We start from the raw sequence: 256,810 nt of genomic DNA, 5'->3' as shown, positions 1-256,810 counted from the left end.
AGCTCATATCAACAGTTGCTTGAAAAGACTACGATGCCAACACTGCATATTAATGGCTATTGAAACTTTTAATATAGTTAATAAATTAGCACCAGGGTGTTTACATGATCTATTAAATGAAAAATATTGTAAATAGTCTATACTGGATATACCACATGTAAAAACTACACAGTTTGGTATAAGAGCAGTTTTAAATTTGCAGCTGCTACTCTGTGGAACAGCCTACCTGACCATTTCAGGACTGAAAACCGCCGCTTTTTTTCTAAATTTAAGAGCCTTATACAGTCTTGGAATGGTTCAAAATGTTGTTGTTCTGCGTGTAGATAAGCTTTTTCATATTCTAGAAATTGCTCTAACATGTTAGTATGCCTTAAATGTTTGCATGTGTGCTATATTTTTATTTGTGCTTCATTTTAGTTGTGCTTAAATTTTAGTTGTGCTTCAGTTTTGGCTTGTTTAGATATGTATGTTAGTAGTGCTTTGCATGTATTTCAATAAGCCTGTGCTTTTATATATCTTGTCTGCATCTAAGTACAAATCATCATAACAGTTATATCAGAGACATATATATGTGTTTATATATGTCTCTAGTTATATATATGATATTACATAACCTGGGACTATTATACTAACATATAAATAGCTAGTATACTATCACAAAAGTCCAAGTATTCGTGAAGTATATTGACACTCATGCAAATATTCTTTCTGCTTGAGTTAAATATATGCAGAGACATATAAACACAATGTATTATATGGCTCTGATATACCTTACTATAGGCTGTACTTTTCTTTGGTCGGGTTGTTAAATGTTTGACATTTATTTCCCCTTTTCGATTTCAATTTTGTTTATTCGGATAGTTTTCTGAGTTCAAAATATTTATTTTTTACAATTTATAAAAAAAATATCATATCAATCTTTTTAAAAGATTATATAAAAGGGACAATGGTTTATAAAATGTTTTTCATCTTCACTAACTTTATCCGGCCAACGTGCATTTTTTTCATATCTATCCATCTCTATTGATTTGGGTGTGCACTTATATGAGCAACACCACGGATGTGAGGGCCCTCATGGGGTTTTTGATTATGCGATTTCTTGGCCGTTTTTTTAATGATTATTTGATTATTAAGCCAAATATTTCATGATTATTTGATTACCTAGGACTGTATTTTTAGTAATATTATTTGATTACTAAAGATAAGCAAATATTTAATGATTATGTGATTATATTGGGGAAAAAATGGTGATTATGTGATTACTAGGACCCCCCCCCCCCATGAGGGGCCTCGGATGTGCACGAGTCGACTGGCCATTACACAATGTCTCAAGTTTTTACAGATGATGACGGATACGTTGTTGCCACAATCGGCAATCCTCGGGTGACTCCGCTTCTCTCCTTAGATGAAGTACGGAATCAGCCGAGTTGTGACGATTAACAATCCTGCCTAAATGGATCACATGAGAATAATTTTCAACCCCGGTTTTAATGGGATTTTGTTTTGCTCAGTTTTTAGTCTTCTGTGCTATTTTTTGTGTACTGCTGTTTGTCTTTTGCACTTTTAGACTTTTTTTTAGTTTTTTTTTATTGTGGCGTTGTCAGTTTATTTTTGACTTTTTAAGTTTTCATGTTAGTTTTTACCTTTATATTCTCTCCTACATTTATCCGTTTAACAGTTGTTTTCAAACAGCAAACCAAATTCTTAGTCGAGCAACATTTATTGAGGAGTGCCAGTACCAAGAACAACGAAAGGGACAGTAGTAAGCAAACTATACTTTGCCAAGCAGAGTTCCAGTACGAAACCCACTACTTTGCAGAGAGAGTGAACATAGAAAACCAACGTTCTTCGTTGACAGAGGATTGTAAAACCTAAACCCAGTTCTTTTCTGAAAGATTTTCTTTACCAAGCCTATAACTTACATGGGCGGGTGTCAATAGAAAATTAACTTCTATACATAGAGAGTGACAATACAAAACACAATATTTTAAAATTAAACAGCAAAATGAGACAATACAAACCGCTTACTTAACCGAGATTGACGATACCAAGCACATAATGTTACCACGAGATTGAAAATACAATTCACTCTACTATTGCGGCAATTCCAAACATATAACAACTCGCATATAATGTTTTTGGGAAGATTTGTTTTCAACATCTAGTGATTATGGGATTTCGCATTTTACGTTTCTTTAAGTAACGAATATCTTTGTATTTCCTGTATTCTAGCACTCATCAACGTCAAAATAAGACATCAAGACCCATGATATATATATATAAAAAAAAAACAACGAACATTCACAAAGAACAAGATGATCGAGTGAGCATCTGTTACCGTTATTTTTCGTGTGTTCAGTTGTCTCCTTTTTTTCAAACTTGTGTAAATCTGGCAAGTGATTTAAAACCAAAACTAATTGGCCTGCAACAAAAAAAAAGTTTTTAAAAGCTTAATCTTATCGATGTATAATTTATTATTTTAACCAAGTCATACTGTCTATGTATTAAAATCATATGTAGATATGTGTGTGCGTTTTACATTATGGAACATGGTGATTGACTGTAAATTAACACATAAATTTATCAGCACGAGTATACTATAAAAGGCATCATTGTATTTTCCATCTTGTTGGAAAGGTCTCACTCGCTGTGTCTGCACGACCATCTTTTGATATAACTTTTCCCGTCTCGCCATTTAAAATAACCAATGCTGGTATACCTCTTACTCCAAATTGTGCCATGAGTTTATTCTGAAAAACAAAAACACACAATTACTATACTAAAGAAACTTTAGGACACTCTGTTATTGAACAAAAGTTCATTGACATTGAAAACTCTATACATGTGCCTGTAAATTTCACTTGTTTCATTTTTTTTCAGATAAGCATGAATATATTATGTTTATACTCCTCTTTTTTGGACATATTGAAAGATCTATCGTCCTAGATACATTTCTGTAATACCTCCAACAATTTTTATGACAACTTACATAAATCCAACGATTAGATATGTGTATACTCTTTACTTGCTTACTTGACTATCAAACTTTTGAGCTGCAGTGTTTCTGACTCACGTTAATCCAGAAAAAGAACTTCGGACGCACCAAATTCAAATCAAAGTACTGAAGTATACTGGACATCGGATTCTATTCTTGGCCACGGCAACTTCCAAGCAGTAGTCAAAACATTCCGTTTTGTTTTATTTCTCTTAAATCATACCATCGTTTGAATTTATATTTTTAGTAATGTTCAGCGTTTATTTTAGAAAGCGTTAAGCGACAAACACTTGTAAGAAGATCAATTTCATCGAAGAACCACATCAATATTTCGGAGACGTTTTTGAGCTTGAATAAACAAATTGAAACAGTCATAATTATAGGGAATCATACATATATGCTGAATTATATATTAAACCGATAGACCAAGTAACATAAGAACTTTCCTAAAGACTATAGCTTAATTTCTACTATGCAAGGGAAGCAATCTCAGCACAGTTTAGAAATTAAATTACCAAATCTGGTCAATTGGTTTAATGAGATCAAAGCTACTTGTTGATATTAGTTATAGTAATTCTGCAGGAAAATAAAGGACACATTGGCAAATGTCTCAACGTTGACAAAACTGGCAAAAATATGGGACTATGAGCAAAAACTAATTTGCAAAATAAATGACTTTTTACAGCTATGAGCGATCGTATATGCTTCATGATACTGTCACAGAGTGAGATTTACCTTCTTTCCTTCTTCGTTAAATGGCAGAGCTAACCATGGCATTTCACTGAAGTAGGAGTCAAAATCGTTTTCACTTCTATCTGAACTGACAAACACAATCTCAAATGATGGGTACTGCTGTTTATATTTTGCATATTTTCTGGCTAATTCTGGTGTGAAGCTTCGACAGGGTGGACACCAATGAGCAGAGAAATATAAACCTAAAAATAAATGAAATTTGCACGTAATAATGAGTATTTGTCGCAATTGAAAACACGTGCACGTTATATGTGCTTTTGATATATAAGTTAATTCATTATATTGCTAAAAAAGGCTACAATGACATGAAACAAATTAAAAACACTTCTCTGGCTTCTTGTATCAAATCTTCCCTCCCTGGCTTTCTTTTGCGTAAACTTTATCAATATCAAAATAATTTGGAGAGAATGGACAGGAAATTTAGATTCTTCCAATTAAAGAATATTCATTTGATGCAAAAACCAGATGCTCCGCAGGGCATAGCTTTATACGACCGCAGAGGTCGAACCCTGAACGGTTGGGGCTAGTATGGACACAACATTCAAACTGGATACAGCTCTGAAATTGTATTGTGATAAAATAGTTGACACAGCATAGGTTTCTGACACAGAATGAATGTGGTCTAATAAACTTAAAATGTTTTTTTTTGTGCTTTTGAGCAATTCAGTATGCTGTTGAATATTAATCCTTTGATATTTGAAGAAACTTCCTGTTTCATTGTATTGCAGTTTAGGAGAGATATTAAAATGAGTTTCAATTACCAACCTTACACTGCTTTAAAATTATGTTTTGTACTTAAGAAATTGTCCATTAACCTGGAAACTCTTTTCCCCCCTTTTTTGCACCCTATTCCTTAACGGTTTGAGCCATAATTTCCAAAGACAATTCTTACCATACCTTTGTGGTATTCCAATATCCAAAATCTTAATACATGGTTAAATTTACCATATCAAAGAATCCCAAGAATCCATTTTTTTATGAAATCAAATAAAGTACAATTTTGGACCCTTAAGACCTCAATGTGAATCAATTTGATAACCGGTCCTAAATATTAAAAATCTAAATGCATGGTTAGATTCAGCATATTGAAGAACCCCATCTATTGATTTTTTGTTGAAATCAAACAAAGTTTAATCTTGGACCCTGATTTGGACCAACTTGAAAACTAGGCTCATAATAAAAAAAAACTAAAAACATGTTTAGATTCGGCATATCAAAGAACACAAAGAATTCAATTTTTGTTAAAATCAAACTAAATTTAATTTTGGACCCTTTGGACCTTAATGTAGACAAATTTGAAAACGGGACCACAAATTACGAATCTAAATACACGGTTATATTCGGCATATCAAAGAACCCCTATTATTCAATTTTTGATGAAATCAAACAAAGTTTAATTTTGGCCCCTTTGGCCCCTTATTCGTTGGGATAAAAACTCCCGAGATCAACCCCAAGCATATATGGGCCCTTTTTGGCCCTTTATTCCTAAACTGTTGTGACCTCAACTCCCAAAGTCAATCCCACGCTTTGCTTTTGTGGTCATAGACCTTATGTTAAAATTTCATTGATTTCTATTTACTTATACTAAAGTTATTGTGCGAAAACCAAGAATAATGCTTATTTGGGCCCTTTTTGGCCCCTTATTCCTGTTTTGGATATAAGAGCACTCGCAGATATTGAAAGCTAGTTCAAACCCAACACAATTATAATAAATATTTCTTCTACCTCACTGAAGCATTAAATAGATAAACTACCCTCATTAAGAGTAGACTGGTCCGACAGATAACCAATTTATATGTCTGTAGGACTAGGCTACTTCGAAAGGAGGGTATTATATATCTTACCTAACAATGACTTCACGGTTCAGCTAGCAAGCAAGCGAATCAAAGAACTTACCTATAGCTACACACTCATTGAAATCGGCTGTAACTAGTATAAATCCAACGGATTAGGCACAAATACGTCATTTATAGTATAAAAAAGCATGATGTTTGTACCATACCAATAATTTTTACCAAGTCTTTGCGACACAGATTTCAATAAATGCATACACTGAATTAACTTTTAAAGTTGGTCTTGAAACATTTAAACAAATTATCATCTTAATCAGTTCATATTTTAAAAATCCTTTAAAACAAAACATATTGATTTAGACCTTGGCTACATTGCATCCGATTTCCAGTTTTTGAGATTTCATGATTGAAATGAGGGTTTTGACTAAAAATTGTAAAACAGTAATGCAATCGTGTGAGTTTCCTTATATACAATCAAGTGTTTTATCTTAAAAATAAGTCACTTTTCACAAAATTTCCGGTTTCCTATTTTCCCAGATTTAATGATAAAATCTTAGCTTATCCTCAAAATGCTAATTTTGGGTAATAGAATTTTTGTTAGCTTCCGTATACAATAATTTTTAAGATTTAAAAAAATAGATTTATATTGTTATGATAGATATGTAGCTCGATTATAATCAAGTTTCTCAATTGGAAGAATTTACGTACATCAAATATGATTGCATCCACTGATACATTCATATCCATTCTTGGAAACACACTCTTCATTAGTTATTTTGCAATTTTATTGACATTATGCCTTTTCTGTATATATTGAATGAACTACATGTGTAAGCCACCAACCACCGATTAATCATTTTTGTGGCCCCGCAACGAAGTTGTCGGTGCCATATAGTTGTACCCTTGTCGTACTCCGTAATTCCGTCATTCCGCAACAAATCATTATACGGAGTTTTTTTTTCTTTTCTAAACGCCTTCTGATATTGGGCTGATTTTTGGTATGTGAGTTAACTATGGTGAGTTACAGATCAAGTTTAAGTTTCGTTCCGCTGCACTAAGTTTTGCCGAAATTACGGGCTTTGGACTTTGAGAAATTGTTGAAAATCACAATTGTACAAACTTTTTTCCTAAAAGCCTCCAGATTTTGAGCTGATTTTTGATATGAGAGACTACCATCATGTTTGTATGTTTGTGTCCACATGTGCTTACATTGAATTGCAGATTTATCAACTTTTTGGGCCATTCGTGTCGCTTTGATTCATCTAGTTTGTAATATTTTCCTTCATTTTCATTTATGCATTTACATATACATAAAATTGATATGTTCCTGTTTTGTTAAAAACTTTATTTTACAAATATCACAAAAGACTGTTTAGGCCTGCTATACTCATTGTTCGCTTTTTAAAATTTATATTTAGGAAAATGATTATCTATTATTGTGTAACTCATTTTGCATTAACCATGTTAACCCCGCGCTCAATGAAGTAGTGAAGATAATCAAAATGCTTAGCTGACAGTTCTTCGTCCATAAATCTAAAATCTTGCTGAGATTATTTTAATGTCTATAACATGTATAAGTTCCAGTAAAATCTCAGCAAGAGTCTTGAAATTTGTCACAATGTAAACATTATTCATAAATATAGTGCAGTAGTTTTATGCATTTTGATATTTGCCCTATAAAGGCAGATGCATTTTGTATAACTAGCAGCAGCGCCCGCTATAGACCAAAATAGCGGAACGTGAACTTTAAGGTTAAACCTTAACTTTATAGTCCATTCTTTTTGATAAGCTTCTGCATTTATGAATAGTCTGCATTTTGGATTAAAATAACAAGTCGCACGTGACAAAGTCAATGGAGGAGCGAAAATGGCGTCCGTTTGAAAGCACAAATGTCATTTAAAAGCACATTAACCTAGCAAATCTTGCGGTCTTTTAAAAAAAGACATACTAGTATTATCAATTGTATATGCTTCCGTATGTATGTAAACCTATGTAATGAGACGTTCACATTTAAATGAACACATAAAGTTTAAATTAAGTTAACTTGATTAACTTACCAACAACTTTTCCACTACCGATAAATGATTCCGTGCTGACAAAGTTGGACCCATTATTGCCCTTTACAGTTCCTCCTAAATATTCAACGATTTTGTTAGACATTTTTAACGAAATAAGATGTGACAACCTAAGTGGCTTACTTTTAATGAATGACAAGCAAAATATTGATATACTCAGCGTTTAGAAATGCACATATTAAATTAAACCTAGAGTTATTCTAAGCATATGAGATTGCTTGAATTGCTACCAGTGTAGTTAAATAAAAAAAAAATCAATATATTGCTGCATGTTAACTGTCTTAGGTTCTGAACGACTTGCGCTTTGTCTTTCTGACAAAATAAATCGGAAAACAATCATAAGGCATTTAGTATAACAAATCATTTGAAAAAAAATCTATTAAAAACAGAAATATGCCATTCAAAGTACCAGAATCAATATGCAGTATACACGAATACATATGGTCTGTTTGGTTCTTCATAAGTACACATTGGAAAAGTTCTTACACATAAAGAAATATAAGAAGCATAGAAGCATGACAGGGAAGCACAACTATAGCGATGACTTAATCATTTTTCAAACGGGCCATAGTCAATGTTTTTTTTAATCTTTTGTAAAGTAAACAAAAGTGAAAAATAATCTTAAAGTCATATGACAAGCAAATTTGTCCCATACTGCAGGCACGCATCCAGAAATATTTACTATCTCGGTTGAAATTGGAACACAGTCCGGTCTTTTTTATTCGTTATTTTGTATGCCCCATTTATTGTCATTATGTTTTCTGATCTGTGCGTACTTCGGTCCGTTCGTTCGTCCGTCCGTCCGTCCGTCCGCCCGTTCGTTCGTCCGTTCGTTTTTCCGTCCGTCTGTTCCACTTTGTTAAAGATTAATCGAGGTAGTTCTTGATGAAGTTGAAGTCCAATCAGCTTGAAACTTATAGTACACATTTTCCCTTTGACTATGATTTTTCTAATTTTAATGCCAAATTAGAGTTTTGATCCCAATTTCACGGCCCATTGAACATACAAAATGATAGTACTATGGACACATTCTTGTTCTTTTTAACATGATTGTTAAAACCAATGACGGGAGGCGGATAACGCAATCCCACCAACTTCAATATGTTAAAACAATCTGAAATACTTTAATTCCCGCATATATTTGGTCTCTTGTGGACAGTTGTCCTTTTTGGCAATCATACTACATCTACTTTTTTTTATATTGAACGTTTTATTGTGCGAAAATGGAATGTGGGATATACGTCAATGTGACTGTAAAATAAATTCTAAAGGTTGCGAATTTAAATCCTGCTGCGCTTTTATCCATGTTGTGTATACAATTATCATTCGCCACCTACGCCAATTTTGTAAACCAATCATCAAAAGTTTGGTATTTTCACTGTAAGTATCGTCATAAATTTAGATTTATATTATCTACTGATGAGAACGCATCAGTTATGTAAAATGAAATATTTTAAAGTTTGTAAACTAGTAAGTGATGTCTAACTATCAAAACAGGCCGGGTTGAAGACCAGGGAAATAGATAAAATTGTGATGAATTTCCTTTAGCCGGATACCTCATTATTGTCGTGGTACTTCAACCATCTACATGTATACAACATACATATTTGAGATGTGTTTGTTTTAAATGAACTAAGCACTTTATGAATTATACTTTTTTCTCTTATTTATCTCAATTTAAACTCCCGATCGAAATAAACAGATACAATTGTTTTCAAAACGGATGGACAAATCCGACAAAGAAATGTAGGAATTGTAAACGTTTATAATGCTATCTTCCATATAAAAGAGGGGCGAAAGATACCAGAGGGACAGTCAAATTTATGTATTGAAAATAAACTGTCAACGTAATGGCTAAAAAAGAAAAAGGTAAACAGACAAATAATAGAACACAATACACAACATAGAAAACTAAAGACTAAGCGAATCCCACCAAAAACTGGGGTGATCTCCGGTGCACATAAATTCGAGCTTGATAATAGAGTTGGTCTTTTATAAGCATTATGTACTAGCTGTTTAACATGTGTTTAATAAAGAACGAAAAATAATTCCAGGACGTACGGACAAGATTAATAATTAATGCATCCTTCGTCTATACTGCGGCGGGGGCATAAAATACACAAATAACACACTATATGCATTTTTTATATAGCCTCTGATTTAACATATATTTTGGCACTAGGACGGTAAAAGTTATAGGATCACATATGTAGCATAAAACGCACATATGATATAAAGTATATTTTGACAGCATTTCAATTAAAAAAGGAAATGCCGCAAGTCAGCCATTCTAACTAAAATATAATCTCTTGATTGAATTGCAAGTCATTTAAAAATAATATTTTAGAAATAATTTGCCAGTTTTTGGTCAACTCATATGAAGTACTAGTATAGTTGTTTTCATTTACTATTACAACTTAGATGATTCTTCAATATCATTTGGTAATGGTGAAATTCTGGCTTCGTCCGAATATACTGGTAGTTCTGAGGGATTAAAATTTTCTAGAGGGGCTATTTGACTACTTATAACGCACTGATCCATTGTGTGTGCATCTCCTTTGACGGTTTCTGGAATTGGCGTTTGATTCCTTGACGAACTAAACTTATCTGCACTTCCGTTGCCATATATATCATAGGTTTGATGTTTTGATTTGAGTATTTCTTTGGAATCGTTGTCGATACCGCTGACTGAAAAAAATCTTTCGTTTTCAAATTCAATTGCGCCTGGAGGAAGAAATTTCGACTTTAAATTTTCTTCTGAAACAGCAGACTTTTCGTAGAGTACTTCCTTTGAAGGGCTTTGTCTTTTGTTCACCTCCTCTGCTTCCTTTAGTTTTTCCTGATAATCTTGGAAATAGGGTTTTGATTCCGTCTTTGTTACTGGTAAAGTATAGTTATCCTCAACTTCTATTTTTACCTTAGACTTGTTTCCTTTATGTTTTTCTTGCTTTTCACATCTTATTTTGTTTTTCTTTACCATCTTCTCACATAGTGGTTTTGTAATAATAACAACCATCATTATAGTAAATCCAACACCTGCTATCAAAAAGATTGGACCAAGAATTAACAAATCTTCGACATCATACACGTCTCCAACAATGATAAGAGCTATCCCTGTTCCAACAAGACACAAGCCAATCACTGTTAGACATATTACTGTGTATTTTTGAGAATTTGATTTTTTGCTATATCCTTTAAATTTTCTGACTGGTGTTACTGTGCTTCTATCCGAAAACATAATTACTTGCCACTTCACGCATATTCATCAAACTCGGTAAAACTTTTCTCATTAGAAGACAGTGTTTTGTTTGATTCGATCAGCATAAACAGCTGAATGAGAACCTTATTGAATTCTGCCAAGAGCCATTTTGGTTCAAGATTTAGACCTACGTTTCGAAATCCCGTGCAAGAATTTAATATGCTTTTTTCATTTAAATTTAAATACATAATAATCGAGAACAGAGTCTATTTCATGTTTTCTTTATTAAATTATTTTCATTTAATAAAAAATGAATATCTTATTTTATATTTAATATATAGTGAAGCAGGATATATTAGAAATTCTTTTTCATTGATTTTTGTACCCGTGTTAGACATTGCGAAACCGTTAATTACATAGCAACATAATATTTACAGTTAAACCCAAACACACGTTACGGGTGATGAATTCTACTTGTAAACAATTATGTATTTATACACGACGGTACTTTAAATATATAAAACGTTAAACTTATTGAAGAAATAAATTGGAATTTATTATAATACATGCGCTTAGATCCGCATCGATTTCTTGGATGATAGCAGAAAGGAGTTTTGCAAAAATATCAATTATAATTTCTGGGAAAACACTGGGTGTTTTCTTAAGTGGGTTTGTTACCTGGGTTTGTGTCATTTCAAGTTGTTCATACCCCCATAGAATCTTAACTGAATAATCTCCATGTTAACGAGATGTGCCAATATGCTACACAACTGCATACCAAATATCATTTACCTACCGCTAGTTGTTCATCATAAACTAGACCTATAAAATCACAAACTCATACTATATAGTATAGTGTTGACGCCGCCGCGGACGCCGGAAACAACATATCTATGTCTCTCTTTTTTACTCTTCCAAGGCGAGACAGAAAAGAATTATTCAAAAATGCAAAAGAAAATTCGTAAGATTTTCGAGGTACACTGTCTCGCTTACGATTGCTGCTGGCAGGGTGAAAGTATAAATATTGAAAAGTTAGACCAGTTATCAGTAAAATATAGAATTTATATAAAAGAAAATCTAGTATTCTATGTTTTATCCTGAAGATGATAAGCTCCTGTCCAAGATTCATAACAATTTATAAAAGTTTAAAATTTTATCAAGTAAAAATCTCTCTTAAATTATACCACAAGTAAAAAAACTAATTCTCTTATGGTTGGGGCCTGTTATCTATTTCTCGAATGAATAGATAATTCTCGTATCACACTGTCCGGAGTGTGATACGAAAAAGTGATACGAAAAATGCGTTAATTTGATTGGCCAACGAAACCTCCTGTAACGATATTGCGGCATTTTCATTGGCTATTCTTTAGGTCATTGTTGACAGTTAAAGGTCACAATGATGTACATTTCCTCCATTGCAACGGAGATAAGCGATTTCTTCAATAATATAGAAAATACGCACACTTTTCACCTTATTATATATTCTTATTCAAATATTATTACATTCTGAAGCGTACAAAATGTTTCAAAAAGTCTTATGTTGAAGATTGACGACGAACAGGACATATGACGTCTCAATGCAGTTATGTTCAAGCGACTGGGTCTACGTTTCGCGGATTTTTTTTATTAAGCACAAAAAGCATGTTTACCATAAGAGAAATAGGTTTCACAACTCGGGAGAATTAGATATCGTTTGATATCAACTCTCTTTATTTAATTTAAATAGTAATAACAAACTCGCCACAGGCTCGTTTATTATTATATTGAAATTAAATAACTCGAGTTGATATCAAGCGATATCTAATTCTCACTCGTTATGAAACCTATAAATCTCCAACTAAAACGTCATGGTGGTAAATGTTAACTGAAAAACTCGGTCTATCTATCAGTAAAATACGTAAAATGAGACAGAAAAATCAACTTCCTTACACTGTTTTAATTATTCATTGACCAGAAAACCTAGTTTCCCCCTTTTTTGCCCCTAATTCCAGAATTTTTTTAGCCATAACCCCCCAAACTCATTACTAACCATTCCTTAATGGTATGGTAACTTGTGGTATAATTTTAGAGAGATTCGTTCACCTAACACACAAGTTATTGTTTGAAAACTACTAAAATGCTTATTTAGGGCCCCCTTTTTTGGCCCCTAATTCCTAAACTCCCGAAATCACTCCCAACCTTCCTTTAGTGGTATTTAACCTTCTGGTAAAAAATTTTAGAAATCCATTCATTAAATCTAAAGTCCGGAAAACCTAGTTTTCCCCTTTTTATCCCTTATTTCGCACTTTTTAGCCCCCAATTCCAAAACTTTTTGAGCCATATAATCCCCCAAAGTAGTTTCTAACCATCCCTCCATGCATGGTATGGAAACTTGTGGTATAATTTCAGAGAGATTCGTACACTTAAATCAAGTTATTGTTTGAAAACTACAAAAAAACACGATACCCTCAAGAAAATTCAATTAAAGTTTGAAGTCATTTAGCCCAGAAATTTCTTGAGAAGAATCTTGAAATAGTTGACAACGACGACGGGCGACAAGTTATGTCTTAAGCTCACATTGGGACCTTCGGGCCCGGCGAGAAACTTATACGACAGACTTAACTGGCCTAAACTAAGATCGACATGTCTCGATTTCGTGATATAAATATCGCAAACTAGGCAAAAATGTCCGTTTTCATATAAAAGTAAGCCGAGACATCGTGTTTCCTCAAATCACAAAAAAGCGAAATATTTAAATTGCTATTCTTCATTGTTTTATGGCCATGTTTCAAGTTGTTCTAATTTATAAGAATTCATGAAAAACACAAAAATCGTCTGAAGATGTCGCAGAAGTTATCTTCATGTGTCATGAGAAAGTAAACAAATTAAAATAAGTGCTTAGGGTAGTTTTAATATTATATAATGCCCTGTTATACTGTATAATTATAATAATCAAGACAGGAACGTTCGGGCAGTAGTTGTCTCTCATCACTGTCTATTACATTTTGTTTCCATTTAGTTGAAATGCATGATTAGTTCTTTCATTTTGGTGTTCGATATGTGCATACCCGTAGCCAGGGGGGTTCGGACGACCCCCCTTGAAAACAAATAAGCACTGTTAAAGTCAATGTTTTGTTCGAATTGTGACCGTTAAAGTCGAGTTTGTGAGTCCAACGACCCCCCCCCCCCCCCCCCCCCCCCTTGGAAATTCCTGGCTACGGGCCTGATGTGGTTTGCTCTTTGTTATTCTTGAATACCGTAGAATGACCCAACGATGCTCACATCTATATCGTTTGGTCCTTGGTGGAAATTTGTGATATAATAGTCTCATTGGCAATCAAACCATATCTTTTTATTTTTATACTTCACTACTAAAATTGACAATTAATACAAGATGTGCAATGTAAATTTATTTCGTAAAGAATTTGTTATAAATATATATCTGGAAAAGATTTTAAATAATAGATCAGATCATTAATAAATACAATCATAACGAAAAAAATTATATAAATATCTAAAAATTAATAAAAAAAAAAAAAAGATACAACATATAATAGTCATGGAATGTTTTAACAAAATATAACTGTCACAATTAAGTGTTTGTAAACAGTAAAATATTTTAGAGGTAATTCATGTGAATAATTGTTTAATTTATGTTGTATCACATTTGTGTTCTTTGTTATGTACTATTTAATCTTTTACACTTTTCGTACTTTATTATTTTTTTCATTTTATTAATTAAAACAATAAAAAAGATCTTAATAATGAAAACTAGAAGATCAATTTAATTGACAATGAACATGAAATTCTACAAAATCAAGTTCTACTCCGTAGAACACACATTTACAGAAATTGGCGATCAAATTCTTTTGAATTTAGCACTTTAATTTAGTTTCCATCTGGTTTCCATGATTTCAATAGATAGCTATAAGTTATCATAATCACATAGGTTCGATATAGAAAGTATTTGATACAGTAACACACAACGTTATAAATACCCTGCAATACACAGTCATTGTTTTCAATGAAAGACATATATCTCACCTGAGAGAATATACAATTTTTGTAATAAAGGACGCATTATATCACAACTGGTACAGTACTCAAAACTCATACAATATTTCTTATGCGACATGTATTAAAAAATATTCAATTGTTGACATGTCTCGCCTTTATGTAATAGTATAATGTAAATGTTGAAACGAAAATGGTATTTACTTTTACATGTCAACTTTCCAAAAACATTAAGACCGGGAAATACAATATACTTGACATAAACACAAAATTAAACATTACAAAATATTACCGGTATCCATAAAATGCCATTTAAAGTTTGAAAGTCAATGGACCTATGCTTCAGCAGTTGACGCTACGGGTCAACTTGTTTCAGTCTAAATGAGGGATACTAATGCGATTACCACTGCAAACCAAATATTATATAAAATGGCACAATCACAAACGAATACATTGTTGACACGCCACTGACGCTGCACGTCGAATTCACGCTTTTATTTACTTCGTTCATGAGAGACAAACACAATATAAAAAAATATATATATTCAGAAACAATCATGATTAAGATTTCGTTTTTTTCTATCAAAATTATTTTCAAGCATATTACATTGTTTTCAAAATCAGCGCATACAAGATATAATAAAAAAAAAAAGAGAATGCAAAAGTACAAAGAATGCCTCATTTCAAATGTTTGGTAAACGAGGTCGGACGTTGTTACTCTTATTTTATAAATATGTCAACAATTTAACACTTACTATTTAAATATTTTCATTGCAATAATATGACATTACAAGTCAAGGAGACCTTCATTTGCAATATAAATTTTATAATACTGTTTAAGTATTTCAATGATCATAATCGTTGGTACTTTATATAACAATAGAACGCAGGAAAATGCATGCATTTACGAATCGGAAAATTCTTAGCTTTTTAATCAACACTGATATTTGTTTATAATCATGATTTTGTGGCGAACAAGCAACTGTTAGAAAAAAATCTGTGTCTGCTAGCCAATATATGATTGTCTTGAAATAATCGTTGTAACTGAAAAGGGACTGAGGATACAACACACGACTGTTACTGCAACCGCATTTAACATATTTGTCTCATACATCCCCTTATTTATTCTTTTACAAATTGTAATGTCCAAAAACCCCCGAGGCTATACTAAACTTTAAAGTCGTAGGAGAAAAAAACGACCTACCCAAGTTGTGTGTTTAAATTTCACGTACTGAATATAGGATGCAACACGAGCATGTAAAAAAAATAATGACCCTTGAAATCTTAACCACGAGATATGTGAGCATCTTATAGCATATGACCAGTTTCTACTTGAAAATAATATGTTTGCTTGTCTATTGTTTCCCAGAAAAGTTGTGGGTGCGCTTCTGCAAGCTCACAACCTCCATAAATTTCGACAAGACAAACAAATGAGCTAGAATTAGGATTTCTGCCATGCAACAAACAAAGCAAAGTAAACCCGTCATTTTAAAAAAAAATACAACATGAGTGCAAAATCATTTAAAATATACAACAATCAGGCTGCAACGATGTACAAATATATAAAAGAGTATTAAAAATATGTCAACATGCTAAATCAAAATAATATCAAATGATGCTAAATTAAAACTCAGTCACATAACTATTTTCTTCTTCGAAAGCTACCTTATGTTTCATTGTCTTAGATGCTGCTTCTGTTGAAATTTCATCGTCAGACGATTTTGCCTTTTCGACATCAACAGATACTAGAGAATCTCTGTTCTGATCAGGGGCTGTTACAAATGATGCTTGACTACTTGCTCCACTATGTTGTCTAGTTCTAGCCTGAAACATATCTGATCGTCTTGAGTCTGTTGTACCTGGTCTCATAACAAGCATAACACTGGATACAGTCTGACGATCAGCACTGCCTGCGTACGCATCGTGAATTAAAACACTACCTCCATGCTGACTGAATGCAGCGCTTTCTTGTCGATTTATGCCATTTTGTTTTAGGTCGGTTGCTGAATACCCAATTTTTCTATTGTTGTAAAGAGGTCTTACTATAAGAACAATTATGCAAGAGGATAAAATTGCACCAAAACCAAGAAAAATACCCCCCAAAATGATCAAATCGATGATATCTAATGTCCCTCCAAGAATAATCAGGGTTATACCTAATCCTAATAAAATTATTATGATGCAAATACCACAAAGCACATTTGATCGATTTTCGTCGTTGCACATCTTCTAATATATACTATACATCCCTCACCAAGGCCTGCAACTGTAAAAATAAAAATAAAGTGTTATCTTTAAAGCCGAAATAACCGTAGAAAATGACCCAAAAATGATTAATCTAATCTAATTCAATTGATTGATTGTTGGTTGCTTAACCTCCAGTGGCAAATATTTCATGCATGTTTAGGACGATAATCTTTCATGTACATATACATGTACCAATGTACAGTGCAATTTTTAATGTATAGAACTGGCACTGATTCGAAATAACTGTAAATGAGCACGGAAAATTCAATATCAAATATTGATTTTTGTCAAATCTTAAGGCATTATAATTGCAATTTTTAAGATAATAAAATATATCTTTAAAGAAGAGTAGAAACAATAGCAAAGGGAAATCAAAAATCATTTGTGAAAAAAAAGAACACAAAAAATATGTAATATAATGTAGTTTATGGAATTATGAGGCACTAACCAGAATATTATAAATTGAGCAGCATGAGCAGTTTTGAGCACTAAAAAAAATAAACAAGAAGGGAAATAACTTTTTCCAAAAGGGAAAACAGTTTCTGCTCTTTTTTTTGAACTCACTGTGTTGCTCATGGCTGGTAATTAGGACAAAGACTCAATTAGATTAGGATTGAAACGTACATGTATATTACTGGTTTTGGAAATATTTTTCTCTTTTATCTTACTGTAGATTTTCTGCATTAAACAAGCTACTTTTTAACAGAATCTATAGATATACATGAAGGTCACTCACAAATTCATTTTATATTGTTAATGGCTAAAAAATGATATGTTATTGCATCTCCACATTGTCTGTCAGACTTTCATGTTTCATGCCAAGAAATTGCCTCCGTTTAAATTCTGCAAATATCCCATATGGATGATTAATATTGACCATTTGGTATATGGCTGTGTTCTAAGCGACACGTACATAAAGGACCTGAATTAATTTGTTGAATGAAATCATATCTTTAACTACTGATGAGTGCCGTAGGAGGTCTACTGGATTTTTTTAGCTAGGATTTCTTGGATGTAACCTTTCTTTTAGCTCACCTTGCCCGCTTTTTACAGTTTATCTCTATCTATAATAATATTCAAGATACATTGTGTAATAACCAAAAACAGCAAAAATTCCTTAAAATTATCAATTCAGGGGCAGCAACCAAACAACAAATTGTCCGATTCACCTGAAAATTTCAGGGCAGATAGATCTCGAACTGTCAATCAATTTTACTCGGTCAGATTTGCTCTAAATGCTTTGGTTTTTGAGTTATAAGCTAAAACCGCAATTTACCCCTATGCTCTATTTTTAGCTGTGGTGGCCATCTTGGTTGGTTGGGGGGGGTCACGCCACACATTTTTAGCTACCTGTTGTTAGGTTGCTGCCCCTGAATTGGTAATTTTAATGAAATTTTGCTGTTTTGGGTTATTATCTTGAATATTATTATCGATAGAGATAAACTGTAAAAAACAATAAATGTCGGCAAAGAAAGATCTACAAATAAGTCAACATGACCAAAATTGTCAGTTGACCCCTTTTATTGCCCTTTATAGTCAATTTTTAACCATTTTTTCGTAAATCTAAGTAATCTTTTACAAAAATCTTCTCCTCTGAAACTACTGGGCCAAGTTAATTATAGATAGAGATAATTGTAAGCAGCAAGAATGTTCAGTAAATTAAGATGTACAAACACATCACCACCACCAAAACACAATTTTGTCATGAATCCATTTGCGTCCTTTGTTTAATATTCACATAGACCAAGGTGAGCGACACAGGCTCTTTAGAGCCTCTAGTTTTTATACATTTGTTTTAAATAATATAGACTCGTAAGGAAGTTAGGGTCTTCAACCACAATTCTTAAATCAAGGGTTTGCAAAGTATTACACAGGCAGGAAGACCTAGGTTCCAGTTTTCCCAGGATAGGCAATACTCCATAAAATGAGTTATATTCGGCAATACAAACTTTTAAATTAGGTTGTTAGTTTTCTTGCTTGAATTGTTTCACTTTGTCATTTTGGGGCCTTTTATATCTGATTATGCGGTATGGGCTTTGCTCATTTTTGAAGAACGTACAGTGACATATAATTTCATGTTAATTTTTGTGTCATTTTGGTCTCTTGTGGAGAGTTGTCTCATTGGCAATCATGCCACATCTTCCTTTTTTTATAATTTTAAGCTTGTTTCTACACCAACTGTCAGTTTTCTAGCTTAGCCAGCAACTTAGGCCTGTAAAATTGAGTATTTTTTTTTGTGTCATTAATAAAATTCATCTCTACAGGCCAACAGAATCTATCTAAAATGTTCCAAAACTGAGCTTCAGAGCTATAGATTTTAAAGTTAAGTGGAGACTATACATGTACTTTAGTGTCCTATTGCTAAATACATGTATATTAATTTCAAACAGATAACACTTAATATTGAGCGTCATTTTCAAAGGATAAACAAAGTAAATGTTTTTTTTGTTATAATTCTAGACAAAGTACAGTTATATTTTGCAAATTTTGTTATATCTTGTTTATTATTTCTTCCTTTTGTTGGAATCAATCACCAATTTTTTTAAATGCATTTGAGGGTAGTAAATAGGAAAAGTATAATTACTTACATAGATATAGGAAGATGTGGTGTGAGTGCCAATGAGACAACTCTCCATCCTAATAACAAAAGGTAAATCATTGTAAATGATAATAAATAAATCAGGCTACATGGTAAATTGCAGTCATTAACGGTTACCATGTATGTTCTTTCATTAAAAACAAAAATGAAGGTATATTTGTTTCTTTTATTTTCCTATTTGTGCATGTACAATATTGGTAAACCGGCAAAGGTTAAAAAATGGGTCCACAATTGGCACCAATTTTTCCAACTTGCCTTGTCATTAGAGCTGGATATAATTTATATGCAAATTAATCTTTCCGGTGTTACGATGGTTATTTCTTCAACTCACCTTAGTTTTGACATAGTTTTTCTAGAATTGTTACATGCATTTCGAAATTTTTTGTTTACAGGTGTTGAAACAACCGCTTTGTTTACCAAGGAAGTTGTTTAAAAGACGGAATCAGACAGGTGCTTCCGGGTAAGCTCCGAATTTCCGGCGTTGATTGTACATAAAAAACAGTGGCTAATTTGCCGGCTCTGATTAAAATATTTTTCTAAAAAAATGCTAAGTTGTCGGCACCAGCATTTAATATACTAAGAAGTGAATTTGCTATTTTGCCGGTTCTTTGGAAAGAATGAAATTTAATATTTACTTTTGAAAAGTACTACGATAATGTACACTGTCAACATAAAAAAATAAAATAATTACTGATATAGCAGACGTTTATAGTTAAATAGGAAAACAGCTGACAATATTTAAGAGACATATGATCTTTTTAAAACATTGATTAGTAAATAAATAAGTAGTAAGAATTTATTACAAGAAATAAACAAAATAACTTGAAATATTGACGGCATCCATTTTGTTGCAATGAAATTATATCATGGCTAAACATGCAGCTGCAATTAATTCTAAAATCAGCTAGTCTAATTCTACATGTATGCATAATTAAAGAATAAAATATATTTTTTTAACTGACTGTATATGTCAGTTATAAAAAAAAATCCTCGATGCATGGTAATCAGAGGCATATAATACATAAAAATACCCTTATTGTTTCTGGTTTAATCGTAGGTTAGTACCGAAAAAACACCGTTCATATCTGTTTTTGAATGTTCGGGCACCAAACTGATAAGCAATTTTCTAGATAAGATTTTACTGTAGTTTTATATACCTATAACGGTTTATGATTATTCCTGATTCTATTTTCAATTTCGATTAAGAAAGCCCAAGATGTGTTTTTGGTTTGCAAGTGATGTTTTTATACTTTGAAAAGTTGTCTGATAAGTTAATAACAAGGCATCGTCAGTTGTCTGTGTTGACAGATTCTGAACAACGCATAGAAATATAAACAAATTATATATTTTTCCTGACGCTGATGCTGTACCACAAGCTACAAGAAATAGTCAAGGTGTAATAACTGAAAAAAATATTTGTACAGGATATAAAAATGATCTTCTGTTGCCTTATTGTATTCCTGACCCCAGAATGGAAGAGCTGCTTAAAGCCGCTAGTTTTTCCTAGAGTATGTCGGTGTTTGATGCGACAATTACTTGAATTTTTTCAGGCTTGACAGAATATTTTTTAATAAAAGCTGTATTCGAAAGACAAGGTATTGCATTGCTGTTGCAGGGTATTTATAGAGTGACTAAATCGTCTTTATCTGTTGTTAACCAGACGACAGAGCTGTGGCTACTTGGTGGTAAATCTTCTAAAATGGGATTTAATGGTTTAGCGTACTTCTTTGTTACGAATGTTCGCATGCCACTGTTTTAGTATTTTGTTGTAGATAATTTAGAAGGTGGCAATATGTTACGCTGTCACTCTCAGAACACTGCATGGTTTCAGATCGGGTTTTGTTGCCTTGTTTCAATTGTATTTTCGGCCTCGTGCAACGTACGGTTGGTTTCGGTAAACTGGTTGCCTCAATTCTATATCTTTGAAGCACAAGAATCCCACACAACATCGAGGGTGATCTTGGTTGCTCCGGAAGAGTAAGTTCCGGTCCTACTTGACATAAAAAATCTTTTAAAAAAAACAACTAATCAAATCTACTAGGCTTATCAATTAGTGATCTTGTAAACTGTCCAAGTATTCAAGAGTATAACGTTTGAATTTCTGTAGAATGATAAAAATGCTTATGTTTTATAACATACATTACATACAAATCTTGGATTATCTTTTTTACGGTTATATAATTATTGTCTTGCTGGAAGTTTATACGTCAATTTCGCCCTCCTTTTTACTTTTTTCATGATATTTAGTTGGTAGCAAGATTGCCGGATTTTAAAACTGTTTATCGATTTTTGCCTGTTATACACACATCATATACCTAAGACGTAATATCTCGAAGTGTCCACAAGACATCAAAGCGCAGGCCTATACATCGCTAGTACGCCCACATCTCGAGTACGCCTCTGCAGTAACGGATCCGTATCGAAAACATCTCATCGACTCCCTATACTCGAAATGGTCCAAAGAAGAGCTGCCAGATTTGCGACAGTCGAGAACCAGGGACAGTTACCAACATCATGAAAACCCTAGAATGGCAAACGTTAGAATCTAGACGGAAATCCAGTAGACTACGCATGTTCTACAAAACAACACATGGAGAGGCGGCAGTCACCATACCATCATACTTGAGAAGACCATCTACTTCAACAAGACAATACCATCCAGAAAAATCCACATATGCAGCTACATACCATGCACCATCAGCGACTGGAACAGCCTGCCTCTTGAAGCCTTCCAAGCTACATCTCTGGAATGCTTCAAGGAGCAACTTCGGAGACTGCAGCTGTAAACAGAAACCACCTGTTTTTATCCAATTTTAATTGATCTTGTAAATACTGAGCACGCAGGTTGACGTTTGTACAGCAGTATCTGCGTTATGGATTTCCACTGCAGATCAATAGTATAGATGGAGATGTAGATATAGATCACTTCTGATTTACGGTTGTCTTCTAGTTATGAAAATGCCAGCCTCATTGTGACCATAGAACTGTGGTGTTGATTCCTAAAATACTGAAGTTGGTTATCGACTTTGTCTTACTAGTAGTTATGTTGTGTGTCAAGTAGTGTATTTTAAAAGGCCAGTTTTCGTCACATTTTCATGATTCACAAAGTTTCTTAACATTTAAACTATGGGGGCAGTTCATCCAACATGTAGTTAACTTAACCTTTTAAGTAAAGATAGATGATTCTTACTTAAGTGTTGTTTCAGCATGTTAAAACAAGCAAAGATTACTGTAAGATAAAGATATAATTCCCCCTTGTTTTCTTAGTTTCTTAGGGTTATATCACCATTTTAGCAACAATCGTTTCCTCGCCATAACTTAAATCAATTTGTCGCATATTTCTGTTCAGTTTACTCCTCTAATTGCGTGTTCTCAATTCCAATACTATAAAGTTCTGTGTTCTCAATTCCAATGATAAGTTCTGTGTTCTCAATTTCAATACTAAGTATTCCCTTTCTTTTATTTATTTCTTACTAATTTATATGTTTACGGATAACTTGGTCAATATCTTTAATTGTTTTTTACATAGGCTGTAATGGTAACTTTTTTCCCTGTAGCTCAGTCCATATCGTAATCTTGGATATGTATGATAGCTCGTTTCGAAGCTGTGACATTTTCACATATGTAGTTAAATTTTCAGGATACGAAGTGAGATTACTTTTTCCGTAAATTAGCATACTCCGAACATCCTTTCGTGATGCGGCTCCATGAGGTAAAATATACCCTTTTTAACACACTAAGTTCTTTGAAAATTTAATACTTTGAACACATTTATTAGCTCCATTGTTTCTATACATTTATTCTATGTTCCTCTAGTTTCCTAATCACCACAAATGAATAAGATCAGTCATTTGTAAAAAATAGAAACATGTCCGATATCACTACACAGAGATTTTTTCTTTACACGTGACTTTTGAAGTTCCTCATTTCGAGGCGCATTAGGGATGTTGTCCCAACTGATTGCCCTTGGAGAAAGTCTTCCTCCTGCAGATGTCAGTATAATTAAATGGTAATCTCCTAGTTATAGCAGTAAAATTGTTAAAAGAGCAACATTGCAAAAAAAAACATAATTAGGAAGGGACATGTAGCAAGTCTATATAATATAAGCTCTCGTAAAATAGATATTTCATGCCTAGAACATTGGACTGCTGGAGCAAGCGATAAACAATGCACATCAATCTGTAACGGATCTATTTCTGTGTTTGAGGTAGCTTGAGTGACCAAATTTTTTTTCGACAGTTTTTTCTTACAGTTCTAAATGAACTTCAAATTTCAATTAAAAACAAGGATCACAGACTTTGTTTCTACGTTGATACATATTGAAATTAACATAAATTATAGTTATTCTATATGGTTTACACGAGGGAAAGTTATGTTTTCCTTATTCCTGAAACCTTAAACACTAGAATGTTTGAAGTTCAATGAGTAGTAGAATTGAGTGTTGAACAATCATATTAACGGCGCGCTGTTGCTATCAGCGAACAGTAGCATGTCAATTTTTTAAAAGTGATGACCTCATTATAAACAATGAAATACCGCCAAAACATCACAATATTCTTAAAAGAAAAATCCAGAGGCGGATCCAAGTATATTCCTGTCTTTAGAGAAGCATATACCATTAAATGTGGTCTGGCTTCATCGGTCTGTACTCGTTGCCATAACACATTTGAATAGTTATCAAAGGTACAAAGATTATAATTTAGTACGCCGACGCTTGCATGTTTTAATGGTTGTATCATAGATGTAATTACATCTATGGGTATTACATCTATGGGTATTACATCTATGGCTGTACGTTGCTTTGTCGTTTGATTTTTGTTTCACTCCAGTGTTTCTGTTGTTTCGTTGTTTTCCTCTCATGATTGATGTGTTTTCCTTGGTCTGGTTTGTGGTCCAGATTATTTTTTTTCTAAAGCGATTTATGACTTTTGAACAGCGATGTACTACTGTTGCCTTTATGTATGAACAATAAAAGTAGTGACTTCCTCCATTTACAATCAATTATTTATATCCTCCCAACCTTAGTATGTTTCATGCTGGTTAATTAATACTGCTTATGTCCTTCTTGATTTCATGCTATCTATTGACGTTTTACTCATCCATTACGTGCTTTACTTTTTTAAATGGTGGTCCAAGGCCTTCCAAGCTGAAACTGTAATTCAAGAAACCATTTTATTTCTTTTGTATATATTTTTAAATCCGTATCTATGATGATTTTATTATTGAATTTAACAAGCAAGTTGCAATTCTGGATCATGCTGATAATTTATTTGGGCAAATATTTACCATTTTAATCTACTAGCGCACATTGAAGTTTATGAATATATCTCCTCACCATTGAAAACATTATGAACAGTATCGATTATTGCACCAGATGTGCATTTCGACAACAAATGTCTCGTGATGATTTAGGCCAACATATTTGAAAATCCATTACTTATTAAAAACAATAAACCAAAAAAGGACAAAAAGGATAACCAAAAGCCGAGCTTTGTAATAACTTATGGTCAACATTGTCTAGGAAAGTATAACTTGGTTTCTAAGTAGTTTTATAAACGTGGCCTTGTCATCTGATTACAACAGCTATTAAGAATATGAAGTTGTGAAGCGATGCTCAAAAATAGGTGTTGTCCTTGTCTACACAATCTTCTCAACTGTATTTTAAAGTCAGTATTAAAATCATAAGTACAAATAAGATACAACAATAAACTATTACAAACTTATCAAAAGGTTTTCCATATATATTTAATCGAATTATAAAAGTTTAACTCATCACTCAAACAGAACTACGGACGAGATGTACAATTTAAATTTTAATAACTACTAATTTCATAATTCACATCAATCTATAGTGGTAAAATATATAATTTAACATGTAAGATTATTCAATTTGCTATTCATAAGTTTTTCTTATATACTGTTGAAAAGAAAACAACTGTTTAATGATATGATGAGAGACGGTTCACCAATTTTGAATGTAGCTTCAAATAGAGCTTTTGTCAATCTCCGTTCATGTTCTTCCAGTTGTGAAGTTTTAGTGTATTCAGTTTTTAAAGTCGTTGAATTCCTCATCGTGTAAATAATGAAAGGGAAACTTAATAATGATTTTAATGAAAGTGACATACTTTGGTTACATCATCTCATACAGTTAGAAATTAAAAAAAAATTAAAGAAACAATAGAGAGGTTTCTGTATTTTTGTTTGTATATATTTAACTTGGTTGTACATATTTTGTATTATCCAATACCCTTTACATAACCCTTGGACTGTCATTTTATAATACTGCACAAAACGAAATAATATACATTCGAAGATATATGTATACGACAGGAATTTATTGTGGAATCTAAAAGATAAACGTTAATAACGAAAAAAGTTGAGAACTTTCGTTTTCATAAATGGAATAATTTTCATGATTAACACTTTTTCGAAACCAGTCGCACTGTGATAAATTCAAATAATAAAAGTTTTCGATGAGTAAGAATATGAAGGAAAAGGAGAAACCGAAGCAAGAAAAAAATGCAAAACAACCACCTAAGAAAAAACTTACTCTTGCTGAAGAGGAAGAGGAGAGAAAAAGACAAATCGATGAACAAATTGAAAAAGAAAGAGGTAGATTCTTGGAACAGATGGAAGATTTAGTGAAAGAGTTAGAAAAATTGAAATCTGAAAATGAAAAATTACGACGTCAACAAGATTCAAGATTTGGCGGTACTGTAGATACTGTAGACAAAATTAAAAAAGAATTAGAACGAGCGAAAGCAACAAACAAATTTCTATTGACGGACATAGAAACAAGGAAAAATCAGTGTCATCAGCTAGAAACACAAGTGTTTGAAATGAACATTAAATCTGAAGCATCAGGAAAAAAGACTGGAGAATTGTTGAAAGATAATCATAAACTTAAAGTCGAACGTGAATCGCTTTTACAAGAGAAGCAAAGGAATTTAAAACTGTTGGAAGAAAACCGGAAACTGAGACAATGGCTTTCGTCCAATAGGATCGACGTAAAGACAGGTAAGCCAATGATAGAAATGTTGAAAAAGCGAGCAGCTGAGAACAAAAACAGTAAACCAGTACCAGTTCGAAGTTTGAGAAGAGCTGAAGAAGCCAGGAAACAGAAATACCAGAGCAAAAGTCTTGAGGATCTAAGACAGCTTCGGGAGTTCTATAATTCAAAGACGCATCGATCTAATGATGGTAAAGAACCACCATCTTATCTAGGCAATTATATGGACATAATGCGTCAGAAAAAACAACAGAATAAAAAACCAAAATTGATTATGAACTTAAAGTAGAATGTCTGGTATAATGTGTGAATTGCTATGTCGTAGTTAGTTTTTTTTCGATAGAAAAATTCACTTATGTCGAAGTTTTTCGATTAAATTTAGATTTTATGATCTAAAGTGATACATGTTTACTTCATATGTAGATTTTTTTTTTCTTTTTATAGTTTAATTTTCATGTAGAAATGTTGAAATAACTACCCGCATAATCGCACTTGTATCAAAAAGTAAAATCACAAAAATACTGAACTCAGAGGAAAATCAATTTGGAAAGTCCATAATCACATGGCAAAATCAAAAAACAAAACGCATCAAAAACGAATGGACAAGAACTGTCATATTCCTGGCTTGGTACAGGCATTTTCAAATATTGCGATACTGGAATACAAACAATGAATTTCGTAAATTCTGTTTGAAAAATATTTGTATGCGTTCATGGATTGTCATGAACTCTTCGTTTAAAACATGCATATTGATTCTACAAATGAAAATAGCATATTAAAAGATGCTTTTCTTGATATACTTTAATTAGGAACGCCCAAACCTAAACATTTAAAGCCAGTAATGTGTAAATACGTAGAACCTTTATGAATAAAGGAAACTAAAGTATACCGCTGTTAAAAAGTAATTTAACATTGAGAGAAAACAAATCCGGGTTACAAACAGAAAACGAGGGAAATACATCAACTATAAGAGGAAAACAAATGAACAACAGTAACACTGAAATGCAACAAAAACAAACGCCTCAAACATAGAAAAAAATTGCATGAAAAGTTTCGCCATATTCATCTATAACTTTGCCTCATGGTTGATACCAAAGTTAATTAGAAATTTCGAAATATATCAATTGGGAATTTTAGGCAATTGAGCTGGTGGTAACCCTGGGGATCCGCAGGCCATCAGCAGCGGTGTAGATCCCGTGCGAATAACTACATTACACTATCATTGATTTATAAAAGAGTGTGGTATTGACAATTTCACTTGGGAACTCAAAATATTCACACACGACAATTACCATAGATGCAATCCTGAAAAGAATCTTATATCTATACTACGTTCCTAGGGAATTTCAACAAGATATAAAGTTGTGGAACTTCCTTGAATGTATATAAACTCATCATAGAAACCCGGATTGAAATTTTATATTTGCTCCAGACGGCGTTTTGTCTACAAAAGATTCACCAGTGACGCTCGAATCAAGGACCAAAATTACCTAAAGGTTTTGCCAAATACAGCTTAGGTAATCTATTACTGAGGGAAAAAAGCCTTAGTATTTCAAAAATTTAATTTTTTGTAAACAGTTACTAGTAGTTTATAATAATGACCAAATAAATGATATTTCATGTCAAAACAGAAGACTGACTACTAAGCTGATGATACCCTCGGGGAGTTTAAACTCCAGATCGACTCAGTGGTTATGAATAAACTCATCATAGATTCTAGGATTGAAATTTTGTATTTGCGGCAGACGCGCAATTCGTCTACAAAAGGCTCACCAGTGACGCTCGAATCTTATAAGCGCTCACAAACATGTTTCATCCAGCAATATTTCGTTTACTATTCCCAAGTCCTTGTTTATCAAGAGCCAGATTGAATTGCCTCTTGTTGCTGAAACGGTGTGGTGCACCTGAACACACAAAGAACGAATGCTTCGGATAGTGAAAACAACTCTGGGACTGAAATTCTGGTGACAGCTAACTCTTGAGACTCTTGAACTCGCGACGAATAATATTCAATAATTCAGGATAGAATACTTTTATTTTCGATGGTCAGTCTTCAGTGTAAAGTCCTGAGTCCAATCTAAATAATAATTCATAAAAATTATAAAAAGGATTTGTACAAAAAGTATATTTGACAAGAATAGACATAACAAATAACTCTCAATTTGGTTGATATTGTTCACTGTCAAAGATATTCTATTTTTAGAACTTGAAGAATAAAGTTAAATTACTAATCTGATTATGATATTCAAAAACATTTAATTACGAAAAAGGTAAATTGACACTTATTAGTTTACAGAGTAAAACGTGTCACACAATGACCAAATAGAGAATTAAATTATATATCAAAGCTTAACATGAACGAAAATATAAAATGTAATGAAATATGAAACAAAGAAATTAAAGGCTACAATATGAAAATTAAGAATTTTATTATACTAAAGTCCTAAAAAAGTACTGGCAGTCAGAAAAGTTCTTATATCTTGTTTTAAAAGGAACAAATCGTGTTCTGTAATAAAAAAAAAAAAAAAAGGATTAAAACTAAAAATATCTGAAACTAATAAGATTTCTTGATTGACAACATATATATAGTTGTTACGTTTTGAGGACATTTTTTCAACAAACGACGATATTCTCAAGCACAGGAATAAATTGTGACCCCCTTCTTGTCGATTTCTTCCTTTATTACTGCGATTCGGATTTCATACAAGAACTTCTTATGAAGAATGAAAGTATCTGGAATTATATTTTCTCTTCACGTCTGACAAAACAGATTATTTCCTCTCACTAAATAGTTCCTATTTGGAATGCACATTTCCCTTTGAACTTGAACATACATTATAAATATCGTCAAGTCTGTCTTAATCTTAACTCACATCTACAATTTGACAATGAGTGTCGGTTGATAACAAATCTTTACGACAAAAAAAGTGATGATGTTAGCTTCCCTAATGTAAACTTTCCATTTCTATGCATCAACATTCCAACAGCCCTTGTATGTGGAGGTTATATATCCCGATTGGTAAGATATTCGAGAGCTTGCATTTATTATCATGATTTTCTTAAAAGATGGTTGCTGCTTACAATGAAGCTGTGAAACTAACTTATCCAAGTGATTAAGAGGAAGTCATCCCTTCGAAAATGCTACTAACGCCATCTCGAGGTTGAAGATTATGTAATATCTGTTTCACATATGACAAGAAAAAAATATTTAATTGTTTTAACTACAATACCATCCTCATTTTCTCATTGAAATGAAACAATCAAATTGGATTTATCATCAAATTTGCGATTTAAAAAAACGCGAAGTGGAGCAGGATTTGCTTAATCTACGAAAGTTTCTGATGCCATCCCTCTTTTTTTGCGGTTCACAGTAAACGATGAAAAAATATACAAAATACAATATAAAAACTAGACTGGCAACATATAAAATCCGGGGTGACATCATGTGCTCCGGTGGTAGGACAGGACATCCCATGGCACCCGTCGTGTTTCACATAGCAATTGAAAAAATGGGACTGGAGTCACTGGATTGTGGCTCCGACAATTGGAAAATTTTCGTGGTTATATGTGACGTAGTTATTTCATAACTCCCGCTCAACTTATGATATCGATCCTAAAAATGTCAAACTGATGAATTCAACTTCTGCTTATAAAGTAAATTACCGAACTCCGTGGAAAATTCAAACCGGAAAGTCCGTAATCAAATGGCAAAATTAAAAGCTCAAACACATCAAACAAATGGATAACAACTGTCGTAATCTGACTTGGTACAGACATTTGTTATGTAGAAAATTATAAATAAAACCTGGTTTTATTGCTAGCTAAACCTCTCACTTGTATGACAGTCGCTTACAATTCCATTATATTGACAACGATGCGTGAACAAAACAAACTGACATTATAGATAAAAAAAAATAAAAAACAGGGTACAGCAGTCAACATTGTGTTGTAATCCTAATTCACTATAAAAACAAACAAATATGTAATATAGAAATACAAAAAGGCAAGACCTGTTGGTGACCTTCTGTTGTTGTTTTTTTTTATCTGGTCGGATTGTTGTCTCTTTGACACATTCCCCATTTCCATTCTCAATTTTATATAGACAAAGCATATTAGCAAAATGAAAGAAAAGGATATAAAAAAGTTTACCACAGAAGAATTATATAATGACGGGATGTATAAATAGTATTAAATACAGAGCCATGTCTAATGGATACCATGAAAGCAGCTAAATTATAATAGGAAACGCAAGGTTTGGGAAAATCAAATAATATCAACTAGGAACATGTCACCAAGAAGAGAAGCAAAGTTGGTCCCCGCAGAAATGCCGACTGTATGTTGAAAAAACACGTCATACATTTATAATATATGTTGTGAATAAAATATTCATTTCAATAATTTTGATAATTTCAATTTCAGATAATTTTTGTTTAAATCAGAGTGATTTGTCACAAATTAGTATTTATACCCTCCTAAAACAAGATATTTAGTATAAGTTTGTCATTCTGTATTATAAAATAACTTGCGGTAAATAACGAACAGTTGTTCTAGTTTGACATTAGAATAAAACCAATCTAATTAAAAACCTATCTCTCATCGCTCCCGTTTTCTGATCTGTCGCTCCCACGCGACACTATCAGAAAACGGGAGCGATGAGAGGTCGGTTTTTAATTAGATTGGAATAAAACAAATACAGATAACCAACCAAAAAGAGAAAGAAACCAAACAAAAAATCAACAAACAAACTAACTAAGTGTAACTAATATATAAAAGAACAAACTGTTAACAAGAAATTTGTATTATCAACTTAGAATTAAGTTTGAATTACTTCCCTTGAAACACTATTCTATTTCGTGTTTCTTTACTTTGCAACTAGTTTTCAATTTTTGTTATTATGTAATGTACATTATCATTGATCTTTCATTCATTATCCGCTTGTCATCTTGTTTCTTTTTAAACACACTACATGCACAAAACACTTGTGTCATATTGTATAAGGACACTTTGTCAATTAGATTTGCATTGTATGTATCGACTAAAATGACAAAAGAAGGCAATTTATTGTTTGATTCACTGTTTTGTGGTTTATGTTGCGACTTCCCTAAGTTAAAACACAAACACTGTCATAACTACTATTTTGGCAAGTTTTTCACATTTAGTTAAAAATATATTTCTAAATTCTAGACCGCGATGTATTATCTGAGTAGACTTTCTTTCCTTTGACCACTAGCAAAATGCATATAATTATGTTGTTGTATGTCGGGATGTTTCAGGTGTCGTTAACAAGAAAGAGGCACGAACCAATTGCATGTTCCCTAATCAATTTACACATAGAAGTCTTTTAAAAGACTTTAATTTTACTGAAATTAACAAAACAAAACCATAGGATGTGTACAATTGTCTATGCATAATTTATTTTACACATTACATATTTTCCACATGATACTTTGTTATACACAATGACACAATAGCTGTTCCGGTTGGAACAAATACTCGATACTCTTTTCCCCGGAAGGATCAAATACTGCAAATGATATTATAGAACATTTATTCTACTTCAAAGCTATTTTTCGTTACTTTTTCATTCGGTTTGTAACAACATTTTGAAGTGTTAAAACATAAATTTGGGAAAAAAATATCAAATATGCATCACTGACCGTAGAATTAATCATAAAATTTAGTCAATACCACAACAGTGGTCCCTGGATATCAAAGAGTAACGTTCAAATTTTGCAGCGTCTGATGGTCCTTTCCGGATTGACGTGAGACCATAATTCTCAAACTCAAAACTTGGTTTTGCGACTTGTTTTTATCTACATGAAAAGGAAATCTTGGTTTTAATAGTTCCTGTAATTGGTCATTATAGATTGGGGAAAAAAGTTCTTTTTTTATGTATCATATAGTAGAAGGAGATCTTAAGTGTAAATCTTCAAATAAAAGGAAAAAAAAACCATTACAGTGTTTCTTGTGTACAATTGGAAATTAGTATGGCGTTCATCATCACTGAACTAGTATATATTTGTTTAGGGGCCAGCCGAAGGACGCCTCCGGGTGCGGGAATTTCTCGCTACATTGAAGACCTGTTGGTGACCTTCTGCTGTTGTGTTTTTTTATTTGGTAGGGTTGTTGTCTCTTTGACACATTCCCCATTTCCATTCTCAATTTTATTATTTAAAAAAATATCATAACGAATAGTTAATCGCTATTCAGGAGAGATTAGTAAAGAGGCTAAGGGGTATACTGATTTCATCGCTATCGAATACATTTGTTGGGTGGAGTTAGGATGCACTAAATACGCCGAAAACTGTTTGTCCAAGTGCAGTCAAGCAATAATTTTGTCAAATTTTAATTGATTGCCAATCCACTAAAATTCTTAGCTTAACATATTAGAAGTGATTTTCTCCGTCGATAGAATCTTGTACTCATTTCACTTATTTATACATGTAGTTTGAGATCCATTTTATGGGCGAAACGTGCTAATCTTAATTCATTAACAGATAACTATATCAAAATGTATTAAATAATAGGACAAAACAGGTACACGTTTTATGTGGTGTATCATACAATAACAATTTAAAAGTCACAAAGAAAACATATTTTACAAGGATGAGAGACGTTTCGTAGTTATTTCATATACCTTTAAGTCATATTCACCTTGATCTTGGGTATATTTTACACTTGAATGAAAATATTTTTAAGCAAATTTAAACCCCACTTCACTACTTTTATCAAATACAATAGGAGTTGCAAAATGGATAATCACCAAATAGGAATTGTGATAAAGGACATACCGGCCTAGAGATTTATAAATACAATTGTTGACCCGACAGAAATATAAACACCATTCACATTGGATCGAACTCTAACTCTAGTGTATTGCAGTATCAAAGGGACACCGGTAGATCAATATTATGTTGTATTTGACAAATGTTTTGATGGATTACTGCATCAAATCGTCACAATAGTGAGGAATTAAGAAGGCAATGACACTAGAATGAACAATACTTGTCAAAAGTGTGGTAAACCAGTATATTTCGGTAAGTAAAAGTAGATTTTGATTAAATTTGGGTCATGTTTACTTAGGTGTGACTTTTATACGGGTGGTTAAAATCATGGATCGTGTCGGTGAAATAAAAATAATTATTTTGATATTTTTGGCATGCAATTAAATCCAGAGTAAAATACGAACTTCTGGTAGGGTGCGAAGTTTGAGTTCTACTTGTTCCGCGTTCATTTACAAGTCCAATTTAATAATTTATTTGGTTTAAATTTTATTCCATTTGCGGATTTAAACATTAGTTTGTATCAATGGAGTAGTATTTAACAATGTTTATATCAGAACTTAAAACAGGAATCTTCGCTATAAAACCTTGTCGTTTTATATCATGGGCTTTTATAAGAAAAGAACACGCAAGATATTTCTGAAAAACTATCATTTGTTTAACCCTTTTACTGTCCTTGGTCTGCTTATTCACTTTAATTTTGTTGTTCTTTCTTAAAAAGACACATTTAGAATGACATATACGGTTTTAAACATAATTGAAAGAAATATGGGTGTATACACTATAAACAAGATCCTTGAATGTTAAAATGAGCCGAGTAAATGATATGGAAACGATCATATGGTCTCGTAAAATTTCATTTGTTATTGAATAAATGATGATAGTATAATTTCGTGTACTTTTAAGGTCAACTATACATGTATCATAAATGTGAGAACGGATGCGAGTATGGGAAGTAAAAAAATATCATATACATTGGGATAGGTCTTAAACCTATTTCACATTTTCACATAAAAAAGGCAGGATATATTTTGTCAATTTTCTTCATTTCTAAATTTCCCTCTAAATCATCATTATTGTGTACAAGTTATTACACTTTTTTTGTAATCACAATGCTCGATTCTCAAAAGATGAATGTATTTTTACTGGTTTTGTTGGTATTTTTGTTGGTAATTTGTAAAATTGAGGTATATCAATCGTGTGAAAAGAATGTGCTATTGGATGTAAAATACTATCATTCAGTCATATAAGGTTAAACATATTTTCTCCATATTTACAAACAAATAAGTAGTTACAATATTTAATTACAGATGGTCACTAGAAATATTAGAATATATAGCTTTGCATTTGACTTGTCTGCCTCTCCTGCAATGTACGATTAACGATTTTCGTTTGGCAGAAACTGTCGTTCTAGATCTTTATATATATTTATCAGATCTCTCTTTCATCAAACAAATATTTAGCAAAGACATGCAGAATCATTTGTGGTCTATTTTCCTAAAACATATTCACTATTTAGCAATAAAATATAAATTAGCGTATTCTTGTCAGTTTAATGCCTTTCATGTCTCGACCTGTAGTGGTCTTAATTGATACACCAGACTGGACATGGCTTTGTTTTTTAAATATGTCATTTGTCTTCATGTTGTTTGTGTTGACATCTTACTTTGTCCATTTTCTGCAAGGATACATATACACATATACAAACTGTCATCTGTGAAATGAAAATGACTCCTTTACAAGTCACCTGTTTATTAAGTTCAAATACTTTTACCTGATGCAGTTTAGGTTGAAATTTCAGATTATAAAGTTGTTTGAGTTTGATATGACAGTTTGCCCTAAGCAAACAGATAATATCAAATCTACTAAATTGTATTTAAATTTGATTTATGTAACACCTTCTATCTTTTACACGGTGATTTTAATGAAAATGTAAATTAATTTACCCTCTGTGTGTTATCTCATATACAGTTAAATTACAGTTCTCATAAAAATTCCCTTTACGAAATTGAGACGGAAATCTCAGACTTATGAAATCCTCTGCTTGTTTTGCCGGGGGCCTTCATTATTTTCGTTATGAAACTCAAAATCTTCAATAGAGATAAAATTAAATATTGATAATAACAAATATAACAACGCTGTTCATATTTAAGTGCATATTCATTCCATTTGTACAATTTTTAATCTATATAAATACCGAATTGACATATTTTGAAATTTGAGGAGTTTCTGTTGCATAGAGATCTGTCATGAGAGAAAACATTTTGATTAGGTCGGTCGATTGATCGGCAAACATTGGAACAATCTTTATCTGTTTAATTACATATGTGAGCCAAGGCTCCGTGTTGAAGGCCGTACTTTAACCTATAATGGTTTAATTTTTGAATTGTTGTTTGGATGGAGAGTTGTCTCATTGGCACTCACACCACATCTTCCTATATCTAGTTTAGTTTGTTACCGTTATATTCTCTGGAACCGGTTGCTGAGGACATTGATGCGTCAATAATAGTCATGAATGACAAACCATGAATCAGTATGAGTGCTTATGAGTTTTCTTATGTATAATTATTTCAGTAAGACTCGTTTACTTTCTTTAAATTAAGTTTATAAACGACACGATGATTAGTTCATGTTTATCAGCCCGAAAAGACGACTCAAACTTGAACTGTTGTATAAGTGCTAGTCTTGTAAATACATGAAGTCTTATAGAACTTTACATTCATTTTTATTCAAACGGTTTCTTCAAAGTGATTTTATAGGCTATATATATAATGGTTTATAAACACAAGTTATTCTTTAGGACCCTTTATAGCTTGCTGTTCTGTGTGAACCAAGCTCGGTGTTGAAGACCGTACTTTGACCTATAATGGTTTACTTTTACAAATTGTGACTTGGATGGAGAGTTGTCTTATTGACACTCATACCACATCTCCTTTGATATTTTTACTTAGATAAACTATTTTTACAGCTGAAAGAAAAACCTCTTTAGGAAAGAACTGGCATCCGAACTGTTTACGATGTGAAGAATGTGGTAAAATACTGTCCGCTGGTCAACATGCTGAGGTAATGAACAAAAACTTTAAGTATAGTATATTAAATGTACATACGGCATTTGTTTAACCATGCCATAGAGTATGCGGGTTTTTTTTTCCTTGAAGAAGATTCTCGCTGTATTGAAGACCCACTGCTGGCCTTCTGCTGTTTTCTGCTCTTTGGTCGTGTTGTTGACTATTTGACCTTGTACCAAATCTTATCCATAAGAAGATTTGGTACCATTACCAATGAAACAACAGGTTTCACCAGAAACCAAATTACATATAATTTTGATTACTATAGGTTCCTGTGCGACATTCAACAATGAGCAAAACCTATACCGCATAGTGAACTATGAAAGTCACCATAATGACACAATGTAAAACAATAGATTCTTATATCTTTATACACTTTTACCTCCATATACATATATGATGTACGCTACGAATTATAAATTGAGTGTGCTTTTAATTTGTTTTCTCTGATTTGTGTCTGTACAGAAAATGCTATATATGTGGCATCACACGGGAATCATCTACATCAATTATTGAATTATACTTATTGATTTTAAGAAATAACAACATTACAAGTACCCACTGAGTCATCTGATTACTTGACAGTGCTATAGATAGAATATTGGAAAACACTGAATAAGTATTGCTTCAAACTTAGTGAAGAACATCACACTCATTTAAACAATCAATACCGCTATGCACATGATGCAATCTGTTTTAGAATAAGATTGCTCCGTACAGACGTCTTGTGATAACACAGAAGTGAACACACTAGTCGTTTCTTGGAGAATAACATGGGTGGATGCTACTCAAAGATTCCATTTATACTGGCTTTACGTTTCTTTCGTCAGGTGATTCCTGGTTAATAATTTTGTACTGTACTCGACACGTCTCATAGAGACACACACAAATACGAAGCTATGTATAATATTGTATAAAAAAAGACTTAATATATGTACATATATTATAGAAACATTGGTGTACCATTCAATCAAGGTTAAATACTATAAAAGTTGATTCCAAATTTTCAGTGAGTCCACCCTTTTCTCTAAAGGATCTATATATATATAACACATACATTTTTTCGAGAAATCCAATGGATACAAGTATTGTATTGCTTCAAGTTTATCATTTTCTTTATATCTATTATAATATTTGTTTTTTTTCTTTACTTCCAGCATGACAGAAAGCCGTACTGTCACAAGCCGTGCTATGCAGCATTATTTGGACCTCAGATGATGGGATATGGATACGCATCACCGGCAAACTTCAGAAAAAGTGATCAATTAGACAATATAACTGGGAGTATTTATAACGGACACGATGGAGGTTCACCAGTTATGGTTTATGAATTTGGAAATAGCAAAAACGATATAAGCATTACTCCAGTTGCTAAAAGAACTCATGTGAACAAAATAAACAGGCCAAAATCTCAGCCTCCAATGAAAATTAAAACTATTTCATCGAAAGAGTGAGTATTTTTGTTGACTAGATGTTCACATTATCTATTTTTGTTTTAAGTTTTGAAAAAACGTAGTGCATGGGACCAGAGACTTGCATACCAACTATTATTATGCATGTATATGTAAAAACTAAGTGGTATGATTGCCAATAGGACAACTTGGGCATCCATCAGAGGCCGTTGGGCGAGCCGGGATAGGTAAACAACTATAGGTCCGATACGACATTCAGCAGAATGACAAAGCAACCAACACACAATACTGAACTTGGGCCAGGCACATAAAACATGTGTGGTGAATAAACATGTTTGTACAGAGCTCTCAAATCTAAACTAGGATAAGGGTTTATCAACACATCCTTTATACAAATTGTATCATATAAATCATTTAGAAATGTTTGAAACTTCAGTTAAACAAGAAGTTCCCCCTTTCCCTCTCCCCCCCCCCCCCCCATGTACCCCATACAAATACAAAAACAAAGCGATAGATATACAAATGAAACCCTAACCGTTGAAGAAGATAAAGCAACACAATGGTAATGAAAATTGCTAGGATTAGTCCTATAATATGCCTTCGCATTATACAGGATATATATTCACTATTTAACATTTTCATGTTAATATTTTAATTTTTAATTTTTGGCACATTGATAATAAAAAAGAAAAATCATGAAAATAGCAAAATCAGAAATAGAAAATAATCAGTGCCCCCGAGTTCATAGATTATAGGACTAGAACAAGGATTTGTAAGACATCCCTGGTAGGAACAAGATTATTTCACTTTCTTTTTGATTGATAATTCATATTACTTTAAATATATTAAGTATATTTTTCTCAATGTCTTTTCTCTTTAAAAAACGATGCATACAAGTTTTCATTTTATCCACATACAATAGTACAATGGAACCTACTTCCTACATCAGCAATCCTTTGTACAACAGTCGACGGCTTCAAAGAGCAGATTTCTATATCTGCTCTTTCACAAATATTCTAAAAAATGCATAACATGTACATAGTTTTAACAAGAAATATACATAGGATAACAATCCACAAAAAAAATTAAATCACTGTTATATTTTTACTTTATTTATTTTTTCTAAGCACCATTGCAATGTAACGAAATATTACTGCAAATTTATTTCTTTTTAATTGTAAAAAAGCATGCACGCATGCAACGGCACGTAATAGTCAAAGTTGTGACTGAGTGCGGAAATATGAAGATAGATAGAAAGTGACCCTGACTGTCCCCCATTTTGCGTCCGTCAGTTTTGACGCGGACGTCGTTGAAGACACGTTATTTTTGTTCCGACATAATTTATGTGCAGTTAGAGTTATCTCCCGTTTCACACTTATTTGTGTATGCACCGGTAATGGCAAAACAGGAAACAACGAAGACGGATACTTGGTCACAATTCACGTCGTTTTGGCAGGGTTTTTATGACTCTTTGAGCAATTTATTTTATTTCCTTCTTTGGTTCATCTTTGTTCCTGATTCATCTCGCCAACAAAAGAAAATAATGAGCAAAAGACCGATGGAAAGGTGCGTTGTATTATAATTTTGGAAAGAGCCCAAACTTTGACTATAAAAGGAAAATGATGGCAGTTGAGTTAAAAAAATAAAACTCTAATTTGTTTTTTTTGCTAAAAAAAAGTCTGAAATCTTACTGAGAAATTTAACTAACGATATTCTGTCATTTTTCTCTATCCTGTGTAATTTGATGAAAACTACTCCTTTAAACTATTCAAAGGTTATACATTTAGCATCCATGTCACAGCCTTCAGCCACAGTAACCTGAAGATTTCATAATTATAGCGGAAAAATTTGGGAAATAATTTATTTGCCTGAAAATTTCATAATTATAGCGAAAATTATGAAATCTTCAGGCAACTGCTTTAGCCTATATTTAGTATTTTTATTTTTTAGAAGGTAATGTTACCATTGAATACTATTTATGAAAATACTATAATGTTTTAGTCCAGATTTTACCAAGAGGATGAATTTGATTATCATTCATCAGGTCCCAACTCTTCATGTACTAATTAATGTACAATGTACAACATGTGTACAAATTGCATGTATAAATATTGGGTCAGTGTATCAGGGGCTTTGCTTGTATTCCACCAGTACATGTAGCTGGTGGATTGTGTACAATGTATGATCACGCCAAATTCTTCTAGAATTTTGTCAGCATACCAATGTATATACATGTATGTAACTACCCTCCTAAACATGAAATCATTTGACCAATGTGCATGATGCGATACTATACTTTTACCTAGAATTCCAGAAAAAGACCTATGTTTAAGAGTAATGGGGTATGTTAATTGACTCCAGATGACCATCAAGGGATCAAAAATTCTACAGTTGTCAGATATATTGATATATGGACCATAATGTCAGTTCGTTCTGCCATCTTTTCATGAAGCAAATGCGTGAGATTTGACCGAAATTGAAAACATCAAAAAGAAAAAATAATACATCAAAGGAAAATGTCACAAAAAAAGCATGAACATGCGTGAGTCTCGCACATTTTGGATGCATGGACAATAACCAACATAGTTCAGAGTTTTTCTGAAGAATATTATGGATTACGGTATGCCTGGTTTTTAGCTAGCTTAACCTCCCACTTGTATAAAATTTGTTTTTTCCTATTTCTGTTTGATTGACCAAATTGAGTGAGTAACCACGCTAAATGCATGAGACTTTAAAAGCAGCCCTGATATGTACTTTAGATCTTTGATAAACAGATTTGTCACATGTACATTTAACCAAAAGAGTATCAGACATGCTTAATTTTCTAGTACAACTTTTACTGTTTTTCATCTGCTTGTCCCGGTATCTAAGTAGCACATGATTTAAGTTAGTCTTGATGCACTTACAAATATGATTAAACAAATATATACATGCATTGGACCTATTTAGATGATGTAAAGCCATTTGTTATTCAATTCAGTATTAAAAATACCAATGTTAAGATCAGACCAGTTAATTGCTTTTTATAAAAAAACAAGGGATATTACAATTTATCAAGTTTTTGAAGAAAACAATATCTTGAAAGTGATGAAATAAAGATGGTTGCAATTTCTTGCATATTTAATTATTTGGTCCTGCTTGCCTCTGATTACATGGATTATGTAAATGCATCTAGTTGAGCTAATAAAATATTAAGCTTGAAATCTGATAATTAATCATCTGGATCATGATTATATATTTTAGTTCACCAATGCAAGTATGTTATGATTGAAATTATATCCCAATGGTCTTACCCAAATTAATATAGTGTCCTAATATTTATGACAAGTTCAGAGACTTTTTTTTTTAATTTTAAAACTTTCAACCTGAAAAATATCTCGGAGAGATTATTCTGTGTTTTCAATTGAAACTCTGGAAAAACCCAATAGTTTTGTACAGTCAGATATTTTAAGAATAAAAGAAACATATTTATATTTATTATACATGTACAATGTATTTTATATGGCAGAAATTGAATCAGGGAGAAAATAATACAATATTAATCTTGGTTTAAATGGAACCAGTTTTTTTTATGTTCACTGTAAACAAATTATTATATGAGTGACAGTGAAGAACATATCGAGTACCTTGAATGTTTGTTGGGTAACAGGACATGATTTTTATTTTCACTCAATCATCCGTTAGCACAGTTCTTACTTTAAACATTTATATACTTGCTTCCGGGGATTGTAGCATTTTTATGCACCATTTATGGGCCTTATGTTTTCTGGTCTGTGCATCGGTCCGTTCGTCCTGCTTCAGGTTAAAGTTTTTGGTCGAGGTAGTTTTTGATGAAGTTGAAGTTCAATCAACTTGAAACTTAGTATACATTTTCCCTATGATATGATAATTGTAAAGCCAAATTAGAGATTTTCCCCCATTTTAATGGTCCATTAAACATATAAAATAATAGTGCGGATGGAGCATCCTTGTACTGAGGACACATTCTTGTTTTTTAATGATTGAAATTTCTTCTACTAGTGGTGCCAGCAGGATATTGCAAAGACCATGAGACATTGTCATAATTATAAATAAGCTTGTTTCAAAATTTTTGAAATATTCAAAATACTACAGAATTTATCCCAGGATTAGAAGTCAACCTGTATTCACCAACACCTTTCAGAGTTTTATTTTCTGAAATGCTTTTCAACTTAAAACTTTATTTGGCATGTTTGACTTTTTGATTCTTATGTCACTGATGAGTCTATTATAGGGCCTAAACTAATATATTGTTTTTTCCCCCAATCCCAACCAGGCCAAGCCAGGTATGGGTAGGTAGGTAGGGAAATAATTTTATTTTTTCCTAAAGGCTAGAACAATCTCGGTAGATCCAGCAAGCCTGCAAATTGGAAATGAATAAAATAATATTTGACTTAGTTTTGACAATAAAATTTTGTGAGTAGGACTGTTTTTGCAGGGTCGGTCGGGATTGGGGGAAACAAACAATATTTTATTTTAGGCCTAGACCAAACAGGCATCTTGCATACAAAATTTTAATCCTCGTTTCTATAATGAGTTTATTGTTTTAAAATATTAAGGCGTAACAAAAAATTGACTACATTGTTTTATGATGAAACTAGGATATTTTTTTACTATCGGCAGAGCTATGAAAGCAGAAGAGTGAGCTATCTTTAGACCAATACTTCCTTGATAAACAATAAATAGTAAAGTGAGATTCATGTATGAAAGTCTTAATTCTATGGACAGGGAAATTATCACAATGTTTTATTTTCTTATATCAATCTAAATGCAAAATGAAACAACAACATTAACTTACAAATACAACCAATATAATTTGATTATTTTGCATACTGGTATACCGTATATACATGTATATATACATCACTGAAGAGACATTTATTGTCGACATCCGGATTTGGTGTACACAAATTTGTATGCACCTCATGTTTTGTTAAAATTTACTTTTAACTTTTTTGTTCTTTTTGTTTGTGCTGTATTTAAACCCTTCTACAACAAAATTTGTTTAACATGCACATGTATAAAAATTAGATCCTTCTACAACAAAATTTGTTTAACATGCACAAGTATAAAAATTGCATTTTTTATCCAAAGCAATCATAGGTTTGAACTTAGTTTTCATATTAGACTTGTATATATATATATATTTTCACTGGTTCAGACGTACTTATAAATATAATTATTTCTGTGACTGTATCTTACATTAATTTGAAGGATTCTTTACTTTAGATAATTTAGCTGATCTTTAAAAATAACATCTTCATGCCTTATATATCATGTACTGTAGTACAACGCTAGATTAAAACTGAAGTTGAAAGGTAACACCCGGCCACCGAAAGCTTCATTTTATGAAACCCAAGTGGTTGTGTGGTCTAGCGCACCAGTTACTGTGCAGGCGATTTAGTGTCACAATATCTCAGTAGCAATGGGTTCAAATCCTGGAAAAAAATTTGCAAAATCAAATTTACAGATCTAACATTCATTGTCATTGTCTAGCATTGTCAGCCTCAAGGTTGATGTTTAGACAAGTTATATATTTATAAATAGTTATATAATTATATAAGCTGCATATATATATATATATATATATACAACTCGTCTAAACATCAACCCAACAATGTTAGATCTGTAAATTTGCTTTCGCAAATTTTTGGTTCTTCCCTCGCCGGGATTATATACATGCAGCTTTTATAATTGCAAGCCAAAAAAACATATTAAATGTTCATATGGAAAATTAATTTTATTGAAATATTTTTTTGCTCCAACTGTAGCAGAGGGGGGCATTAAATTTTACCCTTGTCTGTTTGTATTTACGTACATCCTAAAATTGCTTTCCTTTCTCTAACTTAAGTTTGCCTCAACCAAATGTAATGAAACTTATACACAATGCTTATTACCACAAAATACAGACCAAGTGCGAATCTTGGTGGCATCACTTTTACGTTTCTAGAGTTATGGCCCTTTACAAATTGAAAAACATGTTGAATAATTACTCTCTAAATTAAGTTTGTCTCAACTAAATGTTATGCAAAGTTATTACAATGCTTGTTTGTACAAATCTCAAATCATGAACAAATTAGGTTAGCATCACTTTTATAGTTCTTGAGTTATATTCCTTTATAACATTATATGAAAGCTGGGACATCATCATTGACTCATTGTCCATGATTTGTGTCCCATTAACACATTCCCCATTTATTCTGGTAAGGTATGCTATATCTTGTGAAGCCAGCATATGAAAAGTCATTTTCTTTAAAGGAACAGGCATCTCTCACACTATTTCCATAAATCTAAGGTTAAAACATCAAATACTAATTACTTCCATTGCATTTTGCAATAACTCAGGGGTATACCATTAACTTTCCACTTAAAAATGAAATAATATTACATTTTTTATATAATACAAGCATCTGTTAATCAAAAATGCTGGAGAGCTGTTTTGATTACCTTCTACTCGTCAAAAATATCGGCAAATATTTGGTTAATTCATTATCTCATAATCCTCTCTTGTAAGTGTTTATTCAGTAACCTCGTGTACATAACATCAATGTTGATAAAAACACCTATTTCTAGGGCATACCTGCTGTGTCCAATAGGAAATCAAAGCTAAATATTTAAAAATAAACTGAGTTATTTGTATATCTTCAAATATTTGAAGTTTGATATTGGTTTATTGGTTCATATCCTTTGAAAAGAAACATTTTAAATGCTATGATGGCATTTAATTCTGACTTATAGAAATTAAACTGTAATAATTGTAATAGACAAGTTATAGAATATGGTTTAAATACATGTATTGAAGTAATAATAAGTTCAAGGGTGTGTTCTTAGCTCGTTCGTAGAAATTTTTTTCATGATGAGTTTTTTTTTTGATGATGTTTGTTCTTGCTGATGGGTGATTATGAAATTTTAACATTATACTCCTTGGGGCTTAGCAAAGATTTTAAATTATTTTTATTTTTTTGTCTCACTTTATATTGCAGATTGCTTCTGCAGATTGCAACAATAATTTTTATGGTCTATTACTTCCTGTTTTGTGTAAAGAAATGCATTTGATTTATTGATTTTAGATTTTTACAAGAATCATAAAAAAGATATCGCTTTAAAATTAAATTTAGAATTTTTTTTTTTCATTTAACTTTTTATAAAATACTGACAATGCTATAAAACTTGTTGCATTTCAAGCAAACAGCACTTCTTGCATAAAAGATAGAATCAATCAATAATTATAATAATATCCAATATGCTGTGCAGCTATTCTTCAATCAGTTCCTTGCTTTTGTGATTAGTTCCCAATCTGTTGGATCAGTATTACAGCTTATGACCTGTGCAATACACATCACAGATATTTTTGACAAGTTCTTGTTCTATTATTGGAAATTGATTAGGTCATTGATAAGACCTGTGGTGGTCTATATACACGGAAAGATAAAAAAACATCCTTTGAACATGCAATTCACCTGTTTGACGAAGGCTAAATTTTCATAATCTATATGCATAATCAAATGAATGAGATCATGAACTGTAGACCTGCGGTATTAAAAGGCCATTAAAGACAATCGAGGAAATAATTATAAAAGCATTTACCGGTATAATGCAAATTTTTGTGTGAAATACCTATGGTTTAATCGTCACAGGAATGTTTCGTTTCCTAGGTGGAGTTTCAGTTTGGAAATGAATTAAGCAATATCATATTCTTCCTGGATCGTAAGAATGAGAAATGTGTATAATTTCACCTTGTAGTGTGTTTCATATTCAGAAAAGAAATATTGTGTTTTGTGTGTTGTGACAATAGTAATGATGGATAGGATTGATATACCAGATGAATCCATTTTAGATGTAGAAAAGTAAGTAAGAAAACACATCATTATCGTTGAAGGTTAATGAAAAGCAAACCAACCCATCATGCAATGTCATGTTTACTCTTGTTTGTTTACATAATTAAGTGTGTGGTTAGGCGTTTTAACAATTATTATATGGACCTTGTATACATCATTAACTTTTAAGTTATTTTGATACAAACAAGATAAGTGTTTCACTAGGAAAAGAATTGACTATTCTATATTTATTTTATAATTTTTTTTGCAAGTGACATCAGCTAATTTGGTTTGGCTAAGGGAGGGTCTGAACATTGTTACATGCTGAACAAGAGCGTTAAATACTGAGGTCAGGTGCAATTTTAAGGGGGTAGACCTTGGTCCAGGGAGATAACTCTTTAATTCAGTGATGCGTTTGTAATAGTCAAATTTTATTTATGTATTTTAAGCATTTACCTGAAACAGATTGAAAATAATCTATGTATCCTAGAAGCTTAGAACGTATTTATGAAAATGGCTGACACAAACGTACTGATGATTTTAAGAGTTATTTCCCTTAACTAGGTCTACCACCTTAAGGGGTGTTACAGTGGGCGTGTATCAGATACAATTCCTCTAAAACAAAGTTATTGCATAAAAACTTTTAAAATTTCTTTTTTCTTAAGGAAAGGCTGGTGTTGGGGGTGCCATATTTCATTCCAAAAGAAATAACTTATTTTGCAAATTAAAAAAAAATCAAATGGTATTTTTTTTACCACCTGCCAAAATTAGGGGTTTCCTGCCTAATATATATAGATCTTACATAGTTTACCTGATTCTAAACACTTCTAGTAAACACTAAATGATCTTATAAATTTGCTGTTTTTGTAAACAAAAATGCATTTGATCATGGTCATTTCCTTTTCAAAATTCTTTTTATCTTTCCTCCAATGTCTCTTACAAGGCAGGTGCTATACTGCTCACTAGTATTTTATGCTGAAGGGTATTAGTAATGATAGGTGTTAATCTACCACATTATCTTTGTGGTCAGCTGTTTAGATGATGGATTACACAAAAACAACAATTGTTTATCATTGATGATGGAGTGGTTTGTACCTGGTTATTACCTGGTCTGGAATGCAATTTACACTACATGTAGCTATAGGGATAAGCTGACATTTATGTGGAAAAAATACCAGTATATAAAATAAGGGCAATTAAGGTGGAATTGCTGCCCATAAGTTAAAAACATGGCTTATGAATTTGCTTTTTCGGGAAGGACCTATCCCAATTTTCTAAGATTGCTTTCCTCGTACATATATGCAAACAGAGCAAAAATAAATTGAATGCCACTTCAATTTGGTAACACTTGAAACTTTGTTGAAAAATGTAAATAAACAGCAAAGGAAAATATAATGAAATTGAACGTACACTTAATTCAGACTTAAGGCTTGTACACCAGGAGTTAGACAAACACTATGGACACTTGTTTATCAATGAGGATAAACTGTTGACTTTTTGTGGTTAATTTCTGTTAAATGGCTATTGCATCATTGACGATTGTCGCACCTGTCTTTTTATTCATATGTAAATGTCTACATGAAAAGATATTAGTTACAAATTGAAGATTCTCTGCATGTCATGTCTGTTTAACCTAAATTGAGATTTTGACTAAAGAATTACAACTGCCTTCAGCATTATTTTTAACTATACAAAATGTAGGTACTAGAAATTATAAGTAAATTAGGATAGAATCTTCAAATATAACAAGTCATGGCTTATCGCCTTTGGCAAGTCATGAACTGTCATCTTTTAAGCATCTCTTCATTTAATTACATGTGAATGTTATCGTAACTTTCATGAACAACGTCATGTTTACTTTCCATGGATTGTTAAATACTTAGACTAACTTTGTGTATTGAAATGGAAGGGTAAAATGAATATAAAAGGTTGAATCGTTTTAGGGTAGATGTTATAAAGATAGTCTATTGTAAAAGTCTAAAAGATATAACAATTAGATTACCCAGAAATCTATTTAACAAGAAATAGGAGTTACAAGTAATAAAAAAAAAGAGAATGAAGGATTGTATTCACAAAGAACTTGTCATGGGTGGATCAAAAGGGGGGGGGGGGGGGGATTTGGTTGATTATATTCACTGAAGTGTGACTGGAGAACCCCCCCCCCCCCTCTTAGGTCAGTCAGCCCTTACAAAAAGTTTTGGATCCGCCACTGCTTGTATTAAATTTATAATCAATAGAAATCTTTTATTACTGGCACATCTTTGGAGTTTTTTTTCGTAGTTGATAGCATTTCTTTGGCAATCTCCACATGCATCCTACTTGGACTAGGGGGAATTTTAGAGCTTGGCATTATAAAGACATTTCTGCTTTTTTATATTGGTGAGTTGCTGTTTCTGGATATTAACTCCACATCTTCCCTTTATATTGATCATGGATCTTCTCCTGTTGGTACAGAAAAGACTTATTTTCTCTTCTGTAAAATCAGTTTGTTTTTCGCTATGGTATTATAAATTGTTTTTGTAATCATGTAAAGGTTTTTAAACCTGACAGCTTTGTACTCTACAAATCTACATTATAATTTGTCTAGCTGTTATTTCTGTTACTGAATTTGGATCAGACAAGGATATTGATTTTTCTGTGTCAAATCTTTCAGAAATTTGGATGACAATTTAACCACACAATCAATATTGAATTTCCAGTTAGACTGACATAAATTTTGTCTTAAAGGCTTTGTATTCATTGAAAAAAGTATTGTAAATTTTAAATCTAGCCTTGGATGTTTAAGATTATATTGCACCTCCTATTTTCAAGTATAGAGTTTAAATTTCATGTTTATGAATATGAATACTTATATACTTCCTTATCACTGTTATAGGTGTATCTGTAATTTGGTCCACATTTTAAAACTTACGATAAGAACCATGTATATTAGCATATATATATATTATATTAGAATTGAATTATCAAATTCTACTCAATTATTTTGGGTCATAATGAAAAATAAGAAAATGAGTTCCAGCATAAATTTTATGATATCACCAATATTTACATCAAAGTTATTCCCTTATGGTTTTAAACATCAGAGTAAGAGTCCACAACCTACTTCCATCCCTATCAACAAGAATTTCTGATAGATGAGGAGTTTTTGATTGCAAATTTGCAGAAGATACATGATGCTTTCATGCTCAAAGAGGTTTCCGATCTCAATGTACCTGTTTGGTGGACACAATGTCAATACATTTGTATTTGACTTAAATTACATGTGATATAATTATGTGACAACAAAGTTATCTGATAATGAAAAGAGTTACTCATTGTTCTGATTGAATCTAGAAGGAAAATTGTCTTCTTTTAAATCATATATCATAATACTATCTTCTCTTTTTCAGACAGGAAGTTTTGAACAAGATAAAAACATACAATGAATACTACCAAGAAAAAGGAAAGAAAAGACAATCTGTGTCAGCTTCTACTGTAAGTTTACAAAATGACAATGGGTCGATGACAGCTTCTACTGTAATTTTACCAAAATTCCATATATGTCAAGTTCTACTGTAAGTCAACAAGAATACAATCTGTGTCAGATTCTACTTTAAGTTTACAAAAAGACAATTTGAATCAGCTTCAACCATAAGTTTACAAATGACAATCAGTTAGCTTTTACTGTAAGTAAAAAAAAAGACAATCTGTGTCAACTTTTACTGTATTTTAACAAAAAGACAATCTCAGCTTTAACTGTAAGTCCACAAAAAGACAATCAGTATCAACTTTTACTGATAGCCAACAAAAAGACAATCAGTGTAATCTTTTACTGTAAGTCAACAAAAAGACAATCAGTGTCAGCTTTTACTGTAAGTCAACAAAAGACAATATGTGTCAGCTTTTACTGTAAGTCAACAAAAGACAATCTCTGTAAGCTTTTACTGTAGGTCAACAAAAGACAATCTGTGTTAGCGTTTACTGTAGGTTAACAAAAAGACAATCAGTGTCAGTTTTTACTATAAGTCAACAAAAAGACAGTCAGTGTCAGTTATTACTGTAAGTCAACAAAAAGACAATCTGTGTCAGCTTTTACTGTCAGTTAGCAAAAAGGCAATCTATATCAGCTTTTACTGTAAATAAAAAAAAATACAATCAGTGTCAACTTTTACTGTAATTAAAAAAATTACAATCAGTGTCAGCTTTTACTGTAAGTTTAAAAAAAAAACATGATTGATTTACATATTTTGTCAGAAACCGTGTCAAGTATTTATTGAATAATATAAGAAATGCTTATTATTTTTTTGTTACTTATTAAACATTGCATATTAATTATGATTGATATTTTTTTGTTATTTATTGATCCTAATTTAAATATGTGACAGAAATTCTGACAAGGTGTTTTTAGTTAACACATGTTAGTTATGTAGTATATTTTCTTGTTAAAAGTATTACCAATGAAAAATTATATCTGTTCATATCATATAATTATCTCTATTCTGAATAAGTAAAATATAAATATATGTTTGAAATATCTGAGTTGTTATTTGCATTGAAACTATATAAATATATGAAAATCAATAGTGTTTAACTGAGGTGTCCCTTTCATATTGTGTCCTTTTATCTTTCATGTTTGTTTAAATGTACTTTGTATGCTTCTTAGTAGGTTCCCTTTCCATACCTTAAAATACAAAACAAATTTCTAGTATGGGGCAGAATTCTGACAACATTGCTATCCACAATAGTTAACATATCTGTTTAGGTTTCATTTGAAATACTAAATTCTGCAGGAATAAGGTTAACTGATGCTAGAAACTTCTAATCAAATTACATGTATATCCTTTTAAAACTGTAGAAAGAAAAGAGAGATCCCAGTAAACTGCTTTTAATAAAATATTTGTTAAAAATGATTTAATTTTGTAGTTTACATGTACTTGTAAGAATGTTCAAGCCAGAACCAAAGATGCTATAATCTTTTTGTTCTTACCACATAAATGAGTGGTTACTTATACTAGTCTTAGTTGTTTTAAGAATACTACTTGGTTTCCAATAACTGAACCCAATTAGGGAATTGACTTTCCTGAGATCATATTTAAGGAGTAAAAAATATCATATTAATCAGTTTCATTAATTATATAGTTCTCAATAGAACTGTTTGTATGTTTTATATGGTCTTTGAATAGTATAATGTATAGCAACATAAGACAGGATTACATCCAGTCTACTCTCCAAATCAAGCATATATATTTAGGCTCAATATCAGAATAAATTTAGTCAAATTTGATACTAATTTTGTGTAGATTTTCAAAAACTTCTTTTGAATAGTCATATTTATAAAAATTCCTTTTGATAAATTATGTAATCACTGTACGTTTTATTCATATTTTCAAATTGACAAAACACAATATTGCAGCATTAAAATATTTATTAGAAATGTTCTTCTGTATGTGATATTATATACAGTAATATATTTGTAATTTCAGGACAACAATAACCTAGTCATAAGAGGTCCCGTGACCATTCTATGGGGAGTTAAGAAACCAATCAGATTCCAGCATTGTGATGATGTACCCCCAGAGCGCCCAACTGTCAATCATAGACACAGCTTCATGCCAGGATCTGAAGTTAAAATTCCCTCCGATATGAAGGTTTGTGTCATAATTGACAATAATTACAGGGATAGCAGAGAGTAATTGTATTATCTAGGCTCTAGCTGCTTAGTGGCATAGGTGATAATGGATTTAAACAAAATACACTATACTATGAGATGTAAAAGTGCAATATAGAAGTTGTAATAAGGAGGGTGGTAACAAATTAATATGGCATGATAATTCACTATACAGTGAAACCTGTTTAAACTGAACCTTTTCGGGACTGAAGATTTTGTTCGGTTTTGGCCGATGTTCGGTTTTATCAGGTTCACAACGCCAATAATTTGATATTACATATGACGGTGCTTACGAATATGTTTGGTTTAGACAGATTTCGGTTTATACAGGATTCGGTTAATTCAGGTTTCACTGTACTAAGTATTATTATTTTTCATTGGATACCAATTATCGTTGATTTTATGATGAAACATGAACCATATCTTTAAGTGTTCAAGAAATTACAAATTTCCTAATGCCTTGTATGCAGACATGTCCAAAACACAAAATATAAAAGTATACATGAAAAGATTGTATTTCTTCAATCAAGGAAAATTGACACCCACAAAAATATGAAAACTTTACAAATTTAAATGATATTAATGCATTTATACAGCATACATCAATGATGTATTGATATAATGGAGAGGTAAAAGATACCAAAAGGACATTCACACTCATAATTCGAAAATAACCTCACAACATCATTGCAAAAAAAACGAAAACAGACCAATCAACAGTACAAAAACAACTCTTAGAAAACTTCAGACAAAGCAACAAGAAGATAGAGGAAACTGTTTGATTTACACAAATAAAAGTCTTTGTGCACCAAAAAGTGTAACATTCATTGAATGATACAATAGAACATGCATTTTAAGGATAAAATTTTATTCTGTTATCAGGCAATCAGAGAGTCTACTAGTTCACCTTTGCGTAAAATTACAATTGATGACAGTATGGTACAGTCCCCCACAGAAATAGAGGGAGTTACCTTGCGACGGAGACCAGTCAAAAAGTTCAATACAGTAGCATACAGAGGTGATAAAAGACCAGAAAAATGGAAACGAGCATCAATAAATGGTCATATATACAGTTATGAAGTAAGTAAAAAATCTGACTGTAAAACAGATATTTAAACTATTTAAAGCCATTTAAGGATGTACTTAGGTGATCTAAGGTAAAATTAGATAAATCAAGAATTCAAAATTTATACTTTAAGTTGGAATAGTATTATTTTAGGATCAAAATAAGCTAAAAATATTGATAGGTCATGGAGCTCCTTTTAGAGATACATTATATTTGATTGATAAAAAATGGCGGGAAAAGGCTGACTATTTGCATTGGTCTTATTTGGGTGTCAAGTCAAAATAAAAAAAATCAAGAATCTGCGTAAATTTTGTCAAATGACCTTTCATGATCTATAATTAGTCTTATGTTAAAAAATAAATAGGTGTTATGGGGCAAAATATTTTACCTAGATTCCTATGGAAAAACACCAAGGAGTCCGAACATTTGACACTTACTCCAAAACCTCACCTAAGTACGGAATATTTGAAGTCCATGACAAATTTTATTAGGCAAGGGGCCACATATTTCTTCTTTGTTCAAAGTAAGTCAATACAAAACACATTTGTCCAGCTGATGACTCTTTGTGCCCATTTCTTGTGTGAAAAAATCTTGCTTGGTTGGTTAAAAAAAACCAAGTTTTTTTTGAAAGAATGATTTGTAAAATGCTGGTCTTAACAATGTTTAAGATTTGTTTTGAACCTCTGAATATTGTCAGCAAATGAGTTTTTAGCTTTCATATTAATTTCGGTGGCGTCAACAAAGTATTAGTTGGTGATTAGGTCTAGTTTATGGTGAACCACAAGCGGTAGGTCAATCACATTAGATATGCAGTTGTATAAGCATTGGCACATCTCATTTCCATGGAGATTATTTGGCCCTGTCCCCTTAGTCGGGGTCTATTGACTTCAAAACCTTTGCTTATTTTACATGTATTAATTTGTGATTAGGTCAGTTTATGGGAAACCACAAGTGGTAGGTCAATGATATTTGGTATGTAGTTGTGTAAGCATCGACATATCTCATTTTTAGCTTTGTCCCCTTAATTATGGTCTATTGACTTTGAACATTTTGCTTATTTTACATGTATTAGTTTGTGATTAGGTTAGTTTATAGGGAACTACAAGTGGTAGGTCAATGATATTTGGTATGTAGTCGTGTAAGCATCTTCATATCTCATTTCCATGGAGATCATTTTGCTCTGCCCCTTTAGTCATGGTCTATTGACTTTGAAAATTTTTCTGAGTTATCATGTATTAGTTTGTGATTAGGTCAATTGAAGGGGAACCATTAGTGGTAAGCCAATGTTAATTGGTATTCAGTTGTATAAGAATAAGAAGAATAAGAATATTTTATTTCCAATTATAGGGCCCTATAAAGAGCTTTCATGACATTACATACAAGTACATATGATATTGTATAAGCATTGATTGGCACATCTCATTTCCATGGAGAATATTTGGACTCACCCTCAGTCATTATAAGTCTAATGACTTGAAACTTATCTTAGTTTACATGATTTAGTTTGTGATTAGATCAGTTTAAGATGAACTGCTAATGTTAAGTCAACGATATTTGGTATGCACATTTATTGGCATTTACAAGTATTGTTTCCATGAAGATTATATAGCCCCACCCCTTCTTATTGACTTTGAAACTTTTCTATACTTTACTAGTTAATGTTTGTATTTAGATTTGGGAATGACTTATTATAAGTCAATAGTCATGATGGTATTTGATATGCAGTTGTATAAGCATTGGCACATCTCATTTACATGGAGATTGTTTAGCCATGTAACTCAGTCATGGTTCATTGATTCTGAAATTTGTGTAAGATGTTAAAGTATTGATATTTTGATTTCAACATTTGCATAATCAAAATTACAAAAAGGCGAGACATATCTCAGTTTATGTGAAAAGAGTGGCTGTATTAGTGGGATGATCTCAACCAATGTTATAGCTAGAGCTACACACATATACACACATACACAATTATGCATTAGTGGGAGGATCTCAACCAATGTTATAGCTAGAGCTGCACACATACACACGTATGCATAATGCTGATTTTGCTTATAGGAAGCTGATATAAAGCAGGTAGAAATAAAATGTTTGTTGAGAGTTTTGCGTTTGAGAAATTTGTTTATTAAATGTTTTGTTTTGTTTTGTTTTTCTTTGAGATTGAGTTCAACATTTTGTAGACAAATAAGGTTTATTAGCAATTATATAAAGAAGATATCACATACATTTAAAAAAGAAGATGTGGTATGATTGCCAATGAGACAACTATCCACAAAAGACCAAAATGACACTGAAATTAACAACTAAAGGTCACCATACGGCCTTCAACAATGACATGTATGATACTGTCATATATCAAATTGATCACCTGTCAAAAAAGGGGCCCTAGTAAGAGACATTTTACATTAACTATAGAATAAGTTTAAAGAAAATGCTACATCCAAAAGTAGATTGGCAAACATTTCCCAAATAAAAAAAAATGATTCATTTTACATTAACCTTAGAATAAGTTTAAAGAAACTGTCATATCTATACATGGCTTGTAAGACAACAACAAACAATTAGAAGAGTAGAAAGACTGTATAAGATCATGTTCGAGGCTGCAGGGATTACTGTTAATCAATTCATCTTTTAATTCTGTTTGCTGTTATAATTATTGAAATGATTGACAAGTGTGTTTTTCCTTACTGTAATGTGCTGTTTTCATGACATGTTTAATAACCTCAGATGTTTTAAGTTTACATCTAACTGTCTTTAATATTTTCAATTCTAATATTTTCTTCTATTTTTATCTTAAATAAGATGACTTCTGTTGTTTTAAATTACTGAGAGAAAAAAATTTGGTGTTCCATTTATTCATGTAGAGTATGTAAATTTGCCTATCAGCATTTTTAAAGTGTGTAATCTTTGTAAGAAAATTGCATCAATCTTCAGACATATTAAATAATATGAAATTGTTCAAAGTAGGAGCCCTATTACAAGCCACATCATTCTTATCGAGTTCAATTCCAAACAAAAAATGTGTAGCTAAAAATTATTACCAACAGACTACTGTAAGACTTGTTCTATATTTAGAATTGTTCTATTTTTAGACTTGTGTGTTTACCCCTAGTCTGGGCAGTAGTACAAGTGTGACTGTTGACAGTACAGCAACTACACCTGAAGTTATCAAAGCACTGCTGGATAAATTTAAGGTATGTATAGAAATGAATTACGATACAGGTATTCCTCTGACAATTTTTTTCCTTGAAAATGTAAATTCTTAAAAAGTAAATATGATTTATTATAATAAATAAACTTTTGAATCTCTGTCAGACCCATAGAAACTTTACAAGCCTTTTTAAAAGTTCCAAGCTAAAAACAACTCTCAAAATTTTTCGGGACTGATATAAAAGAGGGACGAAAGATACCAGAGGGACAGTCAAACTCATAAATCAAAAATAAACTGACAACACCATGGCTAAAAATGAAAAAGACAAACAAGCAATAGTACACATGACACAACCTAGAAAACTAAAGAATAAACAACATGAACCCCACCAAAAACTAGGGGTAATCTCAGGTGCTCAGGAAGGGTAAGCAGATCCTGCTCCACATGTGGCACCCGTCCTGTTGCTTATGTGATAAGTAATCCGGTAAATAGTCTTAATTTGGTATGTCACATTCATGAAAGGGAAGGGGATTGTAGTAACGACGTAAAGAACATATTATTTACAGAACATTAATCTTTTTTTCAGGTTGAAAATTCACCAAATGAATATGCTTTGTATATAGTAGATGAAGAAAATAGTAAGTGTTTCTTTACTTTTGTTCTATTAACTTTTTTATATGGGTTTATAAAACATATTTCACTGGTCTTAATAAACATCAGTCACCATTACAAACAAAATTCGCATCAAAAGTTTCATTAGCATATTTTCCAACAGAAAGCTGTGTCAGCCTTAAATTGATCACATCACAACTCCACTTTCATGTGTCACAATATGTATATCAAAGACAAAACTGGGCTTAAACAAAAACTATCTTTAAAAAAGATATCCGACGTAGTTACAAATTGTTTTGTGAATATTCCGATTATATTCAAATAAGTGATTTTATTGTATAGCAATATAATATTTCCCACAGAACGTAACCAAAAGTTAGCGTGCAATAAATTCTAATATTGCACTAGTGCAATAAATCTTCAAATTCGTGACGTCATCAACGGTCAAATCTTAGTTTAAACCAATTTTTACTTTCAAATATTATATTGCTATACAATAAAAGGGTTATTGCATGAATATTGGGGAATAATGTCCCTCGTAGAACATATATTGCACTCGCAAGCTTGTGCAATATAAAATTCTACTCGGGACAATATTCCCCAATATTCATGCAATAACCCTATATTACCATTTAAATAACGTTTTCTCTGTTTGTGTTCAGTATTCTCGATCCTTGTATCTTTCTGTTTACATTCACCAAAACCCCACAAAAATCTAACAACTATAGATGCATTCTAAAAGTCATGTACGTTTGTACAACAAAGTTTACACTAAAAATTATATAATTGTCCCGAAATAAACAGCTGTCATGGATGTAAAGAGCTATTGGAGAAACAAATATTTTAATAAAATTATAAATCTTTGTAAGATCTAGTTCAAATATTTATAGTTTTTCATTTGCTTTCCATCACGATGTAATTAACAAGACGTGTTTCAAACACAACCAAATCACCCACCATGACAGCATTTTGTCCAATCACAGAAAGGATTTCCAAGCATGCGTATTCTGTTGCCAAAGTTAAGCGTCCTTAAGTTCAAAGGGCACAAACCGAAACTATACCGACTACGTTGGAAAAAGATCCCAAGAGAAACACACTGTACATGACAGTACAATAGGTATTTTTAAAGAATTGTGTATATTGTATGTTTTAAAGTTTTTGTAAATGACTTTTATTTCAATGACATTCATAAGGAAACAGTTGTGGTCCATGCAGAAAAGTAACTCCACAACTATTTTAGAAAAAAATATTTGGTTAATTAACTTTTTTGAAAATCCTTTATACATATTTATTATCAAATTTTAGGTGAGAGAATACTCAGGGATAAAGACTGTCCATTGTTAGAAAGAATTAAATTAGGGCCGGACGAGGTATCGGGTGCCAAGTTATTATTACGTGATCGTGTGGAGAGGAAACAGTCATTACTTGACACACCTATATTTGAAGTGTCACCGGCAGAGGAAGAAGTATCAAAAGGGCAGGAAGATTTTGTAAAATTACCAGATGAGGTAATTAAGCTGATTGTTTAACTTTAAGATAATATTTTTACTTCAGACTTTAAAAATACTGTAGATTTTTGTTGATATCATGGGTACAGGTGAACTGCAAAATTAAATGATCAAAGAAGGATAAATTTTATATAGGCTTTTATGGAGACTATTGAAAAAACATGAATGGAATGTCCAAGAACATACAAGTTTTCTTTAATCTATAAAAAATTGGTACCAACAAAAATAAATGAATCCACAGTAATTAATGTCAGTATGCAGATTTCAAGCAATTGAAAATTTGAACAGATCTTAGTAAATAGACTACACAATCTACAAATTACTGTCTGTTTTTTCATTGAGCTAATGGATTTGGTTGTCTTACTGAGAACTTACTGGCAAAAATGTAAAATGAACAATACATTTGTAAGGGATGGCTGTATGTTTGAAGTCAAAGTTTGAAATTTGATGGTTTTAAAGATTAGTTTCTGCTTAAAAAAGAAACATATGAATAGTTAGTTATTGTTATAAAAAATTGTGATAGTTAAGAGCAATTTTCTGTAATCACCAAAATATTAAAACTGTTTTTATGATACAGTTGAGGTGTTTTTATCCTCTATATTTGTAAATGTTATTATTAAATTCTGTTGATTCTTGAACCACAAAGCTACAATACATTGTGCCCATATTTTCCTTTACAGATAGAAACATTAATAGCTTTACCTGAACCAGTGCTAAGAGGCATTTTATCAAAGTTTAAACAAGATGAAGATGATGATGTCCATCAGTTGAAATCAAGGTAATTTTCATATAATGTAAAATAATATAAAAAAACATTAGAACTAATATCAATCACAAATTAAGAATGGCAGTATACTTCCATGAAACAGCAACTTAAAAACAAGTAAATGAAGAATGTTTCTGAATGTCCCACTCAAGCTTGTATCGCATTGGCCATTTAGTTTCTGGAAATAAAATATTTGGTATGGTAACAAAATGTATAAAATTAACAATTAATTTCATTTGTAGATGGTATTCTATTATTCTTTTGCAAGCAAAGATAATTTTATGCTTCTGTTTACATAAACAGAACCTTGGAATTTTTATTTGAAAATTGAATCCCATTATAAGTTCTAAGCATAAGGTTACAGCCCTATCTATACATTGTTGTTTTTCACCTGTATAATCTACATGATCAAATTTATCTTTATTGTAGATTTGAATTAGCAAAGAGGAGACTCAAAGAAGAAATGAAAAAGCTATCTGAGAAAACGTGAAGTAAAATATTTTAAATAACAGTAAGGCATAGAACTTATATGCAGTAACAAGTTGTGCTACCAGAAAAGAAAATAGAATAAGCTTTAGTGCCATGGTATTATTGAATAGTTGTTCTGAACATGATGTTAACTTAAATCAACATTTGACATGCTCATAATGATTTGAAACTGGATGTATCCAATATTTCACCAGTATTAGGAATTCTGTTGAACTGCTGTTACCTTGCAAGTGCACAATCTTCCTATAATCCAGTGCTGGGGTGTCAAATAATGGTTACATCGACATGTAAAAGCTTATTAATATGTATATACATCATAAGATCAACTGTTTAAATATACAATCAATATACAATGTGTATTTCTTCCATTATTTCTATATACAAATAATTTAACAGAATATTTCTTCCATCACCTATATATACAAATAATTTAACAGAATATTTCTTCCATTACTCCCAAATACAAATAATTTAACAGAATATTTCTTCCATCACTCCCATATACAAATAATTTAACAGAAAATTTCTTCCATTATTCCCATATACAAATAATTTAAAACAATATTTTGTTGTTGATATGATTGCATTGATATATGTAATTTTTGATAAACTGTAACTTAAAGTTCACTCTCATTAAAAATGCCCACTCCTAATGACTTTCCTAAACGACTTAATTATATGATTATTTTAACTAAAACAATATTGTATTCAGTATATTCGTATAAATAAGAACAATACATGTACGCTTATTATTGTAAATTGTATTTTTATGAATATTCAATGAATTTATTTGTTTTGTTATATATACCTGATCTTAAGAAATGCTTTAAACACTGGTCTCAGGTAAAAATAACTTTTTTTTTGTAACAATGTGCTCCTCCGTATTTTTTGTATTCCTACATATCACATTTTGTAAAAACAAAATAATATTCTGTATCCATGAATTCCATGTTTATAATAAATACTAAGTGGGTTTTATAGCTTTAATGGTAAAAACTCTAGTCTGTATCACTTGCATTTAAATATATATAATGAAACCTTGCTTTTAATTATATATCTTAGTTAAAACAGTGAGTTGATACGAAAGCTTCCCAAACCATATTTATTTTGTCTTGAATTAAAGGTATTTCAAGATTTGTATAAATACACTGTCCTCATCATGCAAAACATAAATGCGATCATGGCCATGGAGTGTACATTTGTAGAAAACATAAGATTTTGTTTTAGAACTGTGCCTTGTTTCTCTGTGGTTGTGAAATCTTTTTTCTAGCAATTCATGTATATTATCATTTGTTCGATTGATCTATAATAGACTTGTTTTAATGTTATACATTTTCTTTTCATACTTGGCTCCAAAAGAGGGGAATTTACTGGCTTACCTCTTTTCTGTCTGTGAGTCTACACATTTTTCACTTCTGTCTGTGTGTCAATACACATTTATCACAGCAACTACAAGTCATAGCTTCTTGATATATCAACAAGCTTCATTAGCTATTTGATAATGACATGCATACTATCAGTTACTTTCAGTTTCTTTGATGTTTTACTTCCTGTTTGCAGAAAATTAGAGTAAACAACACCTAATAGGGGTGTAATTAATTAGCAAAAGTTCACAGTGCATCTTGTTATTAATTTATCAAAGCAGTACATTTGTATATTAAAAAGAAAATCTTTTTAATAGTAGATGATGGAATGTAAATTGCATAATCAGATTTTTGATTTTTAAATCATCAACACAAGTTTGTAGAATTAGTTATTTAAATGTTTTTAATTTGTGCCAAGATTTGCCAAGGAAGATGCCAATTTTTGTTTTTTACTTCTATGGAAATATTTATCAATAATAATACTTGAATTATTGAGTTTATACTGTAGTTTTGTTGTATAAATAGGGAAATCTTCATATGGGAAAATTTGAACTTGTTATTTATATCAAATGATAAAAATACTAACTTATATGTGCCAATTAATTTTTATATGCTGATTATTATATTGTATATTTTGTTTTTTTGTTCATTTACAACTTATCAAGTTATCATAATGATATGTTTACCTCAGCTTTACTTAGTTTATTGATTGAGAATGGAAATGGGATATGTGTCAAAGAGACAACAACCCGACCAAAGAAAAAAAGCAGAAGGTCACCAACAGGTCTTCAATGTAGCAAGAAATTCCCGCACCTGGAGTGTCCTTTAGCTGGCCCCTTTACAAATATATACTAGTTCAGTGATAATGAACGCCATACTAATTTCCAAATGAAACTGAAATATGACTTTTTCAGTTGCTTTACTGCATTTAGCAAATCATGAAGGACAGTGACAACAACCAAAACAGTTTCTTATTTTTGTATAAAATAAAGTTCACTTAACTTTGGTCTAAGGCGAAAAGGTATTTCTTTACTTTTTTATTAGTTTTCTTTGACAAAAATAAAGAACAAAAAATGTATGGCTTTTAGATCCAAATAGTTGGATGGAACTAAATTATTTGTGTATCACTATGGATTCAAAATTGCTTTCATCATTGATAATATTATAACATTGGACTTTTTGAAATAATTGATTTAAAAGGCCTGTTTAAAACATCAGGAATTCAACTTAAAAGGAATCCTTTGCCATTCTTTGTAATTTTCCTGAGGGTGAAAATATTCGGTCTTATGTTATTGACCTAAATAATCATGCAGCTGAAGTGAAGCTGAGGTTAAATTTAATTATGTGCATTTATGTATATACACATTATACTCGTCCATATTATCCTCGGATTGTTATTCTGACGTAACTTTGTTTTTATTTAGTTGTGTGATAAGACCAGACATTCCATTTGTTAGCTGTAGTGATTTAGAAATTTTTTCAGTTTTCACATCTTCAAGATAAACTTGTGAACAAAATTGATTCATAACTGGTCCTCTCACACTATCAGTCTTGAACTTATAGAGTATATTTATAAACTGTAGACTATCAATTTCAAGAAGAGCAAAAACAGGGTCATTTACCACTTGAACCATTAAAACAGTTTGGATTTTTCCGTCCTTTGTTATCTCCCCTCAAAACACCTCTCCTATTTTGTGTTGATTTTTGTTCCTGGTTACAAGGAAGTAATTATTTACATAGGCGACAATGGTAGCCTTATTTGGTCCTGCCTTTTCACTATCAAAGATCCATTAAAAAAAAATTCGAATTCTGAATTATCAACACCTTTGGGTGTAATTGCAATGGTCAAACACATATGGTGCCGCAGCTTTTTTGATAGAAAAATGGCATTTTTTAAGGGTACTCAACGGTTTCGGAATTTTCGAAATAGTATGAATGAAGAACACCCCATGCTTAATTTGGCACAGAAAATCTTGCTAGTCTTAGAGAGTTTTCTCTAAATTTCTCGCTATTTCTACACCAATGGCCAACACTCATTTCTCACTATTTCAATTTTAATTTCTAATTACCAAGGCAGCAGAAAATAAATTTACTTCTACCTATTATCTTGGATGTAAAATCTAGGTGGTGCCAGCGATCTATATTTACTTCCTTTTAACCTCCTGATTGTCATATCATATTTCAGACATTGCAAAATTAAGTAATTGAATATTTTTTTTAGTATCATATTTGCATTTCAGTTCTCATATTTAATTGAGATAGTCTTCAATTGTCATGTAATTGAGAGTTCATTCAGTTATGTTAGCTGTTTAATCAAAATGATATTTTAATTATTTGCATCTATGTATAAGATTATATATGCATTTATTATAATTATATTGAAGTTTTAATAACTTTTATAACATTTCACCAAAATTAAAACTAATTATTATGAAATTATACAAAATAAAGAAAAATTATTGACCTGAAAAGTAGTGTACTTCAGCTATATATATAAACTAACCATAAAAGCATCAAAATATATATGACATGCATAAATGTTGATGTCATTGTAAAATCAAAGTCTGGGGACACTATGTGTTTACTAGTAATCAAAATGTTAAAAAGAAATACTGCATATTGGAAAATAAAATAATAAGGATTTGATTTACAAATTCTCATGGATTAGTAGGTATTCTATGCAAAAGATATCAGAACTATTTTTTTTGTGTTTATTTGTCTAATTACTCCCTAAAAAATCTCTTAAAACCAGATCATGATGGACCATTAGATTTAACTTTCAATTTACTGTTTGATAAAAATCCATAAAATGCTTTGTCAACTATTTTTAGTCACTCAGTGCTTCCGTCAAATTGACTATATTGTTAAATATTTTGAGCTGATTTTATTTAGGTTTATTTTGCATTAATGTTATAAGTTTTCGTAAAAAGTAAAAAAAAAATAGACTACCAGTAATACAAGTTCATGCTTTTGAGCTTAGATTTAACAAATACTCTTGACTTCTTTCTGTAAAATTCCCAGTTTCTGCACATATGTTTGTTAAGATTGTCTATGTTGACAATTTATTATAAGTTGCCATATGAATTGTTTTTGTATGTGTGTTCAGATTTGTTATGGAAACTGCTGTTGATTTTAATCAGTTGATTGAAGTATTTAAACTGTTAATCAGGATGCAATAAAACTGGTGTAAATCTCATTTATACATTGTTTTGAAAAATATTAAATAAAATTATAGTAAAATATCTTTTGTGTTTAATATTTTATTATTACATTGTTGTGGAATTGTTTACTTTCTAAATTGAATTTGACATTTGTTTTCCACTTAAATCTTAACTAACTAGGATTGTCAGTTTTGCTATCAAAGTTCTGGGCAATTCAGACTCCTCCACCAATTAAATCTGATCACAACGAAAAAGCCAATAGTTATCAAAGTGGATTTAAACACCAATCAATCATTCAATAGACAACTTTAGAGTTCGATGCATTTCCGTCAAAAACTCTGGTTTTTAGTGAACGTCATTTGTGCGTTTAGGGGCGTCATCACTTCCATTCCAATGTTGAGCGAGTGGTTGGAAAACTATAATTCTATATTGTACGAATTATTCGGCAAATTGAATTCTCAAAATTTACAATCAACACTGTTGTCATTAGGGAAGTACCTACAGAGCAACCATTATTTCTAGTTTATCCTGCACAATGACAATCACTAAGACAATTGATGAATGTAAATAGTGCAGGGATACAGGCGACCCCCTCTATCTGGTAAATGATGTCATAAAGGCGTGCAGAATTGATGAGTTTTTGCCGGTGACGAATGAACTCGAAAGTGGTCTATAAATTCCTCACTAAAGTTCTAAAGATAAATGAAACAAGGTGATGAGGTTTGATTGATTACAAGATCATTTTCCACCAAAGTTCAAATGAAGTGCAGGTCTGCTTTCTGTCCTATTGCACCTCATCTGTTTGAAACTTGTCTCATGGGCTACGGTTGACCTTTTGGCATGAATGTACATAGTGCCAGATATGTATGTATAAATTTATAATTTATCTAGTTCACCATTAACAATTCCTGTTTAAAAATTTAATATCACAGCTGACAAATTCATACAAAGATATATATAACAAACATAAAATAACAGCCATTACAAAGGCAAATGAATTGAAATCTGTCACTATACTGTCTATCTGTAGCACTATACGGTCTATTTGTAGCACCATATAATCATCTTTGGCATTTGTTCTAAATTTAATACTGTTATGAATTAAATACTATCATAATCTGCTTCCCTTGAATTTCTTAAAAGCACCAAATTCATAAAATGTTCTTCTTTCTTGACTAGATGGAACATTTTCTAATTTGTAAATACATTCATACAATGTTTCATACATAGATATCCAGCGTCTATCATCATCGGCACCACTTCGGGATGAAGCATCAAGATAGTTTGTTGCATAACAGAATCCTGTTTTATATCTTGTATCGGCAAGCCCCATCTGTCCTCCATATCCTCCATGACCAAAAATGTACATTAGCTAAAATAAAATAAATGTTCAAGTTCACCTATCAAACTTAAACAAATTACCAAGTAATTAAATTTTATAATTATATTGGTTGCAATGAATTAACGTGATTTCCAAGTGAAATTAAAAACGACTACATTCAACAATGGAGGCAGACAAAGCATGTGATACAAGCTTTTATAAGTACATGTAAGGATTAAAATTGAGAATAGAAATGGGGAATGTGTCAAAGAGAGACAAAAATTTGATCAGCAAAAAACAAGCTGATGGCAACCAATGTCTTCAACACAGCAAGACAAGACTGCACCCAGAGGCAAGTTTTACCAGTTTAACTAGTTATGTGAAAATGGATGTCATATACATTTGATAAAATCTAAAATCATTTATAATAATAAATACTTACTGGTTTACCAGTTTCTGCAATAGGAAACACCATGGGCCCATAACTCCACATACCATCCATACTGAAAGCTAAATCTACACCTCCTGAAGAAATTTGTTGGAATTTGTTTATAGAATCCTCCGAGAGGAGTTGCTTCCCCTGATATACTCCACCATTGGCTAGAATGCTATGTAGTTTTGCAATCGCAGCAGAAGTACCATGTCCACATATAGAACCTACTGGTAGTTTCTTTATATCTGGATCATTCATTGTCCTCACCTAAAACGTGAGAGGATCTTTGATAAAAAAAGTTTGCCTCATCTGGGATTATTTTGCTGCTATTTATCAATGCACAATATAGTTAGATGAATTGACCTAACATTTACGATAATTTTAATTTTCACTAAAATTAAGCTTCTCCTTATATGATATGCTGAGGATTTGTTTAAATTTGTTGTCCTAATTTTGGTGGATTTTCAGGGTTTAGATGAAAAAACAAAGTTGAATGTTTAACAGAGTATAAACTTCCCAAAGGTTTGTATGCAAAAAGTATTTCTTCAAACCACCAAAATTAGTACCAATGACAATAAGCAAAAATCCACAAATACATTCTGAGTGCAATAAATTAGGGGTTATATATCTTTGACATATTACTGGATGTCCATTCTTTTTAACCAACCAGATTTTACTTACACTTTTGAAGTCAGTAGGGCTCTGAGATGTTAGTTTCAGTATATCTGGATCTCCCTTGAAGTTATGTATATATGAAGCAGCATCTAACATCTTCCATATTATTATCCTTGGAGTCCTGTAATGGAGCTCTTCTGGTAGTCCTATGTAAAACTCTATATCTGTGGGAAAGAAATATAGCTCATAGATGGAACTGTATTCATAAACAATTATTCATTAAAGCAATAATCAAATTTTATTGCAGTGCAAAATACTGAAGTGGATTCATTTTGGTTGGTACATACACTACAGAGAGATAACTCTGTGAAAATCAGCTGAACATTTTAATCACTTTCTATTTTAAAAGCAATATTAAGATTCTCAGTATTCAAATTAGTGTTTTTCAAACTGCTATACATGTATATTGAATGATTTTTTTATAATGTTTGTGGTTAAAGATTTTCTAAATTTTTATATCTCTGTCAAAGGGTCAAGTTTAAATTTTTGTCAAAATTTAATAAAAATCAATTGAGCCAAATTAATCTTTAAGCGAGGTGTTCGGTACAACCTTAAAAGAATAAAAGAAACCTGTCTAGTGTTGATCCAATGTATAAGAAATGCTACTGTCTCCTTGTTATAAAATTCCTTGTTTACAATATTGTGAATATTTACTTCATTGTATTTTTTTAATCGAAGAATTTCTTGGACACCTGTGATTTCAAAAATAATAGTTGAAGATGTTCTTGAAAGGTACAATAATTTATCCTGACAGATCAATTGTCACTGTCTTTAAATGCTTTTTTTAAGAGAATTTTGTGTTTGTCTTGATGTTATAAAGACTATCTATATCTGATGAATTCATACACAACCTAGTTTAATTGAAGATTGTTGTAGTGCTGTTACTTGTACATTTCTTAAGAAACAAAGAGTGATGTTTGTTCAACCAAAATGTTTTGCTCGATTGTTTTCTCATTTATGTTTCTAAATGTTCTATGAGATTTAATATGATTCTTTAAGCAACAACATAGTGATAATTCATCTATCATAATAGAAAAGATTTATCTTACCAAATGGTTTTGCTATTTCATCATGAAAGTACTGAGATAAAGATCTTCTTTGTGGGTCAGCATGTCTAACTATCTGATCAAGGTAGAGGGCAAAGGTTACAGGATGGTATCCATGATTTGTTCCTGGCTTCCATAATGGTTTCTGATTGGCTAAGATATGACCTAATTTGACTGGATCTGTCAGTATTAATGACATTGGAAACTTTTCATTGGTTGCTGACAAACCTGCCTGTGAAGAAAATAGCAATGTTTAATTCAAAAGGCAAACGTCAAGGGGATATTTGCTACTGTACTTTCAAAACAGTTTATTCTAAGGCCGCGCATTGAAGTTGTCGGTGCCATATAGTTTTACCCTTGTCCTAAATTCTGAAACTCCGTCATTCAGCAACAAACCACTATACAGAGTTTTTTCTAAACGCCTTCAGATATTGAGCTGATTTTTGGTATGTGAGTTAACCATAATGAGTTACAGATCAAGTTTAAGTTTCGTTTCGCTCCACTAATTTTTGCCAAAATTACAGGCTTTAGACTTGTAGAAATTGTTAAAAATCACAGTTATATGAAGTTTTTTTCTAAACACCTTCATATATTGAGATGATTTTTGGTATGTGAGTTAACCATGATGGGTTACTGGTCAAGTTTAAGTTTCGTTCCACTCCACTATTTTTTGCAGAAATTAAGGGCTTTGGATTTTGATAGATTATTACATTCACAGTTGTACTGATAATTTTTTTCTATACGGCTCCAGATTTTGAGCTGATTTTTTTATATGTGGGACTACCATCATGTTTGTGTCCACATGTGTTTATATTGAAATTTCAGATTTTTCAACTTTTTGGGACGGGGCCATTCGTGTCGCTTTGACAAATCTAGTTTATTGTGTATACTATCCTACAAGCTCTTCCTAATCTTTCAATTTGGCTATAAAATTCAACTTATAAATTGGAGGGTATATTAATTGCATACAAATATCCAATTATTTTGTTTCATCAATGCAGCTGGTGTTTGCAACTATTTGTCAAGTTTTTATACGACTTCAAATTTCTTTGGTTCGTATAATGCTATGATGTCATTGTCTGTGTCGTCCTCTGAAGACACATTTGGTTTCCTGACAATCCAAATTAAAACATGTATCAAGCTTGATTATCGTGTTCATTTTTGTCCCATCTGTTCAGGGTTGGACCTCTGTGAGCATATCTAGCTCAGAAAAGCAGTTTTAAAATTTTAAAAGTATAATGTTTGAAATGATACCTTATCAAATCCTTGTCAGATCAGCCTGGTAAGTTCAAGTAATAATTGTTTAGCTTAATGTAACATATAATTTATAGGTATTGATGCCCTAGATGTTTTTTTACCATTGAAAGAATTTTTTTTGTCGGGTTATTCCTTTCATTTAGTTAACATGCAGATAAAATAACTGTATAACCAAGAATCGGCCAGCATCCTATTAGACATATTTCTACCAGTATTTATAAGTTATTTCCTGTTTTAATCATATTAATGTAAAAAAAATAGTTGTAGACAGCTACTATCTTTGTATTTCTGTACTGTTCTATGTATTTAATGATAACATACGTTTAAGAGGGCTACAAAATCTTATTTCAAATACCAAATAGCTTCTTTCTACAAATAAGTATAAGTGCATTACTACTACTGCCTTCTTTTTTATTAGCTCACCTTTGTTACATGACCTTGGCTTCCAGAGATAAATAAATCTACCAAATCAGTTTATCTGAGGATAAAATTGCAATGCAAAATACTATTTGGGACATCTTCAGATATACATTCTTTTCTAGTGAATAAGATAATAATACTGAAAAGCATCGAGGTGTTGTTAATTGAGACAATGGCTTCTTCCTCAAATCAGATGGGACAAAGTCCTCTTTGCACATTTTGTAAAGAGGAAAAAATAACTGAGTGGATATGTTCGGACTGTGTCAAATCCTTATGCTATGAATGTAAAAGAGATCATTTATGGGATTTAAAAAAGAAAGATCATAAAATTGTCAGAGCTATTTCGTTGGAAAGTAGCACTAAGCCAGTGCTTAAAAACATCTTTTGTGAGGATCACACTGACACTTACTGTACAAACTATTGTATAGAATGCAAAAGCCTGGTTTGTCCTGAATGTGTGTCTATACTTTCTATTCATAAGGGACATACTTTTAAAACTATTAATAGAATTCATGAGGAAACTCTTGAAGAGCTTGATTTATTAGAAAATACCATCAAGCAAACATTACTTGCGTCTGTTACTCAAAAATTGAAATCATTGAAGGATTGGTATAACCTTCATGAGACGAAGTTTGAAGAAGAAAAGGAGAAAATTTTAAAACATGCTGATGATTTGAGGAAGTGGGTAACAGATTACTCAGATAAACTGGTGGATGAGCTGACACAAACTTTTGCAAGGAATGCTAATTTTATCTGTCAAGAAAAATTTAAACTGGAACCACTTCAGAGGGAATTGAACGAAAAAATTAAAACTATTAACCAATCCAAAGTTAAAGATGATATCAAACAGATCCGAAATGATATCAGAAATGTGTCTAAAAATGTTAAGTGCTTTGACATACCACTATTCAAACCAAATGAAACTAAACAATTTACTAGAGCAAAAGTATCAAAAGAAAGCTTACCAGTAATAAGTATTTTTGGATCACTACGAAATTATGATGGAACAGAATATGTAGAATGTGAAATAACAAAGTCATACGATTTAACATCTTTAATGAATACACTTGAAAACCCACATAATCAAGTGTATTATAATCCATTAGTAACCATAGCAAGTGATGGGACTATATTTGTGGCAAATAGAGAGCATCTTCTAGAAATGAAATTAGATAGATGCCCTAGGATAATAGATTATAAAGGCAAAATTGCTGACATGCTATTTTTAGAGACAAATGATCTTTTCTTTGCAGTTGATAATATACAATACTAGTTAAGAATGAACAGGATGAGATCAGAACACTTTTTAAAGTAAAAGGCAAAAAATAGTTCAAGCTCTTTGTGGAAAAAGAGGTGGAAATATAATGATTCTGTATTTAAAAAACTCTGCATGGTTTTTAATGAATTTTGCAAAGACATGTTATATAGAAGTAATATCTGGAGATGGGGTGCTAGTGAACACTATAACTTGTGAATACCAATTTTTCCACCATGAAGAAGCTTTTAAATTTAAAATGACAGAGATTATTAATAAGAATATTTGTATTCTTTCTTTGTCAGAAAAGAGGGTTGTAGCTTTTAGTGAAGATGTGAAGTTCAGGTGGAGGAAATTATTCACTCAGCCTTTTGATGTAGAGTCCACACCTTTAGGTCATATTGTTGTATTGAGTGAAAATGGCAAATTTGTTATTCTTAATTCTGATGGGAAAGTTTTGAAAAATATTTGCCTTATAGAAAAGCATTATTCAAGGAGGTACCAAACTTTTTGCATTAAAAATGATAGAGAACTTGCTATTTTTAGTAGGGAGAAACTGCATATACTGTGGATTCATTTATTTTCGTGGGTACCAATTTTCGTGGTTTGAGGAAAACTTACATATTCGTGGATATTTAATTTCGTGGTTTTGACAAAATCTACACTCATTCCTTAACAAAATTTGTATTTTGTTGAACATTTGAATTCGTGGTTCTTCTGTACCCACGAAATCCACGAAAATTGGTATCCAACGAATATTAATGAATCCACAGTAGTTCAGTTTTCTTTTTTCATATGACAAACATGAATTCTTGTATACTTATAATTTTCGTTCAGCTTTATGTTTTGGAGATAAGTATGACATCAATTTTCACTGATCTAGTATACATTTGTATATGCCTGTTTACAGGACGTATTATGGTATACCATTGTCCATCTGTCAGTCCTTCCATCGTCAATATTTCGAACAATAACTCAAAAATGCTTGAACCAATTGCCATGATGCTTTGGTGAAATGTTTTTATCTATTGATGTGAGCTCCATTTTTTTTCAATAAATATTAGAATTGAAGTTTTTGAGTTTAGGATTTTATTTCATTAAGAAAGGGTGATTTTCCAGTTTTTTGGACAATAACTCAAAAACACTTTCATCAATTTGCAAGAAACTTTGGTGAATTGTTTATATCTATTGACATGATCCCTTTCGGTTCTTATAAATTTAGCTTTGACATTTCTGACTTTTTAAAAATTTTCCAAGGGATTAATATTTTTTTCTCACAATTTTTCAAATTTCAAATTTTTGAAATGTTTCAAAAAGAAATCTTTAATTGCACAGTATTGCACAATAGATTTGTAAGATCTTTGACCACATTTATTTCGTGTCAAAAACATATATTATGTTAAAAATTTGATCACAATCCAAATTCAGATAGTATCAAGCTTGAGTATTGTATGGACCTCTGCAGTCGTATCAGACTGTGCTCAACAAAGCATTTTATTGTTAATTTCCAAAATATTTTATGAGTAAATCAGGCAAAAAATTATTTTAACACTTAAATCATTTATTGCATGTCTATATTGTTCTCTTTTTTTTAACACTTGGATTTTGCAAAATAACTACTGTAGAAACATTAAATTCCGTGGGGATAAAATTTCATGGTTTTGTCTCTATAAAGGATTTCATTGGGATTTAATTTCGGGGTTCCAGTAAATGGGGAGTGATATTATATGTAGGTTAAATTTTTATGAGGGTTTTAATTTCATGGGTGTATTCTCTCGACAAAATAAACGAAATTCAATCCTCCACAAAAATTTCTGCTTTAACGGTACTGTAAATTCAGAAATTATTGCGTGCATTTATTATTGCGAGTTTGTCATTTTAGACTTAAATGCGATTTTAATTATAATGATTTTGAGAAAAATCCTGTTTAATTCATATCAATGATTTCAAAATGCGAGTTTAAATTATTGCATTTACAAGTCTGTCGCATTTTTCGCAATAATCAAAACCACGCAATAATTTCTGAATTTACAGTATAATAAAACTACACATAATACTTTTAAAATTCTTACTCGATTAGAAAGGTACATTTCTAGAGTCACATCTTCCTTTCCATTGTTAGCAAATTCTGGCCAGTATTGACATACTCTTTCTTTAAAACTTAATAATCCTCTACAAAAGACAAATTAGATATATGATAATATTAAGTGTGTGTATTTGTAGCATGGGGGGAGATTCAGAAGGGTTACTTGTCAGTTAAATATAAAAGGCCTTTTAATAAACTTCAAATATACATAAATTACAATAACCTTTGTATGAATATTTATCAAGTGATTCTCTCTCTCAGCCCCACATCTATATCCCTCACAAAGCCCTCTCTCACATGATGTACATACACAAGTTAATAAACTTATTACAATTTAAGGAGGCTCGCGGGTATAAGATTTTCCGAAAAAAAAATAAACTTTAATTTTTCATTGCAAATTTTATTTATTTCCTTTAGTAGTTGTTACTCTATCATATGATTCAAAATCATTCCAAAGAAACAAATTGTATTGGCTCCAGCTGACTTTTAAAATGTTGATATCATTGAAAAAGCTCCAAATTATCTCCCTTTGGTGCAAAAATGCCATTTTTTGGCATTAAAATTGAAATATCTTTTTTAACTCATCGGTGACCTATATTTTTTATTGTTGTTTTCGAATAAGCTGTACATAAACAAAATAATTGTAAAATTTAAGCGATTTCTGTAATTTAGTTCTTTTTTAATTTCGATATTACCGATATTTCTCCTATCAGTTCAACAGAAAACCAGATGCTCCGCAGGGCGTAGCTTTATGTACGACTGCACAGGTTGAACCCTGAACGGTTGGGGCAAGTATGGACACAACATTCAAGCTGGATTCAGCTCTAAATTTGGATTGTGATTAATTAGTTGACACAGCATAGGTTTCTGACACAGAATGAATGTGTTCTAATGAACTTATATAAATTTTTTGTTTTCTCTAAGAGTAATTCACTATGCTGTTGAATATTAATCCTCTCAAAAAAATGTTTGAAGAAATTTTCTTTTTATTTATGAAATTTCAAATGAGAAAAATTGAACCCAATTTTTTTAATCACATCCCCCTTTCCCTTTCCAAAACTAATCTCAATTAAAATTTCTAATGGAGTTTGCAACGATAATTACTCATTTAAATACATCATAAAATATTAAGATGTAAAAAAAACTGCTTGTTATCACTGAATGGTAAAGATTATTTTAATTTATCAGTTGGTAGTAAAAAGTGAATATACATTGTATATTGTATATATAACAAAGATTTAAGTTGATTCTGGAAAGAGAAAGATAACTCCAATTAAAAAAAAATCTTGCTATTGCAAAACATTGTGCAATTATATATTTCTTGCTTACTATTCTGGACAAAGAAAGATAACTCTAATTAAAAAAATATTTGCTATTTCACAATATTGTGCAATTAGATATTTCTTGCCATTGCGCAATACTGTGCAATTGAAAAGACTTGCTATTGCACAATACTTAATATAATAATTTAAGATCCTGATTTGGACCAACTTGAAAACTGGGCCCATAATCAAAAATCTAAGTACATGTTTGGATTCAGCATATCAAAGAACCCCAAGAATTCAATTTTTGTTAAAATCAAACTAAGTTTAATTTTGGACCCTTTGGGCTTTAATTTAGACCAATTTGAAAACAGGACCAAAAAAGAAGAATCTACATACACAGTTAGATTTGGCATATCAAAGAACCCATTTATTCAATTTTTGATGAAATCAAACAAAGTTTAATTTTGGACCCCGATTTGGACCAACTTGAAAACTGGGCCAATAATCAAGAATCTAAGTACATTTTTAGATTCAGCATATCAAAGAACCCAACCGATTCATTTTTTGTCAAAATCAAACTAAGTTTAATTTTGGGACCCTTTGGACCTTAATGTAGACCAATATGAAAAGGGGACCAATAGTTAAAAATCTACATACACAGTTAGATTCGGCATATCAAAGAACCCCAATTATTCAATTTTGATGAAATCAAACAAAGTTTAATTTTGGACCCTTTGGGCCCCTTATTCTGTTGGGACCAAAACTCCCAAAATCAATACCAACCTTCCTTTTATGGTCATAAACCTTGTGTTTAAATTTCATAGATTTCTATTTACTAATACTAACGTTATGGTGCGAAAACCAAGAAAAATGCTTATTTGGGTCCCTTTTTGGCCCCTAATTCCTATACTGTTGGGACCTAAACTCCCAAAATCAATACCAACCTTTCTTTTGTGGTCATAATCATTGTGTTAAAATTTTATTGATTTCTATTTCCTTAAACTAAAGTTATTGTGCGAAAACCAAGAATAATGCTTATTTGGGCCCTTTTTTGGCCCCTAATTCCTTAACTGTTTAAACCAAAACTCCAAAAATCAATACCAACCTTCCTTTTGTGGTCATAAACCTTGTGTTAAAATTTCATAGATTTCTATTCACTTTTACTAAAGTTAGAGTGCGAAAACTAAAAGTATTCGGACGACGCCGCCGACGCCGCCGACGCCGCCGACGCAGACGCCGCCGACGCAGACGCCGCCGACGCAGACGACGACGCCAACGTGATAGCAATATAGGACAATTTTTTTTTCAAATTTGCGTTCGTATAAAAAGGACATTAACAAAAATGTATGCTTCTTTCGAAGCCAGATTGTGAGCGTAAATGAACGGTGACCCCATTTTTTATTTCATTTTTCTATTAAGTATAAGGTAAAGTTCGTTTATATAAAAATATAGAGAAATCTTATATTAGATAAAATATTTGATTTAAACCGGCGAGCCCCCTAAATTGTTTCAAAATGTAAACTCTGTTCTTTTTCATATAACCTATCTCATACCTATCTACCATATGTGCTATAACAACAGCTGATGCACTTTTAGTTGTAGAATATACACATGGCATTGTGTCTTCCTTCCATAATCTTTTAGCTTTTTGATCAGCATATCCTCCCCATAGGTTCACCACTAATTCTTGCTTGTAATAAGCTGCAAAGGTCCCTCCAATTTCAGTCTGGGTCTCAAGATTTGATCTAGAAAAATTGAATATTAAAATCACAAATTCAACAAAATGTACTTTACCAATTATGCTTAGAAAGCATCTTATGAAATCAGATGATGTTAAGTAAATTAAACACTAGTATTGAAATCTGGCATAGAAACAGGTAATTTTTATCATAGGGAGCTGTACACATGAGCATTCCATAAAATTCCCTCATTATCAAAATGGCTTATATTTTTTATTCAGATGCTTACTTTATTTGCACAGGCACTTGTCTCAGAATTTTTTTCCATATAAACCTCAATATAACACAACCTTGTGTTATATTATGATATATAGGATTTTTTTCTGAGACAAGTGCCTATGTTTATTTGTCTGAGTAAACCCCCCTTTTCATTCATTCAGACCATACATAGAAATACAGTATACTACTATATTGAGGGGGGATAGGACCTTTATCAGGACTCCGGGATTGGGTGTTTTTAAGCTCGGGATTTCGGGATTGACCCTTTCGGGATCTGGGATTTTTTGGGGGGGATTTTGGGTTTAATTTTATTTAAATTATTGACCTCTGGATTTTGTGTTTTTGAGCCCAGGATTTCGGGATCAGGACCCCTCCTATCCCCCTATTATTTGAACATTGATGTTAGTCTTTTAAGTTTTACCTGAAAACATCTTTTACTTTTTCAAATCCTGGTTTAACAAATCCACCTAAATGAACAGGTTGTCTAGGTTTTGACATCTTTTCCTTCTTTTGTAAAATCTTTAAAATAATTCTCCTTACAACAATCATTCAATCTGTAAAAAAGACTAATGTAAGATAAGTCTAATTCTACATTTTAACCTTTTCTCTTTACTGTTATAAATAGCTGAGATGTTTACATTACAAAATGATCATGCATTAATTTTTTTAACACCGGTTTGACCTAAAACTGTTATGTTTTTAAGGTATAAGAATAAGAAAGTCAATATCCATTTCAATTTCTATGTTTATTTGCAAAATTTTAACATCACAATAATTCTTGCTAATAAATAAACCAATATTTGTCCATTTAAATTATTGGTTTACTAGACGACCTATATAGATGGTCTGCAATATCTGTTTGAAATTTTTTTAAATATGTATAAAGTTAAGGAAAATTTAACTGTTCAGATGTGATTTTACAAAACTTCTGACAACAGAAATTTGTAGTATGAGAGTTTTTGCCTAATAATTTTCAATTTAAACATTTTTTCATTAAAATAAGAAATTAATATTTAATGAACAGGTATAATGATAAACTTACCAGCTGAGTTTGAGGTTAAAATCTGGGACATGTTATCACACTTATGTTGAGATAAGATTTAGGTTTACACAATAATGAATATTAATGTACACACTTCAGTGTGTTGATTTAAAGTAGCTTGTATATCAAGATATCCAAATAATTTTTGCTTATTGTTTTTTAAATGTTTCCTCATAATGAAAATCTTTTCTCTTCCTATATCCTTGATGGATTAAAACATTACTAAGTTATCTCCCATTCTTTGAAATAAAACAGATGGAATTACTTCCCTTTATTAAAAAGGTAGCTTTTATTTTTTACAAGTCTCTCTGCTTCTGATACTTATTAAATCAATAGCACATTTTTCAATTAAATTTCAAAATATCGCATCTTGAACCCAAAACTCTAAATACAAAACAATAGGTAGAAGTGTCTATAAATCATCTTATAAAATTTGTCAAAATATTTACAAAATTCAAAAAAAAGAAGCAATGGTCCTCGTTGTGATCCAAGGCTCTGTGTTGAAGATTGTACTTGACCTATAATGGTTTTTCTTTTACAAATTATGACTTGGATGGAGAGTTGTCTCATTGGCACTCATACCACATCTTCTTATTATTTTTTCCTGTGTCCGGAGGCTGTGGTTCTTTAATCTTACATATTGTGTCGATACAAAATTTCAATCTTCTTAGTGCATTTTGACTGTATTCTCATACCGTCTGTGATTTTTGTTTATCTAAATTGTGGCAGCAAGTTGTATTCATGCAGGAAGCTGACTTGTCTTCCAACTATCTGTTGAACCTTGTCAAGAAAATCAAATCTTTAATGCATTCTAATTAATCAAATAAATTATTGGTTTGTAATTATTAAATCCTGTTTCTACTCCTTGCAAATCACACCAAGTGTCAACTCTCCAACTATTGATGTGGTCAGAACCTCTCAGTATATTTTCAAAAAGTGTAAAAATTTCTTTGAAGAAAACTCTTCTATATTTTTTTTCAAAAATCTAAATGCAATGTACCGGTAAATCCAGCTTATTACAAAAACCAACAATTCAAGACTTTAAATTTAAAACCATTGAAATTTGCCAAGAAAATAATTCACCTTACTTTTTTGGTTTGGAACCTAATGGTACAATTTTAGAGATACATTGACTTATGCTCAACCTATTGTCAGAAAACATAAAAGTCTTAGTTTTTGGCCTATTTTTTTTACCACTAATTCCTTAACAGTTTTGGTCATAACCCACAAAATCAATCCAACCATTTCTTTTGATGTATGGAACCTTATTGTAAAATATCATAGAGATCCATGCATTTATACTCAATTATATCTGGAAACCAAATGTCTTTAGAAGTTATCAAAGTCTATGATGTAGGCGCACTAACATTTTACCACCACAATTTTTTAGGTTGTTAAATCAAAATTTTAAATGCATGCAAAATTATCTGGGTCAACATTAACAATTAATTCTCAATAGGCAGTGATGGTAACGTTTTCCTCCGTTGCTCAGTCCATATTGTTTACTTGAACATGTATGATGGCTCATATCGAAGCTGATACATTTATACATGTCTGGTTAAATTTTCAGGGTGGCAAGTGAGTTTATTTTTTTCGCAATTTGCTGGACCCAGGAAGATGGTGAAAAATGTCACTCTCCTCATGAAATAATCCCAAAATTCTGATCATAAAATTCAATAAAAAAATAAACAGTACGTATTGTTCATTTATGTCCATTTTTAAAATCACAGCATCGACAATTGTATGGCGGACTAATATTTGTTTTAATTATGTCATCTGAGTTCCTCATCTCAAGGTCCATTAGGGATCCTGACCCATTTGAATATACAGTATATTACCTGTATAAATTGAAAGAAGCTAGAAAATATGTTGTCCTGTGTAGATGCCCTTTTTATTGTGTTGTTGGGTTGCTATTTCATAATTGTATACCCAATTCTCCATTTCTTCCTATTCATTAACAGACAAACAAAATATAAGTGTTAAACAACTTTATTATATTCTCTGGTTCAAAAAAAGACCAATAAAAATAAATGTTAATAGTTTAACTTTAATGTATTCATAATGATAAAATAACCATAAATATAATTTTTTTTTGTTTCTTTAAAAACCATCAAAATGAAAAACATTCTACAACAATTCATTGGAATTTTTTTTCTTATAGAATGTACTATGTCACTTTTTTTTCTTTGAAAGTTAATTAACAATGTCTTTTGTTTAATATTATCAAATAAATATTCTGAATTGAGATCTAATATTTTTATTCTTTTTCCTGACAAAATAAGATGAATTCTACACTAACATGTGATGATTAAATGATGCAGAGTTAAATGTGGGGTGTAAATAGAAAAAAAGTGCTGAATATGCCAATTGTTTCCTTTAATTTCCTGAGACACTCTTCTGGTTATAACAAGCTGACATTGGTTCCTTTAATTTTAAAGAAATAAAAAGAAAATAATGCCAAGTAAATTAGGTTAATCAAATTATAATTTTGAAACATCTATAGTAAAACTTTAATATAAGTTATAAGGCCACAACCATCTTTCTAACGTGACTTTATAAACTAACAAATATATGTTCATCATTCACCAAGCTTATTATAAAAGTAACTTTCACTAATTTCAAAACTAAAATCAAAAGATGATAAACTTTAACAGCACAGCAAATAGTCCCTGATATTGTACTTTTCAGAAGAAAATAAAAAAATAATAACAACAAACAGATGTACAATCAATACAAATAACATCTACAAAAAGATAATCCTTTTTTTCTAAAGTTACTAAAAATGTATGTGTCATTTTTACATAGTAATGAAGAAATATATTCTGAATTAAGGTGGTACCTAACACCTTCACTAAAATTAACTTGGCTCGTTTAATTTTCATAAAGTTTTAACAAAGTATTTACTTTGCCCCTTTGACAAAAAAATAAAATTTTCAAAAAATTTGAAACAACCATTTTATCAGAAAAAATACACTGGTTATATAGCAGTTTGATCATTGAGAAGCTTAATATTCCATTAACAACGCAACATAATTAAAATGTTTAGCTGATTTTACAGAGTTATCTCCCTGTTGTGTTAGGTACCACCTTATGTACTGGTATTTTACAAATTTATAATAATTTTCCTGTTGAAAAGGAGAAACATAATAAATTAGGTACAAAACGTATATGTTGTATGTTTAAATGTTATGTCTACAGAAAATAAAATAAAAAAATTAATTTGTTCATGATTCTTATGATTCCTGTGAGTATATTCCAACATATATATCACTGCTTTGTTTTTCTGTGTCATCATTTTTCAAAGTAGTTGAAGAATTGTTTCTAGCAATTAAGTACTGATTTATGCCATTTTTACAGTAATTTTCCAGTTGAAACAGGAAAAACAATGGTGCAAGAAGTTTTAGTTGTATTTATTACATGTTGATGCCTACAAATGAAATAAAATTTAAATTTTATATGGCACAACCTTTTTTAATCACACATAAAATTCAAATGATTTCAGTGATCACTGGTTTCATAACAATTATTTTGTTCATTTCTGCTGCTTTATACATTTAAAATGCTGCCTTTTGGGAATTCATTTATTTACAAACTTAACAAACACAATCATATCATCTGAATGAATTTTTCAGTTTCCAGTATCCGGTTCCATCCACTTTGTCAAAGTCACAGATAGATTTCAACATTGATTTGAATTTCGCTGTTTCAGCGGGAGGTAATCTTGGTCCAAATTCATTTAAAATTTCCTGAGTTGTTCCCTTACACATCGTCTGACATTCAAACATGATAAAATTTCTGATTTCCGTTATAAGTTTGTATGAATCGTCGTCTACTATTGGAGTCGACAAATCGTCATCTTGTTGGGTTTCTTCATTGTTTTCAGCACCAGTAGACATAGTAGCAGTTGAATTACCACTGACTACATTTCTCCTTCTCATTCGCGTTAAAAGTTCATCTGAGGTCATGACCTCAGGAGCAGAAGAACCAGTATCTGTATTAATGACAACATTTCCTGCCTTAGTACCATCAAAGAGACTCTTTTCACCAGAAAATTCACCCTTTTCAATCTTCTTAATTTTTTGGAGATCAGATGATGCAGTTTCAAGTAACTGGCTATTTTTCTTCTGTCCAAATCTTGGTCTGCAACAAAAAATTATAAATTTTATAAATTTTAAGTCATATTTAAAGGTCTGTATTTATAGATATATTTTTTCCAACCATAACAATAACCCCAACCTTGATATAATAATTTCAGTTCATATTTTGTCAAATCTAATTTATATCTTTACCATCATAACCTATTTCTTTGGCAAAAAAAAAGAAAGAGTAATTTCTGCAGAAAAAAATGTTCTGGTTTTGTTTGTATGTGTTGTTTTCCAACAATCATGACAATATTGTCAACAAGTTCGTCTCATGCAAAAAACAAATTTGTACAATTTTTTCTGAGAAGTTGTATAACTTGGACAAAAAACTTACTTTTTAGCCATGGTCCCATGATTCCCAGTCCAGTTTGGCACACCAGACATTGCACCTAGACACTGTGATCTTGACCTTTTAAGAGCTTTTACAGCCTCTGTAGCAACCCTATCAGCCTCAGCCTCAACTATCATATAGTCATGTTTACTAGGGTCCATAATCACATCATGTTTCAAAGCACCTTGTATACCTGACAAAAATATATTTTTGTAAATCAAATTAATTTTTACAACATTTTCTTTAAAATTGAATACACATAGCTACTCTAATAATCAAGAAAATATGTGAGGATTTTATTAGTCTTACCCAATAAACACAGATATTTTTATTCCTAATACAGAAACTTGCATTGTCTCTAATAATGTTTTGTTATTTTCTTCACAATTTGGTTTTGATGTCCATCACAAGGTCTCTAGGTGAATTAATCCAAGTCACAACTTGTAAAAATATACCATTTTAGTCTTCATGTCTTTTTTTTCTATATTGATGCTGTGTTTCTGTCTAAACTGACATTTACCATTCTTATATGTATTTTTGTTATTTTAGCTTTAATACCAAACTAAATATTTTTACATTCTACTAAATAATCAAACATAAAGCCTTGAGTTACTCATTTTGTAACTTGATTTTGTCCACATAACATTATTCAAACTAACAATTGGTTTTCATAACAAAATACCAGAAAAATAATATCAATTTTTGATATATACTATGTCACATAAGAGAGTCCAAATCACCTACCATTTTTCTTGAAGAGTTTCTGAAGGACGTAATCATCCTGTGCAGCATGTTCCTTCTCTCTATCTATTTCCTCCTGGTCAGCGTCTGCTGCTGGTGTGTAACTGTCACTCTTAACCAGGTTAGGAATCCTTTCTCCTTCACACTCTGTAATTAATTACCAGAAATTGCTATGTTTATGTGTTTTTTATAATTTTGTACATATCAATCATCACAACTATTTCAATAAGATAACATATACTTCCTTGCATTTCTAAATTAAACATTTCTAATCACATAAATTGCTCATATTTCAAACTAATAAAGTATTTTTTTTTTGTTTGAATTTTTTTGTGATGTGAGTATTACCACAATCTAAACCGTACATAAAACTTAGTGTATTTCTCCATTAAACTAATGTGTTTATTCTGTCATTTATAATTCCCTAGGAGATCTATAATAGATGTATAACATTCAAACCAAGCTACAGTCTTTGTGAGCCTGTCCCAAGTCAGGAACCTGTTGTTCAGTGGTTGTTGTTGGTTCATGCCTGTCATGTATGATTTCTGTAAGTTGTTTTGTTATAAATAAGGCTGTTAATTTTCTATTTTTCTCATTGGCAATAATATCTTATCTCCTTTATTTCATAAAGGGAAAGATTATATTACTGAAAAAGAGACAGTTACACATATAAATGTAAACTGTACGTATATACATATACATGTTACTGTACACCTACTTGCATCCTTTCGTCTTTTCTTATCTTTTCTGTGTCTGTCCTTTCCATTTTCAGAGGAATGTCTGTGTTTATGAGGACTGCTAGAGCTACTATGCTTTCTATGAGATTGCTGTCCATGAGAATCACTATGTTTATGCTCTCCATGAGACACTTTGTGTTTACCTTTCCCATGGAAATGACTTTGGGAATGTTCTCTATGAGATTTATGGCGGTCAACACTAGAAGAAGAATGTTTATGTTTTGTATCCAAATCACTTTGTTTACCAGCTACTAACATATCTTTTAGCATGCAGGTTGTTTTACTTCCAACTGATAAAGAAGATTTAGAAGTACTTGGTTGTTCATCATCATTAACAGTTCCTGAGTGGTTTTGTGACAGATCAATAGTTTCACTACATTCCTCCCCACAATCAATAACATTGTTCTTTATTTCCTCTGGATTTGCTTTCATTGAACAAGATCCATTTAAATTGCCTTCAGATTTTTCTTTATCTTTACAACTTTCATCTTTTGTTTCATCTGACTTTTTCGTTTCATCTGACTTTTTAAACATCCCAGTCATAATCTGTTGACTTAGTCTCTTAGCTATCTCCTTCATTCTGTTGACCTCATCTTCATCAAAATTTTTCTTGACATCTTCCATATCAATGTCAGCCTTTGCAGCTTCTTTACTTTCACTTTCTTTTTGTGCTTTCAGTTTTTCTTGTTTTTCTTTCATGAGGTCAAATCTGTTGAGCTTGTGTTGTTTGACTCTCCTCCTTACCTCAGCTTTGTTTACCTCTGATCCAGTACCAGCAAACAGGGCACCTGTCTCAGTTCCTTCCTTACAGTCAACATTCAAATCAAACAACTCATATAAGTCATTTGCTTTGAAAAATCTTCTTTGTTTGGGATCTTTTAAGACTCGGTTAGTTAGAAACTGTTTGAAGATTTGTCTGAAAGGACATGTTAATGAAGACATAATTCTATTACAAGTTCATAATGTAACACAATGATAGAATATTTTTACATTGGAAAACCAATTTCACATGATTAACATGCTAAAATAAATATTAACCACTTTATGTTATTGAGAATGTTGTTAACTAAAGCTATGCCAATCATTTCTGAATTCAAAACGTTTAAAATTACAGAAATAAACAAATTTTTCCTAGATGATCAAAACTTGCATCAAGAAAAAGAACATTTTAAAATATGTCGAACATAACAAGTGAAACTCTGAGCTACTGCTCACTGATGATACCCCCGCCCCAAGTGGATAATATTAATAGTGTAAAAATATGCAAGTGTTCGGTAAACAGGAAGTTGTCGAGTGATGAATCTGAAAATGCATCACATGGTATAGTTGACTTATATAAATCCTGAAACCAAATTTCAGAAATCCTTGTACTGTAGTTCCTGAGAAAAATGTGACGAAAATTTTCAACTTGGCTATCAAGTGTAAAATCATACAAGTGTTCGGTAAACAGGAAGTTGTCAAGTGATCAATCTGAAAGCGCATCACACGGTATAGCTGACTTAGATAAATCCTGAAACCAAATTTCAGAAATCCTTGTATTGTAGTTCCTGAGAAAAATGTGACGAAAATTTTCAACTTGGCTATCATGTGTAAAATCATACAAGTGTTCGGTAAACAGGAAGTTGTCAAGTGATCAATCTGAAAACGCATCAAAGGGTATAGCTGACTTAGATAAACCCTGAAACCAAATTTCAGAAATCCTTGAATTGTAGTTCCTGAGAAAAATGTGACGAAAGTTTCATGGGACGGACTGACTGACGGACAGACTGATGGACGGACTGACATACTGACGGACGGACTGATGGACAGACAGAGGTAAAACAGTATACCCCCCCTTTTTTAAAGCGGGGGTATAATTACTTATTATAACAATACACTGTGATAACATATTTCTTACCTGTGATATATTTTCTCCTCTATGGTCCCTGTAGTTACCAGTCTATAGACTGTAACCTGTCTAGTCTGACCAATTCTCCAAGTTCTCTCCCTTGCCTGAGTATCAGTACTGGGGTTCCAATCGGGGTCAAAGATGATGACTCTGTTAGCACCTGTTAAGTTAACACCAAGACCACCTACTCTGGTTGTCAGTAAGAACATGAATATGGAATCATCCTAAAATAAAGTAATGCAGAAATATTAATTAAAATAACAGTTTATATTCTTAAATGAAATTAATTTATAACAGATTTACTTAGGAATTTATATCACTGTTTTTCTATTTTCTTTTTCACACTGACCAAAAGGAAAAAGATTTTGTCATTTTTTTTTATTTATGATACTGTGGATTCATTTATTTTCATTAGTACTAATTTTCGTGGTTTGAGGAAAACTTGTATATTCCTGGAAATTTAAATTCATAGTTATGACAAAGTCTGCATAAATTCCTTTAGAAAACTTGTATTTCTTTGAATATTTAAATTGGTTCCCATGTTCCCATTTCCCAAGTAAATTGGTATCCAATGAATATTAATAAATCCACAGTATGTTATTTACGGCAAATTCTCATTCTATCAAACACAACGAAACTATGATGGCTTAGAGATCTATCTATGAAGTAATGGTGATATAAAAAAGCTTAACATTTTAGTGTTATGTCGTTATTCTCCTCTTATATTTCATGTGTTTCCCTCGGTTTTAGTTTGTTACCCCGATTTTGTTTTTTGTCCATGAATTTATGAGTTTTGAACAGCGATATACTACTGTTGCCGTTATTTACCTTGTTGAATTGGTTTACAAGTGGCTGTCTGGAAGATATGGGGGTTGAACCATCCATTCTAAGGTAGCTGTATTTAGGTTTGGATATAAATCTTTCCAAGATGTCTAACATCTATTCAATAAATAAAAGATAATGAAGTGAGAATATTGAGGTCAAATCAACAAAATTATAATATTCAAATTTCTTAAATAGAAATATTAAAAAAACTTATTCAGTTAAATGCAATTTTTTTTTAAATATTAATTTGTATAAAATCATTTTAGCACTGAAGTACTTTGTGTTCAATTGTTTATTTAAAGTATGAAAACTTGACATAGACAAATGTATTGGCATTACAAGACTGTTAGAATCCATTTTCAAAGTACCTATATTATCCTTAAGCTCTTTCTCTGGAAGTTGTGCAGTTTGAATTTTATTTTTTTATGGAACACTTGTTCTTTCATGATATCAAACTATGACTGATTGACTAGTAATTTTTTTAGGCTGCATCAGCACAAAAAAGCTATATCGTGTCAATATCAAATTCTGAAAGATTTTCTTTAGAAGTTATGCAGTTTGAATTTTATTTTTTTATGGAACACTTGTTCTTTCATGATATCAAACTATAACTGATTGATTAGTAATTTCTTTAGGCTGCATCAGCACACCAAAGCTATATTGTGTCAATATCAAATTCTGAAAGATTTTCTTAAATGAGAATTATTTCAAGACAAAGGATCAGGAAAAAAACAACTTGTCAAAAGTAAAATGCCTATAATATGTTCTAATATAGGATGTAATGTTCAACTTCACATGTGATAGAATACAAAAATGTACTTACAACAGTACTTTGTGAGAAAAGCAGAACTTTATGACCTTGCTTCTTCCACAGTCTCAATAATGCCTCTACAACTATCATCTTCCCAGATCTTTTGTAGTATCCATATTCTAAAGTCTCATCATTCCCTGGAGTCTCTCCTATGTATAACTTGGGTCCACCAGTACATATGTCTGGATGGTTACAGATTTTACGTAGTGTGATTAATCCTGAGAAGATCTGTAATAAACAATAACAGATTTTTACAGCAGCCAGAACAGTATTTTCACATTACTTACACACAATTCTTTATTACCCAGGCCCATAGCCAGGAATTTCCAAGGAGGGGGGTTCGTTGGACTCACAAACTCGACTTTAACAGTCACAATTCGAACAGAACATTGACTTTAACAGTGCTTATTTGTTTTCAAGGGGTCGGAAACCCCTGAACCCCCCTGGCTACAGGTATGTTACCTCTACTTGAGCTTTGAAATCTCTTTGCTATCCTTTATTCTTTCTGTTGTTTTAAAAGCTATTTTTACAGTCATAGTTTAAATCAAAACCTGCAATCTGTTCATAACAATAAGATTAATAACAAATCATTTGCCGATTTCAACAATTTTCACATCATGAAATGTACATCTTGTTTTTCTAATAATCTAATTTCATGTTGGCTCAAAAAGTTTTTTTCCAAAATTATTTGTATCAAATTATACACTATTTACCTGATATTTCCCTGACAATATAGACTGACATTCTCTAGATGATAAGTATTCCATGTATGTCTCTCTCTGTTCCTGTGTCAATCTACAAAACAGCACCTGAAATGGAACATCTACCATGTTACAAATATTCTTTGATTGGTATAATAGAACATAAGTAAATGATCCATATGTTATGTTGGACTTTTTTTTAACTGACCTTAACTATTTTACTTTGTACTTTCTTTTTTTATATTTTGTTTAATAAGAGTCACACAAAAATGCTGTTATAGATATAACTAAAACTGCTAAAAGTATATTTTTTATAAAAAGAATTACTATACCTGTTCGTTTTTACTAGGTAGATTAATCTTCAGATCAGCTTTCATCCTCCTGATCATGTAGGGGTTGATGGTATCTCTCAGTACACAAGCACATTTATATGCAGTTTGAACCTATAATATAGTGTGAAAGTTTACTAGGATATGATTTGATTCAAAAATGCAATTAGGGTTACGTTATAACATACTCAACTGCATCATCATATATAGATCATTTACTTTTTCCTCATTTCTTAAAAGTATTTATTCAATAATTTAATTGTGTTTGATCATTGCTTAATTTATCAATCATGAAATATTTTTCTGAACATTTTATTTTTATCTGATACAAATACATCAATTGCAAAGAAAAGTTATAATTTATGAGAGGGGGTAGGAGGGGTCCTAATCCCGAAATCCCAGGCTAAAAAACACCTGATCCCGAAATCCTGGGCTTAAAAACACGAAATCCCGAGGTCCCCAAATTTGAAAAAAAGAATTCCCAGATTCCCGAAAGGGTCAATCCCGAAATCCCGGGCTTAAAAACACCTGATCCCGGACTCCTGATCAAGGTCCTATCCCCCCACATTTATGCACATGGAAAAATGTTTACCTGTTGTTGTGAAGCATTAGAATATCCACCTTGAACAATGGGTACGGCAAAGTGTGACATGAAATCTGGCAGAGTACCAAGTTTTCCAGGAAAGATAAAATCAAACAAGGACCACAACTCTTTCAGGTTATTCTGGATAGGAGATCCAGACAGGATTATTCTGTGAGGTGATTTAATCTGAAATAGAGAAGAAAAGATATATTTGACCTATAATTACAAATAACCTAATAATAAACATGTATTGTTGTAGATTTACTCATTTACTCGGCAAAATAGTCTCCTGCTTACAAGAAATTTGGAAGGTCAGAAGCAAGTGGTTCAAATCCAGGCCCGTAGCCAGGAATTTCCAAGGGGTGGTTCGTTGGACTCACAAACTCAACTTTAACAGTCACAATTCGAACAGAACATTGACTTTAACAGTGCTTATTTGTTTTCAAGGGGGGGGGGGGGGGGGGGGGGGGGGGGGGGTTGTCTGAACCCCCCGAACCCCCTGGCTACGGGTATGAAATCCACAAGCTTTGTAATTTAAACAATGAAAACACTTTCTTTGTAGACTTTGTCTGATTGCTGCAGCTCATATATTTACATTTTTTAAAGCATTGTAGTTTTTTCAAAGTTATTTCTCCAAGACAATGAACAAGGAGAAAATAACTGGATTAACTGGTTTCCTTTCAGTTTTATTTTTAAAGTTACCAGAGGTAAAATTGAGTTTCACATCTCATCTCTAAGAGAACCAATTAACCTTGTTAGATATAACATTTTTGGAGAAAACATATTTAGTTATAGCTTGTTTTACATTTATTACTCCTCATTTGACCATAATAGTTTGAATAAAATGCCTGTGCTAGGGGAAAAGAAAGTCTAAACCTCACTTTGTTTTCATAATAATTTGAAAGTGGCAAACCAACATTCAGGGACCACTTCAGCCAACTTTGCAGGTTAGGACTGGAAGAAGGACCTTTTGGAAAACCAGCTCCAGATTAACTTAAACTGTATACTTAACTAACCTGTTTTACAGCCAATGTAGCCTGTGCATCAGGATTTCTGATTTTATGTCCCTCGTCCAGGATGACATAATGCCAGTTATATGATATGATTAGTTCCTGGTGAATTACCAAAGTACTGTAGGATGTAACCAATACACCATTCTCTTTTACTATAGTCCTTATTAGTTCTGCCTGTAGATAGATATCATACCAATATTATTTATAAAACATTTAATTTATATAGGACCTATATTACAATTTATTCCCTGCTGTTTAAGTAAAAACATCATTTTCACAGAAATCTTTCTCAATAGAAACATAACAAACAAAATAATGGAAAAATTATGAAGATGTGCATGTCTTTTTTTAATTTATTTTTTAGTACAGAAAACAATGTTTATGAAAATATATGGGAAATAATGAATGTAAATCTGCAAGGATCTGAATGTAAGTTTGAAATTTTATTGACTTGTGATTTAAAGCTTCCTTATTTGACCATAAGCTGTTAGTTAAACTGTGTTAACATACCTCTTTACATGTGTAAGATCCAGATGAATGGAGTATAGCAACTCTAAACAATGGCCACCATTTATGGAATTCTTTAACCCACTGATGCATGACTGTAGTTGGGGTGACTATTATGGTAGGACCTAGTCCTCTAAACCTGAAACATTATAACATTAGTCCAGAATAATAAAAATCACGGATATGTTCTTCATATATTAACCACAATCTTCTCCTCCTTTATCTCAGTTTTGAATCATCTTTGAATTTTAACTTACCATGTGCAATTAAAGAACCTTAGTGAGCACGCTCACATACCCCATGTCCCCTCATTGTCATTGGAGAAATAAAATAAGTGTAAGAAAAAAAATTGTATAAGAAAAATTAATTTCCTGCCAATATGCACATCTAAATAGTATGTCCTTATTATCTACAAAATTTCATGAAATTCTGTTTTGTGGTTTCAGAGGAGTTGCAATGACAAACTGTTGCAGAAGTACATTGAAGCAAATAAGTTCAAAGGGACGTAACTCCTAGAAAAAAAAATTGAATCGCAATTTCCCGTCGATATGCACAACTACATAGTATGTCCTTGTTATCTTAAAAGGTTTCATGAAATTCTGTTGTGTGGTTTGAGAGGAGTTGCGATGACAAACTGTTGCAGTAGTACATTAAAGTAAATAAGTTCAAAGGGGCGCAACTCCTAAAAAAAAAATGGAATCGCAATTTCCCATAAATATGCACAACAACATAGTATGTCCTTATTATCTGAAAAGGTTTCATAAAATTCTGTTGTGTGGTTTGAGAGGAGTTGCGATGACAAACTGTTGCAGTAGTACATTAAAGTAAATAAGTTCAAAGGGGCGTAACTCCTAAAAAAAAAATGGAATCGCAATTTCCCGTCGATATGCACAACAACATAGTATGTCCTTGTTATCTGAAAAGGTTTCGTGAAATTCTGTTGTGTGGTTTGAGAGGAGTTGCGATGACAAACTGTTGCTGTAGTGCATTAAAGTAAATAAGTTCAAAGGGGCGTAACTCCTAGAAAAAAAATTGAATCGCAATTTCTCGTCGATATGCACAACTACATAGTATGTCCATATTATCTAAAAAGGTTTCGTGCAATTCTGTTGTGTGGTTTGAGAGGAGTTGCAATGACAAGAAACAGGACTGACGGACGGATGGACGGGTCAAAAACATTTTACCCTCCGCAACTCGTTGCGTGGGGTATAACGAGCAGCAGAGTTTACCTACCCTTCCTGCGGCAGGCAGAACCTGAGATCACTCCTAGTTTCTTTTTGGGAAGTGTATAGTCTATAGTTTTCTATGTTATGTTTTGCGGATTTGTTTGTCTCCTGTTTTATGATATGCTGTTAAAGTTTCTCTTTGTCTTATGAGTATTGAATGCCCCCCCCCCCCCCCCCCCCCCCCATTTGAAATATTAACGTTCTGCTTCTTTTCTTTTATTTTACCAATAAGATTTTACAAATATAAAAGAGACTCAGTATACAAATCAACTGAAAATTAAGAGTTTGTCAACTTGAAAGACAAGATTATTGCAAATTTTTCATACTTACAAAAAATGTTTGTCCCTGATTTTACTCTGACGTAGACCAGCTAGAAATCCTATAGCTTGTATAGTTTTTCCCAGTCCCATTTCATCTCCAATAATTCCACCAGCTTGTTGACAATGTAACTCCCATAACCACTTTACTCCAACTTTCTGGTACCTGCATTTTTAAACAAAATTCTGAAGTACTTTTTTTCACATGAGCAGGCATTTGTCAATAAATGAGAGACACAAGATAAAAAAATATCATTAAGACCTATATATCACTGACTATCAAAATTATAAAGTTTTGTTATTTGTAAACATTTGAATTGTGTGATGAATAATAAGAGAAAATATATCAGCAATTATTTCAAAAAATGGAAAGAAAAATAACTCTTGCCATAACATTGAGTAAGTCATATTGTATAACTCTTGTTTATCATACATCTTTAGTGCGAGCTAATGATTTAACATGACAGATTCTTATATACAATCTAACTTATACATTGAAGACCCAATGGTTGCCTTCGGCTGTTGTCTGCTCTATGGTCGGTGGTTGTCGCTTTGACACATTCACTATTTCCTTCCTCAATTTTATAGTCATTGAATTTGTATTTAGTATTATAATCAATAATATAAATGTATTTACTTGAAGAGTTTAGACCATATCCTCCCAGGGACTTTAAACCCTCCTTCCATCTCCTCATCCTCCTCTGATTCAGATAATTCACCTGCTGCTCTCAGGTCTTGTTTCTTCCTCTCTGCCTTGTCAAAATCACTACAAAAATGGACTATGCTATAGAGTTTTTGGCGGTAAATAGTCTATTTATATGTAATCATTTTCCAGAACCTGTCATCTATCCTAATTTACACAAGAAACCCCCCACTAGAGGAATAGACATGACTCTTGAAGTCTTCCACTATAAAAACTTGAAATCAAAATAATTGAAATGGCATTACAGCACATATATCTATGCAGTCAAAAATATACAATTTATGACTAAATACACTTAGAACCTATAAAGAGATGTATCAAGTTCCAGGCAAGTAGCCAGGAATTTCCAAAGGGGGGTTCGTTGGACTCACAAATCCACTTTAACAGTCACAATTCGAACAGAACATTGACTTTAACAGTGCTTATTTGTTTTCAAGGGGGGGGGTCGTCCGAACCCCCCTGAACCCCCCCTGGCTATGGGTATGAGTTCTCCTGTGTTAAAATCACTGAGAAAAGACACCTAAACGGCTTAGGAAAACATACCACAATTATTTTCATTCTCTCAAGCCTTTTTAAAAAATGTTATAAGCCAAAGAAAAAGAGAGCATTTCTTTCCATACCAGTAGAATATGAATTAATTTTTCTGATTATTTCATTCAAACCTTGATATATATAAACTGCCGACTTAAAAATGATAATAATAAGAAGTGGTTGTGAGCTCATAAAAAAACAATCTGTTTAATATTACCGTATCCTCTTGTCAAAAGAATATTCATCTCCATCATCAGTTGTTCTCAATGATTTTTCTCGACTTAGTTTCTGTTTTCCTCCATCTTCTTTGTCCTGTTTTTCCTCATCAGAATCTATGTACTTTGGAGGTCTCCTTGGTTTTATTGGTATCCTCTTCTTCAACTTTTTCTTTTTTTCTTTTAAAAATGGTAAATCATATTTCAGATAATGTGTTCATTCAATTGTTTGATTATAGGATAGCAGCTTTATATGCAGTATGATTTTGCTCATTGTTGAAGGCCTTACTGTGACCTATATGTCTTTTGTGATTTGTTGTCTCATTGGCAATGATACCACATCTTCTTTTTTATATTATTATCAAGCTGTTAATCTGTTTGTTTGAATTGTATTATATTTTTAAATTCAAGGTCTTTTACAGCTTTCTATGCAGTATGATTCTGCTCATTGTTGAAGGCTTTACTGTGACCTATAGCATACCTGTTAACTGTCACTATTTGCGGGGGATTTCCCCCATGGAGGCTCCCAAATTTAAATTTTGAAAGAGCAATTTTGTCTGCAATTTTAAACAAAACAATAAGTTTTACAATGACTTTAGGCTTATAAAAGTATGAAGAACCCAAAAACAACATTATAATGTATTTGAAGGCCCCCTTGAAGGTTTTTTATGACTATGACAGCCATCTTGCACGCAAAACCCCCATGGGCATTTTGAAAAGTTGGCAGTTTTGCTATAGTTGTCAACTTTTCATCTTTAATCTTTAACAGAGATTTAAATGATTTGCAATCATTCCACATCTTCTTATTTTCATATTAACATTGGTTAATAAACCATGGAGATAAGGTCAAAGTAAGAATTCCTGTCTAACGTATATATGACAGATATAGTTGACCAATTTTTGATAATAATTGATAAGATCTAGAGTTTCTACTTCAATTCTAACCTGTATTTTCAAGACCGCTGTCTTCACTCTCTGACTGTTCTTTGAAATCTGGCTTGTATTCATCCCCTTCATCATCATCATCGTCATCATCATCACAGGCTTCATAATCTTGAAGGTCTTCCATTTTACATAGTCTTTTATCCATTGCTCCATCTGACTTGCTCTTTACTAGTGATCTGGGAGACTTGGAGGGAGACAAAGATCCTTCTTCGTCACTGCGTGCTTTCCTCCTTCCTTTCTTATCAGGAATTATATTTTTACTGTCCTCTTCAATCTAAATTATAAACAAACAGATATTTCAGTAAATTCTTACTCACATTTAGTTTGGTTTATTTTGATGTTTATGAAAAATTCTCATATATTCCTACAGATAAACATCCATTGCAGATTGACGGTTCGGAATTATTGCTTCAGAAATAGAATGATCCAAATAGTTTTTTGTGCATTCATAGCTGCAAAATTTATCAATATTCAGTTTATTTTAATTGAATATTTGTTTATAAAGGCATAATACTGTGGATTCATTATTATTCGTTGGATACCATTTTTTTTGGATTTCATTGGTACAGTTGAACCACGGAATTAAATATTCAATGAATGATGAATTTTCTATAGGTTTGTATGCAGTCTTCAGCAAAACCATGAAATTAAATAACCTCAAATATGCAAGTTTTCCTTAATCCACGAAAAATCGGTACCCATGAAAAAGCCATTTACTGTTCATGGGAAAATGAAGGACATATTTTAAACCAAAGAACATACAATACCAATAGATTACCTCAGAACTCTCTCTCCTTGGTAATTGACTAATAAGGGATTGTCTTTTCCTTTTCTGGTTCTTGTCCATCTTTTCAAATGCCTTCATGATGGCTGCCATTTTCTTTTCCTCTCTAGTCTACAAAGAAATTTATTTGAAATATAAATACTGGAATGAAGGTGGAAAATTTCATGGAGATTTTTAATTCTAGACTTTTTCTAACATACATGATGAACAAATTTAAAGTATAAATTGATAAATTCCTGAACATTGTGTTTTCAAATGGATCTGAAAATATACATGTACCTTTAAAAAAATTAATAACATTTAAATGAAATGGCATTAGAAATAAAATTATGTGTTAGAAAATCAATATATCAACTATTACAAAAAATCCTCCTCTCATAATAGTATTTACGTGTGTGTATATACATGTATTTTATTTAAGACTATTACATTGGTTTTCTTATCTGATGATCCATCTGCAGGAACAATTGTACCAAACGGAGTCATCTCCCCTGTTCTGATCATTCTTTCTTGTTCTGTTTCGTCTGATGATGTCTTTGAAAGTCCTAAGACTTTATTTAAGTCTATAAAAAAACGTGTAAAATGATTGTCACAATTGATGCCAAAGTTTATTGATTGGTTGAACATGTTAAATAGTCAAGATCTTGCATAATTTAATCATTTTACTGAACTTACTGCATTCTGTAATGAATGTTCTGAGTTTGAATTTTCTATCATTTCATGGCTATTCTGAATTTACTATATCCTTTGCTGTTCTGAATTTACAGTCATTCCATGTCTTGAAATGGGTTCCAGTTTATTATCAACCAAAAACAGGATTTTTTTTTTAGAATACATTTACTCAACATGCTCATCTTTTCATTCTAAAAATATCTAAACTTTCTCATTTAAGCAGTTTTAACCTAAATTTATCAAATTGTAAGCATATCTGAATTTCTGTAGCCCTTTTCACAAAAAATCTTAAGAGTAAAATTTATCTTAAGCCTAAAATATTCCTTAACTGTTCAACTAAATATTTTTATCGTAAGATTAATTTTACACTTAAGATTTTTTGTGACAAGGGCTACTGTTTTCTAGTCTTAAGATTTTAAAAGTAAAGGAGTTTTTGAAGAACTTTGATATTTTCTATGAAGCATACAAACCAGGTTGTTCATCAGTTATTTCCCCTTCCTCCTCTTCCTCAGACTCCTCAGTGTTGAGTCCTAGCTTCTTCTTCAAAGATTTCTCTTTTGCTTTCAAAGTCATCAATTGGTTTGACTACAACAAAAATTAATATAACATTTGATATATTTTTTAAAAAGAATCAATCATGCACAACTGTTCTAATTCTTTATCTTAGTCAACTGAATTCTAGCATTTAAGGTGGTACCTAACACTACAGGAAGATATCTCTGTGAAATTGACTAAACATTTCAATTATGTTGCGTTGTTAAGGGAATATTAAGCTTCTCAATGATCACAAATAGTGTTTGTCAAACTGCTTTATGACCAGTGTAATTTTTCTGATAAATTGGTTGGTTTAAATTTTTTGTAATTTTTATATTTTTGTCAAAGGGTCAATGTAAATAATTTGCCAAAATTTCAAGAAAATTGAACAAGCCAACTTAATTTTAGTTAAAGTGTTGGGTACCACCTTAATTAGATAGATAATGGTGTAAATTTCTGCATCACAAAGAACATTAAATATATCAAACGTTCAAGAAACATAGATTGATTGTTGGACTTGTAGAAAGTTCAATTACACTTCTACAATTACATGAAAAAATCTGATTCTGATCAGTTTTAATTGGGGAAGTTAAATGTAAGTGGTTGGTGTGTTTTTATTTAAAAGAATTATAAGTAATTCCTGTTAAGGTGGAACATTTGGAAGCGCAAACCAAAAATACAATTTCAGTAACTGTTTACCTTATTTTCTTTCTGTTTCTTTACAGTTAACAATCTTTTCTGTACAAATGCAGATGTGATGCCAGCATTCAGGGAAGATAAAACTGTGGTTACCTGCTTCAACTCTTTTTCAACATTTCTGAAATAATAATTAACACAATTGTATACATAAATATCATATTTTCAAAATTTCAGGTACTGCTTAAATTATTTCGATATTCTGTACATTCCTTATTTTGAAAATGTTATCAAAAGATGCATTACCTATTTAATTATTACAGCATGAACAGTGTGTTTGCATAAATACTTTCTAATTTCAACAAGATGTTACATAAAGATATGTGAAAAATTTATTCAGATTAACTGCTTGCTACATATTTTGTTTGTGTCTTGCCGACTTACTTTATGTCAAATTCAACAGCCCTTAGATCCTTCTCTAAAACTTTCTTGTTTCTATCTTCTTCTTCTTTTGCTAACACTTCTCCTACTTGTGCCATAACACCTGAAGTTAAAAATACAATTCACAGAAAAATTTACTTTTATATTTACTTACGTTCTCATACATGTATATTCTAATTTTCAAAGATTTCCAAAAATCCCCTTGTCTATTTAATGAATTATAAACAAGAAACAAACATATCTCTCTCTATAAGTTACATATTAGAAAAAAAATAAGTTTCTATATTTGTTGCCAAAAAATAAACCAAGAACTTGATTTTACATGCAAATTATTTAATTTTGGATGAAACGCGTCTTCTGATTGGCTGACGTTATTTGTTATGAGCCCATAGACATAATTTAGTCATGTGACCATGACGTCATCAACGTTTTTTTCATGGTTTCAACGATTTATTAGGAATTTAGAATTAAATTATAAGAAATGACTGTAATATTTTTTCTGTCTATTCGAAATAATATAAAAAATGTGGTACACAGTGTTAAATAACCTTCTACGCGGGTTATTCAGTGTGCACCATATTTTTTATGTTATTTCTTCATAGACAGAAAAAATATTACAGTCATTCCTTAAATACCTTCTTCAAAGTCCTCTTGGTTAAATACATCTAGTCCTAAGTTTTTAAGTTCATCAAATGCTTGGTCATCTAACTGTGCAACAGGTATTAAGTCCCTGTTGACATGAAAACTTTTGGCTTTCTCTTTCTCTGCTGAATCTTGGTGCTGATCTGTCTCCATGACTGATGGCTCAATTAAGTGTCCAGAAGGTATTTTCTTTTCCATTTCGGAAATCAGTATATCATATAAAATCTGTAAAAAATGATTTAACAAAATAAACATTTTATTTGATACAAAACATGCTATGATATCAGATAACTAAAACTCCTGATAGTTAGGTCATGTAGGTGTTGAATTTTAGGATAATTAAGGTTTAGTTCATGATATCTGACATGAACAAAAGCCTCTTATATTTCAACAGATGCATTTGAATAATTTCATCATCAAAATATTCAAAGCATTATATTATATTTTTTTCAAACTTTTTTAACCTAAAAATTGTACATGTTATATTCAAATTTCCAATTTTGCTTTTGGATGCAGCATCATGCAAAACAAATGTATGTACCTGATTTCTTACTACCATTTTGTTAATTTTATTGCCATTAGTGTTTCGGCTATTAATTGTCAAATGAACAGACTATAATGAAGTGGTTCCCTGAAACCAGTCAGCAGCTGCAGCTGAGGAACAGAACTTTTAACATTAGGCACAATAAGTAGATACCATTGTTTTTTAAATTTTTTATTTTCTGTATTTGTTTTAGTAGATTTTTTAATGTAGAAGAGAAAAGTATCTTTTATTGTTTACATTATTTGCTAGTTACAATATTTAGACATAGAAGATTTTTGTGAAGTCAGTGCACACACAAAACTAGTCTGAGATAACTCTGACGTCCGACGGCTGTTTTGCCAGACAAGCTGGGGCCGTTGGACGTCAGAGTAATCTCGGACTAACATATAACAGGATACATAGAGGGTGGTAAAGGGTTATTTTTGCGTTTTACTCTTTTCATATCACCCGTTTTCATGTTTGGTTTCATGTGCTTGCTTTGTGTTTAATCACCATCCAGGGGGTTTGTTCCCAACCTGTTAAATATACTTGAAAAAAGAATTCTCGAATCCTGAAAGGGTCAATCCTGAAATCCTGAGGTTTAAACACCCTATCCCAGAGTTTCCTGATAAAGGTTCTATCCCCCTCTATACTTTATTTACTGATTAGGTTTGAGAGTAAAATGTATTATCTAAAACATAACAACAAAAGATAAACTGTACATTGTGTAAGTATTATTATACTGATTCAAAACATTTTAATTCAAAGACCGATCTTCAGTTTCCTAATTACCAATTATTTAATCTCAAAGTTATCAATTTACTCAGAGATTTTGTAAACAGACTTATCCCATTAGTAGCATCAGCACATTTTGAAAAACATTACACAACTTTATCCCCAGATCCTAAGCCTAAGGGGCATGTTTTTTTATTTGTGTACACTCGGAGATAATGCTTTTTAAAGAATAAAAACAAATGAAAATTTTAAAGATTTAAAGTAGTTGTATTTATAGAGTTGATGAATTATAAAATAGATAATTAAATTGATTTATTTTCAAGGGTAGAGGCACCGGAAGTTAAATTTGTAAACAACAACAATGGCGACTGTACAGGTTCTATGTCCTAACGGAAGACGACAAAATGTGAAAATTACACCAAATACTAAGTTGCTACAGGTATAAGGCCAATATAGAAATCCAAAAATGAATATGTTTATACTAGAATAGCGATTTGTTTCAAATGTCAGTCTTCCAAACGCACACATTTAGTCATTTACAAATAAATTTGCAAGTCATGCATGCACATTTTTTTCTGGAGATCATAGATTGAAGCTTCTGACACCGCACCGATCGGTGAAAATAAAAAAAAGTAAAACAAAATTGCTGAACTGCAAGGTAACATGAAAAAAAAACCAAATTCAATCGCTATCAACCAGCAACGAGTGAAAAAACTAATGAGATATTCCTAAGTTGGTACAATTATTTCCTAACGTAAAGAAAATAATCTGGGTACGCTCACCCAAAACATGTTCTCACCAATCAAGTTAGCACTATTCATGTTCTCTCCCCTTTCAAATTCGCACCCGATATGTTCACACTCATAGTCCTTTCAAACCCTACACCTTTGCACCTTATTTATTGGTTTTGTGTTTTATGTATAATTTTTTTTGTAATCAAGTTTTAGCGTTTCAATACAAGATGCAACGGTTATATTTCCATTATTTCCATGGTAAGTGTATAGCTATATTTTTTTTTGTTTCCAAATTAAGTAGGATCAAAGTGATCAAGCTGTTCAACAATATATTTCATATTTGTTCTCTAGTCTATGTCAATACATAAACACATGTGTTAGCAAATTTATATAAAGAGGATATCTACCCAGTTCAGACAGGACTGCTACAATTGTTAGTGTTTCCTACAGGTGGTTTTGGCGTTTAATGGCGCCCTGCCCTTTTTGGGGAAAAAATTTGGCGCCCTGCCCTTATTTTGTCGAAATCCCTGACGCCATGCCTTTATCGTCGTAATTATCAACCGGTACTGAAAGACATATTTTATGAGTACCGCTCGAGTTATTTCAATCAAACGTAAACAAAAGTTCACTAGGACGCCATTTTGAATTTCATTATTTTTCAAACGATCACAATTCGAAGTTCGTTTGTCATAGATTCGTCATTTGAACGCATTTTCGTCACAATTGATATAAATTAAATGCCATCAAAAACTATCGTCAATTTCCTTTAAAATATTTTATAAAACTTTATTCTAAACGTTTAAATTGTCTTCACAAGTTAAACAGGTACGTCCTTTACTTTGAGCTACGCATGCGGGAAAGGGATAAAAAACGTAAAATACGAAATCATTTAGAAGCAATTAAAAGAGAGAAAAATATATACCTCTTACTAAAGGAATTAAAACCGATAAATGATAATTTCCTGATGAAAGCGGACTCGTTTTGAATTTACTATACACGTGTCACTTCCCGTTTTCGTTTCATTTTCAAACCGAAAGTAGAAAACGTTATCTATTTTTGATTTGTTTACAACTTCCTTTCAGTCGTTATACTCGTTCCAAAAAAGGATTTTATACAGTTCCAACTGAATAGAAATGATTTCCAATAATCCTAGCTTAAACCTTGTATACGTTTTAAACACTTTTTCTTGTTTAACAATTTGTTTTAATGATTGATTACAGATGTATATGTCCTTTTTATAGCATTAAACTAGTATGTTTTAAATGAATCCATTTTATAGAAATTGCCTGTTTATATTATTAAGTTTGTGACCTAAAATTGTTGTCCATCGCGTTTAATGTGCCCTCTTGAGCTAACAATTACCCTGCCCTTTTTAAAAGCTGCAGGAAACACTATTTGTGCACATCTTTGTAACACTAATAATATATCTACAAATTTTTTAATTTCGCTTCTCACCCCAATTTTCACAACCATAAGTTATAATTGGCTGTATACAGTGATAAAAAAATGCAAAAGAGTTTTAGTAGGAGGATTTGATGATTTAAAATCTTTATAAAGTTTATAAGTGTCCTTGTTGACCAGACCTATTCAGATTTTGGTATTTAATGAATGACTGTAATATTTGTTCTGCCTATGAAGAAATAACAGCAAAAAAGTGTACTCACTGAATAACTCGTGTAGGGGGTTACTTTAAAGTGTACACCACATTGTTTTATGTTATTTCCAATAGTTAGAAAAAATTTATCAGTCATTTCTCATAATTTTATTCTAAATTCCATTTTAAATCAGAGTAAATCATGGAAAAAATGTTGATGACGTCTCTATCACAAGGCAAAATTATGTCTATGAGTAAATAAACATTACAAGGTCAGCCAATCAGAAGATGTGTGACATCCAAAACTAAATTATATACATATAAAACAATTTCAAATAATTCAACTGGAAACTGAATAAAAATCAGGTGCAAAAGTAACTAGGGGGAACATGTGAGGTGTGAAAGTGTATATGGCGTTAATAGACCTGGAACTGAAAGAAAATGTTACTCATCATAGGTAGTCCGAGATTACTCTGACGTCCAACGACTGTTTTGCTAGAATAGCAGTTGGACATTAGAGCTCCTAAAAAGTGAATATTTTGCTCATCCAAAATGGATGAACTGCTTAATTGCTTCTGGAACTGTCTGGATCTACATAAATCGGGGCTAAAAAATAAAGTTATTTGAATTTCAAATTCATCCAAACAAGAGATGAGTATTAATTAGTATTAATTTATTATAATGGATTTATTCATTATTTCAGATTCTAGAAGAAGTTTGTAAGAAGCAAGGTTTCCTACCGCCAGAAGATTTTAATCTAATGTAAGTGCGCAGAAGACCAAAGTTGGTCATTTATTGTAGATAAACAGTAGTAACAAATATGAAAATGTCATGTTATAACAATACAGGGTAAAAGTCTCCATATCGTGCTGTCATGATAAATGTCTCTTGTAGAACTAGATATATATATATATAAGAATAGTGCAGGATACTTCTATGGCTTTTTCGTCCTGAACATGCTTGGAATACTTGCCACTGAATCTGAAGTAATCAACAATCAACCAGTCTATGGTTTTAAATCCTTAATAAGGGAATAGCCATTTCTTTTGCTTGTACTTACAGTTTATAACATGTGCCTTACATGATATGCTATTGAAAAAAAGAAAGGCGTTAAGCTTTTGCTAAAAATCTGTATATGAGTAATCCTCTGAAAAAACTTTATCAGCATGATGTTTGTACATTATTTTGATATATTGAGCTTTAGAAAATTGGAGAGATTTTTTGGGCAAAATAACCTGGTTCGAACTGCATGTTTTTTCACCATCCAGCCTGGCTGAATTGCATGGAATTTTTCCAGGATAATACTGCAAACTAACATGCAGTATGAAATTGATAAATTCTATTTGAATGCAACTATTTTAGTTTTCAGAATGCAATGCCATTCAAATTGGAACCCTTTAAGTAATATTTGTTTTTTATTGATTTGTTTTGTAGTCATGGAAGAAAGACTCTGGATGTGACATTATCAGTAAGATTCGCTAACCTTCCAAATAACTGCAAGTTAGAATTGGTGAAAGCTGAGAAGAGTCGTGTTGAACAGGAAGTAGTTATAGCACTACAGTTAGAGAATGGTGAGAGAATGCAGGGATCATTTTCACCAACCATTTCATTATGGGAACTGTTACATCATTGGGAATCTAAGTCAGACAGGTTTGAACAATAAGTTATTTCAGAAGTAATTTATAATAATATAAGAAAAAAGCAAACATATATTTGTATCACTTGTGTTTATGGAATACAGCTTGTGACTGAAATCATACTTTTTTTCTCTTTATTTATTTTCTATATAAAGTGTTTGGAGATATAAAGCAACAAGAAAAATATTGCACAATCAATTTTATCTTTTCAAAAGATCTGTTAAAAGGAGGTTCGCGGGTATAAGATTTTCAGGATTTAAAAAAAAAAAAAAAGATTTTTCATTACAAATTTTATTAATTACCTTAAGTAGTTGGTACTACATCATATGGTACAAAAATCATGCCAAAAAATCAACTCATGTTGGCCCCAGGTGAATTTTAAAATGTAGATATCATTGAAAAAGCTCAAAATTATCTCCCTTTGGTGAAAAAATTGATTTTTTTTTGGCATTTTAGAATTGAAATATCTTTTTAAAATCATCAGTGACCATTATTTTTTATTATTGTTTTCGAATAAGCTATACATAAACTAAATAATTGTAAAATTTAAGCGATTGCTGTAATTAAGTTCTTTTTTAATTTCGATATAACTGCTTTTTCTCCGATTAGTTCAACAGAAAAAAGGACTTTAACATAAATGTATATTTCTTTAGAAGGCAGATTGTGAGCGTAAATGAACAGTGACCCCATTTTTTATTTCATTTTTCTACTTTGTATCAGATAAAGTTCATTTATAGAAAAATATAGCGAAATCCTATATTAAATAAAAAAAATTGATTTAGACCCGCGAGCCCCTTTAATTAACCACTGTTTACAAATAATGTTTCAAGGATTTTTTCCACCATGTTTATGATTTATTGCAGTTTATCATCAGGACAGTTGACAAGTACAGATTCTTCCACTGCTCCACCAACACATCCTGTGTGTATTTACATGAGGGAAGAGGTAAATAATGTACAAATTGCAGCTCTAATAACATTATAGGCACCAGATGGGTCAATATCTTTAATTGTTTTTACAAAGGCGGTAATGGTAACATTTTTCATGTAGCTCAGTCCATATCGTAAATTTGGATATGTATGATAGCTCGTTTCGAAGCTGTGATATTTTCACATATGTGGTTATATTTTCAGGGTACAAAGTAAGATTACTTTTTCCGTAAATTAGCAAACCCGAACATCCTTTTGTGCTGCGGCTCCTTGCAGTAAAATATCCCCTTTTAAAACAACAAGTTCTTTGAAAATTTTATTACCTTGCACACATTCAATAGCTCCATAGTTTTTACACATTTATTCTATGTTTCTCTACTTTCCTAATCACCACAAATAATTAAGTTCAGTCATCTGTTTAAAATAGAAACATGTCCAATATCACTACACAGAGATTTTTTCTTTACACATGACTTTTGAGTTCCTCATTTCGAGGCGCATTAGGGATGTTGTCCCAGATACAAACCACCAAAATTTATGTATCTAGTGATGTCAGAGATCAAATTATTTCCAAACCTATTACTAATATTCAAACTTTCATAAGCAAATATAGATAAATAGTACCAAAGATATAGTAATATTTGGACTAGGAAATCCAGATCATATAGAATAGTTTTTTGCACAAACTCATTATACAATCTAACTCAAAGAAACTTTTTAAAAATTTATTCATAATATCAATTTAAAACCACTATAAGCAGAAATGTATGAACCAGCTCGCAGTGCGTCAAACACATTATACAATCTAACTCAAAGAAACTTTTTAAAAATCTATTTATAATTACAATTTAAAAACCACTACAAGCAGAAATGTATGAACCAGCTCGCAGTGCGTCAAACACATAGTTATTAAGAAACTATCATGAGTAACATTCAGAGTAAAAGTTTGATAAACAAAACATGATAAGTGGGCCTAATAACAGTACATTAACCTGTAACTGTTTACTTTCACAAAATGTGACTTGGATGGAGAGTTGTCTCATTGACACTCATTTGTTACAGGTAATTGGGGAAATGGCTTTAAAAGAGACAAGCTTAAGAAAACTTGGTTTAACTGGAGGCAAAGCTGCAATAAGGTAAATTAGTTTTCAATTTAATATATTGTATCTTTTTATTTGGAACAGGTTTACATTTCAAGCACAGTCTATAAATTAGAAGCAGAGTTCACAAAGTAAAAGTACAATATATGCCTAAAGATGTGAGATTTAATGCAAGACCATTTTTCTGATTTAATGCCATCTGCCTACCACAGAATTTCATTTTATTTTACACCATTTTACTTTATATTTGTTGTGCATGTTTTGGGCTACTAGCACAGTTATTTAATCCTCCTGAAATACTGTAGGATAAAGATAATCACTCCATAAAAACACCACCCAAAATGTGAAATACCTTTATAAAGAACTATAAAATTGTTAATCAATAATACACCAAGCAAACTCAAAATTTATTGATTCTTTCAGTTATTGTTTCAACTTTTTATCTGTTATTTAAGAAAAACTTGTTCTAACTCATGAACTTATGAATTGAATATTATATTTGATATGATATTCCAGTCTGTAAAAATGCATCATTTTGTGTTTATTTTGGTAGATATGCTCACAGACCCGTAGAAGATAGTGTTATTGCTGACATACTGTCTAAATTAGAAAAAGAACAAGCAAAGAATGCTAGACTAGAACAAATAGCTGCTAGACAAAATTCTCAGTCAGATCAACCAAAAGATTCAAAATCTTCTGAAATAAAAGTAGATCAGAATGTGCAATCTAATAACACTGGATTAAAACCTGAAGCTCCTAGTAATAATGATGAAAATATCTCAAAACAGTCATCGGATGAAAATGAAAGTATGAAATCCAGAAGTAAAAGTAGTGCTAATAGTTCTGAACCAATGGAAACTGAGAGTTCAGAACATGTGACTACAGTGAACCAATCAATGGATGTAGATAAAACAGAAAATACAATCAGTGATCATATTGTTACTGCTGGTAGTAAAAATTTAGGTCAAAATAGTACCGATCGTAATTCTCAGGCTGAGGCTAGCAGACGAGGGGCTGAAGCATTGAGGAATATGAATATACCTGGTGTAGAGGTTATTACTCCTGATGATTTTTATGATTTAACACCAAGAGAACAACAGGTACACGTATGGTTATATAATAAAACAAAGATAATAATTGCATGTTTTTTTTATTGACTTGCTTTAGAATGTGCTGAAAATTGGTTTTGAATTTAGAGTCAAATTATTTTTGAATTTTTGGATACCTGGCTTTTTAGCTCACTGGCCCAAAGGGCCAAGTGAGCTTTTCTTATCACTTTGCGTCCAGCGTCGTCCGGCTTTAGCTTTTACAAAAATCTTCTCCTCTGAAACTACTGGGCTAAATTAATCCAAACTTGGCCACAATCATCTTTGGGGTATCTAGTTTTAAAAATGTGTGGCATGACCTGGTCAACCAACCAAGATGGCCGCCACGGCTAAAAATAGAACATAGGGGTAAAATGCAGTTTTTGGCTTATAACTCAAAAACCAAAGCATTTTCAGGAAATCTGACATGGGGATAAAAATGTTTATCAGGTCAAGATCTATCTGCCCTGAAATTTTCAGATGAATCGGTCAATCGGTTGTTGGGTTGCTGCCCCTGAATTGGTAATTTTGAGGAAATTTTGCTGTTTTTGGTTATTATCTTGAATATTATTATAGATAGAGATAAACTGTAAACAGCAATAAGTTCAGCAAAGTAAGATCTACAAATCAGTCAACATGACCAAAATGGTCAGATGACCCGTTTAGAAGTCTGCACTTTATATTCAATTTTTAACCATTTTTCGTAAATTAAAGTTATCTTTTACAAAAATCTTCTCCACTGAAACTACTTGGCCAAATTAATCCAAACTTGGCCACAATCATCTTTGGGATATCTAGTTTTAAAAATGTGTGGCGTGACCTGGTCAACCAACCAAGATGGCCATCACGGCTAAAAATTAAACATAGGGGTAAAATGCAGTTTTTGGCTTATAACTCAAAAACCAAAGCATTTTGAGGAAATCTGACATGGGATAAAAATATTTATCAGGTCAAGATCTATCTGCCCTGAAATTTTTAGTTGAATCAGTCAACCCGTTGTTGGGTTGCTGCCCCTGAATTGGTAATTTTGAGGAAATTTTGCTGTTTTTGGTCTTTATCTTGAATATTATTATAGATAGAGATAAACTGTAAACATCAATAATGTTCAGCAAAGTTAGATTTACAAATAAGTCACATGACCGAAATGGTCAGTTGACCCCTTTAGGAGTTGTTGCCCTTTATAGTCAATTTTAAACCATTTTTCATAAATTTAAGTAATCTTTTACAAAATCTCCACTGAAACTACTAGGCCACAATCATATTTGGGGTATCTAGTTTGAAAAATGTGTCCGATGACCTGGCCATTCAACCAAGATGGCTGCCACGGCTAAAAATAGAACATAGGGGTAAAATGGCATGCAGTTTTTGGATTAAACTATGAAACCAAAGCATTTAGAGCAAATCTGACAAGAAGTTAAATTGTTAATCAAGTCAATATCTATCTGCCCTGAATTTTTCAGATGAATTGGACAACTGGTTGTTGCCCTCCAATTGGTAATTTTTAAAGAAATTTTGCAGTTTTTGGTTATCTTGATTATTATAGATAGCGATAAACTGTAAACAGCAATAATGTTCAGCAAAGTAAGATCTACAAATAAGTCAACATGACCTAAAGGTCAATTGACCCCTTAAGGAGTTATTGCCCTTTATAGTCAATTTTTAACAATTTTCATTAATTTGGTAAATTTATGTAAATTTTTACCAAATATAGTTCTCTGTTACTAATGGGCAAAGTTCATTATAGACATAATTGTAAGAAGCAAAATTAAATCGTTCAGTAAAGTAAGAACTTCAAACATATCACCATCACCAAAATACAATTTTGTCATGAATCCATTTGTGTCCTTTGTTAATATGCACATAGACCAAGGTGAGCGACACAGGCTCTTTAGAGCTTCTAGTTTTAATGTGGCTTTGGCATAAAGATTGTTTGTGTTTATGTCTATACTTTTACTAGGATTAGGCTTTGTTCTAAAATACTAATTGATGTATATCAATGATGTTTCGCCACTTAAATCTTTCTTGTGTAGACAACATTGGTCAAATACTTGTAAGTCAGTTTCATCACGGGTTTTATACATTTTTGTTTTGGAGGGATACGTCTTTGATATTTTATATGATATTAAATTATGAAAGTACAAGTTTTATGATTGCTTCATTCACTTGATAATAATTCTTCTGAAAAGAAAAAAATGTAAACTAATCTTTTCAGTGAAAAGGCTTTAACTGCTGAAATGTGGAATCTCTTGAAAGTTATCTACCTTAATAAAATTTTAGGTTGCTCGTCGGATGGCAGCAGCATATATGTCACAGATTGGAGTAGATGTTACACAGGTTCTACAAGGTGTTCAGTCAGCATCAGGACAGAGAAGACCACCTCAACAACAGTCATTTCAGGGATTTAAGGTTCATATTCCTAAAATTGCATTAAAAGCCAAACAAACGGAAAAATTGATAACCAGGTTTTTTAATCTACTATATACCAGGTTTTTAATCTTATATTTGCTCTAGACGAGCGTTTCGTCTACAAAAGACTATTCAGTAACACTCTAATATACAAATGTCAAAGTAATTTAATAAAAATAGATATTATAAAATCTGCCATTTGAAGAATCATGCTATATTTAAAAAGAAATGAAAATTTCATTATCAAGTCACTTGAAAACTACATAATTTGACAAGTTAGTCACTAAGAGGTCTCTGACAATTTCAGAAATATTTTTTGTGCATTAAATATGTTTTATGTTGACATTTTATTGATTTGAAAGTATACATTGTGTGTATGGATCAAAGATAAAACTTAGAATTGATGTTTGCTGCTTGTATGCTAATTATGGATCATTTATAGAAGTTTAAGGTGATACCTTACACTACAGGGAGATAACTCTGTTAAGTCAGCTAAACGTTTTTATTACGTTGTAAAAGGAATATTAAGCTTCTCAATGATCAAAACTGGTGTTTGTCAAACTGCTATATAACCAGTGTAATTTTTCTGAAAAAACAGTTGGTTCAAAATTCTTGATTTTTTTAATATTTTAGTTAAAGGGTCAAAGTAAATACTTTGACAGAATTTTATGAAAATTAAACAAACCAAATTAATTTTCGTGAAAGTGTTGGGTACCACCTTAAGGCTAAAGTTGGCTCAAAAGTCAGAATAATGTGTCTGGTTTGAAAGAAATATTTCCTGCAGACCAATAACTTGTGAACTAAAATGTGAAAAAAATTGACTTGGCCGTTAGCATATAGGTCTAGTACCACCCAGGATATTAACATACTATGTAATATTTGACACTGGATATAAAGCATCCATCAGTTAATATTAATATGATAGCATGTGCCTATAACATAATTGCTTTGTATACTGTCACCAATCAAAGTTAATGATAGGAATAGCCATTACATGAATATTGTTCTTAAATTTTAGTTCCCAGAAGAAACAAAAGGAAAAGATTTATATCAAAATGAATTAAGGTTAGTTTTTCAATGATTCGATAAATGCTCTGTAAGAATGAAATCAAGCAACTTCCAAACGTTGTTATGTTATTTTCTCAAAGGATTATTGTTAAATATTTTGAAAGTTATAATAGTTTCATAAACTTTACTAAGCACTCATAATTGTTGACTGATAAACAAAAATTGTCACAAATTAAACAACATCCTGTATGAATATTTTTGAGGGATGAGCTTTACATTATAGAAGATGTAAGTTAGGCACTCAGTCAGGTATTATTTTATTTTATTTAATTTACTGCTAATGACATTTCATGGCTATATAACCCACCAGGTTTGGAACCTCCTTTTCTTTTACGATGAATGCTTTTGAATGGGGAAATACATTTGGAACCCTCCCTTCATCCTGGGTTGGGATCAACCTCTCCCCTTTAATAGATTTGAGAATGGAAATGGGGAATGTGTCAAAGAGACAACCACCCAACCAAAGAAAAAAAACAACAGCAGAAGGTCACCAACAGGTCTTCAATGTAGCGAGAAATTCCCGCACCCGGAGGAGTCCTTGACTGGATCTGCTCCTGAATGGTAAACACACTTTTATGATTCCTCCACCTTTGATCGCAATAGACCTCTTTCAAGTTCATCTGTCACCGGAAAAAAACTTGTCATATTATACTTGCATTAATGACATCATTTATCAGATAGAGGGGGTCCCCTGTATCCTTGCACTATTAACGTTCATCAAGTGTCTTAGTAATCGTCATTGTGCAGGATAAACTAGAAATAATGGTTGTTCTGTAGGTACTTAATGACAATTCCCTAATGACAGCAATGCTGATTGTCAATTTTGAGAATTCAATTTGCAGAATAATTCGTACATTATAGAATTATAGTTTTCCAACCACTCGCTCAACATTGGAAAGGAAGTAATGACGCCTCTAAACGCACAAATGACGTTCACTAAAAACAGAGTTTTTGACGGAAATGCATCGAACTCGAAAGTTGTCTATTGTATGACAATCTATTAACAAAGTAAATACAGAAAGAACATTTTTATATCAGTTAAGATAACTCTGTGGTGTTTGTTTTTTTTCAGCTCTGTAAACAAAGAAGAATATAAGGTGAGCATTTTAAAATACAAAAAAAAATTTACCTGAATGAGGACCTCTGATTATAGTGTAAGGTTCTTTCAGAAAACTACTTTAAATGTCTGAAGAACCATTGATATAAGTTTGCAGGTGTGTTATTAGGAAGAACTGTTCAATATTTTATATTTTCTTTGTTAGAAAATGAATTGTGAAAGATTGGAACATTCTTAGTAAAAGTAAAAAAAAGAACATTAATCTTATTGACATTTCAATTTAAGGAGAACCTCTCAATGTGATGATAATAATGAAAACAAGAATAATGAAAAGACACATGAATAATTTGATGTAACAAATTCATTGATAATGTTATTTGACAGGGATTTCCTAAAGATTGTAGATTCATGGTATACATACATGATATACCGCCATCTTGGATAGTACAATCACATTACAAAATTGGTCTAGTTTACTAGTTATTTGGCCAAATCTGCAAATTTGGAGACAGATTTGCAATTTAATGTTATTTATATGAAGAAAATTTGGTCATTTATTGTATTATTCAAAATATTTGTTTTTGTTTTTAGATTTTTTTTTTCAAATGAGCCATTTAAGGGGAGATAACTCTTTTAATAAGTCTATTAGGGAAGTTTTGAATTTTTACTTGTAGAATGAAAACAAGTTCGGTGACACCATTTTTTATTTTTATTTTCTTAAAACATAAATAAAACATATCTTCTTTATTTCAAAATTCTATCTCATAAAAAAAAATTTATGCACACAAATGTGTTTTTTCTTGAACAATCTAACCAGATTTAGGCAATTTTCAACGACTCATAGCTTGAAAAATAGCATGGTGACAAATACTTTTTATATTATATTTTTGAAAAAAAGCATAGTAAAATCGTCATTTTTGCAAATTATAAGAAAATTCTGTCTAATTGTATATACTTAGTATGATCTACCTTAATAATAGAATTAAGAATACAAACAGTGGATGCATCAAAGAGACATCCATTAATCCAAACAGTAGAAAACTGCACCCAGAGGCGGGGTTCAGCTGGCCCCTAAACAATAATGTATAAGTTGATTTGTTATGTTTATTTGATATAATATGACATCTGTACCTGTACATCACATTGCATGAATTTGAGTTAGTGCATATTATTTGCCAAGCATATTATATTACATGTATAGATTGGAATTTAATGATACTTTTACATGTATAGATTGGAATTTAATGATACTTTTACATGTATAGATTGGTATTTAATGTTACTTTTACATGTATAGATTGGAATTTAATATTACTTTTACATGTAAAGATTGGAATTTAATGTTACTTTTACATGAATAGATTGGAATTTAATGTTACTTTTACATGTATAGATTGGAATTTAATGTTACTTTTACATGTACAGATTGGAATTTAATGTTACTTTTACACGTGAAATAATTTTATGATTTATTGATATAGCCCTGTGATAGAGAGACAATGATATTCAGTATGGATGAGGAGATCAAATCAACTTCTGCTAACCAAGGTAGTTTATTATTACAATTTTTGTGACCTGTAGTTATAAACTTCTTTATCATTTGGTCTTTAGGTGCCTGGTGGAGAGTTGTTTCATTGGCAATCATATACCACATTTATTTTCTATTTTAATTTTGAAAAATCTTCTCCGTCTGACACAATTTACTCAATGGGAAAAAATATCCCAATTTTTTGTTTTTACTGTATAGTGTCTTTAACAATGGATAAAGACCAATAACTTTATACCTGATTCTCAGAGAGTCTGTGCAAAATATTTAAGTATTAGTTATTTGAATTGCTAATATTGAGTACTGTAAACCAACTTATTTTTGCGGATACTTTATTTCGCGTTTAGCCCTATCTAGTCAACTTCGTGGCTATTTAATTTCGCAATTGTTTTATTTACTAGAGATGTTTAGATAAGGTAAGATCATATATACATATAGTGACGATTTAAATTCGCGTCATCTATACTATTAAACGAGAAGACCTCATTTTGGGTGTCACTTCTCTTCTTTCCACAATAAATTAATCATTATGCCTCTGTGTCCTATGGGTACAGTGCATAATCGCATTTGTCATCCATTCATATGATTATTCAGATTGAGTTATTTTGGGTGAAAAATGAGAAAAAAGACGTCCAGATCTGTTTCCGTCATTGGACGAAATTTAAGTTAGATTAGACCTCCGGTTTGCGTTTTTCTTTTTACTATGAAACAAATACATATACTACGAATAAAGTGTATTTTCTGTTTACTATCCACGGCAGTCACAGGGTTAATTTAATAGAGAGGGTCTGAATAATATATCAATGACCGCTGTGGATCAATTTTTAAACTAAGAATTGACTGTAAAAAGAAAACACACTTTCGGGATGTCTGGAATGGGTGTTTTTAAGACCGAAATTTCAGGATTGACCATTTCGACATCCGGGATTTCTTTTTTCGAATTTCGGGATGTCGAGATATTTAATTTGTATAATAAATTCAGAACCTCGGGATTTCATGTTTTTAAGGCTGGGATATTGGGATCAGGGCCCGCCGCAGTGGCGGATACAGAAATTTTCATACGCAGGGGCCTGTTGACCTGCTGAGAGGGGCCCGCTCTGGTTATGCTTCAGTGATTCCCTATATAAGCAACCAACCCTACCTTAAATGAATGTTCATAATATACAGATAAGCGCTAAAATTATTCATGTGTCATTAAAATTAATAGAGAACAAACCAAAAAAAAAAGGATTTTTTTTGTGGAAAAAGGAGGAGCCAGGCTAGAAAAACAATTATCCTGTCCCAAATTACCTATGACTTTTGATACCTGTTCTGAAATTCTCAAGTCACTAAATGTTTTACAAAAAAAAGAAGATGTGGTATGAATGCCAATGAGAAGCTCTCCACAAGAGACCAAAATGACACAGAAATTAACATTTAACGGTCACCTTACGGCCTTCAACAATAAGAAAATGATGATACTGCATAGTCTGATATGAAAGGCCCCGAAATGACGATGTTAAACAATTCAAATGAGAAAACTAAGAGCCTTATTTACTTACAAAAAATGAACGAAAAACAAATATCACTGAACCACTGAATAACAGGCTCCTGACTGGAATGTTCATAATACATGTACACTAAATGTATGTTCATAATGAAAATAATAGAAAACTAAAAATGGGAATTTTGGAAATAAAGGAGGAGGGTTAAAAAAAACATTTTTTCTGTCCCCAAGTACCTATGACTTTTGATACTTTTCCTGAAATTCTCAAGTCATTAAATCTTTTATAAAATTCTTCCTACAACACTTTACATCCTTTCAAATACGCTCTGAATGCCTGCAATTTCGCAGGTGTGTTCTAGTTTTTCTAATCGCAAAAGTCACGAAAATAAATTGCTCAGGAAATTAAGTTGGTTTACAGTATACATAGTATATATATACGAGTCTAAATTGAAAACTACGTTCAAACCTATGATTGCGTTGGATAAAAACCGCAATTTTTATACGTGTGCATTTCAAACAAATTTCGTTGTAGAAGGATCTAAAAACAGCACAAACAACATTTTCCAAAAGACCAAAAACTTGAAAAAGTATATTTAAACAAAACGCATTTGACTAACAGGTCGAACAACTGATGTTCTTAAACCCTGCTGACTGCTATTGACGATTGCCAAATAAAATTGATCACAAGATGTAACAAAATGGATCTGAATATAAATTTAATACGTCACAGAAAAAAATATTTTTGTTAACTAGTGGCTACAATGTTTTGCCACAAACATTCGGTGTCAATATTTCTTTAGTACACCAGATCTAGATTTCGACAATATATGTCTCTTCAGTGATGTTAGGGATCGAAACGGCATTTGGAAGGCCATATAATTTACTCTCAATTTAAAGTCATAAGAAACGAGTGACCGGTGAAAAATAATGTTCTTCCAATTCTTAAACCAATGCATACAAACATCATAAACTTAGTCTTCTGTGCTCGAATTTATCATTTTTTTCGTGTAAATTTCGTATAATCGTCAATTTTTTTTTCAATTGGTCAGTGTTGTTGTGAAAATATGGCAGGTAATTAAAGTTCGTGTTTTGAAGCCGAAGTTGAACGATTGTCACCTGTTTGTCAACAATTGACGAAAAATAAACAAAAAAGCATGGAATTTGAGCACGTGTTTAACATGTAAATTCAGATAATAGTTTATTTTAAGGACATCCATGCGTATTGTGGTCACCGGATTTTTACGAGATGGGTCACACTGAGGTCACCTTGCATACGGAAAATATATCGGGGGAATTGCTTGCTGGAAGGAAGCAATTCAAATAAAGTAAACTTCTTCTAAATATGAAAAAAATAAAGAATTTTCTTTAGAAAAAAGTATATGTACATAAGTTTTACAATGAAAACTATCCATTGAGTTATAAAAAACATATGAATTTTTTTTTTTGATTTGAGGTTTCTTATGACTTTAAGATTGACTCTTGAATTTTAAGAGACAATATAGGATGAACGGATCATATAAACCGGAGGGAAAATATGATACATGCCCAAACAAAAAATATAAACAAGTCTAAATTGAAAACTACGTTCAAACCTATGACTGCGTTGGATAAAAACCGCAATTTTTATATGTGTGCATGTCAAACAAATTTCGTTGTAGAAGGATCTAAAAACAGCACAAACAACATTTTCCAAAAGACCAAAAACGTGAAAAAGTTATATATATACTTTTATTTACAGCATAACCTGATATTGCAATTTTAAACACATTAATACAAAGTAAATCAGCCAGCCTTTCAAGGCTTAAGAAGCACTGTCAGTTAATATTTATAACTACCATGTTAATATTAAAAATATGAAATTTATACATTTTGTACTTCAAGAACATTTTTTAAACAAGATAATGAGTATATATGTCTATCTCAACTAATGAAGGCCTTTTATCTGAAGTCATTAACATTTGTCTCTTTTTTGTAGAAATTTCAGAAGGTTTTTTTGAGGTGACTGAAAAAGATGTGAGAACAATGATGCAGGATTTACAAAAGAAAAAGTAAGAAATGAAATTGTTTTTCACATAAGAATACAGAAATAGTTCATATTCAAGAGGGTGTCCATGGAAAAAACATATTTAGCATGTGATTAATTGTTATACATGTATTTAACTGGTCCTCTTTTTCTAATATCATTTAATATTAGGTTTCAACGTTATATGATTGATTTTCAGGACTTCAGGTGTGATTTTCAGAGTTTTGAGGAAGTTTTTTTTTGACTAACTTTCTACTATACACACAATACTGATCTTATTCACCTTTTTTAAAGTGAAGAAGAACAGCTTTTGATGACCCAATCCATGAGAAGACAAAAGTTAGAAGAACAGTATAATAAATATGAGAGGGTAGTTATTAGGATACAGTTTGCTGACAAACTTGTTCTTCAGGGACTGTTCAGACCTAGGGAAACTGGTATGATATTTACTAAGATATGCACACATATGTATAAATGTGTTTTTTTTGGAAAATGACGCAGTCATTGTTCCATAACTGCCGACCTGAACTTCATTACATTGCTCTGCCTACTGCGCTTGGTTTCGTATTTCCTATTTTCCAAACAAACTGGAATCTGCTTGTGTTATCATTATGCATCATTGTGTAGTATTAAACCAACCAGGACCCAGTTTACACTGGTTTTTGCTTGTACTGTGAAAGTACTTTAATTCGTGGGTATCAATTTTCGTGGTTTCAGCAATATTTACATGTTCGTGGGTTTTTAAATTCGTGGATTTAAGATTTCTAAAAAAAAATAATTAAAAATTAAACCTTTAGAAACGAAGGTTACAAATAGTCTGGATTGAAGGAAATTGCAAAGTAAACATTGACCCGTGTAAATCGTAGTGACAACACTAATTAACCGAAGATAAAGTGATCAACAGATTAAGGGCCATCAAAGGTGTTTATTAGGCCATAAACATGTCACCTACAGAAATCAGTATCATAAACAAATGCTATAAACGTATCTTGAATTGTCAAAGAATTCTTATAATAATCAAGCCCAGCATGACATTATTTATTTCCCATATGTACTTGAACTATGACGATATAAAATGAACACTTTATCATACTGGCATATCAATACCGGAAATCTGACTTTCATCGAAAAAATATATTTTTATGGGAATTAAAAGATCAAAAGTTGTACAGTTTAGGTTATTAAAGATTAAATGGGTATAATCCTGCATGTAGTTGTAGTTCTGTGACTGCTATTAAAGTATACTCAGATTTAAGGTTATTCAAAAAATTCTCTAGATCATATCAGTAGTCAAACCTTCATAGGGATCGTTCCATGTCTTGATTTGGACAATAGTTGTTTTATTTCGTTGGACACTTAAATTCGTGGATGAAGTCATCCACGAAAACCACGAAAATTGGTACCCCACGAATAAAAGTACTTTCACAGTATTCCACTACACTCGAACAAAGTGTTGTAGTTTGACGGGAACCAGTTTTAGAATTTGTAAACTACAAAACGTAATCGGTTATTGTTCATTCCGTTTTGGTGTTTCATACCGACTTATATGGTTTGAATAAGCTTAAGACCATTCAAACATTAATGTGATAGGTATATTAAAGATTGTTTTACAAAAGGATTGAACTGTTTTTCTTTCAAAGTCGTACTATAGGGATATCTGTCATATACGGATTTCCACTCTCACCGGTTAATTTCTTCTTTTACACGTGCTTTGGAAACTTCCTGTTTAATCGCAAGTTTTAAAATTGTTTTTGAGTGAATTAAACTTATTTTAACAATCATGAAGCGTTCCAGAATCATTTTAAAGCAGTTTCTTCTTCTCTTTGATGATGGAAAATAGGTTTTCTCAAGAAAATACCGCAAACGATCGCAGAGGAATTGAAACTTACAAGTCAAGTCGGCACCTGGTTAAATTGGCATCTAGTCAAATCAGCACCTATTCGACGTCAATTCGGCATCCAATAATATTTGATATAATATTTTCTATTCAATTAATTAATTACTGTTACCAAGTACATAGTGAATATGTTGTTGTGTATTTTGGTAAACCACGAAACGAAAGTGAATATGTAGTGTATAAAGGTAAACAACGAAGCCCTTACCAAAGCTGTTGTTTTAACAATTAGACAATTTGTGTAATTGTAAAAACAAGTCAATTATTAAAATAAAATGGAAAACTATGAGTCCCTTTCAATAAATCAAACTTTCATGCCAAATAATTAGCAAATTTAAGGTGTTTGTTTTTCAGTAAAGTTTAAACAGCATTAAACCAACAATCCTGTAAAATGCTCAACTGGTTAAAATAATGCAGAAAAATACACAATATCTCATGTATTAGTCCAAATAATTATGACGTCTGGCAAGGCTATTTTATTATTTTTCTGGGACGCCTTCCTACGACGTTCAGGTGCCAATTTAACTAGGTGCCAGTTTGACTAGAATTCTTTGACAAATGTTTGAAACTATCTGAGTTTCATTAGACCTTTGATAGCAGTAACAAAAAGATTATTTACTTAATATTTTGTGGGAGAAGGGGGTTCAGACTGTGTGGCATCAGGTCTGTTTGTGCCCAATACATTTTCGCACCCTACACGTTCGCACATTCACACTCTACTCATTCACGCCCAATTTTAATTCAAATTCAAGTTGAATAATTGGAAAATTATGGTTGTTGTTTTAAATTGCTTTGGTGTAAATACTGAATGTATTTATAGCTTGGTATGAGTAAAACATTGAAGATTTTAAAGGAAAAAACACAAAAGATAATTGTTTTTAACAGCTTGGTCCCATTGATCTGAAACAACGAAACAATATAACATAGAAACCAAAATATAGCAATCCACTAATATAACCAAAACATGATAAAATTTATTCAACACGCAGAAACAAACATAGTCAGAATCTCGCTTCATTTTGAAACAAGTCAATGAAACAAGTTATAGCAATACACTAACCAAAACATGATTAAGAGTTATTCAACACAAAATAAAACGTTGACAAAATACCACTTTATTGAGAAAGGATTATTATTATTTTTAGCAATACCTTATCCAAAACATAATTAAGATTTATTCAACACAAAAAAAAAATTGCTGTCTCACTTTATTTTGAGACAATGACAACAATTATACTTATAAGAAAACACTTGCTTACATAGTTATTAAACACGAAACCAATTAAGATTGGGTGCGAACATGTAGGGTGTGAAAGTGAAAGGGGTGAAAATGAGTGGGTGCAAACGTGAATGGAAGCGAACGGACTCAGATTCAGACTATGTACCAGTGAGAAATATACAAGCCTTTCTACGGTATTTATTTGTACAATTCAGCTAGTCTTGACCTATTCATTTGTCTTAAAAAACCAGCCAGTTGTCACCTTCACTTCACACACACACATATACGAATATCAATTATATGCTTACGAGACATGTTGCATTGTTAAACTAATTACGGTATGTGAAAATCAAGACTTGCATAAAAACTATCCCAATATAAGAGACAGTGGTGTCATTTTTCTTCAGAGCTTTCAGCTCTTTGATTATGAAGAGTGCATGAACTTCATATTTTGTTATTATCATGTGTGTACAATTTACAGTTATGTTGTTGATCACATTCATCATGATAAGATTATTTTTTTTCATTTCATATTTTTTAATAAAGATAGATCACAAAATTAAGCACTAAACATTCACAAAAGTATCACAATTGTAACAAAAAAAACATATGACATAAGCACATACAATACAAATTGCAAATTAGATATCAAAAAGCACTTTCTTTCAAAATATTCATAATTAAAGAGTTTAAATGTCTCTGGCAAACACACAGAAGTCTTCTGTAAGTGAATGGACAGTGCTGTCATTCTCAAGTAGTTGTCTCGTGGATGGACTAGCTGGTTGGTTATCAATCTCTGATGATGATGGTGTGGAGTTGGCAGACTTCATTATAAGGGTAGATAACTCTTGGATTTGGTTCCATTTCTTCTCTCTGTATAGGTTGTACATTTTACGAATACCAAGTGTAGTTGACTTATGGGTCTGCAGACGTAGACTGTAACCATGGGCACCATCGATGTCTGCTGTAAACAAGTAGTGGTCAAGCTGCTGGATCTTACTTTCTGTAAACAAGAAAAAAATATTGTTAAAATTCCATAAAATAGTTTTGAGTGTTCATATATTAAATAGACATTTTGAAACTTAAAATGTAAATTAGAATAAAGTTCATACAAATTTTGTTTGCAAACATTTACTGTAGACATATTTTTATTTTATTTTTCATATTCACATTTGACTCAAATTTTCATATTGACAACTCTTAAAAGAAAAACTTTGATTAAATTTTTTAAAAAAAGAAGAGGAAAATATACCTAATAAGTTCAGTTGGGTCACAGCTTGGCCATGGGATGTGAGTAAAGTCTTCAGCTTCTTGGCATAAGACAAAATAGTAGAGGAATCCATAGTTGTATTGGTGTTTGAGAGTTGTGAGAAGATATGATGGTGGAAAGTTTATGATTTTGCTTGATATGGACCCCTATTTATGATAAAGATATTTTCTCAAAATTAGAATTGCCTTGTGTTTGTAGTTAAAAGTATTCACTTAAGTTAAGCCTTTTAAATACAAGTCAATTGGTTAATCATCTTGTATTATCAGTTAATAATTAGAGATCAAAGGACATTAATCAATTACTTATGAAAGATCAAAAAGGTTTCAATCAATTAATAATTAGATTTCAAAGGGTTTCAATCAAGTTATAATTAGATTTCAAAGGGTTTCAATGAAGTAAAATACGTTTTTCAAAAGTTTCCAATCAAGTAATATTTGTTTTGAAAATGTTTCAATCATGAAATATTTGTTTTGAAAATGTTTCAATCATGTAATATTTGTTTTGAAAATGTTTCAATCATGTAATATTTGTTTTGAAAATGTTTCAATCAAGTAATATTTGTTTTGGAATGTTTCAATCAAGTAATATTTGTTTTGAAAATGTTTCAATCATGTAATATTTGTTTTGAAAATGTTTCAATCATGTAATGTTTGTTTTGAAAATGTTTCAATCAAGTAATATTTGTTTTGAAAATGTTTCAATCATGTAATATTTGTTTTGAAAATGTTTCATTCATGTAATATTTGTTTTGAAAATGTTTCAATCAAGTAATATTTGTTTTGAAAATGTTTCAATCAAGTAATATTTTTTGTTTTGAAAATGTTTGAATCAAGTATTATTTGTTTTGAAAATGTTTGAATCATGTAATATTTGTTTTGAAAATGTTTCAATCATGTAATATTTGTTTTGAAAATGTTTCAATCAAGTATTATTTGTTTTGAAAATGTTTCAATCAAGTATTATTTGTTTTGAAAAGGTTTTAATCAAGTATTATTTGTTTTGAAAATGTTTCAATCATGTAATATTTGTTTTTTATTTGTTTTGAAAATGTTTCAATCATGTAATATTTGTTTTGAAAATGTTTCAATCATGTAATATTTGTTTTGAAAATGTTTCAATCAAGTATTATTTTTTTTGAAAATGTTTCAATCAAGTATTATTTGTTTTGAAAAGGTTTTAATCAAGTATTATTTGTTTTGAAAATGTTTGAATCATGTAATATTTGTTTTGAAAATGTTTCAATCATGTAATATTTGTTTTGAAAATGTTTCAATCATGTAATATTTGTTTTGAAAATGTTTCAATCAAGTATTATTTGTTTTGAAAATGTTTCAATCAAGTAATATTTGTTTTAAAATGTTTCAATCAAGTAATATTTTTTGTTTTGAAAATGTTTGAATCAAGTATTATTTGTTTTGAAAATGTTTGAATCATGTAATATTTGTTTTGAAAATGTTTCAATCAAGTATTATTTGTTTTGAAAATGTTTCAATCAAGTATTATTTGTTTTGAAAATGTTTCAATCATGTAATATTTGTTTTGAAAATGTTTCAATCATGTAATATTTGTTTTGAAAATGTTTCAATCAAGTATTATTTGTTTTGAAAATGTTTCAATCATGTACTATTTGTTTTGAAAATGTTTGAATCATGTAATATTTGTTTTGAAAATGTTTTAATCAAGTATTATTTGTTTTGAAAATGTTTCAATCAAGTATTATTTGTTTTGAAAATGTTTCAATCATGTAATATTTGTTTTGAAAATGTTTCAATCAAGTATTATTTGTTTTGAAAATGTTTCAATCAAGTATTATTTGTTTTGAAAATGTTTTAATCAAGTATTATTTGTTTTGAAAATGTTTGAATCATGTAATATTTGTTTTGAAAATGTTTCAATCATGTAATATTTGTTTTGAAAATGTTTCAATCATGTAATATTTGTTTTGAAAATGTTTCAATCAAGAATTATTTGTTTTGAAAATGTTTCAATCATGTAATATTTGTTTTGAAAATGTTTCAATCATGTAATATTTGTTTTGAAAATGTTTCAATCAAGTATTATTTGTTTTGAAAATGTTTCAATCAAGTAATATTTGTTTTGAAAATGTTTCAATCAAGTAATATTTGTTTTGGAATGTTTCAATCAAGTAATATTTGTTTTGAAAATGTTTCAATCATGTAATATTTGTTTTGAAAATGTTTCAATCATGTAATGTTTGTTTTGAAAATGTTTCAATCAAGTAATATTTGTTTTGAAAATGTTTGAATCATGTAATATTTGTTTTGAAAATGTTTCATTCATGTAATATTTGTTTTGAAAATGTTTCAATCAAGTAATATTTGTTTTGAAAATGTTTCAATCAAGTAATATTTTTTGTTTTGAAAATGTTTGAATCAAGTATTATTTGTTTTGAAAATGTTTGAATCATGTAATATTTGTTTTGAAAATGTTTCAATCATGTAATATTTGTTTTGAAAATGTTTCAATCAAGTATTATTTGTTTTGAAAATGTTTCAATCAAGTATTATTTGTTTTGAAAAGGTTTTAATCAAGTATTATTTGTTTTGAAAATGTTTCAATCATGTAATATTTGTTTTGAAAATGTTTCAATCATGTAATATTTGTTTTGAAAATGTTTCAATCAAGTATTATTTGTTTTGAAAATGTTTCAATCAAGTATTATTTGTTTTGAAAAGGTTTTAATCAAGTATTATTTGTTTTGAAAATGTTTGAATCATGTAACATTTGTTTTGAAAATGTTTCAATCATGTAATATTTGTTTTGAAAATGTTTCAATCATGTAATATTTGTTTTGAAAATGTTTCAATCATGTAATATTTGTTTTGAAAATGTTTCAATCAAGTATTATTTGTTTTGAAAATGTTTCAATCAAGTAATATTTGTTTTAAAATGTTTCAATCAAGTAATATTTTTTGTTTTGAAAATGTTTGAATCAAGTATTATTTGTTTTGAAAATGTTTGAATCATGTAATATTTGTTTTGAAAATGTTTCAATCAAGTATTATTTGTTTTGAAAATGTTTCAATCAAGTATTATTTGTTTTGAAAATGTTTCAATCATGTAATATTTGTTTTGAAAATGTTTCAATCATGTAATATTTGTTTTGAAAATGTTTCAATCAAGTATTATTTGTTTTGAAAATGTTTCAATCAAGTATTATTTGTTTTGAAAATGTTTTAATCAAGAATTATTTGTTTTGAAAATGTTTCAATCAAGTATTTTTTGTTTTGAAAATGTTTTAATCAAGTATTATTTGTTTTGAAAATGTTTCAATCAAGTAATATTTGTTTTGAAAATGTTTCAATCAAGTATTATTTGTTTTGAAAATGTTTCAATCATGTACTATTTGTTTTGAAAATGTTTGAATCATGTAATATTTGTTTTGAAAATGTTTTAATCAAGTATTATTTGTTTTGAAAATGTTTCAATCAAGTATTATTTGTTTTGAAAATGTTTCAATCATGTAATATTTGTTTTGAAAATGTTTCAATCAAGTATTATTTGTTTTGAAAATGTTTCAATCAAGTATTATTTGTTTTGAAAATGTTTGAATCATGTAATATTTGTTTTGAAAATGTTTGAATCATGTAATATTTGTTTTGAAAATGTTTCAATCATGTAATATTTGTTTTGAAAATGTTTCAATCATGTAATATTTGTTTTGAAAATGTTTCAATCAAGAATTATTTGTTTTGAAAATGTTTCAATCATGTAATATTTGTTTTGAAAATGTTTCAATCATGTAATATTTGTTTTGAAAATGTTTCAATCAAGTATTATTTGTTTTGAAAATGTTTCAATCAAGTATTATTTGTTTTGAAAATGTTTTAATCAAGTATTATTTGTTTTGAAAATGTTTCAATCAAGTATTATTTGTTTTGAAAATGTTTCAATCAAGTAATATTTGTTTTGAAAATGTTTCAATCAAGTATTATTTGTTTTGAAAATGTTTCAATCATGTACTATTTGTTTTGAAAATGTTTGAATCATGTAATATTTGTTTTGAAAATGTTTTAATCAAGTATTATTTGTTTTGAAAATGTTTCAATCATGTAATATTTGTTTGAAAATGTTTCAATCATGTAATATTTGTTTTGAAAATGTTTGAATCATGTAAAATTTGTTTTGAAAATGTTTCAATCAAGTATTATTTGTTTTGAAAATGTTTCAATCAAGTATTATTTGTTTTGAAAATGTTTCAATCAAGTATTATTTGTTTTGAAAATGTTTTAATCAAGAATTATTTGTTTTGAAAATGTTTCAATCAAGTATTTTTTGTTTTGAAAATGTTTTAATCAAGTATTATTTGTTTTGAAAATGTTTCAATCAAGTAATATTTGTTTTGAAAATGTTTCAATCAAGTATTATTTGTTTTGAAAATGTTTCAATCATGTACTATTTGTTTTGAAAATGTTTGAATCATGTAATATTTGTTTTGAAAATGTTTTAATCAAGTATTATTTGTTTTGAAAATGTTTCAATCAAGTATTATTTGTTTTGAAAATGTTTCAATCATGTAATATTTGTTTTGAAAATGTTTCAATCAAGTATTATTTGTTTTGAAAATGTTTCAATCAAGTATTATTTGTTTTGAAAATGTTTTAATCAAGTATTATTTGTTTTGAAAATGTTTGAATCATGTAATATTTGTTTTGAAAATGTTTCAATCATGTAATATTTGTTTTGAAAATGTTTCAATCATGTAATATTTGTTTTGAAAATGTTTCAATCAAGAATTATTTGTTTTGAAAATGTTTCAATCATGTAATATTTGTTTTGAAAATGTTTTAATCAAGTATTATTTGTTTTGAAAATGTTTCAATCAAGTAATATTTGTTTTGAAAATGTTTCAATCAAGTATTATTTGTTTTGAAAATGTTTCAATCATGTACTATTTGTTTTGAAAATGTTTGAATCATGTAATATTTGTTTTGAAAATGTTTTAATCAAGTATTATTTGTTTTGAAAATGTTTCAATCAAGTATTATTTGTTTTGAAAATGTTTCAATCATGTAATATTTGTTTTGAAAATGTTTCAATCAAGTATTATTTGTTTTGAAAATGTTTCAATCAAGTATTATTTGTTTTGAAAATGTTTTAATCAAGTATTATTTGTTTTGAAAATGTTTGAATCATGTAATATTTGTTTTGAAAATGTTTCAATCATGTAATATTTGTTTTGAAAATGTTTCAATCATGTAATATTTGTTTTGAAAATGTTTCAATCAAGAATTATTTGTTTTGAAAATGTTTCAATCATGTAATATTTGTTTTGAAAATGTTTGAATCATGTAATATTTGTTTTGAAAATGTTTCAATCAAGTATTATTTGTTTTGAAAATGTTTCAATCAAGTATTATTTGTTTTGAAAATGTTTTAATCAAGTATTATTTGTTTTGAAAATGTTTGAATCATGTGATATTTGTTTTGAAAATGTTTCAATCAAGTATTATTTGTTTTGAAAATGTTTCAATCAAGTATTATTTGTTTTGAAAATGTTTCAATCAAGTATTATTTGTTTTGAAAATGTTTTAATCAAGTATTATTTGTTTTGAAAATGTTTGAATCATGTGATATTTGTTTTGAAAATGTTTCAATCAAGTATTATTTGTTTTGAAAATGTTTCAATCAAGTATTATTTGTTTTGAAAATGTTTCAATCATGTAATATTTGTTTTGAAAATGTTTCAATCATGTAATATTTGTTTTGAAAATGTTTCAATCATGTAATATTTGTTTTGAAAATGTTTCAATCAAGAATTATTTGTTTTGAAAATGTTTCAATCATGTAATATTTGTTTTGAAAATGTTTCAATCATGTAATATTTGTTTTGAAAATGTTTCAATCAAGTATTATTTGTTTTGAAAATGTTTCAATCAAGTATTATTTGTTTTGAAAATGTTTTAATCAAGTATTATTTGTTTTGAAAATGTTTCAATCAAGTATTATTTGTTTTGAAAATGTTTTAATCAAGTAATATTTGTTTTGAAAATGTTTCAATCAAGTAATATTTGTTTTGAAAATGTTTCAATCAAGTATTATTTGTTTTGAAAATGTTTCAATCATGTACTATTTGTTTTGAAAATGTTTGAATCATGTAATATTTGTTTTGAAAATGTTTTAATCAAGTATTATTTGTTTTGAAAATGTTTCAATCATGTAATATTTGTTTGAAAATGTTTCAATCGTGTAATATTTGTTTTGAAAATGTTTGAATCATGTAAAATTTGTTTTAAAAATGTTTCAATCAAGTAATATTTGTTTTGAAAATGTTTCAATCAAGTAATATTTGTTTTGGAATGTTTCAATCATGTAATATTTGTTTTGGAATGTTTCAATCAAGTAATATTTGTTTTGGAAATGTTTCAATCAAGTAATATTTGTTTTGAAAATGTTTCAATCAAGTAATATTTGTTTTGGAATGTTTCAATCAAGTAATATTTGTTTTGGAATGTTTCAATCAAGTAATATTTGTTTTGGAATGTTTCAATCAAGTAATATTTGTTTTGGAAATGTTTCAATCAAGTAATATTTGTTTTAAAAAGGTTTCAATCAAGTAATATTTGTTTTGGAATGTTTCAATCAAGTAATATTTGTTTTGGAAATGTTTCAATCAAGTAATATTTGTTTTGAAAATGTTTCAATCAAGTAATATTTGTTTTGGAATGTTTCAATCAAGTAATATTTGTTTTGGAAATGTTTCAATCAAGTAATATTTGTTTTGAAAATGTTTCTATCAAGTAATATTTGTTTTGGAATGTTTCAATCAAGTAATATTTGTTTTGGAAATGTTTCAATCAAGTAATATTTGTTTTGAAAATGTTTCAATCAAGTAATATTTGTTTTTTAATGTTTCAATCATGTAATATTTGTTTTGGAAATGTTTCAATCAAGTAATATTTGTTTTGAAAATGTTTCAATCAAGTAATATTTGTTTTGGAATGTTTCAATCATGTAATATTTGTTTTGGAATGTTTCAATCAAGTAATATTTGTTTTGGAAATGTTTCAATCAAGTAATATTTGTTTTGAAAATGTTTCAATCAAGTAATATTTGTTTTGGAATGTTTCAATCAAGTAATATTTGTTTTGGAAATGTTTCAATCAAGTAATATTTGTTTTGAAAATGTTTCAATCAAGTAATATTTGTTTTTGAATGTTTCAATCAAGTAATATTTGTTTTGGAAATGTTTCAATCAAGTAATATTTGTTTTGAAAATGTTTCAATCAAGTAATATTTGTTTTGGAATGTTTCAATCAAGTAATATTTGTTTTGGAAATGTTTCAATCAAGTAATATTTGTTTTAAAAAGGTTTCAATCAAGTAATATTTGTTTTGAAAATGTTTCAATCAAATAATATTTGTTTTGAAAAGGTTTAAATCAAGCAAAACATATTTTTTACAGCCCATCTGAAAAAAGTAAAGTTTTCCAAAGTGTACATACATTTGTAACAGGACATTATTTCCAGTTTCACATCAATTTGTAAGTATATCCAATATGAATTTCATTGTCACAATTTTTTATTTATATGATATAAGTTTAATGTTATTGAATGTTTATATTTTACAGTGTTTGCCATTAAGAAGTATGTTAAAAGTTACCTTGAAGATAAAGACCTTAACTTTTATTTATGTAAGTTGTAAATGAACAAATTACGTTCTTTTGGTATACTTTTTTATTCTGATATCAAAGTTAACTTGCTCATAATCAAATGCATTATTTTCCTTTTGTTAATATGCAATTCTGAAAAAAAGATATTTGTACCTTTACTTTTTCAAATTTAAGGTTTTTACAGAAAAACAGCATGTAACTTAAAAAATACTAAACCAGCGACTTAAAGATATAAAAGTAAAAGGCATCTATAGGTCATGTTTGAATTTCTACAAAAGACAAGTGTCTACTTTGGTATACCCCATTTAGAGCTCTAAATTGCAGAGAAAAACATTTCATATTGTCATCAAATCAAATTCTCAACACAGTAAAAAATTTGATATAATGAAAGAAAACCATTGACAAGGTTCCTGACTTGTAACAGGCACATGCACATTTAAGTGGGGTGAAAGGTTTTACTTTATTCTCAACTTTCTTCGTGATTATCTTGATCAGAAATTGTTATATTCCTAACATATGATTTAAGATTGACCAATAAGATCTGCATTATCTCCCCTGTAGAGAATTTGTATTTTATTTTTATTATCTCCCCTGTAAAGAACTTGATATATATATAGATTATAACTTGGCATTTTTCTTATCAAACCCTTTATCAGCCCTATATCATGATATCAGCCTGAGAGCCAACAGATGATTATGACCATGGGCTGATAAGGGGACTGATATGAAAAATGACATGTTATGTTCCTTTTATCATATACTTCAACAGAAGACATTCAGAGAAGAACTATTTTTAAAACTGTGAAAAAATACTTTTGTTGTAATATTTGTTTTGCATTTTTTAATAATATGTTTTTCTGATTCCAAAATTATTTTTTTTGTATCCAACTTTGTTATATATTACACAAAAACGTACCAGTGAGGTATATTTTTCCGGAATTTGCTGAATGACGTCCAATAACGTTACAGCAAAGCATGCGATAATAACCTGAAGCAGTTGATATGAAAATAGATGCAGTTGATAACAAAAGTAATATCACACGTCTAAGGCAATTCATTAAATTTAATGAATAAAATATATGTTCAAATAAGTTTTTTCATGGGGTACAATAAATATAAATATATGATAATATCAGATTATTACATGGCATTTTTCATATCGCATGTATTATCAGCCCTAGTTTCAATATCAGCCCAAGAGCTGCATGGCTCGAGGGCTGATAATACATGCGATATGAAAAATGACATGATATGATCTTTTTATCATATGCTTCAACGATGGAGAAAAATCACAGATTCATATATTATATATTAATCCTTATACATGGTTCCCAAATAGAAGTTCAAAGAGTGAAAAGTTCACGGACGTCGGACCCAAAATTTAGTACATTCAATATGAAATCTTTCTATCATATGCCTCAACAGAGAGGAAAAACATTTAAATTTTGACAAAACGACAAAAAATAATTCAAAATTATACATAAAGAACACTGTTTGGAAAAGTTAACTTTTTTTAAAAGTCAGAACTTTCTAAAATTATGTTTGAAACTTTTAAAAAATGCATTTATTTAATAATTTGATTGTGGTTTAATAATTTGATTGGGTTTTTTTTTCTTCAAATTGTCTTACAAAATATAAATTCCAGTATCCAAATAATTGTTTTGTACACTACTTTGTAATGTTTTTCAGTGAAAACGTAGCATTGAGGTGTATTTTCCGGAATTTGCCGAGTTTCACCGGAATGCCATGCGATAACGTTACGGAAAGTCATGTGTTAGCACTCGAAGCATGTGATAAACTTTTCATATCAGCCCGCCAAGCACCAATTCGAAAAATATGGAATTTACGTTATTTTATTGCTTTTATCATACAGTAAAAATCATATGTTATTTAGTCTAAGTATATGATAAGTTATTTTATTATCTCCCTTGTATAAAGAATTGATGTTTTATTTTGTAATAGACACAGCTCCACCAAAGAAGCTTTTAAAAGATAATGCAGCAACAATGATTGAGGTAAAAGATTTTTCCTTATTTATTAAAAACAGGAATAAAGCTGATGAATATTTATGCAATGACCTTTTTTTCCTGCATGGCTGCCTCTTCTTAAATTGCATAATATCTTTTTTAGGGAATATCTATATATGCAAATTTTTATTTCCTGTAGCTTTTTATGCCCCACCTATGATAGTAGAGAGGCATTATATATTCTGGTATGTGGGTCCGTTCGTTTGTCAATTCTGTTTGTCTGTCTGTTCTTCCTGCTTTAGGCTAAAGTTTTTTTTATGCCCCACCTACGATAGAATAGGGGCATTATGTTTTCTGGTCTGTGGTTGAGTTCGTTTCTCCGTTCGTCCCGCTTCAGGTTAAAGTTTTTGGTCAAGGTAGTTTTTGATGAAGTTGAAGTCCAATCAACTTGAAACTTAGTACACATGTTCCCTATGATTTGTTTTTTCTAATTTTAATGCCAAATTAGAGTTTTTACCCACTGAACATAGAAAATGATTTTGTTTACTTCTCGAATCTCAAACAAATGGCACTGAACAAACTAAATGTTTCAAATCAAAGTAAGCAGATCTTGTGAAATGCAGGAATACATTAGAATGATGCACATGGAAAATATGTAAATTATATTAATTTTGTCAGGAAAGTATTTGCTCATTAAAGCTTATTCATACCAATTCATATATTATCAAATGTATTTTTTACATTTTTAACAGATCTCTACTGTTTTCTTGTTGTTAAAAAATAAGGATTGCAACCACAGCCTTTTGATTGTTTTAAATATTTTCAGGCTAAATTAGCTCCAGCTTGTGTTGTTTACTTTGGAGTAGAGGAAAGCAAAGGTAGGAAACTTATTTGCATTAAAATATGAACTTTGGAAATTCTGTAATTCCGAAATTCAGTAATTCCGTCATTTTGTCATTTCGCAACAAACCATTATACAGAGTTTTTTTTTAAATGCCTTCAGATATTGGGCTGATATTTGGTATGTGAGTTAACCATGATGAGTTACAGATCAAGTTCAAGTTTGGTCTGCTCCGCTAATTTTTCCTTAATTAAGTGCTTTAGGCATTGATAAATTGTTGAAAATCACAGTTATACAGACTATTTTTCTAAACGCCTTCAGATGTCGGGCTGAATTTTGGTATGTGTGTCAACCATGATGAGTTACAGATCAAGAATAAGTTTCAGTCCCTTCTGCTAATTTTTGCTGTAATTTCGGGCTTTAGACTTTGATAAATTGTTGAAAATCACAGTTATATACAGACTTCTTTTCTAAATGCTTTCAGATATTGGGGTGGTTTTTGGTATATGGGCTAACCATGACGAGTTACAGATGAAGTATAAGTTTCGATCTGCTCCGCTAATTTTTACAAAAATTAAGTGTTCAAAACTTTGAAAATTGTTGAAAATCAAAGTTATACAGACTATTTTACTATACGCCTACAGTTAATGAGCTGATTTTTTATTGATATGTGAGACTACCATCATATTTGTGTCCACATGTGGTATTGAAATTGCCGATTTTTCAACTTTTTGAGACTGGGCCATTCATGTTGCTTAGACACGTCTAGTTTAACATATTTTTTAGATTTTCGCATTTAGTTGCAATAAAAACACGAGGCATAGCTTTACTGACTTATAAATATTGACACAACTATTGGTAGAAGTCAATAAAAAGAAAACCAATAACTTCTGATAGAACATTGATACTTGGGATAACTGTTGTAATGGAGTCAATTTCAGAATGATGGTTAATCTTATAGCGAACCCTATTGAACCTTTCTATAGATTCACCTGCAAGTTACCTGTCCATTTAAACTTTTGGCAGTTCTATTGTCCCATCTAACAAATACAACAGGTATTGTTCTCTGTATAGTTTATTCACCAGGACCTTTAAATTTCTTCTAAGAGAAATATATCACTCATTGATTAATTTACCTGAGTAAAAAATTTATCTGCTAAATTAGATGGAAATAACATGTGTACTATTTATAAAAAACTGTATGAGTTTGAATGTATTATATTTTCATTCTGTTGAATGAAAATACTGATTCAAACATTAATAAAAGTTGATTCCTAAAAAAGATTAACATTATTCCTATTTCCAAAAAAAAATTGATAAAAAAACCCTAAAAATGTTGATGTTTACATATTAAGGCCTTCTTAAAAGTATTCTATAACTAAACAAAAACTAAAAAATGCAAATTTTCATACGAACAATACATTTTATTTTAAACACAAACTGTTTATGATTAAGTTATTATTTATTTTGAACATATTGAAAAAAATATTATAAATGTTTAATAAACATGAATTCACAGGCATTTTTTTTTTATGTGAAACATGTAATTTCTATCAATTTAGCAGATGAATTTTCTACTGAGGTAGATTAATCAATGAGTGATATATTTCTCTTAGAAGATATTTAAAGGTCTGAGTGAATAAACTATACAGAGAACAATACCTGTTGTATTTGTTAGATGGGACAATAGAACTGCCAAAAGTTTAAATGGACAGGTAACTTGCAGGTGAATCTATAGAAAGGTTCAATAGGGTTCGCTATAACTGTAGTCTCCAAAGAAAATGTGGTAATTACATTATCCAGTCCTTTGTTATTTTATCAAGTAAGTATTTGGTATAAATTGGAATCCATCATCAATCCCCATAAATATTGAATACTAGGAAACACCATGAATTATTGTTTTTAATTATGTTGAAAAGCAGATGAGGCTCTTTACCTACATGAACATTTTTAGCTCACCGGGCCCAAAGGGCCAAGTGAGCTTTTCTCATCACTTGGTGTCCGTCGTCTGTCATCTGTCGTCCAGCGTTAACTTTTACAAAAATCTTCTCCTCTGAAACTACTCGGCCAAATTAAACCAAACTTGGCCACAATCATCATTGATGTATCTAGTTTAAGGTTTGTGTTTTTTAACCCGGCCAACCATCCAAGATGGCCGCCATGGCTAAAACTCAAAAACCAAAGCATTTAGAGCAAATCTGACATGGGGTCAAATTGTTTATCAGGTCAAGATCTATCTGCCCTGAAATTTTCAGATGAATCAGACAACCCATTGCATCATTGATGTATCTTGTTTAAAGTTTGTGTTTTTTAACCCGGCCAACCATCCAAGATGGCCGCCATGGCTAAAAAGAGAACATAGGGGTAAAATGCAGTTTTTGGCTTATAACTCAAAAACCAAAGCATTGAGAGCAAATCTGACACGGGGGTAAAATTGTTTATCAGGTCAAGATCTATCTTCCCTGAAATTTTCAGATGAATCAGACAACCCATTGTTGGGTTGCTGCCCCTAAATTGGTAATTTTAAGGAAATTTTACTGTTTTTGGTTATTATCGTGAATATTATTATAGATGGAGATAAACTGTAAACAGCAATAATGTTCAGCAAAGTAAGATTTACAAATAAGTCAACATGACCAAAATGGTCAGTTGACCCCTTTAGGAGTTATTGCCCTTTATAGCCAATTTTTAACCCTTTTTCGTAAATATCCATGATCTTTTACAATAATCTTCTCCTCTGAAACTACTGGGCCAAATTAATCCAAACTTGGCCGCAATCATCATTGATGTATCTAGTCTAAAGTGTGTGTTTTTTTACCTGGCCAACCATCCAAGATGGCCGCCATGGCTAAAAAATAGAACATAGGGGTAAAATGCAGTTTTTGGCTTATAAAAAAAACCCAAAGCATTTAGAGCAAATCTGACAAGGGGTTAATTTGTTTATCTGGTCAAGATCTATCTGCTCTGAAATTTTAAGATGAATGGGACAACTTGTTGTTAGAATATAGATAGAGATAATTGTAAGCAGCAAGAATTTTCAGTAAAGTAAGATGTACAAACACATCACAATCACCTAAACACAATTTTGTCATGAACTGTCTGCTTCCTTTGTTTAATTCACATATACCTAGGTGAGCGACACAGGCTCTTTAGAGCCTCTAGTTATTTTTATTTTTGTAATTGAGTTTTATTTTTAGTTGAAAAGTCTTGAAATATAATGCATATGTACATAAAAGTTTATTTATTTAGTTTCAGAGCATTATCTCAGCCAAGCTGTGTTAAAAGAAGTAGAATCCAGGATGAAAGCTGATGAAGTAGTCAGTAAATGGTAAAATTACTTAATTGGCTTTGCTTATTGCTGTAGGTTGTACAAATGACCTATAGTTGTTAATTTGGGTCAAATTTAGTCTCTTGTTGAGAGTTTTCACATTGGCAGTCATAACCCATCTATTTATGCTCCGTCTAGTAGGAGCATTATGTTTTTTGGTCAGTGTGTTTGTCTGCTTGTTCATTCGTTCATCCACTGACCTCTTTCCCACTTCAAGTAAAGGGTTTGGATCAAGGTTTTTTTTTATGAAGTTGATGTCAAATCAACTTGAACTTAGTACACATGTTCCCTTTGATATGATCTGTCTTATTTTATTATCAAAATTAGAGTTTTGACTAGAATTTCATGGTCCACTTAACATAGAAAATGACAGTGTCCGCTTCAGGTTAAATGTTTTGCTCAGAGTAGTTTTTGATGAAGTTGAAGTCTAATGAACTTGAAACTTAGTACGCAAGTTCCCTATGAGACTATCTTTGTAATTTTAATACCATATTAAGTTTTGACCTTAATTTCACAGTCCACTGCACATAGAAAATGAAAGTGCAAGTGGGGCATCCGTATATTTATAGACACATTCTTGATAAGTTTAGAAATGAAAAGACAACAAGTAATTTGGTTTACCTAATAACAGTTATGTTGGTGTATCAAGGACAAAAATTTATAGATTTTACAATTAGTTCATAAATGAAATTGACAGATTGTTTTATAATTCAAAAAGAAATAGAGCATTTGTATACCTATACCTATGCAATCAATGAAAAATATTCCATTAATAATGAATCCATAATAAAAAATTATTATTTCCTAAGGTTCTGTTAGGTAATGCAATTCTCTTTATCAGATATAACCAAAAGTAAAATAAACAATTGAAAATTTGAATTAAAAACTTGTTAACAAATTTTCTTATGGAAATTTACATGTTCTCTAATTAAAAATGCATTTGTTGTTTTTGTTATAAGTTTTCCAAAAGAAGATTCTCCTGGGGATGAAAATACACCAACAACTGGTGGATCAAGTTCACAGCCAAACAAAAGAAGTTCTGCAGATAGACCAAGACAACCCAGAGATACAACAGAACAGAAACCAGGTGTACCTAAATGGTTTAAAGTTGGTTAGTAGTTATTATTTGCATCTAGTCAAACACATGACACAAGCTTTAGATTATAAATATACTCCATTATGCCTGTATTTATTTTTTGCATTATTGCAGATATTGATAAAAGGAAGCTCCCTGTATTCTTTTTCAATTTTCTGGTTTGTTGCTCTAGAGTAAAGGGACTTTTATCATCAGATTTAAATAAATTAATCACACAATATATATAAAGCATCAATTAGAAAAAATCTTATATGTAAATTCCAAAGTTACTGGACTTTTGAATGTCTTAAAAATATAAGTATTTTTAAATGTCACACAATAGTGTTAGTCTTCTTGGATCAAATTACTTCAAAATCAACACTGTTGGTGTGATTGGTGGTAATTCAGAAGCATAACAGACTACTATATTCCATTGTTTTCCATGTCTATGTAATAGTTGATTTGTTTGTTTTAGTTTTAGAACCTCTGCAGTTGTATCAACTTGCAGTCTTGCACCTTGCAGAGCATTTTATTTTAGTTTGTAACTTAAGTCATTTGACAGTCATATTTTATGTGATATATGCCTAATAGTATCCTCATGCAAGTTTTCTACAGGGCCATTATATTTGCCATTAACTAAATGCCTTCTAAATATCCCATTTTATTCTTGCAACAATTTCAATAACACAGCTGCTTATTTTTAAGTTCAAATTACACAAACTGTTTGTAGAATTTGGCATTTAATTTATATCTGTGCAATGATGTTGATTTATTTGATTTTTATTTATTTATTTATTGAAATCATATGTAAAGGATATTGTTTATTATTTTTTTAGGTAAAAAATGAACCTATTAGTATGGTTTATTTACGAAGCTGAAGACAACTTTTTTAAAAGAGATCCTTCTTATAGATCATACCACACAGAAAGCAGTTAGGAATGCGATGATGCAAATACATTTACAGTTATCGAACATATAAAGTGCTATTGGCTTGTGAATTAAAAGCTTTGTAGATATTTGCCAAGCAAGTTGTTAAACCAAACCAGAACACTTCTAGACTGCATGAACATTAAGTTTGAAATTCAGCAAGACAATTGTTGTTGAAATCTTGTTACTAAATAAATTATTTATACAAACTTCAAAGGTGTTTGTATCCTGCTATCTCATATTGTATTTTTTTGTGGTCTTGTATTATATTTTCTTGTAGTGTTCTATTGTATTTTCTTGTAAACTCTTATTATATATTTCTTGTGGTCTCATATGGAAATATTATTTCTTGTAGTCTCATATGGAAATATTATTTCTGTAGTTTCAGTAGGAGGCCTAGGTTGTGTAATCTTTTGTTTGTGTAATCTTTGTTTGTGTAACTGTTGAGGGATCCTGATATAGCAAATCTCAATAAAGTCAGCATTGCAATATAATAGCTAGCCCACATTAAAATGAGCAAAAAGACCAAATAAACTGCTCCAAAACAAACTACAACCAAGGCAAATAAAAGGGGTTTCTGTGTGTAAACCAAAACATAGTCTCAGCAAATCATACTGGCTTAAAGCAGAAAGACAGTTAGAATAATAATAATATTTATTAAAAAATCATTTAATTTTGGCCCTTGAGAAACACTCAGCATACAAACGCAATTTTGAGTTCCTGCCTGAGCAAGTCAGCTTGCAACCTTCAGTGTAAGGAAGAACCTGCCTGCCCGACAATGCGCCAGCCGGGGAATGTGAAGCGAGGGTTCTCCACTTAGGTGATGAGACTAGGCGTCTCATCGGCAGCCAGGTAGTGCAAGGGTCTGCCTGGGGGATAGCCCATGTACTCGTGAAGTAGCAGGGGTCTATCAAACTGGCACTGGAATAAATTTGATAAAATTTGTCCCCGAAATGCTTGGGGATGAATGAAATTTTAGAAATGACCAGTGATAAAATTCCATTAAGGAAAACTGAAATAAAGAAAAAATATATCACTAGTTTAAGCTGAGTTGTTTCTCTAGTCATGAAACAATATTGAAGGTGTTATAGGAAGGGGAAGGTGGGAGGTAAATTGAATAATAGCACTGTAAAACTCCATCAACTAGTCAGGCTGCTATGAACCAAGAAACTGATTGTACAAAGACCATGCAATTGGCTTTACACACAGATTGGGTACATCTTACATCCAGGGGAGGAGACTGACCTACTGACCCTCAAATAATATACTATTATTGTGTAATCAGTATTAAAGAGATCTGGTATCATATTCTGTTTCCTCTCCCACAGTGATTGTTTGTGACATGTATCTGATTAAGACAAGATTAGTGTGCCTCCTAGTGAGATTCCAGTTGTAACTTCAAAGTGTCAAATGTTAACAAGTGGTCTGTGTATGTTAATTAGTTGCATCCATAATGTCAGCATCTTTATCATAAAATTAATTACTTGAAAACTGAAATAACTTTTCTGTTTGTATAAACAATACTTAAATTACATATAAGTAACTATTTATACAAACTTCAAAGGTGTTTGTATCCTGCTATCTCATATTGTATTTTTTTGTGGTCTTGTATTATATTTTCTTGTAGTGTTCTATTGTATTTTCTTGTAAACTCTTATTATATATTTCTTGTGGTCTCATATGGAAATATTATTTCTTGTAGTCTCATATGGAAATATTATTTCTGTAGTTTCAGTAGGAGGCCTAGGTTGTGTAATCTTTTGTTTGTGTAATCTTTGTTTGTGTAACTGTTGAGGGATCCTGATATAGCAAATCTCAATAAAGTCAGCATTGCAATATAATAGCTAGCCCACATTAAAATGAGCAAAAAGACCAAATAAACTGCTCCAAAACAAACTACAACCAAGGCAAATAAAAGGGGTTTCTGTGTGTAAACCAAAACATAGTCTCAGCAAATCATACTGGCTTAAAGCAGAAAGACAGTTAGAATAATAATAATATTTATTAAAAAATCATTTAATTTTGGCCCTTGAGAAACACTCAGCATACAAACGCAATTTTGAGTTCCTGCCTGAGCAAGTCAGCTTGCAACCTTCAGTGTAAGGAAGAACCTGCCTGCCCGACAATGCGCCAGCCGGGGAATGTGAAGCGAGGGTTCTCCACTTAGGTGATGAGACTAGGCGTCTCATCGGCAGCCAGGTAGTGCAAGGGTCTGCCTGGGGGATAGCCCATGTACTCGTGAAGTAGCAGGGGTCTATCAAACTGGCACTGGAATAAATTTGATAAAATTTGTCCCCGAAATGCTTGGGGATGAATGAAATTTTAGAAATGACCAGTGATAAAATTCCATTAAGGTCCAAAAACTCAGATGGAAACATATGAGTGCCCCCAAGGATTTAGGAGTTTGGATTATTCACCTTCAATAAAGTCATGAGAAAAATAAAAAAAAAAATTAATGAAAATATATGTTACATACTGATTCATAATAATGTTACTACAATGTACATGTATTACTAATGATATTTAGTATTTAAAGATTAGAAGTTAATGATAAAATTTTCTTAACAGAACTGCATACTGTTAGGAAATAAACATGAGAATTTTATAAACAAAGGTATCCAGTATTCAAAACATTAAGTGATGCTATTAACATAGAATTCAGTATCCCAAATTTGAAAATGTTATAAAAAATGATATCCAGTACAAATGTATTCCAATTTAAAAAAAAAAAATGCTATACAAAAATACAATCCAGTATCCAAACAAGATTAATTCAAAAAATTTTATGTTTAAAGATTCAAACATGATTATACTACCATATTCAGTATATTCAATGATGAGAATACTATAAAAATGATATTCATTATATTCCATGATTAGAGTGCTATAAAAATGATACTCAGTATATTCAATGATGAGAATGCTATAAAAACGATACTCAGTATATTCAATGATGAGAATGCTATAAAAAATTATATTCAGTATATCAATGATGAGAATGCTTCAATGATAGAGTGTGTCAGTATCAGTTTCTGAAATGCAACAGCTGCACCAGATGGTTGATAAGATTTGAACCTTATAAGAAATGCAATCAGTTTTCAATCAGAGTGGGGGAGAAACTGCCTGTATAACAATCTGCTAGTTTAGGGAATGTGGAGCGAGGATTCTCCACGAAGAGTGAGACATGGCGTCTCATTTGTAGATGTTTGTATGCAAGGTATGCTTGGGGATATCCCTGTGCTAGTACATTACCATACAGGCATGAGAACTATAAATCCATAATTCAAACATGATAAATTTTCTAAACAAATTTGTGAAGAAAATGCCACTCTGTTCAGTTAAGGCAATTATAAAATAATACTTTCGGGCTAAAAAATTCTCATCATTGAATACGATGTTATTATATGCAGTTATATATTTAATAATTTTTTACGAGGTGTGTCAAATTTCACAGCTATAAAGTTCTGTTAGATTCTAGGGTATATGTAGTATTAAAGCTATGTATACTTCCATCTGCAATTTATCATTATGTGAGTAAATAAAAGTTTAAAATACATTATACTTAACAGAAAATATCACTATATCCCATAGTATAAATATCTTTAACATCAATAAGACGATATAAACAATCTCTATAATATCTTAAATAAATAGGAAAACTGTAAAGATCCTTGGTTTTGACATATATTTTAGATGTAAAGAATTGTCTATTTAAAAAGTGTATGTTGTCCAATTTTAAGAATTCAAATTGCTGGAATAGCTACATCCCGAGTTATGGAGTAGGTTTACAATAAGGTTCGATATAATATACTTCTAGACTGCTTGGGCACTGACGAGGCTGTAGTTTGTCCTTTATGATACATCACAATTACGGAATAGGTTTACAATTTTGGTTCACAATCAGTAACATACTTCTGGAATGTTTGCACGGGCACTGATGAGGCTGTACTAATGCCTTCTAGTCAATAGCTAATGTGCTACATGATCTCATTGAAAGGTTGGAGAAATAATATGTCCACACAGATAACGGAACTGATATATACACTTATGTCCATGTTGAAATGCATTAAGTCTCATTTCAAAGTTAAATATCTGCCATGTCTGTAATGTAATCCTGTTTGAAAACCTTCTGAACTTGATAAAAGTGAGAAGTATAGTGCTGAATGTGCTTTAAACCACATAAGCTGGTAGAATATGATAAGAATACTGTCAATGTTCATGCTCTGTATAATATGTAGGTACGACTGAGGTACAGTTGAATAAATGTAAAGTTTAAAACAAGAGTGGAAGTATATCCATGCCAAGTAAGTCAAGCTGTGATGCCATCCAAAGTAAAAAGAAGAACTTGATCATGTTGATAATGTCTAATCCTTTGTTGTAATTCTGATGAAACCAAAGTGCATACAGGATGTGTCTATGTCTCCATTTCCTCAGTGTAAAATATGCAATATAAGAAATGAAGAAAGGTGTCAGTAATAGGCAATATCAAAAGCTGTACTTATGTAATAATTCTATAAATGTAAACTGTATAACAAGAAAATAACAGTTTGACTTATTTAGAATAATTCAAAAACTGAATAAAATATATTAAAAGTATCTTATATCTTATCTATCTAAGATCATGAAACTACTAAATAATTATTTGCAGAATTAATGCATGAAGGCAGGTATATATATGAAGACAGCAAGTAAAAATAATGTAAAAAAAAGAAATAAAAATAAAATAAAACATTGATCACTATATACTAATCCAAAAAATAAAAAAATAAAAAAATCAGGATAAGTAAAATTCCAAGTGGCTGTTTCTGAATAATATTTAAATAACAGAAGTGAATATTTGTTCAAGCTCATCTCTAAATTGCCTTCAGATAATAATAATGAAAAGAAAACACCAAACACCATACATCTGTATATAAGAAATAAAAGTTCAAACAAATATACTTGCCTAGAACAGTTGTGTAGAATGTAAAGCCACTTCAATATATAAAACTCATGGAAATCTCTGTATGGTCACAAATATATAAGGATCTGATGATATATAGATCCTGCTCGATCACATAATACTCTCTAGCACAGTAACATGGTTATAAACTTCACATGAAAAACTACACAAGTTTGCAAACAATATAAACTCAGCTGTGTATAAGTAAATAAGATCCAAAGGTGAAATAAACAAGATAGTTCATATCGCAAGAAGTAGATATCTAAAATTAGTATGGTAGCGGTTGAAAAATAATGCAGCCACATTGTGACATGATAATGGTAAAAGTTAAAAAAACAGATGAAGTCCAGTGAATAAATTGAATAATAGCACTGTAAAACTCCATCAACTAGTCAGGCTGCTATGAACCAAGAAACTGATTGTACAAAGACCATGCAATTGGCTTTACACACAGATTGGGTACATCTTACATCCAGGGGAGGAGACTGACCTACTGACCCTCAAATAATATACTATTATTGTGTAATCAGTATTAAAGAGATCTGGTATCATATTCTGTTTCCTCTCCCACAGTGATTGTTTGTGACATGTATCTGATTAAGACAAGATTAGTGTGCCTCCTAGTGAGATTCCAGTTGTAACTTCAAAGTGTCAAATGTTAACAAGTGGTCTGTGTATGTTAATTAGTTGCATCCATAATGTCAGCATCTTTATCATAAAATTAATTACTTGAAAACTGAAATAACTTTTCTGTTTGTATAAACAATACTTAAATTACATATAAGTAACTAAGTAATGTTATATTAAGACTTTTATTTTTCTGCCATTTGTTTCAAATCCGATTCCAAATAGGAAGTGATTTAGGAAGACAATCATTAGAAAAGTTGATTCCATTTTCTTTTGGTTCAAACAGTAATATTTTGAGTTTGAGATTAATGCTGCTCAGTTTTTATACAAAATTTTGAGATCATCTAATTGTATGATGTCGTCATTGTGGGCAGCGTCATCCAAAAACACATTTGCTGTCTGGATAATAACTTATTTTAAGTGAATGGATCTCTATGAATTTTAATAAGAAGGTTCAATACCACAAAAGGAAGCTTGGGATTGATTTTGGGGATTATGGTTTAGGAATAAGGGGCCAAAAAGGGGCCCAAATAAGCATTTTTGTAGTTACCTGTCAATAACGTATGTTTAAGTGAATAAATCTCTCTGAAATTATACCACAAGTTTCCATTCTACAAAGGAAAGATTATATCCTTTAGCAATTAGGGGAAAACGATGTTTTTTCTAGTTTAAGGACAATTGAAACAATTTAAAATCAGTGTAAAGGTGGTAATCCATTACCTCCCTTACACTCCTTGCAAATTGAAGAAATTATGATTGTCTTGAGATGATGATCTGTAAATTTATTTACGTTAAACAACCAACAATCAATCGATCAATGTAAATTTATTTTTAGAAGTTACTATTAATTAATAATAATTTTAACCATGACTGTATGTCATTTTATATTTTAATTTTGTATGATTTATTTAAATGAGTAGTTATTGTTGCGAACTCCATTTGAGATTTGAATTGAAATAATTTTTGGAATAAGGGAAAGAGGGATGTGAAAAAAAGGGGGTACAACTTTTCTCATTTCAGAAATTTAAAAGGAAATTTCTTATATTTTTTTTTTATAGGGGGTTAATATTCAACAGCATAGTATATTGTTCAAGAGCAAAAAAATGTTGTGTCCAGGGTTCGACCTCTGTGGTCATATAAAGCTGCGCCCTGTGAAGCGCCTGGTTTGTTTTGGTACACCTGTTTTTCATGAAATATTATGGTATACTGTTGTCTGTCTGTCTGTCCATCTGTCATGTTGAACAATAACTCAAAAACATTTGAATCAATTTGCATGAAACTTAAGTGAATTGGTTGCATTTATTGGATTATTTCTGTATAAATATATGTATAACATAATATAAGTGTTTTTTTATTGATGAATTCTTGTTTTGTTGATGTCTAGAATTATCTAATGATAAATGAAGTCAAACAAAACATTTTGATATAATGTAATTTATTAATGACAAATATAGCTTTAAAAATAGCACTAAATACATAAACAAGTATCAAGATGAATAATATAAAAAATATAGAATATATTAGAAGCACTTTCAGAGCTATAGTAACATCAGACACTTTCAAATTCAGAAATTAAAATCACAGTTTAAATGTCTCTGGAAAAAACACAGAAGTCTTCTGTAAGGGACTGGACAGTGCTGTCATTCTCAAGTAGTTGTCTTGTGGATGGACTGGCTGGTTGGATGTCAGTCTCTGATGATGTGGAGTTGGCAGACTTCATAATAAGGGTAGATAACTCTTGGATCTGGTTCCATTTCTTCTCTCTGTATAGGTTGTACATTTTACGGATACCAAGTGTAGTTGACTTATGGGTCTGCAGACGTAGACTGTAACCATGGGCACCATTGATGTCTGCTGTAAACAAGTAGTGGTCAAGCTGCTGGATCTTACTTTCTGTAAACAAGAAAAAATATTGTTAAATAACAACTAAAGTAAAGTATTCTTAATCATATTTTATTCTTGATATAATTATTATATGAAAAGTTCATGTGCTTGAATTACAGTATTTGAAAATTAAAATAATAATGTCTGTATCCTTCTATTATTTTTGCAAAATAGTTTTTTCTTTGTTAAAAAGTTAAATATGACTTCTTTCATCATTTAATTAGTAAATATATTACCTAGTAAGTTTATTTGGGACACTGCTTGTTTATGTGATGTGAGTAAAGTCTTCAGCTTCTGGGCATAAGACAAAATAGTAGAGGAGTCCATAGTTGTAGTGGTGATTGTGAGGTATGAGGAGAACTGATGTTGAAATGATTATGAAATTTTGGGGTAAAAGTTGCCTTTTTAAATTAAAATATTGACTCAAAATTAAGGTTGGCTTGTGTTTATTGATAGAAAGCTAATGTTTACTTAGAAAAGTGTTCACTACTTTAAACATGTAAAAATAGAATAAAAGGACTAATCACCTTTTATTGTTGGTTTGTTAATTAGAGATCAAAGGAATTTAATCAATTAATAAAATTTCAATTGACTAATCATTGGGTATCAAAGGATATCAATCAATTAATAATTAGAGATCAAAAGATTTCAATCAACTAATAATTACCGATCAAAAGATTATAACTAATAAATATTTAAACCTCAAAGGATCTCAATCAACAAATTGAAATTTAAAGGATTCTTATTAATAATTGTGTGAAGTACATGTAAAGAAATTAATCTCAAATGTATTAAAAATCAAAAGTTTTCATCAGTTTTTGATTAGGAATCTCATTATTTTCCATCAGTAAATTTTGAATAAAGACTTTTTCAGTTTATAAAAACATTTTATTAAAATAACTAAGCTTAAAAAAAATGAAACTTGAACTGCATTTGAGTTTCCTTTGTTTACAAAATATTTGGAGCATTGCAGATAACAATGCACTAAAGTTATCTCCTTTGTATAGATAAATGTGAACTTTTAAGAAGATAATTTGATTTCAGCTAAGTTTCCTATTTTTGAGTGAATTGAGGGACTTCATTATATATCTAACCACTTCTGTACAGCAAAAGTTAAAAAAATTACTAGAGATTAAAAAAATAGTTTTGCTGTATGAAATCAGATCTAAAGTAATATTAAAGTAATAGGCTAATTCCCTTTGTCTTGCTTTCAGTAACTGCCAGCATTCTTTATACATCAAAGTTACTTACTGGTTTGTTTGTGACAGGGTTTGAGTGAATCTATCCTATCAATTTTACAGAATAAGTATCTTTTCTAATTTCTTTTATGTTCCTTACTTTCCATTTTGTAAGACCAAAGATGAAGATTGAAAAGGGAGGGTTGAAATCTTATAAAATCTTTGACTCTGCCACAAGTTATGAACCCTGTAATTGCTTGTTTTTTTGGGGTGTTTTTATGTTTTTTGGTGTTGTTTTTTTTTTTTGGGGGGGGGGGGGAGTTACATGTATCTTTACACATTTTTTTTGTGATGATCGATCCTTGATAGCCTATTTGTAAAAACACCTGTCTATTGTTGACTTCAAGTTGTCTTGATTATTTGAGTGTATTCCATGTCTCGTTATGCATGTGAACTATTAATACACTTTATATCATTGAGAACACAACATTTGTCACATAAAGCCTGTAAATATATATATGCGCTGAAGTATTCGTACTGAACACAGCTGAAAACAACTCACTAACCTTCGTGGACAAACATAATGGAAATTCCAGATGATTTGAATGCCTTACTAGCAGCCATGAAGCTAACTGGAAAAGAACCTGCCTGGAAGTTTTCCGCAAGTTCTGACCAGGTGTCTGTACAGCTCACCAGGACCAAGACAAAGGCTAAGGAACCAGAGGCACCCTCTAGTAAATCCAAGCCAGCCCTGAAGAGTAAGCCACCCTCCACCAGGAGAAGAGACGCAAAAGTGCTTTGACCAGTGGAAGGCAACAAAAACAGCCGAGGTACCTGCTGACAAAGTCCAACATACCACCACACAAACAGAGACAAGAGACAGTGTTGTTGGACCTGTACTAACACCAACGAAGTACAAGGGGGAACCAGTTGGGGTTGTAGTCAATAGGGATATTGTCACCAGTCCCTACAACCCCAACAAGGCCTGCCACCGCCTGGTATTTTATACCTCCACCAATGACAGGGGCAAGTGCAGTAGGATCGACTTTGAAGATGAGTTTCGACATCGACCACCCAAACCTACTGCGCACACCACCACACACATTGCCAGTCATCAATGAAGAATCCAAAGAGGCAATGAAATCAGCCATACAAGCAACACGGCCAGATACTCCGTACCAGCAACACCAACGCAGTCGGAGTAAAATGAAGGCAAAAAGATCAACAGACTCCAGTCTATAAAATAGGCTACTACAGTCCGCAATATCCAACAGGATAGCCGGACTTAAAAATCCACACATCATCGTATATGGCTTATGTAACAAAGTTTCCATCTTGTCATATGTCTATTGTCCTTGACCTCATTTTCATGGTTCAGTGTCAACTTGAAAGAAAAGTTAAGATATTGTGTAATGTTTATTTCTTTCTTATCATGAGTAATAGGATAACTATATTTAGAATGTGCATATCTTGCAAAGTCATCATGCCTGTCAGATAGTTTTTATTTGACCTCAATCTAATTTCATTAATTAGTGAATAAGGTTTAGTTTTGGTGGTCAACTCCATATATCAGATACTATAAGCAAAAGGTCTTCTCTATGTGGTGTATGGAATGATTGTAAGGTGAATGTGTCCAACTTGCAGGCGTCATCTGACCTTGACCTCATTTTTATGGTTCAATTGTCAAAGTAAAGTTTTTGAGTTTTGGTCTGTTTTTCTACTACTTCATGCAAAAGGTCAACTATATTTGGTGTATGGAAACATTTTATGATGTACATGTTGTATTGACAGGTATCAATTGACCTTAAGCTTATTTTCATGGTTCATAGGTCAATGTTAAGTTTTCATGGTTATGTTTTTTTCTTAGATACTATAAGCAATAGGTAAACTATATTTAATGTATAGATTAATTGTAAGGTGTACATGTCGGTATGGTAATGTTTATCTGACCTTGACCTAATTTTCATGGTTCATTGGTCAATTTTTAGTTTTCTTGGTTAAGTCTGTTTTACAGAAACTTAAGCAATAGGTCAACTATATTTGGTGAAATGAATGATGGTATGGTGTACATTTATTTCTTGTCTTGTTTATCTGACCTTGACCTCATTTTATTGGATCATGTTAATAAGGTCATGTTTTCTTAAATTACAGTAGTGTTGGAAGCTGAGTAGTTTAAAGCCAGCTGTTGTGAATTTCAATCCTGCATGTGACATGTGTTTGAATCCAATCTTAATAACTAGGATTGTCAGTTTTCCTACCAAAGATCAAGGTTTTTTATCCAATCACTCTGGTTTCCTCTGTCAATAAAGACTGACCACCACAAGAAAAGAGTCAGTAGCCCTGAATGTGGCATTAAAACACCAATCAATCAATCAATCTGATATATATGTAGAAAAAGGTCACCTTCATTTGGATATATAGTTGTTTTTTATATAGATAAGAACGTTGGTTTTCCCGTTTGAATGGTTCTACACTAGTAACTTTCGGGCCCTTTATAGTGTTGTTCGTTGTGAGCCAAGGCTTCGTGTTGAAGGCCGTACATTGACCTTTAATGGGTTACTTTTTTTAAATTGTTATTTGGATGAAGAGTTGTCTCATTGGCACACACACCACGTCTTCCTATATCTATATACAAGGGTATACTTAATGCCCCTTCCACTACACCAAGATCACGATAACTAAGTATATATTATCATCAATTTATTTTAACAAAAATATAAATATCTAACAGTCTTATGTGTATCACAGTTCAATATATAACAAAATAACAATAAATATATCGTAAATATAGTCATCTACAATTCTGCATCTCCTTCCACAAAAAATCTTTCAATTGAAAATAATCAAAAGTTGTGCTGAAATGTGCAAGACTTTATTATTTTTACTTGGTAAAATTTTTGGATTGGAAAGAGCAGCATATTTTTATTTATGTATCACATATGCTTCTAAAAAAAGCACTATACTAATTTTCATAAAATTATTATTCCAAGGTATATACTATATACCATATCTTAATATGTCATCTGTTTGATGAAATTAGAAATGTCACTTAGAACAAAGATCAACTTTATTCTAGGAATACAATAATTCAGTTTTGAAAGAGATTGAATATTATAAGGTTACAAATCAACATTATTTTAAATTTCCTTTTTCTTCAATATTACAAATGTACAACTAATATTTTTTTTTCAAATTTTAAAGATATTTAAAAAAAAGTTTTTTTTCTGTTTTTTGGCTTTTAAAATTTGGGTTACCAGCTAAGTACCTAATATCCCTGAGAAATACTGGTACATCATTTGTTTAACATATCTCGTAATATAAAGATCAATTTACAACAGCTTCAGACATGGTGTTCAAGCCGAGAATTAATACAGCATACTGGTATATATTATTATCCTATCAATTCTCACAAGAAAATGCATTTTCATGAGGGATAGTTTGTATTTCTTAAAAACAAAACAAAATCTGAAACAGATTAAACTATTAAACTATTTTAAGTTTACATGTTTTATCTTTAGCTTTCCCAATTCTTATATTGTCTATCTTCTATCTACTGAGTATGATTTCTTTTAACATCTAAATTATTGCATACTTCCAACATCATTTACAATACAAATCAGGGGTGGAACCAGACATTTATAAAAGGAGATGTGTTCCAACCATTTCCCCATTCAAAACCATTAATTGTCAAAAAAGGACCTCTAACCCCTGGATCCGCCACTGCAAATAGACATTGTTTAAAGATGATGTTTCACTTTGAAGTAATTGTTCAATGCTCGTAAAAAAGTGCTGTACACAAAATCATGTGGAACCAATATCTTTATCCTGGAAGCCATGTTTTTTTAATAAATGAACTGGACACAACTAGTCCTTCCTGTACAACAGTAATATGATGAGTTATGATAAGTTGAGCACCTCTTTTGGGATGAAATCCTGATCAACAGGTCTAAATGCTCCTGGAAATGTTTTAAACTGTCCTTTATATACTACCGATATAGAGGGGTTAAACGGGGACTATTTCTTCTATGAGTCTTTAGTGAGTCATTCTGCAAATAAATAAACAAAATATCAATTAAGCATGTAACCATGTAAAAATGTAATGCAACTACTAAAAACATATGAAGATTTTGATTTACTTTAAAAATACATGAAAAACCTACTCTGATTAACTGAAGTCTTAACCTAGGTAAATTATGATTTTATAAAAGAAAAAAAATAACATCAAGTGTAATCTCTTACACCATGAAAAAAGATAAAACTATAAATTTAATGAACAAAAGAAGTTGGTAGTATTATGCACCAATATTGAAAATCAATCTAATTTATAAATACATAACTATATATACAGCAATGTTAACAGCTAAAAAAGGACTTAATAAAAAGGTTAGGATGGTATTAGTGCTAATCTTTTGATGACCACAATAATTTCTATGCTGATATTTCTGGTGAAATGCCAGAACATATATCTTTATATACTGGTATCTAAAACCAACAAACAGTATTTTGAAGTGTTTTAGAATTTATTTTCTTTCCTTACTGTAAATAAAACGTGTATCTAATGATTTTCGTTTGAGTTGTATATGTTTTAAAAAAGAGTTAAAAGGTCATCATTTAAAAAAAAATGACAAATTACATCAAATTTATAAATTTGTTAGTTGTACATAAAATGGTGATAAATGTTCAACTTTGCTGGTACACTACTAAACTAAATGAATATTATAGGTAAGGCTTATTTGCAAATGGGTTACAGTCAAGCACAGCTCATGGACTATCCTAAAAATATTATAAGTGTGCTCATTAACTCACAATTTATATTATAAGTTTTCCTAAAACATTGCTTCTCCTTCTGGTAGATAGATTACCCTTGAGAGAGAAATAAATGAAACAGTGATAAAAAAAATAGAAAATCAAAAAGATCTATACCAGGTAAATCCTTCTGATGCTCTCTAAACATTTATTTGTCAAACCTCAGTATCAATTTTTTGTATTCTGTCTTCCATATTGTCTTTAAGGATTTTTAAAACATTTTACATTTGGAGCAAAACAGTAAATACATCTAAATAACCCTATTTTAAGATCTTTGTCAACTGCTTTAGCCAAAAACAAAAATAATTGCTTCAAATTGTATTTTACATGTAAATGCAAATTTCAGGAAAAAAAATCGCAACAATAGAAGGACATTTCCTTTGTAGGAGAAAATTAAGAAAGAATTTTTTATTTCCCTAAATAATGATACTTCACTTCATAAATACTTTAAAAAAAGATATATTTGAAAAACAGGTATATTGGTCATGTTGATGTTTATAGAAATACTTACATGTACAGGGTAATCATGTAAGACCATTCCATTAGCTCTACCAAATCCATTCTCTGCCTCATTGAGACGTATCATTAAATCAGCTCTCTCTTTACCCCATGCTCGCGAATTTTCTGCTAACTGTAAAATATTAAACATTTGTATATTATAAAGGATAAAACTTTTGCGTATTAGGTAATTTATTTATATTCATTTCACCATCATTCATAGAAAATGTATGTCAGTGAATATGACTTATAAGTTAAGCAAGAACTGCTTTTTCTTCATGAGAATTTGAGTGCACTCTCATTTTCAGTGTAATGCATGTCCTCTTTTTTGTGGTAGAGTTGTCTTTCCTTCAGTATCATTTTATATTGCAAGAATTTCCTTTCTCAAATCTCTAGGATCTAATTCTAAAATATGTGGAACAATACTTAAATTTCGTGGTGAAAAATTTGTATATTCATTTGTCTTTATGGAGATATGTCACATCTCACTGGATTCAATGGTAAAATAAATATAATTACCTGTCTTTCAAGGGAAGCAATCCTTGCTTCTGACTTCTCCAAGGCTTGATACATTTCAAATTTATCAGAATCATTTCCTGTATTTGTCTGTGTACCAGCACCTCTTAACTGATCCTGTAAAGAAAAAAGAAAAAAATTGTTTATAAGTACAATTGTTTAGAGAAATTCTAAAAACAAAGAAACTTTAAGACAATTGTTGTAGAATGATATAGAGTTCCTCTTTCCTTATGTCTTTCAGTTACATCTTGTTATTGCAATACAGGTTACACAATGGGTGCCACATGTGGTGCAGGATCTGCTTACCCTTCCGGAGCACCTGAGATCACCCCTAGTTTTTGGTGGGGTTCGTGTTGTTTATTCTTTTGTTTTCTATGTTGTGTCAGGTGTACTATTGTTTGTCTTTTGTCTTTTTCATTTTTAGCCATGGTGTTGTCAGTTTGTGTTAGATTTCTGATTGATTGATTGATTGTTGGTTGCTTAACGTCCAGTGGCAAATATTTCATGCATATTCAGGACGAGAACAAATTCACAAGTAATACAATAGGTAGGTTGATACGATAGAGGCCATCTGGGATGATGGTCGGGAAAAATTTGGACTGCCACTGGAAAATGAGAGTATCTTGGATAGGGACAGAAATTTTGCCTTGCAACAGACCACCTACAGACCCCTCAAAAGAGTTGGTGCAAGGGTTTTTAACGTGCAAAGAGTGTAGCTGAGATTTCTGAGTTTGACTCTCCCTTTGGTATCTTCGGTCCCTCTTTTATATATAACATTTGATCTACAAGAAACTTTGAAAAATGATTATAGTTAGATTGTGGATGGGATAGACCATATTGGTGATTGCCAGAGTGTGCTTCACTTTAAAGTACTTTTTTTAGACTTTCTCCATGAGTCATGCATATGAATTATACCAAAAAGAAAATTGTCATCTTTTTACTGAAACCACTGTGAAGTACTGATATACCAAAGATAAGCTCTGCAACCTATAAACTGTTATAAATTGGAATTATGGAAGGATGAAGCATATGCCACTCAGCCTCTAAGAGGGTCCTAAATGTTATTGGTACCATTTAATTCAACTTACTTTAAGATCCTCTATCTGTGTACGTAAATGTTTATTTTCTTGTAAAAGGGCTTCATTAGCTTCCTGACCAGCATGATCTGAAATCAGACAAAATTTATAATCACAACTGCTATATAAAAAAGTCTGCATGCCTATCATTTATTTCAAATAAATTCAAAACCTTAAAAAGTAAAGTAAAGTGAAATAGCAAGTCTGTTATATAATTTATCAGTACTGCAAAATTGCTCAAAAGTTTCTGCACTGCATATAAACAAAAACTTTTTGTCTTTGTTATACCTAAACACATAATTCATCATTAATTTACAAACATTCAGACAAACAGCTAATAAAGTCATTTGCTTTTTCAATTTTTGTATCTAATAAAAAAAACTTCTTCATACCTTTCTGATTTTTGGATCTATCTTTATGTTGTCTTTCTAAAACCTTTTCCATCTTTTCTATAACTTTTTCTTGTGAACGACAAGTTTCTTCTACTTTCTTCCATTTTGCACTTTTCTCCTGCATTCTCAGTAACTGTTCTTTCTGTTTGTTAAACTGGTGTGTCATATGTAAATAGTTCTTCTGGGCATCATTTTTCTACAAAAAAAGTTGAAGTGATTTTTATAATTCAGGCTTGTAAAATTACAATTGGATCTGGTAGATTTTCTATGACAGGTCAATAGGAGATAAACTAAATGTTTTAAAAATCTACAATTGGGCGTGTGACAGCAAATTTCATTGGGAATTTTCTTTTTTAAATGAGTCTTTTGTACATCATCCATATATCATATTCAAGATGTAGTTATATTTTGAACCATCTATGGTGCAGAGTGCAATAGATATGCCAAACAAAAAGTTTATCAAGCCATAAATCAAACACTAATCTAATCCCAGAAGCAGCTGGTTATTTTTTGCTTTTTTTTGTTTCTAGGATCTAGCTGTAGAAAGATATTAAGGTGGTACCTAACACTACAGGGAGATAACTCTGTAAAATCAGCAGTTTTAATGACGTTGTGTTGTTAAGGGAATATCAAGCTTCTCAATTATCAAAATGAGTGTTCGTCAAAGTGCTATATAACCAGTGTATCTTTTCTGATTAAACGGTTGGTACAATTTTTTGAAAATTTTTATAATTTTTCTCAAAGGGTCAAAATGATTGCTTTGCCAAAATTTTTTGAAAATTAAACGAGCCAAATTGATTTTAGTGAAAGTGTTGGGTAACACCTTAAACTTAATCTGAAGATAATCATTAAAAAATGAAGATATGTAAGACTGGTGGTTTAATTAAACCTACTATAAAGTTTTATTTTTAAAAGAGAAAGGGTGGTATAGATTAAAGCAGAAAATGGTAGAGAGACATAACACAAGACAATTAATCCACATTAACATATTGGAAAATGGTCGAGAGACATAACACAAGACAATTAATCCACATTAACATATTGGAAAATGGTCGAGAGACATAACACAAGACAATTAATCCACATTAACATATTGGAAAATGGTCGAGAGACATAACACAAGACAATTAATCCACATTAACATATTGGAAAATCAATAGCTTAAATATCTCGGTATCTTCTACCTTAGTCCAAAAGTCAGCTTACTTAGAATTAGGTAAGGTATTAAAAAAACAAACTAAAAAGACCACAAAAAATGTAGACTGTCATAAAGTTCAAAATCATTGCATTGATAATTGTTTTTAAAATCATCTTCCATATTAAGGGAGATAACTCATACAAACCTTGATAAGTTCATTCTGCAGAGCTTGCACTTTCATTTTATAAGCTTTCACATCATTTGTCTGTGAGTGTAATGTTTGTTTCAATCCAGCTAAAATAAAGACATATTGTTGATATAAAATATCTACAACAATTAACTTTATTTAAAAATAATTGATATAAAGACATAGGAGCAGGCAGAAACAACCATTATTTCTATTATAAAGCCATTATCGTTCCAATCAAACTAACATTTAATGTCGATTTTATTGACTTTATTGACTTTATTGACTTTTTTTATTACATCACCTATAAATTTATCTTGTTTTATATGTTCGAGAGAGCATTAGCTTCATAAAATAATGATCAGTTACTAACCATATCTTGACATGATTTCTGGCTTGGTCATGCCATCAAGTTCTGCCGATTCAATCATCAGTTTACTTGCGTCGTTATAATTTGCTAAATCCCTACGTAACTGGCTGTTATTTGCCTCAAGCTCTTGTATCTGTGCCCTGAGAGCTAAGATATCTTGGCCCATTTTATGAACGGCCGATCTATAATTTTCCAATTCTCTCATTTGATGATCCATAACAGATAATGATGTCTTATCTAAATCATCTGGTGGTCTTCGATGTCTGTAATAAGATCAAATTAAAGTATTCACTAGGGTGAAATATAGCAATTATACTTGTTGAATATTTGAACATAAATCTACTGTATTAAAAGCACCTTTTATAGAATCAATGGCTATCTAACCTTTGATTGTCCATCGGGTCAAGTTTCCTAGTTACACAAAATTAATTACCAGTACTTGTGATTGATATGGTAAACAAGTTTACTGATTGTAAATAGATCTCTTATTCAAGTGAACTTATGCCAAGACCCATTTGTGAATCCAACTTAACTTCTGATACAAGGTTAATTTAACATTTGGTTCAACTTGGCCCTACGTCTTTATTTTCAATCTTGAGATATTTTATAGTTATTAACATCAATTGGTCATTTTGCTTGGATTTTTTTATCAACAACTTAACCTTAACACTGTAAATACTGTGGATTCATTAATATTCATTGGATACCAATTTTCGTGGATTTCGTGGGAACAAGAGAACCATGAACTCAAATTTTCAACGAATTACATATTTTCTAAAGGAATGATTGTAGATTTTGCCAAAACCACGAAATTAAATATCCACGAATATGTAAGTTTTCCACAATCCACGAAAATTGGTACCCACGAAAATAAATGAATCCACAGTAAACAGATTAATACAAAGTTTTAAATTGTTTTGCCTACATGCTGGACAGTGTGGAGCCTAAAAATTAAAAAGTTCTTAACCCTCAAATCACTTTCACTGTATCAGTTTATCAAATTCTTTTCAGTATTGTGCACTGCACTATTACACTTTTTTTTTATTTACACATCTGTTTTTCTAATCACAAGAACTATGGCCGTTTTAGAAAGAAATTAATTGCCTTGCATGTAAACAAAAGATAAAAGTCATTTCTTACTGAAAAAGACTAAAGCTTTCAAATCAATACAGCTTCTTTTACAAATTTCCAATTTACTTAGTTACAAGTAGCGTGCAACAACAATTTTCCTTGTAAATTTCCAGGTGATAGAAGCGAAAAGAATATATTTTACGTCCTTAAAACATGGTTGCATTAACTAAGCAGTATTTATCAATACAATTGCATAATGGAAGCTAGACATGCCCATCACACCTTAATTACTTTTTGTTCGAGCTTTCCTTCATTTATTTTATGGAGGTAAATACAAAATTAAAAAAAAAGTTTTATAAATGAAAAAGTTTTTTCTGCATACTGTCATTGCCAGAATTCCATTATTTGAAGAAGAAAAAAAGAAAAATGTGTTTCACCTTTTATTGTTTAAAATTGACATGATAAGAGAAACTTGTGTTTCTTTCAAAAATATGAAACTTAAAATAGATTTTGGCACCTGTCTGTATTTTAAGAAAGCTATTTGTAACAAATTTTTGTCAAGATCCAGCATACTCCTTATTTTTAAAAATGCTTTTTCTGTGTCTTTGGAAACGAGGGTAAGTATTGAGTTTCCATAATCAATGTAAAATTTCTAATATTTTGGTTCTTTGTTAATAATAACCTGAAAATTAAAGAAATTACTTTTTATACATGAACCATGCATTTTCTGTATATCATGTGAATCTGATGCATAGTAAGTATTCACATTTGAAACACCCATGCTAACAATTTAATTTAAAGATGGGAAGCATAGAAATATGTGCTAAACTGAATTAGAATCTCTGAATAAGATATCTAAATTAAAAATTTACTATGAAAAACAAATTTCTTTGACTAAAATGTTTAAAACAAAATATAATTTATAGATGTTTCAGTCGATACCTTTCACTTATGGAGGTTCCATAGGCCCCAGGCATTACAGTGTCTGCTGGGGGTTGATGTCTGACTCTAACTGTTGGGCTCTGGGTTTGGGTTGTTCTTTGTCCAGTCTGACTATTTGGGTCCACAAATATGTACTGGTATTCTGGCAAAACAGTTTCAACAGCTTCATATGGTGGCATCTCTCCATCTTTGATGGGCTAAAATAAATTCAATATTGGTCTTAAAAAATAAATTCTGGAACAAAGGTATTATACCTTGTTAATCTTGCAGACTAAACGTTTGATTTTGTAAAATGATATATATAAGATCCAAGAGCACAAACATGTGAGGCATTAAAAATCTACAAGAAATTAATCAAAAAGTTTTAAACATTTTTTTATTTTCTTTTTATTCTAACTTTAAATTTTAGTTATTTGATAACATTTGCTGCACCATATAATATTATTGCAGGCAAGACCATGAATAAACCAACAAATGATTGATAAAGCACATTTCAAGTGTGAAAAATTACTAAGCATTTTCAGTGAAATGTCAATTTTTAACTTTAATTCAAACTGGGAGGGGTACATATATTTTAAAATAAGTATTAATATATAATGAAATAATCCATATTCATTTCTGCATTCTATTATTAAATGACTGACTATAATGTGCTTATAAAGACATATTTAAAGACATACACAATACAACAATAAAACACCAGTGCAAACTGCTAAAAAAACCAATATCACATTTCATATCTCATGGTGTTAAGAAATACACTGCTAACCATCTTTTTCTACAAAACTTGATTTCAATTATTTTGTTCATATGAATTAAATCTAAGAAACCAATTTCTTGAATATTTTGACGGAATGTTTAAGCTGTATTACATTTTTTTCTAAATTATATGAACACATTCAAAAGAAAATTCCCATTCCTTATAATTGAAACATATATTGTCAAGAAGATACAAGTTTAAAATATCTCCAAATTATCCCACATGACAAGATATAACACTCACCTCTGTAGTATAAGGTCTATAATACATTGTAGCCATTTTGAATTCTTTTAAAAAATTCAACTGCTTTTAAAACTGTCCTAGATATTTCTTTATCCAGTAAATCAAATCAGTATTATAAAACTTTTCTGTCTATAATTTCAACTTGGCATGTAATCAAATGCTATAGGTAAATATACTTTGATGACCTAACACAATATCACATAATATATTCCGACTTTGTCACCTTTTAAATTCCATGTCAAATAATGTGTATTCCCTTTCATTAAAATAGAATCGTAAATCTCCTCAATTAAAGTATATACTCCATGCTATATTAACTTTTCATGACCAGAACAATACATGATATGGTAAGTCTATTGTTTTTTAAATGAATATTTCATGATGATAGGCACAACCAATTAGATCAGGTAAGAAAATCAATAAAGTTAAGATTTTAATATACAGGTATACTCAAATAATATTGTTTACATTGTACATCTTAGTAACCAGGACTTGTTTACACTTGAAGTTCAACAGGTAGTTGTAAGGTGAATTTTGATTGGATCAATAATTTAAAGATTTCTATTGAAGTTATTTAAATTGTATAAGAAATTGTTTGAATTTTCCCGCTGTGAAAACTATTGTGGGATTAAGTTAAATAGTGCATTTTTGAGACTGATTAATTTGAAGAACTTCTATTGTATAGTTTGAATTAGGTTAATGATATTAAATTCTTTTATTCTTAAAAATCAATAAAAAGAATACAAAGAAATTAGGTTATCTTAAACATTTTGTTTATATCTAGGATTATAGTCCTAGTTTATACAAAGGAAAGTTACAAACATAATAAACTGAAATTGTTTAAGCTAAGACACAGATATTAAAATACAGCTTTGAAACAGATATTAAAATACTCTAATAAAACAAGAGACAAATATTTATCTAAAATGACATAACCATTTCAATTCTTCTTTAAAGTATACTCTTTATAAGAACGATATTATAGTTTAATAATTACTTTTTATAATTATCAATATTTAAAAAATTATGGCACTGCAGACTGGGAATTTATGGACATATGACACTCACTTTGAATTAAAGTAATAGAAATACAGCAAACTTAAGTTTTTAGAAACATTTTGGAGATGTGACTCATTTGCAACCAGTTCAATAAAATGCATGTTATCTTTAATTATAAACTATTTGTAAAATTGTTCTAGCCACATATTTTTCTAACTTGAGACTAATTTTTTTTGATGGAATTTGTTATATTTATTCCAAGTCTAATCATCATTTCATTGTACATGTTCAGTGGCGGATCCAGAAATTTTCATAAGCGGGGCCCACTGACTGACCCAAGAGGATCAAGCCCGCTCCAGTCACGCTTCAGTGATTCCCTATATAAGCAACAAGTTTTTTTCCCCTGCCCCCCCCCCCCCTAAATCTGGTTCTGATGTTTTCTCTGATGCAGCTGGTTATTTACTTCTTAACATATTAAAAATGTATTTTTCATATAATGGTGTTTATAGTTCTTTCATTTTATCATTGCTTTCAGGGAACAAACTAATCTTAGTAAAAAATTAATAAAAAACAAGAGCCAGTCCATATAAATATACTTTTTTAAAGAATATATCTACTAAGCATGATACAAATACCTATTAAATATTGAAAGACAGCCATAAACCTACCAGAAGAAGGGAAATAATATTGACAGAAAATAACAAGTGACAGAAAAAAAATTAAAAATAAAGAGAGAGAGAGAGAATCAAGATAAAATTTGACAGTGATTTACCTTGACTTCATATTACAGCTAAACTAATAACCAAGTACTGGTAAGTTGATACAGAAATGAACAGAAGATAGCAAGTGGTTATCTCAAATCAAAAACAGAAAAACACCATGGCAACAAAAAGCACAAAAAGACAACAGTCTACACAACAATATACAGAAAACCGAAGATTGAGCAACGCCAAAAAAACTAGGGATGAACTCCAGAAAGGTGAGCAGTTTTTGTTTTACTGGTCCTACTTAATGTTTTGCAAATGTTAAAATTCTTTAATAAAGTGGGAAAAGAAATAAAAGAAATCAAGAGCAGGAAATTTTGGCTTTGACAGGTTGATAATTTTTGTGTCCATCTGCGACACAGATATTGCATGCTGGTCAAATAAATGATAATGGTGTCGATAAAACGTTTGTAGGTATGACTTCCTTTTTTTTCTAAGAATATTTATTTCATATCCACCACTCACCCCCTCACTCCCCCCTCTGTCAAGTAGAACAGCAAGCCTTAGAATATTTCATTATCTATTCCATATGCTATATATACCAGCACTGCTGTATGTTGGTATACAGAAATGGAAAGTTCACAATGAAAAAGAAACATTCTTGATGTAATTTAAGATATGAAGAAGACTTGTATGTATCTGTGATATCTTTTATCTAAATTTATATAAAAATTGTCACCATTCATTGAATTATTTAGTGATTTTTTTCTCTTTATTGCAAAATCTGAATGAATCATTTCATGCATCTGAAACACTTTTCATGATCTATTTTCATGAGTAACACTGAATTTAACCTCACTATAATAAATATGAAGTGATCACTATTAATCAATTTATTAAAAAATACCAAAAAGAACAAAAGAAGGTCAAAAGGTTAATTTTTAACACATACCTCTATTAACTCAATGACATAAACATTAAACATTTCACCACAAAGCAACAAAGAACAAAGACTCTATTAGGTAAAATGTTTATAAAATGACTTAAAGTCGATGATTAGCATGCAAACTAGCATAAATTCCATAAAATACCTGTTTTTCATCATATCTATCTACCGGTAAATCGTATACTCTATACATCGTAGGTGGCTGTTCAAAAATCAAGGCCTTAATCATTTTTGTAGGTCCAGTGAGATAAATGATACAATTTTTTCCTGTTTACAAATATCTATATAGCTGTTGTATATTCTTCATTTGTGCACTGTTGAAAATGTTGTTTAAAACTAATATATTGTGAAATAATTCTTAGTGCTTGTGCATTATTGACTATCTAACTATTAAAAGAACAATCTCAGTGCAAATTGTGTTGTAAAAAATATAAAAATTAAAATACCAGTATATTATATATGGTTTTTCGTTTAACATCTAAATTTGACTATAAAATGAAATTTGACTATAAAATAAAATTTGACTATAAATTTGACTATAAAATAAAATTTGACTATAAATTTGACTACAAAATGAAATTTGACTATAAATTTTACTATAAATGACATTTGACTATAAATTTGACTATAAAATGACATTTGACTATAAATTTGACTATAAATTTGACTATAAATGACATTTGACTATAAATTTGACTATAAAATGAAATATGACTATAAATAATATCAAATATTGTGTTGTATATATTGTTAGTACCAAATCTTACCGACATTGGTCTTTTGACTTTCTTCTGTAGATAATAAGCAGGTCCCACTGGTTCCCTGACTGGTTCCATAAGTACCTGGGAATCAACAGTGATATCCTGTGAATAGTCCTGCATGGTTGTATTGGTTGGATCATCTGTATGTGTTATTAACATGATATCTGGACTAGCTGTACGATAGTATCCCTGAGGTTCTGGGAACAGGTTCAGTTCTGGTAGATTGTCTACATTACTGGTTGACACCATGCTATCTGGATTCTGGAAATAAACAAATTTAAATACTTTCAAATTGATGTTCTTATTCTTAAACTTATAAACAAAAGGAATTAAATGCAAAACATTTTGAAAAAAAACACCCAGAGTTATTTTCCTTACTGTAATTAAAAATTGTATTTGCTTCTTTTCTCCCTAATTTAGTAACTATTTTCATTAAGGGATATGGATATTCCATCTGAAGTTAGAGTAAAAAGTTTAAGTATAGTAACAGGTCTTCCTGTGAACTGTTTGTTACCTTGTCAGTTAAAATGTTCAAATCACACCTTTAGTACAAAGTGAGGTATATTCATTTAACATTAAAGTTATCCTTGTTCTGAAGATAAACTCACAAAATTTACTACAAACTAGCAATCAATTGATTATATATATAGTCACTCATAAATGCATATCCATTTTAATAGTGATCAAGAGTTAAGGGTATGGATGATTAGATATGTGTATCACGGAATAATGTTGTCACGGAATAGAAGTTCCTTCATAATATAAGTTCCAAAAGGAAAATATATTCTGGAATATTATTTCCACAGGAATAAATATTACAGTAGATGTTCCTAACGGAATAAATAGTATAGAATATTTGTTCCATCAGGTACAGTTATTATGACATTGTTTATAATAAAGTTTCCACTGGAACTTCTTTTCGGTAGAACAAATATACGTAGAAAAGATATGTGTATCATGGAAAAATAAAACTTGCATTAAGATATCTATTTTTGGTTTGCTTGAGTTGATTGGTTGATGTCTTATTGACATCTGTGTCACGTATCAACATATGAATCTGTATCATATGTATAAGATATTTTATACATGGTTCAGATACCTAACTGTGAGACAAAGTTCATATTTTACCATATACAATTATTAAAAGAACATAACCATTTTACCAAATACAATGTTAAAAGAACAAATCATTTTACCAAATACAATGTTAAAAGAAGAAAACTGAAAATATCCTATCTTCTACTTCTAATTATCATTCCTAATAATGTTTCAATATGCTATAGGGACAGTCTGACTTACATTTGTAGTAATCAATCTGAGAACCATTCCTACGGTTGGCTGTTTTCCTTCTATTGTAACATATTCTGTGCCCTGTAATAAAGCAGCAAAATTTATCAATATATGAAATTTGTGGAAATAACATAAAACTTTTTAGGTAAAACCAATGCTGTTAAGAGGTTGGCTGTGTGTAAGAACATTCTTAAAAACATAAAAACTTTTGGTTTCCACCATTGAAAAACAGAACTGAAATTTCATTAAGGATATGTAGTCAGAATTGACCAGCTTTACTGTTTGGACATCCTTTCATTCTACATGTTCTAGTCACTGTTTTAAGTATCACTATATTGTAGTCAGAAGTGAAAATTTTTAAATGGCCAATTAAATATTTACACTGTTAATCCAAGTTATTTTTTTAATGTAATTTCAATGCAATATTTATCCTTTGTGAACCTAAGTCTTTATCAAGCACATATAAAATGCATTTCTAAACATGAAAATATTAGCAAGAAAAGATGATCAACAAGTTGATATGTTTTATGCTCTTATATATATAAAAATATATGCATCTTATTTGCTTTAAAAGCTAATGACAAAATTATCATGCATTGACACTCAAGAATATAATCAGCAATATAATTTCAAGAGGAAAAACTTTTTAGAGAAGGAGAGTAATATACTAGTATCAAAAATAAAAATAAAGAGGGATAAATCAAACTATCTACTATGTTTCTAGCATGACTATATGCAAATTTACTTACTTTTTTAGATGACTTTTAGATCAGATAAAAAATACATTATATAACCCTTCAAACATGAAATAGTAATAAGCAATGCACAAAACCTGCGTTAAACTAAAAATAAAGTTTTGTAAGTATTTAAAGCTTTACTAAGCACAAAATGTGAGTCGATTTTCTATTGTTTTCCTAAATTCTAATAAAAAGAATTTGTTAGGGTCATGTGGAACCCAGTTTCATAGATATAGGAAGATGTGGTGTGAGTGCCAATGAGACAACTCTCCATCCAAATAACAATTTAAAAAGTAAACCATTATAGGCATGCCTACTTTTGCTGTTAGTTGCAGGTTCAACAAAAATGGGGAAACAAATATTAAATAAAATTGAGAATGGAAATGGGGAATGTGTCAAAGAGACAACAACCCGACCAAATAAAAAAACAACAGCAGAAGGTCACCAACAGGTCTTCAATGTAGCTAGAAATTCCCGCACCCGGAGGCGTCCTTCAGCTGGTCCCTAAACAAATATATACTAGTTCAGTGATAATGAACGCCATACTAATTTCCAAATTGTACACAAGAAACTAAAATTAAAATAATACAAGACTAACAAAGGCCAGAGTCTCCTGACTTGGGACAGGCGCAAAAATGCGGCGGGGTTAAACATGACTGTGAGATCTCAACCCTCCCCCTATACCTCTTACCAATGTAGAAAAGTAAACGCATAACAATACGCACATTAAAATTCAGTTCAAGAGAAACTTGTCTGAGTCTGATGTCAGAAGATGTAACCAAAGAAAATAAACAAAATGACAATAATACATAAATAACAACAGACTACTAGCAGTTAACTGACATGCCAGCTCCAGACTTCAATTAAACTGACTGAAAGATTATGATTTCATCATATGAACATCGCGCGCAGGCACAATCCTTCCCGTTAGGGGTTTAGTATCATACCATCATAACATATATGAGAAGAACATAACCCGTGTCATGCCAACAACTGTTTTTAGAATAAAAGTGTTTAGTTCCGACGCAAAGACCTTATCAGTGACTCAATATTAACGCCAAAATATGCAATCTTTAATGACTTGACAACAGTATCGTAATTATATCCCTTCTAAATAAGTCTATTCAAAGGTTTTGTAAGTTTCTGAGGTGAATACTGACACCTTTGTGCTTTATAAAGAATATTTCCATAAAAAAATTAGATGTGAAATACCTGAACGTATAAGAAGTCTGCATGTTGAGCTATATTTACCAAAATATATTAAAGAATTCCTTAACTGCAGACTTTATTTAATGTTAGCTGGAAGAAAAACTTAGTCCATTTTTGATTAAGATACAGAAAATAGGAAAAAAACTTTAAACAAATTGCTTCTAGATACTAGCTTTTGTCAAAATTCAGCTGGGAAAAGTTTGTACGCAAAATGACCTGAGATTTTACTCTTCAATGCATTTTTATTTTCATAGGTTGACAGTTATGGTTTTGATCATGAATATGTTTCTGTTCATGTTGGTACAAATCCAGGAAAGTTAAAGGAAGTTATTAAAATTCTTAAAACTTTAACCACAGAGGGAATGTATTGTTAACTGTCAGAAAAACTAAGTACAGTTATAAGTAAAATAGGAATAAACAGAACTTTTTTTATATAAAATTTACCTCTGGACACTATCTTATGATCACAAACAAGCTTATGTCCAACTTTGGTAGATATCCAGGATAGTTTAAGAAAGTTGTTAATGTAGGATCACTATAACTCACTTTTATGACAAAAGTCACATGCTCAACAAATAGTAACAAACAGTACTCTTTATGCTTCAATTGTTTGTAATAGCACTCAAAAATGCTTTTGGTTTGAAAAAAATATCTAACACTTGTTTTTAATTGCTAAATGATTTTTAATAGTACATACCTGGATAGGTACTCCATCTATTCTTAATCCTTGTTTAGCTCTGTTGTTAGTGAGTTCTGTATACATATCTTTGTCTAGTGGTACAGCTGAAAACCCAACAGGACTGACCATCTTCCAAAACTGATCAGACATAGCTGGAAAGTAATCAGATGAATGAATTATTTATTTCCTTCCAAATGCATATTCCTGTCTTCATAATTAATTATTAAAGAAAGTAATTAACTGAAATTATATTGAAGAGGATGAAAATAATATACACCACCAAACAACCTAAACTAGTCCGCCTTTCTATCTATAGCTTTGCACCGAAGGAACGGGTTGGAGCTATTGTCACATTGGCATTAGTTAGACGACTCTTACAAATTCAACGATTTGCTTATAAAATTGGCCAATTAAAGTGATAGGAAATTGAAATCAAATGTTAATACTGCGATGCCGCAAAATAAACAAGTATCTGTTAATTAACCCCATGGTAGTAGCGCAGATAAATGACTAATGAGCGCGTTTACACGTTCTTGACAAACTGAGCCGGTATCTTTTGTTCCTTAAGAACTCAGTAGGGTAATAAATGTGCTAATTTTTCTTTGATTTGCTATCAGTACAATTTATAATTAAACATAGCCCATGATGTACTTGTCTCGTCGAAATTATTAAATCCCGTGGTCAGAATTCTGACCACGGGATTAAGGCCATACCTGTTGTCAGTGTAGCGATAAGTGAACACAACAGGGGTCCAGTTTACAAACAACCTAGCATGGATGACTTGAAATTAGATGAGAGTCCCGCAGGGTCAAAAATGACCTGCGACCTCTGGGCCTTTTAGAGGCGACTTCTGACCTGAGGGTTTTAAAAACGTTCTAAAAAGGACCTGGGACCTGTAAAATTTGGAAAAAACGATCTCCGACCGACTTCAATACTGTGTTGGGAAAAACAACCTGCGACATGTACATTTCCCTTAAAAATGACCTCTCGACGAATTTTAAAGTGACCTTGCGACCTGAGGGGGTACCCTGTGAGAGCCTCTGAGATGACAAGTTAAGAGATCTGTATCTCAGGCATACATATGAATAGACTTACTTCTGCAATAATAGTGTGCTTGTGGGTTCATATTTGAAAGATTTTAAAAGATCTGAAATGAAATTCTCTATTATAACCCTTACATCATTAACCAAAAACACAACTCTATTTTATAAGAATCAAGACATATAGTGTGGACAAATGTTGAATTTTCAAAGAACTGCTATAGCCTACTGCTAACGTTAATATCATGGCCACTGAGTCTCTCATAACTCTTTTTAGAGTGGCTCTTGTATGTTTTATGATTTTGTTTTATCAACTGTTTGTATGTTTTATATAATGAAGAGGTGAGACTTAAATAAAATATTGTCTTGTCTTGTCTTGCATAATAATAACTTACCTGCACTTGCTTCATAATATTCTAGAACTAAGGCTGCACTTGGTGTAAACATTGTTGCTTTGTCTCTTTCTTCACAGAATAAATAAGGATGATTCCATTCAGGCTGAACATCAGGTCTACCTGGCAAGCTTATCTAATATGAAAATGTTTTAAAATACTCTTGTGTTATCAAGATATAAATTGTATACAGTTTTGGACATGTGTATATTAAAATTCTCTTTACAATCGTTTGCTTGCTTATACAAACTTTTCTATCTCTTTAGGTTTATTTTTTAAGGGGATTTTGATGTGCTGCTCCATAATTATTTTTTTGGGGGGAGGGGGAATAGGAACGGATCCACTTAATAAACTAAAACAAGAGGCTGTCACAACGACAGCAAATGGGATTTATTTATATTTATTTGTGTCCTGGCAATATCACAAGAACCATTACTGAAGAATGGTGAAAGTGAAAATCGCCAATATCAAATTTGACCTCCATTTTGTCATCAGTATCAACATATTAAAATTTGAAAAGCTTAGATTGAATGGTTCATGAGCAAATGCATCAACGTGAATGGAAATGCCATTTTCCAATCTTTCAAGAACCATAACTCCTGAACGGTAAAAGTCAAATTTGTCATTATTGATCTTGATCTCCATTTTGTCATTAGTAACAACAGTTCATGCGTAAATGCACGGACACGACTGGAAACTCCATTTTTCAATCTTTCAAGAACCATAACTCCTGAACGGAAAAAGTCAAAATCGCCATTATTGAACTTGACCTTCATTTAGTTGTCAGTAACAACATTATTTAAATTTTAAAAGCTTTGGTTATACGGTTCATGAGTTAATGCACGGACAACATTTGATTGCTGCACGACCGACCGCCCGCAGGGCCGCCTGCCGTACATCCCCAAATCAATAACCAACATTTTTGTCACAAAAATCCGGTTAAAAATAAAAGTATGATATTGAAATCAGTGTATACTGTTAAGATAATCAAAAACCAAATTGAAATACTGTGAAAGATTAAAGCAATGATAAGAAATACTCTACCTGAGGATAGCCATGCATACTTCTAGGAGGAACACTAAATGATGATGGATGAGGATTTGGGAAGGTAACGCTGTTCATAGTGACACCAGCTGATCTAGGATTGGTAAGCAGCTGATTGTTCCTAAAATATGATATACAAGACAATACTATTGCTAAGTACAAAAATCATGATATGAAACTGTAGGATGTTGCATTTTTTCCTTAAGTAGTGTCTAAAATTGAGTCTCAAATAATCAGATTATGAAGTTTTGAACTGGTAACATGGGTAATGAGGTAGTTAAGCTATACAAGAGCCATCTTGTTTTCCAATTTTATCATGAAATTGACAATATTCTTTTACAATAAAGAAACATTAATGAAAAGCTAATCCTTCTTTTAAATCAAATTTCTGGTAAAGCCTTATAATTTGTCAATATTTTTTTTCAAAGTATCTTTTTCTCTACAGAAGGGATAAGTTTTAAAAGTTATCACATCTTATTAATAGATAAGATTGTAAAAAAACATAAAAACCTGCAATTGCAAAAAAACGTTTTATAAGCAGAATAATCAAAATATTTTTGATACATACTTGTAATTATAGTAATCAGGAATAACCCTAGCTACTGCTATCAATGGACCTTTAGCTGTCTGTAATGGTTTCTGTACAGATCTTAAAGTAGCCTAAAAATAATACAAGGGAGATAATTAGCTTTCTTCAAATTTAGGTCTCAGTCAAAAAGGATTCTTTATTTCTCGAAATCTATATATATTGTTAAAAAACATCTGCCACAATCTGTAATGGTTTCTGTACAGATCTCAGAGTAGCCTAAAAATTATACAAGGGAGATAATTAGCTTTCGTCAAATTTAGGTCTCAGTCAAAAAGGATTCTTTATTTCTTGAAATCTATATATATTGTTAAAAAAACCTCTGCTACAATCATTTAAATGAATAAATTTAAGCATAAATTTGATCTTCCTTATAAAAAAATGTATGCACCTTTTGGCTGAAACTGTATCTCTGTTTTCTAAATACTGTAAAGTCAGAAATTATTGCGATGTTTTTATTATTGTGAAAAATGTGACAGATTTATCATCACAATAATTCAAACTCGCATTAAAAGTTTTTTAATATGAATCAAACAGGATTTTTCTGAATTTCGCAAAAATAAAAATCGCATTCTGGTCTAAAATGACAAAATCGCAATAATAAATGCACGCAATAATTTCTAAATTTACAGTATAGCATAAAATTCTGCAAATCATTGCAAAAATTATCTATCTGGAATGATAGTAATTCCAACATGTAACTTACCTCTAAAGCCAGATAATCAGGTGAGGATGGGTCTTTTGGTAGATGCATTGTTTTCCTGGTGATAGTAACATATGTTTTCACTCCATTAGGAATTCCTTTAACAGGCTGAAACATTCATAATATTTATGTTGAGCGATTGAAATTAAATTTTGGGAATTCCTTAAATAGTCTCTAAACATTCACAATATTAAATGTGTTATATGTCATTATATAATGCAAAATAAATGTAGGGTTCAAAGCATCTAAATTTAGAAAACTGATTTTTTGAAGTTACCAAAATGTTCAGTTATATTTTCTTTTTGTATCAAGTAGCATTTATCATTATTTAAACTCGATTTTGGATTAACAAAACTTGGAGCAATGTTGAACCCCCCACCCCCACCCCCAAAATATTTGATTTAAGTTTTTTATCCTACATCAATCTTTTGATGTTGTCCCTAAGTTCCTTATTTACAGACCTAGTGATGGTTAATCCTGAATCATATGCGCCATCACCATGTATGAAAAATCCAAGACACTGATAAGAAGATGTGGTATGATAGCCAATGAGACAACTCTCCACAAGAGACCAAAATGACACAGAAATTAACAACTCTAGGTCACTGTATACCTTGATTAGTTCTAGATGATACTGATGGAATGGCTGTAGATATGATATTGGTATTTCATATTTAACAAGCATCTCTTTAGAAGGATGATCAGCTGCTATTATTGTCAGTACTGTAAAGGAAAAGTCAAAAACTTATTATTTTCATTCTTATTTACAGTAAATGTAAAGTCACAGGAAGATTTACTATAAAATGTTTTAAAAAGTAACTATTAATTTATCATACAATATGTAAAATACAGTATCTGAGAGTTGTTATTGCCAATAATGCTGTTTGAATGTGTTATTTTCTTCTTATATATTTTAATGCAACCCAGTTTTTATCATTTCATCTTTTAAACCGTTTTTTGGGTTAAGGGTTACTACAAACAAACAAAAAAAAGGGTCCCTTCAGTATGAATCACTCAAAAGCCAATACTTACTCATCAGAGCTGCAGAGAGTGTTAATACCAGATGAAAACAAAATGGTATTAAGATTTTCAACACTTAGTTAATGCTTTAAAAAAAACACTTGGGGTATGATAATATTTCTTTTGTATTTTTTATCCATCAAAGACACTTTGTAAATGAAACTCCACTGACTCATAGTATATTACTAAGAAAGATTGTTTGCCATCATGTATAGTTGACCATATCAATCTACTTTAGTTTTCAAAACAAAGACAAAAAGAAAACTCTCATTAATGCGGGGTTCACACATTGCCGATTATTGCTCCCGTTTGAGATCAGACAGCGATACGACACGAAAAGTGAAAAAGTCGGATTAGTATCCTCAATTATCTGGAATGTCCTATTATTGTCTGAACGCAGTCGTTTAAGTTCGTAACAGATTCCTACTGGTCGGGAAGGGTCCGAATAGTTCGGCAAAGCACCCCGACAGTTAGGTGCGTCCCGTAACATTCGGGGAAACTCAGCCGATTTTGTCTCGTCGGATTACAATCGTGCCTATGTCGTGACAGATTCTGCTGTATCGGATCGAATTCCTAACAATGTTCTGTGTATTCGGGACGGTGTCCTGTGGAACGGGAATGATCTGGAGGAGTCCCGACAATAACAGAATACAATACGACTGAGACCAGACAAAGCCGTTTGCAATGCGATAGAGCGGACCGTGATAGGATTACGTTCCGACAGTACCTGATCATCCCGATTATGCCGACAGTTTTCGAACGGATAACTTCCGTCAGCGTCGGTTCACTGTCTTGTCACTATCTGATCTCTGTCGGATTACATTCGGTAGAATCGGGACGCAGTCGTGACAGACTCGGTCGAATTTTACCTGGCGAAAGATACAAATCGAATTTCCATCCACGATTCACAGGATCTTGATCAGACTTTTGACAAATTTTAATCGGGAATGGTCCTGTCAAGGACGGCAGTAAAAATCGTGAATGTGTGACCCCAGCTTAAAGGGCAATAACTTAAATAAGGATAATTATCATTTTGACTTAGAAAGTCTCTATTTATCTATTATAGTTTTTAAAATACATTTGTAGTAGGTAAAAATAGAAAATAATTGTGGGAAAATACCTTCAATAAGGTGTAGACTAATGATTCCTATATGTTTGACTCGTCTGTAGACCTTATCTTGCTGATCATTTTTGCAAGTTATAGTTTTTCAAAATAATGGACACAAAAAAAAACCAACATTTTTTGCAATGAAAGCCAACAGGTGAGGTCATTGGGTACACATTTTAAACTAGATACCCCATTAATGATTGAAGCCAAATTTTATCTTTGTAAAAGTTAATGAATTACAGACAACAAAAGATACAAGGGATGAATACCTCAAATTATCGGTAATTCGTATATTTTCCCTCTGATCTCACTGCCTAATATTCTTGAGTATCAACGTACTGGCTGTATCACTGAAAATATTAGGCAATACATTGCATGACACCATAACATTGTGTGACGTCATGATTACTGATAAACAGAATAATAGGTAGTTTCGTTTTTGATACTGACGATATCATGTTGAATATCTTAACTTGCCCTAACAGGCTCGTCTAGATATACCACATGATATAGTCAGTATCAAAAAGGAAACTACCTATTATTCTATACATAATGGCAAACTCTCATATTGATCTTCAGACCAGGTGAGCAAACAAACTTGGACAAAAAGTTAAAAGCTTGTAATAAAAACACTGCAATCTCATCACTCATACAAATACACAACAATGATATGTAAATAAGATCACACATTTAGTCATTATATATTACCAAAATATCTATTGTATATTGTTTCTGAAAAAAATATAAAGATAATCCAAACTATACAATTTGTTTTCTCCCCATACAATCAAACAAAAATTAGTTTTAACTTCATACAATTGCAAATGACTCCTTTTTTTTTTTTTTTTTAAATCAGACAACAAAATATTCTGTATTAATGACTAATGCAGGAATATCAGTTTCTTTAAAAACCAAGACAGTCCAAAAATGACAAGAACAAAAATAATCTTTAGGTATAACAATATATGAAAACAAAAATGTGTCCTCAGTACACTGATGCCCCACTCTAACTATCATTTTCTATGTTCAGTGATCAGTGAAATTGGGGTAAAAACTCTTTTTTGGTACTAAAATTAGAAAGATCATATCATAGGAAATATGTGTACTTAGTTTCAAGTTTTTTGGACTTCAACTTCATCAAAAACTACCTTGACCAAAAACTTTAACCTGAAACAGGACAGACAAAAGAACAGACAGACGATCGAATGGACGGACACACAGACCAGAAAACATAATGCCCCTCTACTATCTTAGGTGGGGCATAAAAAGGGGAATTACATACTTCAAGACTTATAATAGGATAGAAGAAAACCTACCTTCATCAGCAGCTGATTTCTCTTCAAAATTCACAGTGACTAGTTCTTCCCAGGAGGGAGCCGTTGTAGGTCTCAGTGATGTATGTGTTGAAGCACCAGTTTTCACATTCTTGTCATCATCTGTTTTACTTTTCCTGAAAGTTTCCATGATAACTTTTTACATCATAATGAACTGGCCTCAATGTGTGACACTGGAGTTGTCAACGTATATTTGTTCCACCGTACAGAAGTTCCAGTGGAAACTTTATTATAAACAATGTCATAATACCTGTACCTGATGGAACAAATATTCTATACTATTTATTCTGTTAGGAACATCTACTGTAACATTTATTCCTGTGGAAGTAATATTCCAGAATATTTTTTCCTGTGGAAGTAATATTCCAGAATATTTTTTCCATTTGGAACTTACATTATGAAGGAACTTCCATTCCGTGACAGACCAACAAAAACTTGATCTTTTTTAAAATAACTTGAACAAAAGTGATTATAAAGTTCAAATTACTATTGGAAATTTGGTAAAGTATACATATTGAATTTTGTAGTAAATTTTTCTGTTAGAATGTTGAATTGATCTTAAATCCATGTCCTAGTTCATCCAAAAAACTTATAAACAAACAAAATTTTCCATCATAGAGTAGAAGGCTTTTTTTTTATGACGTCAGATCAATAAGGTTGACTCTAAGTAGAATTTGAGAAGTATATATCATCTCTATGATTTCATGGTTAGTATGAGAAGAATTTTGTAGAACTACTTTATTTGAGGAGTATGACATCTTTTCATGACGCTTAATTGAGGGAAAGGAGCATAAGGACAACTTTATATCATATGAGAATTAAGACGTCTGCTACTACCATGGAGTATGATATCTCTATACTTACACTACACCAAATGGAACAGGAAGCTGGCCATCAGGAGTTGTGGGTAAATTACTAGCACCATGGAGTATGACATCAATTTGTTCTTTTCCTTTGCGAGATACATGTCTGTAACTTTTACTGATCTCAAAACTATGCCTGTCTTTGTCTTGTAATGGGTCTTCAGGAATCTACAAATACATATTTCAAATGATCTACACTTACTTAAATGAAGTATTTCTTACAACAAAGAAATATGTTTTCCACTATACAACAAATATTTGAAAACATTAGAAATTCTAGTTAACAAAAATGTTTTGTTACTTTATAAATACAAATATTTTAAGCAGTTGAACAGCTACAGCTTGATTGAAAATGTCTGTCAACAGTTAATAAGTTTTTCAATTTCATATTGCAATGTTTTACATTAAAGACATAAGAAACGAGTGACCGGTGAAAAATTATGTTCTTCCAAATCTTGAACCAATGCATACAAACATCATAAACTTAGTCTTCTGTGCACGAATTTATCATTTTTTTCGTGTAAATTTCGTATAATCGTCAATTTTTTTTTCAATCAGTCAGTGTTGTTTAGAAAATATGGCAGGTAATTAAAGTTCGTGTTTTGAAGCCGAAGTTTAACGATGGTCACCTGTTTGTCAACAATCGACAAAAAATAAACAAAAAAGCATGGAAAGAGAGCATGTGTTTAATTGTAAATTCAGATAATAGTTTATTTTAAGGACATCGATGCGTATTGTGATCACCGGATTTTTACGAGATGGGTCACACTGAGGTCACTTTGCATACGGAAAATATGTCGGGGGAATTGGTTGCTGGAACTTCTTCTAAATATGAATAAATTAAAGAATTTTCTTCAGAAAAAAGTATATGTACATAAGTTTTAAAATGAAAACTATCCATTGAGTTATAAAAAACATATGCATTATTTTTTTTGATTTGAGGTTTCTTATGACTTTAAGTTTAAAGTACATGTATTATTTATCATGAAAAACTCAAAAACTTAAAAACTAGTAAATCACAAAAATTCCTGCTCTTTTGGCAATTAACATGTTCATGTAAAACAACTTATCTGTCATGATAAAATTTAAAATAAAGTAAAACAAAAACAAAACAATTGAAACAAATATAAAAGTAAAAAAACAAAAATTAAGAACATTCATAACCATTTCATACCAATACGCTTATAAGATGAAATCTCACTTTTTTCTGAAAAATTATAGATTTAACAGGATCATGGATTGAATACAGTACTTGAGTTACATTCACCTAGTTCTTGAAATTCCTTTAAGCATATTGTTCAAATGCACCTTTCAATGAGAAATATAAAACATATACAAAATGTGGTTCAAATTTGCTTTTTCGTTACTATTAATCTAATGAGGTACTATTTTTCAACTGAGATAGAGGATGAAGCATAATATTATAAGTTACAGGTTTTTTGTTAGTACATTGTAGTAGAAGTTCCTTCAATATATAATAATGTAGTTCCAAATGGATCAAATATCATGGCATTTTTTTTTACAAAGTTTCCAGGCAAACTTCTGTAAGGTGAAACAGTGGGATTTAAAACTTCTGATCATGGCCGAGAAAATATGAAAAATTGATGATCATTCCTTAACAAACATGTGTATTACAATTCTGTTTGTGAAATGCAATGTCCCTCACGTTTTTAGAAAATAATTTAAATATGGAATATTTGTTATTGTCTGAGAAGTCAGGATTTTTTTTTTATTTCAATGTATCTCTGGCATTATACAAGACTAACTTATTTCCCAATTAGAAAGCACTAACCCAAAACCTTGGAGGTTCCACAAACCTTAATATCCAAGAAAAGTTGGCAATCATGAACAAAAATGAATATACAGTAAAATAAAAATATTTGTTTTACCTTTCTTCCTTCGAGCTGTGGTGGCAATGGTGGAGTACCTGGAACATTGATAGATACATTGTCGCCACCCCAGGAATCTGTGGGCGTGATTGTTCTGTTTGTCGGTGGGGGTTCTAATCTATTGGTTCTGTTTTTATCATCTTTTTCACGTAATTCTGGACTTTTTTGTTTTGAAACAGGCTTTTTGACAGGTGATTTTGGAGGTGTCTTTGGTGGAGATTTAGGTTTTACTGTAAGAACTTCCCTCAAAGCATAAGTACATCTGATTCTCCCACAATGCATCTGAACACTGTCTGTACTAACTGTCCTCAAAAGTGACATAACGTCTGTATAATTATAGAAATCATCTCCAGGTTCAACATTTACTTTAATCCGGGGAGCATTTGGACGAGGATATATTGCAAACTTTCCTTCGCCAACTTTACGACCTTTTGCACCAATCTTTGGTCTGGTAAATGCCTCCACAAGTAGATGTACATCATGATTTTTATCATTCATACAAAAACCTAAAATATAAAAAAATAAGAATGTGTCCCTAGTTCACAGATGCCTCATCCTCACTATAATTTCTATGTTCAATGGAATGTGAAATTGGGGTAAAAAATCTAATTTTGATATTAGAAAGATCATATCACAGGGAACATGTGTACTAAGCTTCAAGTTGATTGGACTTCCAACTTCATCAAAAACTATCTTGCCCAAAAACTTTAACCTGAAGTGGGACAGACCGACCGACGGACAATGAACTGATTAACGGACGCAGACCAGAAAACATAATGACACTATACTATCATAGGTCAGGCATAAAAAAATGTAAGGCATCAATTTTGATCACAAACTTTAAAGATGGTCGATACTTATCTCCCTAAGAGTGACAAGGAATTACAAATATGGTTGACAGGCAGTTGAACCCTTGCCAAAGTGGTTCATCCATTAAGCTATGCAGGATGTACAAGTCCACAGTAATATCTAGTAAGATTTGGGAAGTTAAATTTGAAGCATTTTGTAAAAAGAGTGCTATGCTCTCTGTATGTCAAGAACAAACCCTTTTTGGTCCATAGGTGGCCTGATGCAAGACTTAATTTCAGCTCTTATCCAATATACTATGGATTTTATTTATTTTCGTTGGTACCAATTTTAGAAGATTGACAAAATCTTACATTTTCATAGACATTTAATTTCTTTATTTTACTAAAGTTTGCATTCAACACAGAGAAAAGATTCTATATCATTGAATAACAAGTGAAACTGCGAGCTACTGCTCACTGATGATACCCCCTCCACAAGTGGATAATATAAATAGTGTAAAATATGCAAGTGTTCCCTAAACAGGAAGTTGTCGATTGATGAATCTGAAAACACATCACACGGTATAGCTGACTTATATAAATCCTGAAACCAAATTTCAGAAATCCTTATATTGTAGTTCCTGAGAAAAGTGTGACGAAAATTTTCAACTTGGCTTTCATGTGTAAAATCATACAAGTGTTCAGTAAACAGGAAGTTGTAAAGTGATCAATCTGAAAACGCATCACACTGTATAGCTGACTTAGATAAACCCTGAAACCAAATTTCAGAAATCCTTGTATTGTAGTTCCTGAGAAAAATGCGACGAAAAAATAAATAGTGTAAAAATATGCAAGTGTTCGGTAAACAGGAAGTTGTCGGGTGATGAATCTGAAAACGCATCACAGGGTATAGCTGACTTAGATAAACCCTGAAACCAAATTTCAGAAATCCTTGTATTGTACTTTCTGAGAAAAGTGTGACGAAAATTTCCAACTTGGCTATCATGTTTAAAATCATACAAGTGTTCGGAAAACAGGAAGTTGTCAAATGATCAATCTGAAAACGCATCACACGGTATAGCTGACTTAGATAAACCCTGAAACCAAATTTCAGAAATCCTTGTACTGTAGTTCCTGAGAAAAATGTGACAAAAAATATTCATGGGACGGACTGACTGACGGACTGACTTGCGGACGGACAGACAGAGGTAAAACAGTTTACCCCCACTTTTTTAAAGCGGGGGTATAAAGCGGGGGTCTAATAACGGGGGGGGTATAATTAAATTCATGGCTCACCTGTACCCAAAAAATCAACGAAAATTGGTTTCCCATTACAAATAATGAATCCACAGTACCCTCATTTTCCAGACACAGTTGAAATTTCAACAACGTTTATTTTGTATGACCTCTCTTCAGGACCTATCTATTTTACTTATTGTTAATTTGTTCTTGTCCTGAACATGTATAAAACCTTTGTCACTGGACATCAAAACCAACAATATGTTAATCAATATTCATTCCATTTTTTTTGTAATTAACTGAACAAAAATATTTGGTACAAATCTTTTAGACTAAAATTTAAAGGCTTGATATATCAAAACCTTGATTATTATTCTAGATCATATTTTCAACCTAAATGACTTTTAAATTTTTTTGTTGACAGCTTAACCTTCTTTTCCTTTGATTCTTATTTTAGTTATTGGTAGACCCACTTTGCACAGCCTTAACCTATTAGATGAATTGATAAATTGTTCTTTTACTTAATATAATATCTGCTTATGGATATCTGCAGACAACAATAAATAAATATTCAAAGTAACGAAATCGTGGATACTCATGTCATTGGAATGTGTAGACAGAAACTACTGTGGATTCCTTAAAATTCATGGGACACTAATTTTCGTGAATTCATAGGTATAGGTCAAATCAAAATAAATATTCAACAAAGTACAAATTTTCTATAGGTTTGTAAAAATATTTTTGCAATACCATGAAATCCAGTATTTACAAAAATAAAATTCTTCATGAAACGTCAAAAATGGATATCAATGAAAATAAATAAAACAACAATAATTTTTCTCAAACTACTGGTTCTAATCTAGTAGTAATATAAGCGTCCTTCATGATTTTTCTGTTATATATTTATATATAAAACCTATGTAGGTAAAAAGTGTCAGTGTCAAATAAATTTACCTTTTGGAAGTCTAAAAACAAACTGTTTTTCTCTAAATGTGACCATAGCTGTTGTTTCTTTCTGTGCAACCGTGTCTGTCTCTCCTTCATATCGGTTCTCAAAGTATGGCACACCGCTTTCTTTTATTTGAATCTTACTGTAGTCCTTTGTATGTAAACTTTGTACAGACAATCTGAGGAAATATTTGCCTTCCAAATTAAACTGTGCATCTTTTATATTAACTTCAAATTCCAAAGCCTTGTCATTAACCCTGGGTAATGTAGATGCATCCATTACTGATAGAGACATTTATAACTATTTGGAGAATGCTGGAATAAAAGGAAAATAGGATTAAAACCATAACTCAAGCAAATTGAAGATCCAACAGTCCTGTTTGAATAAGAGCTTTTCAAACTATTATAAATAATATGAAGAACAAATGTTTGGCTACATTAAAAGAATACTAGTACAATGTAGTAAAATTCTTAATTAAAAAAAACCATGTAATCAAGTTGTATAAGGGAGATATTATAGGCAAAAAAAAGAGAAAAGGTTGTCTCCCTTGAACAATATGTCTGTAGATCATTATATTCTTCTAAAATTATCATTGTGCCAACCTAAGTTTTCTTGACCAATAGTAATTTTGAATGGGAAATCATGCTGCACAATGACAAATGCAGCAATCTTCTGTTTTTATACAAGAAAATGTAATGGAAAGAGCTTTTTTCAGTTCCTTGGGAAGATTAAAGCGTTGACAATATGTATATGAACATTATATATTATCCTTCATACAAAAACATATAAAAAATAAAAATGTATTATATTCATATATGTAATGGACAGTTCCCATAAAAGAAGATGAAGGGATGATTTATCCTTGATATTTATATCATGTATGTACATGTATCATAATTGAAGTTAATGTGAGTAATAAATTTCAAGTTATTAAATCATGAACTGTAGATCAGCTTCTAGTAGCTGAACTATAAAGTGTAATATAAAACAGAATTGTAATGTGAAATATCACTGATATACAACCATAATATACTGAAAAATGGATTAAAACAAAAAAATATCACCTCCCCCTTTCAAAAAACAAATCCAGGATGAACAAACATATGGACAAACAAGAGAAAATGTACTGTAAATTCAGAAAAAATTGCAAGATTGATTATTGCAATTTCAATAAAAACTGCATACAGATATATGAATCAATTTCAGAATACAAGTTCTTATTATTGCTATGCTAACTCAGTCACATTATATGCATTAATAAAAAAAAAAAGCAATTATTTACAGTACCCCAGCAAAATTTGTTATAGGGTATTAAAGTTATGACTTGACTTTTCATTATCAAAATGATAAAAAAAAGATACCGTATAGCGGGTTATTTTCGCGGGTGTAAAATTTCGCGATTTTCATTGAACAAGGTATACGAAATATTTTGGCGGTTATTATTTTGGCGGATTAAAAACTTTTATTAATACCTTTGTATGTACACTTTTAATTTGGCGGAATTTATTTTGGCGATTAAGTTCTGTCCGCGAAAATAAGCGAAAATTTGCACCCCGCGAAAATAACCCGCTATACGGTAGTAATACTGTGAGCAGGGACCAGATTTGATTGATGATATACATCCAATGACCCCTTCTTCACTACTATGGTCTATCACCACATTATTACCCTCAACAAACACATGTACAACCTTCAAAGAATAAGATAAAGTTGTTAGAAAGATACAAGTACATTCTCCTTCTAGGTGAAATCTTATTTATAAAGATAAGAAGATGTGGTACGATTGCCATTGAGACAACTCTCTAAAAGACCAAATGACACAGAAATTAACAACTATAGGTCACTGTAAAGACTTCAACAAAGAGTAAAATCCATACAACATAATCAGATATAAAAGACCCCAAAATGACAAATGTAAAACATTCAATTCAGAAACTAGCCACCTGATTTATGTACAAAATAATGAACAAAAAAACAAGTATAATATTCAGCAACAGACAACAACTACTGAATTACAGACTCATTTATTACATCATAATATGCCTATCCATTATACTTTAAGATAAAATGCATGTATTGTGAATCATATTGCATGTTATAAGGTCCTGTTTTCAAAAGATAAACTTCTCTTTAAATTTAATACAATAATCAATCTTTACTTTGTTTTATCTCCCAGAATTCGTAAAATCATGACAAGATGTCACATCAAGATCATTAAGTAAATCCTTTTATCTTTATGTACTTGACAAAATCAACCATTGGAGTTCTAAACAAAGCTTAGTACAATAATAGTGACCTTCATTGTAATAAAATCTATCTATAGAGACTAACAGCATTAGTGTATTTAACAGTTTAGGTTATTAGTTTAGGCCCTGTTTAAATATATTCTTCTGCGGATATTTGTACATCTTTTAAAAGCAGACCAACAATCTTGAATGTATATAACAGATATTTTATATGGTGTTCTTTACCTCAAAAGGAAGGAGTGACATTAAGTGTGGTTTCTTAAATTTTAAAGATTAAAAAAAAAAATCCAAAGAAAGAGGGCATCCAAAAGCCCCCTCTTGATCCACCAGTGTGTATGTTAATCACGTACAACATTTTAATCCTGATCTCTATAAGGAGTTTATTTAAAACATTTAGCATGCACCTTAAAAATTAAAATAAGACATTATTTACATGTTATTTGCCCCTATATTTTATTAATGGCAACTTTATCACAAATGTGGTTCAGTGTCAACACCATTTATAAAAATTGTACAAATACAACACACATAATAACAAATTGGACCTAGAACAAAAGATAAGTAATCGGATTAATTTGTCAGAAATTGGTATTTGAGTTCATTCAAAAGTGGTAAATCTCAAGAGTACATTTTAAAAATAATCCTATATACAGTCTTTATAATATACTCTCTAATTCATATCCAGCAAAATCATTTAATTTATACTGTTGTGAGAAATTTAATTTTTATGGCTAATGAGAGAACACTTTTTCAGAAAACTTTTCGGTGACCCAGCAACATTTTCACTGGTTGGTTTATCATGAAGACTGCTTTACATAAGCTTGAAATTTCAATCAATGGAAGAACACATGCTAATTCCAAGTTTACTATAATTCTTTTATTCTTTTAAAAATTTGTGTCTCAAAGTGTTATGCATATAAAGTAAATAACGGATTGATTGATGAATAGAAGTGTTATATCTCATGTGAGACGTCTTGTTTCATGTTTGCATAAAAATAAATATTGACAAAAACAAAAACCTACCATGATTGATAAAACAGTAATATCCAAATATAGCTTGTTTAAAAAAGTCCCTGGCACTTAACTTTATTAATGAGTGGTATATCATGTAGCATACCTTTTGTATGCTGTTCCGATATGACATAGAAGTTTAAACGTGAAACGATTGTCAGTAGATAGAGTACAACAGAATCAATCGGGCATTTCTCTGACTTTACGGGAAATGATTTATATCATAAGGGTAATGGAAACTAATTAAAAGTGTTGTATTTGTTGAAGACTTTCTATCATACTGTATTGTCCATTCTTCAAATAGTATTATAACCTTTAATCATAGACAAATCAGATAAGTGAATTAATTGAATGGCTATTGTGTATTCAAATCGGTGTCTGACAATAAAGCGAATTACAGATTGTCAAATATAGAGAACAATCTGTATAATATATTGTCTGACAGCCAAAAATTCTTTATCATTTTAAAAAGTGAATGAATTATAGTTGCTGCAGGGACTTCAGTTCATACTTAATGTCCCCTATAAGCTGAAATAACTGTTGTGTTGTTAATGTCAATGTGAGAATTCAAGGAGCATAATTTGAACTTTTAGGAAATTCTTCTGTTGCTTTATAAACTTAGGAAAGTGTAACTGAAAACTTTTGTAATAGATTTTGATTAGATTTAAATGTTACTTATCATTTTCAAATTTAAATAGTGATCTGCTATTTTCATATAAAATTCTTGCTCTTGAATGAAAACTTATCCATTTGTTAATTTTCTTAAATGCTTCAATGTCCAAATGATTTTTCATAACGACTGAAAATTAGCTCTTATAAACCTTGTAAAGGTAATGGACAAAAATCAAAATTTACTTTTAATTTTTTTTTATTCTAATTGATATTTTGAAACAAAGAGTATTTAGGTATAGTCTTGATGTCCCATCTTTTTAAGACACTTTTGTCATAATAACACAGGCGGATCCAGAGGATGTAGAGGATGCCAACCCCCCTTTTCCCTCCTTGATTGACAAAAAAACTATTTACATGATTTTTAGTAAAAAAATTGCTAGCACAGAAATCAGATTTATGAAATTTTACCACTTGTTTCAAATATCTTGGATCTACCCCTATTCAGGACTTTCTTTAAAAGGCAGTATTAACAGGCTAAATTGTCTTTTCTTTCAAACTTATAGTCCTCCACTTTTCTGTTGATCAATAAGTTATTATGAAAAACTTCATTAACAATACATGCATGTTTTCAACTTTTTAAAATAAATTTGCTACTTTTAAAAAATTTCAGGAAAAACACTAGACAAAGAATAATGAATCATATAAAAAACTTAAAACTAAAGATAAGATTCTCAATATCTTATAAAAAAAAACCACTGGTACCATTTAATATTGAGTTTACCATTATTGAGTTTATCTATTATCTGTAAATGTCATCTGTCATTGAAGTAATTTATCATCTATTGTATAATATGTATCTTCAGACCATCTTTCCCTGAAATATAAAAGGAAAACAGCTCACTAACCTTATATAAGAAAAGTCTTCAGTTTCACTTCTAATAATATTTTGTTTACAACCAATAAAAATAAGATGACATCATTTTACTGACTACCTCATTTGTTGTTCGGTTTCTATACATCATATAATTCAATTTTTTTTCAATATTTTATAGAAATGCATATCATTTGCTATAGAATTCAAAATTTATTTTCAAAGGCTTTGGGTAAATCAAGTATACATTCGTATATAGATATTTCGCCATGCATAACAATGTGTATTCATTCTGATTTCAAACTTAAAGGGACATCATCAATACGGGCCTTTCTTTATCAAATAAATTTATATTTACAAAACTCTTTTATTATTGAAATCAACATAATAGACAAATCTTTTGAATAGAATTTCATCAAACTAAAACGAAAAATAAAATCTGTGTAAGGCTATTATATGTATGTAATAAATAAGATTCATTGTACACATATATTTTACATATTATATATACATCTCAAAATGTACATAGAAAATGAGGGAATAGAACCAAAAAATGCAAAAATATGCAACTTTAATCAGATGAAAGTGGGCTCTTTTTTTTTTTTTTTTATCTTTTATAGACAATATCTATATAATAAAAAAAAGAAATCCATTGTCAAGTAATGTTATTAAAATATTTCAATTGATTCATAGAAATCTGACATTTAACTATAAAACCAAAATAAAGAATAGTTTGATCAGATTCAAATCTGACAAAACACATGGATTATTTTAATTTATCAGTAACTGAAGTTAAAATATTTGACACAATTTAAGAGGTTAGTAATTAAATTTAGAGCCATTAAAAACTTTCAGTAGCTGATCTTCTGTTTGCTGTTTTCTTATTTTCCTGTTATAAGGGAAATAACTCAATAGTTTGTTTTAAAAATGTGACCTCATGAAGAATCTTATCAGTTTTGTTTTCCCAATTACTATTGCCTTAGGAATATATTTTTTTTCAGCAGGAATGCAGTTAATACAAAGTGATATCATAGTTACTTGAAAGATGTATTCTTCAGATGTTTCGGTCTCGTTGAAATCTCATTCTGAAATTATTTCCAAAATAGTTGATACAACTGGAAATTATCAATGAATTTAAAAATAAAAAATGTTATAATAAAACTGAACTCTGTGAAAAAAAATTGTACTTACAATGAGTAGTTTATGAGTTATTAATCCATTTTTCAAATTTTATTACATATCAAGGCAGTATTTTTAGCCAAAATTTTGAGAAAATGGGTGAAAGATACAAGAAATGATTTCAGCAGAAACATGTACATTTCATATCTCTTTTTTCCTTTCAAATTTCTTTGATATGTATGTATTTAATCATTTATAACAAAGAAGTTGAATAAAATATACACTATGTTCTTAAAAAAGAGAAAAATCACAAACTTTAAAAATTGACAGCATCTTAAATTTGACACAAAAAAGCATCAAAATATGATAAAACTTTATTATATTAATACCTACCTATAGTTTTTTTAATTGAAATTTATTCCGATTGGTTTATTTTCATCTTTATTGAAAGTATGAAAAAAAGTTTAATTGTGGAACTGTATTTTTTTTACAATAAAAGCTAAAAAATTGGTAATAAACAGCTGGGCCATGAGCGCATGATATGCCTGACGTCTTGTGTGGAAGTTTTATGCAATAATCATAAATAGTTTCTGAGAAAGTTTGCAGCAATAACCATTTATTGTTTTTGAGACATGGAGGGACCACCCTGTGTTTTTTTTTAATTTTTACAAATATCACTAAAATAAAATTTTTAATAAAACCAAAAAGTAAACAGATCTTTAGATTAATATAACAAAGAAGTGTGTAAAGTTTTTAGCAATAATAATAAATTGTTTTTGAGAAACGGCACGACATGTAAAAACCCCCTCCCCCTTTTTTACAATATACTCAATAACTCAAAAATGAAATTTTGAATCATCACCAAAAAGTATACAGATCATTGGATTAATATAACAAAGAAGTGTGTAAATTTTTCAGCAATAATCATAAATCTTTTTTTTAAAGATACGGTGCAACATGTAAAAAAAAACTCCCCCTTTTTTACAAAATACTCAATAACTTAAAAATGAAATTTTGAATCATCACCAAAAATTATACAGATATTAAGATTAATATACATGTAAGTAAGAAGTGTGTAAAATTTTAAGCAATAATCAAGAATCATTTTTGAGATACAGTGCGACAGTCACATGTGAAAAAAACCACCCCCTGTTTTAGTTACAAAGTGCCGTAACTCAAAAAGTTCAAATCTTATTTTCACCAAATTATACAGATCATTTGACCATCTTAAAAATTAACTATATTAAGTTTCATGAAATTTAGATAAGTCATTCTCAAGTTACAGTGTGACATGTTTACGCCTGACAGACAGACAGACAGATGGAGTCAAAAATTTGATGGGCATGTAAAAATTAAATAAGCCAAAATAATTTTAGTGGAAGTGTTGGGTACCACCTTAAATTGATGTTGGTCTGATTGTTAATAATACTAGATTTAAATCCTTTATATTATGTCTCTTACCCTGATAGTTCAATGAAGGGAATGTTGTGGATGTTCCACTCCAAAGTCAGCGACAGTAAAGACCGATTTCAATCTGTCCAAAGTAAGTAGTGTTTAATAAGGTCATGCATGTGCTGAAAAGAAACTATACTTTCTAAACTACTACTTGGTGCTACCTGATCTAAGACATTTTTCTTTTTTTAATATATAAAATGTGCATTGTTTGTCATTTATATAATACATCTTTAAAAGTGCATCATGTGCCACGTGTGAGTCAGGATCTGCCTGGATAATAGATCACTCCTAGTTTGCAAAAGGTTTGTGCAGCTAAGTTTTTAGCTTATTTATCTAGTGTCTTTTCATTTAGTTTTTTGTCATACTGTCTAAGATATAATTCAGGGTTTTAATTCTCCCTTTTGTATTTTCCACTTTTAACAAAAATTCCAAACAATTTAAAGGAAAATTAGCCAAACTATTTCACATGATTTCGTGTTGTGATGTTTTATTTCTTACATTTTTTATCTTGTTTTTACCCTTATTTATTTTTCATGTTTTGCGATGGTACTCTTTATTTCTCATGCCTGTCCTTCATTTGATTCAAAGGTTAACCAAGACTTATTAAAAGTCAGTCTAGATATATATTGTATATGCATAGTATGCAATAAAGTCCATGAAATTACAATGAATAATATTTTTTTTCAAATTAGATATATATAGATTCCTACACTGCAACAAGTGTATTACGATATTTCTCCACTCGAGACAGTTAAATTTTATTATTTAAAGCGTGAGGCTTGCCGAGCACTTTAAAAAACTAAAATTTAACGGTCAAGAGTGGAGAAATATCGTAATACACGAGTTATAGTGTTGGAATCTGTTTCTCTAATGATTTTTATCCTTCATTTTCAAAGAATTTCAGAAACTTGTGTTCTTTATATGCGACGTCATCAGGCATTGCCGCCTTTTTTCATGGCGTCACAATAGGAAAATTCAGAAGAAAACAAAACATTTAGACGTCATAATCCAATTTCGACTAATCGTTTGCCGAGAACAGATTTTTCACTAGTGAGGAGAAATAATTTTCTCACACCGGTCAGGAAATGTGAAAATATTAGAAACAACTATGTGAAAATTAGAGAAACAACTATAGCTTATGGACAATATATATTAACCACAGGGGCTTTATTTCTATAAATAATTAATTAATGACTGCATGATCTCCTAGATCATGATAGATCCACTAAGTAATAACTTATAATACTTTTTCATTTTATTTATGATTTTATTTCTCATTCTTTGTTTTTCCCCTTATTTATCAATGCATGCAACGTTTTTGTTATATCTATTTTTATTTATTATACTAGTAGTCTCAGTCTCTATATACAGAACTGTAGATCATGTCTTTATCTTAAAAACAATAATAAACAAATATTTGTTTAAATGTAAAAAGAAACTATATGTGTGTTTTGTAGATTTTAAAAAGGCTTTCGACAGTGTCTGGAGATCAGCTCTGTTCTTAAAATTACAAAATAAAGGAATACAAGGCAAATTTTATAATATACTGCATGACATGTACTCTAATACCTTATATTCATGTAAATATCAAAATATGTTTACCAAGCCTTTTCTTGCTAATCAGGGTGTCAAACAAGGTGACAGTTTAAGTCCAACTTTATTTAATATATTTGTTGATGACATAGGAAAATACTTAGATACAAACTTAACTAGTGCAGTTAATTTAAATGGTCAAAAAGTGAACCATTTATTGTATGCCGATGATTTATTGTTGATATCAGAATCTGCAGATGGTCTCCAGAACTCTCTTGATTCTTTACAAAAATATAGTACTGAATGGAAACTGGACGTGAACCTTAAGAAAACAAAAATTATAATTTTCTCTAAAATTAAAGTAAATAAAGAAAACTTTTACTTTTATTACAGCTCTAATGCAATTGAAATTGTTGTTTGTTATAAATACTTAGGAGTTGATTTTCATAGCTCTGGAAAATTTATACAGGCAGTGTCAAGCCTCTCAGATAAAGCTAAAAAAGCATATTTTGCATTGAAGTCAAAACTACCATATAGTGAAAATTTGTCTGTTAAGACTTGGCTCCAGCTTTTTAATTCAATGATAACTCCTATTTTAACTTATGGATATCAGAATTCAAACCAAATTTTGAAGCATTAGACAAAAGTAAATTAGAAAAAACACAAAACTCCATATTTAAAAACATACTTGGGGTTCATGGAAAGTCTTCCAATCTAGCAGTGCGGTGTGAATTGGGCACTTTACCCATTAGCATTAAATGTTATCAACTTATGTTTAAATATTATGAGCGTCTCAGTGATATTGGTGAACGGTCTGGTGGTCCGCATGAAATTCTCAAAGCTGCTTTTGAAGTGGACAAAACTCTCACAAATAAAGAAAATTCATGGTCTTATAAACTATCTGAATTAATGAAATATATTGGAATATCCTTTAACAAGCATTGTAATATTAATTTCAAACAGAAACTAGAAGATTTCTACAAAAATAAAATTATTTTTGAACTTTCTAAGATAAAAGATGGAAACTGTGGTAAACTTTTATTTTTTAGTAAAATTTATACTAAATTTAAACAACAAGAATATTTAAATTTTAATATTCCTAAATACCTTAGAAAAAAACTCACTAAATTAAGAATAAGTGCACACTCATTAGCAATAGAAACTGGGAGGTATGCAAGACCAAAAATACCATCTAATGAGAGATTTTGTAAATTTTGCACAGAAAAAATTGAAAATGAGATTCATTTCTTGATTGAATGTCCGCAATATAAAAACATTAGATCTAAATATAAAATAAATGATATTAATTCAAATAATTTGGATGAAAATTTTACCAAAATGTTAAATCCTATGTCTGAAAAGGAATTAAAATCTATTTGTATGTATATTGAAGAAGCTCTTGATTTGAGAGACCACCATACCGTTTCATCAGATAATAATCTTTTACAGTAGTTTGTGCATATACACATATATATATATAAATATCTTGTTTTGTGTGTTTTAAGTAAATATACGAAAATCTATAATAATACTGAAATATAAGTCTATGGTATCAATATCAGTCTATAATGTATTTGTATACATAGAATTGGCTCATGACTTGTTACATGAATCTTTATTTCATTTATATGTTGTTTTAATATTATAATTGTGTCTGTATTTGGATCCCGCCTCTATTGTGCTCTTTCCAATAAAATATTGAATTGAATTGAATTGAATTGAATATACAATTAATTTGGATGCCTCTGGTTTTTTCTATTTGATTAATGACAGCTAAAGATTAAAGTTTTTAATACAGTTTTTAGTTTCAAACTTTGTACTTAAATGAAAATTTCCAGATCAGCAGAAAAAAAAGAGACAAAAGTTACAATAAACAAATGGAGTTATTCCTCTTTGTACTGGTTCTCTCCATCATTCAACGTATACATACAAATACAGATTCATGTACATTTATTTGGGGAAGAAGCCCCCTATTACAGAAGAAAAATCAATAATGTATGTATATTATCATGCATGTGTTGTTTGTGTGGATGTTGACATCATTGTATGAACTTTGACTTTGTGATTTGTGTTGATTTATTTGCTTTTATATGGGCCCTAGGAGAAAGATATTTATAAGAATTTTAGCAATCCTTTAAACATTATCTAGGGTTCTCATTTTCTATCAAAATCGATGCAAGGGTGCAGGGTACAGTTCGTACTCACTAAAAAAAATATATTCATATCAAGGAACTTTGGTAACTTTTGACAGGATATCATTGAGTGTAAATAAAATGTAAATCAAACGCGGAAAGAATCAGAAAATAGTTTTGTGTATTTTATAAGCAAATCTTTTCTAAAAGCATGTTATAACAAACAACCTTTTGTTCTAATAAAGACGTTTTTATTTAAAGCTAACTTGTTATCACACACGACCAATTATTTTTAGTTGTAAATCGATCATTAGAATCAAAGGGGAAATAACCATTGTGAAAGTTGAATTCTAAAAATAGCTATTCTGTAAGCTGATTCATGAATCACAGTGAAACATAAACAAAATATTTGAAATGGGTGAGTATTGCACATGGTTTTCATTTTATATATTATTAACGTTCAGATTTACATTTATTAAGCAGTATTGATATGGAGGAAACACAAACTGAAAGTAAAGCTATAATTATCTATCCACTGGCCTTTGTTGGGGAAACATTATCTCAATAAATTTGGATTATATATGCTTTGTCATTATTTGTAAATGTTTCCATGATATTTGAAGACAAGGTATCTTGCCATTTACTTTCTTTCAAACTGGAGTAATCATTTAAACATACCATCAATTATATTATATGTTGTATTCGACAGCACTGATTCCCACTCCCCCCTCTTTACTTGTTTTAGTTAAATTCAATAGAAATGTAAGGATAAACTGAGACTGCTAGTCTCAGTGATAAACCATAAAAAAAACAATGGCTTTATTGAACTTCATATAGAACATGATCTGTTGAACTGTTTTTACAAAATACACATAGACGCAGCTAGATTTCCCGTGTAATAGAAGCGACAAATACATACAAGTTTACAAATAACATAGAAGCGAAATGAGTAGAAAACATACAATGAAACATTCTGAAAGTGATTCTTAAAATCATACTAGATACATATTCACTGGGACTTAATTATATTATCATGATTATATTAATACATGTACTTTTTTTTGTAAATATGTCCCTGGTTATACTCTTTGTTATGTTTTTAACTTTCCCTTTTAAACAAGCTTTATACATTAAAACATACTAGAACACACCTGCAAAATCACGGGCATTTACAGCTTGTAAACTTGTAGAATGAATTTTTGTAAAAGATTTTATGTCAGGAGAATTTCATAAAAGGTATCTCCCTTTTTTTTCAAAGTCCGTTATTTGTTTCCTCTCTGTCAAATTCAATTATTTTTGTGTTTCTGACCTTAGACCACAATTATTCTTCCCCTTTGCTACATGCATTTTTTTGGTAAAAGTCAAATTAAATTAAAAATTTGCACCACTGAAAACATGAAACAAATATAACTGCTTATAGACCATTATTATTCTAATAAACTATGCTTCTAGGACAATCAATCCATCAGTGCTTTTTCTTTTGAGAGCCCTATTAACATGCCAATGGTAGGATTTGGATCTTGTATAAATGACTAAGGCTATTTAAGGGGTGGTCCTGGAATCACGGGCTCAAAAACATGAAATCCCAAGGTCCCTAATTTTAAGAAAAATAATTTCCAGATCCTGTAAGGAAAAATCCAGAAATTCCGAGCATTAAAAACAGCCAATCTCGACGTCCCGAAAAAGGTCCTTCCCCTTCTAATTCTGCTCTACTTTCATTTTGCCAAATCACTACTTTTACTTTCAACAACAAATTATAATGGCCCATTTATGGGCATTATGTTTTCTAGTCTGTGCGTGTGTTAATTCATTCGTCCGTCCACCTGTCCCGCTTCAGGTTAAAGTTCTTGGTCGAGGTAGTTTTTGATGCAGTTGAAGTTTAATCAACTCGAAACTTAGTAAATATGTTCCCTATGCTGTGATTATTCTTATTTTAATGCAAAATAAGAGCATTTACACCATTTTCACGGTCCACTGAGCATAGAAAATGATAGTGCCGATGTGGCATCCATGTACTACATGTATGGCCACATGTTTTACTTATTTCAATATATTTGCAACTGATACAACCCCTTAAGAAGTAAACATTGCAAAGAAAACAGTAGACGGAATATGGACAGTCTCTATATATTAAAGTAGTATAATCGCAGTTTACATGTAGATAAACATGAAAAATAATTGTCCTCTCTAATGAGGTGTAATAGTTGTGGTTCTTGCGATATAAAAACCATGGTAAGGAGAACGCTCTGATTGGCTTATATATTTTTCATTTTTGTTATCTATCATACGATTGGTTCTCAATGTACTTGTGCATGCGTATAAAACCGAATGTCTTATCTATGACTAAAAGTCAGTCTGATGACGGTAACAATATCTGGATGCCTTTTTGGTCTTTTTCCTCCCGAAATAACTCAATCTGAATAATCATAAGAATGGATGACAAATGTGACTATGCATGTTACCTATAGAACACAGAGGCATGATGATTGTTTTATTGTGAAAGGATGAGAAGCGACACACAAAATTAGGTCTTCTCGTTTAATAGTATAGAGTCAGTCTGATGATGGTAACAATATCCGGATGCCTTTTTTGTCGTTTTTGTCCTGAAATAACTCAATCTGAATAATCATAAGAATGGATGACAAATGCGACTATGCATGTTACCTATAGAACACAGAGGCATGATGATTGTTTTATTGTGGAAGGAAGAGAAGCAACACCAAAAATGAGGTCTTCTCGCTTAATAGTATAGATAGCTACATTATGATTACTTACTTGCATATAAAATAGTTTAGTATTTTTCCCTTGTTTCATATCTTTAACAAGTAAAGTCGTAGAAAAAAAACTATGGAACATCATCATGATGAGTGAGGCATAGAATAATGAAATGACTTAATATCTCTTATTTATAACTTTGCAGACGCCATCACCAGTTGTTTGACCCTTATGGAATAACTGTTTCACATATGATATCAGATATGTGTACTTTTGTTTGTCTGTTTGTCTTTTTCATTTTTACCCATGGCGTTGTCAGTTTATTTTTCGATTTATGAGTTTTACTGGTATCTTTTGTCCCTCTTTTATAAGTGTATTGTTGTTTTTTTGGATAAAAATCAAACTTAGAAGATATTTTTTCCTTAATCTATCATTGTAGTAAAAATTAAACAGTATGAAATACTACATTTACTAGTTTTTATGAACAATGATGAAGTATTTTTTTAACTTGATGCTTTTGGCTAATTTGGATGGTTGGTCATAAAACTTACCTGTAAACATGATTAAGTAGATCCTGATTCATTTGATGCAGAGATTAAAATCGGGGTGTGATTTTTAACTGCCTATAAACAGTTTTAAAGCTGTCTAATACACAGATATTTTGCTTCAGCCATCTATCTTCCTACATGAAGCAGAGTCTTCAATGGATATAAAATTACATATTATATTTACTTATATAAATGTATATGTTTGGTATGATCGACATCAATATTGGATATTACAACAGATGTATTGCATATCAATTGAATAATAAAACATGAATTGGAGTATAGTGGAAGTTAATTATCTTTTATAAAAAATGCAAAAATAATCTTTTCATCAGAATAAATTGAATAACCTAAGGAACATAAATGGGAAATGTGATATCAATCAGTTCAGTAGATATTTGAGAAGATCTTTGAACAAAGAATGGGACACCTTTTGGTCTCTGAAACCTATTGGACTTTTCATGAAGACCAAAGACATGTCCTGACACATTGTTGCCTGTAAATCATTATCTTAATTATCTTATCTTTTTTGAAAACAATAACAGACTTAGAAACTTAGCTGTGTATCGATTACAAGGATTGGAAAAAATGGCACAGATGAATAAGAATACACAAACAAACAAAGTCACAGAAAACTTTGAAATTTGCCTTAATGAATGTATGTAAATTTAGATGGTACAACATGTTAGTAACATTTATTATATGATTTATATTTTTTTAGCTGACAAAAATGACACAACCGATGCAAAGAATATGGAGGATACAGTGGATACATTTCCATTTAGTTTTGGAAAGAAATCAGTGTAGGTTTAAATAATACAGTAGATTGAGCCATTAGAAACTTAACATGGTTTATTAGATTTTTCATTGTTATGGATAAAATTCATGATTTCTTAATTACTTATTAACAGTACTATTTCTTTGCGAGATAAGCATGTTTAATTTTTAAAGACTTTCAAATTAGTGTGATTCAGAATTGGATATAGGGGACCATACAGAATAGGCACTTGACAATCATATTTTGAACTCTAGATGTCTTTCATTATTTAAGTGCATTAACGTCTGTCTCATTTCTGTATACCATGAAAAAATGTATTTCTCTTATGGTTGGGGCCTGTTATCTATTTCTCGCATGAATAGATAATTCTCGTATCACACTGTCCAGAGTGTGATACGAAAAAGTGATACGAAAAATGCGTTAATTTGATTGGCCAACGAAACCTCCTGAAACGATTGTGCGGCATTTTCATTGGCTATTCTTTAGGTCATTGTTGACAGTTAAAGGTCACAATGATGTACATTTCCTCCATTGCAACGGAGATAAGCGATTTCTTCAATAATATAGAAAATACGCACACTTTTCACCTTATTATATATTCTTATTCAAATATTATTACATTCTGAAGCGTACAAAATGTTTAAAAAAGTCTTATGTTGAAGATTGACGACGAACAGGACATATGACGTCACAATGCAGTTATGTTCAAGCGACTGGGTCTACGTTTCGCGGATTTTTGTTATTAAGCACAAAAAGCATGTTTACCATAAGAGAAATAGGTTTCACAACTCGGGAGAATTAGATATCGTTTGATATCAACTCTCTTTATTTAATTTAAATAGTAATAACAAACTCGCCACAGGCTCGTTTATTATTATATTGAAATTAAATAACTCGTGTTGATATCAAGCGATATCTAATTCTCACTCGTTATGAAACCTATAAATATACAAAAATATTTGCTCTGTTACTACATTTAACATGTTTAAACAAAAAACAAGAGTAGTTTTTAAGGAAAGTTATATGAAAATGGTGTGGTGAAGTTCTCAGTGTTTCTACTTTTACGGAAAAATATTAAAAAGTCATCTAGCAGCATACAGCAACAACACTTCAACTATTATTACTGTTCAATGTGTGCAAAAGCTAAAAAAAAAGCCAAATAAAAACCATCATAAAATAACAATATAGTCCCATTAGAATATAAACGATTCCAAAAGATTTTTTTTTTCACTCAGAATATAAAATTCATTGGTAAGTCAGTAGAATTGTGAAAGGCATTTATACTATCTGTTTGTTTTCAAGTTTTGTTCTATACTTTCATAGGCCAGTGAACATTCATATGTCCAGAGAAGAATTTGAAGCAGACATTTATCCAATGAATCGTAAGAACAGAGGTTTTGCTGTAATCATTAACAACAAGACCTTTGACCAGGGTGTTGGCCTAGGAGCACGTAATGGGACTGATGTTGATGCCTCAGCCTTAGCCAATAGATTTGCAGAGTTAGGATTTGACGTTGAGCTAGAAGATGATGTAACAACAGAAGAAATGATGCAAATAATGAAGAAATGTTAGTATCAAATATTGACAATAATTAGGTCTTGAAAACATGAGGCACAACTTCTTTGTAATTTTAATCAGATTTTGGAATATACTAGGTCTGAATAAATCAGAAGCAGTTGTTCCACAGCTGTTATTTTGTTATTATCATTAGTTTTACATATATATTGATAAGTCATTTAATAAGTATACTGCATATTAAAATTCATTTTGGTGTTTCAGACATGTTTTTTGTGTGTTGGGTAAAAAAGGAAAGGATAAAAGTCTCATACTAAAATTAATTTGATTATTACTCTTCTTGCAGTCTTTTTTATACATCATGACTTTATTTGTAGATGCCTACATGGACCACAGTGAGAATGATTGTTTTGCCTGTGCTATTCTCAGTCATGGAGAAGAGGGGATAGTGTATGGCAAAAATGGAAAAGTAGAGATTAAAAAATTACTGGAACCTTTCAAAGGCAACCTTTGTGAAACCTTGGCAGGAAAACCAAAAATATTCTTTATTCAGGTAAAAAAAAATTCAGTTAGGTAATAAACAATGAAATTTGATTATGTTGCGTCCGCAAAAATTCACTCTGTGGTTAAAGTTTTTTAAATTTTAATAACTTTCTTAAACTATACTGGATTTCTACCAAACTTGGACAGAATTTTGTTTATGATCATGAGATAGTATTCAGAAGTAAATTTTGTGAAAAATAAATACATTTTTTCCGTATTTTACTTATAAATGGACTTAGTTTTTCTGCAGGGAAACATTACATTCACTCTGGGGTTAAAGTTTTTAAGATTTTAATAACTTTCTTAAACTATCCTGGGTTTGTACCAAACTTGGACAGAAGCTTATTTATGATCACAAGTCAGCAGTTCAAGTTTTCAAAACATTTATTAGATTCATTAACTATCCTAGATTTTCTCTAAACTTGGACAGAAGCTTCTTACAATCATAAGATAGTATCTAGAGGAATATTTTTATTGATTTTTTTCCTCATTTCTATTGAGTCTGCGATTTACAGCAAAAGTAGGCGAGACACTGGGTTCCATGGAACCCTTACAAATTTTTAATGAAAAATACTTTTGATTAAAATTGATCTTTAGTAAAAACATGTATTAAAATGTTCAAGACTATTTTTTGTGTGAAATATTTATAACATAAAAAGCATTAAAAACAAAAGGGCCTAAGTAGAACAGCAAAATACAACTAAGGTTAATATGTATAGTTTAAATCTGGCTAGTACCAAGACTAATTATTAACTATCTCAAAAGTGAACATTTCAGCCAGTATGAGAGTATATTCCCATTACAACAGGATCATAATATCCCCTTAGCAGTAATATAGTAATATATGATGTTTATCAATTGCTTTATGAAAGTATGTAGGAGTAATCAATGAATTATGAATAAATTTATACCAATTGGCCTTTTCAGAATCTACTGCAACCTGGGTAATATTATCAAAAGCGTACACCAAAGCATTTTAATTGGTTTAAAACGTTATAAACAATTGAAATTCAACCAATGATGTAACCTTATTTTCACTTTGGGGTACGAACAATGAAATTACCCATGATGCTTTAGATTCTGAAACGGCCAATTTAGTTTATTTTGATTTTTATATTTTAGGCCTGTAGAGGTACAGAGTTTGATGAAGGTGTAGAAATGAATGTAGCAGACGCCAAGGGAGAAATGGATGTTGATCGTCAAATATCTACTCATAAAATACCAGCTGAAGCTGACTTCTTAGTGGCTTATTCAGTTGTCCCAGGTAAGTGACATGCATGATTTTGAAACATCTTTATCTCAGACAGCAAGTAACGGAAAAAGTTCATTTTAGGTCTTAAGCCATGGGAACCATAAATTTATAATTTAGTCTCACGCTTTAACTTAAATATAAATCAATAAAGCCTAGCTGAGTGGAATTCCTGTTAACAGGTGTATAGAACAGAACTATTTTTTTTTATTTTAAAATTTTAGTAAATTTAAATAAGTTTGTGTTTAGTATATCAGTCAGCTTTTAGAATGTATTTTAAATGTACTAAAAATCAGTAGCTTTAAGATTTAGTTTGCAAAGTAATAGTTTAATGTTCATAAAAGTAAAGTGAATTTTGATATGTTTCCTACAAATCAATAGTTTTATGTCCACAGAGGGTTTTTTTTAACAGAAAGGGGAGATAATTAAAATAACAGAAAACTATTAGACTGAAATAAATATTTGCTAAACATTTAAAACCGAGTGCCCTAAAGCAAATTAAAACTAAATTAATCTATAATAGAATAAAAGCAATACCAAAAAGACAGCTCAAAACATATTGTTAACATAAAGTAGTAAATAACTTAAAGAAAAGAACCAATTATGTTTAATATCTTAAGAAGACTTTTTTTATGTTTCAGGTTACTATGCATGGAGAAATTCCATAGATGGGTCTTGGTTTGTTCAGGCACTATCAACTGTTTTAGAGAAGTATGGTAATCAGTTAGATCTGGTCCGTATCCTGACACGAGTCAACAAACTTGTGGCGTACAAGTTCCAGTCTAACACATCCAATCCATACATGAGCAGGAAGAAACAGATCCCATGTATAACTTCAATGTTAACAAAAGAACTGTATTTCTTTCCAAAACAGTGAAGTCTTTGATACTAACATGGATGTAGTACTTAAAAAGACAGCTCATTATAGTCATTCCATTTTATTGAAAAGACATTGATCTGTGTCCACCATTTAGATTTATGAAACCACCTTGACCTATTGGAACCATTGCCAGTGTGTTTTTATAGAATTTAAAACAAGAATTCATGAATGGTTCATAGGCTAATCTTCTACTTTCATGAAGCTGTCATATCCTAATCAATTTTTTTTTTTCATATTTAATGTACATTTGTCATGTTTTTGTTTTATATCTGTTTATGTTATGTATTGTTAAGCATACTTAGTGCCTGAAAAGAAGTTAAATTTGTATTATTTTATAATCATTTTGGTTTGTTTTAACACAGCTACATTTTTTTACTGTCATGTAAGGGTACATTTTCCGTCCTAACTCCTTTGATACTGAGTTTTTTTTTGTGAAAACTTAATTTTGCCAATTTGGTTTAGCGTTTAGGATTCTATGCATAATGTTTAGTGTCCATTTTAAATGCATAATATTTTTTTTTCTTTTCAAAAATTGTAAAAATATAACAGATATTTAAAGTTACTCCTAAAATAAATCAAATGAGCAGGGTTTCATTTATTTTCTAGTTTAGACATTTGTATGCCCTAGTTTCAACATTAAATATTTTTTCAAATAAGAATTCTTTCAAAGCAAACATATACTTGGGCTATGGTACATTTTTTCTGTATAGGAAATATAGTCAATACAAAAAATGTATGCAGTATTTTTCAATTAATCTTTACACCCATTTTATGTTACCTCAGGAATACATGTATTGGGTTTTTATGCAACATTTTCACATGTAAATATTTGAATAGTTTTACACATCAGTTGCTTATTTAGTCTTTCAAGATAAAGCAAGAATGCAAGTTCCAAAAATCTCAAGAAATCTGAGGTCTTAGATTCTGAGCTTCAGACCAAACTTGTCTCTGTGATTTCCAAGTTTTTCTATTTCATTTAGTGTTTGATTTCTTTTCTAATCTATTACTGTATATTTATAAACACAAATTCTAATATCAACATGAGAGATGCATATAATAGGTCTCACTAAGGAGCATTAAAATTATACAATAGGTTCTTAATTGAATTTTTATGGCCCCGCAACGAAGTTGTCGGTGCCATATAGTTTTTCCCATATCCGTCTTTCCATAATTCCGTCTTTCCGTCATTTCACAACAAATTTTATCTAAATGCCATCAGATAATGGGCTGATTTTTGGTATGTGAGTTAACCATGATGAGTTACAGATCAAGCTATAGTTTCGTTCTGCTCCACTAATTTTTGCCGAAATTACAGGCTTTGGACTTTGAGAAGTTGTTGAAAATCACAGTAAAACAGACTTTTTTTCAAAATACCTTCAGATATTAGGCTGAATTTTAGTTTGTGAGTAAACCATGGTGAGTTATAGGTCAAGCTTAATTTTCGTTCCACTCCACTAATTTTCCCTGAAATTACGGGCTTTGGACTTTGATAAGTTATTGTTAATCACAGTATACAGATTTTTTCTCTATTCCCCTCCAGATTTGGAGCTGAATTTTGATATGTGAGGATACCATCATATTTGTAACCACATGTATTTATATTGAAATTGCAGATTTTTTAACTTTTTGGGACGGGCCCATTCGTGTCGCTTTGACACATCTAGTTATGTCTTGTTTTAAACAAAAGGAGTAGGTCCGGTAAGACCCCTTTTTGGCCCCAAAATATAACAGTTTTACAAAATTATTAAAATGTAAACTTTAAGTTATTTATTGTACAGGTGAATGCTTCTGCTACATAAATATGAGCTGTTTTTTTAAAATACAATGCACATATATCGGGTTGTAGCACCATTAAGTCATGCTAAATTACTGAAATCTTCAAAATTCTTTCATTTTAGTTAAATTTTAGACGGTTTCCGTGTAAAACGAAAGTGGCCGCATGCGTGTTCATCCTTACTATTGAAATGTGAGTTGTATTTTATGATAATACATAACATATATAAAGATTGTGGATGAACACGGATGCGGCCACCTTCATTTTTGACAAAAAACATCTGAAAAGTGACTTTTTTGGCATATTTGAGAGATTTTTCATATTTCAGCTTGAATCGGACCGTTTGTAATGACTAAATCAGTTAAAATCTTTCACAAAAACTAATTGAATCAAGTGAAATAGACACTTAAGTGTTTAAAAAGTGGTCAAAATATTTCGTCAGATGAAACTGAAATTTGAGGCCAAAATGAGTCCTTACCGGACCTACTCCTTTGTGAAACAAGGACCAATTCACCTAGTTGAATGATTCTGTGAATACTTTTTGATATGTTCTTGTGGAATATTGTAACCAACCATTTTTATTGATATCTAAGTAATCTCTTATTTGTAGATTGTATTTTTTTGTTTACCAAATTATTGATTACATGCACTGTAAAGTTATTTGTTAGCAGCTGGTTTTTTTTGTCTAGTCCTGTATGTTTATTATGTTGGTCATTGGTACATGTACTAGTCTTGCAGTTACTAGTTCATTTTACCTGGATGTTATTTTTATTGACAGCAGAGAAGTTTTTATTTATTTTTGTGTATTTATTTATATTTGTATCTGAAAAAAACACTTTGAATAACTTAAAAGCCCCAGAAAATCGGCATCTAGTGACTGAAAGACATCACAATTTATAGTTTTGCAAGTGTGCAGCATTTATTGAATTGTATAGTCATTTTTTAACAATACCACAATCATATGTACTATGTAACTATATTATTAAACTGTTGATATATATAACTACATATATATAATGTTGTAAAATGAAATCAAAAAATGAATATATAATTAGTACAACAAACATTAACTTTAGATTATTTTAAGCATGTCCCTTGCCATTTATAAATGTTTCTTGGCTATCTGCCTCATCAATGTTTAACATTTGTCTTTAAGATTCCTGCCACAATAGTTATTCCTTTATCCATGATAATCGTTACCCACAAAAATATATGAATTCCAAAGTGTGACAAAAGACAAACACTGACCAGGATCCTGACTCTGTAGAGGCATTCTCTTTCATATTTCTTAAACCTTATTATATAACTGTTGTTTTAGATATATGCATATTACAGATTGTTTGGTGTGTTTTAATTTGTGTTGGTTAAGTGTTTAAGATACAATTATTTATTTTTCTTATATATTATTTTTTTATGAATTATATACATTTTTTTTCTGGGGACCATTTTATTTTATGTTTTGCCTATTACAGCCTATAGTAGTTTTAAAAATAAATATGTAGTGGCTAAAAATATTTAGTGGCGGATCCAGCCATTTTAATAAGGGGGGTTCCCAACCCAGGACAAAAGGGGGGGGTCCAACTATATGTCCCCATTCAATTGCATTGATTGGCCAAAAAAAGGGGTGTTCAAACCCCCGGAATCCTCCCCCTGGATCCGCCAATGAATATCCTGTATTGTATGCTTTATTTGCTTTAAATGCATTTGAGTTTGTTGAATGATAAAGTCAGCATCAAAATCCCTTTTTTAACAGGATACTGCCAAAAACCAAGAAAACGTTCCTCATTTAATACTATGCATCAGTTTTATAATAGAAATCATGTGTTTTATTTTAGATTAGTTTATATGAGAATCTCAAATTGTCCATACAAGGAGAATGTTCAATCTGTATGTATTTCTTACTTCCACATTGTATTTCTCATGAATAACATTTCAGAAAAGCTGTCAGGGTGATAAAAGTAACTATGCAGTTTTCTGTATTATAGTTAAAAAAAGCATTTGTTTTTAATTGCATTGGTTTCAAATAAAATAATCATCTGTGTTTATGCTTACTTTTATAACTTATGTATGACCTAAAGATAATACCCAGTAATCCTTTATAATCTTTACTTTCATCCTGCAACTTACCATTTTACTAAGCAATCACTTGTGCTCATATATAAACATAAGAAGATATGATATGATTTCCAATGAGACAACTCTCCACATGAGACCAAAAATTCACAAAAATAAGTAACGTTAGGTCCCCCTCCTTTCACAATGAGCAAAACCCATTTTCACATAGTCAGTTATAAAAGGCCTCATAAATGACAGTTCATTTTGGTAACCCTTTTTTGGCAATCTGTGTCAAATTAATGTTGGTTGAATGATTAGGAAAGGAAAAAACAGAAGATTAAGTTTCGGTGTCAAAATGCAGGATAAAACAATACACATACATTCTCAAATTTCTACTTGATCTCACTCCAACATTTTGATAGTTATCCAACATAATTTAAACAATGATTATCAACATTAACAATCTTCTAAAATACTATATAGTCACTAACATCTGGATAATTGTTCAAATTAGTTATCCAACATTTGGACAATTATTCAATGCTAGCTTTCCAACATCTGGATAATTGTTCAAATTAGTTATCCAACATTTGGACAATTATTCAATGCTAGCTTTCCAACATCTGGATAATTATTCAATGCTAGCTTTCCAACATCTGGATAATTATTTAATACTAGCTTTCCAACATCTGGATAATTATTAAATACTAGCTTTCCAACATCTGAATAATTATTAAATACTAGCTTTCCAACATCTGGATAATTATTTAGTACTAGCTTTCCAACATCTGGATAATTATTTAATACTAGCTTTCCAACATCTGGATAATTATTTAATACTAGCTTTCCAACATCTGGATAATTATTTAATACTAGCTTTCCAACATCTGGATAATTATTAAATACTAGCTTTCCAACATCTGAATAATTATTAAATACTAGCTTTCCAACATCTGGATAATTATTAAATACTAGCTTTCCAACATCTGAATAATTATTAAATACTAGCTTTCCAACATCTGGATAATTATTTAGTACTAGCTTTCCAACATCTGAATAATTATTTAATACTAGCTTTCCAACATCTGGATAATTATTAAATACTAGCTTTCCAACATCTGAATAATTATTAAATACTAGCTTTCCAACATCTGGATAATTATTTAGTACTAGCTTTCCAACATCTGGATAATTATTAAATACTAGCTTTCCAACATCTGAATAATTATTAAATACTAGCTTTCCAACATCTGGATAATTATTTAGTACTAGCTTTCCAACATCTGGATAATTATTTAATACTAGCTTTCCAACATCTGGATAATTATTTAATACTAGCTTTCCAACATCTGGATAATTATTTAATACTAGCTTTCCAACATCTGGATAATTATTAAATACTAGCTTTCCAACATCTGAATAATTATTAAATACTAGCTTTCCAACATCTGGATAATTATTTAGTACTAGCTTTCCAACATCTGGATAATTATTTAATACTAGCTTTCCAACATCTGGATAATTATTTAGTACTAGCTTTCCAACATCTGGATAATTATTTAGTACTAGCTTTCCAACATCTGGATAGTTATTTAGTACTAGCTTTGTTATTTGATTTTGCCATGTGATTTTGGACTTTCCGAATTGATTTTCCTCTAAGTTCAGTATTTTTGTGATTAAACTTTTTTTTCGAACATCTGGATAATTATTCAATGCTAGCTATCCAACATCTCAATGATTATTCAGTATAACTTATTCAACATCTGAATGATTATTCAATGATAGTTATCAAACATCTGATTGATTATTCAAAACAAGCTATCCATCAACTGGATAATTATTTAATACGAGCTATCAAACATCTCAATGATTATTCAGTATAAGTTATTCAACATCTGAATGAATATTCAAAACTAGCTATCCAACATTTGGACATTTATTCAATGCTAGCTATCAAACATCTGGATGATTATTCATTATAAGTTATTCAACCTCTGAATGATAATTCAATGCTAATTATCCAACAATTGGATGATTATTCTGACAATACTATCTATCAAACATCTGGATGAATATTCAATACTAGTTTTTATACGACCGCAAATTTTGAAAAAAATTTCGTCGTATATTGCTATCACGTTGGCGTCGTCGTCGTCGTCGTTGTCGTCGTCGTCCGAATACTTTTAGTTTTCGCACTCTAACTTTAGTAAAAGTGAATAGAAATCTATGAAATTTTAACACAAGGTTTATGACCATAAAAGGAAGGCTGGTATTGATTTTGGGAGTTTTTGGTCCCAACATTTTAGGAATTAGGGGCCAAAAAGGGCCCAAATAAGCATTTTTTTGGTTTTCGCACTATAACTTTAGTTTAAGTTAATAGAAATCTATGAAATTTTGACACAAGGTTTATGACCACAAAAGAAAGGTTGGGATTGATTTTGGGAGTTTTGGTTTCAACAGTTTAGGAATTAGGGGCCAAAAAAGGGCCCAAATAAGCATTTTTCTTGGTTTTTGCACCATAACTTTAGTATAAGTAAATAGAAATCTATGAAATTTAAACACAAGGTTTATGACTATAAAAGGAAGGTTAGTATTGATTTTTGGAGTTTTGGTCCCAACAGTTAAGGAAAAAGGGGCCCAAAGGGTCCAAAATTAAACTTTGTTTGATTTCATCAAAATTGAATAATGGGGTTCTTTAATATGCCGAATCTAACTGTGTATGTAGATTCTTAATTTTTGGTCCCGTTTTCAAATTGGTCTACATTAAGGTCCAAAGGGTCCAAAATTAAACTTAGTTTGATTTTAACAAAAATTGAAACCTTGGGGTTCTTTGATAAGCTGAATCTAAAAATGTACTTAGATTTTTGATTATTGGCCCAGTTTTCAAGTTGGCCCAAATCGGGGTCCAAAATTAAACATTGTTTGATTTCATCAAAAATTGAATAATTGGGATTCTTTTATATGCCAAATCTAACTGTGTATGTAGATTCTTAATTTTTGGTCCAGTTTTAAAATTGGTCTAAATTAAAGTGCAAAGGGTCCAAAATTAAACTAAGTTTGATTTTAACAAAAATTAAATTCTTGGGCCTCTTTGATATGCTGAATCTAAACATGTACTTAGATTTTTGATTATGGGCCCAGTTTTCAAGTTGGTCCAAATCAGGATCTAAAATTCTTATATTAAGTATTGTGCAATAGCAAGTCTTTTCAATTGCACAGTATTGTGCAATGGCAAGAAATATCTAATTTCACAATATTGTGAAATAGCATTTTTTTTTTAATTAAGAGTTATCTTTCTTTGTCCAGTATAGTAAGCAAGAAATATCTGCAAGAATTTTTTTTAATTGGAGTTATCTTTCTTTGTCCAGAATTAACTTAAATCTTTGTTATATACAATATACAATGTATATTCACTTTTTACTACCAACTGATAAATTTAAATAATCTTTACCATTCAGTGATAACAAGCAGTTTTTTTACATCTTAATATTTTATGATGTATTTAAATGAGTAGTAATTGTTGGAAACTCTATTAGAATATTTTAATTGAAATTAGTTTTGGAATAAGGGAAAGGGGGATGTGATTAAAAAATTGGGTTCAATTTTTCTCATTTGAAATTTCATAAATAAAAAGAAAATATCTTCAAACATTTTTTTGAGAGGATTTATATTCAACAGCATAGTGAATTGCTCTAAGAGAAAACAAAAATTTTAAGTTCATTTGAATACATTCATTCTGTGTCAGAAACCTATGCTATGTCAACTATTTAATCACAATCCAAATTTAGAGCGGAATCCAGCTTGAATGTTGTGTCCATACTTGCCCCAACCGTTCAGGGTTTAACCTCTGCGGTCGTATAAAGCTACGCCCTGCGGAGCATCTGGTTTAAGAACATGGATGATTATTAAATACTAGTTATCCTACATCTGGGTGATTCTTCAAAACAAGCTATCACATGCAATGCTATTCATTCAACATATGAATAATATTCAATGCTAATTATCTGACTTCTGGATGATTATTCAAAGCAAGCTATTCAAAATCTGGATGATTATTCAATGCAAGCTATTCAATATATGGATGATTATTCAATGCTAGTTAACAAACATCTGGACGATTTTTCAATGTTATTCATCCAACAACTGGATGAATATTCACATTTAGTTATCCAACAATTTGATAATTATTAATTATTCAATACTAGCTATTCCACATCTGGATAGTTCTTCAATACTATTTTCCAATATCTGGATGATTATTCAATTCTAGTTATCAAACATCTGAATGAATATTCAGTGCTAATTATCACCCATGTTGATGAATATTCAATGCTACTGCTAGCTTTTGAACACATTGATGATTATTCAAAACAAGCTATCCAACATTTGGATAAATATTCAAATTTTTGATGATTATTCTATACTCCTTATCCGACATCTGGATGATTATTCAAACAAGCTATCCAAAATCTGGGGAATTACTTAATGCTAGCTATTCAATATCCAGATGATTATTCAATGGCGCTTATCCAACATCTGGACAAATTGTCCAGGACAATTATTCAGTATTAACTATCCAACATCTGAATAATTGTTCATTCTAGCTATTCAACATACGAATGATTATTCAATGCTAGCTATCCAACATGTTGATGGTTATTCAATACTAGTTATCCAACATCCAGATAATACTTAATGCTAGATTGCCAGGAGAGAACAATAAATCAAAACATTAATAACAGAACATATAAATGATAAAGTTGTGAGCAATACGCAATATTTACATATAAATGAAACTGAACATAAACAGTTCAAGAGCAAACAAGTTTATATCGCGTGCGGTCGATATTACATGTGCTAGCATCATACTATATTGTTCAATTGACGATTGTTTTCGGATGCAGATTTTTTTTACATGGATGTAGCAAAGTTGCTTGAATGACTCTAAGTCGGAATCACTGAGCATGGTTGAAGGTTTTTTTCCTAGACAGATCGTATATTAAGATTCATCATCACATTCACTTAGTTCAACACAGAGGTCGAGACAAAAGTTTTCTATTATTAAGTCCATCCAAGTGCTACATGCATATTTGATGAACACGTACAGCCAAAACATGCATACATGTACGAAAATTTCACAAAATTTGAAAACATGGTTTGGAGCGGTAGATATAAGTTTTCCGATTAACAATGCAGGGCGAATTTCAGAGCTGTTCGAGGGGAATATCCAAACATACTGATAACATGCAGATACTGATTTATGGATATATTTGAGTCTTTTGTGGGCGAGGCGCGCGTTTGTCGTATATACTAAATTTAGTTCTGGTATCTATGATGAGTTTATTTATTCTGAACCTCTTAAAGTCATTGTCTGAATTAATGCGAATCAGCCAGTCATTTTCATGTTTTGATTCAACTGCATTTACAACAATACGTTTCCATTGCAGCTTATCAGGAAAGTTGCCATCACTAATGTAGGTTATAAGAAATTCATACAGATTGTATTTACATAGAATGATTTAAAATATGTCCGGAACTTAAATCCAATATGATTCGTCCATCTAACAGGCACGAAAAAAGTCTTTGTAGAAAGATTTGTTTTTGTAAGACAAGCGGGTTTTTTTTTACAAAGTTTTCCAAAGAAATATAGTTTACATTTTTCAATGTCACAGTTTATATTACGTAGTCCAACCATGATTTCACACATATCTGATCTTGTTGGCGTCTTAACTTGACTTTTGTCGGTTCCTTTCGTTTTTGTTGCAACATAGCCGTTTCTATGAATGTTGTCTCAAGACAAACACTATGTTATGATGATAAAAATATCTTTAATATACATACATGTACAAAAACATATTTAGTTTTGGACAACTAGAATGCAAATTGGCGTAGATAACTAAAGTTCTATTTTTTTTAACTTGCGTGTATATATATGTTGATGACACTTGATTCTAGTACTTTATTAATTTACATTTAGTTTCTTGATTTATGATTCGCACTAGCATATTGTGTTAAGATTTCAACAGCTGACTATCTTTTACTAAGTGCTTTTGTTTCTTGCTCTAGATCTACTTTTATGACTTTCATATTCATTGAGTTCACGACACCAATGTACCAATTTGATCAAGTTTATTTAACCTTGTTTCGATATGACTTATATTTGTGAAAAGTTCATCCACCGGCCACACTGGTCTCTGTGACAACATGGAAGGAGAATAATTTGGTGGCGGATGTACAATGTTTGAAGTAGATCAAAATGAGGTCACCATTTGTTGATGTAGTGTTTGTTGGAACGACTGAAACGATTGCAATTGTTGTGCTTATTGTAGCTAGTGACGGTTTCATAATTGATAAACAAATAATTGACCATGCCTGTGGTTTCAATGACCAGATGGGTTGTTATATATGCATGTTGCATACCTTTCCACTAATATTTGACTTGTCGTAGAGACTATTTTTTTAATTTAAAAAAAAAACATGACACAACGAGCAACTCTCGATTCTTTGTTATTTCCAGTACTTATCTTCGTGGTGCATATTCTTCTTATGTTAATTAACACGGCATAAGGTGGGTTTACATCTAGTTAGATTGCCGGATAACACCTTTCATTTCAGCTTTTTGTGTCGATTTCAGAGGTACTGTGCTGTTTATTGTAAAGCAGTACATTTCCAATTATGGATATACGTTTTCGGAGAAATAAATAAATAACAAATGGCAAAGTATTTTCGCATGCATATCCTTGATCAAAAGTCTTAGATTTATGACAATTAGAGCTAATTAAATATATATGATAAATTTAAAATCTGTAACTTTGACTACGTAGAACTGATATGATTACAATTGATGTGGTAGAATCTGTAGATACCTAATATTGAACTGAAATTGTTCTAGTATGTTATTCCTTACACTAACAACGACCTTAAAAGGCTTTAGAATTTTAGTTTCTTGTGAATTTGGAAATTAGTATGGCGTTCATTATCACTGAACTACGGTATATATTTGTTTAGGGGCCAGCTGAAGGACGCCTCCGGGTGCGGGAATTTCTCGCTACATTGAAGATCTGTAGGTGACCTTCTGCTGTGTGTTGTTTTTTATTTGGTCGGGTTGTTGTCTCTTTGACACATTCCCCATTTCCATTCTCAATTTTATTCCGTATTATACATTCGGTGGAAGATCAATCGCGACAATCTGAGATTATTTTAACACATTATGCGTTACTTACTAATACTAAGAGTTGGTTTCTCGTAGTTCCTTCTCATAGACTCATAATTCAAATTGATTTCTATACTATTTTATCCATGATTTCCCACTATTTCTGCTCATTGTCATTGTAATAGAACTCTTCAGCAGACCGATATTTGTCTAGTCGATATTTTAAAGCATTTATGAATGCAATGGGGTTTTGACACCATTTGCGAGTATGGTCTTAAGGAAACAATGATAGTCCGTCGGACGGGGACGATAAATGGCTGACCCGTATTAAGAGAGAGACATATCTCTTGCACGTTAAAGACACCCTTGTAGATTTCGAAAAAGAGTAGGCTAATGCCGCTACAACGCAGCACTCGCACCCGCAAAGTGGAAAGGGATTAATATAAGTTGCAAAAATTATTTCCCAATCCACTCTAAATAAATATGTTTAAACTAATGGGGTTTTGAATATCTAATCTGGCAGTTTGTTTCCTATTTTAGCCTTTCTAACAGAGAATGAGTGTTTTCGGATATTAAATTAAAAATCTTTGATGGACTACTTTGTTACTATTTGTCTTGCTACTGGTTCTTTGTTACATGTAATTCAATTATCAAAAAGGTAGTTAACGTCTTTTCATACTGTAAATGCACCAAGAATTCGAGAAATCAGTATACACGCCAAAGTCACGTTCATTAAGGTTACAACTTTACTATGAGAAACTTGGCCAAGGACAATATTGTTATCGGTTAATTTTCAAAGGTATATGAGTACATTTTAGAGTATACATCTAGGTACTGAAGATTCGTAGGTTTTAATTTTTCATAAATACATCAGCTACGATCCTCCACAGTGGCTCGTTATAAGTACTTTTGTAAATGAAAGATCATAAAAGGAGATGTTGGATAAAAGTTAATGAAAATGAAACCCGACAGCACAACTTTGAAAAAAATAGCAATCTGGAGGTCTGCTTCATTTCAAGATCCCCAAAAGTAAAAGGAGCCCACTACACACCGTGTGGCAATTTAGCAAATATTGTCAACTTTTCGTGTAATCCCCCTCTAAGTTTAACATTACATACTTCTTCCGTGTACCAAGTAACTATGCAGATGGAATACTGTGTTCCAAATCAAAGAAAATTTATGTACTAGTAATTAGTTTTCAGAATAATTTCTATATAACTAACTTATTAACTTATTTTATTTAGTATATAACCCAGTACAAAAGGATCATCGCTGAAACACATAAACACATAAACACATATATAAAAAAAATTTAATAAAACATAACAGCCAACAATTTTGACACTTATAACAAGCAAGAGACACAACATATCCTGCTATCCTGGTTCCGAAATGAAACATTTTTTTTTAAAAGACAAGTTACTATCATCTAAATAAAGATTGAACACATATGGTTCTGAATACCTTGATCTGAGTAAATTGAAATCGTAATATTGTTACGGGTCATCCAACATAAATGCAGTTATTTTGTACACAAAAAAGTATGTCCTATGAAACCTTGTGAAAGGAACTTCAGTGGCAAAATCAGTTGTTTTCTGTGTAATATTGGCTGTTGTTCGGACATCTTATGCGTTCAGGTATTTCACACTCAATCGTTATGGTAATATTCTTTATATTTTTTGGCACAAAAATGTTGGCATTGATCTCAAAAGCAAGCCAAACATTTTAACAGACTTATTTAAAAGGGATATTGTTACGATGCCGTTGTCAGGTCATTATAAATGGCATATCTCGATATTTATATTGATTCACTCATCCGGTCTTTGCATCGGAAATAAACACATTTATTTTAAAACTAGTTGTTGGCATGATACGGTTAATGTTCTTTTTATATATGTATGATGATGATGATATGATACTAACTTCCTAAATGAAGGGGTGGGCGCTTGAATTTCATTTGATGAAGGCATAATCTTTCAATCAATTTGATTGAGGTCAGCATGATAGAGAAGGCATGTTAGAAACTGTAAGTAGTCCTTTGTTGATATATGTATCATTATCATTATGTTTATTTTCCTTTGTTACCTTTTCTGACATCGGACTCGGACTTCTTTTAAACTGAGTTTCCATGTCTGTAAATGCTATGTGTGTTTTTGCTAGATGTATAGACGGAAAGTTGAGATCTCACAAAACACGTTTAGGCAGCAACCATTTGATTTTCTGACCCTGAGAAAAAAAATTGTTTGTTTGACCCTCAGCTGCCACTATATGTTATGCTAAAATTGAAATAAAAAAATGTTTTCGACTTGTAGCCAAAAAAAAAAAGATTGTTTTTCGCCGAAGGTGAAAAAAAAAAAATGTCCAGAAAAAAATCAATAGACCCCCTCCCCCCCAGAAAATCAAATGGTTGCTGCCTTAACCCCGGTTTATTTTTGCACCTGTCTCAAGTCATGAGCCTCTGACCTTTGTTAGTCTGGTATGATTTTCACTTTTAGTTCAATTATATATTTAGGAGTTTATTTAGTATGATGTCCGTTATCAATGAAGTAGTGCCATATTTGTTTTTGGGTCAAGTTCACCGAGTGGTCAAGACATAGACTTTTATTATCATTTTCAATGTCTAAATTGCCTCCATTTCATTGCCATATAATATTTACTCTTTGTCCTCTTTCCAGACTTATATATATATATCAAATATCAACATTAAAGCACAACAAGCATTGCTGACATTTATAAAAAAAACCCATCTCTTCTATTATTTTTAACTTTTACTTTGCAGGATCTAAAGGCTCATCGAAATTCCTTGATGTAGATGATTTTTACATTGGCAGTTGATAACAGCACATAAAGTTTCACTAAGTTGATAGATTGAAGTTTAAGATGGGCTGTAAAGTGTCTAGGAAGTAACTGTCGTACAGAAACTACTACTTAATAAGGCCGTTAGTTTCTCGTTTGAATTATTTTATATTGTCATATAGGGGCCTTTTATAGCTGACTGTGTGGTGTGGGCTTTGTTCATTGTTGAAGGCTGTACGGTGACCTATAGCTGTTAATTGCCGCGTCCTTTAGGGTCACTTGTGGAGAGTTGTCTCATTGGCAATCATACCACATCTTTCTTTTTTTATATTGATAGCAAGTGTAGACAAACAATTAAATTAATATCATCTTTTATTAATCAATAATTTGAATTAAGGAAAAATGTCCTGACAAATGAGTAATATGAACAATTTTAATCTATAACATCCAATATATTTATGTCAGTAGCCTATTCTACATGATCGGGACCATGTATATAAATATATATAACTGCATTCTAGTTAATTGTTCGAAATGTGCATATACATATGCTATGTATAGTATTATTTAATTGCTGCATCATTTCTAATTGTATGGACCGTTGCCAATTATTGTAATTGAGTTTGTGCCAATAAAATGATTGCATTTGTATTTGTCATTTTCGGTTGTTTTTTTTTTTAACTTTTGTTGTGACAAATAAACTGTCTACTTATCATATTGTCATATATTTTAGGGGTTATTCTATATAGGATACAGAGGATGTAGTAACTATCTAGTCATGTAGAAAAAAATCATTATTCGTGATATATTTAAGTCAGTTTTTAAACAAAAATTATGTATGTTATTTCACTGATGTATATACTATAAACTTACTTGTGATTTCACAAGGTGTCGGATGTATTTTCTATCCATATATCCTCATTTGATTACCTAAAGAATTACACGTTCAAAGATGTATTTATTGTTATTTTGACTGAATTGAATATAGATTTTGTTTGAACAGTTTGAGTTGAAACAGAATACTTATAGAAAATTATGTACGCTTGAAACAGAACATGTTCCTCTTTTTAACACCATCCGTTTGAGCACTTCAACTGTTCTGGATCTGAACATCTTGTGTTTATATAAATCTTTATACTTTTTATTTTAATCACGTGCTATATGTTCAAAATGTGCATGTTACAGGGCTGTTGAATGCATCGACGCGTTAACATTTTGAACATTCGGACACGTTTAATCGTAAAAAAACCATAACACGTTCAAAAAGTGTTATAAAAAGCGTTCAATCTGTGTTCTTTTTTTTTTATTATTAAACACTTATATTTACAGTAAGTTTATTGACAAAACTTTACATGAAAATTTGTCCTTTTCTTTACATTAGTAAAAATAAAATCATGAAACAAAGTCATCAACTATTGTTTCTTCGGGAGACAATATTTCATTGAACACTATTTTGCTTTGTCTGTTTTCTTATACACTCGTGGCTTTCAAATATTTGGGTTTGAGCGTTCCTGATGAAGGCAAATTTAAAAGGACGTTTTTAAAAGAATAAAATGTTGTTTCCATTTTGTTCGAAGTCTGCAATGAAAAAACTTTTTCCCCGTTTAAATGGAAATAGTCTATAATTACCTTCTATTTAAAGATTCTAAAGTTTGATCTTTGCCAAACGAGCATCGTATTTCTGTCTTACTATATATGCCCTATGCTGTCTTATTTAAATCCAAACTGCAAAACTCCTCAGTAAAAAGATGTCACTTTAAAAAAAAATGATAATAATATAAAAAAAAGTTGTATTATTGTCAATGAGACAACTATCCACAAAAGACCAAAATGACACAAACATTAACAACTATAGGTCACCGTGCGGCCTTCAACAATGAGCAATGTAAAACAATTCAAACGAGAAAACTAACGGCCTTATTTATGTAGAAAAATGAACGTAAAACAAATATGTAACACATCAGTAAACAAACGACAACCACTAAATTACAGGCCCCTGATTTGGGACAGGCAGTTTAAAGAGGGAAAAGACAAGATGGTATGGATAGACCGGAAGAAATACAAGGGACATGGTGGAATTAAACAAACTGTTTTAGAAAGAAAAAAAACATATCCAATAAAATCAAAAGACAGATGGGAACAACAAATCTACATGTAGCTAATTTTAACAATTTCAAACCAGCTCTACAATTGAAGCGTGCATTTTCTTCGAAAAGAATCTCAAAGTCCCCATTAGATATAGTAGTTATCACTTGTTTAAAACTGTAATACCACAAAGAAAAACGAAACATGCTTTTAACTAAATATTAAAATGTAAAGATCCGTTGAATGAATGTAAATTATATATTTGGAAAACAACCACATATATATTTAAAGAAAATTTCTCCGAATGTTCATGTATTTGCAAGACAAAGCAACAATCCTATATTCACTGATTGCTTGAGATGATGTTTAACAATTAGTTAGAGATTTTAGGAAATGAGTTTAATGTCTAACAGTTTCGGGCAATAACGTAATGCCTAGGCATTATTTCACTTGTTGCCGCTAATATATATTTCCTTCGATCACAATGTGCCAGAATAACCTTTTTAGTGTGAAACATCATAAATGCACTCACATAGTTTTTCACTCTTGCCCTTCCCTGAATAAACATGCCGATATTATTCAGAAACGAACTTAATAATTAGTTCCAAACTTCAGCTATTGATAATAATGTATCTTGATCTTTATAAAAAAAATATTTAACATAAAAGTAAACGTGCATCAAGCTATCACAAGAGTACCTATCACCTCTCGTACTCAGGATTGGACGAAAATTTTAATGGAAACATCTAGATCCCATATTTCGAGTGAATGTCCACCTCAGCAATAAATTTGAACTAAAATTACACAACTATAATAGCGTTATTATAGTTATTGGTAATTTAAAACAAATATCCACAACATACAAATCCCGGCTCTAATATTATAAATGACAACAAAAGAATTGAGAAATATCGAGACAAAAATGGAATAATCCCTGACTTAACTGAAGAGATAAGGCAGCCAATAAATAGATAGATAAACATTGAGATCACTATTACATCTTCATTCCCAAACCGACTTGTAAGGTCAACGCATGGGATAGCAAAGGTACTATACACTAATTTTAGATTTTCTTCATAAGAGGTAATATAATAATAATGTAACTTTTATAACAAGTCATAATTATTTCTTCTGCAGAATGCTTTTATTTTTGAAAGCATGCCTTTTTTAAATTGTTATTTGGATGGAGAGTTGTCTCATTGGCACTCACACCACATCTATCTTTTGTTTCGTACTGCGATCTTTTTATCACTTCAACCATTGATGTAATACCCAAATTACATATATGCTTTAACAGAGTCAATCAAAATGTTTTATGTATCCTATTTATATGATACAATGAGATGTAAAGTATATGTCATAGAGACAGCAACCAACCACATACATGTACAATAAGATAGTAGTTTATTTCAATGACAGATCCATTCGTATTGCGATCACCGGAATTTTACGAGAAAAGTAACACTGAGTTCACTGCATACCGGAAAACATATCGGATAATTGTTTAATGGAAGCAAGTATATTTCTTATAAATTCGGGCAAAATACCGAATTTTCTTCAGCAAAAAGTAAATATACACCAGTTTAATCATACAAACTAGCCATTTAGTTATATAAAAAAAGATATGCATAAAAAAAATATGCATATTTTTTTTTTTTAATTTTAAGTTTTATTTGACTTTTTGAAATATTGAAATTTTATTTAAAAAAAGTATAAAATATAGTTGTTATCAATGCCAAATACTAAAACATAAATAATTTAGAACCAATATCCTAATGGATGTAGAGCAAAACAACCAAAGTTTTCCTTAAACAATGTTAAAGCACTAAAACAATTATTTATTAAATCCAATTTACCATATGCTGCTGATAAGACATGAAATAAAGATATTACTGACGAGATTCCTATTTTTTTTTTCAAACTTCCGCCCTTTTTTAGTTGCGATCAGTGGCCAGTGGATATGCACACCTCATAACGTTCAATAAAAATCAGTACAGGAAAAGCTTCTACTTTATTGTTATAGCACAATTTCAACGCATTAAAACCCGATATTAAAGCTTAAATGATGCATATCCCCAAAAAATTAATCGTAACAGTACAATATAACAATTTTTAAAAAGTCTTAAGAGCAAAAAATAATTTTATAGGACAATTCCTATCCTTGTTAGCTTTATGAATTACATTACCGATACGAATCGTAATTACCACATAAATGTCGATATTTGTGATAAGCTGAAGTAAAGTATTAATAAATTGATGATATCTATATTCTTGTTGTAAAAACTGTTTCAGCTTAGAAATATGACGTTCATTGAAATTCAACTTGACGTCACATCAACTCAAAATTTAAAGTTGTACACACAGTATATCAAACTGAGCTTAGAAACATAAAGTGGAAGGATTAAAACGTCCGATCTTTTAGACATGGCGCGAAAATACTAAATAAACAAACAGATTCTGAGAGCAATTGTATATTTCATATTTGAAGAGAGATTATCAAGTGTCAACAAGAGGAAATAGATGCTCGAAAAATATAATCCCTGGTTTATTCTGGATTTATTTACGAGGTGCGGCCTTTTACAAGCCAGATACCGCATACTTTGTAGAATATTTTTGAGGAATTATTAAAAATAGATAAAAGCAAATAAATAAATATATACAATCTTGGGGAATCAGATCTTGAGTAAGCGAAGTTTGTTACTAGTATGTCAAATCTATTAATATGTCCATTGCTGTAAGAAAGTTTTAATGTCATCGGAGAAAACCAAAGAACAAATTAATGTGTATCAAGCCAAGGCTCCGTGTTGAAGGCCGTACTTTAACCTATAATGGTTTAATTTTTAAATTGTAATTTTGATGGAGAGTTGTCGCATTGGCACTCACACCACATCTTCCTATATCTATCAACTAAAAATTTTGAAAGTACTTAGGAATTTTTTGAGAATTTAAAAAAAGAAGATGTGGTATGATTTCCAATGAGACAACTGTCAACTCGAGACCAAAATGACACAGACATTAACAACTATAGGTCACCGTTTGGCCTTCAACAATAAGCAAAGCCCATACCGCATGGTCAGCTACAAAAGGCCCTCAATAAGACAATGTAAAACAATTCAAGCGAGAAAACTAACGGCCTTATTTATATAAAAAAATGAACGAAAAACAAATATGTAACACATAAACATACGACAACCACTGAATTACAGGCTCCTGACTTGGAACAGACACAACCTTAAATAATATGGCGGGGTTAAATTTGGCTATATCAGTAGACAGCTGAAGAAGGGTATTGGTCAAGGAAAACTCTTATTCCTAAAAAACAAAACCATTTCTATATAGACAATAGCTGTTGGCCTATGTGTTGCAACAGGTCTTTTAGTGCAATATTTCAGTTTAGGAAACCTGGTTTAATCATTAGTTGAAATTTGACTTTGTACTAGTCTGAATCGGTTCTTTGTGTCTTTTATCTTTTTGTTAGTAGTGTTTGGGCATTATGTCAATAATTATTTTATATCAATCTTATTTTTCTCTAAAGTATTGATAAAACTGAGGTTGACTTGACTTGGATATTGTCAACAATATAAAGGTAATATATGTGGTATGATTGCCAAATCCCCAAAGTTCAAATGTTGCGGATTTAAGAATTGGCAATTGTACAGTCTTCAACAATAACATAAACCAATACTGGATAATTGGCTAAAAGGACCCAGTATGAATAATATTAATCAATTCAATCGAGAAAACTAAAGACAGAATTTGAAGTAAAACAATTCACAAAAATAAAATATGACATACATGTACAAACGACAACACCTACACTTCTAGCTCCAGCCTTGGGAAGGCAACACACAACATTTTTATTTATCTAATGACAGATGTGGAGTAATAATATGAGATTGTACAATGCCATATATACAACACAAAAAAGTATGAGTGCAATGCCATAGATACAACATAAAACATAGATACAACATAAAACATAGATACAACACAAAACAGTATGAGTACAATGCCATAGATAGAACACAAAACAGTATGAGTACAATGTCATTGATACTACACAAAACAGTATGAGTACAATGCCATAGATACAACACAAAACAGTATGAGTACAATGTCATAGATACAACACAAAACAGTATGAGTACAATGCCAAAGATACAACACAAAACAGTATGAGTACAATGCAATAGATACAACACAAAACAGTATGAGTACAATGCCATAGATACAACACAAAACAGTATGAGTACAATGTCATAGATACAACACAAAACAGTATGAGTACAATGTCATAGATACAACACAAAACAGTATGAGTACAATGCCAAAGATACAACACAAAACAGTATGAGTACAATGCAATAGATACAACACAAAACAGTATGAGTACAATGCCATAGATACAACACAAAACAGTATGAGTACAATGTCATAGATACAACACAAAACAGTATGAGTACAATGCCATAGATACAATACAAAACAGTATGAGTACAATGCAATATATACAACACAAAACAGTATTTGAAATATAAGACAACAGCTAAAAACTGTTTTCATAGAAACCACACATTAACTTGGCATGGCAATTTTGAGGTTGGACTCATTTAGGACATTCAAAGTGACAAAGAAAATAATTAGTCAGAATTATTTTTAATTTTTTTTTAAACTTATGTACCCAAATGTTCTATATTTTCGGAACCGGTTGAGATATCATCATAAAATTTTGTATTCATGGTAAGCACATTAGTAGCATTGACATTGAAAAATTGCAAAAAACTGAAAATATGTATAAATTTCACCCATTTATCAGTCATGGTCACATATCAGCATCCGGGACCTTACTACCTACCCTACGTTTGCAGCCTATGATAGTTTAGTGTTGACAGTGGGTTACTTGACATTAATTTTTATACCCCTTTCAAATTTATTTCTCCATGTTTAATGCCTCAAATTGCAAGTAGGGGGATGAAATTACACTGTAAAAAAATTTGGGTCCAGAATTTTAAAGGAAAGTAGTGATTTGGTCCAGCTGAAAAATGTTTAAAATTAGCACTTCGGAAGCTGTCAAAAGATTCAAGACGCCCTTTACATAAAATTGTCCATATTTTGTGTTAGAGGCGACGAAGTTTTCTATAATTTTGATATAATTTGTCCCAAAAGTAGTACAACACACTGTAAAAGTTTCTTTGAGAAAGCGCAGGTGGGATTTTTTTCATTTTCATTTATGTTCTAAAAGAAATGCACTACGGAATAATTGTTGTCTCGGACCATGTGTTTTAATTTTTGTTTACCTGATGAGCAAAAAAAAAACCAAAATAATGTTATTGGTCTGTTTTTTTTCAGTAAAAATTAACTATAAAAATTGCGGACCGATTTCTGAAAACAAATGGGAAAAATGTTTGGGAGAAATGTAATGTAAATTTATATGTTTCCATTACCTGCTCTTTTGCTCTTGAATACAAGTCTTTTATTGCAAAAGGTACAAAGAATTCAGATATATATATAAAAATGACCGACTTGTTAATTTTTTTTCCGTTGTGGTAAACTTACTTATACTACAAGATTTATACAAGATTCCATAATAGCGCAAAATGTCAATCTAGTAAAAACAAATACAAGACAAACGATTTACGGGATTTGAAAATCGGTAAACTACGGTTAAAGAAAGTATCGCTTTAATCACCTAACCTCCGAACTATCTTATTTCTTTTTCTTTTATAAATGCCACTAACTTTGCATTTGTTATCATAAAATTTTGTGTCATACGCATATATAACTTAGTTAAATGTGAACAATTGAACGAATAGAACGATTTATAAATTTCAGATGAATTTCCTTCGAGTAACACTGGTGGTTATTGCAGCTGTTAGCGTAGCTTCGGGTAAGTTACAATGGTTCTATTTATTTTGGCGGGAAAATAAACAGATAGTAAAGAGATAATGGCATACCTCCCCCAAATTAGTAATATAATATACACCCACTCCTTCAAATTTTGCTGAGTTGTAACTCTGCTGAAGCCTCACTTTAGGATATTGTGTGTGTTTTATATAATTTTGTTGTTTTGTTGGTGTTGTTTTCTTTTTACTACTTTGTGGGTGCGGGGAGGGTGGTAGTGAATACGTTGTATTAACTCTTGTTATGGGTATTAGAAATTTTTAGCATTTGACAAAAAAATAGCATGACCCTGTATTTTGTTTTTGTTTCGTCTGTAAAGCCGCGGAAAGCGACATACATATAGGGATTGCGTTCCCGGCGACCGCATTTCCTGATAAGTTAGTTTGATAGAAACGATTAGGGATAGAACATTTATACATATAAGACTGACGACTATTTCAATAGGAGCTACTTGTGATATATATATTAATGATATTTTGTATAAAGTCGCAAGTACTATCAGTAGATATCCTATTTAGAATCTTCAATACTAAAATAGCGTAAAAGCTCTGAGATCAAGGGCAACTACAGTTACGTAAAAGTTATACAATAGAAAGAAATGTTAAATCAAATGATTTATGTCTCAGTTTATTTAATTTTTTAATTTCAAAATGGATATTTGTAACAATTGCAATCTCATGATAAATTTTGAATAATTTGGTGTGCCACATTTCTGCATATAAACCTCTTTTTCAATATTAACCAAATTTTTTTTTCAATCATGTGGAATTATTTAGACATTTTCGAAAAAAAAGTAATTTGGTGGAGCATTTTTCATATACGCCGAATATAGAGAACATAGAACTGAATAATATTTATCTCGCAATAATACCCAATAACATTCATTCATATGACAGCCTCCTTTTGAACTTTATAGCTTACCGAAGAGTGTGCTACTACACTAACTGGGCACAATACAGAAACGGTGCAGGAAAGTTTTTTCCTGAGAATGTAGACCCTACACTTTGCACACATATCATCTACTCATTCGCCAAAATGGTTGGAAATAAATTAACCGCTTATGAATGGAATGACGAAAGTACTCCTTGGAAGAAGGGGATGTAAGTTACTTTAACATGTTCAACTCCTAGAATTAGAAAATATATCTATATTCTAGAATGGAATCTATCCAAAAATTGAGTTTGTCCACTAACTCGACTTAATATATTCTATTGTAGGGATTATTTTTACATTTAGAATCACGGGTCTAACCCCTCTGTTTTAAAATATATGAATCCGCCCCAAAATATAAAACAGTAGCAGGTATATCTCAAAATACTTTACAATTCATTTGAATATTGATAAACACATTATTTGTCTATATAAATTGAGGACGATACCGTCGAATTTTCTTTTTAGTCTCATATGTATATACTTACTTGACGTATATATGCAGAATTAGTAGATTTTTTAAAATTATAGTCACAAAGGATGAACAGGGCCTATATATATTCACCTGAACTTCTCTTTTCCGTCAACTACACACATGTCCGCTTGGCTATGCTGGGTATATAAATATTCAGCCGCGGTACATGTGTTCAGAATGATGCACTTTTTTAATAAGCCAATAGATGGCTTATTGTCAGGCAATCATGTTTTTTCCCTATCCATAATATCCTGTCATCTAGTGTTTAGCCCTAACTACCCGAATTTATGAATGACCGTCTACATAATTATACTATTTGAAAGGTATGAGAGATTTACTGACTTAAAGAAAACTAACCCAGCCTTGAAACTATCAATTGCTGTTGGTGGATGGAACATGGGAACCGCACCCTTCACAAAAATGGTTGCCACTGCTGCAAGTCGTCAAGAATTTGCCACATCCACTGTGAAATTCTTAAGGGATCACGGATTTGATGGCCTCGATCTCGATTGGGAGTACCCAGGAAGCCGAGGAAGTCCTGCAGGAGATAAGCAAAAATTCGTCGAATTGTTAAAGGTGAGTCATACCCATTTTCACTCTTACAGTTAACTCGATTGTGGCTAATAATGAGGTTAAATGTGTGTATATCTAAAGAGATTTTTTATGACACAGGAAGAATGACTTTGAAAATTTGAAATTCGCCCCTTCTGATACCTTTATTTGAAAATTTGTTAATATTTACATTATATTAAATTTAATTATTTATCTCTGTGAGCAGGATCTGCGTACTCTGCCAGAGCACCTAAGATCAACCGAAGTCACGTTTTGGTGGGGTTCGTGTTGCTTTGTCTTTTATTTTGTAGTTTTGTATGTTGTTTTGGGTGTTGTCTTTTTTTTGTCTTTACCTTTTTAGCCATGACATTTATTTTCGATCTATGAATTTGACTGTACCGTTGGAATCTTGAGTCCCTCCTTTATTGTCCATGTCATGAATATTTAATATAATCTTCCATTAAGAGTAGGTTTTTTGTAACACAGTCTTTGAGATAAACTCTCATTTACCTTTTCAGACTTTAAGAAGCGTGTTTGACGCCGAAGCCCAAACCAGTGGCAAACCAGCACTTCTACTATCAGCTGCTACATCTGCAGGCAAGAAAAACATTGATCCCGGATACAACTTTCCAGAGATGGTCAAGTATGTAAGATCTAAAAAAATAATCTATGTCATTTATATGTTAACTCATTTTGCAAAACAAAATTTCAAACTATGTCATTTGCACAATGAATTACAGATAATAGCATGCATATCTTATAAACCAAAAGACCACCATATGATATATATTTGTATTTGTAATAAAATCAAAACTCATCAATCTTACTGCAATTTCTCTGCATTTGTAATTCTATTTCTTTACAAATGGTTATATTCATATTATATGCTTGTCCTCTGTCCTAATATCTTCTTTAACACGACATCTATATTCTTTGCATTTAACTACCTTACAATGCAACTCCTAGAGATATATATTTTTTCCTCAGAATTTTAAAAATAGATTTTGCATTTATACAATTTTCCACTATCATATAACTGAAATACTTTCATTGTTTTACAGGTACTTGGATATGATTAATTTGATGACATATGACATGCACGGAAGCTGGGAAGCTAAAACTGGACACAACGCTCCACTTTACAGTCACCCATCTGAAACAGGAGATGATGCAACCCTTAATATTGTAAGTCCATAGTACCTTTATATTGTAAGTACATTTAGTATCTTAATATAAGTCAGTATATAGTGCCTTAATATTGTAAGTACATTGAGTATCTTAATATAAGTCAGTACATTTTTACCTTAATATATTCAGTACATTAAGAACCTTAAAAAGTTAATGGCACCTTAAAAAGTTAGAATATACTGCCATGATATAGTTAATTCTCTAGTGCTAATTTCAATAAAGTGTGTGGATAGTACCTTAATATATTCAGTACAAAGTACCTTTATATAGTCAGTAATAGTACCTTAATGAAGTAGGTACTTATACACTGCATAAATATAGTTAGGACATCGTACTTTTATATACTGAGTACATAGTTCAATAATAGTTTGCATATAGTACATTTATATAGTTAGTAAATGTTGTAAAATAATATTATATAGTTAGTGCGAAGTACATTAATAAAGTTAGTACATTGCTTTAAAGCACTACAAGGCAAAACCTTTTTAATAAGACAGCAAGCATTTTGTTTACAAGGTCGAGATTTTTTATTTTACTATTTCGAACAAACATAACAGATAACAAGCTTCGACATCTTGATCTGTTTCTTATGCATTAAAACCTACTTAATCAAAACGGTTTATGTTTTGATATAAGAAGGTCATGCTGCATGGTATTATAATGTTCGTCATACAAGTGTGGACACAGATCAGTGTGGATAGTATGTTTGGATATTTGACAGTGTTTTCTGATAAAAGGAGTTCGTCGTTTTGCCAATAGGGTTCTATAGTATACTGTGTTGCATAATGACTAGTAATGACCTCAAACTAACCATTAGGAGTATTATTTATTCAATATTTAGTTTATTTTCAAGACTGTCATGGAGGAGACATTAATAGCATTTATTACATTATGAATAATTATGTTCCATATCTTTGATTTTAAATAGTTAGGGGAGGAAGACATAACGTTTATTTCTGCATGATATGATTTTAATATAGGAGATGGTATCTGTAAACATACATGCTTGTGCTATGTGTATAGTTTTACTTATTTCGTCATTTAATCTTACCGGTATGAGACAAAAAGAACAGTGTTTGCCTTTATTGAAAATTATCGGTGACTGGAATCAATAAATAAAAACGAAAAATAAAAGTTGAAGATCAATTAAGTTTACTTCTAGAACACACATTAGTTTATTCAATTAGTATTAGTTAAGTTTGATTCGTCATATTTGTAAAAAAAATAATTAGAAGAGTCTTGTTTTCTTTTCCAATTGATGATTTTTACTTTAATGTCAAGTATGGCTTTGTAGGACTGGGTCACTAAGTATTATGTAAGTAAAGGAGTACCTCCTTCAATGATGAATGTCGGACTAGGACTGTATGGTAGAAGTTTTACACTGGCAAATCCTAGCAATTCAGGTCTTGGTGCCCCTGCAAGTGGAGCTGGACCTGCTGGTTCCTTCACTGCGGAGAAAGGATTCAAAGCTTATTATGAGGTATATAGACCGTTTAAATCGATCTACAAGTATTGTGTACACACATATTGATCGAAAATGTTTAAACTAATTCTTCATATTCATTTATGACATCACTGTGCTTATTTAAATTAACTTTATTCAACACAAATGTCATGTTACACATTTATTTTTTTAAATTAAAATTAAAAAAATCAAAAAAAAAATCACATGTTTTAGACAGTCCCAAGTTAGGAACCTTCGTTCGTCTTGTACATTTCTTTAATTTTAGTTCAATTATGTTTTTCGGAGTTTATTGTGCTGTCCATTTTCACTGAAATTGTACACATATGTATTAAGGGGGTAACTGAAGCACTCCTCCAGGTGCCGGAGTTTCTCTCTATGTTGACGACGGGTTTGAGGACTTGAGATGTTTTCTGCTCTTGTGTCGGGTTGTTGTTAACTTTATTTGACATATTCCTTATTTCCATTCTCAATTTTCCAAAAAAATGTTTTTCTTGCAACAATTTCATTTTATGAAACATTTTTGGCGATATATTTTTTGACTTAAAACATATTTTACCCAAAATAAGATCATTATAGAAGACCTCTAATTGCATTTTATTTTCATATATAAGCTATCAAATTTAAAACACTTATTAATCATTGAATTCACGTCACTTTGAAAAAAAACCACAATTGAAATATAATGTTTTTCTTATACTGATTGAATGTTATTCTAAAAAAAAATTGAAAACCTTTATGATAGAAAACGAAATAAGAAGACTATTATCCTATACATTTGTTTTATTTTCTAAAAGGTAAAATATTTGATGTAAATTGTAGAATGGTATCAAAACAAAAAAGGCACTGAATTTAATATAAATATCATGCACAAATCTAAATGAATAAACAACTTTTTTCTAACTTATGTATTATGCAGCTTGGTTACCTTACAGGCGTTATTAAATCATTTCAACCAACTAAATTTTGTTCTTTTATCATGCGTTGTTTAGTGTTTGCATTTTATTTGTTAGTTGCAGATAGCTGCATTTGAAAATATTTCTAATGCTGTTTTTGTCCTCATTTTTAGATTTGTCAAATGTTAAAATCTGGTGGCGTGAAGCATTACATTCCTGAACAAAAAAGTCCATACGCAGTAAAAGGAACAGAATGGATTGGATACGACGATCGTGATAGCTTAAAAGAAAAAGTAAGCATTGTTTTATAGGAAAAGAATTATGAAATACTTACGAAAGAGACATCACAGTTTAAGGTACTATCTACGAAATCACGAACTTAAATCTGTTATCACGAATTATATAAATCGTGTTGAAGATTTGAATTCGTGATTTCGAATTCAAATTATATATTGCAGTGGTCCTAGATGGGCTATCTATTCCGTAGATATCTCAAATTGAAATGCGTTTATAAACTAAAATAAGACTTTCCCTTACTACTGAATCGTTTATTCCCTCTACTATGCGTGAATGGAATAAACTTGATCCAAACATTCGCAGTGTCGACTCTATTTCTAAATTTAAGAAAGAATTAAAAAACGATAGTCTAGTATGTAAAAGTGAAACGTTTTATTTGTACGGCCCAAGGAAATTAAATATTATCTTAACAAAATTGCAATGTTCCGCTTCATCCTTAAACAATGACCTATTTAGAGCTAACATTATAAATGATCCTTCTTGTCATTGTGGGTCCGATATTGAGGATGTCTACCATTACTTCTTCGTTTATCTAAAATGCACATTATGTAGGAAAAACTTATTCCATAACCTTAACTGGCTATCTGAAAACTTTGTTTTAGATACAAAACTATTATTTTGCGGACACTTGGATCTTTCGAACGAACAAAATATTCAAAGTTTTAAACATGTTCGAAATTACATAAAAAGGTCAAACAGATTTCTTAAGCCTTGATAGAGCGTTATTATTGCTGACACAGGACGTCATCGTTGTCATCAATCCACAAGTCATCGTCACGGAAGTATACAATTTTCAAACTTTCTTTTTCTTTTTTAACTTTGTCTCCTCTTTGTTCACCTATGAAAGCTAGTATTATATTGTATAAACTGTTTGTTTTATATGCATGTCCATTATATTATACTATTATTGTAACTTTATATTGTATTATGGAGAAGACTTCATAAGTATGATTTACTTGTGTCTAATCCATTTTGCTTTAATTCAGCAAATAAAATATGTTTAAACTATAAACTTTTTAAATTACTGGTTATATGGCGTCATATGATATTTGAGAAAATACAAATTTAAATATTCTTCAACATTATTTTGTTCCAAAATTATATTTATACATGTGTGGTTTTATAGACAAAATAAACGTACGAAGTGGTAATTCCTACACTAATAAAAGTACTGTTTATAATTATTCGTTGAATACCATTTTTTTGTTAATTTCGTGGGTATAGGTGAACCACGAAATTAAATGATCAACAAATGACAAATTTCATATAAGTTTGAATACCAACTTCGGCTAAACCACGAAATTATATATCAATGAAATTGTTAGTTTTCCTTAATTAAAAAAAATGATGCCCACGGAAATAAGTGAACCCACAGTAACGGGTATAAGGTAGTGAGAACCATTAAGATCTAAAATGTAAAACACGACAAAAACTATACAAACAAAAAATACGATGAATAAAGAGTCAGGAAATGTGTAAACAAAGTCTTCTGTTATCACTCTTCATCAATCTGAAACCCATTTTTTTCACAATTCACGACATTCAATTGAAATGTTTAATAATTGTGGATAAATATCATTACACTATATATATTTAAAATCGACCTGTAGAAATTGTGACATATATTTTACTTTTTAGTTTAAACATATTTGTTCATATTAATACTAGTGAATTGGGAAACAAGTTTTGCAAATTATATCAATTTCTTTCCACTTTGCGGTTGCGAGTGCTGCCTTGTAGCGGCATCAGCCTACTCTTTTTCAAAATCTACAAGGGTGTATTAAACGTGCAAGAGATATGGCTCTCTCTTAACACGGGTCAGCCATTTATCGTCTTCTTCCGACGGACTATCATCGTTTCCTTAAGACCACACTCCCCAATGGTGTCAAGGGAGAGCCGAAAATTGAGTTCCTGAAATTTTCATCCCTGACGGGAATCGAACTAGGAACCTTTGTGTTAGTAGTCTGATGCACTTACCACTACAGCACGGCTCTCTTGTTTACTTTTTAGGTGAAGTACATCAAGGATCATCATTTTGGTGGTACTATGGTATGGGCATTAGATCTTGACGATTTCAGTGGTTCATGTGGAGAGGGGAAGTATCCGTTACTTCATGCCATCAATGAAGAATTGGCTGCAGGTGGGGGTGGAAATGTACCACAGTAAGTGATAGTGAGAAATAGATACAAAATTTAAAAAATATAAAATAATACTGACATTTTATAACATTTCTTTCGTTTTATTTTATTTTATTTTTCTAACCTCTATCAAAGGAAATTAAGTGATAAAACTAAAAATAAAATTTGTCGCGTACACTATAATACGACACAGGTTGCTAATTCCGTTCGTCCGGTTTCAGGGTTACCAATGCTCCCGGCCAACCAACAACTCAGAACCCACAACCTACTGGGAACCCACCTCAACAAACAACACAACCACCACCACCAACACAACCACCACAGCCAACATGGAAAACATGGTGGACCCCAGGACCAACGTGGACACCAGGACCAACATGGACACCAGGACCAACCTGGACACCACAGCCAACATGGAAACCACAACCAACACAAGCCCAACAAGTGACCACAAAAGGTATTCTAATTTGCATATGTTTTATTTGTGAAATTTTGTAAATATGAAACAAACAATATAAGAATTAATTGAACGTTGCTTAACAATGTATTTTTCTAAAGTTGTCCGTTTATTAATTTTGAAATTATATTTGTTTCGGTACTTATACATCCTTCGGATTTCAAATTTTTGGCTTTAAGCGTTCCTGATGGAGATAAAATCAAGAAAAGCAATTCGGAAGCATCAAATTAAACGTTTTGTTTTCATTGTTTGCAAACAAACACACAAATCTTTGATCTACAAGTGCGTAATGTTCTTGTATTCAGAACATGATGCAAAAGTAAAAATAAACTTTCATAATTTTCAGCTCCACGTCCAACACACCAGTCACACCACATTGGCCTTACAACCAACTTTAACTGTAATGGCAGACCTAGTGGATTTTACGCAAGCCCTTCCTCTTGTGACGGTTATTATATTTGTGCTGCCACACTAGCTTTTGAAGTTAAATGTGCCAGCGGATTACTATTCAATTCTGCAACTGCGTTCTGTGATTGGCCATATAATGTAAAATGTTCGACCAACCAAAACCAACAAGGCCCTGTCGTGACAACAAGGAAACCTATGGCTACTCAAGCACCTGTAACACAAGCCCCTGTTACTCAGGCTCCAGTAACTCAAGCTCCTATTGTGGTAACTCAGGCACCAGTAACACAAGCACCTGTTACTCAGGCTCCTTCCAATGGTAAGTTTAAAATAATTCCATGCAGTTTCGAGGTAATAAGCACGATAAATGGTACACACAACATAGAAAACTAAAGACTAAGCAACACGAACTACACCGAAAACTAGGGGTGATCTCTGGCGCTCATGAAGGGTAAATAACTAAATTAAAACAAAAAGCAAACTAAAAGAATGTCTTGTATTCAATAAATTTCCTTAAAAGTTATATTTACAGAAAAAATTCAAAGAGTAAAAATTCTAAAGCCTTTTTAGCTCACCTGACCCAAAGGGCCAAGTGAGCTTTTCTCATCACTTGTTGTCCATCATCGTTAATTTTTACAAAAATCTTCACCTCTGAAACTACTGGGCCAAATTTAACCAAACTTGACCAGAATCATCATTGGCGTATGTAGTTTAAAAGTTGTGTCCGATGGCCGGTTCTAAAATAGAACATAGGGGTAAAATGTATATTTTGGCTTATAACTCTGAAACCAAAGCATTAAGGGCAAATCTGACAGGAGTTAAATTTTTTATCATGTTTATTGTGTAGCAAGACAAAATCTATCTGCCCTGAAATTTCCAGATTAATCGGACAACTGGTTGTTGGATTGCTGCCCCTGAAAATGTACTTTTAAGGAAATTGTGTCCGTTTTTGATACTATTTGAATTTTTTTATAGATGGAAATAAACTGTAAACAGCAATAATGTTCAGCAAAGGTAGATCTCCAAATAAGTCATATGATCAAAATGGTCAGTTGACCCCTTGAGCAGCTATTGCCATTAATAGTCATTTTTTATCAATTTTTCGTAAATTTTTGTAATCTTTTACAAAAATCTTCTCTTCTGAAACTACTGGACTAAATTAAATCAAACTTAACAACCACAATCATTATTAGGTTATCTAATTTTTAAAAATGTGTGCGGTGACCCGGCCAAAATGGCCGTCATAGCTAAAAGTAGAACATAGGGGTAAAATGTAGATTTTGGCTTAAAACTCTGAAACCAAAGCATTTAAAGCAAATCTTACAAGGAGTTAACTTCTTTATCTAGTAAATATCTATCTGCCCTGAAATTTTCAGATGAATTGGACAACTGGTTGTTGGGTTGCTGCCCCAAAAAAATTAGCCGTTTTTGAATATTATCTATTATAGATAGAGATAAACTGTAAACAGAAATAATGTTCAGCAAATTAATATCTACCAATAAGTCAACATGGCCAATTCAATAATTTGGTAAATTTTGGTAAGTTTTTAAAAAATATTTTCCTCTGTAACAAAAGGGCTAAGTTCATTACAGATAGAGAAAGTTGTAAATTGCAAGAACGATCAGTAAAGTATGGTCTACAAACGCATCACCATCACCTAAACACAATTTTGTCATGAATTCATCTGTTTCCTTTGTTTAATATGCACATAGATCAAGATGAGCGACACAGGCTCTTAAGAGCCTCTTGTTTGATTCTCTTGTGATTAAAATATGTGTCAATTTTCTAATTACTGATATGCATATACTTTTGTTCAGGAAATAATAAACAAGAATTCTGTAAAAACAAGTCCGATGGTCACCACAGAGACCCAACTGACTGTGGACATTTCTACCAATGTTCTTTTGGTCTCACTTTCCATGAGGTCTGTGGTCCAGGAACCGCATTTAATGAACAAACAGTAGGCTGTGATTATCCAAGAAATGTTCCAGGTTGTGAAAACTACGGTGGATGAGAAAAATGAAAAAAACTGAGACAGAACAGTATATTTTGTGTTTTAATTAAATGTTATTTTATAAATAAAATTAATTTCACAATCGAATTTGAAATATTTAACTATATAAATAGCCGCCATATCTTACACGTATTGGTTATAAATTTTGCTGTGTTTGTATCAAAAGTATTATTGAAAAAAATCATATTCTGATTTTACCATAGATGAAAAAGAGGAACAGTTTAAGTCATAAATCGAAAATAAACTGAAACCGCCAGGGTTAGAACTGAAAAAGACTAACAAACAAATAATAGTACACAAGAAACAACATAGAAAACTAAAGACTCTGAGCAAGACTAACCCATCCAAAAACTGGAGGTGATTGCAGGTGCTCCGGAAGGGTAAGCATATCCTGCTCTACATGTGAAAAGTTACACCAATTGACATGTCAAACATATTGATTGTCTGAAATAGCTTACGTTGATTTAGTGATATGAAAAAAAATTGGAAAACATATGAATGGTTATTTGAAGTTCGAAAGCTGGAGAAAAAAAAACGATACCATGGGACGTTGATTTAGTTATATGAAAAAAGGAAAACATTGAATGGTTATTCGAATGTCCAAAGGCTGAATAAAAAAAACGATACCATGGTCAAAAGATAAACGTTGATTTTGTAATATGAAAAAAGGAAAACATTGAATGGTTATTCGAAAGTCCAAAAGCTGAAAAAAATAAGATACCATGGTTAAAAGACAAACGTTGATTTAGTAAAATGAAAAAAGGAAAACATTAAATGGTAATTCGAAAGTTCAAAAGCTGAACAAAAATACGATACCATGTACAAAAGACTAACGTTGATTTAGTAATATGAAAAAAAGGAAAACATTGAATGGTTATTACAAAGTTCAACAGCTGATTAAAACATACGATGTCATGGTCAAAAGACAAACGTAAATCGAATTGAGCTACAAAGTCCCAGTGGAAAATTCGGAAACGTGGCACACCAGTACCGTACGATATTCCGTATATAATACACCAGCTGTGACTGCTATCCGTGACAATTAAAATGAGGGATAGAAAAGCAAACGTAAAGTTTGATATGAATTTTCATTTCATAGAAAGAGTTCAATGCCTCTTTTCATAATTTCATATGGTTATTAAAGCCTTTGATCGTTGGCACATTTATGTTCATGGCATGAGGCGTACGCGAAATGTTCTTTGTATTACGCCTTTACACCGTAATATAATTGTAAAGAGTAGTCTTATAATTGTGCTTGATACTCGATTCAGAAGAACGAATTTTTAAATATCCGTCTACATTCCAGAACAATAAGATTATCTTCTTTCCGTTTCTCTTGATATGGTACTTTATATCGACGTAATATACAACTTGTACCATTGAAATGTCGAAGATCGGTTGAAAATTACATCCACCAATCTTACTAGAAAAAATTAAGCATCTTGATGGTGTCACTATCACTTTTTGGAATTTTAGATTCTCAATGATCTTCAACTTTGTACTTTTTTGGGCATTATAATATTTTGATATGGGCTTCACTAATGAGTCTTATGTAGACGAAACGCGCGTCTTGCGTTTTCCAACCACTCGCTCAACATTGAAATGGAAGTGACGACGCCCCTAAACGCACAAACGACGTTCACTAAAACCAGAGTTTTTGACGGAAATGCATCGAACTCGAAAATTGTCTATTGGTTTGACAATTCAATTACGAAATTAGAGAGTGTCAACAACCAGACATGTTTGAATGTTATTTCAAAACGGCATTATATTTATTTATTTTAACGGCTTAGTTATATATGTCTGGAGTTAAAAACTTTTTTGTTTTTAATAATTTATTTATATTATCAGTAAATTTACTGAGAGAGGTATCTCATTTCAACACAAAAAGAGCCGACTACTAGGCTGATGTATTATCCAAGAAGCAGAACAATACTCAAGGAAAAAATGCTTATGATTTGGACCGCTAGACGTGCGTTCTTCAACATAAATTAAGTTGACAGTAGTTTATATTTTAGAGCCAAAGTAAGGAAAAACATACGTTTATATCTTTTAGACGACCTACGTACGACAAAAAGACTAATTAAACAAAATAATACACAGCAAAGTAAAGAATGAGCAATAAAACTCATCAACAAACTTTGTGATCCACTTATAATGATGTCATCATGCATTCGGATGTCTTGATTTGGATAAATGCTGCTTTCACAGCTGTCTGTTTATTTTCATCTCAATTTGCATATAATTTGTATATACTATGCATATCTAAAAACAACTCTACAAAATACTACTTAAACATTGATCATTTGGGTAACATATTAAAACTTATCAGAAAAAAATACGGACAAAGATGAAACGAAAAATATCATTTTAGAAATATCATGATGTGTAATGTACTTGACCGGGAAAATTCGTTAAGTCTTCATGGAAACAAGCGATATTTTAAATTCGTTAAGTCTTCATGGAAACAAGCGATATTTAAAATTCGTTAAGTCTTCATGGAAACAAGCGATATTTAAAATTCGTTAAGTCTTCATGGAAACAAGCGATATTTTATAATATTAAATTGGTAATAATGAGTTTTTCTTTTTATGATTTAAGATAAATCTAAATTGTATATATTAATAATACTATTTTTGCGTTAGTATAGATTCATTTATAGGGTCTTTGCATCGGAAGTAAACACATTTATTAAAAACCAGTTGTTGACATGACACGGGTTATGTTCTTATCATATATGTTATGATGGTATGATACTAAACCCCTAACGGGAAGGATTGTGCCTGATGTTCATTAAAGTCATTAAAGTCTGGAGCTGGCATGTCAGTTAACAGCTAGTAGTTTGTTGTTATTTATGTATTATAGTCATTTTGTTCATTGTCTTTGTTTACATCTTCTGACATCAGACTCAGACTTATCTTGAACTGAATTTTATTGTGCGTATTGTTATGCGTTCACTTTTCTACATTGGCTAGAGCTATAGGGGAGGGTGGAGATCTCACAAACATGTTTAACCCCGACGCATTTTTGCGCCTGTCCCAAGTCAGGAGCCTCTGACCTTTGTTAGTCTTGTATTAATTGAATTTTAGTTTCCTGTGAACAATTTGGATATATGTATGGCGTTCATTATCACTGAACTAGTATATCTTTGTTTAGGGGCCAGCTGAAGGACGCTTCCTGGTGCAGGAATTTCCCGCTACATTGAAGACCTGTTGGTGACCTTCTGCTGTTGTTTTTTGCTATAGTCTGGTTGTTGTCCCTTTGACACATTCCCCATTTCCACTCTCAATTTTATGTATTGATATATCATCTTATTGAGGAGATTTTTTCGTTCATTTATGATCATTGTGGAAGAATATGCTTCGCATTATATCTCTTTATTACAATTGTCCAAAATCATATGAAAACTTAAATGAAATAAAACAAAATAAAGCAGTAACAGAGAATGTTTGAGTTAAGTTTTTTGTCCTTGTTTCCGTAACTGTTTGTTTTTTTGCGAGACGAGGTCTTGTGCTCAACCCCCAACCTGGAGGTCCAATAGATTTTCTCTTCCTTTATGTCAGTTGTCGTCCTTGACTATGAGTCATGATCTACCCATGTTTCAATTTCAATTCTCCTAGATAGATAGTCAGCCCCGACTACGACCTCTATCTGACCGTTTATTTCCCCATAACTGGGGCAAGGTTGATGAGTGCTAGAGCGTATCCACACACCGATGGGCCTACACACTGCATCTTTAGTGTCATTGCTACTCCGAGATCTCCAACAGATTAGCCTGACTAACTAAGCAATCAGCATCCATGTGCTACCGCGAGGGGGATTCTGCTGGAGTCTTGATAATACAGAGGCTATGTACTGGCAGGAAAGGCTTACACACTCGGCTATCTTTCACAATAAATTGCTAGCCAGCGGCATAATATATCCACAAGGGACAGTCTCATACACTAGACGCATGATATTACCCTGTGGTATACACCACCAACAGACTTGAGGAGTGACGGCAACTTGTCCTTGCCCTATGTGCCAACAGTCATAACAAGGACTAAGTAAGTAAGTAATCTTCAACTATTTACTTGTGTGGCTTTATAAATATTTTGATATGAGCGTCACTGATGAGTCTTATGTAGACGTAACGCGCGTCTGGCGTACTAAATCATAATCCTGGTAACTTTGATAACAAGAATTCTAAATTGGTCTGCAATAGCACCCGGTCCTGATTAGTTGAAACAAATGTTCCTCCATGAGTAATATCAATACAAACAAGCCATTTATACAATTTGATAAGTAAATTACATTCATTATAGTAAAATCTGAACAAAAGGAAGAGAGCTACTGTGACAACATGTTGTATGAAAGAACGATTCATAATATGGAAACAACTCACGTATACGATTCTACGTATGAGGTGAAAACTCACCAAAACAAATCTTTGTTTGAGGTAAAAAATTTAAAAACGATAAATCGTTTAAAGGAAAACCCTACCAAAAAGAGTTGTTATATGTTATAAAAACTCATCAAGACGATTCAGCATGTGAGGTAAAGACTAACCAAAACGATTTACCATGAATGCCAGGCTGGTTATTTAGTAACGGCAATGTCAAGGTTTAATTTCAACTTTAACGATTTAAAAAAAAACGACAAATGCACTAATTTAGCAATAAAGAACTGTTTTCGTTTATAGTATGGTAACAATAGTAGCATATTTATTTATTTCTCCGTGAATTCATTAAAGACATTATAGGTTACCCTAATAATATAAAAAAATAAGATAATGTACGATTGCCTATGAAAGAACCCTCCACAAGAGACCAAATGAAATATAAATTAAAAACTATAGCACCCTGTACGGCATTCAACAATGAGCAAAGCCCATACCGCATAGTCAGCTATAAAAGACCTCGAACTGATGAATGTAAAATAATTCAAACGAGAAAACTGACAGCCTTATCTATGTACAAAAAATGAACGAAAAACAAATATGTAACACCTCAACTAAAATTACAACCACTAAATTAAAGGCCTTTGAAGGCACAAACATACGTAATGTGGCGGGCTTAAACATGTTAGCGGGATCTCATGGGACCCTCCCCTAAACTGGGACAGTTTTGTAACAGTACAACATAAGACTGTTCAGACTAAACAACCCCAGGTACTGTTAAGTATGAACAAGAATTATATAATATGCCAGTTTAGCAATCAAGATGGACGCATTTAAAAGAAAAGAGTAAAATCACAAAAATACTGAACTCTGAGAAAATTTCAAAATTGAAAGTCCCTAATTAAATGGCAAAATCAAAAGCTCAAACACATCAAACGAATGGTTAACAACTGCCATATTCCTGACTTGGTACAGGCATTTTCGTATGCAGAAAATGGTGGATTGAACCTGGTTTTATAGCTAGCTAAACCTCTCACGGATATGACAATTCCATCAAATTCCATTACTATGACAACGTTGCGCCAAAAAAACTAAACAACCATAAAAGGTGAAAAATGTCAAAAATAGGAGTACAGCAGTCAACATTTTGTTATAATCTTAATCATTTTAAAACAAACAAATATGTTACAAGGAAGCACAAACGGCATAAATCTAATTTAAACTCAATCATTGAATTTTATTGTGTGATTTTAAGTACTGCGACCGAATACTTACCCTGACATGTACAAGAACATGGTTATGTTAACATTCACTGTGACGTAGATTTTCCCGTTTTTTAATAATTTATATGGATCTTGTCTATATACCAGCTTTGATAATTTAGAGTATCTTCTAATTTTCATTTCGTCTTACTACATTTGTATATACTTCAAGATTTACATGTATTATTAAAACCGTTTTTTTTTCTAAAGTGAATATTTTCGAAGTGTTAAATATTTTACAGTGGTGTCTTGCCATGGCTTTGTTTGGATTTGATTGTTTGCTTTTTGGCCTTGAATGTTTGTCCCTAATAAATTATTAACTGTGCATTTGCATTTAGATATCGGAGATTAAATTTATTCGTGCCAATGGATATTTTATCGTATAGTTTTCTTTAAGTCAGTAAATCTCTCATAGCTTTCAAATAGTATAATTATGCAGACGGTCTTTCATAAATTCGGGTAGTTAAGGCTAAATACTAGATGAAAGGATATTATGGATAGGGAAAACATGATTACCTGACAATAAGCCATATATTGTCTCCTTAAAAAGTGCATCATTCTGAACACAGGTACCGCGGCTGCATAATTATATACCTACCATAGCCAAGCGGCATGTGTGTAGTTGATGGAAGTTCAGGTGAATATATATAGGCTCTGTTCATCCTTTGTGAATATGATTTTAAAAAATCTATGATTTCTGTAATAGTATATATACGTTAAATAAGGTAGGTATATACATATATATATATATGAGACTAAAAAGAAAATTCGACGGTGTCGTCCTCAATTATAGACAAATAATTTGTTTATCAATGTAATAATTAAATTGTCAAATCAATGAAAGTATTTACCTGATATACCTGCTTCTGCTTTGTATTTTGGGGCGGTTTCAGATATTTTGTAGGGGAGGGGCGGGGCCCGTGATTCTTAATGTAAAAATAATCCCTACAACAGAATACATTAAGCCGAGCAAAGTGAGACAACCTCAACTTTTGGACAGATACCATTCTAGAAAATAGATATATTTTCTAATTCTAGGGGATAAACGCGGCCTCTACGTACCCTTTATCTTTCATTAAACAATTTAACATGTTAAAGTAACTTGCATCCCTTTCATCCAAGGAGTACTTTCGCCATTCCATTCATAAGCGTGTAATTTATTTCCAACCAAGAGACAACAACCCGACAATAGCAAAAACAACAGCAGAAGGCCACCAAAAGGTCTTCAATGTAACGAGAAATCCCGCACCCGGAGGCGTCCTTCAGCTAACCCCTAAACAAATATATACTTGTTCAGTGATAATGAACACCATACTAATTTCAAAATTGTACACAAGAAACTAAAATTAAAATAATACTAGACTAACAAAGACCAGAGGCTCCTGACGTGGGACAGGCGAAAAACTGCGGCGGGGTTAAACATGTTTGTGAGATCTCAACCCCCCTATACCAATCTAGCCAATGTAGAAAAGAAAACGCATAACAATACGTACATTTAAAATTCAATTCAAGAAAAGTCCGAGTCTGATGTCAGAAGATGTAACCAAAGAAAATAAACAAAATGACAATTATTCATAAATAACAACAGACTACTAGCAGTTAACTGACATGCCAGCTCCAGACTTCAATTAAATTGATTGAAAGATTATGATTTCATCATATGAACATCAGGCACAATCCTTCTCGTTAGGGGTTTGGTATCATACCATCATAACATATATGAGCAGAACATAACCTGTGTCATCCCAACAACTGTTTTTTTATTTTTAATAAATAATGTGTTTAAAATATCCATTTTGAAATTAACAAAATTAAATAAACTGAGATACAATTCATTTGATTTAACACACTTTACTATTGTATAACTTCTACGTACCTGTAGTTGCCCTTGAGCTCAGAGCTTTTACACTATTTTGTATTGAAGATTCTAAATATGATATCTACTGATAGTACTTGCGATTTTATATATATATATCACAAGTAGCTCATATCGAAATAGTCGTCAGTCTTATATGTACTGATAGTAATGCAACTTTTTATCAAATATCAATGTTCCATCCCTAATCCTATCAAACTAACTGATCAGAAAATGCGGTCGCCGGAGAAACGATCCCTATATATATATATATGTCACTTTTTGCGGCTTTACAGACGAAACAAAAACAACAAAATACAGGGTCATGCTTATTTGTTTCGTCAAATGCTTTCTTATACCCATAACAAGAGTAATAGATACAATGTATTCACTACAACCCTTCCCGCCCCACAACAAAATAGTAAAAAGAAAACAATTCCAACAAAACTGCAAAACTATATAAAACACACACAATATCCTATAGTGAGGCTTTTGCAGAGTTACAGCTCAGCAGAATTTGAAGGAGTGGGTATATATTATGTTACTTATTTGGGGAAGGTATGCCATTATCTCTTATACTATCTATTTATTTTCCCGCCAAAAAAAATATAACCATTGTAACTTACCCGTAGCTACGCTAACAGCTGGAATAACCACCTGAATTCATCTGAAATTTATTAATCGTTCTATTCGTTCAATTGTTCACATATAGCTAAGCTATATATGCGTATGACCTAAACTTTTATGATAAAAAATGCAAAGTTAGTGGCATTTATAGAAGTAAAGGTGATAAGATAGCTCGGAGGTTGTGTGATTAAGCTATACTATCTTCCTAATGCATAGTGAGACTATCGGTTTGAATAGTCTTAAGGTTTGTGACCCCTTCTGTAGGCCAATGCATTACGCAATTTTCAAGGTGCAATGACATCAAAACATCAAAAATTATAAATAAAAGACACGTAAATAGAACACAAGAAAACTTGTTCGTTATCGTCTACTCAGCACTCTATGTATATGTAAGGCAGCCGTAGTTTACCGATTTTCAAATCCCGTAAATCTTTATTTTGTATTTGTTTTTAGTAGATTGACAGTTTGCGCTATTATTTAATCTTGTATAAATCTTGTAGTATTTGTAAGTTTACCATTACGGTAAAACAAAATTAACAAGTCGGTCATTTTTATATATATATCTGAATTCTTTGTACCTTTTGCAATCAAAGACTTGTATTCAAGAGCAAAAGAACAGGTAATGGAAACATATAAATTTACATTACATTTCTCCCAAACATTTTTCCCATTTGTTTTCAGAAATCGGTCCGCAATTTTCATATTAATTTTTACTGAAAAAATCCAGACAAATTATTTTATTTGTTTTTATCTCATGAGATAAACAAAAATTAAACCACACCAACTTTTTCATGCTATTGAAAACGTATAATCATAGGCTTCAAAAGTAGGGTAGGTCATAAGGGTCCTGATGCTAATATGTGACCGTGACTGAAAAAAAATGGGTCCAGATGAGATTTATATATAATAAATTTAAAATCAGTAAATTTAACTACGTAGAACTGATATAATTACAATTGATGTGGTAGAATCTGTAGATATCTAATATTGAACTGAAATTGTTCTAGTATGTTATTCCTTACACTAACAATGACCTTAAAAGGCTTCCGTATTATACATTCGGTGGAAGATCAATCGCGACAATCTGAGATTATTTTAACACATTATGCGTTACTTACTAATACTAAGACTTGATTTCTCGTAGTTCCTTCTCATAGACTCATAATTTAAATTAATTTTTATACTATTTTATCCGTGATTTCTCCCTATTTTTGATCATTGTCATTGTAATAGAACTCTTTAGCAGACCGATATTTGTCTAGTCGATATTTTAAAGTATTTATGAATGCACGGCAACCGAGAGATAAGTCGGTTAACCTTATATTGAGTATGTGGCTATAAAGGCGGTTGGTCTGTTAATCGGGTTGGTTATACGTCTGTCAAGAGCAAAACACACAATATAATGTTAGACTCTGTTAGATATACAAATTTTTGACATATTATAAGAACCAATTAAAAAAAAGTTACTGACAAAATGATATATATCATAGAACATTTTCCACCTTAAAAAAAATCATAGTTTGCGCGGTTTTCAGTAAAACTAAAAGGCGTCGCGCAAGTATGTAGTATTTATGCTTATACACATATCTTTTTTTTTAATGAAAGACGAAAGAAACAAGTTTATATATCATTTAAAGGACACAAAATAGTACTGAGGTTCTAAAAAATAAATTGACATTAGTAAATATTTCATAATTGCAATATAACGTGAATATAACCACGTGTTAGTGAAAATTATGGAAATAAAGTCTGTTTATAATAGGTTGGAAAATTAAAATCTTGTTAACTTAGTAAAGAGTTATTTGGCCACGTTTTTTAGTTTTGCTACCTAAATATATTTTCCCATCGAAAAAGTTAAGAATAAGATGTTCTTAAGAAAAAAAAATACGGTGCAACAGTATTTTCCTTCTAGTAAGAGCATTTTCATTTTGACTTTCTATGTATTTTAGTGAAGGATGTGTCAATTCAATATAGCGTGATAAGAATTGGCCGAAATATGCATGAATGTAATTATAAACGTTTCCAATCAGCCTTTATTTATGTGTCTGTTCAAAATAACGCGTTCTAAAATCCGACTTAAAGTGTCTTTATTATACAACACAGGGTACTTTTAACGTGTTGTCGTTCTCATAAGCACATGATATTTGTCACTGGACGTTAAACCCATAATTTGTCAGCATAATCCAATTGGTTCTTTTCTTCTATTTAATACTTAATCTTATGTTGTTTACAAATCATTCAAAAGAAGTAAATGGAATAGAGCGAATACAGCTACATTTGGTTATCAAAAAGTTTAAATTCATTTTATTCCGTTTGGTTCCTTTCTACATAAATGCAGAGGATAACTGCAGTTATCCGCATGTAAACTTCTAACATTTGTCACCAATTTGAGTACATCGTAATCCGTTACTGTTTCAACACCCGGGGTGTTTCATGTCTGTATTCTTAAACAAGTATTATTTGATTTCTCCTTTTTAGCAATGAATCCTTCCCTACTGTCCCGTTATCTATTATTCTTTTTTATGCGTCTCCATCCACCTACCCACGAGGGAGCAGATTGGGGGTAATGTTTATTTCGGCATTCTTCAAATTGTTATGTCACTAAATTTTCTCTTCATTTTATTGATCTTACTCATTATTCTTTCTCTTTTCTTTATAATTTAGCATCAACATATATGTTATACTTACTGATGTTTAATTACATTACGATGTTTATCTCTGATTTATATACTGGTTATTAATGTAGATGACAAATTGGCGTCATTCAGAACAGTTAAACAGAATCCGAATGATATATGCGACCATTCTTGGATGACATATATATTACTTTAATATCACACTTTTTGAAATCATTTTTATCAATTTCAATTTCCATTGTCTAAATTGTTCATTGTTCATGTGTTGTTTCCTTATATTTCATGTTTCATTGATAATGTGTTGTTTCCGTATATTTCAGCCGCTCATTTGAGCCTACCCATTTGATTGGATAACACCCCATATAGCAATAAAATTATACTTTTATTGCAATTCATACCTCTCAACAGTCCAATTAACAGACCGGGTTTTATACATCTGAACCATTAACAGCCCCGTTTTAGATAAAAATTGATTCATAAATGTCATAAAAATACAAGTTTTCGTGTAGATTTTTCACACAATAGTATTAATATGGATAACAAAAATTTTCGATGTTCTAAATATTGCATGCAAGTGAATTCATCCAAATGTGTCCTTTTGTGTACAATTTATGTGTGTAAAATGTGTATAAATTTATTGATGAGTAAACCGCATTTTCGTTTTAAAGATCGTTTATCGAAGCTAGAAAAAAAATAGTTACACCACTCGATTCAGTGCATTGAACTGTGTTGTGAGACATGATTATTTTTTATGATAAAAATTATTTAAAAAGTTATACAATGAAACATATCAGTACTGAACTTACAAGGATTTTCTCGATAGCACTTGGTTAACAGACTTTATCCAACTTGATTAACAGACCAATCGCCGATATAGCCGCATACTTAACATAGATTAACCGACCAATTCTCGGTTAGCCGAGTGTCGGCCGTGGAATGGGGTTTTGAATATCTAATGTGGCAATTTGTTTTCTATTTTAGCCTTTCTAACAGAGAATGAGTGTTTTCGGATATCGAATTGAAATCTTTAATGGACTACTTTGTTACTACTTGTCTTGCTACTGGTTCTTTGTTACATGTAATCGCTGGCAATTCTCAAAAAGGGAGTTTGCGTCTTTTCATACTTTAAATGCACCATGAATTCGAGAAATCAGTATACATGCCAAAGTCATGTTTATAAAGGTTACAACTTTACTATAAGAAACTTGGCCAAGGACAATATTGTTATCGGTTAATTTTCAAAGGTATATGAGTACATTTAGAGTATACATCTAGGTACTGAAGATTCATAGGTTTGAAATTTTCATAAATACATTAGCTATGATCCTCCACGGTGGCTCTTTATAAGTACTTTTGTAAATGAAAGATCATGAAAGGAGATGTTGGATAAAAGTTAATGAAAATGAAACCCAACAGCACAAGTTTGAAAAAAATAGAAATCTGGAGGTCAGCTTCATTTCAAGAACCCCAAAAGTAAAAGGAGCCCACACCGTGTGACAATTTAGCAATTATTGTCAACTTCTTTTGCAATCCCCCTCTAGGCATAAATTACCTTAGCCGTATTTGGCACAACTATTTGGAATTTTGAATCCTCAATGCTCTTCAACTTTTTACTTGTTTGGCTTTATAAATATATTGATATGAGCGTTACTGATGAGTCTTATGTAGACGAAACGCGCGTCTGGCGTACTAAATTATCATCCTGGTAGCTTTGATAACTTTAACATTACATATTATTTCAATGCACCAAGTAACTATGCAAATGGAATACTGTGCTCCAAATCAAAGAAAATGTATGTACTAGTAATTAGTTTTCAGAATAATTTTTATATAATCTGCTATAGAAATCCTTGGTTCCGAAATAAAAGATTTTTTTTAAAAGACAAGTTACTATCATCTAAATAAAGATTAAAAATATATGGTTCTGAATACCTTGATCTGAGTAATTTGAAATTGTGATATTTTTACGGGTTATCCTACATAAATGCAGTTATTTTGTTCACAAACAATTAGGTCCTATGAAACCTTTAGAAAGGAAATTCAGTGGCAAAATCAGTTGCTTTCTGTTTTTCCCTCTTGTCATTCCTCGAACAAAATGTCGATATGATTCACAAACGAACTTAAAATAATTAGTCCTAAACTGCAGCTATTGATAATTCAAATTGAATTTTGATAAAAAAAAATATTTGACATATATAGTATACGTGCATCAAGCTATCACAAGAGTTTACCTATCATCTCTCGTACTCCAGATTGGAAGAACAATTTTAATGGAAATATAGTGGTCCCATATATCGAGTGGATGCCCACCTCAGCAATAAGATTTAACTAAAATTCCACAACTATAATAGCGTTATTATAGATATTGGTAATTCAAATCAAATATCCACAACATACAAATCCCGGCTCTAATATTATAACTGACAACAAAAGAATTGAGAAATATCGAGACAAAAATGGAATAATCCCTGACTTAAAAAAGAGATAAGACAGCGAATAAATAGATAGATAAACATTGAGGTCACTATCAGATTACCATTCCCAAACCGACTAGTAAGGTCAACGCATGGGATAGCAAAGGTACTATACAACCATTTTAGATTTTCTTAATAAGAGGTGTTTGTGCATAATGTAGCTTTTATAAAATGGCATGTTTATTTCTTCTGCAAAATGCTTTTATTTTAGAAAGTATGCCTTTTGTTTCGTACTGCGCTTTTTTTTTTATCACTTTAACAGAGTCAACCAAAATGTTTTATGTATCTTATTTATATGATACAATGAGATGTGAAGTATATGTCATTGAGACAGCAACCAACCACATACATGTATGTAACTTCGTGCCATCTAAAAGTTAGAAAGATAAGCGCAACAAAAGACAGGTTTGAACTATGCCAATTTCTAAGTCGCTCGGAGTCTAAAAAGATGTTGTTAATGAATAACTCCGAGAAACTTTAGAATGCCACCAGCATCAAATTTTCTAAAATTCTATTAGTTTCCAAAAACTAGATTAACCCAATATAATTAACATATAGATCTCCGATTTCGTTATCCTCTCGCGAGTTAATATTGCCTTTATTAGGTCTGAATGTTTTTCAGATTTCAATAAACCAGGATCGTGGTACCTTCTGTTATATTATTACTATTAATTTACAAAACTGCTAAATTTGTATATTTGTAAATCTCATATAAAAGATGAAAATGAAGGACATCACAAAGCTAGCCCCACTTTTATCGATGGAAAGCAAATTGGTAAAATATCTCGTTTTCCTGAGCCGTTGGTCATCCCACTGCTCAGATCTTTATTTGCTGACTTGTTTCGGCTCCGGTTCATGTGTCAGCTTTTGTTCTATGGTTATATTTCATCTCAGTGTTTATCCAAAATTTGTCCAGTCGGCTCTCGAAATGTTAGTAAAGCACTTGCCCTTCATATAGCAAATTTTAAGACACACATTCACAATTTAAAATTTTCTATCAAAATTATCTTCACAAAATGGATAAGCCCGAAATACATTAAAATGTTATGCTTAAAATGTGTTTATACAGTCGAACCTGTTTAAAAAGACAACTAAAATGAGAGCAAAAAGGTGGTCTCCTAAGACAGGTGGTATTTTAATACAGGTTCAATTATATGAAATGTACTACAGAGGGATCTTAAATTTGTGGTGTTTTGACACAGGTTTTTGCTTAATACGTGTGGTATCTCAAAAGCAGGTTTGATTGTAGGTTAAAGTATCCCGACATCATTAGACTATTAGAAATGGAGATATATTTTCGTACTTGATTGACATGTAACATGCAGTATGCTTTATCGCCCAGACTGCGGTCTGTAGTTTTCCGTTTTTGAATGTTAGTTCATTTGGAAAACATTTTCTATATAACTACGTGTGCATAACTAATTTTTGTTGAACGTCGCTCCCAAAATTTTTTAAATTATATAAGCCTGAGTGTATATTAATATTCTAATGTGTATAAGATGCACATGTATCCGTACTTAAAATTTAATTGGATTTTTAACATGCAATTTCAAACTCATAAATACTTCCTTATAACCTCGTTGTTTTAAAAGTAGTACTTGTTGTTGTGCATTATGCACAGTATGACACGCAGTACGGGGACTATCGGGAGTATTCACAAAATAAGCAAGTATTCTTATATGTGTGTGTTAAATAACCTATTTGTTTTGCTAATGTCAATCATTGCATGACTCAGTCATATGTCATGGGTTATTCATTTTTAGAAAGTTTTCCTTGTCTTTTTCTTGTATTTGGACGTGCCCTTTCTTGTACTTGAAAATAAGGTCAAATAATATTCCATATATATACCTTGACATACATACTGGCATGAACGTTTAGACCTTTGAATGACTTTCCTTATCTCAAGTATGTACAAGTTCTCACCTGTTCTACTGTCATTCAAATTTCAAGTATTGGAAATAAAGTTATGCTGATTTAATGATGACATGAGTTGTTCGTTTTAACAAATGTAAATCAAGTAATTATGGAATGTTAAAACAATTGGATAATTGTTCGTTGCACTATCGAATATTTATTTTTGGATTGTTTATTCTTTCAAAATATTGACAAAATATCTGCGCTAAGAATGCGATAAAAAAACTCCTACCAGTATTTCAAGTTGTTGATATACAGTATAGATTTTTTATTCGGCTATCTATGACCTCCTGGATAGTTTATTTATTCATTTAAAATATGTGATGGTGCTGACGAACTATGTTCGTTGGCAACACAGCGTTACTAAGTTCAGTAATTAGCCTTTGTCATGTCGGGCGGGGACTTTAATAGCTGTCTTTGCGGTATGGGCTTTGCTCATTGCTGAAGGCCATACGATGACCTATAGGTGTTAATTTCTGTGTCATTAAATCTCTTGTTGAGAATTGTCTCATAGACAGTCATACCACATCTTCTTTTATATGGTTATTATTTTAATAGATCTTAATATACATATCTACTTAGATCTAATAAATTATTATAATTCGTTAAATAAAAAGTTCTAATGGTCCATTTAATATTGCACTATTCGAGAAGTTTTCTTATTTTCAGTGCAAAGGATGTATTTTTATTTATTTAATAACATATGTGGAGTAATGATATGAGATAGTACAATGATTTAGAAACAACACACTGAAATATTAGACAAAAGCTAAACAAAATGAAAAAAATGTTTTTTTTTTGTTTCCATAGAAACCGCATATTAACTTGGCATGGCAATTTTGAGGTTGAACTCATTTAGTACATTCAAAGTGCCAAAGAAAATAATAAATCAATTTTTTTTTATTTTATTTTTTTTAATTTATGTACCCAAATGTTCTATATTTTGGGAACCAGTTGAGATATCATCATAAAATTTTGTATTCATGGTAAGCACATTAGTAGCATTGAAAAAATGCAAAAAATGAAAATATGTATAAATCTCATCTTGACCAATTTTCTCAGTCACGGTCACATACTACCCTACGTTTGCAGCCTATGATTATAGGTTTTCAATAGCATGCTAAAAAGTTGATGTGTTTTGATTTTTGTTTATCTGATGAGATAAAAATTTCTGAAAACAAATGGGAAAACTGTTTGGCAGAAATGTAATGTAAATTTATATGTTTCCATTACCTGTTCTTTTGCTTGAAAACAACTCTTTTATTGCAAAAGGTACAAAGAATTCAGATATATAAATAAAAATGACCGACTTGTTATTTTTTTTTACCGTTATGGTAAACTTACAAATACTACACCAGGTTTAATCCACTTTTTTCTACATTTGAAAATGCCTGTACCAAGTCAGGAATATGACAGTTCTTATCCATTCGTTTTGATGCGTTTTTTTATTTGATTTTGCCATGTGATTATGGTCTTTCCGAATTGATTTTCCTCTAAGTTCAGTATTTTTGTGATTTTACTTTCTACTACAAGATTTATAGAAGATTTAATAATCGTGCTAAATGTCAATCTACTAAAAACAAATACAAAATAAACGATTTACGGGATTTAAAAATCGGTAAACTACGGTTGCCTTACATATACAAAGAGTGCTTAGCAGACGATAAAGAACATGTTTTCTTGTGTTCTATTTATGTCTTTTGTATTTATCATTTTTGATGTTTTGATGTTATTGCACCTTAAAAATTGCGTAATTCACTGGCCTACAGAAGGGGTCACAAACCTTAAGACTGTTCAAACCGATAGTCTCACTATGCATAAGGAAATTAAAGATAATATCGCTTTAATCACATAACCTTCGAACTATCTTATCACCTTTCTTCTATAAAAGCCACCAACTTTGCGTTTGTTATCATAAAATTTTATGGCATACGCATATATAGCTTAGTTAAATGTGAACAATTGAACGAATAGAACGATTTATAAATTTCAGATGAATTTCCTTCGAGTAATTCTGGTGGTTATTGCAGCAGTTAGCGTAGCTTCGGGTAAGTTACAATGGTTATATTTATTTTGGCGGGAAAGTAGATAGATAGTAAAAGAGATAATTGCATACCTTCCCAAAATTAGTAATATGATATACACCCACTCCTTCAAATTCTGCTGAGTTGTTACTCTGCAAAAGCCTCTCTATAGTATATTGTGTGTGTTTTATATAGTTTTGTAGTTTTGTTGGTGTTGTTTTCTTTTTTACTATTTGTTTGTGGGGGGGGGGGGGGGGGGGTAGTGAATACATTGTATTTACTCTTGTTATGGGTACAAGAAAGCATTTGACAAAAAAAAAATGAGCTTGACCCTGTATTTTGTTTTTGGTTCATCTGTAAAGCCGCGGAAAGCGACATATTTATAAGGTTTGCTTTTCTGGCGACCGCATTTTCTGATAAGTTAGTTTGATAGGAACGATTAGGGATAGAACATTGATATTTGATAAAAAGTTGCATTACTATCAGTACATATAAGACTATTTCGATAGGAGCTAATTGTGATATATATATTAATGATATTTTGTATAAAGTCGCAAATACTAACAGTAGGTATCATATTTAGAATCTTCAATTCAATATAGTGTAAAAGCGCTGAGATCAAGGGCAACTACAGTTGCGTAGAAGTTATACAATGGAAAGAAATGTTAAATCAAATGATTTATGTCTCAGTTTATTTAATTTTGTTAATTTCAAAATAGATATTTGTAACAATTGCAATCTCATGATAAATTTTGAATAATTTTGCGTTCCACATTTCTGCATATAACCACCAACACAGAAACCTCTTTTTCAATCTTAACCAAAAAAATGTTTCAATCATGTGGAATTATTTAGACATATTCGAAATAAATGTAATTTGGTGGTACATTTTGAATATACGCCGAATATACAAAACATAAAACTGAATAATATTTATCTCGCAAAATTATCCAATAACATTCATTCATATGACAGCCTCCTTTTGAATTTTATAGCTTACCGAAGAGTGTGCTACTACACTAACTGGGCACAGTACAGAAACGCTGCAGGAAAGTTTTTTCCTGAGAATGTAGACCCTACACTTTGCACAAATATCATCTACTCATTCGCCAAAATGGTTGGAAATAAATTACACGCTTATGAATGGAATGACGAAAGTACTCCTTGGATGAAGGGGATGTAAGTTCATTAACATGTTCAATTGTTTCATTGAAGACTCGGGGACGTAGAGGCCGCGTTTATCCCCTAGAAATAGAAAATATATATATTTTCTAGAATGCAATCTGTCCAAAAATTGAGTTTGTCTCACTTTGTTTGACTTAATATATTCTATTGTAGGGAAAATTTTTACATTTAGAATCACGGGCCCAGCCCCTCTTTTTCAAAATATCTGAATCAGCCCCCCCCCCCCCCCAAAAAAAAAAGCAGAAGCAGGTATATCTCAAAATACTTTACAATTGATTTGACAATTTAATCATTACATTGATAAACACATTATTTGTCTATAATTGAGGGCGATACCGTCGAATTGTCTTTTTAGTCTCATATTATATATATATACATTGTTCTTCCCTCGCCGGGATTCGAACCCATGCTACTGAGATATCGTGACACCGTACTCAACATCTAACATCTCCATGCCTTATACATTATGAACTGTAGTACGCCGCTAGAATAAAACTGACGAGGAAAGGTTGCACACGACCACCGAAAGCTTTATAAATGTGAAGCCCAGGTGGTCGTGTGGTCTAGCGGGACGGCTGCAGGGCAGGCGATTTGGTGTCACGATATCTCAGTAGCATGGGTTCGAATCCCGGCTAGGGAAGAACAATGAATTTGCGAATGCAAATTTACAGATCTTACATTGTTGGGTTGATGTTTAGACGAGTTGTATATATACTTACTAACAAATTGTTCGTTTTATTGTCTTTTTGGTGATGTTGTACCCTTTTAGACTTGTTATATATTATATTTTGTAGTTTACTGCATCATGTTTATATGATCCATCGCCCCGTAAGATTTATCGTTCTCTTAATTCAGTCATTTAATATACTTACTAACGTATATCATGTATATATACAGAAATATTTTTTTTTAAATTATAGTCACAAAGGATGAACAGGGCCTATATATATATTCACCTGAACTTCTATTTTTCGTGAACTACACACATGTCCGCTTAGCTATGTTGGGCATATAAATATGCAGCCGCGGTACATGTGTTCAGAATGATGCACTTTTTAAAGGAGCCAATAGATGGCTTATTGTCAGGCAATCATGTTCTTCTCTATCCATAATATCCTGTCATCTAGTATTTAACCCTAACTACCCGAATTATTTATGAATGACCGTCTGCATAATTATACTATTTCAAAGGTATGAGAGATTTACTGACTTAAAAAAAACTAACCCAGCCTTGAAACTATCACTTGCTGTTGGTGGATGGAACATGGGATCCGCACCCTTCACACAAATGGTAGCCACTGCTGCAAGTCGTCAAGAATTTGCCACATCCACTGTGAAATTCTTAAGGGATCACGGATTTGATGGCCTCGATCTCGATTGGGAGTACCCAGGAAACCGAGGAAGTCCTGCAGGAGATAAGCAAAAATTCGTCGAATTGTTAAAGGTTAGTCATACCCATTTTCACTCGTACAGTTAACTCCGATTGTGACTAATGAGGTTAAATGTGTGTATATCTATAGAGATTGTTTTATGACACAGGAAAAATGACTTTGAAAATTTAAAATTCGTCCCTTCTGATCCCTTTCTTTGAAAACTTGTTAAAATGTACATTCTATTTTGATCAAACAGTGTCATAATTTATGATGTGCCAATGTATACTTTGTCTTCTGTGCACCAATTTGTATAACCATCACAATACTTTTATAAATTGTGACTTGGATGGAGAGTTGTCTCATTGGCACTCATACCACATCTTACTATAATTATGTAGAAGCATTTGTAACTCTACTGAAAAAAATAAGGATATCAAATTCCCATTTCATATTTTTTTAAGGACTTCTTTTTTTAAAAGAATCATATAAATAGGTGCCTACTTTCCTTTGTTCTTTCAAGATGAACAAAACGAATGAGAGAACCATTGTCAAATTCGATACATGCAGGCTGCAAAATTGTTCTTTTGTTTACCATTGTGGTAAATTAACACAAAATGGTCAAGAGTGCCAAATACATTATATTGTATAATTTATTAAAATTAATTATTTATCTCTGTGAGCAGGAGCTGCGTACCCTGCTGGAGCACCTAAGATCAACCGAAGTCTCGTTTTGGTTGGGTTCTAATTGCTTTGTCGTTTAGTCTGTAGTTTTATATGTTGTTTTGTGTACTATGATTTGTCTGTTTGTCTTTTTTTTGTCTTTTCTCTTTTAGCCTTGGCGTATATTTTCGATCTGTGAATTTGACTGTCCCGTTGGTATCTTTAGCCCCTCCTTTATTGTCCATGTCATAGATATTTAATATCATCTTCCGTTAAGAGAAGGTTTATTGTAACACAATCTTTGAGGTAACCTCTCACCTACTTTTTCAGACTTTAAGAAGGGAATTTGACGCCGAAGCCCAAACCAGTGGCAAACCAGCACTTCTTTTATCAGCTGCTACACCTGCAGGCAAGACAAACATTGATTCCGGATACAACTTTCCAGAAATAGTCAAGTATGTTAGATTTAAAAAAAAAAAATCTATGTCATTTATATGTTAACTCATTTTGCAAAACAAAATTTCAAACATATGTCATTTGCATAATGAGTTACAGATAATAGCATGCATATTTTATAAATCGAAAGACCACCATATATATTTGTTTTTGTAATGAAATCAAAACTCATCAATCTAACTGTAATTTCTCTGCATTTGTAATTCAGTTTCTTTGCACATGTGCAAATAAATATTTTCATATTATATGCCTGTCCTCTGTCTTAATGTTGCCACTGGACGTTAAGCAACCAACAACCAATCAATCTGGCCTAATTTCTTCATTAAAACGACATCTACATTCTTTGCATTTAACTAACTTACAATGCAACTCCTAGAGATATATATTTTTTCCTCAGAATTTTAAATCTAGATTTTGCGTTTATACAAATTTCCACTATCATATAACTGAAATACTTTCATTGTTTTACAGGTACTTGGATATGATTAATTTGATGACATATGACTTGCACGGAAGCTGGGAAGATAAAACTGGACATAACTCTCCACTTTACAGTCACCCATCTGAAACCGGAAATGAAACATACCTTAATATTGTAAGTACATAGTACCTTAATATAGTTAGAATATAGTGCCTTAATATTGTAAGTACATTTAGTATCTTAATAAAAGTCAGTACATTTTTATCTTAATATATTCAGTACATTAAGAACCTTAAAAAGTTTATGGCACCTTAAAAAGTTAGAATATACTGCCATGATATAGTTAATTCCAAGTGCTAATTTTAACAAAGTGTGTGCATAGTACTTAATATATTCAGTACATAGTACCTTCATATAGCCAGTACATAGTACCTTAATGAAGTAAGTACTTATAAACTGCATTAGTATAGTTAGTGCATCGTACTCTTATATACTGAGTACATAGTACAATAATATAGTTGGTATATAGTACATTTATATAGTTAGTAAATGTAGTACAAGAATAAAATATAGTTAGTGCGTAGTACATTTATATAGTTAGTATATTGCTTTAAAGCACTACAAGGCAAAACCTTTTTAATAACACAGCAAGTATTTTGTTTACAAGGTCGAGATTTTTTATTTCACTATTTCTAACAAACATAACAGATAACAAGCTTCGACACTTTGATCTGTTTCTTATGCATTAAAACCTCCTTAATCAATACGATTTATGTTTGGATATAAGAAGTTCACGCTGCATGGTATTATAATGTTCGTCATACAAGTGTGGACACAGATCAGTGTGGATAGTATGTTTGGATATTTGACAGTGTTTTCTGATAAAAGGAGTTATTTGTCTTTCCAATAGGGTTCTAAATTATACTGTGTTGCATAATAACTAGCAACATGAACTCAAACACTTACCATTAGTAGTATTGTTTATTTAATATTTAGTTTATTTTCAAGACTGTAATGGAGGAGACATAAATAGCATTTATTAGATTATGAATAATTATGTTCCATATCTTTGATTTTGAATAGTTAGGGGAGGAAAACATAACGTTCATTTCTGCATGATATGATTTTAATATAGGATATGGTATCTGTAAACATGCTTGTGCTATTTGTATAGTTTTATTTATTACGTCATATAATCTTACCGGTATGAGAAAAAAAACCAGAACAATGTTTGCCTTGATTAAAAAATTATCGGTGACTGGAATCAATAAATTAAAAACGAAAAATCAAAAGTTGAAGAACAATTGAGTTTACTTTTAGTACACACATCAGTTTATTCAATTAGTATTGGTTAAGTTTGATTCGTCATATCTGTAAAAAAAAATATAGAAGAGTCCTGTTTTCTTTTCCAATTGGTGATTTAGATGTTAATGTCAAGTATGTCTTTGTAGGACTGGGTCACTAAGTATTATCTAAGTAAAGGAGTACCTCCTTCAATGATTAATGTCGGACTAGGATTGTATGGTAGAAGTTTTACACTGGCAAGTCCTAGCAATACTGGTCTTGGTGCCCCTGCAAGAGGAGCTGGACCTGCTGGTCTCTTAACTGGAGAGAAAGGATTCAAATCGTATTATGAGGTATATATAGACTGTTTAGCTTGATCTATTGTGTATACACATATTTATCGAAAATGTTTAAACTAATTCTTCATATGCATTTATGACATCACTGTGCTTATTTAAATTAACTGTATTCAACACAAATACCATGTTACACATTTTGTTTTATAAAATTAAAAAAAAATATCACATGTTTTCGACAGTCCCAAGTTAGGAGGCGCTTAACCTTTGTTCTTCTTATACGTTTCTTTAATTTTAGTTCAATTATATTTTTCGGAGTTTAGTGTGATGTTAATTTTCACTGAACTTGTACTCATATGTGTTAAGGGAGAAGCTGAAGCACGCCTCCAGGTGCCGGAGTTTCTCTCGATGTTGACGGCGGGTTTGAGGACTTGAGATGTTTTCTGCTCTTTGGTCGGGTTGTTGTCTATTCAACACATTCCTTATTTCCATTCTCAATTTTCTAAAATGTTTTTTGCTTGCAACAATTTCATTTTATAAAACATTTTTGGCTGTATATTAAGTTTGACTAAAAACATATTTACCCAAAACAACATCATTCTATAATGACGTCTTATTGCAATTTTATTTTCATTTTAAAGTTATCAAATTTATAACACTTATTGATCATTGAATTCACGTCACTTTGAAAAAAACACAATGGAAATATAGTGTTTTTTCTTATACTGATTGAATGTTATTCTGAAAAAATTGAATACCTTTATGATAGAAAACGAAATAAGAAGACTATTATCCTATACATTTGTTTTATTTTCTAAAAGGTAAAATATTTGATGTAAATTGTAGAATGGTAATAAACAGAAAAGGCGCTGCATTTACTAAAATATCATGCACAAATCTAGATGAATAAACAACCTTTTTCTAACTTATGTATCATGCAGCTTGGTTACCTTACAGGCGTAATTAAATCATTTCAACCAACTAAATTTTGCTCTATTATCATGCGCTGTTTAGTGCTTGCATTTTATTTGTCAGTTGCAGATAGCTGCATTTAAAAATATTTCTAATGCTGTTTTCGTCCTCATTTTTAGATTTGTCAAATGTTAAAATCTGGTGGTGTTAAGCATTACATTTCTGAGCAAAAAAGTCCATACGCAGTAAAAGGAACAGAATGGGTTGGATACGACGATCGTGATAGCTTAAAAGAAAAAGTAAGCATTGTTTTATAGAGAAAAAAAATATGAAATACTTACGAAAGATACATCCCAGTTAAAGGTGATATCTACGAAATCACGAATTTAAATCTGTTATCACGAATTATATAAATCGTGATTTCGAATTCAAATTATATATTTGGGTGGTCCTAGATGGGCTTCCGTATTCCGTAGATATCTCAGATTGTAATGCGTTTATAAACTTTTAAAAGTACTGGTTGTATGGCGTCATTAGATATTTGAGAAAATACAAATTTAAATATTCTTCAACATTATTTTGTTCCAAAATTGTATTTGTGTAGTTTTATAGACAAAACAAACGTACGAAGTGGTAATTCCTACACTAATTAAAGTACTGTTTATTATTATTCTTTGAATACCATTTTTTTGTTGATTTCGTGGGTATAGGTGAACCACGAAATTGAATGTTCAACAAATGACAAATTTCATATAAGTTTGAACTTCGTATTAACCACGAAATTAAATATCCATGAACTTGCAAGTTTTCCTTAATTAACAAAAAATTGATACTTACGAAAATAAGTGAACCCACAGTAACGGGTCTTAGATAGTGTGAACCATTAAAATCTAAAATGTAAAACACGACAAAAAATATACAAAAAAAAATAAAAAAATACGATGAATAAAGAGTCAAAAAATGTGTAAAAAAAAGAATTTTCATAAAGTCTTATCAAAGTGTTGATTTTCTTCTGTTATCACACAAATTATTACAAATTAAGGAATGTATCTCCCTCAGGCAAAGCTCTGATTCCTTTCACAGATTTGACTAAACTTTTTGGACCTTTAGGATTATAGCCCTTCACCTTTTATATACGCTTTAGATTTCAAATATTTTGGCCAAGAGCATCACTGAAGCGACATGTATTGTCGAAATGCGCATCTGATGCAGGAAAATTGGTACCGTTTATGTTATTATCAAACTGACACCCATTTTTTCACAATTCACGACATTGTAATGCTTAATAATTGTGGATAAATATCTTTACACTATACATTTAAAATCAATCTGTATAAATTGTGACATATGTGTATATTTTAGGTGAAGTACATCAAGGATCATCATTTTGGTGGTACTATGGTATGGGCATTAGATCTTGACGATTTCAGTGGTTCATGTGGAGAAGGAAAGTATCCTTTACTTCATGCAATCAATGAAGAATTAGCTGCAGGGGGAGGAGGTGGAAGTGTACCACAGTAAGTAACAGTGAGAAATATATTCAAAATTTAAAAAAATTACAAAAATACTGACATTTTATAACATTTCTTTCGTTTTATTTTATTTTATTTTTCTAATCTCTATCAAAAGAAATTAAGTGATAAAAATAAAAAAATAAACTTTGACGAGTACACTATTATACGACATGGGTCGCTAATTCCGTTCGTCCGGTTAGTCCATATATCTAACGTTATATGAACAAAATGGTCGGATTTATCGGACCATCGAAATTTATTTGAGAATGACATTTGTAAAAATGTCAACTAGATATGTTGTCCCTTCATTTCAGGGTTACAAGTGTTCCCGGCCGACCAACAACTCAGAATCCACAACCTACTGGGAACCCACCTCAACCAACAACACAACCACCACCAACACAACCACCACAGCCAACATGGAAAACATGGTGGACCCCAGGACCAACCTGGACACCAGGACCAACATGGCCAAAATGGACACCAGGACCAACATGGACACCAGCACCAACCTGGACACCACAGCCAACATGGACACCACAACCAACACAAGCCCAACAAGTGACCACAAAAGGTATTCTTATTTGCATAGTTATTATTTGTGAAATTTTGTTACAAATCTACTTTAAATATAGTCCTACATAGAAAAATGTCCAGAGGACTTTATTTAAGGAAAATAAGAAACGAACAAGACAATAACGAATTGAACGTTGCCAAACAATATATTTTTCTAAAGTTGTCCGTTTATAATTTTGAAATTTTAAAGAAACTAAGGATTCAACTCCCTAAGGCGAAGTTGACCTTAGATGAATTTGTCTATTTGTTTTAGGTATTTTTGTCATAAACCTCTTCAACTGTTTCGGTACTTATACATCCTTCGGATTTCAATTTTTTTGCTTTGAGCGTTCCTGATGGAGATAAATAAGAAAAGCAATTCGGAAGCATGAAATTACACGTTTTGTTTTCATTTTTGGCAAACTAATACACAAATCTTTGATCTACAAGTACGGTTTATTTTTGTATTCAGAACATGATGCAAAAGTAAACATAAACTTTCATTATTTTCAGATCCACGTCCAACACACCAGTCACACCACATTGGCCTTACAACCAACTTTAACTGTAATGGCAGACCTAGTGGATTTTATGCAAGCCCTTCCTCTTGTGACGGTTATTATATTTGTGCTGCCACATTAGCTTTCGAAGTTAAATGTGCAAGCGGATTACTATTCAATTCTGCAACTGCGTACTGTGATTGGCCATATAATGTAAAATGTTCGACCAATCAAAACCAACAAGGCCCTGTCGTGACAACAAGGAAACCTATGGCTACTCAAGCACCTGTTACACAAGCCCCTGTTACTCAGGCTCCAGTAACTCAAGCTCCTGTTGTGATAACTCAGGCTCCAGTAACACAAGCACCTGCCACTCAGGCTCCTTCCAACGGTTAGTTTAAAATACCGTATAGCGGGTTATTTTCGCAGGGTGTAAATTCGTGTATAGAACGAAATCGCCAAAATAAATTCCGCCAATTTAAAAGTGTACATACAAAGGTATTGATAAAAGTATCGAATACGCCAAAGTAATAACCGCCAAAATATGTCGTATACCTTATTCAATGAAAATCGCGACATTTTACACCCGCGAAAATAAACGGTAATTCCATGCATCTTCATGGTAACAAGCACGATAAAATGATAACCAAATAAAGACAAAAAAATTTAAAAAAAATAAAAAGAATGTTTTGTATTCAATAAATTTCTTTAAAAGTTATATTTACAGAAAAAACATCAAAGCGGAAAAGTCCAACGACTTTTTTTAATTCTTTCATCTCTTGATTAGAATATGTCAATTTTCTAATTACTGATATGCATATACTTTTATTCAGGAAATAATAAACAAGAATTCTGTAAAAACAAGTCTGATGGTCACTACAGAGACCCAACTGACTGTGGAAATTTCTACCAATGTTCTTTTGGTCTCACTTTCCATGAGTTCTGTGCTCCAGGAACCGTATTTAATGAACAAACAGTAGGCTGTGATTATCCAATACATGTTCCAGGCTGTACAAACTACGGTGGATGAAGAAAATGGAGAAACTAAGACAGAACAGTATATTTTGTGTTTTAATTAAATGTTATTTTATAAATAAAATTAATTTCACAATCGAATTTGAAATATCTAACTATATAAATAGCCGCCATATCTTACACGTACTGGTTATAAATTTTGCTGGTTTTATATCAATAGCATCAAACCCTGATTTTACCATAGATGAAAAAAGAGGGAAGAAAGATACCAGAGGAATAGTCAAACTCATAAATCGAAAATAAACTGACACCGCCATGGTTAAAACTGAAAAAGACAAACAGACAAATAATAGTACAGAAGAAACAACATAGAAAACTAAGACTCTGAGCAAGACGAACCCCACCAAAAACTGGAGTTGATCGCAGGTACTTCGGAAGGGTAAGCAAATCCTGCTCCACATGTTAAAATTTACACCAATTGACATGTCAAACATATTGATTGTCTGAAATAGCGTACGTTGATTTAGTAATATGAAAAAATTGGAAAACATATGAATGGTTATTTGAAGGTTCGAAAGCTGAAGAAAAAAGTACGATACCATGGTCAAAAGATAAACGTTGATTTAGTAATATAAAAAAAGGAAAACATTGAATGGTTATTCGAAAGTCCAAAAGCTGAAGAAAAAAAATGATACCATGGTCAAAAGACAAACGTTGATTTAGTTATATGAAAAAAGGAAAACATTGAATGGTTATTCCAAAGTTCAACAGTTGAAGAAAATAAACGATACCATAGTCAAAAGAAAAATGTAAATCAAATTGAGCTATCCGTGACAATTAAAACGAGTGAAAGAAAAGCAAACGTAACGTTTGATATAAATTTTCATTTCATAGAAAGAGTTGAATGCCTCTTTTCATAATTTTATAGGGTTATTAAAGCCTTTGTTTGTTGGCACATTTATATTCATGGCATGAGGCGTACGCGAAATGTTCTTTGGATTACGCATTCACACCGCAATATAATTATATAGAGTAGTCTTATAACTGTGCTTGATGCTCGATTCAGAAGAACGAATTTTTAAATATCCATCTACATTCCAGAACAATTAGATCATCTTCTTTCCGTTTCTCTTGCTATTGTTCTTTATGCAAAATTGCATAACTCCTGTATAGGAACATATCAACGTAATAAACAGCTTGTACCATTGACATGTCGAAGATCGGTTGAAAATTAAATCCACCAAGCACACTAGAAAAATTAAAGATCTTGATGGTGTCACTATCACTTTTTGGAATTTTTCTCAATGCTCTTCAACTTTGTACTTGTTTGGCTTTATAATATTTTGATATAAGCGTCACTGATGAGTCTTTTGAAGACGAAACGCGTGTCTGGCGTACTAAATTATAATCCTGTTACCTTTGATAACTTTTTTTCATAAACCTTTGTTTGCATCGATGTTAGTAAAGTTTCTAACAGATGGGAAACAGTAACTAAGAATTACGATACTGTTGAAATTTGAACAGAGAACATTCAAACTCTTTACTTGGGAGAATTAGATATAATAAGAGAACGAGACGAATACAGAAATTCAAATCACAAAGAGAGACCAACTTCGAGTAGAACGAAGAAAAACAAAATGCTTGTAATCCTTCAATGAAGGACATATTATAATTGGTTTAGATCCAATGATTCATTTTTCACAAACTATATCGCAGTTCACGTCCTCATCGCACATAAACATCGAGAGCACCATGCATTATTTCTTTAAGATTGGCAAAAATCCGTGTTCGTTTAAAGTATAAAAAATCTAATATTTACAACAGAAGAAAATGAACTATGCAAAGACGAACACAAGAGAAACGTGTTCTCGGTCGATAGTAAACCCATATTATCCCATCATGCATTGTTACTCATTTACTGAATTGGTCAAAACCTAGGTAAAATAAATTGACGTAAATAAACAATTATATTTGCGAGGACACGAGCATGTTGATTTATGCATAACCATATAAGGTATCATGAAGTGTATTTGCATAAATATATACTTTGATTTATGACCAATTGTTACAATGTCTACTTTATTGAAGTTCAAGTGTTTAAATGTTTACTTCCTTTCTCACACAAAAAAGCTTGAGAAATATTTATATAATAATTGAACACATCACTGCAAAAATGGAGAGAGTAATGGAAGCATATGAC

The 256,810-nt window shown here is 31.2% G+C and overlaps 11 protein-coding genes across 12 annotated transcripts; 5 read left to right on the top strand and 6 right to left on the bottom strand.

Annotated features, from left to right (window-relative positions):
• Positions 1 to 2,456: 2,456 nt before the first annotated feature.
• LOC134724872 (nucleoredoxin-like) lies at positions 2,457 to 7,759 on the bottom strand. Its single transcript, XM_063588181.1, has 3 exons — positions 7,599 to 7,759; positions 3,731 to 3,930; positions 2,457 to 2,750 (listed from the first exon to the last, which is right to left on the bottom strand). Exons 1-3 carry the CDS (start codon positions 7,699 to 7,701, stop codon positions 2,610 to 2,612), a joined length of 444 nt encoding a protein of 147 aa, XP_063444251.1. The 5' UTR covers positions 7,702 to 7,759; the 3' UTR covers positions 2,457 to 2,609.
• Positions 7,760 to 16,304: 8,545 nt separating this feature from the next.
• LOC134724871 (uncharacterized) lies at positions 16,305 to 20,090 on the bottom strand. Its single transcript, XM_063588180.1, has 2 exons — positions 19,986 to 20,090; positions 16,305 to 17,074 (listed from the first exon to the last, which is right to left on the bottom strand). The coding sequence occupies exon 2, from the start codon at positions 17,032 to 17,034 to the stop codon at positions 16,432 to 16,434; it is 603 nt and encodes a 200-aa protein (XP_063444250.1). The 5' UTR covers positions 17,035 to 17,074; positions 19,986 to 20,090; the 3' UTR covers positions 16,305 to 16,431.
• Positions 20,091 to 26,139: 6,049 nt separating this feature from the next.
• Positions 26,140 to 26,952, top strand: LOC134726319 (uncharacterized). The gene has a single exon (XM_063590721.1). The coding sequence runs from the start codon at positions 26,140 to 26,142 to the stop codon at positions 26,950 to 26,952; it is 813 nt and encodes a 270-aa protein (XP_063446791.1).
• Positions 26,953 to 33,240: 6,288 nt separating this feature from the next.
• LOC134724869 (ras association domain-containing protein 2-like) lies at positions 33,241 to 59,421 on the top strand. 2 transcript variants are annotated; one of them, XM_063588177.1, is made up of 11 exons: positions 33,241 to 33,700; positions 36,414 to 36,508; positions 37,671 to 37,963; positions 49,150 to 49,234; positions 51,223 to 51,387; positions 52,290 to 52,487; positions 55,566 to 55,667; positions 56,211 to 56,262; positions 57,542 to 57,744; positions 58,425 to 58,522; positions 58,940 to 59,421. In XM_063588177.1, exons 1-11 carry the CDS (start codon positions 33,658 to 33,660, stop codon positions 58,998 to 59,000), a joined length of 1,395 nt encoding a protein of 464 aa, XP_063444247.1. In that variant the 5' UTR covers positions 33,241 to 33,657; the 3' UTR covers positions 59,001 to 59,421. The 2 variants fall into 2 exon arrangements, with proteins under 2 accessions (XP_063444247.1, XP_063444248.1); XM_063588178.1 differs by lacking the exons at positions 33,241 to 33,700; positions 36,414 to 36,508; positions 37,671 to 37,963 and adding an exon at positions 39,295 to 39,491 and having other exon boundaries at positions 58,940 to 59,419.
• A 5,136-nt stretch (positions 59,422 to 64,557) lies between these two features.
• On the bottom strand, positions 64,558 to 76,508 carry LOC134724870 (beta-lactamase domain-containing protein 2-like). The gene is made up of 8 exons (XM_063588179.1): positions 76,283 to 76,508; positions 75,662 to 75,794; positions 74,836 to 75,027; positions 72,004 to 72,103; positions 67,003 to 67,231; positions 65,960 to 66,117; positions 65,288 to 65,545; positions 64,558 to 64,896 (listed from the first exon to the last, which is right to left on the bottom strand). The coding sequence occupies exons 2-8, from the start codon at positions 75,787 to 75,789 to the stop codon at positions 64,636 to 64,638; spliced, it is 1,326 nt and encodes a 441-aa protein (XP_063444249.1). The 5' UTR covers positions 75,790 to 75,794; positions 76,283 to 76,508; the 3' UTR covers positions 64,558 to 64,635.
• Positions 76,509 to 78,410: 1,902 nt separating this feature from the next.
• Positions 78,411 to 97,968, bottom strand: LOC134724866 (DNA excision repair protein ERCC-6-like). The gene is made up of 23 exons (XM_063588176.1): positions 97,852 to 97,968; positions 96,530 to 96,761; positions 95,898 to 95,997; positions 95,517 to 95,634; positions 94,754 to 94,868; positions 94,041 to 94,174; positions 93,606 to 93,722; positions 92,828 to 93,101; positions 91,885 to 92,062; positions 91,071 to 91,199; positions 90,447 to 90,599; positions 88,894 to 89,029; positions 88,387 to 88,557; positions 87,380 to 87,556; positions 86,791 to 86,901; positions 86,471 to 86,566; positions 85,770 to 85,985; positions 84,950 to 85,060; positions 84,131 to 84,345; positions 82,215 to 83,149; positions 81,500 to 81,643; positions 80,759 to 80,948; positions 78,411 to 80,422 (listed from the first exon to the last, which is right to left on the bottom strand). The coding sequence occupies exons 2-23, from the start codon at positions 96,732 to 96,734 to the stop codon at positions 79,894 to 79,896; spliced, it is 4,554 nt and encodes a 1,517-aa protein (XP_063444246.1). The 5' UTR covers positions 96,735 to 96,761; positions 97,852 to 97,968; the 3' UTR covers positions 78,411 to 79,893.
• A 154-nt stretch (positions 97,969 to 98,122) lies between these two features.
• LOC134724865 (tether containing UBX domain for GLUT4-like) lies at positions 98,123 to 134,800 on the top strand. Its single transcript, XM_063588175.1, has 18 exons — positions 98,123 to 98,233; positions 100,826 to 100,884; positions 101,557 to 101,772; positions 102,623 to 102,704; positions 103,751 to 103,824; positions 104,342 to 104,888; positions 107,151 to 107,279; positions 108,298 to 108,344; positions 109,420 to 109,444; positions 110,886 to 110,952; positions 114,412 to 114,484; positions 114,754 to 114,896; positions 126,433 to 126,495; positions 128,437 to 128,489; positions 129,268 to 129,319; positions 132,532 to 132,610; positions 133,570 to 133,721; positions 134,522 to 134,800. Exons 1-18 carry the CDS (start codon positions 98,156 to 98,158, stop codon positions 134,530 to 134,532), a joined length of 1,950 nt encoding a protein of 649 aa, XP_063444245.1. The 5' UTR covers positions 98,123 to 98,155; the 3' UTR covers positions 134,533 to 134,800.
• An 11,130-nt stretch (positions 134,801 to 145,930) lies between these two features.
• Positions 145,931 to 178,933, bottom strand: LOC134724864 (coiled-coil domain-containing protein 33-like). The gene is made up of 22 exons (XM_063588174.1): positions 178,792 to 178,933; positions 175,528 to 175,836; positions 172,547 to 173,052; positions 170,659 to 170,825; positions 169,777 to 169,910; positions 166,946 to 167,055; positions 166,336 to 166,440; positions 165,612 to 165,703; positions 165,044 to 165,164; positions 164,003 to 164,135; positions 162,586 to 162,719; positions 159,952 to 160,023; positions 158,659 to 158,913; positions 158,037 to 158,093; positions 154,240 to 154,436; positions 152,230 to 152,489; positions 151,875 to 151,963; positions 150,532 to 150,727; positions 150,152 to 150,228; positions 149,067 to 149,180; positions 148,561 to 148,680; positions 145,931 to 147,289 (listed from the first exon to the last, which is right to left on the bottom strand). Exons 2-22 carry the CDS (start codon positions 175,814 to 175,816, stop codon positions 147,230 to 147,232), a joined length of 3,288 nt encoding a protein of 1,095 aa, XP_063444244.1. The 5' UTR covers positions 175,817 to 175,836; positions 178,792 to 178,933; the 3' UTR covers positions 145,931 to 147,229.
• Positions 178,934 to 186,668: 7,735 nt separating this feature from the next.
• On the top strand, positions 186,669 to 198,550 carry LOC134724863 (caspase-3-like). The gene is made up of 6 exons (XM_063588173.1): positions 186,669 to 186,919; positions 190,486 to 190,567; positions 191,866 to 192,110; positions 192,436 to 192,611; positions 193,724 to 193,865; positions 194,492 to 198,550. The coding sequence occupies exons 1-6, from the start codon at positions 186,916 to 186,918 to the stop codon at positions 194,725 to 194,727; spliced, it is 885 nt and encodes a 294-aa protein (XP_063444243.1). The 5' UTR covers positions 186,669 to 186,915; the 3' UTR covers positions 194,728 to 198,550.
• A 588-nt stretch (positions 198,551 to 199,138) lies between these two features.
• On the bottom strand, positions 199,139 to 205,819 carry LOC134726318 (uncharacterized). The gene is made up of 2 exons (XM_063590719.1): positions 205,783 to 205,819; positions 199,139 to 200,106 (listed from the first exon to the last, which is right to left on the bottom strand). Exons 1-2 carry the CDS (start codon positions 205,817 to 205,819, stop codon positions 199,139 to 199,141), a joined length of 1,005 nt encoding a protein of 334 aa, XP_063446789.1.
• A 5,725-nt stretch (positions 205,820 to 211,544) lies between these two features.
• Positions 211,545 to 254,751, top strand: LOC134726317 (uncharacterized). Its single transcript, XM_063590718.1, has 24 exons — positions 211,545 to 211,640; positions 216,426 to 216,480; positions 217,411 to 217,594; positions 218,223 to 218,475; positions 218,970 to 219,094; positions 219,513 to 219,636; positions 220,934 to 221,119; positions 222,171 to 222,290; positions 224,305 to 224,456; positions 224,654 to 224,889; positions 225,236 to 225,613; positions 227,113 to 227,286; positions 242,110 to 242,222; positions 244,449 to 244,503; positions 245,475 to 245,658; positions 246,856 to 247,108; positions 248,028 to 248,152; positions 248,625 to 248,748; positions 250,026 to 250,211; positions 251,246 to 251,365; positions 252,429 to 252,583; positions 252,895 to 253,154; positions 253,649 to 254,026; positions 254,469 to 254,751. The coding sequence occupies exons 2-24, from the start codon at positions 216,426 to 216,428 to the stop codon at positions 254,663 to 254,665; spliced, it is 4,137 nt and encodes a 1,378-aa protein (XP_063446788.1). The 5' UTR covers positions 211,545 to 211,640; the 3' UTR covers positions 254,666 to 254,751.
• The last annotated feature ends 2,059 nt before the right edge of the window (positions 254,752 to 256,810 follow it).

Source organism: Mytilus trossulus, chromosome 7 (genome assembly GCF_036588685.1).
Source record: "Mytilus trossulus isolate FHL-02 chromosome 7, PNRI_Mtr1.1.1.hap1, whole genome shotgun sequence".
NCBI classification, from domain to species: Eukaryota; Metazoa; Mollusca; class Bivalvia; order Mytilida; family Mytilidae; genus Mytilus; species Mytilus trossulus.
The sequence above is the reverse complement of the archived record's forward strand: the minus strand, read 5'-3'. Positions and strand labels throughout refer to the sequence as shown.

Excerpts from the sequence above, each read along its gene's own strand:
- LOC134724872 (XM_063588181.1), bottom strand. The coding sequence starts at position 7,701 with ATGTCTAACAAAATCGTTGAATATTTAGGAGGAACTGTAAAGGGCAAT. Across the intron at positions 3,931-7,598 it reads CGGTAGTGGAAAAGTTGTTG|GTTTATATTTCTCTGCTCAT; the intron begins GTAAGTTAATCA and ends ATTTATTTTTAG. Across the intron at positions 2,751-3,730 it reads TTAACGAAGAAGGAAAGAAG|AATAAACTCATGGCACAATT; the intron begins GTAAATCTCACT and ends TTTGTTTTTCAG.
- LOC134724871 (XM_063588180.1), bottom strand. The coding sequence starts at position 17,034 with ATGTGCAACGACGAAAATCGATCAAATGTGCTTTGTGGTATTTGCATC.
- LOC134726319 (XM_063590721.1), top strand. The coding sequence starts at position 26,140 with ATGAAGGAAAAGGAGAAACCGAAGCAAGAAAAAAATGCAAAACAACCA.
- LOC134724869 (XM_063588177.1), top strand. The coding sequence starts at position 33,658 with ATGAACAATACTTGTCAAAAGTGTGGTAAACCAGTATATTTCG. Across the intron at positions 36,509-37,670 it reads CCGCTGGTCAACATGCTGAG|CATGACAGAAAGCCGTACTG; the intron begins GTAATGAACAAA and ends CTTTACTTCCAG. Across the intron at positions 58,523-58,939 it reads GTCCATCAGTTGAAATCAAG|ATTTGAATTAGCAAAGAGGA; the intron begins GTAATTTTCATA and ends TCTTTATTGTAG.
- LOC134724870 (XM_063588179.1), bottom strand. The coding sequence starts at position 75,789 with ATGATTGTTGTAAGGAGAATTATTTTAAAGATTTTACAAAAGAAGGAA. Across the intron at positions 67,232-72,003 it reads AAATGTACCTTTCTAATCGA|GCAGGTTTGTCAGCAACCAA; the intron begins GTAAGAATTTTA and ends TTTTCTTCACAG. Across the intron at positions 64,897-65,287 it reads TTGCAGAAACTGGTAAACCA|CTAATGTACATTTTTGGTCA; the intron begins GTAAGTATTTAT and ends ATTTTATTTTAG.
- LOC134724866 (XM_063588176.1), bottom strand. The coding sequence starts at position 96,734 with ATGGAAAAGAAAATACCTTCTGGACACTTAATTGAGCCATCAGTCATG. Across the intron at positions 80,949-81,499 it reads GAAACTCTTCAAGAAAAATG|GTATACAAGGTGCTTTGAAA; the intron begins GTAGGTGATTTG and ends TATTTTTGTCAG. Across the intron at positions 80,423-80,758 it reads CATGGGACCATGGCTAAAAA|ACCAAGATTTGGACAGAAGA; the intron begins GTAAGTTTTTTG and ends TTTTTGTTGCAG.
- LOC134724865 (XM_063588175.1), top strand. The coding sequence starts at position 98,156 with ATGGCGACTGTACAGGTTCTATGTCCTAACGGAAGACGACAAAATGTG. Across the intron at positions 107,280-108,297 it reads AGTCATTTCAGGGATTTAAG|TTCCCAGAAGAAACAAAAGG; the intron begins GTTCATATTCCT and ends CTTAAATTTTAG. Across the intron at positions 110,953-114,411 it reads ATCAACTTCTGCTAACCAAG|AAATTTCAGAAGGTTTTTTT; the intron begins GTAGTTTATTAT and ends TCTTTTTTGTAG.
- LOC134724864 (XM_063588174.1), bottom strand. The coding sequence starts at position 175,816 with ATGTCTCTATCAGTAATGGATGCATCTACATTACCCAGGGTTAATGAC. Across the intron at positions 152,490-154,239 it reads GGAACCTCCATAAGTGAAAG|ACATCGAAGACCACCAGATG; the intron begins GTATCGACTGAA and ends ATCTTATTACAG. Across the intron at positions 149,181-150,151 it reads CACAGATAGAGGATCTTAAA|GATCAGTTAAGAGGTGCTGG; the intron begins GTAAGTTGAATT and ends TTTTCTTTACAG.
- LOC134724863 (XM_063588173.1), top strand. Across the intron at positions 190,568-191,865 it reads AGTTTTGGAAAGAAATCAGT|GCCAGTGAACATTCATATGT; the intron begins GTAGGTTTAAAT and ends ATACTTTCATAG. Across the intron at positions 192,111-192,435 it reads GATGCAAATAATGAAGAAAT|ATGCCTACATGGACCACAGT; the intron begins GTTAGTATCAAA and ends CTTTATTTGTAG.
- LOC134726318 (XM_063590719.1), bottom strand. The coding sequence starts at position 205,819 with ATGAGAAGGAACTACGAGAAACCAACTCTTAGTATTA. Across the intron at positions 200,107-205,782 it reads GAAACCAACTCTTAGTATTA|ATGTTGGAAAGCTAGTACTA; the intron begins GTAAGTAACGCA and ends ATAATTATCCAG.
- LOC134726317 (XM_063590718.1), top strand. The coding sequence starts at position 216,426 with ATGAATTTCCTTCGAGTAACACTGGTGGTTATTGCAGCTGTTAGCGTA. Across the intron at positions 221,120-222,170 it reads GATTCAAAGCTTATTATGAG|ATTTGTCAAATGTTAAAATC; the intron begins GTATATAGACCG and ends CCTCATTTTTAG. Across the intron at positions 253,155-253,648 it reads CCAACAAGTGACCACAAAAG|ATCCACGTCCAACACACCAG; the intron begins GTATTCTTATTT and ends CATTATTTTCAG.